This window comes from Pan troglodytes, chromosome 11, assembly GCF_028858775.2.
Source record: "Pan troglodytes isolate AG18354 chromosome 11, NHGRI_mPanTro3-v2.0_pri, whole genome shotgun sequence".
NCBI lineage: Eukaryota > Metazoa > Chordata > Mammalia > Primates > Hominidae > Pan > Pan troglodytes.
Genome location: NC_072409.2, coordinates 23,192,464 through 23,444,245, shown reverse-complemented (window position 1 = coordinate 23,444,245; position 251,782 = coordinate 23,192,464). Strand labels below are relative to the sequence as shown.

The window sequence follows — 251,782 nt, the reverse complement described above, 5'->3', positions numbered from 1 at the left end:
CTCCAGAGAAACAGAACCAATGGGAGATATATATATGAATGAAACAGAATGCATTGAATATTCAGAGAATATTCAGAGAGAGAGGGAGAGAGAGAGAAAGAGAGGGAGATTTGGGTGGAGGAGCTGTTTAATAACTGGCTTGCATGATTATGAAGGCTGGCAAATCCCAAATCTGCAAGGTGGGCCAGCCCACTAGAGACCCAGAGAATAGTTGATGGTGTACCTCCAGTCTGGAGGCCATTTGCTGGCAGAATTCCTACTTCCTCAAGAGAAGGCAATCTTTTTCTTAAGGCCTTCAACTGATTGGATCACCCACATTATGGAGGGTCATCTGCTTTACTCAAAAATCTACTGATTTAATGTCAATCTTATCTATAAAATAGCTTCACGGCAACATCCAGACATGTTTGACCAAATATCTGGGTACTGTGGCCTAGTTACGTTGACACATAAAATTAGCCATCACAGCAGCCTAGGATTTTATGGAAAGGAGAAGGCAGAGCAGGAGGAAAGAGAGAGGATGGAACCGTCCTGTATTCTAGTTTGTAACTGCCTGGGCACTTGAACAACAAAAGAGAAGTGCTTAAGATAAATGAAGCAGGTATCCAGAACAGAGGGTGGTTCTTGCTTCTACTCTGCTTGGGGAGCTGCCAGGAAAAGCCACTTCACAGGACGCTGCAGTAATATCAGGCAGCTCCCCCAAAGAACATGGCGGTGTAGTGTCTGCCAGTCCAAGAAAGTCTCAGCAGTTTAGCTTTCTCAAACTGTTCTTGGTTCCAGTTTGCCATGGACAAGACCTAGAAGCAGCTGAGAGCTTCTAGGGGGTATGATGCTCATTAGAGGGTCTCACCATAGCAGGGCCAAAGTGGCTCTGTAGTGAAGGCTGCACAGACAACAAACCATCTGACCTGAGGCTGAATGGATCCATGGAAAGTCCCCAGAAAGGTCTGGAAGTAGTGTGGCTGAGTTAGCCAGGGAGCACCTGGACTTTGCCCAAAAAGAGACAGCAGACTCCAAGTTTCATCTGCCAAAGACTTTGGTTGCAAACACGCAAACACTAGCAGGGCAGATGCAAATAGGTCAGCAGTGTTCCTTCTGACACCAGCATTCAACAGGCTCTGTGACTCAGGGCTCCAACACACAGAAGGCACCAAGGAGAGGAGCTGGTGACGGCCGGAAGAAAAACCATAAAGATTGGACTTTTTTTTTTTTTTTTTCTAGAGAGACTAAAAAGTTCCTAAAGGGACTATTTAAAATTATTGGCTCAAACTAAGAATAAACTACACAGAATTCATTTTTATTTTTATTTTTGAGACAGGATCTCACTCTTTCACCCAGGCTGGAGTGCAATGCGTTATCACAGCTCACTACAAGCCTTGATCTGTTGGGCTCAAGTGATCCTCCTACCTCAGCCTCCCAAGTAGCTGGGACTACAGATGCATGCCACCAAGTCCAGTTATTTTATATTTTTTTATTTTCAGTAGAGAGGAGGTCTTGCCCAGGCTGCTCTCAAACTCCTGGGCTTGAGCAATCCTTCCGACTTGCACTCCCAACGTGCTGGGATTATAGGCGTGAGCCATCGCACCTGGCCAAACCGTATAGAATTTAAAGTCTACACTTTATCTGCTAACTGAAATGAAGACTTAGATTCATTAGACAAAGCAATATATATCAGAGTTGAAGTGTGGGTACACTTGTGAACTTGTCGCAGTGGTAAGTGGTAAATACAGAAGTTTGAAAATCAGGTCTGTGTAACTTCAAACTGTTTGTGCTGTCTCCTGTAGAGTGTCATTGCGGTGAACTGACAGTCCCCAAGAGCCTTCATCACCACTGGCTAACCTGCCTCGATCCTGTTCTCTAGCCAGGGCCTTCTGAGTTTTCCTTAAGGTCAACTTAGGCTAACAGATGAAGGACACTTTCACTTCTTTGTATGACCCACTGCTATACTTTCTAACTTTTATTTTGAGAAACTTATAAAAAATACAGAAAAGCATTCATAATACGATCAATCACACATATTGCCACTATCCAAATTAACAAATGCTAGGATCTTATCATATTTCCTTCTAGCCTTATCGTATTTTCTTCTGATGTTTAAAAACATCAGGAAAACATTGCAGATGAAAATACTGTTTCCTTTGACTATGATCCCTGGACTCATTTTCCTTCTACCTTTCCCAGAAACAACCAGGTTCATAATTTGATGTGGATTCTAGTCCATTAAAAATATATAGTTTTATGCACACAAATCACACTAATGCATGCATCTATGAAAAATACAAAACATTTTGTGTGTTTCAAATTTAATTAAATGGTATCCAACTGTATATAATTTGATCACTGCATTTTCACTTAATCTTAGCTTTAAAGACTACATGTTAATGATTCTAGTTATTCATCTGCTACATTTTATTTGCTCTCCTTTTGATGGACATTTGATTTTTTTCAATTGCTTATAATTTATAGCTGGAATTCTTGTGGACATCTCTGTATATGTTTCTATGAACATCTGTATGTGTCTACCTTTGGTATGCTTCTGGAATGGGAAAGCCTGGCTTTCTCATACTTGTATGAGGTAGTTATCACACTAGGAGCTCAATAATTTGTGTGTGCCCCTGTCTGTCCACCTAGACACTGAGTTCCTTGAGATCAGGGGCCATGTTTTATTCATCTCTGTATTACCAGTGTCTGACATATGATTTTGAAGTAAATGAATAAACACAAGCAAAAATGAGATGCCTGCATCCCTCCCTCTGTTTCACAAAATAGATTCATCCTCACCCTGGCATGATGAGAGTAAAGGGAATTCCCTTCTGCAACTTACCATGTGTATTACTCACAGGATTGCATTTAATGACCACAAGTTTCTGAGATGTACCACTTTACAAGTGATGAAACTGAGGCTTAGAAAGGTGAAACTTTTGGGAAGCTGAGGCAGACAGATCACTCGAGGTCAGGAGGTCGAGACCAGCCTGGCCAACATGTTGAAACCTTGTCTCTACTAAAAATACCAAAAAAAAAAAAAAAAAAAAATTAAGCGGGCATGGTGGTGTGCGCCTGTAGTTCCAGCTACTCAGGAGGCTGAGCCAGGAGAATCACTTGAACCCAGGAGGCAGAGGTTGCAGTGAGCCAAGATCATGCCACTGCACTCCAGCCTAGGTGACAGAGTAAGACATGGCCAGTAAGGAGTAAGGGTGAGAAATGAACCCAGACCTGCCCAAATCCAGCACCTATGGCCTCTCCATTCTCATTTGCTCCCTCTCAAACCATCGGACGTGTGCTGTGGAAACATTCTGATCTTTTGCCTTCATAAACATGACATCAGCTTGAACAATTCTCTCCCCTTCGATATAATTTTTTTCCCCTCAGAGTCTGGGGAAATTACCTTCATTAATTATCCCACAGCTTTGACTAATTAACTCACATCCTTCTCTCTTGTGCTTTGAATCTACGTGTTAGAATCCTAAAATGTTAGCAGGATGCTTTGGTATAAGTGAGGCCAACCTCTTCATTTTAGAGATGGAGTGGATGGCACATGGATAAGGAGACAAATTGCATTAGAAGCCGAGTCAGCCCTGGGTCTCCTGGGACTGGGTCTGGTGCCCTGTGATCAGTCTTTTAGATTATCTGATGGAAGTGGCTGTCCTCCGACAGGGAGGAGAACTAGGTAATGTATGGGTTTGCCTTCTCACTGATATTCAGAGTAATAGAGAAGAGACTGAACAAGGATCAGGGTCCGGGAACCAAGGAACATTCTGTCAGTGAAATCCAGCTTGGAAAGCACTGGATATAATATCCAAAGGAGATTCTGAATTTGCTGGACTAAAGTCAGAGGAGAAAGCAGGCTTGACTGCAGAAGGAATATATTAGTCAGGGCAGGCTTACTGCTGTAGCAAACAGCTCCATAAGCTCAATGGCGTACCACTATAAAAATGTATTGTTTGCTCATTGCTTCTGTTGTGTTTGATCTCTGCTCTGTGCAGTTGTTCAGGAGTGCTCTTTCCATCTTTGGACTCTTCCCTCTCCAACACCCAGTACATAAAGTCAGCACCAGCGGGTATAGGAAGCCCATGGTTAGTCCAGGTGAGTCTGGGGCAGAGCTTAGACTAGAGCAGGCATTCCTGGTTTCATGTCCAGTGACTGGTATTTCTACCACACCGTCCTGCCTTTCAACATCTCTGCTCCTCAGGTTGCTCCTCTCTGAAGTGGGAATTATATAGCCTGCTCTGCCCACCGCTATGGTTGTGAGTTCAGGTGCTAGAATTGTTTTTGTAAATGGGTGCATACTGTGCAAATATAAGGATGGCTGTGGTTTGTTTTTTACATGACATGTAGCCAAGCATCCTGCTTGCCCCTACCTGGGGTCCTTTCCCTTACAGCTTTGAAAGTAGAAGACAAATTTGAGAAACATTCCTCATAAATGGGAAGACAGCTGTAATGTGTCCTGTCAGGACTTAGTCTGTGGCACAGGAAATATCTCCTTTCAGGCGGTGCCGGTGGACCCATGTCGTGTGTGCACTTTGACACTGAGGGTCAGTTCCTACCTTTCCCAGGCCCTCCCACCTTCAGCCATCAAGCTTATATCTTGGGGGTCAGTCATTGACCTTGAACCTTGGCTGCAGCACCATCAGACCCTGGCAGGGTAGTTGGTTGTCTTGAGCATGGAATTTGGAATCCAGTAACTCTGGATTAAACCTTCATTCTAGTGTTTAGTGGCCTCACTTTCCTCATCTATAAATGGGGAGAATAACTTATAAGGTAGTTTTGAAGTCTAAGTGAGCTCATTATGAAAACTGCTTAGCAGACTGACTGTAAATAGACAGCATTCAGGAAAGTTGCGGTTATTTTCATGCCATATCCAATGTGCTAGAGGTGAGCTCTGGGTGCTTGCATAATGGTTGAGTCAGACCTGCATCTTGTGGCTTCCCTGTTGGCCCTGTTTCTATGAGCAGCCTTCTGGCTCAGTGTCCCTTTCCTGCCAGTCCCAATTCCTGCCCTGAGCCTTAGTCATCTTAGTTGAGGTCTAAAGACTATGTAGCCCTGGTGAGGCCAGAACCTATGCCGCCTCCAGCACTCCCCAGCCCTGTCTGCTGGCTTCCCATGGTAGGCTCCATCACCCTGACTGCCTGGGTACAGAGGACTGAAATGTAAAGCTTTTCCCGAAGCTGTTCACTGTTTGGCCCACATAGACCTAACTGATTTGGTCTCCTATGGATTTCCTGGTTCTCACTATGTAACCACAGTGAGCTTCTGCCTCAGCTCGTCAGGCCTAAAGAAGAGCCTGAGACAGGGGCTTGGGAGGTGCCCCCAGGATATAGGGGTGAGGGACCAGGAATGAGGGTAAGACAGGGAGGGAGGAAAAGCCAATATGTGCTATACTTAATTAGTTCCTGCTCTGGGCAACCGTGGATCCCCATGAGGCCCCTTCTGAATCGTCCTGTAGGAGCCTGGGACATTTATCCACTGGTCTTCTCCCTCACTAGCTGACGTTCCACTTTGAAAATGTTTCTGGCTCAGATCTGAGTGGGCTTCCCATACTCTTGAGAAAGCCCTAAGGCAGAGAAGTGGAGAGCCTTAGAGGCACATGCTTGCAGGAGAACCTGACCACTGCATCAGCTCTGAAACCAGAGATGATATGAACACAAAAATGTCAGCAGAAGCCGTTTTACTCAGCAAGCTGCTTCCTCCCCAGGCTTTGTGCATGAACTATGCCACGGACCACATTGAAGTTCTAGGTTCATGTTGCCTTTTCAGAGAGGTCTTTCTTGACCTCCTATTTGAAGGTGCCTACCTGTGGTTACTCCATCCCAAGCAATTTCATTCCTGTGACCCTTTTCTAGCATCCTAGCTAGTGATGCTTAAAATCTACCAGCCCACATATATATCTAGGTCTTGGGATAGGTTTAAACAAGACACACACCAGACTTGGGCTGGGGTCATTATGTAAAAAGAGGAACCGGGTGCGGTGGCTCATTCTTGTAATCCCAGCACTTTGGGAGGCCAAGGTGGGTGGATCATCTGAGGTCAGGAGTTCAAGACTAGCCTGGCCAACATGGTGAAACCCTGTCTCTACTAAAAATCCAAAAAAAATTAGCCAGATATGGTGGCAGGCCCCTGTAATCCCAGGTACGCCGGAGGCTGAGGCAGGAGAATTGCTTGAACCTGGGAGGCAGAGGTTGCAGTGAGCTGAGATTGCACCATTGCACTCCAGCCTGGGTGACAGAGCGAAACTCCATCTCAAAAAAAAAAAAAAAAGAAAAAGAAAAGAAAAAAGAGGTATAAGATGCCAATGCCAGTCCAGTTAGCAGGTGTAAAAGGAGTGCTAAAGCTTTGGTTGATTATCAGATGTTAGAGTAGAAGATGTCAAGAGGTGAGGGGAGCAAGTCATGAGACGACCAGACAGCTCAGTGTTATTTGCAGACAATGTTGGGCTGATAGGAAGCTCTCTTGGGAATGGAAAAGATGCATCTTCTGGTCCCGGTTTAGGCCTATGTAACAGCGCTTCTCTGTATGGGGTTTTGCTCCCTCAGTGTGGCCATGGAAGGATAGGAGAAGTGACCACTTCCTTACACACCTCAATGAAGATGTATGTCCATCTGGTTGCAGTTTGTTTCCAAACTCTGAAGGCAGCGAGATTCTCGGACCTGGAAATAGGCTCTTCTGAGTCTTGCTGCAAAGAAAAATGGCTTCTGTAGACACTTCGTATGCAGCTTTCAGTGGCCCCTGGGATTCGGGAGACTCCAGACTGGAGAACAGCAGGGTATGCCTTCTGTGGACTAGTTTCCAAGCTGCTAGTGAGAGAGCCTTTTCTCCATCAGGCCAGCTCAGCAAGACCTACTCGGCTGAATACAGTGTGAGTCACTCTCCAGACTGTGGTCAGGAGCTGAGGCTGCAGGTTTCCCTTTACAGTGACCTCATAATCCCTGTCTCAATTCCCCCATGCTGCAGAAAAAAAAAAATCTCCATTCTTCAGGAGAAGTCTGCAGAATGATGTGCCTGGCTTGTAGGCAGAGAAGACATTAGGTTGCTTGTCCTTTCATCCTGTAGGTTTGTTTCTCCTTCAAGCAGAATTGCAACATGAAATGATCTCTCTTCTCAGCTTTTTTTCTTGCTGCGGTCAGGTTCTGCCGTTTCTGATGGTGGAATTTCCATGATAGAAGGAAAATGGGATTTACTCCTTATCATTACTATAGGCATCCAGGCTGTGTGGGCTGACTTTTTGCACCATTAACAGTGTATTGATTATGCTCATAGCCATCTTCACAGCTCCAAGATAATGGGGTTCTAAATGAAAGCGCTCCATTTTAATCCTAATTGTATTAAGTGGTGCACGTCCTCAATGATGTAGTTTTAAAATTAACTAACCTCTCTGTGTCACAGTTTCCTTCTTTGTATAATGGAGATTATAATACTACTTGCCTGATATGATTTTTGTGAGGATTAAGTGAGTTTTTACATGAGAAACACTTATAAAAGTGCTGGCATATGCCAGAAACTGTGATAAGTGTTTGATGTTATTATTTTTAGCATCAGCATGCATTTAAAGATGGTGACTCTGAGGAAAAGAAGTCACATATCTTTTTAAAAGTGGTAATCTGTAAGCAATTTCATGTTTTTAATATTCTTCTATAGTACGTTTTTGCAGAAGGATTTGCAATGGTTTATGGATTAAAGAGAAAGCAGTATTCAATCATTGGGAAGAAAAAGAGAACAGAGACCAGTGGAAGAAACTAGAACAAATTATGCCATAGACATAAATGTGATGATTGGAATAAGTGGCCAATGAGTTCGTCCTTACTTTCCCTGCAGCTAAAGAAGCTGGTTGACACATATTTCATTTCCTGATTACAGCATCAAATACATTCATTTTCAGAAATAAATTCTTTGGGGGCTTGGTGGGGCAGATGCTGTAGGAATCTACCACGTGGTTCCCTTAAGTATAAATGACTTTGAATACATTTTATTATATCTCCTTGTTTAGCTTTACTATGAAGAGCTGTTAAAGATGTGAACCTCTGGAAGATCAAGGACTTTGCCTTATGGAATGCAAATAACCAAAGTAGAAATCATGGTATAAATGAAAGACAAATACAAGTGTTGGCTGCAGAGTGCTATCTCATACTTAGCAGGGATGTACTTAAGTCTTACATTTGCTTCCTTCCCTCTGTCCTCAAACTCCTCCATAAAGCAACTGCATGACCCAAGGCACTTGATCTATCTGTCTGCTCTTCCTCCTAAATTAACTGAGAGCATTCGTATTAGTTCCACTTGTTAAGCAGCCAGTCAAATGGTTATTGATCATTTACTTTGTGTGAAGGATGTTTGTAGAGAGTCAAGGGAGATACAATTTACTGGGCACCAATTATATGCCAGACACAGACTGGGACACTTTATATACACCACTGCATTTGTTGCAATCATATGAAATAGTTATTATTATTTCTGATTTACATATGACAAAATTTGTATCTCAGAGACATTGTGTAATGTGAGCAAAGTCACATGGCTACTTTCATAGCAAAACCAGGACTTCAAACCACCCATCAATTGATTCATTCATTGATTTTGCATATTGCTATCATCTTTGCCATGTACTGCTGATACAAAAAATGCTAAGGAATGATTCCTGCCTCCAACACACCCTCAATCTGGTCAAAGAGGCAATTTCCTGACTCCATGCCCAGAAGTCTTAGGTATAACCCAATCTCAAGCCTTGGTTTTGAAGACATGTGTTACATGATATACATCCAGCTATTTAAATGTCAATTGAATGCCTTTGGGAATTATGTGGGAAAAAAGAAAAGGATTCAGTGGTGACTGAGGCTGGAGGCTGAATGCTATTAAAACATCATATCTCTTTTTACACTAAAGGTCTCCTTTACAGGGATGAAGTCTTTGAGCAAGACTCTTGTAACTTTCTAAGTAAAGTTTAGACAGTCTCACCTAAAAGTGAAGTTTTGCCTGGAGCAATCTCTTGCAGAAATTATCCTGATGCAGGAGGCAGTGAGATTCTCCTGCAATGTAACATGGCCAAGGCTGCAGATTTCTTTTCCAGTAAGGAGCTTGCTTTGGAGAAACTAATTAAACCTGGAATTTTTAGAAGGCTTAGGGTTTTGTCAACTTGCAATTATGGATCCTTCCCAGCATGTTCCCTGAGGGAAGGACTCTGCCTGTGCAGGGGAACAGTCAGCACTTCTGTGTTTATTCTCCTTTCTGTCTCCCCCAGGAGTCATCTTCTTAAGAATAACATCTGTGTTTTGTGATATCTTGACTCTTTCATGATTGTCCTTCCTTTTGTGGCGTTTGAAACTCAGGCTGGAGACTGAAAACCTGGAATAGAAACGTTTTTTGACAGCTTTCATGCAACAACTAACTCGACAAGAGGTAAGCACACTTTAGGGCTGGAGGGAACATTACAATACCACTTTATTGAATGTCTGAACCACCCCCAAGACCTAGAGTTCTTCCAATATCTTCCAGTATCACTTCTATAACAGCTTGTTTGTTCTTTGGATGGCTTTGGTTATTCAAAGTTCTTTTCTTATTGGAGTGCAGTTTGTTCCCTTACAGATTTCACCATCAGATTCTAGTTCTTCTCTGTCACACAATAGAGTATGTCTGTTCTCTCCTCTCCATGACAGATGTGCAGAGATTTTAAGACAGAGACTATGTCCCTGCTTATTATTCCATTTTTTTTCTAAAGAGGTGGAGTTTCTGGTTGTCTCACTATCCTGATGGTCTAAATATGCTCCATTCTAAGGATGATAAATATATTAGTAAGACACATCTATTAATTGAATGGAAACTTCTTTCCTGGTAGCCTGGTTGTGACCTCTGAATCCTTTCCAATAACCTCCAGGCAGCTATTATAAATTTATTTCTTAATATAGAGATCTTAATTGTGCAACTACTATGTTCAAGTGCTATGCATTGGGGATGCAGCATTGGAGATGGAGTGCTGAACACCGCAGCCTGCTCTGGAGCTAACCGAGACTTGCAAAAGAAAGATGAGCACTGAGCTGAAGGCTCTTTGATACCTTTGAATGTGGCTTTTTGGTGGAGACACATTTTCACATCTGACTCTGATGCTCACCTGAAGGGTGTCCAGGTGGAGAGTGATCCTCAGCTCCTGCTGAGCTGGGTCTACTGTGTCTCTTTCCCAAACCACTTTCACACCCAGAAGATCTGCTCTGCCTTGTTCTTTGCTGGTTTCTCAGAAGGCCCTGGTGGCAGAAAAATGCATGAAAAGCCGATGCCTCTGGGGATAATCAAAGCTTCATTTTATACTGGGAAACAGAGGCCTTTACTGGAGAAGCTGTTGAGAACATAATCAAGTGAATCCAGTGTAGCTACGCTCCTACCATACCTGGGAAATTCCCCCTTGCTCTCTGCCCCCATCATCTGAGTAATCTATTTTAGTTAAAGATGGTAAATCAAAGCCTTGAAAGGTCAATTAATTTTGCCCCCTTTCCCACTGATCCATGAGAAATGGTGATTCTCAGTGTAGCTGGCTGGTAGGACCTCTGTCCTAAATTGAGAGAATGCTCTCCAAGAGACCACGTATGAAGTCTCTGGAGAAGTTATTCTGGTTGGAAATATAACAGGTTCTGTTTTTGAAATGACTGATATTTATGGTTTTTTTTTCTCTAAATATCCTGCTGGATCTCTCAATTGTCAAACAATCTCTGCCCATTAACTCGTCCTTCCTTAGGAGAGGCTGCCTCTGTTAGTTCTTAGTAGAACAATTCCTTTGCTGTTTCTTTAAATTACATTCTTAGGTTCCTATCTGTTGAGGTCATGGTGTGGGGTGAGTGAGAACTGAATTCAAATCTACAATGATTACCTGGTGGCTTCAGGAAAATCACTTCCTTTCTGAGTTTGTGTCAGCTTTAAAATGATGATCTGGGAATACAGTTGGCACTCAACAAATTGAATAGACAATAAGTGAGGCTACAGATGGCTGCATTCTCCTCTTAGGTCATATATTCAGTCAACACGTAATGATTGAGAAATAATAGAACAGGCTCTGTTCTGGGTGCTAGGGCCACGGCAGGGGGGAAACATACAAAGTGCCTGCTGTCATGGAGCTTGACTCCTAGAAAGCATGCACATACATAGGTAAGCCAGTAGTGTGTCAGGTGGAAAATGCACTATGAGTACTGGGAATGGGGAGGGTTGTTTGTGTGTGCATGTGTGATTTTGCACATATAGGTGTGTTGTGTGTGTGTTATGTAGGATGATGAGGATGGTCTCACTGAGAAGATGACATTGGAGATGCCTGAAAGAAATGAGTGAGCCATGCATGTGTTAGAGGAAAGAGCATTCCAGGAGAAGGGTTTGCTGTGGGAGTGTGCTTGCAGGGTTTGAAAGAGCAGGGAGGCAGCGTGTCTAGAGTATCATGAGAGAGGGGTTGAGGTCAGGGAATATAGGCCTTGAAGGCTACTGTGATGTCTCAGGCTACTTTCCTCTGAGCCATAAGGCCGGCATTGGAGGGGTTCAGCAGCGGAGTAGTAGACCACAGCTCAGTGTTCCTACAGGATCGCTCTACAGCTCTTTGGGGTCATAGACTGGCTCTAGGAGGCAAGTGCTGGGGACACAAGGCCCTTGACTTTATTCTCAACATTGCCCAAGCTGCTTAGAATAATCCACAGGGATCATCACCTAAACCAGGCTTCAGAGATGTAAAGGAAAACAACAGCAACAGCAACAGGAACAAGTCCACATTTTTAGATGTGCCTCACCCTGTGCTAGTGAGTTAAGTGTCAGGGAAGGAGGATCAAAGCCTTCTTGCTAAGGGGCCAGAAACAAGCCAAAGGGACAAGCACAGAACAACAAAAAATGTGCATGTTGGGCCTTCACAACCAACAATACGGTGCTGTCAAATCAGGTGAATGAGTGATGGGACATGGATACAATGGAGGCATTAAACATGTTAGACAACGGTTGGTGGTCCTTGCCAAACCTGAATGGAGACTGGACAAAGGCCAGAAACTCCCTGTGTCTCATGTTCCTGTCCCCCCACCCCAGTGTACACCTGCAAGAGGTGATCAGTGAGGTGGTAGGGTGAGGGTGCTCGTTTTTGTGTAGCAGATGGGGAGTCAATAACATAAAAGGAGGCCTGCCAAGTTCCTTCCCACTTCTGGGAAGGGTTCTAGCCTCTTATTGAGAGAAGGATTAGCGTGAAGGCAAAGTTGTTTACCTAAAGATGTCTATGAGCCTAAGAAGTCCAGTAGACATCAGCCCTATCCACTTCAACACATCTACCAGGAGTGCCCGGTTAGTGCCCTCCCGAAGCCAGGTGGAGGCTGCCATCTGCTGGTTGACTTGAGGATTTTTACCCAAATGTTTAGTTTGCCTTTCAATTTTTAGTGAGAGAAACCTGTGTTGACAGACAGCATTTTCTCCAGGCAAGATGCTGTCGGTTTTCTTTTTTAAACTATCACAGATTCTCATCAGGGTAGGTACACTTCATGATCATTTTGATGGATGCTCAGAAGAATTAAGCAATTAGACCAAGATGATTCCGTAATTGGAAAACATGGGATTTGAGCTCAGCTCTCACTAAAAAGATGGTGACTGTAAAGAAATTGTTATAAACACGTTGGCTTTGCAAACTGTAAAGTGTTATGAGGGAACCAGTAAATGGCAGGTGCTCCGAGTGTCCTAATTGGAAGAGTGAATGAAAGAATAATTGTGCAGAAGGATGTTCCTTAAGGCATTGTGACTCAAGGAGTCAGAGAACCCAGCTTTGACACTTGGAGGCTGAGTGAACTTGGGGGAAGTCACTTCACTACTCTGAGAAACAATTTCTTAACCTGTAATTGCAAATGTGCTGGGCAAATGTGCTAGGCAAATGTGGGAGCTGTTTTTTTTTTTTTTTTTTTCTTTCTTGACAGAGTCTCGTTCTGTTGCCCAGGTTGGAGTGCAGTGGTGCTATCTTGGCTCACTGCAACCTCTGCCTCTTGGGTTCAAGCGATTCTCCTGCCTCACCCTCCTGAGTAGCTGGGATTACAGGCATGCGCCACCACGCCCAGCTAATTTTTGTATTTTTAGTAGAGATGGGGTTTCACCATGTTGGCCAGACTGGTCTCGAACTCCTGACCTCAAATGATCCACCCACCCCGGCCTCCCAAAGTGCTGGGATTACAGGCGTGAGGTACTGCGCCCAGTCGGAGCTGCTTATTTTGACTGCATGTGTGTGGTTTTATTTTCCTGTAAAATGTTGAAATCCATGTTACATCCTGGTGGGATTGAACAATTCTCAAGAAAGCCTTTTTCTACTTCCTTTACAGAGATTGTAATTCCTCTGGGAGTTCCCTAGGGAGGGAGGAGGATGAGGGGAGTGAGCCCTCTGCTGGTTGCTTATATGTCCTGCCAGCCCAAACCTGGGCAGCAGGCACATGCAGGGCACCCCTGGTACCCCATTGAGGCTGGGGGGCACAGGTGGCCGGGGGCACATGCATCTCTAGTGAGGAAGCAGGCTTTCTAAAGAGCGATGTTGATGATGCCATCTGGGGCTGAAAACCCTTGGCAACTCTCAGCTGGGCTCCAGGACGCCAAGCCTTCAAGGCAAGGGTCTACCTCCATCCTCACCTCTGCTCCCCACGCTGTCATCCCTTGTGTCCATCCACAAGCCTCCCCTTGGCCTTACCACTGGTCTTCATTTCTAGCTGCAGTCACCTTGAGGGAGCCTTCCTGATTCCTTCCCCACCCTAACCTAGTGCTCCAGGAGTTAATGGGCCCCTGACTCCAGTCTCCCATATCCCTAACTAGCCTGCCTTAATTAAAACTGATGCCCACATCCAGGAAAAATCCACTATAGGAGTTGAGGGCTGCTCAGGAACAAGGGTGGGGACATAGAGAGCTCTCTGGGACCCTAAGCCCCATGAATTTTACTTTCTAAATATCTCTTAGAACCATAGCTCTGTCTCCACGACACCACATTTAGCCAGGCTCTATCACCTTTCACCTGGATTCCTACAGTAGCCTCCTCAAAGGTCTCTTCCCACTTTGCACCTCCCAGCCAAAATCCAAATGCAACAAAAAAGATGGCTTTAAAAAACAGATGTGATCACAATGCTCTCCTGCTGAAAACTTCTCAGTAGCTTTCCATTGAATTGAAGGAAAAAAGCAAAATTTTTATTCTGGACCAGGAAGATCTGCATGGCTGGGTTCCTACTGACTCCTGAAACCTCATCTTCCACGATGCATCTTTTGCACCTATGCCTCTGGCTTTATCTGTGCACAGCGTGACAGCCACAGGACTATAGAGATACCTGCCTTTTGCCTTCTGCCTCTCCTGCTTCCTTCACCTGGTTAACTCCTACTTGCTCTTTGGATCTGGGTTCAAAAGCCTGTTCCTCAGAGAGTCTTCCCTCTCAGATCCCCTTTAGATGTCTTCATAGCTTTTTATATTTGCTTCCAAAGCACAGCCCTCAGTTTGTAATCACACATTTGCTTGTCTGATCATGTGTTTGTCACTGACCTCTCTGGGGCACAGAGGCTGCATGGAGGCAGAGAATGTGGTTGTTTCACTCATGTAGTGCTGAGCATAAGCGGGGAGGTGCTCAACACTGATTTTTAAATGAAAAGAGAAGTGAGAATCTTAGAAGGAGACCGATGAGGACAGCCCACAAGGAGCTCTCGGATTTTCCGGGCTTAGGCAAGGCATGGTGGGAAGACCAGCTTGGGTGGGGCAAGCTGAGAATGGGGAAGGACTGGGCTGTGTAGCCAGCTGTTTTGAGAGCATACAGGTCATAGGAGGCTCAGTGAGGAAGAACCTGCAAGGTGTGTCTCTCCTTCTGGAGAACAGACAGTCGTGCCACACTGCAGAGGAGTATGCAGCCTGGATTTTCATCAGAATCTCCTGCCTGGTTGCTGTGGTGCCTGGGACGATCCCCAGCCTCCTCTGGACTGCTGCTTCCCCATCTTCAGAAGGAAATTGATGAGCAGGAATTCAATGCAACAAATATTCATTGAGCTTATCTTCTGCGCCTCCTGAGGGTTTCTCACAGGCCCAACCTGTGTGACCACCCTACTTTGAATACTGTGACCCTATCCCCTTACCCTAGTCCCCTTTGTCCTTATTACCCTTGAATATACCATTTAATTTGATCATTTATTACATTCATCATTCATTGTGTTTTGTTAGAATATAAACGCTATGACCACAGGGATATTTTCCTCTTTTTTTCACTGACAAATCCACACGGGAGGTGTTCCACAAGCATTTGTGAAAAGAATGAAGTGCTGTTTTCCAGTTAGTGTGGCTTGTTGAAAGGAATAAGATATCTTTGCTGAAAAGAACTTGGATTTTGGAATCAGGCAGCCTGGCTGTGAATCTTGGTCTGACCCCAGTAGCATGGCTGCGAGAAGCCACCTGACCCCTCTGAGGCCTAGTTTTCTACATGACATGGAATAGTTCGATTTGTCTCACAGGTGACTATGATGCTTAGGATACTTTGGATATTTAAAGTGTCAAACACAGTGCTGGGACTACAAGAGGGTCAATAAATGTCACAGGCTCATGGTCTAGGGAGGAAAGTATTAGCCAAGGTATCTGGCTTCAAGGACCTGAAATAATCTAGGACTACCTAAGCAGAAAAGGAATTTTCTGGAAGGATATCAGGAAGCTCATAAAACTGACAGAAAGTTTGAAGAAGCAGGCACAGAAAATTATCAGGAACCAAAGGAGGCCGGGTAGCAGGAATCATCAGCCAGTCTGCCTTTGTCACTGCTGGAAACAACTGTCACCATTAGAGAGAGATATGGCTATACCCTGCATGGTGCTGGGCCACAGATCCCACGGATAGATGGCCTCAGTGCTAGATTCTGTGGGGGAGCCAGTCTCCTACACTCTATGTTTTGCATTCCTTGCTAAAGGTTAGAAGTCCCTCTGTGGGCATCCAATTGGCAAAGCCCAAGTTACGTGCCCATGCCCTGGCTATCAAGGGGAGGAGGAAAGAGTATTTTCCTCTGTGGCTTCCTTGGTAGGAGGCAAGGTTCTCAAATTTCCTAAAACTGGAAAGGACTTTGGATGCTGGGAAGCCATTAAATGACCAATAATCACTATAGGAAGAGGGGCAGGAAGTAGAAATCATAATGGATAAGGCCAGCAGGCAGCTGTAACAGTGGCACTCAGTGCTCCCAGGGGTGGGCGAGCATGCCAGGGTCCCTGAGGAGAGTTAAAGGAGAGGGGCTTTTCCCAAAGGTGTGGGCAGGGTGGAGGAGAGACACAGAGCCTAGCACAGGTCCCCAAGTCTAGCAGCAGCTAGGGTGCCATAACTGCTCCTAGGCTAGAAGGGGCAAGTGAGAGAGCAGTTTTCTAAACCTGAAGAGAGAGTTGCATGGAGACAGTCAGTTGACAGTGGCTACTGCTCTCTTATGTGGATGCTGACAGCCCACTGTGATGCTGTATAGATGGAGCTGGGCAACAAGTGCCCTGACCCACCCCCACCCATAGTCTCTTCCCTTCAATGTCCTGCTGGCTTTTCCCATTTTGACATCCACCTGGAAGCTGGGAGTCATTGATGCAATCGAAATAGGGTGGCCTTGAAGTACACAGAGCAGGGAGAAGGGGAGCAGATGAGAGAAGGAACAAAGGGAAGGTCAAACACCCTGGAAATTACTTCCCAATAGAGACATTTTGACTGTTTCATGGGGGCAGGGGTAGGGCCCAGGTCTTGAGGGTGAAGTGGAATTTTAAGAGAACTTTCAAGATGGAAGAGGTTTCCTGAAACAAGCCACAGAGCCAGAGGCTGAAGGACACGTTTGAGAAATGATTAGCTCACACTAGAGACTGTGGTCTTTGAATGCCGTGGCCTCAGACCCGGTTGCCTGCCCTGTCCCCGTTTGGGTTATTACTGACTCCTGTTTGATGTGGCTTCTTCACCAATCCAAATTTGATTCTTGTGTGGCTTGGGGGGAATACCTTCAAGCTTAATTAAGTACATCTACAGTTCTGGAGAGGGGATAGGACTTGGGTTTAGAGACTCACAAGTCAGCAGCCAGTGGAGAGGTAAGCCTCCAACTCGAGGCCTGGTTGCTACAGGGAGCCCGTTTGTTTGGATTTATATAGCCAGGAGAGCGTTGCTATGGCTGAATTGCATGCAACAGTTCTTATGATCTGGAACAGCACATTGTGTATCTAACATGACAGCATTTATTAAAGCAAGATAAACTCAGCAACAAAGGATATGGCTGGAACCATAAATTCCTCTGATCCTTGCTCCAGAGCCATCACATTCCATTTGAATGAGGCCTATCAGCCCAAACTTGACTTATTTTATTAAATAAGTCAATTTTCTGAAAATCCCTAAGAGAATGAACTGGGAATTATTCTCCCCCCATATACCCTTGTTTAAAAAGAGAAATGTTATGTGTTGAGCAGTTCTGACTCACTATATTTGCTGAGGACTAACAGACCTGCCATCCAGGCAATGGGTTCCCCATCACTAGATGTGTTCAGTCTGAGGCTGGAGGAATATGGGCTTGCTCCCTTTTTGGGGACTGCAGTGTAGAGGAGAAGGCGATATTCCTAATAGACATTCTTCCTAGTTTTAAGAGTTCAGGATTGTAGAAGCCTGAGGAAGCATCCGGTTGAACTGCCCCCATATCCCATTCTGCAACCTTCACTCTCTTGCCACAGCACACATTTCCCCAAAGAAGGAGAGATTTTCATTAAGGTACCGGGAAAGAGTAGGAACATTGGAGCCAGAAGACCTGGGTTTAAATCCAAATTCTATTATTTATTGAGTAGTAGCCACAATCAAGTCATTGGGTTTCTATGAACCCCAGTCCATCTCATATAAAGTGATAATGATGACAGCTAACACGTACTAGCACTTAATATACACCAGGTACCATTCTAAGGGCCTCAAATGGATAACATAATTTATTCTTCACAAAAATGTTCTGAAATGAGAAGTATGAGTATCCCTACTTTACAGAAGAGGAAACTGAGGCATAGAGAGGTTAGGGAACTTGGGAATGGTGGAGCCAAGAATTGAACTCAGGCAGTCTGCCTCTGGGGATCTTAGCCCATGTGTGGTAACAATACTTACCTCAACTATATCATAGAGTTTCTAGGAGTTGCATTAGAAAATGAGTATAAAAGCATCTTTTAAACCATAATCTATTAGTCTTGGAAATACTGAGCAAGATGCTGAATCTCAAGTTGTAACCTTTTTTTTTCTTTTCTTTTTTTATTTAGAGACAGGGTCTCCTTCTGTTGCCCAGGCTGGAGTGCAGTGGTGTGATCATAGCTCACTGTAACCTCTAACTCCTGGGCTCCAGTGATTTTCCTACCTCAGCCTCCTGAGTAGCTGGGACGACAGGTGTGCACTACCACACTTGGCTAATTAAATTTTTTTTTCCTGTAGAGACAAGTTCTCACTATGTTGCTCAGGCTGGTCTCAAACTCCTGGGGTTAAGCTATCCTCCCACCTTGGCCTCCCAAAGTGTTGGGATTACAGGCCTGGCCTGTAAGCTTTTCACAAGTGTGTTCAACTTTATTTTAAAAAAGTGCTTTCCTCTCTCCCAGTCTTTAGTCACCTTTCCACCCCTCCCACTTGACCACTATCCCTACTTACCTTTCCTATCCCAACATTCCCCGCTTTGTTCAAATTATTGGCTTTGGTGAAATTCAGACTCAACAATTAAAAGCAAAATAACAAACTCAAAAGTACTTGTGCTTTTATTAAAAAAAAAAATACAATCAGGTACTGTCCAGAAATGTTTTGGAAAGAAAGATCTCTTGAAAAATCCTTAGTTTTCATCATCATCATCATCATTATTATATTAATAATATTAATCATATCCTTAAAATGGAAACAGTATTGCTTTTCTGGTTTCTGTTGTATGAAATGTAAAAAAAGGGATGGCTTCCAATGACACATTTAATCTTTGCTAACAAAAATAATGACAATTAATTATACAGCTTCATGTAAAATACGGCTGGTTCTAAAACAAACTACCCCTGTACATCCTACCCCTCTCCCATTCCCAGAGCCACCCAAGAGAAATAAAAAACTATTGCGATGTTGTCACTGGAAGATATTTGCTGAATCAAACAACAAAACAGAAACATGTTGGAGACTGATGTCTTTGGTGCAAAGAAAGAAATCACAGAGGAGGTGAGGCCCATGCTGTCGCCGTTGGCCCCAGGGATCCATGGTCAGCTTTGACTCTCACCAAATGCCCAGGTGTGGACTGATGGTTGGGCTGGTAGTATTGATGCTTTGGTAAAATCCTTTCCTCGCTCTGGGCCTTATTCCTCTCTCACCCAGTGGTCCCTGGAATTTATGCCCGTTTGCGCCTGCCTTCAAGATTTCTGAAGTTGCTTGGTCTCAGCTTCATCTCAGCAAACTGGATTGAGTGTTCGTGGCCCTTCCAGTGGAACCAGTTAACGCCCTGTTAAAAAAAAAAAAAAAAGAGAGAGAGAGAGAGAGAGAAGGCCTCCAGGTTGGTTACTCTTAGGCAAGGTGTTCACTGATCATTGCTATTTAGTCATTCAAACTAAATGAGTTCTGTTTCAATTTGACCATTTGGTATATCACAGCTGCCTCTTGCCTATCTCTCTGTTGGTCTGGGTTGTGGAAACTTTCAAAGGAACTGGCTGAATCTGACCCAGTTTTTCACCTGAGTCAAGAGTCGCCGGAGTTTGCATGGAGCTTTGGTCTTTCCTCTTGAAGCAAAATGGTGGCTGATGAAACCTGCCGTCCTTAGGAATAGGTTCTGAAGGAGTTCAGGTCATTATTAGAAGTTCTAGAATTGAATAGCTACATACATGGTGTGTGTGTGTGTGTCTGTAATTCACGAGATTCCTATGGAGTAATTTAATAGGGGCTTGGTATGGAATAGCAGAAAGCACAGCTCAACAAAACACAGTTTTACAATTTGACATATAGGGTTAAATATCAGTGTTCTTACTTGAGAGATAAATAGTCTTAAGTTCTCAATATCTTCTGAGCCTCAGTTTTACTATTTTTTTTTCCTTTCTTAAGATCTGGTAATGTTAGCCTTGAAAGATGAGATGAAGATTAAATGAGTTTGTAAAGGAGCTATCACAGAGCTGGGCACGTTGTAGGTGCTTGGTAAATATTACTTCCCTAGTCTCAAGTAGGGGGAAATATCCTTGAAATTTTGGCCAAAGCTTTCTACAAGAAAAAACTGTATTTGTGTCTTGGCTTCCAGGTTTCAACTTTGACTCTTCAGCGAAGTCTGCAGATGGTAGAGTCAATCCATGAAACCCCACATGGCCCCTTGCCCCACTGTGGGGAAGTTAATGGCTAGTGAGATGGGAAAAAAATAGAGACACTTTATTTGCTTCTAATTGTTTGGCATTCACTGACATGGGCAGTTTCTGAGTCTTACAGGGATGTGAGGTTTAAGAATGGCTCATTCATTTCATGGGCAAATCCGCTTGTAATTACTCAGTTACAGTGAGTATGGTAGTCCAACAGCTTGGTGCACATGCTGCCTGCCTTTGCCCTGGTTCTTTCCTCTGATAGTTCGGGGTTGGAAGCCACACCTTCTTATACTGTGGTGGGCACTAAAGCCAGAGAGGGAGAGTGACTTTGCAGAGGCCACACAGCAGGAGGAGCAGAGCTGGAGCTGGGGCTCCGCTCCTGTGGCTCCTTTCCATGTCATCTCTTTCTTCTTCCATAATTGAATGGAAGGATGAAAGAGAGGCTTGCTTTCTAACAAGTAGCTTGTTGGCTTTTTTTTCTTTTCCCAGAAGAACTTTGTATTATACAAGTATTTTTGAGACAAGGCAATAAAGATGATAAAATAATGCTCAGAATGGAAATATTGATGAAATAACATAATAAGATGGAAACAACACAGGACTGCTGTCAAGAAATGTCCTGTGACTCTTGCCTCCTCTGTAAAACAGGCATGAAAAACCACATCCTAATTCCTGCACAGGGTAAAAATGATAAACACTTGAGATACAGAAGGTAACAGTGCTTTGAAAAGTGCCAGAAATTATGTAAGGTAAGGTCTACACTTAAGGTCTCAGGTGTCATTTGCTAGCAGTTAATTAGGGCATAAACACGTGTATCAAAGTGACTAATATTGAAAAGCAACAGGTCCCAACACCTGCTGCATGTCAGGAATCACTTGTGGAGTCTATCAACTGCCTCCCCCCTGACCCCACAACAACAAAAATGCAAATATGCAAAAAAAAAAAAAAATGAGATGCTGTGTCTTGCCTGAGATCATTGAATCAGAATCCCTGGGGTTATCATAAAGTGGAATTTGGCCCTTTGCATTTTTATAAAGTCCTTGGGATTCCAGTGAGCAGACCTCATAAGCATCCTTGTGGTCCAGGGATCAGTGTGGTGTGGCCCCAAGGGAAGATCCAGCCCTCCTCCCAGGGATGGTGACTAACTTCTGCGGAGGGACCTCGGCAGGGGTTTGGTTATGATTAAGTGGCTAGTCCCACACAGCTTTATACTTTTCAGGAATGTGCCAGTGTAGGCAAGGCTCAGAGTAAGGGAGATTACTGAATTTGATCCGTTCGCCTATTTCTAAAGGGGATCAAAAAAATCTGTTTCTGTGATTGTAGAAGAAGTGCTAGAGGTGTGTGTGGTGCAGGGAAAATGCCAGGGGCTGGAAGTGGGGAGAGCTGGCTCTGCTGCCAACTTCACTCTGTGACCTCAGGAAAGTCAGCTTTTTCTGGGCCTTGGTTTCTTCACAAAAGGAGGAGATTTAAAGTCTGTGGACTTCATTTTAAGGTGTTCTTGGGATTCCAAAGGTGCCCCAGGCCAGGGGTTCTGTGTCATCAACCCTGCTTCGCCTAAATGGCCTCCACTTGTATCTGCTTTACTTTTGGGGTTCAGAGAGAGATTTTGTCTGAGTAAAGCGTTCTGTTTTTGGAATCCATTTGACCAGTGTTTGTCCTTGGGACTGTCAAGGGTTAACCTGTGCTGTTTCTATTTTACCTGGCCTGCAGTGTCCTTGAGATTGCTCACTGCCTTGGGAAAAACATGTTGTCATATAAGTAAGGTTCCTGCCTCCTAGTCTCTGCTAGGATAGGGAGTTAAATTGTACTTCCATTAGCCCCCTCCAGCTTCCCAAGCTTGGCCTGCCCTGGGCCCTCACGGTCCACTCACCTGACTGTGGTTATTGTCCCCATATCTCCCCATCAGGTTGACACGGTGACAGTTCCTGTACCAGAAAGCCCCTTTGTAGGACAGAGCACAGTTGGTGATGGCTGAATCTGTGTCCTTGTCAAAGGTGGAGAAGGATCTGCCATTGTGGTAGGCCATGGAGTCACCTGGGAGAGACAGAAAATATGGACCTGAGAAATCTCAGCTGAAATTTCCCTCCTGGACAGTAAAGGGCAGAACCAGAGGTGACAATTGAAAGGTTCTGGGGGTGGGACTGGCCTTGAACATTGATCCCAGAGTCAGCATTGAATGCGGAACTGAATGGGATATGAGTGTCACCCCGAGTACTTATTTCTGACAGAAGCAGCATAATGTGGTGGGAAGAGGGCTGTGGCTGGCTTTGGAGAGTCTAGCTTCGAGTCCCATCTTTTCATTTTTTAGCTGTGACCTTGCACAAGTCAAGCATCTTGTTGAACCTCAGTTTTCTCATCTATACAATGGAACCAGCACTTTGATTCTATATACTGAGTAGTGCCATTGTGACAATGGATATAAAGGTGTATGCTAAACAGGTGGCATGGCATACAAATACTTACTATGATTGTTATTTTTATGACTTTTCTGCATTCCCTTTCTATAAAGACCTCAGAGAGTAAGGTGAGAAGTATGCATTTAATAATGGCATGCTTTTCTCCCACATACAAATATTTATTAGTCATAATTAAGCCCTTCAGACATTAGATGTCCCTAAATAGTCTCTGTATCACATAGTTACTTTTTAAAGTATTCATCAGACCATGTTCTGTGATTCTTAGACAAGAAGCCCATTAACATGTACTACTATTTGGAAATCTAATTTGTAATTTAATATATTGAATTTTTGAAGCATTTCAGTACCATTGCTTTGTGGGTCTCCTCACTCCCAATCCAGCCAAGTGCTGTGCACAAACATTTCAAGACTCTGAGGCATTCTACTGTCATAATTTGGAGCAAGTTGTCAAAGGGACCCAGATACCTTTTTAACTGATGATGCTACCCAGAGCATGAGGACGGCACATAGATATTAATGAAACAGGATGCTCTCCTGCAGAGGGCCTGGGTTCAGCCAAATCACACAAGAAAATGCAGCCTTACAAACGTTATCTCAGTAAAGGGAAATATTATGGCTCATTCCTCAATGGAAGTACAAAGAGAGAGGAACAGAGGCCACATTCCTGCTGCTTAAGGAATTTGCTCGCCCTGTAACATTATTCTTCTTGCCTGAAGCCATCTCAACCAAAGGGGTATTCATTTCCAGGTAATAAAATGCCAACATTCTTTGAGGGATTCAAGAACTAAAGCAATGTTTGCCCCTGGGTGTCTCTCTTTATTATCGCTAAACTGCCATCTCAAAAGAGCTTTGTGCCTCCTTAGGCTCAGCCTGGCTTTTGGCAACCTTTTATCTGGAGACTTTTCACCTTATGGATGTTTTCTTTCAGGGCTCAGGGAGGCTGGAAACGTGCCAAGCATCTATCTCTTCTGCTCTCACAAACATAACAGAAAGCCACCCAAAGTGGGCATGGGTTGCATGGGGGTGGTCCACACTCTCAGTCCTGACCCTTCTTTATCACCGAGAACATTGTCGGATGCAGTTTTCTGCAGCCAGGATTGCATCCACCTTCTACAAGCTGTTTTACCTTGGACAAATCACTGAGCTCTTCTGAACTTCTTTCCTCCTCTGTATAAAAACAACGTCTTCATAAAATGGTTTTATGAGGAATAAATGAGATGAATGCAGGTGGAATATCTACAAAAGAGGATGGTACCTAGTAGGGCCTTAATACATGTTGTTTCCTTATTTATTTCTCCTCTTATGTGGAGCCAAGAAACCACACAAAACCACTTCAAGTCCAAGAAATCTTCAAAACCGGAATGAAGGTTATGAGCCAGACAAGGAATGCAGGGGCCACTTGAGAGGTGAGATCTTCTATTTATGCGGATGCAGGCTGAGACTAGATGACCACATGGCAGGGATGTCTTGGAAGAGATTCAAGCAGCTAGGTGGTGGAGTGGATGGTTTGCTACTCAAGGTGTGGTCCACAGACCAGCAACACCAGCTATATTGGCATCACCAGGGAACTTAGAGAAGATGCAGAATCTCAGCCCCATCCCAGACAACCTGTGTCAGCATCTGGACATTCACAAGATCACCAGTGGGTTCATACACCCAGAATAAATTGAGAAGTGCTGGATTGGATGAATATTAAGGCCTTTGGGGAATTTTTTTTTTTTAAATCAGTCTACAACTGATATCTAAAACTGGGTAAGAAAGACACACTTTTTTTGAAAGATGGTCATTAGAAATCAATCCTGATTGCCCTGATTCCCAACATACTCAATGTTTCAGGACCCAAATATCTACCCAACACTTTTGAATTGTAGTTTTTCTGGATTAGCACTCAGTAGGTACTTAAATATTTGTTGATTTAATAAATTGCTGGATTAATGAGGAAGGAATGAAAGTTAGAGAAATAAACTGTAAATGTCAAGAAGGTCTCCATGGCTTAGTAGGCTCTATGTGCAGCCACTACTGTACCTGCTGTCCCACTGTACCCCTCCACCTTCAGCTTGTAGCGAGTCTTGGCATCTCCCACGCTGAACTTGTCATAGACGGCAAAGGCTGTCTCTCCATGGTCCCGCAGGTCCACCCGGAGCTCGTACTGCCCCTGGGCTGTGATTTTGTTCAGGTTGTCCAGCCCTGTGGATGACAGGCAAGGGTTGCTAAGAAGCACAGGTGACTGAGGCCCTCATTTCTATTTCACTCTGTAAAAGTGGCAACTGGGTACACTTAAAACAGGGCCAACTGGGCCCAGTGGCTCATTCCTGTAATCTCAGCACTTTGGGAGGCAGAGGTGGGGTGGGAGGGGGTGGGGGTGGGGGTGGTGGGAATCACTTGAGGTCAGGAGTTCATTATCAGCCTGGCCAACATGGCGAAACCCTGTCTCTACTAAAAATACAAAAATTAGCTGGGTGTGGTGGTAGGTGCCTGTAGTCCCAGCTACTTGGGAGGCTGAGGCAGGAGAATCGCTTGAATCCGAGAGGCAGAGGTTGCAGAGAGCTGAGATTGTGCCACTGCATTCCAGCCTGGGTGACAGAGCAAGACTCCATCTCAGAAAGCAAAAAAAAAAAAAAAAAAAAAAAAAAAAAAAAAAAAAAAAAAGGCCATATCACACAGGCCTGTGCTTGAAGCTCAGTCTTGTGCTTGCTGGAGTAATACTAGGCTCAGGTAAAATCGGGTTGACATTTTTGCCCCACTTCCAACCTCCCAGTGCATTAGTGAAGATCCAAGGAGATAAGGTGGTGAAAGTACTTTTTAAACTCTAAAGTGCCTTACAGGCCAGGCACGGTGGCTCACGCCCATAATCCCCACACTTTGGGAGGCCAAGGTGGGTGGATCATCTGAGGTCAGGAGTTCGAGACCAGCCTGGCCAACATGGTGAAACCCCGTCTCTACCGAATATACAAAAATTAGGAGGGCATGGTGGAGGGTGCCTGTAATCTCAGCTACCTGGGAGGCTGAGGCAGGCGAATTGCTTGAACCCAGGAGGCAGAGGTTGCAGTGAGCTGAGATCACACCACTGCACTCCAGCCTCGGCGACAGAGTGAAACTCTGTCTAAACAAACAAACAAACAAATAAAATTTTGTAAAGTGCCTTACAAATGAAGGGCAATGAATAATATGGATAAATGTTTATTATAATATGATAAACATTTTCTGGGGTAGGCAGTGGTGCATAGAACAATGTTCTCTGCAGTTAGGTGGTTGGAAAGTGTGGATTGCATGGATGAATGGATGGGTGATAGGATTGTAGTGTTGACCTAGGAGATTCCAAATTTCAGCTCAACTGTTCATTGGTTAGACTCCTATGGGCAAACCACTCAGTCTTTTTGAGGCTGTGATTTTATCCATGCGAGGTGGTGAGGAGAGCAAAAATCACCTGGTGACCATCAAGTAGGACTTGGAGACAAAAACCCCTTAACTGAGGGATTTAAAGGTAATTAGGCTTCCGTATATCTCAAGCAAGCATCTGGTTCCAGGTTTATTTCCCAAAAATTTATAGGTAACTGGAACTTCTATACATCTGTGGAATACATGCATATCAAAACTCATTTTGCAACCCTTGGTGACATTAAGGCACCAAAATGTCTACAAATGTAATCATGTATCATGTTCTACATGGCTAATAGGGTCCAAATTATCCTTCAGCTCCTGCCTTAAGGTCCATAAATGCCCCTAAGGAAAAATCCACTGCAGGGGCTGTAAGTCCTTTTGCAGCATTCTTTCTTTCTAATAAACGTTCCTTTTTCAAACCTATACTGTTGTTAGTAAATTCGTCTTACCAACCCACTAGTCAACCACTTCTGACACCTGACACCTTGCCCACCCGGTGGCAATTGAGTACTTTGTAGGGTGCTATGGGGGTTAAATATTATGGCTCTAAGAAACCCACCTTAGCACCTGGAGCACAACCTGGGGCACAGGAGGGAAGATATCAATGATATCAGTGAGGAGGATTCTATGACTGGTCCAGAGAATGACTTAAGGCTAGGTTAACACATAAGGGCTGAGTTTGGGTTCTTCCTTAATCAGACTTTTACTTTTTGTGAAAGGAAAATAAAATCTTGGGACCCCAATTTAACTCTGCCAATAGGAAAAAAAATAAACTGAAAGCCGACTCATGGGAGAAACTGCCTCTCCTTTTGTCCCTAAGCAGATGCTACAGATAAAAGGCCAGATATCTCCACAGATAGTTATTCTATCTTCACTTTATCTTATGTAAAGTGCCGATTTACTGAGTGTGAGATGAATACAAAATTGACCATTCTCTTTTTTGTCATTCTGCTTTTTTCTTTTTTTTATCTTGCAACATGTGGATTCAGTAATGTGACCATATCCCTCCAGCCCACTTTCCCCTTTAAATACTAAAGCTCTCAACATTATCTCTGAAAAAAAAAAAAAAAAAAAAGAAAGTCATGGACCACAGGTTGTTCCTGTGGCTTTTCCCCCTTTAAGCACTAAAACTCTTAATATTATCTCTCGAAAAAAAAAAAAAAGGCATGGACCACAGGCTGTTCCTGTGGCTTTGTGTTCTTTTTTTCTGGGCATGTCCTTAACGTTGGCTAAGTAAACCTCTAAATTGATTGAGATCTGTCTCAGATACTTTTTGGTTTACATTTTGATGATTCAGAGCATTTAAATGATAGTCTTTTTCATTAAGAATTTGACATTCTGTGTCTGCCACCAGAACTAGTGCTTCTTCCCCATCTCTTTCTCTCCCATAGGTCCCTGTGGGTTAGGAAAAATGACAAGGAGGGCAGAATCGGGCATTTTAGATATAAACATGCCGGGCTGCATTACCAAGCCAGAATTCTTCTCTGCGGTCCCCAAATCCAGCAGCATATGCCTTCCAGTTTTGGTAGAAGTTCTCGCGTCCGTTTTTGCGTCTCAGGAACACCTATAAACATATCGATGAATCTGGGTGTACTTAAGCTATTGCAGGAAAGAGGGCATCGTTGTGAGAGGAAGGAGTGTGGCACTGTGGAGAGAGCATCAGGCTCCATTCTGTCCATCCATAATTTGCTATGTAACTTTGGGTGGTCACCTGCCCCTCCCTAAGCCTTGGTGTTCTCACCTGAAAAACAGGGATTAAAAATACCACCCAGTTTTGGGTGATAATGATGTGTCAATGTAGGTTCATTGATTGTAACAAATGCACCATTCTGGTGCAGGATATTGATAATGGGGAGGTTGTGTGGGTGGGTGTGGGGTGTATATGAAAACTACTGTTCACTTAATTGTGCCATGAACCTAAAACTGTTCTAAAAAAATAGAGATTATTAATTCAAAAATATACTACCCAGCTCCTATGGTAATGGGGTCAGAATAATTCATCTTAAACTCTTAGCACAGTGCCTGGTAGATAATAAATGCTTAGTCAGTGCTAATTAATATAAGCAATGGGTTCAATGATCAACTGTCATTTATACATCACAGAGTTGTTTGGATGAGGATTGGATGAGATAAACTACAAGAAACTTATCTCCCCGTTTCAAAAAGTAGCCAGCGTGTTTCCCATTCTTTTGTTTAAGAGAGAATTCCTGAGTGCCTCTGTGTGACAGGCACTATCTTGCAAGGCCTCACACGTGTGGGTGTCAGAGTGCACCAGGAGGAGATCACCCTCTTCTCCTCCCCTGCTTTGCCCTCTCCCTCTTCCCCTAGGCCTGAGGGCTCTGCAGTCCCTGGTGGTACTCACAATCCATCCACCCCCATCAGAGGTCATGTCACAGAAGACTTCCAGCGCCTGAGCCTTATCACCATTCAGATAAATGGTGTAGAGGCCAGAGGTCGTGTCTCCATTCAGCATTGCTTGGGAGCAGTCCTTGGGGAAGGGGTACAGGAGTCCAACTGTGGAATAAGGAGAAATGGTGATGCTCTCAGTGCAGGAGGACTGAGCTGGAGCTTAATTCTCAGCTTAACTCTATGGACTAGAATGCCTGGGGAATTTCCAGGTGCAATAATGTGATGCAAACAATTAAAAACTCGTAGAAATGGGCAATCTTGGAACTATGCCTAGTAGATGGGTCTTAGAGCTGATGATCATAGCAGTTCTTTTTTCTGATCTGAGGACATTCATCTGAGGTTGTATCATGAGCTATTTTCTTATTTATTTCACAGCCCTAGTATAAGAGCATCTTTAGGATACATTCATAGTTAGCATCTGGCATAAGATCTGGCAAAGGGGAAGCACTTTCTTCAGCAGATGTGTGCAGAATGACTGTCCCGTGAATTTTCAAAGGCAGGGCTCTCCAAAGGCCAGCTCCTCTGGTCCTCAGGAATGGATGCCACTCTTACTTATCAATGGAACAACTTGCAGGTTTGCTATCTGCAGAAGATACTTTGTGACAGGTGCAGGGGGAGGCTCCCTGGGCATGGAATATCTGAGCCCAACTCTGACTGTAACTCACAAGATAGTCTTGAACAGGTCATTTAGTCTCTGAAAGCGTCTGCTTCCCCACTAGAACTTTGGGCATAGGGCTCACCATACCAGCTTGGTGGGAAGATCATTTGTGATTTTGAATGTGGACAGGTTTTGTAAACACTGGCATGATGAAGGAGAAAGAAAGAGACTTTCAGCTCATGTTGAACTCTGACAATAAAAGGACCACACAATTATATGGGCCACATACTGGGCTAGGAGTTCAAATGCAATACCTCACGAACACTTGCAAGGTCCTGGTGACGGAGGGTTTATTATTAATCTCCCTGTATAGACGAAGAAGCTAAAGATTATAGGATGGAAGTAGCATTCTTAAGGCACACCTAGCAGGTGATAGAAATGGGGATTAAATCCAGATGGGCTTCCTCCTTTCCTTTCACCGGGATGCTCATAATCTCCCACACTTGCTTTCCTCAGGCTTCCAAGTAGTAGCAGTGAATCGATTCTTTTCAGAGATTTGTTTGAAAAATTTAAAGTAGAAGTCAAAAGGGAAGTCAAGGGTTGATTCAGTCAAAGTTAGATCTCAAGGCTGGATGGCACCCTGGGCCTCCTTACTTGTGGTGAAGATGGTCTGGATCATATTGCTCCTCAGGGGCCCATTGAGTGCCTGGATCTTGGCTGTGTAGTGGGTGGATGGGCTCAGGTCTGCCAGGCTGTAGGAGGTGGTATCTGGACCCACAATGACTTCCTAAGAGCAGAAGAAAAAGTATAATGGCTTTTGGTCACAGAAATTCTCAGGGTATAGATAAGAAGTCATTCTATTTATAAGTTCATTTACCCATCCATTCACTTACTTACTGGACAAGAATTCATTGAGTACCACTCTGTACCAGGCTCCGTGTGCACTGCTGAGATATCAGAGATGGGGAGAGTGCAGCACAAGCAAAGGTCCTTGGGCCAGAAGGTGCAGAGCACGTTAAAATAATATAAGGAGGGAGAGACCGCATCTGGTAAGGATGAGAGCACTGCTGTAGACTCCAGGGCTAAGGCTACCACCTGCCCAAGGCCCTGCCAAACTATATTGGGAGAATGGGATTGTAATGGTTAATTTTATGTGTTAAATTGGCTGAGCCATGGGGCCCAGATATTTGGTCAAATATTATTCTATGTTTCTGTGAAGGGGTTTTTTTTTGGATGAGATTAATATTTACATCAGTAAACTTTGAATAAAGCAGATTTAAAACATAAAATGAAATAATATAAGGAGGCAATAAGCGACCTCAACCATACTTAGCTTCAGGTGTTAGAACAGTGGAAAATGTTACTAGATTATGAAGGGCCTTTAAATGACAAGCTTTGAAACTTAAAGTTTGTCATTAAACGGAGTGAGGAGCCCTGTAAGGTATAAATGCTAAGCTTTGGAACTTGAAGTTTATCATCATAAGAAATGGGGAGCCTTGAAAGATGTTTGGACATGCCAATGACATAAACCAAGCTGTGCTTTAAGAAGCTTAATCTGGTAGCAAGATGAATCACACAGGGTAAGGGACTTTGAGGTCAGTTAGGTCAGTGGTCCCTAAATATAGCTCTTTATCACTCTAAGAAGCTTTAAAACAATATGATGCCTGGGCCTCATCTCAGACTGATGGAATCATCAGAGCCAGAAGTTGGGCCTGGCTATATTTAAGAAACTTCCCAAGTGATTTGAATGTGCAGTCAGTTTGGGGATCTCTCGAGTTAGGAGATGATTATAATAGCCCCATAGGCATGGTACGATTAAAACTTAAGCTGACCTCACATGTCTCTCTTCTAGAACAGAGATATCCATGACAGACAGATGTTGACCAACTCTAACTATACTTGTAGTCTGTGGCTGGTCTCTGTGCTGCTGTACAGAGGAGGTCATTGGTTTCAGTTTGCAGGAAATCCTCTTTCCACACCCTCTTGCTAGCTTCCAATTCTTTTCAGCAAATGACCTTAGTGTCTGGGATTGGAATTCAACCTACACTCCTAGTAAACCAAGCACAACGATCTTCTCTACAACCTGCAAACAGCCAGCTTAGTTTGGGCAGTCATGCATCAGTGCAGAAGCCCCTGGAAGGTTCTCCTGCATCCTGGGAACTGGGAAGGTACCTTATCCTGTTTTCTTCAATGGGAGAATTGAGTTTCAGAGAAGCTGAAAGACTTGCTCTCATTCCATAAATTGTTGGAGGCAGAGGATGATCTTGCATGCGGGTTTCCCAACACCCTGTCCAGGACTCTTTTCTCCTATACCAGGTTGATTTTTTTTCTAAGACATATAAAGCTGGTGAATGGACATGCAGAAAAGTAAACTGGGATGAGTGCTCATTTAATACCCAGAGGCCTTTTTGCAGCCCCCCAGTTCTAGTCCCTGGGGGAAAGATCAACTGTCAGGGATAAAGCTGGGTTCATTGAATTACTTGGGAATACAATTACCTGTCAGCTCTCTAGGCTTCTGTGCAAAGCCATTTTCTAGGCAATTAGGGTACTCTAGATCAAAATGAGACTCATGATTCAGGTAAACACAGAATCCTAGAATGCCTGACAAGGAGAAGACCTTAAAGATGGATAAGTCCAAGACATTCATTTTACAGATGGGAACACTGACACCCAGAGAAGATAAAGGATTTGCTTCAGCTCACACAGTGAGATAGTTCATTGTTATATCAATTCCAGGAAGGGGCATGATAGTTATTAGCAATGTGTCCAGTTCTGGTTAAATATGACAGATTGGATACAGCCACTCATCTCTACTTGCTTCTAAAACCCACTAAAAAGAGAGCAAGAGAATGTAAGGTATAAATCCATGAAGATGAGGGGAATGGGAGAGGAGACAGCAACAGGTGTGCCAGAAACTTGGTAGATAGAAAGTGAGTGGTAGAGAGACCATGGAGGGGAATGAATGAAGAAGGCTGAGGTTAACTAAGGAGCATGGGCAGAGCTAGTCAGAGGCTGCTTGGTACAAGTCACAGAGTCCAGCAAGTTCAGTAAAGGAATGTGTACAAAAGCAGAGATGTCTTTAAAGGCCAATATGGAGTGTGGTTGAACAAAGGTTTGGTTTGTTTAGAAGCTTTTTTGTAAGAAACAGACTCTAAGATCTCCTCATTCCCTCCAACAGTCTAAATGACTGCCCTTTCCCATTCAGATGGTAGGCTGAGGTTTACTCTCTGGAAAGGTTGAGCCAGAGAGGAAGTCCGGATTCAAATCCACCAGGCTCAGCCTTCAAGGAGGCCGAGGTGCTACACTGGAAACATAATAAGATGAAAGTTTGTACACAGTGAGAGGCCAGGTTTTATGGCACTGTTATTTGGGGGTCCCCCAAGAAAACTGTGGGTACTTGCCCAATCATTCTGCAGGGAGCCACAAAGTTGACAAGCCCTGCCTGAGCTAACTCCCAATTAGCTCTTTCATTCCTAGTTCAAATACAAAAAGACAGACCATGATCAACAGACATTGGGTGGATGTCTCCAACATGAAAGACAGAAACCCAAACCAAACCAAACTCAACAACAGCAGCAAAACAAAGAAACTTGTAACAAACACTGTGCAGGATATAGAATAAAATACCAGCAACATATTCTTAGAGATAAAGAGATGATGATATAGGAAGCACAAACAAAATGCCAGAAAAAGATCAATGTGTGGAGAACAAGCAAAAGATCTTGGAAATATAAAGTAAGATAACCAAAATGAAAAATTCAATAACAAGTTTGGAAGGTAAAGTTTAGGAAATCTCCTTCGCTTGTCTGAAGATCTAAAGTTATTTCAAATTAAAAGGTAAAAGAAAGAAAATTCTTGGGTAGCGAATATAAATAATATAAACACTGGATAAAAATGGTATTAACAGTTGATATCATAAGAACACGGTGAAACATATTACAATATATAATATAAAGATACCATCTGTGAGATAATACATATGGCAAACATGCAGAGAAACCTTTTGGCCTTTGTTCAACAAAATATTAAAGGATCAAGATTCCAGCTCCTAAAATGTCCTCAAGTCTTGTAAGCAGTGGTTCTTGATCTTGGCTGCCTATCAGAACTGGAGTCTGGTTAAAATGAAAGAGGCTGGAGAGTATGATTCAGAAGGTCTGGCATGCCATCCAGTCTCTACTAATTTTTTTTTTTTTTTCAGCTCCCCAGATGCACTGGGGTAGAAAAACAGCATCAGGTAATTCTTCCATACTTTGAAGATCATGCAAATGCTTCAACTAGCATTGAGGAGTTGTTATATACTTAAAATACCTTGACTGTGCCATCCACTGATTCATAGACCAGCAGGTAACCGGTGACTGATGCCCGGGGGGGTCGCCAGGTAAGGAGGGCAGTTTCCGATTGAACCTCAGTAGCGGTCAAGTCTCTTGGAGAATCGAGGTCTGGAGAAGATAGGATGATTAATATCGGATAAGGTCAGCAAATGTAGGGCAGAAATTCGGGCTGGGTATCAAGAAGACTGGGTTCAAGTCCTTTCCCTACCACTGAACTACGTGACCTTTGGCAAGAACTTCCTCTGTATAAATAAGGTGGTGGAGCCAGATGATCTCCCAAGACAAATTCTCTATGGTTTATCTCATCCTAAGGGCTGGATGTTTCTAACTGGCCTTGGTTGGATTTAGAGAGAAGTATACAGCTGTGAACATCATTATCAAGCCCCTTGTTTCTAAGTAAGAGGATGGATAATGCTAATATCAATACCCCGACAGAGAGGATGGTTCCTCTGTTTCCCTGCTTGCTATAGTTTGTAAAAAGCTCTCAATGTATAGAAACCTAACAAACATCTAGGAAAAATTGCCTAAAAAATATGCCTCTTCAAAAATATTTTCCTGCTTGGAACATGGATCATTAAATACTAGGTTTAGGGCCAGTGGGAACTGTTTTTCCACTTACAAAGCCTTCCTCTTAAAATCTTTTCCTTCCCCGTGGGGAGACCAAGGTCATTTCAGTTCAAAAGGAAATAGTGTGTTTCTTCAGGCCTTGACTGAGTGGGCACTGGTGAATTTAAGTGATGCTGATGTAATCACATTGCAAGGCCCTGACTTAAGAAAGAAGAACTGGCTAGCGGTTCCCGTTTAAGATGCAGGCTGTGGGTGGGCACCCCAGAAGGGAGAGCTTCCAGCTCTCAGTGTCTTTGTACCTGTTGTGAACTTGGCAGTGATGGTTGAGCTCTTCTGGGGCCCTTTCTCTGCAAAGATTCTCAGTGTGTATTCCGTGGCAGGCTCGAGGTCGGTCAGAGCATACTCCACTGTGTTCCCGGACACCGTGCGTGTAATTTCTGGCACTAAACATGAAATACACATACCAAGGCAGTCACCTCTCACTGTCTGAGCCATGAGTGGGCTTGGCAAACCACATACACACCTCCTTCGAACATCGAAACTTTCAGTGACCCTGCGGAAAAGCAGGTCTGATTTCTGAAATGACTCACGCTCTCTTTCTCTCTCTTGAGCACTCACCTCATACGTAAAGGATTTCTCATATGGAGACTTAATTTTTCCAGGCCCCAAATCAGAAGGAAGGGGAACTGGGGGTCAGGAGATTTTTTTCCCACATGGTACTGGCTGGAATCGCTTTGCCACGGAGACCGAGGTAGAGGACGGTCGGAGGGGACATCCCCAAGCCTGCTGCCCATGCTTAATTTGTCCCGATGCATGCTCTCCTCTCTTTGTCACTTTTTCACATGCCCTTTTATAATTTACTAAGTGTCATCAAGTCATTAGGCTGAGGGGTCACAAAAACTGGACAGCAGTAGCTGCACCAGAGCCTGGCCACTATCTCTCAGGCCTGCTGGGTCATGTCCAGTGGTGGAAAGCAATACTGATCACATTGCTTGGGGTCATGTGTTTATTTCCTATTCACAGGTGACCAACCATCCTGGTTTGCCAGGGACTGCGGGGTTTCCTAGGTGTGGAACTTCTGGTGCTAAAACTGAGACAGTACCAGGCAAGCGGGGACAAGTTGGTCAACTTACCTCATCATTTGTGAGCACCACCCCCTCTTCTGAACCAAGCCCCTTGTTTGCCCTGAATCCACAATCTCCATGGTTCCCATGAACTATACCTGATTCATTTTAGGTGCAACACCATCTTTCCTGACTCAGAAGAGTTTGCTCACAGGGACTGTTTAAGAATTAAACAGTAAAAAGGATAAACCCAACATCCCTCCTCCCCATCAGTTCCCCACCCCTACCTGTGCTCTGTCCTCAAAAAGACCTCTCTTAGTTGGTTACCATAACTGAATTAAAATTTTCAGAGGCTCCAGGCACAGATGCTGGTGCCTGCTCATATTGTCACTGAGAGCAAAACAATACCAAACCATAAAATATGAAACTTACCTATATCTGGAAATTAAAATTACACAATTATTTCTAGAGTAGCTCATTACAAAATGGAGGGGTTCATTGAAAAGCACTCTCTCTCTCCAGTCTCTTACTTATATTTGATTTTACTTTCTGGCGGCTGTAGTTTGCTGGTGCTCTAAACAAGTGTTTAATCTGTCAACTGGGTAAATTAGCACTGGTGGTTGCCAAACAAGAAAACATTTCTGTTTTATTTATTTTTTATTTTTTATTTTTTTGAGACAGAGCCTACCTCTCTCACCCAGGCTGGAGTGCAGTGGTGCGATCTCGGCTCACTGCAGCCTCCGCCTCCCAGGTTCAAGCAGCTCTCCTGCCTCAGCCTGCCGAGTAGCTGGGACTACAGGCACGCACCACTATGCCCAGCTAATTTTTGTATTTTTAGAAGAGACGAGGTTTCACCATGTTGGCCAGGCTGGTCTCAAACTCCTGGTCTCAAGTGATCCACCTGCCTTGGCCTCCCAAAGTGCTGGATTACAGATGTAAGCCACTGTACCTGGCCTAAAATTTCAGACTTTTTAATTAAATCTGCTAAAACTAGCTTCTTTTGTGGTCTCTGAAAAGTTGAGACTGCTCAGTATGGCCTGAAGCAGTCTGGTTAAGATTTTAGATTCTGGTTTTCTTCTTTGTAAAAGATGACAGCTGCTTCCTAAACGGGGTGTCTCACACTGGTAGGCAGAGATACTAACAGGAGAGGAGGAATGGGCCAGGAAAACATGTAGAGGCTGGAGATATATTTTTATTTTTATTTTAAATGGCCTACCAGACTCCCTTGAGGTTTCAGTTGGGAGCCACAAGAACATTACTGGCCTTTTCAACCCACCCATGCATTTTTATCATCCTGTACCAAATGTGGCAGGGAGAAGAGCGAATGGGAAGAGTTTACAGCAGGAAAGACACTCCTTAGAGTGAAGAGAGACTTGGACAAAACCTTACCTTTCTCCCCTGTGTAGGAGATGACATAACTGTCCACAGTGGCAATGGCTGGCTGCCACCTGGCCAAGGCTTCTGAGTCAGTGATGTTGGCTGTCACCAGGCCAGATGGGCCATCCAGAGCTGCAAAGAAAGATGGTGGACAGGAGGGAAGTCATTGGGTGGGACATCAGACTCCAGCTGCTCTGCTGTCCACACTGCTTATGGAGTCCTGATGTTAGGACAGTGTCAGCTGCATGGAATGGTTCAGAGACCTAAGCCTAGAGCCAGCCTGACCTGGCTTTGAGTAATGACTCCCTCCCTTGCTGGCTCAGTTACTTTGGGCCTCTATATCCTCATGTGTAAAATAGGGATAGTAATTCTGTCTGGCTTCATCTTCAGTGTTATTTTGATTTTTCCATTATATTATGGGTGGAAAGGAGCTGTGTAAACTGAACAAGGCTGAACACATGACAAGAATTATTATTGTTTATATCACTTTCCCCAGAGAAAGAACTTACACAGAGGGGACTTGCGTAGTTAAGACGGCCTGAGCCTTTTCTTTTCTTTTCTATTTTCTTTTCTTTGCTTTTTTCTTTTCTTTTTTTTTGAGACAGACTGTCACTCTGTCGCCCAGGCTGGAGTGCAGTGGCACGATCTCGGCTCACTGCAACCTCTGCCTCCCGGGTTCAAGCAATTATCCTGCCTCAGCCTCCCAAGTAGCTGGGATTGCAGGTGTGCACCACCAAGCCCAGCTAACTTTTGTATTTTCAGTAGAGATGGGTTTTTTCACCATGTTGGCTAGGCTGGTCTTGAACACCTGACCTCAGGTGATCCACCTGCCTTGGCCTCCCAAAGTGCTGGGATTACAGGCGTGAGTCACCACACCTGGCCCCGAGCCTTTTCTGAGCTTTGAGTGGTATTTCTCATTAGATGGCTTGCAGAGAACATAAAGCCAGGCTCTGAAGGCCGGTGGTCCCGGGTTCTACCATGGCTTCTCTGCCTGGTGCCTCTGTGCCCTGGGAAAATTCATTTCCCTTCTCCAAACTTCACTTTCTTCAGCTGCCAAAGGGTGACTGTTTAGTTAATAAAGACTAGCTAAGCAATGTGTGATATGTAAAATGTACTAGGGAAAGCTCTCAATACTTGCAGTTGTTATTAAGATCTCTATTAAAGGTATTTGAAGTCTTAAGTATGGTTTTCAAATGACTTGTTCTGAGAAAGGATGGATATTCAAAGGATATTTATCCCTGGCCTCTTTTAACTGACCTCTCCTACTACCCAACATCACTTTCTCAGAAGCCAGCGTGAATCTGACCATTTCCTCTTGCTTTTTCACTTACTACTCAATTGCGCCCATGCCAGCAGCCCTGGCGAGGGTGGAGGGAAGCTATCCTCAGCTCGTTTCACAGAGAGGCACCTGAGCCTCGAGGGATGAAATGACTGGTCTGAGAGCCAGGATGTGGCAGGGCAATTGGGGAGCCCACATTGTCCACTCTGAGTTCCTTCCTGCTTCACTGTGCGTGGACAGAATCTCCTTTAACTGGTGATGACAATGGGGCATTGGGAGGAACTACGTTCAGCTTTTGCCATCTGTTGCCGTGGAGAATCCATTGATGAAAGATTTCTTTGGGGAAATAAGGGCCTGTGAGGCAGGGTGGATGGGACTCTGGGTTCAGATGGGATATTTTAATTGTGTGTTGTCAACTCTTTCAGGCTATGAGGATATTTTTAAAATTTCCTATGAGGTCTATTCTTTGTATCCCTTAATGAGTTGGACTGGATAATTGCTCATATATCAAAGGATAAATTGTTTTGAGACATGGCTGTCTGAAGAGAAATTTTCCACTTCATTCTCCTTCAATGCAATTCATTATTTTCCCCTCTTTACAGTGTACTGTACAAATCACGTTACACTAGGAAAGGAACTCTTTATTTTAGAAGGATAGAGAGTTTGGAGTCAGACCGACCTATGTTCAAATTTGGTTCCAGCATTTACTAATTATGTGGGCTTGGCCAAGGTATTCATTTCCCCAAGTCTCAGTTGTCTCCTCTGTAAAATGGGGATGATAATAGCTGTGGGGATTAAATGTGAAGGGTTTAGTAACAGTGCCTGGAATGCAAGAGCCACCAAATAGAGAGGAGCTGTTTTGTAGCTGTCACCATCACATGCTCATGTGAAACACCTGCTTTGAGGGACACTCACAAGGGTTCCAGGCAATAGGCGGGGAGGTGAAGGTGATGGTGGGCTAACATGAACAATTGTATTTCAGGATGCTTTACAAACACAGCTTCATGTGATCCTTACCATACCCTGTGAGGGAAGCAGAATTGTGTCTGTTTTACAGAGAAGGAAAGTGGACCCTAGTAAAATGGACTGATAGCTCATGTAGTTGGTAGAATTTGGATTTTAATTCAGGTAAGTATGACTCCCAAACTTGGACTTTTTCTTTCACAATAGTCCAGGAAATGGAGGCCCAACAAGGTTAAGGTCACCCAGCTCACCAGAGGCTGGGATGGGCCAGAAGAGAGGCCTCTGGCCCTCTAAATCCAGTTCACTTTCCACTAGGATCTCATAAATAAAACCCCCCTTTTTTTTCCAGCTGCTGAGTCATGAGCTACAAGGCTGAAGGTGAGAAATGACATGGGATGCACAAGTGACCTCTGAAAAATAGTAACACACACACACACACACACAACCCCACCAACTCACCTGTGGTGAATGACCCTGAGACAGGTTCACTTTCCTCAAAGCCCTTCATGGCGATGATGCTGACAAGGTACTCCACGCCAGGTATGAGTTTCACCAGCCTGGTCTGAGTCTTGGTTCCGTCCACAGTTACCATGGAGGGTGTACCTGGAACACAGTAAAAGCAAGATGAGGAATAATGAACCTCATTGACACTTATTCACTGTTGCCCCCAAAAAGAGTGTATCTGATTTAGAAATGAAACTATATCTTCATCAAACACCACTTTCTTGACTTCTCATTTGCTCCTACCCTCTGGCATAAGGGAAGAAGGCTTACTTTTTGTATGCTTTTTCCATTGGTGCAGATGCCAAAAACAAAGCCAGGAGGGGGGGAAAAAACATGAAGTCACAACGTACTAAAAATGGCAAGTTTCCGTTCGGTAGAGAGCTGGCACCTTGTGCAAATTTTATCTTATTATTTTTCCCCACAAAGAATATGGGAAGCTTACTATGTAATGTATATCAGATCTATTTCACCCATTGTCTTGGCTTAGGATTATAGACTCCCTTACTAGAGGAAATTCTACTTAAGAAGAGAAAGTTGATTATAGTCAAGTTTGTGCTGCAGTGTTTATTAATAAACACAGAAATTGTATTTCTTAGAATTTGGGGGCTAGTGAAGAGCTTGCACATCAGCTGGTCAGACTTCCCATAGAGATAAAACAGTATTCCTGTGAAGAGGTTATTAACCATCCTCTCTTTATACACTTTCAGCAACAGGTAGCTTACTACCTGCCAGAGTGTCTTTAGGCAGATTTGACTGGGCTTCCTCCTTGTGGTCTCTATTATAGCCCATGCGCTTTGAGTTAGAACTCACAAATTTTCTAAGGCACAACTTGCCATCATTTACTGAGACAGACAGATTTGGTACCCAAAGTTAAAACTTCACATATATCCAAGACTAGCTTTTCAGATGAGTGTGCTCAGGGAGAGAAATGCCAATATATTTAGAATCTTTTGTCATTGTGTGCAAACAATACTAGAGATCTATTTCTCATAGAATTTTATAATTTCAAGGTTAAAAAAGGTCTTGTTCAAATGACCCTTCACAAGAAAGTTTCTTCTAAGAACCTCATAGCACTTTACAAATGAGTTCTCTTCTCTCCAGATGGTCTCACAAATAAAGAATTCATTTTCTTTGATCATGATGTTAGAGGATGAAAATTATCAGGGTCTTTTTCATGAATCCATCCAAACCCACAACACTCCTCCTCTCTCTCCCCTTTCCGAGTCTCCTACCTCCTGTAATGGGCACATAGGTAATCCGGAAGCTCTCCACTTGGGCTGTGGGTGCCCTCCAACTGACAGTAGCCGAGTTTTCAGTGATGTCTGAGAAAATGACTTCCTTTGGGGAGCCCATAGCTGTCAAGAAGAAAACACAAGAGAAGCCCAGAAACAGTTAACTGTCTTGTTCATCAATGGTTCTTCTTGAATTCCTTATTTAGGAAAACTCAGTGCCTAGAATTTGTGTCTGAGCCAAGCCTTTAGGATGGAGAATGTGGTGATCTGTGGTTAAGTTGTGACTTGCTAGGACCAATTGTTTCATTTCAGGTACAGGGCCCAGGGTTGTAGAAAAGTCATTTGGTCTAATTCAAGGGGAGTGATAGGACCATAGCTGACTTCCAAGGAATCATGGGAGAATGGTTTCCCAGATTGGAATATGTCCCCCGTTAATTTTTGATTTTTAACATTTTCTTAAATCTTTGCTTTCTAGTTCCTTTTATTAAATAATACTAAGACTTGACAACTGTACAGTTCTTTGCAAGGCTTATTTATAAGGCTTAATCCTCCTGTAGAAACCCCCAAAAAGATGTGATTATAGCCATTTTACAGAGAACCAAACCAAGGCTTCCATGAACATTCTTGTGATGTGATCTTTCTGGGTCCCAGGAGTAGGCAGCAGAGCCAAGCACAGCCTGGAATCCTGGAAATAACGTTCACACAAACACTGACCTGGGTAAACCCATTCCTAGAACTGGAAGGAGGTCCAAAGCCAAGAGAACAACCTCAGGCCCATCACCAAAGCAAACACCCAGTGGACACTGGGTCTACCTGTGAGAAAAGCCATGCCCAGGGGGAGTTTCTGCCTCCCAAAATACCTCCCCTCAAAACCCAGTTTCCTTTGGCTTTTCTCTGTGTATTTTTTGGCTGCGATTTTTGCCCTCTTCAGCTAACCATGCCTACCCAGAGAATTCAGGAAACAATTTTCAGGCTCTAGGGAGCTCACTTCCTCATCTTTTCCCCTCTCCAACCCACAGGGATTATTACATGCTGAAACCCACAGAAATTCAGCAAGGGTTTTTTTTTCTTCCCCTTTCTGTATTTTTCTCTCATCTAAGACATCTCCTCCTACAGCTTTCTTCTGTGGCCTGGTAGCCACCCCCAGACTCTGTGGCTGCCTGGGTTTTTGCCCTGCCCATGGAAAGTTTCAGAAACCACATGGGTCTCTGGAGCCTGAAAGAGCTTAATTGTCCAAATACCACTGAGAGGCTGGGTGACCTTGGGCAGGTCCCTTCACTTCTGTGAACCTCAGTTTCTCCATCTGTCCAGAGGGAAAAGTGGTACCCACCCACAGGGATGTTTTGAGGGTTAGCAGAGATAACAAATGTGAAAATCCCAGCACAGCATCTGGCATGCAGTGAGAATTCAGTAAATATGATTGCCCTCTCTTTATTTTCTTTCCAATGTCCCTCTTTCCTCCATGGGCCATACTAGACTTTAAGGTGTCCCCTAGGAAAGATCGAGATGAGGCTAACTGGAGAAAAACAAACAAACAAACAAACAAAAAACAGTGAGGTGTATAAACTCAGGCACTGAGGACTTCCCTCTGCCAACCTGGTGTACTCGCACTATTGCTTTGACTGAAAACCTCATTGGTGTAGGTACATTTTAGTAGGTGTATCTTATGGCCAAACACATTAATAGCTAATATGGTTACTGTGGGTAAAGAAATTCTGCTAAATACTTGACATTCATGATCTTATGTAAACCTCGTGGCTGACCTTTGAGTTAAATTCTATTTTCCAGATGAAGGAATTGAGGTAGAGCCATGATGAAACTCCAAGGACACTGTCCCATGGTTGTTGGCTTAACCACCAGGCAACACTGTCTCTCACTGCCCTTTCTACTGCCCTGGGCACCCAGGGCTGGCAGCTTGTGCTATGGAAAGGTACCTTGTGAGTGAGAGGAGCAGCTACAGCAGGGCCTTCTCAGGAGGAAGAGGGATAGGACATTACAGAGAAGAGTTTACAGTGGTATGAGGGAGGAAGAGAGGAGAGGAGAAAGGATTAAAAAAAAAAGGGGGAAATTTATAAACTTGATGAGGTGAAGATAGAAATTAGGCATCTTCTGTGCTCAAAAGCCCCCTTTCCTGTCTTCTCCTGGTCCTGGAGCACAGGCATGTAGACAAACACACACACACACACACACACAAGCACGCACGCGCATGGGCACCTCTCTTTGGCTATAAGCTACTAGGCTCTAGAGAAGAAAATCAAAGAGAGGGCTTTCCAAAAGAGCAGGGTCTGCCTTGCCTTTTTTTTGTTGTTGTTCTTAAAAAAAATTCAATTCATGATTATTCATTCTCTTTTTTGCTTTAGAACTGCAGGGCTTCTAGAAAAAAAAGATCAGCAAAACAAATCAATGATCAGAAGAAGTAAACTTTGAAGAGCACTGTTTATAAACCAATATCAAAATCAAGGCTCTGCCTCTGATCTGGAGTTGCTTTATGGGCAGCCACAGGGAGGAGGAGACTGAGACCTGCATCCCAGGATAGGGTGTCCCTGTTAATAAGAAACAGGGTTTTTCCCTCTTGCTAGGTTGCTGCCTGGATTCTAGCATTTTCTCCAAGCCTACAAATACTGATTATTATTTTTACATGGGTGATTTCTTGCCACTTGTTAGGTCCTGAAAACTTGACAATATAAAATATCTATCTTTAGACAAAAAGGAGAGGTTTTGGCAAATGTCATGCCTATGCCTGTCAGAGATGGCAAGCAGCTATATGCATTGGTTTTCTCTCATCCAGACTGCTCATTTTAAATAGTATTAGAATAAGCTGGTCATTGGGCTTTACTCCAAATCTAGCTCTATGATCATAGAAAAATCATTTCACCATTATGGTCCTCAGAGTCTTCATGCACAAACAGAAGAGGTTGAGCTACATCATCTCTCAGGTCCCTTTTATCTCTCCTGGTGATTTTGTGGTTCTGTCCCCTGGTTCCCTTTGAAGCAGCTGTCTCCAGCGAATGCTATGTCTCTGCATCTCCCTCAGTTTCATGAAATAATTTACTTGACTTGTTGGAGGTTTTTCCTTTTCTCTTTAAAAGTCATGTTCATCTTAGGATTATTACAAAGAGTCATATTATTACTACTGTTATTATTATCATTATTTGAGACAGGGTCTTGCTCTGTTGTCCAGGTGGGAATGCAGTGGCACGAACACAGGTCACCACAGCCTTAACCTCCTGGGCTCAAGAGATCTTCCTGCCTCAGCCTGCAGAGTAGCTGGTACTACAGGCATGAGGCACCACACCTGGCTAAGTTTTTGATTTTTTTTTTTTTTTTTTGTACAGGTAGGGTCTTACTATGTTGCCTAGGCTGGTCTCAAACTCCTGGACTCAAGTGATCCTCCTGTCTCAGCCTCCTGAAATGCTGGGATTACAGGTGTGAGCCATCACTCTGGGCCTAAGAGTCATATTATTAACCATCTTTTTTTTTTTCTCCTTGAAACAGTTCCTATGGAAAAAGGTGATTAAATTCCAAGGACACTCTAGGTACCTTTCAGAGTTGTTATGAGTATCAAAGTTAGAGAGCTTCATAAACAGTAGCATGTTAATCTTGCCAGCTCTCTCCTTTATCCTTGCTGATCACCGTACTGATTATTCACATGTAGCATTTTATAAATATTAATGTTTATAGATAGACGTGCTGCTTCTCCATTATCTCCCTACTTGGTATAGCTCGAACATTTGGCCAGAGAACAAGGAAGTGTATCTCTGGATAAAATGATGAGATATGATATGATGAGATGAGATATGATGAGATAATAGATAGAAGGAAGAATCTTTGGAACGTAAAAAAAAAAAAAGATGATAATTGTAACGATGATGATGCATTAATGGCAATGTGAATAGCTCTCATTTGCTGGGCCCTTGCTACGTGCCAGGCCTTCCGCTATGGGCTTTATATGAATTATCTCATTTAATCCTCACAACCCTATTAAGTAAATGGCATCATACTTTTTTTGCATAAGGACTTAGCCAAATTGTCCAAGGTAACACAGTCTGTAATTGAAAGAGTCAGGATCAGAGCGCCAGCCTGCCTGCATCCAAAGCTCCTGTGATTACTCAGCCCTGTGAGAAGAAGACCCCTGAGTCATGACTTTTCTCTGTTCTCTCCTGTTTATTTACAGTACCTGTTGTTGCTATAGCACTGACTGGCTGGGATCGCCTTCCTTTGCTTATTCCATAGAGTTCAATTTCGTATTCAGTAGCCTCTCTGAGACCTGTTATGTCCCTGGTACGTTCGGGGGCAAGTAGGGTTATTTCCAGTGGCTCAGACTGCTTTTTGGTATCTCTGATTTTGAGAACAAAATTGTCGAAGACCCCTTCATCAGCTGTCCAGGACAGACGGAAACCGTCTGGGGTGGCATCTGAAACCAGAAGGTTGTCAACTTCCGGTTCGGCTTCTAGAGGGAGAAAATGGTGGGAGAAGGAGGAAAGACAACATTATTTACCAGTCCGTGCAATCTTCTCTCCAGTAGGGGTATCAATATGTAGTGATGCCCTGGCTTTCAGAGATAGAAGTGTCCTGAGATACCAAAAATAAAATCATTCAACATTAACAAGTCCAGTAGAGTCAGGAGAGGGGAAAGATGGAGTAGACACATTCAATACAAGTCAAGCATATGTTTGCATATGTGAGTTTTGTCTAAAAGCAATTCAGTAAATCCACATCTGGACTCAGCATTGGCCCCTCCCACATATTATTAAATAAGTTCAAAGCCAGTAAATTGTTTACATTTGCTCTCTGTCTTCCAGTGGCTGAGTGCCCATCCCCTGCAAGACCTTTTTCTTTTCTTTTTGAAAAGACAAATAAACCAGCATTAATGATCTGTAGAGCTGCTTATGATGATACTGCTGATTACATTCCCCTTGAGCCTGCCCAAAATGGCTTTTAAAATGTTATGGTCTTTTTGCTTTGTTCTTAGTGCTGTTTCACTAAAGAAGGCTCCTACCCTTGACTTTTTTTTTTTTTTTTGCATTCTTTCTTGTTATTTTATTAACTATTAGATAAATGTTCAGATGGTAGAACTGAGGTTGGAACCTTTTATGCTACATACTGTGGACCCAGGGTTTCATCTTGTATTGCCTTAACTAGACAAAACTCAATGTCAATGTAGATTTAGAGCTGAGTTTCCCAAAGTGTGCTCAGAGTGAACTATTCCTGTTTGATCCTCTTCCTTAAAAAGTATCCTTTGTCAAATAAGTTTGGAAAATACTGCCTGGATAAGTACTCCTTGGAGATGATGCACGTTAGGGTGTTCTGAAAAGCCTTGCAGTTAAAGATCCTCTTTAACTTTGTTTCACTCAGTCTTTCCAAACTTATTTGAATGTGGAATTTCCTCACCGAGTAGGACCTTTGAACATTCTGTGGAGCTAGTCATCTCTAGAAAGACTTTGGGAAACACAGATGTTTGACTATTCCGTTGTTAATTTCTGTAGGAATCATTAGTCTTGAGAAAATTATGGATTTAGTCCGTGTTGCAGAGTCTCTCTGATATTAGTGATTACCGATAAAATAAGTTCACATTTGGTTTTCCAATGACGAGCCCACTGGGTAAGTTTGTTAAGATCATGGTTGAGATTTTGAGATGGCAAAGGTTTTAAATACGTTTTGGAAATATACTCATTGGTATATTTCTTTTGAGAAGGCTGAAATGTAGCTGGGGACCAGCCAGGTTGATCACAAGGGAAGATGATATGAGGTAAGCACACAAGAGCTATGGACAAGACAAGGTCTAAAGGATTTTGAATACAAAGCAGAAATATTTCGACCTTCTCATTTCTGGGGTGGGAGTGGGGAGTGTTCATTAAGTACATATGACAAGAGGGAGTGTGGGGAGAAGGTGAAACAGTAGACCACATTTATGGATTAAGTAGGGAATGTGAACAAAGATGTTAAAGTCATGGCGATCCGGTAGACAGATTACACAGAAGGGGACCAGGAAGAGGAACAAACGTCTCACTTGATTTGAAATACCTGTAACAATCTCAGCCCTCAAGGGCTTGGTTTGATGCCCTTGGGTGAAGCCAGAGACCATAACCTCATAGCCAATGCCAGTTATGAGGCCTCTAAGCTCCAGCTTCCTCTGGGTTCCTGAAAGTGTGAATTCCTGGGGGTCCAGCAGCTTCCCAGAATCCACCACCATTACTAGAAAGCTGTCAAAGGCATTCTCCGATGCCATCCAGGAAACTGTGAACCCGTAGGGATTAATGTCGGAAATGGTTAGGTTTTCCAGAAGGGGCAGGGCCTCTGAAAGAAGGGAGGAGTGAAAATAACTCAGGTTAGCAGCACTGACTCTGTCAGGATAGCACACGTTTCCAAGAACACCAATAGATACCCAAGTCCATCATTCAATTTGTGTTATATGCTTAGAAAATGAAAATTCAGTAGAACTTATTGGGTGCCAGATAGTGTTATCTTGTGCAATTCTCTTAATAGCCCACGAGGTAGGTATTATTCTAATTTCACACATGAGCAAACTGAGTTTCAAAGAAGTTGATTGACTTAGCTAAAGTTACAAGCTTGTAAGAAGAGATAGAGCGAAGATTTTAGTCAGGTTTGACTCCAAAGGCCATGTAGTTCTTTATACAAATAGGATGCGTTTTGTTGAGTTTGGATCCCGTTGTCTACTTCCCACTGCCTTCAGCTCTTTTTTTTTTTTTTCGAGTATAATTTCTTTCCGGTATACTTCATGTGTTTCTATCCCACTTCTAGTGCACAGTTTGAATCAAATTAATGAAGTCAATTAGTGACATATCCTCACAAGCTGAAATAAAGGGAGGAGGTAAGTTTTTTGTGTGTCAAAATTAATAGCTCACAGTTATAACCCACTAAGAAATGATAAGATTTGCTAAATCTTTTGCTGTTTATTTTCCTGGATAAAGTTAGAAAACAAGAACACATCTGGGTCTTAGTAAATTCTGTCATCATCTCTCCTTCATTCGTTCACCAAACATGTATGTCCCTGGCATTCTGATTTCTCAGGTGCTAAAGGGCCTTTTCACACATTGGGATATCCCAAAGGAGTGAGCTTATGTTGGCTAAGTTTCCGTTGATACTTGCCAACTGACAAAGCTTCACATTATTATCCTAGTTAGTCTTCAAAATGATACAGTAAGGTAGATATTGCTACCTGCCTTCCAACCCCGATCACATCTAAAAAAACCAGAGAGGTTAATGACTTATCCTAGGTCATACATCTGCTAGGTGCCTAAGCTGAGATACAATCAGGTCTTCCGACTCCAAGTTCTATGTTCTTTCCATACCCAAAGCCAACCCCAATCAGTGATGGCAATCCTGAGGGATAAGGAGGATTAGTGGAGAAGGTTCAGCGTCTCTTTTCTAGGTGTTTTTTCTTTTTTCTTTTTTTTTTTTCTGACAGTACTGGTAAATGCATTTTTTTTTTAATCAGAAGAAAAAAAGGAGACAGGAATTTCAAATTAGCTGCATCTAGTTTAGACACTTCTTTTCCATTACAGCTAAATGGAAACTTACAAAGAGATAAATGCTCTTGCATTAATTCACTAATGCCTAGGGTCTAATCCATGAGACATAAAGAAAAATGTTTTAAAAAGAAGTGTTTGGTGACTGAATGAATAAGGGAATGAATACCTTCATTTTGTAAATAGAGATTTAAATTTTGCTGTGGCTTGGACTTCCTGTAGTTATTTTGAAACACTTGGTGTTTATTCTGAGGCAGTTTTTTCCACGTAAAGATTTCCCAAGAATCGTAATTCTATCAAAAGCAAGGATGAAATCTCTTATACTGTGCAAACAATCTTCATCTGAGAGACAAGGGTCTCGAATTCTGTTCCTGGATTTTGTTTAGATAAGTGGCATCTCTCTTTGATAGCTGGCCTCTTTGCACCTCCACACCATCAAAGCAGTGAATTCCAATGAAAGTGAGGGCATTCAGGCTAATTAGGCAATCAAGGGCTTGTTATTTAAGAGTCCCTCCTGTTTTGTTTTTTTCTCTTTTAATATGCTTCTTTTAAAACGCAATCTTTTCACATCATGGATTAGCTGAGACAATGCTGTAACTGGATCTAGGATTCCCAAGACTGGGTCTCTCAGCTTCCTTTTCTTCTGTTATGTGGGAGGTCCTGCAAGCCGCTACAAGCAATGGCCTGATGGGATCTGTGGCCATTTCTCCCCTCCTGAGGAGTGAGAATCTCATCTCGTTCCTCCTTGTCTCAGTCCCTTAAGAAATTACCATGTTCTGCATTTGAAGACTCATCTGAATGATTTAATTCACATTAAGTAACTGGATAGGAAAAAATACTCATTTTTTTAATCTTACATTAAAACATATCCAAAGTTCTCTTAAAAAGGAGAGGGAGTTCATGATTGCATAGGTCTATTGTTCTATCTAGCCTTATTGGTTATTTTTAAGAAAGCCACTTTCCTAATAATGTTGGGAGACGGCAGAAAGAACCTAGCATGTATAAAATTCCTACTGGATGCTAGGCAGTTAAATTTCACCAACTCTATTTAATCTATGAGACAAGGCTCCCAGAAGTGCCTGTGGTATCCTCTCTCCATGCATAAGGAAATTAGGGTTCAAACAAGTTAAGAACTTGCTAAAATTATGTAGCTAAAAAGCTGTGGGAGAGGTTTAGAAACCACACAAGCTTGATCTCAAAATCCTCACTCTTCCAGGACACCATGCTGCCTATAATTAAATATTTAATTGTACTAATTGACATGTCTTAGTGATGGCAATTTAGACCCTGGGAGAGACCTGGTTTAATGTGAAAATCAGATGGCAAAGTCCGTCTTCTGAAAATTATCACTAATGAAAAGGAAGAGACTTCTAAATATTTTCTGAGGCTTTCTGGGCTAGAATTTAGTAAACTGACACCATGTGCAGCCTTTGCCATTGAAGTTTTTGCTGCCACCATTTGGCAGCATTTGCCAAATTGAACATTGGCAAATGTTCAAGAAGTCAAGTTGAGTGAATGGGTAGGGCTTAATTAAACTTGAAATTTATCTGCCATCTGAGGTTGAACCTTCATCAATCTTCCAACCCTGATCACATCTAAAAAAACCAGAGAGGTTAATGACTTATCCTAGGTCATACATGCTAGGTGCCTAAGCTGAGATACAACCAGGTCTTCCGACTCCAAGTTCTATGTTCTTTCCATACCCAAAGCCAACCCCAATCAGTGATGGCAATCCTGAGGGATAAGGAGGATTAGTGGAGAAGGTTCAGCGTCTCTTTTCTAGGTGATTTTTCTTTTTTCTTTTTTCTGACAGTACTGGTAAATGCATTTTTTTTTAATCAGAAGAAAAAAAGGAGACAGGAATTTCAAATTAGCTGCATCTAGCTGCATCTGTATTGTCAGTTTTAAGAATAATTATTTTTTAAAGAAAAAGATGGTTATACTTTTGGCACATATATGAACTGCCTTACCTAGCATGATTTATGAACAGAATTTCGATCTTAGGCCTTTACTAACTTAGGAGTCACTTTTTAGGCAGAATCTCTAAACTAGGGATAAAACAGCCAATAAAACTGGGCACAAAAAACCCTAAAAGCTTTATACAACTCTTGAGAACGTTCTCTCCACTTCCTAAGAGCAGCTGTGAAAGTCCTCTGCTTTATAATAGTATCTGCTTTCTCTTTACTTAGAAGTTTACATATATTATCTTGGCTATTATGAGTAATGTATTGTAACCTGTGTCTGTCAATGGATGAATGGATAAAGAAAATGTGGTGTATAGATAGATAGATCATATTTATATATAAATATATACATTCCATATGTGTGTATATATACATATAATACACATATATATAATGGAATACTTTATAGCCTTAAAAAAGAGGAAAATTCTGTCATTTTCAACAACACGGATGAACCCAGAAGACATTGTACAGAGTGAAATAATCGAGGCACAGAAAGACAAATACTGCATGATCTCATTTGTGTAATCTAAGAAAGCTGAACACATAGAAGCACAGAGAAGAATGGTGGTTACCAGCGACTGGGGTTGTGGAGATGAAGAAAGGGGAGATGTTGGTCAAGGAGTACAAAGTTCAGTTAGACAGAAGGAATAAGTTTTAGTGAACTACTGCACAGCATGGTGACTGGCCATAGTTAATAATAACATATTGAATACTTCAAAATTCCTAAAAGAGTAGATTTTAAATGTTCTCACAGCACAATAAGTAAATAAATAAATAAGGTGAGGTGATTGATGTGTTAATTAGGTTGATTCAATCAATCCACAATATATATGTATATCAAAACAACACACTATTCTCCATAAATATATACAATTACTATTTGTCAATTAAAAATAAGAGAGTATACATTTGCAGTGAAGATTGTATTTTTGTTGAATTTTCCTTTAAGATGACTTATCTCCTTTTCTCTCTGTATTAGACAAGTGAGAACCTCTGATTGAGTACCTGTAATGACAAAGGCAGTGAGGGGTCTGGTGGGATCCCCAGCCAAGGTGGTTCCTGCCACACTGACGTCATAGCCAGTGTTCTCCACCAAGCCTGTGATGTGAGCTTGCTTTGCATCTCCTGAGACTGTGAATTGCTGGGACTCATGCAGTGAGTGAGCGTCACTCACATTGATAACAATCTTTGCAAAAAGCCCAGCTTGAGTGGTCCGTGACATGTTGAAGCTTTTTGGAGTAATATTGCTAAAGATTAGCGTGCCCAACTGTGGCTTTGGTTCTAAAGAAGGAATATGGGCAGAGAGAAAGAGAGAGACATTATTAGAGGAAGCAGTGGATTTTTCCAGAATGTATCCATAGAACATGAAAGTATCAATATCTCTAAATACATGCAGAAGAGACAGTATGTTAGGCTGTGTCTACACCTGCATTGAATATGATGATAGAAAATACATTGCTTTCTCTGCAGGTGTAGATTTGTGTTCTTTATTTTTATTTTAGTTTTTAGATCTGTGTTCTTTTAAAGCATAGACACCACCATTTGCTAGTCATGTATGAAGAAGAGTAGACAAGCCATTAGAGTGGTAGATTGGAATAATGTGAAGGATATTAAGGCTACATTTTCTAAAGTTTGTATTGGGGACACAAGCCCTGTAAGATGTTCCAAGAAAAGACACCTTTATGATTAAGTATGCATGGTAAACACTGAATATTATGTCTTACCATAGAGATTCACAAGGTGGGTTTGCATTTTAAAGGCTCTGACAGGCTGATTCTGTCAATAAACCTATTTAATTTTGTTTAGCCCAAATTTCATAAACTTATTGATCAATGTATACCCTATCTGAGGAATATCCTTTGAACATCTCAAGGAGCTGGTGTTCCATTGAACATGTTTTAGAAAATGCTTCTTTGGAGTTTCCTCATTTAGTATTCTTTTTTAGTATCTACTGTTTGCACAAATTAAAGGCTAATACCCATACAAGAGAAATTTTTACAGTACTTAATATGCATTGTAGGAAAATCTATATTTTACCATTTAATACCGTAAAGGTGAAGATGGCTTCCATTAAAAATTCCCAGTGAATGCAAAGGTGAAAGAAAAACTTGAAGTTAGGCATTGAATTTTCTGCTTAGGAAACTCACTTATTGGATAATTTGGACAGATAGATGGTTTCCCTGAGGTTAAGTATCTCTTTTCTGTTAAAGTCTAGACATTCAGTTTTGAGAGCAACTCATTTAATGTTAAGGGGCCTATATGGCTAGATGTTTATGGGGCTGGCCTCCTAAATGCTCATTTATCAAATAAAACTAATTTTAAAGTAAGTGCAGCCCAGATTGTATTTTAGAGAGAGGCAACAGTACTGGAGGATTCAGATATTAAGATCAGGATTTAGGGTTGGGAAGAGGCACAATATTTCTTCCAAGGACTTGGGAGTTATTTTGCTTCAGCTCCAAAGTTAGGAGGAAAGAAGGGGCTCATTTGGATAAACTTTAACAGGACAATTATACAGCATAATTCAATGTCATAAAATCTCTAAGAACAAAAAGGATTTGGTTCAGAAGCAGAATATAGCCACTAGCATTGACATGGGATATCCTCCTTATCAATTAGTTTCAGAAGGTAACAATGCAATCATTTGCAGCTATAGCTTTGACAAATTCCCTCAACCACACAAAAGATTAAAATGTTCCAAGTGGAACTCTGTTATTTCCCTATATTTTGCTGTAGAAACAATCTCCCAAATTAAGGATGCATGCTGGAATTCTTCCCATGCTACCAGACAGACTATCAATGTCAACAGATTCACCATGCAGAATAAGACTCAGGTTCTTGAGGTCAGCTTTACCTCCAGCTGCCTCTCAAAGGGTGCAACCAAGTTGAGAAATGAGATGCAAGAAAAAACAGAGAAAGATAGTGGTAGTTAGGGTATGGTCAATGTTCCATGCAAAACGAGGGGCATTTTTCTCCCACCACTTTAAACCTTCTGAAATGACTCATGGACATGCTAGCTGCTTCCAGGAAAAAGAAACATTTTCAAAATTTAATGCTCTGAATATTCACCACATGCACCAAGATTTGGACAAGATGATGGCTTGAAAGAAGAGCCTGAGACTTTGTGACAGCTATCAGTGGGTGACAAAATGTGCTTGACAAAGTACATGTCAAAAAAGAGTAGTCTTCAGACAAAAATCTCGAGAACAAGGTAAGACTACTGGGTCCTCTCATGCAATTCTTGGGTTGTGATTCAGAGTCTATTCTCAGCATGCTCAGGGCACCTTTATTTTTTAAAATCCTGCTAGAGAGAAAGAGAGTGTAGATCTTTCTTACCAAGGCACCAGAAATGGCATGCACATACCTCTTTGAACATGACATAGGCAAACTTCGATTAGAACGACCACAGGCAGATGATAATGGGTGAGATTGAAAAAGATTATTCAAGATCAGATGAAAAGATGATTTAGAAATTCAACCAAAGCAAGTCAGGTTAACTTTATACAAACAAACAGAACAACTCCAGATGTGAATGGATATTTAGGAAAAAGAGGTTTGACACTGAAATTCTTTAATTTGGGGTGAGAGTTACTTTAAAGCTTTAAAGCTTTGATTTGGATGGCTCTATCAAATTTGAGAAGGATTGGGAGCAACTAGGAGGGTGAAAAGTGGGTAGCGGGTGATTTTTGGAAAGCTATTCAGAGGAAATTCAATGAAGAGTGAAGAAGCCATAATAGGAAATACCTGTGGTTGCTTGGACCATCAGGGTCTGAGCACGCTGCCCGCCAATCAGCCCATGAAGGTGGGCAGTGTAATTAGAAGAAGCTTTGAGGTTGGTGATGACAGAGCTGCGAGACACCCCAGGCACAGACAGCACCATGGTCTCATGGGGGTGATCGGAATTACTAACTTCTATAAGAAAGCTATCAAAGGCAGACTCCTGAGCTTCCCACGAGATGGACACACTGCCCCAGGTCATGTTTGAGACAGTGAGGTGGCTAAGAAGAGGTTTGGCTACTAAAGCAAGAAAAAAAAAGAAAAAAGAAAGTGTGTCAATTTAAAACACCATTGTAGAGTCAAAATCAAAATACATAAGACTAAATCCATAAAGTTTTAGACTTTACCCTTTGTTAATGGTAAAATAATTTGTCCCTTGTTGAAAATCAGTTTGAGCCATGAAAAACAAACATATATGTTTGCCTAATTTTCTCCTCTAAGTTTTTTTATACTTGAACCTGGCTGAGATAGGAACTGGATAATGTTGGCTCTCTCTGCCTTATCCATGGATCACCCTGACGACAATTTGTAGCCTCATGTAGAATGAGGACAGACCCTCTCTCAACCATGGGTGACCTAAATGACAGGTAATTTTGATGCTACGATGTCAACCCTCTTCTTGGATTTCCCAGACTATGAGTCCCCTTTTTGTAAACTATAAGGAAAAATTATCCTGTGTTTGTTCTGTAGATAATATTTATTTTTTTCTAGTTTATGATTTCTTCATTTCTCCTGTGTTTGTTTTGTAGATATTGTTTCTTTTTTTCCAGTTTGTGATTTCTTCATTTACCTCTCCAGAGAAGGCACTGTTTAAATTGTGCTAAGAATGCTACTTTGAATGTATGGGGCTCCCCTTTCTAAATTCACATAGGGTTCTCTTTTACTGCATGGCAAAGAGCATCTGACTTAGTGCACATCTCACAGACACCACAAATTTAAAGTGAGAGCAGTTTATTCTTTTGTTTTTTAAACTAAGTCCCTTGTTTGAACACAACTATTCTACTTTTATTTTTGCCATTTATCATTCACTATTCTGAGGGCAAGACAGCATGTTCTGATCTTCTAGAGGTGGTGTTGGAACTGGGGTGGTCTGAATGGCATGGCTGCCTCCTGCACTCATCTGATAAGTAATCTTTGCTGTTTCCCTTTACTTTCCCAGTTGGAAAAAAATACCCAACACCATCAACATGATTATTAAATCACTGGGATATTTGGGTATTGTGAGGTCCAAGAGACTAGGAAGACAAAGACACTAAGATAATACAAAATAAAATTTATAAGACCTCTTTGACTGAGGCAGACATCTTTCAAAGTCAAGAACAGGTCTAGTTATATAGCTTTTTAGTTATGAGAGGTTAGAATTCTTTTCTTTAGATTCCATATGGCAAACTAGACTGAACTACATTTTATGCTGTAAACATCCTGGTCAGTGATAAATCAGGCACATGTCTTTATGGCAATCCATTATTTGGGCTGCTGTTGGAAAAGAGTTATGTTAAACAGCACTCCAGCCTAGCACCATGGAAGAGTTAGTGCCCTGTGGCTTGTACATCAATGGGAGAGGAGAAGGAGAGGCTTCACCCTGCAAAGAAGACTGTAGAGAGAGTGTGTTAGAAATGGGAGAATGCACATGTACCTGTCGTGGCTGTGGCACTGATGGTTTTGGTCCGGATGCTGGGAGCAAGTCCAGAGAGGTAGACAATAAAATCAGTACTAGGGGGTAGCCCTGAGATATGGGCAGTTCGTTCAGCACCAGAGATATTATATTCCACAGTCTCCAGCAACCTATTGGAATCAATAATTTCAATGGTAAAGGTCTCGAAGATCCCATCGGTAGCCGTCCAGGAGAGATTGAAGCTCTCGGGAGTTATGTCAGAAACATTTAAGTTTCCAATTTCAGGTTCTTTGGCTGTAAAAGGAAGGGGTAGGGGAGAAGAAAAAAATAAATTTGAGTTAATTATTTGGCTGTGTTTTAAGATTGAGGTTGTTAATAGAACCATTGCTGGGTAGAGAGATCTGATAGTTCAGGGCTATGATGGAAGGAAGCAATGTTATCAATTAGTGCTAAAGGGAGAGAAAAAGCAGTTTTGTTAAAAGAAATTAGAAAAAGGAAGGTATGGCAATTAGATTTCTCTACGTGCAGTTGCCACATATAATCAGGCCCTGGCCAAGAAGATGTGCTGAATGATCTTATCAGGAACTGTTGCATCTTAACCACACTTGCCTCTGGGAGCCCTACCGCAGGGTTGCTGGCCACTGGTCAAAAGATATGAGTCCTGGCAACTTCCAGTCTCTTGAATTGCATTAAGGAAACCAAGATTACTTGGATGCCTTCCACAGACATTCTTTGCTTTGAAGGAGCTCTCATCTATTCAAATGAGGGCTAAATAATTCTGATGCCATTACCCTCCTCCCAAGGTGGTAACTTGAGGCTTCTGATTTTGTGACTTAATGGTAATTACCAATTTCTCAGTGTAATTCTTGGTATTTTTTTCATACTTTAGAGAAGGACCAGCCAGCCATTCTCATATTCTGTTAAAATAGCTTGTCCTCTCTTAACTGCTGCTATGCGGGCCAAAAAGGCTAGTATTGCATTGCCAACCAAGAGGGCTAAGCCAAGGCAAGGCAGTTTAGGCCATCCCTTTCAGCGAAGAAATAACATTTTGTCTTGAAGATGGTCCTGCCAGTGCTTTCCCCAACCATAAGAATAAAACATGCAGAGGGCAGGTAGGAGCAGGGTTTGAAAAGCTAGTACTGTCTCTTTAGCAAGAAAGAAGGCTCCTGGTCTCTGAGATCCTTCTAATAGATTTGTTGAGATACAGATCAGATGGGATTATGGAACTTCCTGCCCATAGGCCAATTCATCAGTGGCAAGAATGTTGCTATTGTTAAGAAGAAAAACACACACACATAAAAATACTGAGGACACCCAAGCCACAAGATATGCAGAAAAGATCAGAAGTGGTGGGTGATTACTTTGCCTTCTGGGAAGGGATGGTTTATGGGTCTCAGAAAAAGGAGGTCCGGGTGCCTTCAGAGTAGCCTTGGCTGCAAATTCTAGGCATTTCAGGGTCACGGTCCTGGCAGTGGTTGCCTGTGCTTTATGTTTCTTTATCTCAGTGAAAATTAGTGAAATGACTGAGGTTAAAATGCAGAGCTATGCTCTTGCTAGATTCAACTGGGATGTACAGGTATGCATTAAAGTTTAGTTGCAATAATTATTTAAAAAGGGGGGCAGTCATATGCAAAATGAAGCGATAGTCTCTACCGAGCTTCAAACCCATGGAGGCACATAATAAAGATGAGCAACGGAAAACTGTGTCAGAGGAAGGCTGCTGACTTTGGCAGGCCCCCGGGAAACACTGAAGTCTTGTAACAGGGGTAGAGTGACGAGTAAACTATAATGCACCCTCCAGGGTCTGGGGCTGGGAGTTTGCCATCCAAAGGCCAACACTCCAGAGAGAAACTCTTGATTAAAAGAGCAAAAAGGGTATCAGTTCTTTGACATTCATAGCCCAGGACATTCCTTGTTCCAAAAGCTGCTGTGTGTACTTGTGCTAATGAATGGCTTTCTCTTTGGTACAGTCTCCAGTCATAATTGTGTAATTTCTTTTTTTTTCCTTCTGGTCTAGCTATTTGCTAATTTGATGTTCTAACAATGACTCAGTATCTGAGAGAATTGCCCGGAGGAGGGTAATTCAGTTCTCTTATTATACTGGGTGCATTTTAAAGAAACATTTCTTACATGCAAGAACCACACTACCCATATCCTTGAGGGATTTAGAGATAGAAAAGCACCATTTCCAACTAGCAAAAGACTCTCTGAAGTGAATAATCTGTGTTCCACCAGAACTCATATATAGGGAGGGAAGCTTTTAGTTATCTCCAAGCACTGGAGAAGTGAATTAAAACCATCAGGCTGATTCCTGAAACAAAAATTCATCATTCAAAAAAGATGTAGAATCAGCCAGGTAAAGTATGAAAGGCTGGGGGGCTGGAGATCAGAAAGGGCAACACCTGCATCATTCACCATCCACATGGCAAAGGCATGAGGACAAAGGCATAGCCAACAGGGAGGTCTCTGAGCATGCACAGCCGGCCACTGAAAGGCACATGAAAAGGATTCAGTTATGGCGAGATGCTGACTCCGCGCATGATCTCTTGAAAAGGAAGCAAAGAACCTTGGGGAGAAAGCATTGACAGGGAGAGGAAGTACCTGTGGAGGCCTCAGCAGAGAGTACTGGTGTTCTGTAGCCCCGGATCACCCCATAGATGGAGACTCTATAAGGCGTGGCAGCCTCGAGGCCCGGGATGTCCACAGCCCTGAGGCTGCCAGGCAACGTGAGGTTCTGGGCTGCCTCCACTTTGTTGACCTCCTGCACCTGAATGACAAAGTGCTCATAGGCATTGTCAGCTGCGGTCCAGTTGAGTCTGAGGCCATCCCAGCCAACCTCAGACACGGCTAAATCTCCCAGCTGTGGGAGCTCCTCTGAAGAAGGACAGAAAAGTATTTGTCAGTTCTATAAACCAAAAATGAGGAAACCAAACATCCCACAGCCCAACTCTAGGAAAGAGAGAAAGGGGAAAGATAATTTTTTTTTTTTAATTCTTGGTCTCTGAGCATTTGCAATTTGAACTGTGGTTCTCTGGCCACAGTTGTCTTCAGGAGTTGAAAATGGCCAGAAAGGGAAATATCTACATGGTTTATCCTTGAGATGGCAAAGACATCTGCACCAATGCACAACCCACCAGGAGCATGCATTGCTAGCAGGTGAAATTCACATGGAAAAGTAGGATTGTGGGTTAGGGTAAGAGATACAGCAATGGTTACAAGTGCAGAATTTGGAGGCAAGTAGTCCTTGATTAGAATCCCAATACTAGCATTTGCTAGCTGCATAATCTTGGGCATGTCACTCAGCTTCTCTCTGAGCCACCCTCTCTTTACCTTTAAATGGAGTTGATGGTACTGTTTCATGGGATTGCGTGATGATTAAATGGTAATATTTATCAACTTCTTAGTATCATACCTGATACATGGCAAGTGCCCAATAAGTGTCAGCTTAATAAATAAATCATTGTTCAAGTGTTTTCCCTTGGAATTTCTTACTCATGTCAGGGAGAAATCCCTGCTTTATTTCATTATTTATAATTAGAAAGATTATCTCATCACTAGCCACTGGCTACCTGCCTGGGTTGATAAAGTGTATGCTGTCTCAGGTGTGAACAAGTATGATGTTTCTTCTTTGGTCTTTTATCAGCTTTCAGGGATCAAAAGTTGTGTACTGGGTTCTCAGCTTGTTTCTTCTTCCACCTTTTTCTGCTCGTACTTTATGTCTAAAGGAAGAATGGCTGTATCACAGAGCAAAGCTGTTTGTGTGAAATGAGTGTGCCTACTTTTAATTAAAAGAAAGGAGATTTTTCTCAGTAAATGGTGCAGAACAGAACCCACTATTACTGCTTCTACAATGTAGAAAGGAAATTTAACGTAGTTGTTATTGGTGATTTAGAAAGTTTGGATTTAGGATATGGAAAAACCCATTGTTTTGTGGGATGCTTCTGAGGGTTAAATGCAGTCTCTCAGCCACTGTTTTGAAGGCTGAAGTGGCCATGGGTTAGAAGTTAGGGAGGAGAATATCTGCAGGGATTTCAACCAAAAATAGTTGAAAGATATAGATACTTGCTCTTGGGTATCCAAGGATTCAATGCCCTGTGAGAGTCTGAGCAACCTCTGAGCAACCTCTTGCTTTTAAGAGGGGTTATTTTCAAACTGTGTTCCACATAGATCTGGGGCTTTCTAGAAGAACTGTGTTGAGAACATGGGTGGAGGTATCCCCCTCTTACTTCCAGGCTCACCAAGAACAGCTGTTCACTTATCTGTCAAATAGTAGGGTTCCTTGGAAGACTTCATTTGCAAAAGGAGTTGTACTGCTAAAAACAAAAGTTTGCGGACTACAGAGGAAGATATGAGCATCTTGCACACAGGCCACACCTGTCTCAAAGGCCCTTTTTGCTCTTGTTTGATCTGAAGATATTCCAGGAAACACAGGAATAAAACCTGGCCCCCTTATTTTTGGAATTTTATGTAGTTTCTAGCAACCACCAAGTTTATTTGTTATATAAGAGCAAGGAAAACAATTGTTTTGAATTGGGTGATTTGGATTGCATTATCAAAAGGCAGCATATGTAGAGTAGGGATGGGCTTAGGGCTCAGCACAGAAACCTTATCACCAAAAAGTTGGCCCTTTTTCCCATAGCCCTTTTTGAAGCTATTTTTAGAAACCTCATGTACAGCACAGTTTTTTATAACAGATGGAGCAGCTCATTTTTGGTGGAAAATTGAGAGGAATTGTTTTTCCTTCCCAAATTGAATGAAAAGCATTGAAGTCAAAGGTGGCTGTCCTTTCTTGGAAATGTCCCTGCTTTTTGTATCTGTTGAGGAGAGAGTCCTAGATAGTTTCAGCAGAAGCTAACTGCATCATTTCTAAAGGTTATTATGTAGAGATCTGCCTATCAGTTGGGTGTTAGTTGGTGGCTCTGAGGCTAGTAATAAGGTTTTTCTAGAAAGTTCTGATCTTATTTTTGTGCCACAGCCCTAATGTTTGTGCTATTTTAAAAATCATGACTCTGTTGCTGTATGATAAATTTAGCTATTTGCTATTCAGTATTTACTACGTGATGGGCACTTTACTAAGCACTGACATTCATTAGCTTATTTACTGCTCATGACAGTTTCCTGAAGTAGGGTTCATTGCTGATTTAAAGATACAAAAAGGAGGCTCAGGGATGTAAAGAAATATACCCAAGAATAGAGGTAGGGCACGCTGGCTCATGCCTGTAATCCCAGCACTTTGGGAGGCCAAGGTGAGAAGATGGCTTGAGCCCAGGAGTTTGCGACCAGCCTGGGCAAAATGGTGAAACTCCATCTCTACAAAAAATACAAAAAACTTAGCTGAGTGTGGTGGCTCACACCTGTGGTTCCAGCTACTGTAGAGGCTGAGGCAGGAGAATCACTTGAGTCTAGGAGCTCGAGGCTGCAGTGAGCCATGGTCACACCATTGCATTCTAGCCTGGGCAAAAGAATGAGACCCTGACTCAAAAAAAACAAAAAGTATATATCTATATATACACACATACATATATATACACACACACACACAAATATATATAAGTATATATTTGTGTGTGTGTATATATGTGTATCTATATATATACATACACATATAGTCCCAAGAATATTTAGCTAGTGAGGTGGAATTCCAACACAGACCTTCCTGAGTTAGAGATTCACGCTGTCTGTCAACAACATTGGGTTAGGATTCTGCCACACGGGGGAATTTTCTCTATTTCAATGACATGCTGGCTCCTATCATGTCTCCAGTCTGGGAGGAGGGTCATATACCTGTGACGACCTGAACAGCAAGGGGTCGAGTGCTGTGGCCCCTGACCTCGCCGTGCAGGGTGATTGTGTAAGGAGTGCCAGCCCTGAGGCCTGGGATTTCCACGGAACGCAGGCTGCCAGGAACCGTGAGATTGTGAGCCTCTTCCACCTGGTCAGCCTCCTGGACCTGAATGGTAAACTGGTCATAGGTTCCATCTGGCGTGGTCCAGTTCAGTCTGAGAGCATCCCAGCTAACCTCGGTCACTGTGAGGTTTCCCATATCTGGAACCTCCTCTGCATAAGGACACAGAGTTGCTGAGTTACTTAAAAAGGCAATTGCACTCTGGGATTCAGGTGAGATGGCATTTTGGCTAAGGTTGGGATGAGTTGTCTGGTTAGTGTTGATTATAGATGCATGATTTACAGCAGGTGTTGAGCACACTCAAACTGTTGGCACTAAAGCCAGGGTTTTTCTATTCAGCTTTTGGGAATGAAAAGTAGTTTTAGGAATTGTTCACAATTTCTATTCTTGACATACAAATAGGGCTATGGGGAGTCCTTTGGTGTTCTTAAAATGAGCTCATGAGCTCAGAGCTATTTTTTCTTCATTTACAGGTTGGGCTTTCCAACTTTTTAGATATTGTGACTGAAACTTACTTTGAAAGAAAAGCCACCTCTCACTTTTTTAAAGGAGGAGTAGGTGGAATTTTCCATGGAACTGGGCTACAACTAGGACTTAGCCAAATAAGGGATGTGACATTTAGGAAGAAGCAGAGATGATTCACTGGTATTTCCCCAATGTGGTAGGAGCTGATCCCAGTTTAAAGCAAGAAAGTGCTTTGATTCCTCCCGAGCAGAGACAAAGGGGAGGAAGTGAATTAGTGAATTCGTCTAGAATACCTGTCAAGACTTCAACAGAGAGAGGGGTTGTGCTGAAGTCCTGAGTGACCCCGCGGATGGTGATGGTATAATGAGTGGCTGCTTTGAGCCCAGGCAGGTCCGTGGACCTCAGTCCTCCTGGGACCGTGAGGTTCTGGGCTGCCTCTACTGTGTCAGCCTCCTGCACCTGAATGAAAAAGTACTCATAGGCCCCTTCCGGAGCAGTCCAGTTGAGTTTGAGGGCATCCCAGCCCACCTCGGCCACCACGACCTCTCCCAAATTGGGAGTTTTCCCTGGAGAAGGACAAAGAACTAGTTTAGTGATCAAATCACACAAGATCCAGGGAATCTTTAACACAAGAATAAGCTGAATAATAATATTACTGAAAAAATGTGACTTTCTTTAGATAAACATGCATCATGCAACTCTTTAAATTTTAGAAATGGAGCAAAGAGAGGAAAGAGCAGGAAAATATTTGTTTTTGTTTGTTTTTTAAATCTTAAAGAATTGCCTTAACCCTCAGCAGATGAGAGAATTTTGTGATTTTCTTTCCCTTTCATATATAGTGCCTTAACGTCCTTTAACAGGAGGGAGGCTGTTTATGGAGCTAAAGGCCCTCTCCATGGGAGCTGTGTGTTTAGTCCCGCAGGTTGAGCTCTGTACAACTCCCAAGGGTGTCATTCATGTGGAGTGAAGTATTAAAAGTTGCCTTGGGGTTCTGTAGCGTGATGGCCTGGTGTCACAATTAGACCCCATAGACATAAGTAGTGGCAGAACAAGTCCATTCCAAAGCTAGTCGTGTCTGATTATTCACGGGCAGTTTCCTGCTGGGAAAAACAGAAGCTATAAATAGAAAGGAAAGAGATACCTGTGGAGGCCTCAGCAGAGAGCACTGGTGTTCTATAGCCCTGGATCACCCCATAGATGGAGACTGTATAAGGTGTAGCAGCCTTGAGGCCCGGTATGTCCACAGCCCGAAGGCTGCCAGGCACGGTGAGGTTCTGAGCTGCCTCCACCTTGTTGGCCTCCTGCACCTGAATGATAAAGTGCTCATAGGCCTGGTCAGCTGCAGTCCAGTTGAGTCTGAGGCCATCCCAGCCAACCTCAGTCACGGTGAGGTTTTCCAGCTCAGGGGCTTGTTCTGAATAATGACAGAGATGGGGTCAGTTAAACTATTCCTCAGAAAGTTTTGCTTCTGAGAACCTGGGAATGGCAAACCCAATGCCACATCTATAGGCCATTGCAGTCCAAGTGCCAGGCTTTGTTCACTGCATCCCCTACTGGTGCTGTCCCTATTAAAACACCAGCAGGACAACAATGTCATATTTCTTTTGTGGCCGGGTGCGGTGGCTCGAGCCTGTAATCCCAGCACTTTGGGAGGCCGAGGTGGGTGGATCATTTGAGGTCAGGAGTTCGAGACCAGCCTGGCCAACATGGTGAAACCCTGTCTCTACTAAAAATACAAAAATTAGCCAGGAGTGGTGGTGGGCACCTGTAATCCCAGCTACTCAGGAGGCTGAGGCAGGAGAATCACTTGAACACAGAAGGTGGAGGTTGCAGTGAGCTGAGATGGCGCCATTGCACTCCAGTCTGGGGGATAGAGTGAGACTCTGTCTCAAAACAAACAAAAAAAATTTCTTTTGCCTTCATGCATATTTGGGTTTTTCTCTTGGAAATGGTATTTTCCTATTGATCAGTGTCCTGCAGATTTAGAAAACTATATGTCTATGTTAGTGATGCTCTGAGCTTCAGTTTTCATTTTGGAACATGTCTTGCATCATAATGGGGTGGCCCTCAGTTACTCTGGGGGTCTTGGTTTGAGCTGTCCGACCTTCTGTATTTTGAGACAATTGGCTCTTCTTAGATACCCTTCTTTTTTGAGAGGCCAAGGTGGGCAGATCATATGAGGTCAGCAGTTCAAGACCAGCCTGGACAACATGGCGAAACCCCGTGTCTACAAAAAATACAGAAATTAGCTGGGTGTGGTGGTGTGAGCCTGTAATCCCAGCTACTTGGGAGGCTGAGTTAGGAGAATTGCTTGAGCCCTGGAGGTTGAGGTTGCAGTGAGCCAAGATTGAGTCATTGCACTCTAGCCTGGGTGACAGAATGAGACTCCATCTCAAAAAAAAAAAAAAAAAGCCTCTTCTTTTTTGTGCTGCCTCAATATCCTATGGGAGGTCTGTTGTATAGTTTATATTGGGATTTCGTCAGTTTCTAGCGTTCAAATCATTTACATAGATCATATTGGTAAAGATCAGAGACACATCGACACAGTATTATTAAGGCTGAGCTAAAGAAGGTGATAAGGCTTTGAAAAACTGTTCCTTATTAGAAAAAAGAAAGAGGTCCTGGGAGAAGCAGATCTTATGAAGCTCAAGTAAAACTGAATGCACCCTGTTCATTCATCTCCCGAATGCACGAAATTCCGTAAAAACTCACTGGTCTCAACCTGACTTAAGGGAGATAATTTGCCCAGGGCTGAGCTTAAGTGGACTTTGCATAGTTTAGGAAGGAAAGTATTTCTCTAGAAATGGATCCTGTAAACTAGAGAGTAGAAACTGACTTTAAATCATTTAAAAGAACAAACTGTTTTTTTCTATTTATACTTCACATTGCTGCTAATTTCAAATGAGCCTTATGTGTCCATTAGAGCAGGCTACTAAGTTGAAAATCTTAGCTTGGAATTTGATTGAGGATATCCTTTCAGAGGAGAAAACATTTCTTTTCTGGAATTGATTTAACTCAGACATTTCTAAGTTCTGGGGAACATTCTTCCTGCTTGTTTCATATTGTCAGAGCATACACTTCTTCAAATTTTGTTTGATCGAGAACAGAGGTCCGCAAACTGTTACCTGAGGCCCACATCTGGCCAGCTGCTTATTTTGGTAGTCAGCAAGCTAACAACAGTTTTTCTTACTTTTTTACATGGTCGGGAAATAAATCCAAAGAAGAATATTATTTCATGGTGCATGCAAGTCATATAAAATTCCAATTCTGGTGCCACAGATAAAGTTTTATTGGAGCATAGCCATGCTTGTTCACTTATATATTGTTGATGGCTGCTTTTGTGTTACAAAATGTGCAGTTGAATAATTGTGATGGAAACTCTCTGGCCTATAAAGTCTAAAATATTTACCATCTGGCCCTTTACAGAAAATGTTTGCAATACTTGATCTTGAATACAGACTCCTCTTTAACCCCGACTCATGTCCTAAAGCTTACACAGGAGGCTCCAAAGCAGTTCTTAACCACCTAAACATGGTCTTTATGAGAAAGGGAGGACCCCAAACTGCAAGTGATGTATCTAGATTTAGGAAAAGAAAGGAGGTGTCAACTACCTTTAATCCTGCTGGGCCTTGTGAGGCCAGAAACAGTTCCCCGGATATAGTGATTATACCCTTGACATTAGGATTTAAGCACAACTAAACTCAAGAGCATGTCCTTCTCAAATATTTCAGCAGTCCTGATACAGAAAGAGATATAGGACAAAAACAGAGCTAAGTGAAAATTAAATCAACCCTATGTCTTCTTAGCTCTCCTTCTTATCCCACTTTCCTGTTTTTGTTCCTCTGCTGTCCACCTGTCAGGAACTAATCTGTCATTGACAATGTACCCCTTCGTGTGAATTAAGTTACTGTCTTTTTTCTACGGGTGTCTATCTTTTAATCCTTATGTCTAATTGTTACATAAAACATTTTTTTCTATGAAATAAATTTTAAATGCCCCCTTGAAAGAGATACTGGGAAAGTTACCTTACTGGGGGTGGGGGAATGAGATTGTGGATTGCCCATTAAGCTGTGGCAAGAGATGGATGGAGAGAAAAGATGCACGTTGGAAAATGTCTCTTCCTAATGAGAATCATCTTATCTCTTTGAATCATATATTTAATATGCCACTGATACTTTCATCTAATTGTCCCCACATCCTGTTTCATCTGTTCATATAGTCGATAGAGTGATTTTTTTTTACATAATGTCATGTTGTTCAGTAAATAGTAATAGTGATGATGTTGGTACTTCTGCTAACACTTTTGGCTATTTCTCTACTATTTTTTTTTTTTTTTGGTAGGCAAATCAAGAAAGAGCATTGGTTTATAACTCAGAGAGGCAGTACTGTGGCCATGTCAGTAGTGGATGCTATGTGTGCCCCACCCAGATCCCTTTATTAAATAAATGCTAGCCAAGTGAGTAAAAGGTACAACTTCCACAAATAAAATCAGTAGCTAAATTAAAGAGAGAGGGGGTCAGAATTATGAAAGAAGGGGGAATATTATGAATAAAAAATACAGTGGACAATAGTTGAGATGAGGACCAAGAGGCTTCACATAAATGCTGGCTCCACATTTCAACTGCAAATGACATACTGTGGACTTACTGCCCTAGAAACCAAGTGTTTCCATTATAGATTCCACACTGAATTTCTTGGCATTTCTTTATCAAAAGGCTGTTGTCTTCTTCTTACAGCTGTGCACTGGAATCTACCCTCTGAACAATGTCAGTGGGCCTGGGAAATCAGAATTTTGAAACCCATTGCTGTGCTCCTGGTGGGTTGAGCAGCTGGTCTGGAGGAATTTCTGACAGTGCCAACTTAAAAATCTGTAGATTGTTACCATCTTCTAGATAGTGATTACCAAGTGCTGGCTTGATGAGGAACTCACTTCAGCGTCCACTTAGGGGAGAAAGAGTGATTCTCCCACAGCAGGGGCATGGTCACATCCAAGCCTGACAACCCCAAAGGGTATCTTCAGTGGCTTTACTCTCATCTCTCAGAGATAAGACAATTGAAATGAGAAGCCTTGGCTGCCTTAAAACATTCAGTGATTTCTTTGTAACTGCCAAGAACCAAGCCCCTTTGCAGATGCCCCTGATGATGTCTCTAGCCTCCTACCCTACTGTTTTCCCACTCTATCATATAGCAGGACTGTATAGCTTGCAGTTCACTAAGGTAAAGTTTCTCATGCTTTTCAGCTTTTCAGATGCTATTCCCTCTGCTGGAAATGTCATTACTCTTTCTCCACTTGCCCAGCCCCTTTTCTTTTTCAGAACTCAACCAAACATCACTTCTTCCAAAAAGCCTTCTCCAATGCTTTTCATTCCCTTTGCTTAGGTCTGTGATGGGTACCTGTCTGTATGCTCCTGCAGCCTCCCACAAATCCCTCTAAAACAGATAAGCTACAGTGTTATAATTTGGGTTTTGGTTCTCTCTCTTATAGCAACGTGCGCCATTTCTTGAGAAGAGAAGCTGTTTCTTTCTCTTCTATACACCGGCATCGCCTGACCCACAGTAGGTATGAAATAAATATTTGCTGGATGAATAAATATTTGAATAAATTTCAGTTTGGTCTGTGAGAAAATCAAAATAGCAAATAAGAGCAGAATGTTCTGTATTACTGGTAGCTGTGGCTAAAAACAAAATTCCACCTCTCTTCTTCCAAAATTCCTGAGAGCTACTGGGTTGTCACTGTCAAGGCTTATGTTGCTATGAAAAGATGCTTTGCTGGCTTTATGTTTCTACCTATCACCCCTGCCTCCTGTCTCTTATGGCATGCAGCAAATTCATGGCTTTGACCTTAAGCAGGGTTTAGTTGGGTTTATGAGAGTACAAAAGCAGAGAGAAAAGGGAGAGAGAGGAGAGGAGAGAGAAGAGGGGAGAAGGGAGGAAGTAGAGGGGAGGAGAATAGAGTGGAGGAGAGGGAAAGAGAAGGGAGGGAATGGGAGAGGAGGAGAGGGAATGATGCCTGGTACACACTAATTTTTTTAAATGCCAACAGACACGGTACCTTTCGTTCTTCCCTCCTCCCTTCTTTCCTTCCCTTCCTTCCTTCCTCCCTCCCTCCCTCCCTCCCTCCCTCCCTCCCTTCCTTCCTTCCTTCCTTCCTTCCTTTCTCCCTCCTTCCCTCCCTCCCTTCCTTCCTCCCTTCCTTCCTTCTTTCCTTCCTTCCTTCCTTCCTTTTCTATCCAGATTAAGCGGAATTGAAGACTTTCCAAGGGAATGATTTCCCTTATGCCTTAAGGAAAGAATTGGGGTGTTAATGCAGAGGTGGAAGGGAAGAATCAGAAGATTCTATGGAAATGCTGACTCTGAAGTAGCCAGGGTCCCTAAACACTCATGAAGCTCATACCACATACTTGTCTGCCTTCAGGGCACTGGGATTCAGCAGTGGATGATGGAGTCAGTCCTTACATTCTGCTCACTGATGGGGAGGCAGGCCATAGATATTATAGTAAACCAATACTTGCATAATATCAAGGCAGATAAGTTTCACAAGGAAACCTAGAGCAGCTTGAAGGGGTAGATCAGGATGGGGGTGCCTTTTTAGGCTGCTGGTCAGAGAAGCCCTCTGTTCTGGGTCATACCTGAGCTGCTGAGTGAAATGAGGGAGGATGCTCTGTGAAGTGCTGGGAAAAGAGTGGTATCCAGGGAGTGGGAGCAGCATACTCCAAAGCCCGAGGGTGGGAGCAGGCTCAGCAAGCTTAAGGAACAGTGTGAAGGCCCAAGAGGCCGTGGTGAAGTGAGCAAGGGAATGAGTGGCAGGACTGAGGTCAGAGGATGAGCCGGCCGTGCCAGATTCTGTAGGGCCCTGTAACCCATGGCTGGGTCTTTGGGCGAGAGGTGTGATAGGTGGCCAGGTTATGCATATTTTTAGTATGGTGCCACATCAAGAAAAAGACTTACATTATGGCCCATCCATCAGTAAAACCCTGGAATTCCCTAGGAAAAATTCTTCAGGGCCACTGATTCTTCATTTTTCTCTGTAAGCCCCACAGACATTGAGTGGCACCTGACAGGCTTCTGCTATTAAGAATCCAGTGATACAGAGCTGGAAGGTTCTTGCTTCTGATGGTTGAACCTAAAACTCTGCAACATTTCAGGACTTATAGCCACATGGCTCCTTCACCCAAGAGCTCTCACTTTTCCTGTTTTCTTTCTTCCTCTATGCTTACCAAGGTCAGGTGCCTGGGCTTCTACTTCTTTAGCTATTCCATTTAACACATCTATGTTTGCCTCTTATGTCTCTGTCCAAAAGCGTCTTCCCATTGTAAGCCTTTCCTGATTCTCTGAAGTTAGATCCAGTGTCTCCTGAGCACTGGCTGCACCCTCTGTACCATCGATCGTAGTGAGCAGAATGTTATCTCAGTGTCTGTTTGTTCGCTACACAGTGAGTTCCTTGGAATTAAATACCCGTCTTCTTTGCTCTAGTAACCCCAGAACTTAGCACAGAGCATGGTGATAGTATTTTATTGACTGAGTGAATGCAGAAGGCTTTAAAAGTTAGAATTCAAGGAGGGAAAGAAACGTCTGCTTCACCTTAAATGAAACAGATATATTTTTTCCTGTGGAGAAAGGGATGGGGGAAATAGTCTGTGGACAGTGGAGAAGAACCAATAAAAAGAACTTTGCACATTTTTCCCACACTGAAGAATGTCTTTAAATATGAAACATGATATCTTTGAAATGGCATTAAGGAGGCGTGGTGGGGAAATGCAACTGCTGAGGCTTTGGAATGCCAATATGGGGCTCTCATTCAGAAACAGAATAATTCTAGCTAGTAAATCTCCTGGTTATAGCCACATTACCTCCTTTCTCTAGTGGAGAAGCCCCACACCTCAGGATCTTAGGGAGATAAAACTTCTTCAGTGACTGCGCAGGTGTGAGGCTTTCTCACTGGAGGAAGGAGGCAATGTGGCCATCACCAGAAGGTGGAATGATTGAGGGGCAATAGGAATCTCTCTTAGATACAGCATTTATCAAACTCAAGAGAAAGCTAAGAGAGAGGGGCAGAGGAAGGAGGAGGAGGAAGAAGAGAAGGAGGGAGGGAAGAGGGAAGAAAGAGAGAGAAAGAGAAAGAAAAGAGAGGGATTTCATCTTTTGGGTATTTCTGATTCATTTGTTGCCCCTTGACACTTTATAACAAGCTCATGTTTATAAAGCTGAAATTGAAATCTCTACTATAGATTTATTTCTTCTTGGTTCTATCCCCGCCCCCCAGCTTATTTTTTAATTAAACTATTCTTTCAGAGCATCCTTCATAAACATCTTATAGTTGGGTGGGAAGCAGTCAATGCAGAGTCAACAGAATTGACCACGTAAACTCATTTCAGACTCTGGCAGGGACTGCTCATTGTCTGCCAAATTTCTCTCTTACAAATGACCTCAATTTTATGTGGAAGTAACATGTTCAGACAGAAGACTACCTTTCCCTGCCTCCCTTACAGCTAGGAGTGGCCAATGAACTATGGGGAGAAGTGATTGGTGGGGTTTCCAGAAAGACTCACCCAGAAGGTACTCCTCTTTGGGAGTTTTGGTTCTTCCTCCCTTATGCTGCCTAGAACACAGATGTAATGGCTGTATTACAGCAGCCATGTTGTGACACTGAGATGACTTTGAGAATGGAAGCCAAGGACTAAAAATGCTGGAAAAGAAAGACAGAAGCAGCCTGGGTGCCTGACAATTTGAAACTACTAAGTTATCCCTGTGCCTCCCAGCTCCAGATTCATTTTATAAGAAAGAAAACCAACTTCTATCTTAAGTAAGTGACTGTGATTTGAGACTGAAGATATTGTGAGAAAGACTCTTCAAGCCATTTCCAAATATGTCCACACTTCTAACCCTTTTCTTGCATATCAAGCTTCAACTGGAATAACATCTCTTGCCATAACACCTTTGCCAGCTCTCCTGATTTCCTTGGATCACTCTTTTTCTCGAGTTCTGTCTAGCATTCTGAGTATCTAGTCTTCCGCAAGCACTATGAGCAGGCACAAATGAGTCCACATAACAATGCTGACTTTGGGAACTACTTTTCCTCAAATATCAGTATGGTACAATGTATGCAGTAGGTACTCAATACATGCCTACTAATTAAATTGGAAGTAAAGACTATTACTTGCCAAAACCTGGAAAAGTAACATTTTCCACCTATACATTTCGAATATTTGGCGGCCAAAATTGAATAGGCTTATTTTTCATACAGGAAGAAATATTTTAAAAACCTGGTTGTCTCTTCAGTTTAGCCACCGAGTAAGCATGGCAGCAGGTTCAGTGAACAGGTTGCATGGGCCAGAATGGACACAAGTTGCATGGGCCGCAATGTCAGGATTAAGCTGTTGTCATAGACAAACTAGGTTAATGTCTTAATGACTAAGAGAAAAGAGAAAATGAGAGGGCACCATGGAAGTCTCAAAGGGCCGTGTGCCACTCTTCAGGGGTAAACTTGGCAGAAAGCAAAAGACCTGGAATAAAAACAGTTTGTAGAAAATAACCAAAAAAAAAAAAATTATTACCAACATCTTGGTCATCTTTAAATGAAGTAAAATGAAAAGTAAATTAATTGTTAGGCTAAAAGAAGGAAATAAACAAGAAACAATTTAAAAGATGCTGTGATGCCCAGTTAAAAAAAGAAAACAAAAATAATAGTTAAATGCAAACACAAACCCTGATGTTTAAAGTTCTCCTAGGAAGAAATGTTTTAAAACCCCTATTTCCCAGTGGGGGAAATTTGCTGTATCAGTTGACAGGAGGTAGAAAAGACGAGTAAGCAGCCCTTTCAAAGTGGTGTTCAGGGGCTTCAGGGATGGAGAAAGTGGCTTGCTTTTGCATTTGGCTTTCTCATGTGAGGACACCCTGGCTGAGGAGATCTGCTAACCTCAGAATTAACCTAGAGTTTGGAGGAAGCTCAGGGCAGACTCACCAGTGGATGCCTTCACACGTGCGGGCTTGCTCTTGTGTCTGCCTTTCTCGGCTGTCAGGAGGACATTGTACTCCTGTCCTGGTTCCAGGCCTCTCAGGACATAGGAAGTGGTGTTTCTTGGAAGCTGCACTCCCACCCACTGGCCTGTGGGGAGACTGTAATTGAGGCGGTAGCGGTCAAATTTGGCCAACGGTGTCTTCCAGAGCAGGGTCAGGCTGGTCTCTGCAGTTTCAGAAACCTGAAGGTCCTTGGGCGTGTCCAACTCTGGGAGGAGAACAGAGAGATGAATGCTCTTCAGGCTGCAAGGCAGGGCTGCTTCTGGGGCTGAAAGTCAACTGCGTCTGGGCTGGAGTCCTAGGTCTGCCACAGAGGAGCTGAGGAACCACAGGAGAGTCACATCTCTGGGTCTCTCTTTTTACTTTTGTAAAATAGGTCTAATTATACATCACCCACGTGACCCCATCGGAGTCTGAGAAGATTAAAAATAATGTCATGGAATATCCATTCCATAAAATGCTACTCAGATTTAAAGCAGTTAAAAGGAACCAACTATTGATAAAAGGAGCAATTTAGATGAATCTCGAGAGAATTATGCTGAAGGAAAAAAAGCCAGTTTCAAAATGTTACATGCTGTATTGCTATGCACTGAATGTCTGTGCCTCTCTAAAGTTCTTATGTTGAAACTTAATCCCCAATGTGAAGACATTTGGATCTAGGGACCTTTGGGAGGCCTCATGAATGGGAGTAGTGCCCTTATAAAAGAGACCTTGCCCCTTCTGTCCTGTGAGGACACAGTAAAAAGATGGCCTGCTGTCAGCCAGAAAGCAGGCCTTCATCAGGCACCAAATCTGCTGGCATCTTGATCTTGGACATCGCAGCCTTCAGAACTGTGAGAAATAAATTTCTTCTGTTTATAAGTTACTTGGTCTAAGGTATTCTTATTCTTGTTACAGTAACTCAAATGGACTAATATGTGTAGGATCCCATTTATGCAGCATTCCTTGAAATGGCAAAATCATAGAGATGAAGAACAGATAAATGAATGCCCAGGGTTAGGCAGAGGGGCAAAGGGAGGGAGGTGGCTGTGGCTGCAAAGGGTAGCATGTGGGATTCTTGTAGTAAGACTGTTCTGTATCTTGACTCTAGCAGTGCATTCACAAATCTACATGTGTGATAAAATTGCATAGAACTAAGTATATACACACACATACCAATGAGTGTATGCAAAACTGGTGAAATATAAATAGAGTGGACAGATTACGCCAATGTCAATTTCTCAGTTGTTATATTAGTCTACATTTATGAAAGACGCTACCCTTGGGGGAACCTGGGTGATGGGCACAGGGGATCTCTCTGTATGCTTTCTCACAATTGCATGTGAATCTACAATTATCTCAAAATCAAAAGATTAAAAAAAAAGAATTGGCATGTAAATGCCCAGACTTGCATCCCGCATAATGTGGAAGCTCAATGATGATCCATCTCCTCTTTACACACTAGCCTCCTTCTTCCTCATAGGGCCTGCGGGGAGGTAAGCTGGGGGCTGGGGGAGAGGCAGAGGAGGAATTTTCTTTTTGCAGTGCAAACTTCCCAGAAAAATGGAAAAAAAAAAATCTTGAGGAAAGAATCAATGACCTCAAATCAGGTAGCCCCTCAGCATCCTCACCTACAAGTTGTGGCTACAGGATACAATAGGTAAGTGTAGGGCCTGGACTTTAAACTACAATCCTGTTACTTATAATCTGCTTGACAGGGGTATAAAAGTTAGGTGTTTTCTCAGAGAAAACCCCACAGTTGTGTTTGGACTAGATAATGGTTTATTTAAAAGATGCAACTGATTACCAACTTACAAATGTTCATGAATTTCTTACAAAGCCTGGTTCCAATTTTTCTTTAAAAAATCCCGGCTGGGCATAGGGACTCATGCCTGTAATCCCAGCACTTTGGGAGGCCGAGGTGGGCGGATCATGAGGTCAAGAGATCGAGACCATCCTGGCCAACATGGTGAAACCCCCATCTCTACTAAAAATACAAAAATTAGCTGGGCGTGGTGGTGTGCACCTGTAGTCTCAGCTACTCGGGAGGCTGAGGCAGGAGAATCTCTTGAACCCCGGAGGCGGAGGTTGCAGTGAGCTGAGATCATGCCACTACACTCCAGCCTGGTGACAGAGCGATACTCCATCTCAACAACAACAACAACAACAACAACAACAACAACCACAAAATCCCCAGTCCCCTTTTCCATACAGGGGATGATGTTGGCATCATACAGATGGACCGTACTTATGTTCCTTTTGAATTTCGACATTGGGGCTAGATGGTACTACAGGGCCCTTTCTCCTCCAGGCTTCTACTTTTTCTCTTTAAATAGGTTTTGGCCACATTGGCTCTGTCTCATCTGCCCAGCACCAGCTCAGTGGGATGGGAATTCCAGGTGTGCCTCACCTGTGGCTGCGTTGATGGTCGCTGGATTGCTCTCCTTGTCTTCCTTCACAGCAGAAACTCCAATCCCATATTCAGTTCCCGGCCTCAGACCTAAGGAGAGAATGTGCAAGTTGAGATTCATCCTGAAATCAGAGAGACTTTCAGAGGATGATAAAAATGGCTTTGAGTTGGTCTCTGGAGGCTACAACAAATTTTCGGAATGTTTTACAAAAGAACTCACTGCAATCCAATAAGCAGTATTTCAGGAAATTGGACTTATTTCTGAGGGTTACAAATGGGGACATGTGGGAGCAGGTGCCCATCCTTTAAGGGCCCTCTAGGGCTGGCTGGCTCAGGCTTGCAGAGATGCAGAGCTCACCTGTGAGTGTGGTTTTGGTTGTGGCTTGTTGGCTCTTTGGAACATCAACCTCAGCGTGGTCCCCTCCAGAGATGGGTGCATACTTAATTCTGTAACTGTCGATAGCTGCCTTGCCATTCCTCCATTCCAGGGTGATGCTGTTATCTGTCTGGGAAACACGTCGAAGATTCCTGGGAGCATCGAGGCCTGTTTGAGAGAAGGAACATTTGTACTGAACATATCAGTCACAAGAGACCAGGAGTCTTTGACAGCTCAAGCTGACATATGAAACGTGCCTGGAACTGGAGAGAAATTACAAAATTCTCAGCACACTCATCTGTCCCCATAGTTGATGTGCAAATCTAAACAAGTGCTACAGATTTGGCACATTTCCCTATTACGGATGAGTGCGACACTTTAGTCATTTGTGTTTTTCTCAGACTTTGTGGTTAAAGAAACAATGCAAAGACTTAAAAATAAGCTCATGAGTGTAAAAACTGGTCTTTTGCATTTTCTCATCATATTTCATTCTTTAATTTATTTTTTTGAGACAGAGTCTCGCTCTGTCACCAGGCTGGAGTGCGTTGGTGCGATCTCGGCTCACTGCAACCCCTGCTTCCCAGGTTCAAGTGATTCTCCTGCCTCAGCCTCCCGAGTACCTGGGATTACAGGAGCACACCACCACGCCCAGTTATTTATTTATTTTTTTGAGACGGAGTCTCGCTCTGTCACCCAGGTTGGAATGCAGTGGCGCGATCTCGGCTCACTGCAAGCTCCACCTCCCGGGTTCATGCCATTCTCCTGCCTCAGCCTGTAGCTGGGACTACAGGCACCCGCCACCACGCCTGGCTAATTTTTTTTGTATTTTTAGTAGAGATGGGGTTTCACTGTGTTAGCCAGAATGGTCTCAATCTCCTGACCTCGTGATTTGCCCACCTCGGCCTCCCAAAGTGCTGGGATTACAGGCGTGAGCCACTGCGCCCGACCCCAATTTTTGTACTTTTAGTAGAGACAGGGTTTTGCCATGTTGGCCAGGATGGTCTCCATCTCTTGACCTTGTGATCTGCCTGCATCAGCCTGCCAAGTGCTGGGATTACAGGCGTGAGCCACCACGCCCGGCCTCCTCATCATATTTCTAATAACTCACAAAGTACTTACTGAGCTCTGAAAAATATTTACTGAATGAAAAATTGACACTTTTGAACTTTTAAAATAATGCCATAGGCTAAAGTGTTAGGAGGCTCATTTGTCATATATGTTTTCCATATACCGTATTTTACTTGAAAAATATTTATTTGAACTTTATTTTAACCAGAACTTTTGTCTGAGAATATCAGACCAGCATCTTCTACATATGTCCCCCACCCCCAAAAGTGCTTTGGAAGGTTATTTGGAATTTTTTTGAAAAATTAATTAATAAATTGCTACAATATTTTAAAATTTACAGGAGTAGAAATACCCCTTTCATTTTTCGTACTGTAAAATGAGCCTGGAAGATACCCCAACATGCAGTGGGATGGAAATCTTTCAATCTTTCCTTTACTGTATCTGTTAACAGGGGGAGGCCTTTTACCTGTTGTGAAGGTCTCTTTGGCTGGGTTGCTTGACATGTCACCTCTGCGGGAGATGAGGGACACCTCGTACTCAGTGTCAGGCTTCAGGTTCCCGATGGAGTACTGGTTCTCGTCCTCTGTGAGATCGATGGTGGTACGGTCTCCTGGCACGTCTTTGATGCCGTAGGTCAGCTCAATGCCATCGATCTCAGCCAGGGGCTTGAACCAGGTGATCAAGGCAGTGGTGTCTGTGACATCTTTCACCTCGATCTGGCTGGGGGCATCCAAGCCTATGATGGGCAGAGGACAGAGAGGCTTCAGAGGTTAGGGCCATTGCCTGAAGCTTAGCAGAGAGAGGACTTTGTAACTCTCCAGACCTGTGGGTGAATACTTAGATATATACTAACTGCTTGACTTTATTTTGCCTTTCTGAACCTTAGTTTTCGGTTTGATAAGCTATAAGTAGGGATAACAGCAGCTACCTCTAGTGTTTTTGGTTTTTGTTTTTTTCATCTTAAGAGAGATAAAGCTTGCAAAGCATCTAGCACAGAGCCTGGCCCATGGATGTCACATGAAAAAAAAAAAGGTTGTTCTTTTGTTATTATTATTATTATTACTGTTCTCATAAGTTAAGGAAACATGTTTTGGGGATACTTTATTTGAAAAGATGAACTTAGTCTCTTTAAATTTTTAATTAGGCAAAACTTCCTGGATGTTTCCTGAAAACTTTTCCATCAGAATTACCAAGCAGAAAAGTGAGGCAATAGACGTCTTGACAGTGTATGGAAACTTATTTTTGATAAAAAGAATTCACGCAAGAAAGTCATTGCTATTTCAAGCCTTGCCTGTCTTTGCAGGCTCATCTTGACTTTTTCTGCCCCACCCACTCTGGTGCTGTACTCTGATAGATGCTCAGAGCTCTGGAAGCACATTATGCTGTTGGGCACCGCCTGGTCTCTGTACATGCTGTTCTCTCATTTCTTCTTTCTAAGATCATACTTCCCTCTAAAAATCTCCTATGCATCCTTCAAAATCCCACTTAAATGTTGTCTCCTAATGAGAAGCGTTTTTTTAACCCGGCTTCAGTCAGGTAAACACATATTCCCTCCCTGTGGCTGCCACTGTCCTTAAAGAGCATTCTAATATCATACATGTCTCATTGTTTCATAACAGATTTCTGTACAGTTTGAGTCAATTTAGGTGGGGTTATTCATTGATTGAGAGAGTGAGTCTTTTAAATTCCCAGCATAGAGACAGGCATATTCTGGGTATTCAGTGAATCTTTGAATCTTTCTTTCTTCTTCTTCTCTTTTTTTTTTTTTTTTTTTTTAAAAATGTGTTTTCAGCATTGGTTCAGTAAACAATAACAAGTGACAGGAAGTTGGCTTTATACAGGGAATGAAAAGGAACAATAATTTACAGCAGATTGTGAGAAAACTGCAGAGTCTGTTTTTGAAGTCTAGGTGTTGATACATCAGTCCCAGCTCACAGATGATGTAAAATGCACAATGAAAATGATGTCGCAAAAATGGACAGAAGCTGCCTGCTCTATGTTCTTATAGGTGCTAGCAAGCACCCAAACCGTACCTACTACCTTCCTTAGTACCCCTTACATTAAAGAAGTTGGGTTTCAGTCAAGGACACTGATATCCCCCTAGATTTGGGACCCTTGAATAGCAGAAACTAACAATGCTCTGTATTTATCAGGTGCAAACATGGTGCTTTGTTATTTATGTCTTGAGTCTTATGACAACCCCACGTCTTGAGTCTTATGACAACCCCACAAGGAGAATACTATAAACCCATTTTTCAGCTGTTGGATCTGGAGCTTAAAGAAATAGATTTTTCCAAGGTGATGGTGAATGGTAAAGATGGAATTCAAACTCAGAACTGATTGAATCCAAAGCCCATCCTTTTCCCCCTTTACATGACAACACCTCTCAAACATATTGACCTCAAAAGTAAGTATAATACCACCTTTATATAGATGCCAGACAGAAGGAGCCGAATGTGTTTTGAACTAGAAGTTTAAGGCCCTTTAAATCTGGAAAAAAGGTTAAAGGTTTAAAGGTTTCAGGTATATGTGGTAAATTGTGGCTGGCCGTGGCGGCTCACGCCTGTAATGCCAGCACCTTAGGAGGCCAAGGCGGGTGGATCACTTGAGATCAGGAGTTCAAAACCAGCCTGGCCAACATGGTGAAATCCTGTCTCTACTAAAAATACAAAATGAACAGGTAAATATTTGTCCCCCTATGTTGAAATTTATGATTATGCAACTTCAAATGTTGGAATGTTTGTTCTAAAATAAGAAGAAATAAAGCAGACAATTCCCAAATTTAGATAAACAAAAGAGCAGTGAAAAAAAAAAAGTTCAGTGCACCTCCTCCATAGCAACTAAGCATTTGCTTTGTCTTTTCTTTGTCTTTCTGGTGATCTAATGATTTTTTTTTCCTGTTGGTACCTGCTTTTCTACCTACCACAGAGAGGTGGTGTCAGGATGATGGAAAACACTTGCTTATGAAAGAGAAAATCCTTTGAATTGGCTCTGAGCTAGGCAAAATGTGCAAATATTTAAATGCAAGATGTTCTTTCTTGTCATTAGCAACTGATTTAATTTTTCCAACAACCCCCTGCCAAGAAGAGTCGATTACTTAAAGAGTCGGCGCATATGTTATCTTGAAGAAAATAAAGAGGTTTTCCTATATGGAAGTGCAAAATTATGCATTTTTTCTTTTTAAAAAATTGCAGCTGTGCACGGTGGCTCACGCCTGTAATCCTAGCACTTTAGGAGGCCGAGGCGGGTGGATCACCTGAGGTCAGGAGTTGGAAACCAGCCTGGCCAACATGCTGAAACCCCCTCTCTACTAAAATCCAAAAAAATTAGCCAGATGTGGTGGTGGGAGCCTGTAATCCCAGCTACTTGGGAGACTAAGGCAGGAGAATCACTTGAACCTGGGAGGCAGAGGTTGCAGTGAACTGAGATCGTTCCACTGCACTCCAGCCTGGGTGACAGAAAAAAAAAAAAAAGTTTCCTGGTGGAGCATCTCCAAATTCAGGTCTTTTTCTCACCAAATGATCTAGTACTGCTAAATCCTATTCTACTCCCAAGAACTTCTGACATCATTAGTATTGAATGAAATTTTACTTAGGTTCCCATTGAAGAGATGGAATCAACATTCTACATAAACCAGAGCCTAGTCAATGTTAGTGGAAATGGTGTTAAAGTTATAAAACTTACCCTGGCTTAAAGTTATGCCCCTGATGGTGTTAACTATGGGATGTTAAAGTGATTTAGCTTCTTTAAGCCTTAACATTAATATTTTCCCTTCCTCTGTCCTACAACTGGGTGCTAATATTAAACTAGTGACATGATGCTAATTAGATTGTTAGCAATGGGCTTAATTATCTTCAGGTAGTCACACCCCTTTGAAAGGAGATTTTGAAACTCCTTTCATCAAGAGATGGATCTGTTTCTCTATTCCTTAAATATAAACTGGCCGTGGGATGTGCTTTGATAGAAGTGATCTAATGCCAATTTTGAACCTGTTCAATAGCTGTGTGAACAGGACCAGCATCCTGGAGAATGAGAGGCTCTGCGAAACAGAAAGACACCATCCTGGCTGAGGCCATCCTAGGCCAATCTGCCCCTTAAGCACACAGATACATGAGGAGTGCAGTCAAGAACAGATAAGCTGCTCAGCTGAGCCCAAACCCAAATCACCAACATGCAAAGAATTGTTATTTTAAACCACTGTATCTGGATTTTTAAAAATGCAGCAAAAGTTAAATGATGTAGATGCTATATGAGAAGGCACTTTCTCAACCAGGAGGTGCTATGAGGTACAATCAGCCTTATCATTCTATAAGTATTAAAGGTGATACTCACGTGTGGTGGTCACCCTCTTCAGGCCAGGGCCCCGGGTATTGTTTTTCACTATGTGCAGAGATATCTCATACTCTTGCCCAGGAGCTAGACCAGTTTGCCGGTAAGAGGTCTCCGGCCTCCTCAGGCTTTTGGTGATCTCTCCCTCATCTTCTTTATTCTGAGAGATAGAGGCAGCTTGGTAAGAGTTAGGGGAGGTGCCAGTCTCTTAATTTATGTGATTCATTCACTCTGCATTCATTCATTCCTCTGTTATTCTTTCATCGATTCATTAGTCACTTACTATGCATCAGATCAGTATGTAAGCTACTGAGGATACAGAGATGATAAAGACATTTCTCTAGTTTGTTTCTCCCATTCGTAAACTTTTACCCCTTTGTCATGCAAGTCAAATGACAGAATGTGAGAGCCAAAGGAATTCTGAAGGCACAAGCTCAATCCCTCCTTGGGTAGACTGAGGCCAGCATCAGAGAAGTAGGGTGATTGTTGGATAGTCACACAGCTGGTTGGTGGCAGAGCCTGGGCTTAAATTCAGAGAACAAGTTCCCTGCTTCACATGTACTTTTGGGCCTGGAGAGAAGGGTTGCTCAAATCTGAGATGTACCTTTATTTTGAGGGAGAGACCATTTCTTCTCTTCTTTGCCTCCGAGTAGAGATTTCTAAGGTGATGATGGACAATTGGAACCTTGAGGTGACAACTTCTATTTGTCTAGGGTCTCAGCCCTAAGTGCTACACTTACTTACTAAAATCAGGGAAAAACCAACATCCCTTAAAATATAGATGCAAACACAAAAGATGCTAATTATAGCCTTGTCCTCCACCAAAAACTAAGGAAAATTAGTTGATACAGAAGTCTTCAGAACCCTTTGGTCATCTTTCAAATCCTTGAGATCAAATGGATCTGCTCTTTTGTACTCCTTACCATATTCCGGAAGATGATTTCCCACGTTTCAAAAGCAATGTCTAGAGGATCCCACTCCACTTCCACAGATGTCTCCTTGATGGACTTGAATTTCAGGCCTTCAGGTGCAGGTAAGTCTGTAAGTAACAACATAAATAGAACGTAAGCATAGGGCAGGTGTGTGATTGGGCAACGTGGCCACGATTCCACTAAACCAGACTGGATGTCTGCAACAGTCAGGGGCTGACAACCAGAGCAGGTGTCCTTTTAAAGCTTCTTCTGGGATGAGGTCTACTATGGGGCTGTATAAAAATTAATATTAGGAAAAATGGTATGATTAATTTTGGCAATTTCATATGGTTAAATCTAAAATGAACGCAGGCTTTGGAATCAGACAGACTTGGGGTTAGAATCTAAGCTCTACTATCAATGTGAACTTGAGCAATTGCACACAATGCTCTAAGCCTGAGTTTCTTCACCTGGAAAAAGAAGGTAAATATGTCTACTTCTTGGGAATGCATTGAGGAGTGACTGATATACTCCACTCCAGTGTGTAGATTGCTGGGCCTGGTTCGTGGCATGCAGAACAAGTTGAATAAATGGCAGCCAATGTTATTATTAAGCAAAAAAGGGTCAATTTCTAGCCAGAGCTTGCTTTTTAGATATGAAGGTAATTATACTGATGCTAAACTCATAAACCAGAATGTTTCCACTTAAAGAAAAATAGTCAGTGATCTCCACTGAAAAGTAATAGAGTGGTTAAGAACATAAACCTGCCAGGACTGCCAGGGTTAAAGTTTTGCCTCTACTCCTTGTTAGCTGCATGATTTGGGATAAGATGCTTAACCATGCAGTCTCAGTTTCCTCATCTGTAAAATAGGGTTAACAATAGCTCCTATTTCATACATATACTAACTCATATAATGAGGACTCTTTTTTTTTTTTTTTTTTTTTTTTTCTTGAGACAGAGTCTCACTCTGTCACCCAGGCTGGAGTACAGTGGCATGATCTCAGCTCACTACAAACTCTGCCTCCTGGTTTCAAGCTATTCTCTGCCTTGGCCTCCTGAGTAGCTGGGATTACAGGCATGCACCACCAGGCCCGACTAATTTTTGTATTTTTAGTAGAGACAGGGTTTCGCCATGCTGGCCAGGCTGGTCTTGAACTCGTGACCTCAGGTGATCCACCTACTTTGGCCTCCCAAAGTGCTAGGATTACGGGCATGAGCCACCATGCCCGGCCAAATGAGGACTCTTATACTAATATGTAGACTGCTTACAACAAAGTCTGATACACAGTAAACACTTGCTAAATGTTACTTGTAATGATTTTCTCTGGCAGGAAGTATATAGGAGAGCAAGGAGAAAGATTTGATGGAAAATGAGGGATTTCTTTAATAAGTGATTCTATGGACTTAATTCTAGGCTCTTATTTGGTATAACTGTAAAGAACAAGTATAGGATTGTAGGGGCCGTGGCAAGGGAGGGTTATACACTGGGTGGGCTGAGGTCAGGTGAGGCTGCCCAAAAGAGTTGCTCACTCACACGTGGCCACCCTGGCGCTGACAGGAATGCTCTTCTTGTTCTCCAGGATGGCAAATACACGGATAAAATACTCCACACCAGGCTCCAGCTCCCGAATGATGGTGGACGTCTGGTCCCCAGGCACACGGAACTGCATTTCCAGACCACCCTCGTGGGTGGGCGTGTACACGACAAGGTACTCTGTGACCCGCATCTCATTGTCCCAGGCCAGGTTGACCGTCTCTTCCGTCACTTCTGTCACAACGAGGTCTTTGGGAGGAGACACTGGCAGGAATAAGAAAGGACATCTGGTGTCAACAGTGTGCCCTCTAAAATCTCTCTAGGTTTGTTTGACCTGTCTTTTCCACTGTCAGCCACAGAGGTCTGAAGATCTTCTGTTGCCTCTAAAATGCAGATGGCATCAGGGACCCCCTGCTGTGATCCATCTTAAGACTTGTGGTGGCTGTTCCTTAGTCCATTTCCTTCAGACTGGAGTCCCAGGTCAGCACTGTGGCCTTTGGTGTTTCTGGCCTCTCCAACTTTCTGTGCTTCCTGGGTCTTAGCTCAGATGCAGGCTGTTGGCATGGGAAAGTGCAGTCTGAGCCTCACTCCCTGCTCTGAACTTTGAGTTACGTGTCCCTAGCACTGGGAGGGTATTTTGGGCATATCTGGTCCAACTTTCTTATTTTATAGAGGTGAGTAAGGCAGAACGACTTGACCAAGCTTGCTCACCTCATCAAGTTTAGAACTTGTATCTCCTCCCTGCCAGCCTGGTGTTCTTTCCAACCAGGCTTCCCTGCTTGTGCCACATTGAACACAAAGCCATTTATTTATGTTTAGATACCAATAACTTTAGTAAAGGAAAAAATTCTCCATTATGACAATTATAATATGGGTAGATGAGAGGAGTACACAGAAGACACTCATTAAATATGAGCATTAATTTTCTCTCCTGTGTTTTCACTTAACCAGGGTTTACTAAGCACTTAATATGTACCAGGTCCCATACTAACTGCTAGAAATAGTGCCCTTTTAAGGATAGGAGCTTGCAGTCTTTAGGATTAAAAAAACAAAACCAGTTACAAAAGACAATGAAAAGACAGGTCAATCTTGTAGATAATAGGCGTTTGGTCTTTAGCCGAGTATGCATTTGAAACAGTTGTTTTTATGTAATCTCACTGCATATTCAATTTAGCTGAATTTTTACATCCATCCAAATACAGAGATTTTGTTTACTGTTGGTTTGATGTCAGTGGAGAGTAGGAAATAAAGTTGATATTTAGCAAAAGAGAGAGTATCCCTTTATCTACCTCATCTTGAACACTAGATGTGTTCTGGCCTCTCCAACTTTATTTTAAACTCTATGTAGATGAGTTAGGCAGACTCGAATACCAGCTCTGTGATGTGTCAGCTGTGTGTCCCTGGGACAATTATATAACCTCTCTGAACCCTTCAGCCCTTAAATAGGTCACCTTGTAACAACCGAATGACAGGGCCCCCTTAAAAAGCCATTATGGGTGTGTGTTTAAATGGACATATTAATACGTACAAAGAATCAGTGTGCATGAATGTTTATAAATATAAACGTAGTTTTCCAACCCATACTAGGAGTCCACTCCATCATGGCCATTATATGCTGGTCTGCGCCCTGGGACTCACCCTCTGAGCAGTCTTTTCCGCTGTAGCCTTCGTTGCAGATGCAGCGGCCCGAGACGCATTGTCCTAAGTTGTTGCAGTCACTGGGGCAGGAGCGCTGGCCACAGTCCAGGCCTGTGAAGCCCTCATGGCAGATGCACTGGCCGTCCACGCAGCGGCCCTGTCCATGACAGTCACTGGGACATCTTTGCTCCTTGCAGTCTTTGCCCATAAATCCTTCATGGCACACGCACTGCCCATTCACACAGCGACCCCGGCCATGGCAGTCATTTGGACAGGAGAGTTCTGCACAGTCAGGGCCGGTGAAGCCGTCCTCACAGACGCACTGTCCATCCACACAGAGGCCCCTGTTGCTGCAGTCCCTGGGGCATTGGCGATCCCGGCAGTCTTCCCCTGTGTAGCCGTCATCACAAACACACATGCCATTCACACAGCGGCCGTGCTGGTGACAGTCATTAGGGCAGCTCATGTCACTGCAGTCATAGCCCTTGAAGCCTTGCTCACATACACATTTGCCCTCGACACAGCGGCCCCGACTGTGACAGTCATTGGGGCACCGTAGCTGGCTGCAGTCCTCCCCAGTATAGCCCTCATCACACACACACTGCCCATTGACACAGCGGCCATGGCCACTGCAGCCATTGGGACACTTGAGCTCCCCACAGTCAGCTCCAGTGAAACCATCATCACACTCACACCGCCCGTCTACACAGCGGCCACGATTGTGACAGTCAGCAGGACACCTCTTCTCGCTGCAGTCCACACCGGCAAAGCCTTCATCACATACACACTGCCCCTCCTCACACCGGCCCTGGCCGTGGCAGGCATGTGGGCAGGTGAGTTTCCCGCAGTCTTCACCTGTGAAGCCTTCTTCGCAGTAGCAGGTGCCATTGATGCAGCGGCCCCGGTCGAAGCAGTCATTGGGGCAGATGAGCTCACTGCAGTCTTCGCCCGTGAAACCCTCATCACACACGCACTCATTCTCCACGCATCGTCCACGGTTGTAGCAATTGTTGAGACAAAGAGGCTTGTTGCAGTCATCGCCTGCAAAGCCATCGTGGCACACACACAAGCCATCTACACACGTGCCGTGCTCCTCACTGCAGGGCACTGGGCAGATTTCATGGCTGCAGTCAGCCCCGGCGTAGCCTTCGAAACAGATGCAGACTCCATTCACGCACTTGCCCTGGTCATTGCAGTCGCTGGGGCAAGCCAGCTGGCTGCAGTCCTCGCCCGTGAAGCCCTCGTCACAGATGCACTGCCCATCAATGCACCGGCCTCGAAGGTGACAGTTGCCTGGACATTCGGGCTCAGAGCAGTTGGGGCCTTTCCAGCCAGGTTCGCAGACACAGCCACATCCTTCAGTGCTGAAGTTGCCCCGACCGCTACAGAAGGGCCTGGTGTCCAAGCGGCCTGCAACAAAAGAAACAGAAGTTCTCAGCCAGGCTTAAGCAGCCACATTTTTCTGTATCTACCCAGGGCACCCAGATTCAAATTCAGCTGAAGGACGGTTGCACCCTCAGGCTCCATCTGGCTTGAGAACCATTTGTTGTAGTGTGTGAAATCAGACGAGACTCACATCCTGTTATACCAGGTAGGAATTCATAACCTGAATTCTCTGAAATTATAGGCTTGTATGCCAAAACAGTGTGTGATTATGCATAGGGGTGTGTGTGTGTGTGTGTGTGTGTGTGTGTGTGTATTTCCACCCCTGGGGGGAGCGGATTCATAGTTTTTGTCACATTTTCAAGAAGTCTTACTACTCCAATGATGATTATGAGTCACTGCCTTGTGGAATGCATTAGGCTGGGGCTATGTTACTATTTCTTTCTTTTCTTTTCTTTTTTTTTTTTTTTTGAAACAGAGTCTTGCTCTGTCACCCAGGCTGGAGTGCAGTGGCACCATCTTGGCTCACTGCAAGCTCCGCCTCCTGGGTTCATGCCATTCTCCTGCCTCAGCCTCCTGAGTAGCTGGGACTCCAGGCGCCCGCCACCACGCCCAGCTAATTTTTTTGCATTTTTAGTAGAGATGGGGTTTCACCACGTTAGCCAGGATGGTCTCGATATCCTGACCTCGTGATCTGCCTGCCTTGGCCTCCCAAAGTGCTGGGATTACAGGTGTGAGCCACCACGACTGGCCACTATGTTATTATTTCTTTAGTGCCTCATCAAGGCCAGGCACATAAAAGATGCCCAAGAAATAGTTGTTGAACTGAATGTAATTCTGACTTTTTGATTCAATATCTATGCCACATTTGGCAAGGGATTTAGACTACCTGGAGCTTAGTTTTCTTATACGTGAAGTTGGGCCAATAGCCCACTTCCCTGGGGTATATCCGAGTTAAGTAAACCCCTTAAGAGCTCACTCTTGTGTCCTTGTTATTTTTTTCTGTTTTATTTTCCAAAGTTTTTTGTGGAAGGTTGGCTCAAGTTGGTATGTGGGTTTATATAACCAAAACATTCTAATTTTCCGCAACTAAAATGAGGTAGCTAATGGCTTTCTAATTCTATAAGGACACCTTTCAGTTTGGCTCTGTCCCCAGAAAAGTATCGTGCCTTTATCTTTTATTTCTTTCTATCCTGAAGGCTAAGTGGAGGTCAACTTAAAGAATGTGGGGTCAAGGTTGACATTACTCGAGCCCCTTGAGGCCTAAATATTGCCTTAGCTCAGTTTGCAGAAGTCATTGGTCTGATCTCCATGGAGCTTAAGGAGAAGAAACAAAACCCAGTTCTATATTCTCTGCACTAGAGTATATTCACTCTGTAGTCTCTGTACGTAGAAGCAGCTTGTATTAATATATTTTATCTCCTTCTTGACAGCAGGAAGAAAGAATTTTTTTTAAAAAGCTGATTTGTAAAGTGAGAGTCTAAGTATGTACTATCTAGTATGGTGGCCCTTGGCCACATGTGGTTATTAGGCATTGAAACATGGCTAGTCTAAATTGAGATGTTCTGTAAGTGTAAAATACACATCAGATTCCAAATAGTATAAAATAATAGACTGAAAAGTATCCATTAATAATTTTGATATTGATTTCAGGCTGAAAAACCAATATTTTGGCTCTGTTGAATTAAATAAGAGATGATTAAAATTATGTTTACTTGTTTCTTTCTCCTTTCTTTAACATGACTACTAGAAAATTTAAGATTACATGTATGAGTCATATTTTCATTAGACAGCACTGCTCTAAACAATCATTTTAACTGACTACTTAGCATTACTCCTACTGTGTATTCTCATCTGCATTTTTCCAGGGAGTTGACAGAAGTGGAAGATAAACTAACTTATGCCTAAAGAAAATGTTTTTAAAAATTGCCTTAGAAACCTAGAGCCTGTCCTGCAGAGCCGTAAGACTATTTCACTTAGGGTGGTTAGGTTTACTCTTGAAATAATTGTTGAAGAACATTTTGGTAATTTTTTTCTGAGTGGCAGAAACAGATTTTCAGCTCTGATTTGAAGTTGTTGAAACTCATGTAGCTTTATCAACTTTAGTTATTGGAGATAAAGACATAATTCCAAAGCAGCAAAATTCCTTGAAATAGGATGCATGTGGAAACAGGGCATCCATGGGTGAGTATGAGCTCTGGAGACACACAGGCACATGCAAAATCCCTATCTCTCTCTCTCTCTCTCTCTCTCTATCTCTTTTTTTTTCGGGTGGTGTTTTGCTCTTGTCACTCAGGCTGGAGTGCAATGGCATGATCTCAGCTCACTGCAACCTCTGCCCCTCGGTTTCAAGTGATTCTCCTGCCTCAGCCTCCTGAGTAGCTGGGATTACAGGCATGCACCACCACACCCTGCTAATTTTGTATTTTTAGTAGAGATGGGGTTTCACCATGTTGGCCAGGCTGGTATTGAACTCCTAACTTCAGGTGATCCACCCGCCTTAGCCTCCCAAAGTGCTGGGATTACAGGCGTGAACCACTGCGCCTAGCCAAAGACCCTATCTCTTATTGCTCTTTGTGCCATCTTGTGCCAGTGGGTTAATCCCTTTGAGATTCATTTCTTTGATCTGTAGAAGAGGACTTATCTTCCCCTCATCTAATCTTTACCTTAAAGGGCTGTTGGGAGGATTAAATAATACAACAGTGCCTGTTACACAGAGGGAGCTTATATGATTGTAATCATTGTAATTGCTATTAAATTGGAACTTTTTTCTAATTTTTATAGACTCAGCACTATCACAGGCAGCACTGTGCATTTGTAAGAATACTGAAATGTGAGGAACTCAACTCCTTATTGGAGGACCTTCAGGAATCCCATCCTCTTTCCAGGCCTCAGTTTCTCTATTTGTAAAATGAGGTGATGGGGCCACACCAGTACCTATCTCTGGGATAGAAATTTCATGGCGTACTCATAGGTTTTGGGGTAGAAAGTGGGTAGATTTCATGGTCAAATACGTTTTAGAAACTTATAATTAAGGTAAAATAGGGTTTTTCAAAGCAGGACTTATCAGAAGCCTGAAAATTCCTCTGAGAAGCAGTTGTCGCCATGACTCCTCCAAGCAGGAGAGAGATGGCTGCAGTCTCCACACTTATTTGAACATAAAATCTCTTTGTAATGAACACTCTGGGAAGCTAGTTTTCTAGTGAGCCCACTTTGGAAGCAAGTGATGGATGCTGCTACGCTCTTCATTTCTCCATATTTGCACAGTGTGGGACTGGGCGGGCCACCAGCTCATACCTGTGGCAGGCTGGAGACAGCAGCCTGCTCCTGCAGTACATTGCTCCCTCAGGGAAGACACCAGGTTCTCCAGCTCCTCCAGTCTGCTCAGCAGCTCCTTAACATCAGGGGCTGCGGCACAGCCACAGGCCCGGCGGGGGATGTTGATGCGATGTGTGAAGACAATCTGGTTTTCCCCATCCACTGTGTGCTCCTGGAAGCTTTCGCTGGGCTCTGAAGGCGGTGCCAGGTCTTTCTCCCCACTGGCTGACTCCAGATCCACCGAACACTGGGATCCCACTGGCAGCTTGATGTTGTAAACGTGGTTAAACACCACTGGCTGGTTCTCCTCTGGCAGGGTGGCGTTCACCCCACTCTGTCGCTTGTGCCGGATGACTTTCTTGAGGACCCCACCTTCAGTAGCGAGGGCAAGGAAAGCAAGAAAGACACCTGCCAACAGCTGAGTCATGGCCCCCATGGTGGAGGTGGGTTTGGCTGGGTGCTGCTGGGGCTCTAGGGCTCTAGGGTATCTCACTTTCAGCAGAATGGGGATTTAGAAGCACAGAGTAGACTTCAAATCAGTTGTCCCTGATCTTCTTGAAAGAATTATTTTCTACAAGCAAAGATGAACAAAAAAATTATGAGTATCTACTATTGAATATATTGAATATCTACAATTCCAAGTGAATTTTGATTTTATATCCCGGTATTTGAAGCTCTCCTGATAATTTTTCATTATATACCCTTGAAATAACATACAATGGTCTCTAAAAGAAGTTTGTCACTTGAAGGAATGATTTCACTCACTATTCAACTTCTGTAAATTTAAGGAGACAGAAAAATAGAGAGAAAAAGGTAAAATATTGAAATAAAATAGACATAGGTTTGTATCTTGGCTGTAGCTCTGGTCCCTTGGATAAGTTATGTAATTTTTCTTTGCCTTATTTCACTTTCTGTATAGTGAAGATCATAGTTGCTAGTGACAGGGTTAAAAGAATGATGTAGAAGTTATTTGTGTATTCATTAATTCCTTCAGTATTTACTATGTCTTCTGAGTGAATTATTATAGTGTTATAAAGGCCCTGGTCCCGGTAGATGTTCAGTAACTCTTGCCTCTTATTGATTTTCAAAACTGATTTCCACACCATCTGCTGGTTCTCTTCTGTCATGAGAGGCAGAGGTTAAAATAAAGGACTCTAGGAGGCAAACAGTTTTAATCCCAGCCGAGCTTCTTACTAGTTATGTGACTGCCAGTATAGCATTCAGTCTACTCCTCTGCATCTCAGTTTCCCTGCTCCTTGATTTATTTCCAAAACCTTCAAAAGTCCAGTTTTTAGAAGAGCCTGACAGAATATTCTTGAACCAGTTGTCTAAACTGAGGCTCACAGCTCAGAAAGGATGTCTAAGAGCCTCTGATGTCTTCTCCAATCAGCAAGTACTTATAGCATTTTTACAGAGGTCTGAGGGTGGTAGAAATAAATATAAGACCAAGTGTATACATACCATCAGGGGACTTAACAATAGAATTAAGAAGAAAATGGAATCATCCATCCAGTACTTAAGGAGCAAAGCAAGAAAGAATGTATAGGATTTGTTTTGTGGTATAGTGTATAACTGCCTATGGGGTTTGAAAATAAAAAGGAATGGTCAAGAGAAAGGTGGGGCATAGCTTATGGGAAAGGGAGGGTAAAATTTAAGCTGAGCCTTAAATAGTGAGAAGAATTTGATGGGAACAGAATATGGAGGAGAATATGCTACCATGAAGCAGTTCTCACTTTGCCAAGTTATCTTATTCATCTCTCTTAGAGCTATTCACCTGTATGAGCAATCAGGTAGCAGAGAAAAGGGGACTTGTTAGAGGCAGTTGAGAAACTAAATAAAGACAGGAAGAAATGGCAGTTATAATATTTACTAAAACAATGCTATGGAGGCATGTGAGAATGATCTATACACGATATGAAGTCATTCATGGTTTTCTTTAATTAGGAGATGCACCCGAGTAAAATTCAAATGATAATTGAAGAGCTATTTTATTTATTTATTTATTTTTGAGACGGAGTCTCACTCTGTTGTCCAGGCTGGAGTGCAATGGCATGATCTCGACTCTCTGCAACCTCCGCCTCCCAGGTTCAAGTGATCCTCCTGCCTCAGCCTCCCAAGTAGCTGGGATTTCAGGTGCACACTGCCATGCCTGGCTGATTTTTTTTTTTTTTTTTTAGTAGAGTTGGAGTTTCACCATGTTCCCCAGGCTGGTCCTGAACTCCTGAGCTCAGGCAATCCACTTGCCTCAACTTCCCAAAGTGCTAGGATTACAGGCATGAGCCACCGTGCCTGGCTGCTATTTGGTTTTTAGCATGTCATTTACAAATTGACATTTCCCTATGCCCATGATATTCTTATACTTGCACACTGTAAGTTAGTTATTTATGTCAATTAGTGGTGGTGCTTGGATTATTCAGCCTATAAGAAGGTTTCTAACTTTTTTTCTGGAAAGATTTTATCCTAATGATAGAATGCATCAACATGATCCCAACTGACCATCTCCTTCCTCATGACAGAAAGCCTTTGCAAAACTTAGAGAGGAATTGTGGCAAGGAAAATTGAACTGGGAAGCATTTCTATATGACTGATCAGGGGCCTAAGGACTAAGAAAGCACTAGTGCATTTAACTAAGAAGGTCCTTTCCACATACCTACCACATTCTAATTATATTCTTATTGACACTTTACCAAATGTCCCTGTAATATCTGCAAAAACAAAACAAAACAAAAACAACAACAACAACAAAAACAAAGAAACAAAAAATACCCAACCCTCTTTTGAGCATGCTTTCTCATTGAAATTAGCTTCTTAACTAACAATGTGTGGGTCTGTAATGTAGGTAAGGCCACTGAATGAAGATTATTATAAAAAAGGAGACTTGGCATGTTCTCTCCTTTCAAACCAATTTGGCCACCTTATGTGTTTACTGGACAAATATTTATTGGCTGCATAGTCTACTAGAATGGCTGCTCTAACTCTCTTCACCTTCACAAAGTTCTACTTTCCTACCCCTTTCCCATCAATTCTTAGGTTTTTTTTTTTTTTTAGAAAGGGCCATGGGCCAAGTTTGAAATGTTTTTGGACTTCTCCCCAACACTTTTCTGTGAGTTGCTAAATGACTTAAATTTCCATCTAAAAAGCCATTATAGTTGCTGATTGAGACTCCAAGGCAATGAGTTTAGGGTAATAATGACCAGAGTGTGAGTAGAGTGAGGATTTCTCACTGTGTGTTTAAGAGGCGTACACTGGTACCACCAAACGTTGCATCGTTGGGGGAAAGAGTATGTTATTCTTGAGCATTGTGTATTTCCTATTGGCTCATGGTGGTCTGAGGGCAGTGGGTGTTTTTGTACTTTGGGAAAAATCCATTATATTTTCAGTGTTGTAGAAAATGGTTAGGCTTTGGAATTAGGCATACCTGGGTTCAAATGTCACTCACTAGCCCTGTAACTTTGACAAGCTACTTATCCTCTCTAAACCATGACCTCATATATAACAAAGGAGTCAAAACCTTTCCAGAGAAAATTAAGCATTAGAGACCTGTACATAAAGTACCCAGCATGGTGTCAAGCTCGTAGTAGGCACTCATTAAACAGTAGTTCCTATTTTGTTGCGCTCCTGGGGAACAAAACCTAACAAGAGTCCATGTCAATAGCCTCCTTTTACTTAAGCCTGAGCTTGACCGCCTAGTTGAATACAGTCCTAAACTCAGCAGCAACTTGGATCTAGATCAAAGAGGAGCTGCAGAAATCACTGGTGGGTGAGGAGGTAAATTTACTAGAACTAGAAATATTTATATGAGAGAGGGAAAAAATAGGAAGCAAATAATGACCTTTAAGAATGTAAAATATTCTCATGCAGACAACTGGCTGTTTTAAGTCTCCTTTGTGGATGAACCCAGGGAAACTTACTTGAGATTGCAGTTGGAGGTATTTAGGTCAGACATGAAGAATCATGTTCTGATAGTAGGACTTTTATAATTTCAGAATGAGCAACTTATTCTACAGAGACTCTTTAGAAAACACAGATTCTAATCTTTATAGAAAATTGATCAGCAATAAAAGGTCTGGAAAATATCTTGTAGGAGGAAGGACTACAGACCTGGGCAGGTTTATTTTGTAGTTGAGAAAACCAAGGTTGAGTGGGTCAGGGTTACCATGTATAAATCCTGGCAAAGCAGGCACTGGCTTGCCTCTTGTAGCCCCTAAGGACAGGACAAGTGCCTGTGTGTGTGTGTGTGTGTGTGTGTGTGTGTGTGTGTGTGTGTGTGTTTATCTGTGTGTTTATGTGCTGGGAATGGGGCAGGGAGGGAGGGTTGGTTATGAGAAGACAAATTTCAGCACAACAGGAGAAAGACTTTTCTAGTCGGAATTGGTACCCAATAGAAAGGTCTTCTTTGAGAATGTAGCAGGTTCCAAAGCACCAGAATGTAAATAGAATGGCACTGAAGGGCACAAGTTTTATAGGCAAATTGTCTTAGGTTTGAATCACTGTTTGATCACTTCCTGTTCCTTGTGCAAGGTTATTATCTGTGACCATAAGCCAGAGTACTGTCATCAATAAATGTGTTAGGGGAGTCCTCATAGGATCATTGTGAAAAGTGCATGAGATAATGTGTGTGAAAGCAATGGCAAACAGTCTTTGGTAGCAGTAAGAGCTTAATAAAAGGAAACATTTGTAATGAAAAATATGGACTTTAATGAATGCTTTTTTTTTCTAGGATTTTCTTTCTCCTAACCTTTGAAACCCCTACTTTGGAATATGTCTGTTTTTAAGCAAAGGCAAGAGTTCTACAGCAAAGTAAGAACTTTTCCTCTCTCAGTGATCCCAGAAAATATGCATGTCGTGGTATGTGTGTATATATATATATATATATATATATATATATATATATATATATCTCCATATATAATATAATAGTTGCTCCAATTATATTACACATAATATTATAATATGTGATGTAACATAATATTACCTATTATAATACAATGAAAGATAATATATTATTACATATCATATTATATATGTAAGTGTGTGTATATCTTTGATGGTGACATTTAAGGATCTGGTAAGTCAATGATTGCAAAGAAGGGAATCAGGAAGAGACATAGTCTTTGCATTGGCACAAAACACAGATTTTTGGGGTCCCATATCCAGGACAAATCTATTTCCAAGCTAAGCATGTTGTGCTGCTTTTTGCTCCGCCTCAGCTTATGTATCTAATGCAAAACAAGACACACTTGTGTCAGACTTTGCTTTCTTTCTTTATCAAAATTAATTTTTAGAGTCAAACAAATACCTGTGACTTATGAAATTGTTTTTGTGAGATTTTCTATGTATCTCCATCCCTGTCAATGTCTCAAAAGCTAGTTAATCTGGTGAAAATAAAATCCACAATAAAAACTTCCCCATGAGATAGAAAATTTAAAAAGAGATAAAACACTTCGAATTCATTGGTCTTGAATTCGAAGTGCTCTGTCCGATATTCCGCATGTGATTATTAAAATTAATGAAAATTAAATGCAATTAAAAATCTCGTTGCTCAGTTGTATCACTCACTTTCAAGTACTTAAGAGTCCACGGGGCTTGTGGTTACAATATGAGACAGTGCAGATGAAGAACATCTCTATCATCCAAAGAAGTTTTATTGAGCAGTACTGGTTTAGAGGATTGCTTGTTTTTACTAAGCGCATGGTACAAAATGAGGAAACTGAGACTCAAAGCGATCAAGAAGAGTCTGTAAGAAAGTTTCAATGTTGTTAAGTTTCTTGACTAATGAAAATGGGTGAGTACCTCAGACACAAGAGCCCGGGGATTAGGGAGAAAAAATGGCTTCTTTTTAGCAACTAACTCACTTAACTATAGCAAGCATTGTAGTTTCCATACCTTACATGTTTGAACATATCCAGGTACAAGTGAGACGCAATCCTCAATGCTATTGTCCTTTGCAGATCTGAAGAGATAACTACCCTGTGTCAGATCAGCATCCTTTCCCCCAGCCTTGTCCTTGGATTAAGAAATATTTTTTTCTTCCTCCCTCTGCACACCTTAGAGTCTCGTAAGAATCTTCTCCCCACGTTAAACTAAGACCAAGTTGCTCCAGGAACCACTCTGGCCAAGTCTAATGTCTCTTTCTGTCTGCTTCAGCTTCTCCTTAGAAGCTGGAGGAGCTTGTCAAAGACAACTCATGACTCCCGTTTCTCTGCTGTCCTGCACTGCTGTGCTCCAGAGTTTTGAGGGCACTCAGTCCATATCCTTCAGCCAACTAAACATTTCCATTAATGAAGCAGTTGCGTGTGGGGGAAAGAGTCTGGTCTTTGGTGTAAAATAAACCTGTGTTTGAATCCAGTTCTATCACTTTAGCAGCTGCTCCCTATGGCCATTCCCTTTCTCCTCTGAACCTCAATTTCCCCGCCTCCTCTCCCTGGAGATACATATGTCTATCTCATAGTGTTGCAGGAGAGAGGGATGAAATGAGAAGACATATGTTAAGCTACTGGCACAGTGCCTGGCACACATTAAGGTGTGCTTAATATGTGGTATCTAATGATAGCAGCAGCAGTAATAACAACACTGATCAAATAGAGAATAGATCAGAAAGAAAACCTTGTATCCAGAAGGGATGGGGGAATCAGGGAGATACATTCATGACTATAACAAGTAACAAAAGAGATTGGCCAACTCATATCCATTGAGGGTCCCAAGAAAGACATCTCAAAAAAGTGGTATTTGAGATGTACTTGAAAGATGGGCAAGATTCTGAAAAATGGTTGGATACAACTCCAGTAGGTGGGTTCAAATTGAAGCCTACAGCACCCTAGAAAAAAGAAACACCATGAGAAAAGGCAAAGAAGTTGGAATGCATGGGTGGTGAGGAGAATTAAGAAGATAGCTGTAATAATAGTGGCATCTCCTTGTGGGTGCCGGATACATGCCAAGGTGGTGTAGCATGCAGGGAATATGGAGAGGTCTTGTTCTACTAGGGTATAAAATAATGCATAGGAAAGCGGAAAGGTAGAGACTACATGGTATTGGCAGAAGCCATCTTGGGAAGGATATAAAAGATCAATATGAAGAGCTGGTACTTAACTCAGTAAGCAATATGGCACCTCTGTAAGGCTAGGTGCCTAACTGCTCACAGTTAGTCATCTGTTGAGAAGGCTGGGTAGAATATAGGCTTTAATATTTAGTCCCCCATTCTCCAAATACCTGGTACATTTATGGCCCCAGCCCGCTATAAAAAATAAGAAGATAAAAACAATGGTCCTGAAAGCTTTTGTGGGGAGTGTGGGGTGGGAGAAGGGTTAAATGTTAAGCTTTAATCTTATTTCAATTGCCTTGGTGTTAAATGTTATCAGTGTTGAATCATTTCTTCAGATTTTGGCATTATAGACTTTTATTCAGAGCATTACTGTGAGATAAAAATTTATTTACCAGGTTGGGAAACCAAGGCCAGTGTCATGCCAGTCGTAATGGCTTTTTAGCTCATAATTTTACACATTACGATGCCTCTTGGCTTGCTGTCAAATCCTTCTTTTTTTCTCTTTTACTAGTAGAGCTGTTTGGTAGCTAACCTTTTGGAAGCAGCAGGGAATAGGCTAACAGTTATTTTTGGGCACCTCACTGCAGGACAAAGATCATTGCTAGACAAAGAAATCAACAATCTGAATTTTTCCCTGGTCACAGCTGGAGAATAAACAACTTCATTTTTAGATAAAGATGAAACTTCCAACTGGCTAGAATCATATTTCAGAATTAGTTACTTATGACTTCATTTTTAGTAGCTCATGGAATATATTTATCTTGTTGACTTAAGCACGTACATGAAATATTCTAGGTTTGGGAGGACAAGGAGAATTCCTATTGTTTAGAAATGCAGATGAATTTGTTTCCACATCATTTTGGCAACCCATGAGGCAGCTTACACCAAATTTTTCTTCTCGCTTACAGGCCAAAGAGTTTTATTGTGCATGGCCTGTCAAGCGTAGAGTTGCTTACATGGGCATTCTTAAATGTCCTAGAAATTCCTCACCCTTTGTCCTTCCCAACATCCATAAATTCCTTTTTGGAATGTGTCAGGAAGAGAGAGGAGCCAGGAAACAGTCTTAAGTGTGGATTTTTTTTTTTTTTTTTCCTGAGGACATCTGATCTCCATAGTTGAGTGAGTCCGGTGCAACCTGTGTCATAAAAGAATTGAGAAAACTCTAACTGCCAAAGCGAAGACCCTCCTAACCCTAAGTGAAGAATTCCAGAACTGAGAAGTGGTTGTCCATTTAGGCAGCACAGTGGCTTAACTGGTGCCCAGTTAAGATGCTGGGGGAGCCAGCGATTATCCAAGAGGACTGAGAATTAATTTCTAAATGATTTATTCTTGCATTCAACAGAGATGGGTTGAACAAGTGTAAGAACAGGCTATGGGATAGCCTAGTGGTGGTGGGGTGTTTCAGAAGCCAATGATGGATAGGTCTTGCCCTTAATGAGCTCACAGCCAGGTATAGAAAGCAGACATGTAAACAGATACTTGTTGTGAAGAGTGATAAATACTAACATGGACAAATATCCAAGAAACATCTGTGCAATGTTTGAGGATATCTGCTCTAGCATCAGTCAAACACTGTTAGATCTTTACTCTGCCACTTGCTATTAATTTGAACCACATGGAATCACCACTCTTTTAGGTCAGAAATAGTTGGGTAGTAGCAAATCCAAAGGGTTCCATCCAGTAGCTGTTTTGGTTGTGTAACATTGCCTGTCTGGGCCTTAATTTTCACATCTGTAAAATGGTAACACTAATATCAACTGCACAATAAAGTTCTTTCAACTGAAAGTGAGAAAAATGAGATAATACAGGCAAAACACTCAGTAACAAATACTTAAAAGGATGGAGACCTTAGCAACTGGTGTGTATTGGTATTATATGATTATTCTGTCTTGTGCTTGGAGACAGCATTTCTAACAGAAGGCTAGTCTCTGAAGGATGAGATCTATAAGACAAATCTGGGAAGCCCTCTCTTTCCCACTGTTGCTTTTTCCATGGAAATGTATAAATCTTAGTATTTCAATTTGTCAAGTAGCAGGGACACTCTAAAATTTTTAGGAAAATGAGGAGGCTGTGGCTACAGCCCTGGTTTTCCTGTTATCCTATCTCTTCTAACTCAGTAGCAAGAAAAGCAAATGAATTAGCCTGGGGTGGGGCTCTTTTCTGGGAGGTCAGGACCCTGGCCAAGGTTCCTCAGGGGCAGTGCTGCTGTTGGGATGGCTGTCCATGCTGCTGAGCCAGGGCTTTCTACTGAATAGACTGCCTGTGGTTTAGTCTTTCAAGACTGTGTTCCTAACGGGAAACATTTGGCCCAGCTTCTCAGTACTTTCCAAAGACACAGACAGACATCAAATTATAGAATCAAAATCATGCTTGAGCAGGACTTAGAAGCAACTGTAGAAGATCATTGGGTATAGGCATGGCAAGTCTGTGGCACAAAACACTTCATTCTAGTGCATGGGGCAGACACAGCTAATCGATAACAACACAATTCTGAGGAGCCCCACTTAAGAATCATTCTGAATCATCACTTCAGGCAGCCAATTAAGTAGTATATAAATAGAGGTAGTATATCACATGAAACTTATTTGCCATAATACCTAGTTATTTAAGAGAATAACTGAATTGAAACACCCAGAGAGAGTCACTAGCTAATCAGTGGTGACTTTACTAATTAACTATTAAAGCTGATATTAAAATCCAGAGATTTTGCCTTTGGGTCAAGGAATTCGATTAAGATCTATCTCTTCCTCTAGACCATTGGGAGGCCTTCAAAAAGAAGTGCATATGTACGGCATGGTCACTACAGTTAATAATAACGTATTGTATCCTTCAAATTTGCTAAGATAGTAGTAGACCTTAAGTGTCTTTATCATTGACACACAGAGGTAACTATGTAAAGCGATGGCTGTGTTAATTAGCTTGAATCTGGTAATCATATCACAATGTATACATATATTAAATCATCACGTTGTATACCTTAAATGTATACAATTTTAATTTTAATTTGTCAATTATACCTCAATAAAGCTGGGGGAAAAAAACTTTTAAAAAGTGCATATGAAAGTCTTTCAGTAATTCTTAGTCTGAGGTCATTGTAATGATCTCCAGAGAGAAATATCAGTGGTGGGATCCTGAAGAGCATTTACGTTAAAGTATTTCTAGGCTTCTTGGCCCTGATGAGTTTTTTACTTTTCTGTCTATCTATCCATCAATTCATCCAACTATGTACTTTTTCAGTACATACGTGCCAAGCCCTGAGTTAAGTATGAACGATACAACACCGAAGAAGATAAACATGTTCTGTATAATCGCAAAGCTCATAATTTCCTCCCAAAGAGTCACAAAATACAATTTATTTATTTATTGAGATGAAGTCTTGCTCTGTTGCCCAGGCTGGAGTGCAGTGGTGCGATCTCAGCTCATTGCAACTTCTACCTTCCAGGTTCAAGCGATTCTCTTGTCTCAGCCTCCTGAGTAGCTGTGATTCCAGGTGCCCACCACCACGCTCAGCTAACTTTTTGTATTTTTAGTAGAGACAGGGTTTCATCATGTTGACCAGGTTGGTCTCGAACTCCTGACCTCAGGTGATCTGCCCACCTCTGCCTCCCAAAATGCTAGGGTTACAGGCGTGAGCCACTGCACCCGGCCGCAATTGATTTTAACTCCATGTACAGTTGATTTAGTATTTGTGATATTCTTAACTGCCACTGCAGGTTGGGAACATGGTGCACACTCCCAAGCCAATAGCAAGAGTATAAATGTTAACATTCTTTCAAGAGCAAAATGCTATTTACTTAGTATGGACCTCCCAATGTGCTGGGTACTTTGGAAAATAGGCCAAGTAAGGAGTTATTTTTTGTTCCTAGAGATCTCAGAAACTAGAATATCATACACAAGCAAGGTCTGGTATTAATGCCAGCCTGAATGAGATAATTGTGTGCCACTTTGCACTGGGAAGTTCATGGGGGGCTTCCTAGAAAAGGAAAGAATTACAATCACCAACTATTGGTTGAAAAGGCCTTGGAAGATCATTAAGAAGTTGACATAATAATAATAATCAGGAAGTTGACATCATCATCATCACCATCATAAGTAATACAGATATCATTAACTATAATTTATTAAGTGTTGATTTTGCCAGAGCCTGTGCTTAGTTAGCATTTTACATTTCCAATTTCAAATTCACATATAATTATGAGATAGTATTTGTACCCTCATTTTGCAGCTGAAAAAACTGAGGCATAGAGTCTTTACATGGCTTGTGCAGGTTCAGACATTATTAAGTTATGGAGTCAGGATTTGAACCAAATCCCATCTGAGTCCAAAGTCAGGGCTCTGAACCATGATTTTATACAGCCTTTTGTGCTGGAGGGCCAAGCAAAGGAGCTATGAGTCAAGACCAGCCCCAACCTCTGACCATATAACTTCCCAACACCTGGCTCAAAGCAGAATACTATCAATCCTCCAGAAGTAGACCATTAAGATGCCAGACAGCCTGTGGCTGCTGTGGAGATGAAGCAAGCTGACAGATACATTTGGGATGCTTCTATTTCTCAGTGATCATTCAGCGAGGGTTCCAGATGCCTTGAAGGCTTCTAGAAGCCTTTTTGCCATCTCTGCATGAATAAATCTATCAGTCCTTCAAGATGCTGCTTAAAGAAATCTACTATTGAAAGGTTTATCAGGTAACTTTGGCCTAAATTTATCTTTCTCTCTTCTGAATTGTCTGGGGAATTGATATGGTATTATTTGATTTATCATTTAAAAAAAGATTTGGAATGGCTTTATTATGCATGCATAACTCCATCTCTTAGGAAATTAGCTAATTCTAGATTGTATTTATATTAGTCTATAAACAGTTGGTTTGCATATGTGCAGTAGATTGTATGTAGACTATAAGCTCTATGAGGGCAGGGATATATCTGAGACATTCATCTCTGAATGCCCAACACAAAACACTTTATCTAGAACATAGTAAATGCACAATATGTTTATATTAAATGAAATGAAGCTGAATGTATTTCTTGGTTTGAACTTACACATAGCAGGTTCTTATATTGTGGAATTAATGAATGAACAAATACTCTTACTTTCCTGATGGCCCTAATGTAATTGGCTCTCCTGTAATGTCTTCTACAGTAAGATGTATCAAGGAATTTATCACAGCCTCAGTTCTGTAATTAGTTCGTTTTAATTCATTGAGTTATTCAGTGAGTATTTACTATGTTCCAGACACCACACTAAGTGCAGGAGGTACAAAAGTGACAAAGACAGACCTAGCTCCTTCCCATGAGATTCTAGACATCAACCCAAGGGCTTTTAAGAGCTCAGTACTTTCTACTTTGAGACAAGATTTCTTTATGATCAAGTAAACTCCTTTGGCAGAAGGTGGAATTGGCCAGGCCTAAGATGCACTCAGCATGAAAATTTGGTTTTGGTGTGAAGGAAGCATCCTGGGTTATTAGTTAGTAACCCTTTCAATTTCATTGCAGTATTTGTCGTTTTGTTGTACTGTTGTTAAATATAGGTCTCCCTTTCTCATTTTAAATTTTTACCTTCATTACTTTTTTTTAAGTTCCCAGATACTTGGCCTCTTATGAGGCCATATAACAGGAAGTGCAATAAATGGAAGATCTGGAGGAGAAGCTCTGAGCTCCTCTTCTGCCATCAGGTCTGACCAACAGGGTCATTGTGTGACCTTGGGCAAGTCGCATCTACTCTTGAGGTCTCAGTTTCTCTTGTAAAATGAGCAACTGTGTATGGTTTCCAATTCTAAGATCCCTTTGGTTCCAGTGATCTGTGGTCCATTGCTAATTTCACAATATCTTTGTTGAACTTAATTTTGAATTTCACTTTAGACCCAAGTCAACTGGCCAACATTAAGTACAAACCCTCCAAATAGTGTTTCTTTCCATAGTTTGGCTTAAGCATTGGTGGTGCCTCACGACTTCCTCCCTCCTGCCCCTTGAACAGAAGTTCCATTACCAACCAAATTAAATCCACAAATCTTAATCCATAAAATATTTCCATCTAGACACAATAATGAGATTCATATTTGTGGTTTAGTATACCTAAGAAATGCTCAGATGAAATATGACTAGATCCATTGATACATTCAGACCACAAACTGCCCTGGTGTGGTCTGGTTTCAATTTTTGAAATAAAACTGCAGAGTACTTGCTTTCTCTCTTCTATTTCTTGCCTAGACAGAAAAGAAAATGAAAAGTGGTTCTGACCAAGTGGCAACAATATAGATGCCTGTAAAATTCTGGAAAATTGTTTCAAAAATAGATTTGAATTCATTTCCCAATGGAACAATGACCTCTTCTATTTTGGTCTTCATCCAGAATTTTAAGAAATCTAGTTGGCTCTTTCAGAAGCATTGGATAGTGAGTTCTCAAAGTCTTGAGCCAAGGTTAAGAAATGGAAGAGATTTATCTAGGAAGAACCGATTACAGACAGACTTACAACACAACCCTAAATAAGAGAACTTCTGAATAGGGCTCTGTGAGATGGTTGCCTTTGTGAAAACTGTTATCAGCCACCCAAAGTCAGAAATTTAGTCCCGAAAGACCCTGAAAAATTTTAAGAAGGCATTGTGATGGGAGAGACAGGGGCATTGCCTTTAGAGTCAGGAAGACTTAAGACCAATTTCTACTTATCTGCTGGGGAGCCTTGGACAACGTCCTATACCTTCTGAATTGTGGCTTATTCAACTATAAAATCTCTCCAGGGTTGTTTGAGGCAGTGAATGGGACAACAAAGCTATAAGTGCCTGACATATTAGTAATAAACGTTACACAAATGTTAGTATATCTTCTCCTCTTCTTTCCTTTTCCTTCTTGTCTCCCTTTATGAGAGAGCTCCATGACATTGGGCATATTAAAAAATAAAAGAGTAATAGTGTAGAGGTGCTTCAAGCACTGGTTAAGAAGTGGAATTGGTTTGGGATCAATTACGTTTCAACTCAAAGAGCTGACATAGCTACCTGGAACTGCTTTGAGAAAGATTCTGTGGCTATGATTAGGCTTTCGGGAAAAGGTGCTGTGATGGATTAGCAATATCCACCATGGGTACAGGAGTGGAGAGTGTTGACGCGTACACCAAATATTTGGCATAGCAAAACTAGACAGCTTTGGAAATCTTTCCCGATCCAATGTGCTAATATTCAAATGAACGGAATCCTGCTTGAGTGGGGTTTGCATCAGAAGGAGCCAGATGGAGCCATTGACAATTACAAAATCCTGTTTAAATCAAGTTCAATAAAGTCTGATACATTTTGATAGAATATGACTCATGAAACAAAAATACGTCTCTAGGACTGGAAGCAGGAAACCAGACTCTTAGGGAAAACTAAGACTACTCCTGTAATTAATTTGTGTGACCTCAGGCAAAGCAAACATACTTTCATTGTCTATTTTCGCTTTCCCAAAATGGGACCATCTAAATGCTATAATAATAATGAACATTGATTGCATATGTCATCTGTGCCAGACACTGCTTTTTGTGTCTTCTGTGCATTATCTCATTGAATCCTCCCCAAGACTTCCGAGGTAGATGTCTTTATTTTTCACAGTTTATAGAGGAGAAAACTGAGGCTCACACAGCTCAAGATCACATAGCTAGAAAGGGGGAACAGAAATTTAAATCAGGTGAACTGATTCACTTGTTTTAATTATGTTAAAGGGTGGTTTGCATAACTAAGGTCGGGGTCCAGAGAAACTACTGGTAATGAAATATCTTTATGATCTACAGGCAGGACAGGAAAAACTGCAGAAAAATCTGAAAAATAGAGATATGTCTAACCCCCTTAACTTGGCTTTAACTTAGCTGTGTAACTTTAAACAGCATTTTCTAAAGTGTAATCTACAACACGTTGATAGGTACTAATCTGAGGGAAGAAGATTTCCTAATTAAACACATTTGGAAAATGTTATTTTAAACCAAATATGATTTTAAGCCAAACAAACTACACAACTTTCTTTACTTCAGGTTTTCCCAGTGTGTTTAATAGGTTCATGCTCGTTGGAAATCTCGAAGAAGGGGACAGTTTATAGAGTGTTTCCCAAATCTACTTGATTATTCTGTTTGAAGTGAGTCACAGGATTAGGTTGGATGGCACACGATGGGGGAAGAACTGATAGAGAACAAATCCTAGACCCTTACTCCTTTCATTTCCTCCTGTATTAGAAGGAAGTAGAGATATACCTAACTATGACCTCTCTGGGATAAAATGTGAAGCTCTATGTTAGAGGATCTTGAGCAATTTAAACTAAGAGTGAAGCAAGTAGGTCAATATTTATACTGTGCCTGGCACTTTACAAATGCTGTTTAATCATGTTACCAACTGTGGGAATTAGGGAGCATTGTTTGTATTTTACTGGTAAGAGAACTGAAGGCTTAAGAAGGTTAAGTAAGTGGCCTAGTCAGCAATTATTTGAATCAGAATTAAGAACAGTCTTATAATTTCAAAGTCTATGCTCTTTCTGCTATATCAAGTCACCTTTGAAGTAAGATTCATTGTTCAAGTTAAAGAATTAATATTTATCTACTAACTATCAGAGAGAAACACAATATCATTAATATGAATAGAGTTGTTGGATTTGCAAAATGGAACAAGGTAGGATGGTGTTTGGGAATTGGGGTTTACATAACTATTTTATTTACTGTTGTGAACTTGAGGGGAGGGCATAGGCCAGGTGGACTATAATATCTGTGTCTTAGGCAAATCTTTAAAGCCCCTGGAGAAAAGCCTGCTCTCCTTGAGTCTGACCTAAAGAGAAGGTTAATAAGTGAGAGGAAGATACAGTGAGAAGTAGCAGATGGGGGAGCTAAAAATCTATCATTTCTGGAAAACTGGGCTTCACACTATGTACTATCTAAAAAACGTGTGGTTTCCAAGAAATCAGTCAAGATCAGAGAGCGTTTCAGAGGGGCTGGAAATTACCACTTTCAGTTTTGAAAGCATGGACTTCTATGAACAAACAACTTATTTGTATAAGTAAGGAAAGGAGGGAAAATTCCTTCTAAATAGGATCATTTAATTCAGCATATGGCAGGAAATTCAAGAAATTAGCCAGAGAGAAATACTAGTCAGAGGAAGGCAGAGGCAAATGAAGATGAATCATACAAATGAATAACTTTTAATCATTATTCTGAACTTCTTTTAGGTATAGAGTTTGGCATTATGTTTTTGGAGGGGAACTTACTAGATGATTTTTTTTTTCTGCTTCAATCTCTTTATATACATAAGTATGATAATATCCACCTTGTTAGGTTAAGGTGACTGGAAAATAAGTATAAAAATTTAGTAAGGTTGACTAGAAGGGATCAGTAAACATTTCCTTAAATGACCAAATAGAAAATATGTAAAGCTTTGCAGTTAGATGATTTCAGTCACAACTATTCAACTCTGCTATTGTAGAGGCAGCAGCTATAGATAATACACAAACAAATGAGCATGGCTGTGTTCCAATAAAACTTTATTTACAAAAATAGGCTGCCACCCTATGGTTTGCTAACCTCTGCTGGAATATAGTAGTTATTCAATAAATGACAGCTTCTATTATGAAACTAAATACAGATTGAATTGAACAATAAGGAAACTAACATTTTGTTGAGTGCCTATTATATACATTTTTATGCCAAATCTTACACTAAATGCTTTTTATTCATGCTATCATTTATCTTGTCATTTGTCATGACAACCTGGTGAGTTAGGTATTATTATGCTTATTTGAAAATTAATTTGAGACTCAGGGAGTTTCCATGACTGGCTTAAGAGGCAGAGCCAGCTTTTGAATCCTGATTTATTTGTGGTTCTAAACTGTCTGCTTTCAACTACATTGAGCTACACTGGGCTGACTCCTAAAGGAATTTTCTTAGTTCAGATAAGGTAAAAACTTAAATTTTTACTGCTCCATAAAGAAAGAGATCAGCATTCAAGTGGATGAACTCACTTTCCATTTCCTAGACCTTCAGCAGCTCTTTGGTGGCTGTGTACATGTAAGCACCAAAATATTTGACCTCTGTTTTTCTCCCAGAACCTCTGGCTGGATCTCAAGTTTTATGTACTTCCTTTTTGGAGAATACTTAAGCCAAGGTGTACTGTTTGCAAACACTTATTAGCCTTGGGTAGATATTGGCGAGTTTCCGTTGGCATCAAATGGGCTTCCAGAATCTGCTGAGGCCTGGCTGTGCTCATTGATTGTCTTTGCCAAAAAGAGCTGCTAATTAGGATGACATCCTGCTTGTCTCTACCTCTAGAGCTAGGTTTTCCTTCCTGGGCATGCCTATTTTGTCCCAAGCAGTATGTTTGGATTTTTAGTGCAGATCTAGATGAACAAGAGCAAATTTGCAGTCCCTTTAAAATCTATGAAGCCTTGTGCTCCAGTGAAGAATTTCCCAGACTACGTTGCAAGATGTTTTTAGGTAGACGTCCTATGGTCAGGTATGTTTGGACATACTGGGCTAACGAAAGTTGAACAGATTAATTACAGCAAGATATCTCAGATGATGCACTCTACTTCCCTGAACCATCCATTGGCTTCTAACCACACTCAGAATGAAATTCAAACTCCTAGCCATTGCCTACAGAGCTCCTTCTCTCATTTCATTCAGATGTCTGCACAATGGCACATTCACCTCTCACCCCATCTAAAAGAGCACTCCTCTCACCACCAGTCATTGTTTATGCCCTTACCTTGTTTTGTCTTTCTTCTTAGCAAATATCACTACCTGAAATTGTGCTATAAGTTTATGTGATTCTTTTTATTGTCTGCCTTCCCCCTGCTATGGTCTGAATGTTTGTGTTCCCTCAAAATCCACACATTGGAACATAATCACCAGTGTGACAATATTAGTTGGCAGAGTCTTTGGGAGGTACTTAGATCATGAGGGCAGAGGCTTCATAAATAGAATTTGTGCCCTTATTAAAAGAGACCCCATAGAGCTGCCTTATGTCTTCTGCCATGTGAGGACATATAAGGTGCCATCTTGATTTTGGACTTCCCAGCCTCCAGAACTGTGAGAAAGTAATTTCTGTTGTTTGTAAGTCACTCAGTTTATGGTATTTTGTTGTAGCAGCTCGTACAAACTAAGATATGCCACCATAATGTAAACACCATGAATAAAAGGATCTTGACTGTATTGCTTTCTATTGTATCACCAGCCCTAAAACTATGTATTGAATGGACATATGAGCTGTGCATTTCCAAGAACAGAAGAGTACCAAGTGTTTCCCAAACTCATTTGGCCATAAAACCCTTTTTTAGGTGATTCCCATGAGAATTTTCCACATGACACACTTTTGGGAACTGCTTCTCTAGTGGGATCTTATCATCAAGAACTATTTGATCAACAGGTAACAAAACAATGACAACAACAAAACATTTATATTGAATGCCAGTTTCTGTGCTAAGCAGTGTTCATGAACTACATCATTTAATCATCATAATAAACTTTAAACTAGGTGCTACTACTTTGCTTTTAATATGGATAAGAAGAAACTAGCTTAAAGAAGCTAAGTAACTTGGCCAAGATCACATAGCAAGCAAATACCTCTCAAACCCAGAGGATTCTGATGCCAAAGTCATACTCTTAACCATTACTCATTTCTTCTTGTGGGCTGTGAGCTTCTCCATGTCCTAAGATAGAGAGCTCTTTGTCTCCATTCCACCCTTGAGCTTGTTCTTTCCTCCTATTAGTTGTTGACTAATCTTTGTTATAACCTCCAGATTTTCAGCTATCTCTTGTGACTCAGCCTCAAATCCCCAGATAGGACTCCTCTGTCCTTGGTACTGGTTTTTCCAAATCCAAAGCAATTTGTGTTTTTATCCTGAAGGCCACCTCTGAAAGCAAACACATTCCTTGAGGTCTGTGTCCTGAGACAGTTTCCTGTCCTAGGGCTGGGATGGTTTCCTCCTATCACATGTTGTGTCATCACACTGCATACTTGCAAGCCAGTGGGTGAAGCGTGAAAACAACTTCAAGCTCTGGGCTTTCTGAGCAAACTGCTAAGGAAGAGGATGTCCAAATCTGGGACACAGCAAGGACTCCTATTAATTGCTAAAGATTAACTTTATTCCAGTTGTGCTAGGTTTCAGATAAACCAGATACAATTTTTTCTTTTAGGAACTATATTGTCAAGAGGGGCAGACAGGCCATTCCAGGATGATAAAGGAGATGATAGATTTAAAAAAGGAAACATAGGTAGAATGAGATGACAGTAAAGGGACATCTAATTTACCTGGAGGAAGTGGTGCATGAACTGAATTTTGAGAGAAAAATATGAATAGGTGAAAAACATAAAAAAGGATATTCTAGGCACGAGGGAATGGCATTTACAAGGATATAAAAAGAATAAAAGGGTTGATGTGAACAGTATGAATTACAGCTGAAGTACAGGATCTGTTTAGAGACCAGAAGCAAGACCATGGAGAATCTTGAATGTCAGAATATCTGGACTTTTTTGCAGGCAGAAGAAAAGCATTTGGAAATCTTGAGGCCCAGGAATGTTAACCTCTATGTCTCAGGTTGAAGAAGGGGAAGGCTGGGTTGCTGGGGGCCAGTGGGAAAGCTGTTGCAGTGGCCCATCTGTGAGATGCTAAGATCTGAACTACAGGGGTAATGGAAGTGGGGCAGGGGGTGGTGATCAAGAAAGTGGGGAGGCAGTGAACAGATTTGCTTGTCAAGGCAGTAGAGACTACAACATTTTGTGTGTGGGGTTAGTAAAGAAAAAAGAATTAATCGAAGATGTTACTATTCATTATATCTGCTGAGAGGAATAGATTGAGGGAGGAACAATGGATGAGTTTTAGTTTGGGTCACATTGACTGTCTTGCTTTAGAATAAAATACATTTGGAATCATTGCCGTGAAAGGCCCCTCCCTGGGGTGAAATTCAGGAGAAATTGTGGCTAACTAATGAGTTAAAACAACTAATCAAAACACTTGGCTCCACTATATACATGGGAGGATGTTAAATAAAAACTAGTCCACTTCAGTGGCTGCCAGAATTTTTTTTTTTTTTTTTGAGACAGAGTCTCGCTGTGTTGCCCAGGCTGGAGTGCAGTGGTGTGATCTTGGCTAACTGCAAGCTCCGCCTCCCAGGTTCACGCCAGTCTCCTGCCTCAGCCTCCTGAGTAGCTGGGACTACAGGTGCCCGCCACCACACCCAGCTAATTTTTTGTATTTTTAGTAGAGACGGGGTTTCACCATGGTCTCGATCAATTTTTTTATTACTCATCAGTGAGAGTACAGAAGGGTTGAGTGAACTCGTCATTGATAAGAGGTTGCCAGAAATTGGTGACACTGGAGTGCTGGAGGCTGTGGCAGGCAGACTCTAAGGTGGCCCCATTGATACTGCCTCCCGGCATTCTCATACATGTGCAATTACCTCCCCTTGAGTGTGGGGTGGCCCAGTGACTTTCTTCTAACAAACAGAATATGACTAAGGTGATGGAATATCCCTTCCATGATTAGGTTACACAGGATTGTGATGTGCCTCTTGCTTATAGAGTTTCTCTCTCTCTCTTTTTTTTTTTTTTTTTTTTTTTTGAGATGGAATCTCGCTCTTGTTGCCCAGGCTGGAGTGGAATGGCTCGATCTTGGCTCACTGCAACCTACGACTCCCAAGTTCAAGTGATTCTCCTGCTTCAGCTTCCTGAGTAGCTGGGATTACAGGTGCCCACCACCATGCCAGGCTAATTTTTTTGTATTTTTAGTAGATACGGGGTTTCAGCATATTGGCCAGGCTGGTCTCGAACTCCTAACCTCAAGTGATCCACCCGCCTCGGGCTCCCAAAGTGCTGGGATTAACAGGTGTGAGCCACCATGCCCGGTAACTCTCTTTTTCATTGGCTTTGTTAATGTAAATGGCCTTGTTGGAGAAGCCCATGTGGCAAGGAACTGAGGGTAGCCTTGGACCAACAGCTTTGAAGGAACTGAGGCCCTCAGTTCAATATCTCTCAGGAAATGGAGTCCAGCCAACAACAACATCAATAAGCTTGGAAGCTAATCATCCCCCAATTCAGCCTTTAGATGAGATATCAACCCTGTCCAACACAGACAATAACCTCATGAGAGACCATGAGGCAGAAAATCCAACTAAGCTGTGCTTAGACCTCTAGAAACTATGAGATAATAAATGAGTGTTGATTTAAAGTAATTTGGTATGCAGTAATAGATAATGAATACGGAGATACTAGTCATCCTTGGCTCGGTCCATGTGAGTTAAGGCTGTTGAGAGAATAAGACTCTGCTCATTTTTCTTTTCTAAAAGAATGTCTTAATTCTGAAACTTTTAAGATTGTCCCTGGCTTCCAAGAGCAAGAGTCAGAAGACCTAGGATTCCAACCTGACCCTGTTGCCAACTGGCGGAAGATCTTAGAAAGATCTTTCCCTTCTCTATGTCTCAGTTTCACCCTCTTTAAAATGAGGTATGCTAACCTAGGCCAGCAATTTACAAAAACATTCTGTTTTTTCTGCACAGAGCCCTTTCATCAAATAAAATTTCATGAGGAGGCTCAGTGTACAAAACAGAAAAGTGGAGGGGCTTTCATTGAAATAAGGTTGAGGGGAATCCCCTGCTTGGCCTCCCTGTCTCTCCACAGCAGCCCCCAAATCTCCTCTGAGGTTCTTTTTAAAATCCAGTCTGCAAGATTCTGGCTTAGAGGCTGCCCGTAAACCCTTTTAGTTTGAAAATTCTGTATTCCCTAAGGAGATTTAAGAAAATAGTAACCTACCTAGAAGTTAAAGCATTCCTCTGCAATATCTGTGCATCGACTTTCACAAGACCATCCCACAGTCCTGGGCATCTCCTTTGGGGACTGTGCTAATGGTGCATCTGCCCATGGTGGGTCCATTTTTGGGGAAAATGAACTCCAGCAGACAAAGCTCCCGCCTCCCTAACATTCTTGACCTCAGTGGTGTACAGTCCAGTGTGGCAGGGAAGGCAATCATAGGGGTAATTATGACACACACAGTGGGGGACGTGCAGAGCTCAGTGGGAACCTGGAGCAGGGGGATTCCAGGCAGCCTGCAGGGCACTCATGGCTTCCCTTGGGCAGCACTTGCTTATGTGTGTCTATGCTTCAGGTCTCAGGCTGGTTGCAGGGATGTGATGTGGATCGGGCTTTGCCCTCATGTAGCTTAAAGTCTAGTAGAGAAAACGTATTACATTATGGGTCACATGCTAATCATTTAATTACAGTTTTTTTCAAGAGGTGAACCCTGAAGGAGCAAGCTGGAGATAGCAAAATTAACCAGTCTGTCAAAGAACACCAGGGCCAAAAAGACAAGCTTTTGTGTCTTTCTTAGCTTTGCTGTGTCTAGCCCTCTCTCTTGTCAGAAGATGAATAGAATTAGGGTGCTGAGCATGACTTCCTTACTGAAATGGTTATAACTAGCCTCTCAGGACTGGGAACTGGGTTTGATTTTTAACTCCACCAAGTACTTTCTGCATGGTATTGGGTAAGCTACTTAAACGTTTTCAGCCTTACATTGTGCATATTTGAATAGGGTGGGTGATAAGACTTACTAGAAGCTATGGTTGACTAAATGGCATGATGCCTATAGAGTCCTCAGTAAATATTAGCTATTACGATTATCCCCTAGAATTCTCCTAGGAGAACATTTCAGACACATTCTTGTCGAAGTTAGCAGCAGCCAGCTTTAGGGTTAGAGGTGAACAACGGTCAATTCTGAAGCAAAGCTATCTATGTTCAGAACTCATGATATATCTCTGGCTCTTGGTATAGGGTATTTGAGGAGGGTTAAAGGACCAAACAAAGCTATTTGAGTTACCATGGCTATATCATGAAGGACCTATGAACTTCAGGAAACTTCAAAATTCTGAGACGACGTGGCATGAAATACATATTTTTAAAATCTCCATTCACAGATAGACTAAAAATGCACATGGAAGGGATTTTCCATTCGCGATCTGCTTTTGACTTGGGCATTTTGCTTTTATTCCATGATGAAGGGCCAAAGAGAGTAATGATAGTGACAGGGTTGTTTCTAAAGTGGAAGAGAAGCTGGAAATGTGAGACAAGGTGGAGGGAAAGGAGTTTAGGCTTAAGGGCATAACTGAAAAATGTCTGGCCACCAGGATTAGAATCAGGTTGGTTTGCAGACTTTTCTCCTTTACAGAGAAGTCACAAAGCATTTATAGCCCCCGAAGGTAGGTCAGTTCACCATCTCTGTCTTTTACATTGAATAGAATTATGGCCTGGGGTTTGCAGGAGGCTGGTCACGTCACACTTTGAGGGGGGTTTTCCTCCTTGGAAGGGAGCCTTCATCTAATGTTTCCCACATGTTGAAGGTGTTCAAACTGGCCCGGGATAAGATTCAAGGGGATTCCCTACAATCTTCTCAGAGTGAGAGGTATTTGAATCATAATCTTCCTCTCTGAGGCTTCCGCTGAATTTGTGGCTCAATTTGTGGCTCGGAGCCTACAACCATTTCCAAGCTGTCCTGGGATTCATGGCTCCAAGGCCGATTTCACTTTACCTACCAATCAGCCCTTTTAAAACCAGATGTTTGGCTCACCTGTGTGCCTACTTTTCTGAGATGAAAATCAGCAGGAGTGACCTGACTGCTACCTCTAGTTTCATTCTTCTCTCTTCCAGGGCTGAAATTTGAACTTTCCTGTTTCCAGGCAGAGAGTTGCACCACTGAGAGCTGACCTTTGCTGAGAACCATGAAAAATGATACATGCAGGGCTATTCTGTAAAATCAATAGGCACCAATGCCAGCTGGGGGCTTCTCCACCATCTTGATCATTCACTGAAAGACACCATTTAAGGTTCCAAACTTGGTCAGCACAGCCTGACTTCAGAAGGCAATATAGCACAGCAGAAAGAACAGTGGGGTATTAGTTAGAAAGCTTGGGTCAAAGCCAGCTCTGCCCCTCAATTACGGAAAGACCTCAGATGAGTCACCTAACTTCCTTGAGTGTCGATTTCTTTAAAATTGAGCTAGTAATTTATAATTTGTAGTGTCTGAGTGAGAATGAGATGAGAAACCATTGGCAAACCCTCCTATTACATATGTGACACATAGCCCTCACTATTAACTTTGTGTTTGTGTGTTTTACCATCACAAAAGGACATATATTTCGAGCCAACTAAATGTTTGCAACCTACTTTTTACGTTTCAAACTGAAGTGGCTTCAGCATGAAGGGGGCTGCGCTTTGGTCCAGTGGATATGTTTTCTTGTAAGAAAGCACAGCTAGGTGTCTATAGAAATCTAGAGAGAGAGGAGAGAATATGTTCTCTTAATTTATTGTTAGCATTAGAAAGGGTAGGATTAAGAGGGTTATGTTTTTCATTCTGTCAGCTTGAATTCTCTTTCCAAATTCCATTCTGGTTATATGATCAGGCTACTGCTGTATTTATGGGTGGCCACAGTCTGCCTGGAGGGGCATATTTAGTCAGAAAGGAAGTGTTTTCCTTCTAAAGGCAGGCAAGAAGCAGAGAAGCATTCAGAAGGAACACGGCAGAATGTACCTCTGACTTGGTGATCACGGGGACCCGGGTGTGAAACCTGGCTGTATCACTCTGAGTTCTAGGACCTTGGTAAATTTATTCAGTCTCCCTGTTCTTGAAGCCATCTCTTTGTCCAACAAATATAGTCCATACCTCAGAGACATGCTGTGGATGATCCCACAAAGGCCTACAGTTTAGAGAGTAGGCTCATCATATATTTTGGCTATCATTGTCATTAGAATTAATTAAAATAGCCTTTGTTAAGTATTTTATTTCTCATTCATATTCCTGTCTATTACACTATTTGTGGACTTGCTCTTACTTCTGCTACAGATGGTGACTCAGAGGGGCAAAAATCCTTGTTGAAGGGCAGAATGGCAACCAGAATGCACACAGCCTGGTTTCATGATTTGTAAATGTGTTTTTTGTCATTGAAGATTCTGTGGCAATGTCCCAGAGGCTAAGAGCAAAGGTGTAAGTTTTAGACCTTGTGACCCCACTTCAACCAAAGCAGCCCTGCATTTACCTGTCATATACTGGGGTTTTGCCCTAAATTCATGTAATGAATATTTTCATCATTAAAAATAAGTTTAAAAATCATGATCTTAGAATATTAATCTTGGGCAAGTCCTTGTAAAATGATAAACAGAGAAACTAAGAAAAGTTTCCATTTATTGAACCCATAATATATGGCAGGTACTATGCCAAGAGTTTGCCATATATTACCTCATTTGACTGTTGCAAGAGCCCTGTGAGACATAGTTTGTCATCTCCATTATATGAATGACAAAGTTGAGGGCTGAAAGGTTAGTCACTTCTTAGAGCGGAGAAGGAGGAGGTTAGTGGGAGACAAAATAGAGAAGCTAGGTTTTTAAAAGAAAGCATAGAGGAAAAAAATATTTAATGACTGTAGAGCTTGGCAACATCCCTTTCAATCCTTGTCCAATTTACCCTGTTTGAGCAAACCAGAGAATACTCATATTGTGCACCTTTTTCTTCCCCACAAAGCAGTCACCTTCCTGAAATGCAAGGGCCAAAGCACGCTAACTTACGTCTCCTGCAAATGACTTGTATGCACACAATGCCAGAAACTCTTCACTTGGTTGTCTAGGACTGAATAAATCTTCTTCAGTCCTGAATTGGGCTTGCCTGGCTGGGATGGATAGTAGTTTTCCTTTCTAAAACACATATGGGAAAGCTCTGTAAAAATGGGGAAAAAAGTCTACAAAAACATGAAAAAGAGGCATTCATTCTTCAAGTGGGGCTCCCTGTCCTGCCCTCCCTCCGGACAGAAAGCTTTTCCAAAGAGTTTCCAACAGCATCGTACTTCATAGCTGTCAGCTTTAGAATCTGCAGATGCCTAAACTCAAAACCTCCTGACATTCTGGAATCAAAATTTGACATTAACTTCCAGCCCCAGGCTACTACCTTTTCTCCAGCCTGTGCCAACACAACCTCCTGCTTGTAAAATACAGCCAAGTCTCAGACCTGCCAGCCTAGTGAGACACCCTCAGATTGGGTGAGATAAAAAGCGGGGGCTGGGGGCGGGCTGAGGAACAACACACAAGAAACAATCCAAGACTGGCTAAATGCCTCTTTTAACTTCCAGAGTGATGGCAGTTTTTGGCAATGACAATGATTATCCAAACTTCCAGTTATTAAGCAGTCATTGCTGATCTTTCTATACCTCATTTTCTCCTCAAAACGACAGCAGACGCTATTGTCCCCATTTTAGAGATGTGAAAACTGAGGATTAAGGAAGTGATGTATCTTTCTCAGGGTCATATGTATGGTGGTGGGGAGAATACCAAACACCTCTGACTTCAAACCTAAGCTCTTATTCCTCTTACAACACTGATGGGTGAGAAGAACCCCTGTGTTCTTTCCAAAGTACACCAGGGGCAGCAGGGTTCCCATACCTGGGGGATGTTGTTGCTCAGATCTTTCTGTGATGAGAGGTGAGGAGGAGGAGGTGATTCTAGAGACATGTGGGACGCTGCTGGCTCTAGGCACCCCGATAAAGCTGTTCTCCACCACTCTCTAGCTGTCTGTCAGTTATTCATCTGGCCCAGGAGCCACCTCCTCTCTTCTGTTCCCCAGCTCTCATTTCCAGGGTGAATATTTTGAGGACCAAATGAGGGAATGGGTACAAAACTCTTTGTAAACTTTATGTAAGTGCTGTTTAGATATAAACTTTCATATTCTCCCTGCACTCCTCTATCAAACTCCCTCTAACCCATCCCAGGGGCAGGCTATGAGCAAAGTCTACCTTAAAACTCTACTGCCCTAACCCTCAAAATAAAAGATTTATACAGGTGAATCAGCCAGACTAGAAGTAGGAGAGCAGTTGAAGAGAAAATTCTTACTTTTCCTCTGCAGAACAGCAGAAGATAACAACTTCACGAAAAGTTCCTTCCAAGTCTGACTATTCATAAAGTTAAAACAAACAAAATTACAAGACCAGAAAAGTCAAGGTGCGTCTGATATAACCAATACACACTCCTTTTTTTTCCAGCGGCGGAAAAAAAAACCCATATGTTTTGTAATTATAATATAAAATCACAACTCATTTGGTACCAGGAATGCAATCCTTACATCATAAGGATCTCTAGTGATGAGGGAAAAACAGACTTACCTTTCCGATGGGGGAGAGACCTAGGTCCTTGGAAGAAGTACCTGGAGTGTGGAGCTGCGGCGGTTCCCACGTGCGCGGTCCCCGGAGTCCCCCAGCCGCGCTGCCTTTGTGCCCACGGAGGCGGGGGCGTGTATCTGCGCGCGGGAGAGGCGGGTGACAGTAGGCAGGCTGTGGCCGGTGCAGCCAACTTTGGCTGGCTTATATAGCGAGCTCCTTCCTCTGTAATGGGACGCCTCGCCTCCAGACATCCTTTCCCACTTTTTCAGTTGGCGAATTAAAGGAACAGCCCTCCCAGCGGAACAGGGTTAGCTCATGAAAGACGCACTCACTCCTGGCTCTCGGCCAGGGAAGGAACCCATTTGCATACAATTTATGGCGAAAGTAGGAATTCCCGCCTCCCCGCCCCCGACCCCGAGTAGCTGTTAGTGAAATGTGATTTTTGCTTTGCTCCCCACACGGGTTTTCTAATTGTGAGACGGATGCCCGGGGAGCAAGAGGGAGTAGGATCCGCAGCCCTGGCTCCCCTCTTGTACTTGGTCAAGCTGGAAATGGGACCAGGGCTCGCCTGGGCTCTGGGCAGCAGCTGCTCAGTGGCACCTCGGAGCGAGTACAGGCACTGAGCCCAGTTCCTGGAAAGAGGAGATAAAGCCCTTCAAAAGCCTGCGGGGGTTCAGGTTTCTCTGGGCCAGCGGAGAGATAACCCAGGATTAGGTCTCAGCAGGTGGGGATCGTGCGGGACGCTCACATCAGCCCTGCTTTTCTTGTGTGGGAGCCAGCCTTGCCCAGCTGCTGGGAGGCATCTTTGTTCCAGCCCCAGTGTCCTGCAGGGCAGTAGCTTTTTGACATTGTTCATGCCCTGTGCCTGGTGTGGTCTTCTCAGCTGGGTCTCCAGGGGGAAGGATTTCTGAGGTTTTCTCTTAGTGCTGAAAGGCGTCCCCCACAGCCCTTTTTTATAAGAAAAGCAATAATTTAAAAAGGTAACAACCTAATCCTTGAGCCATAAGCTGCGCCTTTGCTTTCCAGCCTGCTGTGGATTTCCTCCAAGCTCTGAGTCATCCGTTCGTTTGGTGGTTAGCATGCATTGAGTATCCTCAGGGCATACAGGGGCATTTAAGGGAGTGGAGCAGTAGCACTTCACCCGTGCCCAGAGACTTCTGAGCCTGCCGCAGAGCATAGTAGTTTGTGACAGTGAAGTAAAATGAAACATCAAATGTAATTCAAAACGCAACTACCATTGAGCCCTCCCTTATTAAGTCTATAATCAGGTGCTGTGCAGGGTACTTTATGAACACTATTTTTGTTCACTATTTTTATTATATGCTTGTAACCAGTAAGTAGTATAGACACAAGTGTCTCTTTTTTACACAAGAAAACTGACGTTTAGAGAAGTAATGAAACTTTACCAAGGGAATACACCTGGGAAGTGTTTATATTACAACACTGGGCTCCAGAGATCTATTACACGTTACTGTTTAGGAATAGGGTATGATGATATTTAAACAATGTTTTATGCTGTATTAGATTGTTAACACCATTTGTGTAGAAATCACAGCCATGTTTGAATATGGAAAATATATTTATTTGCTCCGTAAAGCTAATTAGGAGAGATCTTTGATTTTTAAAAATTAACTACTAATAATGGAGGTCTCAATTATCCACTTATTTTCAATATTAAATGATATCATCCCCACAGTTATTATTGTTGCTGTGGGTCTCAGTTTCCCCATCTGAAAAAAAAAGCAAGACACGATTAGGTCATCCTACGGTTGCTTTGGCTGTAGTATTTTAGGATTCTCTGCTAAAGTGACCTTCCCAGACAGCAAGAAAGCCCATAAATAGTCATGTCATAAAACCGCTCATTTGAACTTTTGATCCATTTTGGCTGATTCAAATGTTGGTTGTTTGGGAAGTTTTAAATTCTGTGCTTTAGCCAAAGGATATTTCAGTAGCATGAAGCTGTGTCTCAACCAGCAGTGAGTGGTTCCATGCCTCTTGGCTTTCCTAAGGCTGCTGAGTTAATCTCTTGGGTTAGGGATTAAAATATTAGAATAGTGTACAATATATGTCATATGGTATATAAACTATATTTGTATAGAACATATAATCAATATATTTATAATTCTATGTGAGTTTTTAAATAAGACAAGAGCGCATGCTAGAAAACTAGATAGATATGGCTTTTTCGGGGAATGTCTCAAACTCGAACTCCTCTCCCCAGTTCTTTAGGATTCTACAATCGTCGATTAGTGTCTACCACAAGTGGTATGGTCAATCACAGGGAAACTAAGCCAAATATGACCAGGCTGGCCCTCAAAGCAGGAAAAGGCTAGCAGAGGTGACAAACAAGAATACTATTATGGGTTAAGTTAACAACTATCATATAAGTATATTCTGATAACATAGAGAAGAGATGATTTATGCATTTTTAGGAGAGGCTACTTGTAAAAGGCATTTTCTCCAAAAAGCTATGTGGCATCTTAAGCTTTTTGGCATTTGAGTAAGGAGTGCCCAGACAAGGACGTGTTTTCCATCCCTGTACTGTTCGCAGCCTCTGTTTCCGGTAGATGGGTCCATATGCACCATGTACTCTACAATACCCAAACTTTGTTCATGCTAGGATGATGCCCTAGGCTCCTCACCTCCATGCCCTCACATCTATTTATCATCCATTTCTGATCTGACTTCACTATGGAGCTTCCTAAATGGAAGAAATCCATCTAGGAAGAGATGTTTCTATGCACTATGGCATTTGTAACTCTATTAGGACATCCATTGCATCTACATGGTATAATTACACATGTGCATGTCTAGATTTTCCTCCTAGATGCTAGGCTTCCTGAGGCTGGTGATCACACTTGCTTTTTCTGTACCTAGCATAGAGCCTTGGGTATCATAGAAGCTCAGTAAATGTTTATAGAATGAATGAAGTAATGGAGGAACAAATAAATGTTTGACATGTTGTGCTTTATAATTAAATTCTTCCTTTTACAACCATAGAACCTGAAAAGGAAACTGGATTATTGTGTCCAATGCTTCCATCGCACAGATCAGAAAGTGGGGTGCTGAGAGGAAGAATGACTTGTCTGAAGCCACTATGCCTGCTTTCCAGGAAGAAAACTGTCACAATCAGAACTGAGCAACCAAGCCACACTAGACATTACAGCAGAGGAAGTTTATGGAAATGAAGAACCATTTTTCCTCCTGTTTGGCAGAGGCCATACCTCTTGGCATCTGATCCCTCATGGTTGCATCCTTCTGAGAAGCATAAGCACTTTTTTCCACTTGAGAGGGTAGAATGAATGCATGTAAACACCACCTCTGCACAGAGCTTCCTGCAAAAGACTGATTTTGTTGTTGCTTGTTTGCAGTTCTCATTCAGGAGTTGCTGGTGGAGGCTGTGGTTTAGAGACCAGAGGAATGTCGTGGTTTGCCTCAGGTGAGATCATTCTCATTTCTTTAAAGGTCTGTTAAATGTAATACTTTTTCTTCCAGACAGAACAGACAATGAGTGGAATTTTGGCCAGGACTAGTGCTGAGGAAGCTGAGTGTCCACTTCCCCATGGAATCCCCTGCTTCCTACTCTGATTACATACTCCTTCACTGTTCCCAACCTTCCTCCTCCTCTTCCCGGAATTCATCTCATCTGGTGTGCTAACTCCAGTCCAAAAGTCTCATGTGACTCCATAATTACCAGAAATCTTTTCCAAAGCCGGGATGGATCTCTGATCCCACACAGTGGGCCAGTCATTTAATTAAATGCATTTTGTTAGAGTCAAGGTTTCCCAACTTGCTTGCAGATCATTGTTGAGTGATCTTTTCCAACTCTTCTTGCTTTTCCTTCGACAACAAAGGACAAAATCAAGTTCAAAGACCATATGGAGTGTGTGGCAAGACATATAAGAGCTTCTCTGATGGATGGACTATGGCAATTTAGCTGCGCCATCAACCAAGAAGTCATGCCTGGTCAGCACAGCAGAGTGGAGAGCATTGGTTGAGTGTCTAAGTCTTGATGCTGCATCAACTCGCTGTGTGACTTTGGGAAAATCCCTTTCCCCGCTGACACGCAGGGTCCTGGTTAGCAAGTGGGGAATTCCCAGGGATTATAGCAACTCAAAACTCTCAAGTAAAATCTTTAAAGAAATAATTTAGAAGTCTCCAAGCCTTTGCACATTCACTTCCCTAGGAAGAACCCTGCCTTATTGCCATGACAAATTCCTTTATTATTTTTTTCAAGAGTTCCTTCATAGTGCTTCTTCTAACAAAGTTTTATGACCCTCACATCCAGAGAGAAGGGCCTCTCCTTCATGCTCATCTACACCACCATTTTTTAACTTTTAGTATGTTGCACATTTTATTTCTCTTGCCTGTTTACCCTGCTAGATCATGGACACCTGAGGGTAGACACTGTGCCTTTCCATCTGTTTGTCAGCAGTTCTCTTTGTTGCCAGCATCTGTTGATGGCTGCTGCCTATGTCATGTTATTTGTTAATTATTTTGAATATCATTCCTACATATCATAGTGTTTAGAATAGCATATGACCTGTCACAGATTTTGGAGGTAAGCAATAAAAACATTCTTGAAGTGACTTTTATGAAATGATTAGAGACCTTAATTGTTATCATCAATTTACTCATTCATTTGCCCAGCTGGTCTGTGAGGACTCCTTGAGGGCAAGGACTGTGCTTTTCACCTGTACAGACCCAAAGCACTTGGAGGTTGATTAATGTTCCTATGAAATGATTGACTGATCAACTAATTGGCTGCATAATGGAAAATATATGATATTAGCACACAGTCTTGGGTTCTATTTGGCCCAACTGCTTACAATGTGAATTACCTTGAGAAAAGCATGTCCCCTCTCTGAAGCTCCTCCTCTTCTTCTTGGGATTCATCTGGTTTCCTGTTTTATAAAACTGAGATAAAAATCTGTACCTTGAGTAGCTTTCAAAATTGGTATGAAGACCAAGTAAGAGGGTGTAAGACAAAGTGCTTAGTAAACTGGGATGCCCTATGTAGAGTTTTTTGATGCTAAATGATGTAGTTCCCTTCCCCGCCCCCCACCCCCCAAATCCCAATAAAAAGCTCACTCTCTGCATAGCTATATTGTGTTTATGAAAGCATGGAACCCAGCTTCTATCTGAAGCACTTCTGGGCTTTGCAGGGGCTGGCAGCAGGGAGAGAGGAGTTGAAGCCACCTGGTGCTGTCTTGTTAAAATATTCAAAAGGCTGCCTCTTTGGAGGTTGAAGGGAAAGAGGAAAAGTTTAAAAAACTAGCATTGCCCAAGCTAAATTAGAAGATGTGGAGTTGTATATTTCCAACAGAGGGCTCGGAGGCAGTTTTGATCATGTTTACCGGTCTGAGCTCAGGCTGAGGTGATGAATACAAATGGCTCAAACCATCTTGGGCTTAATACAGGTCACAGAGGGAATATATAGCTTTGAAATCAATGCAAATTGAATTTCTTTCTTTGATTTTCCACAGCTGGGTTGGATACTTGTGAGGAAGTATAATTTGCTTGTTTTCCTTCTCTCTTAGGTTTCTTAAGATTTCTTTTGTGGACCACAAAGAATAACAGTGGCTAACACTGATTGAGTATTTTCTGTGATCTAGGCACTGTTGAAGCAGTTTGGATGTATTAAATTATTTAATCTTTACGATGAGCCTTTGGGTTAGTCCTATCATTGTTCCCATTTTGCAGATGGGGGGTGTGAGACATGGAGAGGTTAGGGAAATGTCCAGGGTGCATGGGTAATAAATAGTAGCAAGAGGATTCAAACCCACCAAGAGGACTCCAGCTCCCAGTTGTCTATTATTATGGGTGCTTTCTTATGTATTTAATGTAACAATTGCCCAAAGGCAAAGATGGCATTCTTTGATTCATGAACCAGATTGAGTGATTTGGAGCTTTCACATAAAGATCTGAGGAGGCAAGGTTGTCTTTGGTTATTTTCCTTTGTCCCTGTCTATTTGTGCCAATCCTGGAGTTTTGGGATTACCTAGCATGCACTTGGTTTCAAACCTTAGTTTAACCAATAATAGCTACAAAAAGGAGTAGGACCTTGGGTAAATTACTTAACACCTTTCTTATAAGTTCTCCATCTGTAAAACGGGTACAATGATAACTGATACTCCTTGGAGCTAGTCTCAGGATTAAAAGAACAATACTTAGTCAAATGCTTATGCCGTTGCTTGCCACATTCTAAGTAATCTCAAAATAGTGGCCTTTGGCTATTGTAGATAAGTCACTTATTCTACTGTGAGCCTTTACTTTCTCATCTGTAAAATGATGGAAAAGATAATGTCAGAGGTATGTTTCAGAAATGTGCTCACTAAAATAAGAAGGGTTAATAAAACAAATGTACATGCAAATAAAAATATACAGCTCTTTTCATCATGGGACATAAGATTTTCAGATTGACCGAACTGTACTAGTCACCCTGTGTGCTCTAATATTCTTCATAAATTTCCCCTCCATCCTGCTATACACATGCACACACACACACACACACACGCACACACACACACACACAGAGAGAGAGCTCATTGAAATGAATATTTTACTGAAGGGATGTTTAGTATTTCTCTGAGAGAGAAATAGTTTGAACTTCCTTTGAAAAGTAGAACTACATTTGCCCATCCAGTCAATAGCAGGCATTATTATTTTTAATCGTCTTTCAAGCCTTGTACATTCTGTTTCTCAGGTGGAAAAATTTACCCTATTCAGAGTCAGCTGGGTGGTTTCACTTGCCTCAGAGCCAGAAGCTCCCTCAGCAGGGCCTAGAGGTTGATGGACTGGCATTACATAGGTATTTGAGTAACTCTCCTCCTTGGGAAGTACTCTGGGCTGGCCCTTTGTTCCTTACCCTTCCTAAGGAGGAGAGTAAATTGACCCTCCTTATTTTAGTGAGCACATACTAGGCAGTCCTAACCTTGACTGCTTGCTTGCCCCACAGCCTTCCAATGGTAGGGGTGGTGACAAATATACCCACTTGTATTTGCTAATAACGTGACAAGGCATTGGCATTATCTCAGTCCTCACGCCAGGCCATTCCCCTAATACAAGTGAGAAAGCTGAGGTGAGGAGGGATCAAGAGACTTGCTGAAAGTCACACAGCTGGTATGTGGTCTCACAGAAGGTCCGCATATGAAAATTACTGGGCTACTGGGCTCTTCAGGTTTCCATTACAGAACCATCTATAAAGAGTATTATTTTATCAGTTTTATGGGGTACAGTGGTATAAAGAAGAAGCTCATGATCTGATACTAGACAGATGGGATCAATCTTAGCTCTACCATTTATTGGTGTTTGACCTTTTTTCAATTTCCTTCACTTATGTGACTCCATCTTGTATCTGAGTCTGTAAAAGAGGAGTGAGAATACTTACTTTACAGGGATAAAGGAAGGGCCATGGGAAACTGGGTAAGGATTCCCAAGATGTGTGTTTGAATCCATGGAATCTGTGAATATTATCTTGTATGGCAAAGAAGACTTTGGAGCTGTGACTAAGTTAAGGATCTTGAGGTGGGGAGACTATTTTGCATATACTTAAAAGTGTCTTTATAAGAGGAAGGCAGAGAGAGATTTGACTACAGAGGAGGAGAAGGCAGTGTGACCAAGGAACAGAGATTGGAGTGATGTGGCCACAAGCCAAGGAATGCCAGCAGACACCAGAAACTGAAAGAGGCAAAGAATGGATTCTCCCTTGGAGCCCCCAGAAAGACCAGGCCTGTTGACAACTGGATTTTAGCTTACTAAAACTCACTTCAGACCTCTGGTCTCCATAGTTGTAAGAGAATACATTTCTGTGTTATTAAGTCATTAAGTTTGTGGTAACTTGTTAGAGTAGCAATATAAAACTAATACAAGAAATAAATGGGAAAGTATCTTTGTGTTGTGCATAACAGGGCCTTTAAAACAGGAATGCTTAACTTGAACTCATGGAGATAGAGAGCAGAAGGATGGTTACCAGAGTCTGGGAAGGGTTCTGGGAGGAGGGCTGGGGGGTGGGGATGGTTAATAAGTACAAAAAATAATTAGGAAGAGTGAATAAGATGTAGTATTTGATAGCACAACAGGGTGACTATAGTCAGTAATAATTTAAATGTACATTTAAAAATAACTAAAAGAGTGTAATTGGATTATTTGTAACACAAAGGATAAATGCTTAAGGGGATGAATACCACATTTTACGTGACATGATTATTAAACAAAACCTCTCATGTACCCTTAAATATATACATCTACTATGTACCTACAAAAATTAATGAATTTTTAAAAATGGTAATGGTTAGTATTAGTCCAAGAGATTATTTTCTGGGAGAAATGGCATTAACTTACCTTGAAACTGGAATGCTTTTCCATAGAGATATAGTTCTATGATGTAAATGCACATTGCTAGATTTTCAATTAGTTTTTTTGTCACAGCTCCTTTAACATGACATTTTAGTTGTAGGCTGAAAGACAGAGAAGGAAAGGGAAGTTGGAGGGAGTTGCAACCTCCATCATTAGCCCGACAGTTTTGAAGTGGCCTGTTGACATGGGAGCTTTGCAGTGTCGAGTGGTTTAGCCCACAGTGAGGAGTAAATCTGGACTTATACATGACATTCCTATCATTCCAGGGTCAGTCTGAACCCAGCAAGTGGCAGACTTATCTGAGTCCCTGCTCATCCATAATTCAGAGGATTCACCCACAGCACACTTTGACAAGTGTGAAAAGAGCTATGAGACAATCCTGCTCAAGTTAGAGATAAGAAAATGGGGCCCAAAGTAGTTGTTTGTCTTGCCCACTCTGAGCTAAAATCCAGGTCTGCTCATTTGTGAAACTATGTTCCACATGGAGGAAGAAGCTTGCCTAGATTAGTGTAAGACCAGCCAAAATCAAAGGAATTTATTGCTTAAAAAAATCCTTTACACGGATTGGGCTTCTTCACTTAGAAAGGACATAAAAAGGGGACCGAGAGGAGTAGGTGAACACACACCAGGCTCTCTACTCCCTCTGAGCTTCCGTGAGCAGTATGATGTCGCTTCTCTCTCTCTCCTGCTTTTCTCCGGTTTTGGATGTGTGCAGTGCTCTCATCGATGTGGCTGTGGTGTCAGAGGACCAAAGAAGCCCCTTAGTGAGATGCCAGGCAAGTTTTTCAGACACTGTATCAGAAAGCAGCCTCTGTAGGAGAACTTCAAAGACTTTCTAAATGCTTTGGAACACCTGCCCAGGCCCACATTTGGGCTCAACTTGCAGATGAATGGTATATGGGGAGTGCTCTTGGGTGAATATAGATAGATGACTCATCGTTTGAGACAGATGATAGATTTCCCTCGTGGAAATACTTTATAAGGAAATTATGGTGAAGGTTTGATAATCCCCATGGACAGGAGTGGGCAGGGGCCAGGATGAATCAGTGAGACAGCTGCATTGTGGAAGACCAATCCAGGGAAGCTTACTTTGAAGTATATTTTGCCAGTGGCTCCTTTAAACTAGTAAAGTATTGCCAAGGAGAGATCTTCCGAGAGTCTGGCTTAATGAGCAGAAATCAGTCATAAGTGGTTGCTTTTGAAGGAAGTGGAAGTACTTCGGCTTTTAGCAAGTTGCAATCTTGTTTGCTCAGTTAATCTAAGAAGTAATTCATATGAAATTGCTCCTGTTCAGCCATATTTGACCTACAAAGATGATACTTTAATATGATTAAACTTAATACAGTATAAGCCCTATCACCAAATCTGTGACAAAGACAAATTCCAGACCAGACCTTGGCTAAATTTAAAAAGCTTTTGCCCACTGTCACTCTTGCGATGGAAAGACAGGCCAGGTTGGTATGGGGCAGGGTATTTGTGAAGGACAGTGAGTTAACCCCATGCTTGCAGTTCTGACAGCCATGGTTGGCAGATGAATTTTTTTCTCCCATCTGTGGATACTGTACTGATATCAACACCATGGTAGAACCTAGGTACAGCAGGAAGACACCCAATAAAAGAGATGTCACAAGCTGATATTGTGTTTCTGAGTTCAGGTTTAGGCCCTCAGAGAGCCATGGAGATGACCAGATAGCAGGGGTAAAAGGCATGGTGTTCTTGAGACTACACCTGGGCAAACATGTGAATGGATAGTTGCTTTCTAATGAGCCCCTTGGAAGGGAATGGAGTTTTACGCTATCACTTCTATGACACAGGGGATCTTCTGTAAATAGTGATTGTTAATTTTTATTGAGCATTTATTATGTGCTGGATACCATTTTTAGAACTTTACATACATTAACTTCATTTAATCTTCATAACATTTCTATGGATAGATACTATTATTAGTCCCAAATGAAGGCATGTGCAAGAGGAAGTTACTTGATCAATAATAAATAGCTGGTGTCAGATATGGGATTAGGACCCAAAACTCTTTACATGTTGCACAGGATCCTCTTCACTATGTTTTCCTGCAGAGGATGTTTGTATTAATCCATTCTATGCTGCTAATAAAGACATACCAGAGACTGGATAATTTATAAAGGAAAGAGGTTTAATTGACTCACAGTTTCACATGGCTGGGGAGGCCTCACAATCATGATGGGAGGTGAAGGAGGAGCAAAGTAGTCTCATCTTACATGGTGGCAGACAAGAGAGAGCATGTGCAGGAGAACTCCCCCCCAACTTTTTTTTTTTTCTTTTTTTGAGAGGGAGTTTTGCTCTGTCTCCCAGGCTGGAGTGCAGTGGCATGATCTCGGCTCACTGCAACCTCTGTCTCCCAGGTTCAAGTGATTCTCCTGCCTCAGCCTCCCAAGCAGCTGGGACTACAGGTGCATGCCACCATACCCAGCTAATTTTTTGTATTTTTAGTAGAGACGGTGTTTCACCGTGTTAGCCAGGATAGTCTCCATCTTCTGACCTTGTGATCTGCCCATCTTGGCCTCCCAAAGTGCTGAGATTACAGGCATTAGCCACCACGCCTGGCCTGGGAACTCCCCTTTTTAAAACCATCAGCTCTCATGAGACTTATTCACTATCACGAGAACAGCATGGGAAAGACCCACCCCCATGATTCAATTACCTCACCAGTCTCTCCCATGATACATGGGAATTATGGGAGCTACAATTTGAGATGAGATTTAGGTGCGGACATAGTCAAACCATATCAATGTTTTACTGCTTTACTTTCCTTGTTGAAGGAAAGAAAAAGAAGAGGAAGAAAGGGCATGATAATATTTATTTGTATTTATTTTGTTGACTAATTCTTCCAACCATTTCTTCATTGCACTTAGATTGATGGGATACACAGGCCCTGTGCTAATAGCTATTGGCGACATAGCCACAAACACAACAGATGCAATCACTTTCCTTTTGAGCTTACCTTCTAGGGCAATGTTTCTCAACCAGGGATGGTTTACTCTCTAGAGGATATTTGCTAATGTCTGCAGGCATTTTGGCTGTCAGAGTTTGGAGGTTTGCTATGGGCATCAAGTGGGCAGAGGCCAGAGATTCTACTAAAAGTCTGCAATGCAGAGGATGGTCTCCCACAACAAATAATTCTTTGTCCCAAAATGTCAATAGTGCTGTTTGAATAATGCTGATCTAGTGAGGATGTAGGATGTTGAATCGTGACAAATATCCAACATAGAGATTGAAAAGACCTGAACTTGGACCCCAGAATCACTCTAACATTTATGACCTTGGGCAGAACTAACCCAACAGACATGCAATGGGATAGTGTGTAGAGACACAGGTTTCATGAGATGGGATAAACACTCTCTTCTAATGCAGTGTCTTAGGAAGTAAGGAGACTTGAACTGGTCGTGCCACAGAGTGCATTCAGAGGGGCTGTGTCCTGAGTGAGTCACCAGGATCCCAATATCATATTTGGAGATGGAAGAAGCAGAGCTACTCACTTCTAGGGGTACAGACCCAAAACTGAGGATATCTGCTATGGCCAGAGAGGAATGGGGCATGCAACTGGTTCCTAAATGTTCTAGGCCATGTAAGATCTCTAGATTATTGAATAAACTAGTGGACAAGAGAAGCAACACTCAACATAGCTGAGACTGAATTTTCTACCAGTGACAGAGGAGTAGGGCATGGTTGAAAGAAATGAAGTGAGATATATCTTACCCTCAAGTATTGTAATGTACCCATTATGAGGAGATATATATATCTCCCAGCTTCTCTGGGCAGCCACAGAAATTGGTAGTTTTCTTTCTTTCAAAAGAAAACAATTGCAGTTGAAGTAATAGCTTTCCCTGTTTTTATGAAAGTTGCATGATGAGGAGATGAGACCCATGGGTATGATAAACTTTCCAATGCCTAAGCATTCTGTTTTGGATGCTAACCTCTAGTTAGGAAGTATATACGGCTTGGCTTATAAACTGTTTCCTTCGTATATTAGATGTTCCCTTCTCCAAGGACCAGGATGCTGAGACCAGAGGTTTAAGAATTTGTCTCCAAGACTCCTGAGCCCCTTATTGCTGTCTGCCTCAAGCAATCCAGTAGAAACAGCTGGTTTCCTTTGGGTAACTGAGAAGAATGCTCAATGTCAAAATCATTCTCCAAGCCTTAAAATATCCAACAAGATTTAACCGGTACCTTGAACAGTGGCTGGCTCATACTAAGCACTCTATAAATATTTGTTATAAGAATTTATGGCTGAATCTAATCACCTTTGAGGTGCTAGCTTGGATATGGAAAATTTGGCTCACAACTTTCCTTGTAAAAGCAGCCAATTAAATTCAATACAGAGTTATTAATTATCTACACTTTTCTGGAACAATAAAAATAACAGCCCCAACCTTTTGTTCTTGGTGATTAGATGTTGTATGAGCAGGGTTGGCAGTAGTTAGGGTTGCCAAAGCCTGGAACTATAATTTTTTTGGAGCTCCAATTCAGTGGGCCAATGCCCCCTAAGGCATCAATATCTTTATTTTACAAATACTTGTTAGATTCAGACATGTATCACACCTTGGCTGCAAGTAATGGGACCATGTCATAGGGATTGAAAGTGATCCATCCATGGTGGCGGGTGCCTGTAATCCCAGCTACTGAGGAGGCTGAGGCAGGAGAATGGCATGAACCCGGGAGGCGGAGCTTGCAGTGAGCTGAGATTGCACCACTGCACTCCAGCCTGGGTGACAGAGCAAGACTCCATCTCAAAAAATAAAAATAAAAAAATAAAAAATAAAGTGATCCATCCAGCCCTGAAGGAGTTTATAACCAAAGAAACAGTAATTGTAAAACAATGTCATAAGTGCTGCAGTACAGTCACCATAAGAGGCTATGATTGGGACACAAAGAGATAGAGAATCTTATATTTCCATTGCTTGAGTATTTTTAATGTCCGAAAACTCATTGTCATAGAAGGAACTACAGAGAAAGAAAGTGCACTAATGTTTACTATGCATTGAGCATATTTTAAATAAGTACTTACTATATGCCAAGTACTATGGGAGGTTCTGAAGAGGCAGAGAATAAAAGAGACAACCATTAAACACACAAATACACAAATAAATATGTAATTCCAAAGAGCTATGAGTGCAATGGAAGAAAAGTCAATTGCCTATGAGACACTCTATATTAGTTTCCACTTCCTGGTTTTAGTTAATCCCATCAATCCTGAAATAAGTATTTTAATCTGTATTTTGCTAAGGAGTTTACTGAGGCTTCCAGCTGTAAAGTGTTTTGCCAAAAGCCACCCGGCTGGTAAGTTTTGGAGCTGGGATTAGAAGCCAGAATTGTCCAACGCCAAGCCCATGCACTTCACTCCAAGTCCTCATAAGGGAGCCTCATGAGATATGAGCCACCACATTCAGAGACAGTTTCACTAATTTATTAGAAGCATGCTTATTAAAACGCATTCTTTCTATTCAGCCTGTTATTTACTTTATACTCCTTTAACATCTACCACTCATATAGGGGTTAATTATATACTATCTCATATTGATTTATAAATGTGGATTAGTCTTGTTTAAGTAAGGACATGGAAAGTCTGATTCTCCCACTCAAATCCACCCACCTTCTGTCTAGGCTGATGCTGGATGTAGAAGTTCCTATTAAATACTCCCTGGTTTAAAGCACAGATCTTGAAATTTTTATGGTATTGGATACAGACTCCAGAGTAATGGACTAAGAGAACCAAATGGCTCTGAGTTCCCTTAAAATCATGCAGAGCTGTGTTCAAATCCCATCTCAGTCCTTACTAGCTATATGCTTCTAGGCAAGACTTTCACACCTCTGGGCCTCAGAGTCCTTACCTATGACAGGGAGATCAGACGCCTACCTTCAGCGTTCTTTTGAGGGGTCAATGAGTTAAAGCGCTTAGCACCATGCCTAGGACACAGAAAGCACTAAGTAGATGGTACTTATTATCACTTCTAGGTTTTCCTCTTTATTGGAAGGCTCTCACCTGAACCATCAAAGCTAGCTGCTCAACTTTTAATTCATTTCTAAAACTACATAAGGAGTTGGAAACTTACTGTATTCTATTTTTTTCTGGAATTTTTTCCCTTGCTTTTAATAGAAAGGGAGTCTGATTTGTTCCACTTTTTCGGTTCCAGTGGTTCTCGTTCTCAACGGGGGGCAATTTTGTCCCCCATTGTTTGGAAATGACTGGAGACATTTTGGGCTGTCACAACTAGGCTGGGTGGAGATGCTATTGACAACTAGTGAATGGAGGTCAGGGATGCTGCTGTACCTCCTACAATGCACAGGGCAGTTCCCCCCACACTTCTCAACAAAGAATTATCCAGCTGAAAAATGTCAATAGTGCTGAGATTGAGAAACCCTGGTTTATAGCGGCTAGCAGACCGGAGCCCGGGTGAGCTCCAAGATGATGTCATGCTGGGGGAGACCCACGCTGGCCTGCGGTGAGACACATTACACATGGGGGATCGCACCATTTCCTTGCAGACCCCTCACCTCACCACCGCCGCCGCCTCATATCCTGCTCAGGTCCCTCCTGGGAACCCAGGGAAACCTCGCAGCAGATGGGGTTTCGTTTAGTCACATTCTCTGCAGCCAGATTGGATTACATCGCCAGCAGCTCTGGCTCTGAGAAACCAAAGTTGCTTGATGAGCTCTGGGCTGGCCTTTCACCTTCCAGGACCCAAGCTCACCCCAACACACAGGAGGAGAGGGGCTTGTTTGTGGTTCTATCTCTCAAAAGGACAAAAGCTGAGAAACAGAGAAAGCCAAAAGGATATTGGTATCTTCTGTTGAAAATGGTGCCTGGATATTTCTGTCTGTATTTCTTGTGTTTATTATGACAGGTGGTAAATATTCAGTAATCTTTTTGAAGAAATATATAAATTATAGAGATCTCCAGGGCGTCTGTATTTCATACGTGTCTTTGTTATAGGCTGTTAGAACACCACAGACTGGGTGGCTTATAAACAATATAAATGTTATTTCTTATAGTTCTGGAGGCTGGGAAGTTCAGGATCAAGGTACCAGCAAATTCAGTGTTTGGTGAGGACCTGCTTCCTGGTTCATAGACAGCCATATTCTTGCTGTGTCCTCACTTGGCAGAAGGGACAAGAAAGCTCTCTGAGCCCTCTTTCATGAGGGCATTAATTCCTTCATGAGGGCACTGCCCTCACCACCTTCCTGCCGGTGGTTCCACCTCTAACTACCATCACATTGGGGATTATATTTCAACATAATTTTAGGGGGATACAAATATTCAGCCTATAGCAATGTAAAAGAGTCAAAATGGCTATTAATTTTTGAGCAGTTATAATAACATAAGTACTGTGTTATGTGTTTAACAAGTATTGCCTCATGTAATTCTAAAACAATGATGTGTAGATTAGCTTCTCCACTTGAAAGCAGATGTAATGGAAGATCAGCAAAGCTGGCTCACTTCAGGGCCACAGCTACTAAGTGGAAAAGCCAGGATTCCAACTCCTCTCTCACTTCCTGCAAGACCTAAGTCTTAACCACTAAGCCAGATGCTTCTTACTAAATGGTTTAGTTTGGTTCGAGTGAGAAGATAGCTAATGTTTTGCAGAAAGCATGACTAATCCAAGATCTTCCAGCAACTGAGGAGTGATGGAAGCATTTCTGATTCCTCTTGTTGTTGCTCTTTAGCAAATGGGTGAAACAGGTAAAATGAGTTACCAAAGCCTCTCATCTCTCACCTGGGCATGAATTCTATGCCTTTCCAATATACACATGCTACTGCTGCCTCCTGCCTCAAATTCCAGGTGTTCCCTTATACTAGATACTATGCTAGGAACCAGGGACCTAAACATTCAGTACCTGCTCTTCAAGAAGCTTACAGTCAAGTGTGAAAACAAGACAAGGAACAATGTTATTACAATACAGCAGAATAAGTCCTGTGACTGAGGTAGGTACATGCTAGACGAAGGTTGTCTAACCCAGGCTATAGGGAGGATTAGCTGATTTATCTCTGAGTTTTGAAACATCCTCAAAGCAAAGTAGTTTGGGAAGGGTAATCTGGTAGAATATACAGCATATGCAAAAGCAAAGAGGCATAGAAGAGACTTCAGGAGCAGTGAGTAGTTTGGGAGAGATGGGCACATGATCCATAGGGGAGAGATCATGATGAGTACTGTGTGCTAAGCAGTGTGCATTTATTCGGTTTTTCTGACCTCCCAAAAATAACAATGTCCACTTAGGAATAGAGATTTTCACAATATACAAGGGAACTGCCCACAGCTAACCCTTTTGAGAACTTGCTGGTCTTCCATAGGGATTTCGGCACCACCAGCCACCCCAGTGTGCTTGGCACTAGGTTAGGGACTTCTAGTCATGTGATCCTTGAGGCTGTAGTCCACATACAACATCTGCTACACATTCTAGTCTCTCATGGCTATGATGCATGCCGGAGTGGGCACTGATTCTCTACCTACTTAGGTACGATTCTGTTTTGCCAAGGATTCTCCTATACAATGATGTCCTTCCTCCCTCCATGCTCAGGGAACTAGATAGCTGTTTCCTTTCTTCAGAGAAGAAGATAGACTCACTGTATAGTTACTATGAAGAGATTTAGCACCTTCCCGCCACCAGCATCTATGGAAGATACAGGGAATGAGAATGCTTTGGGAACTAGAATCTAAATTTCTCGTTTGTAAGCTATTTTTGGATAGGAAGCAGAGCCACATGGAAAAGATTTGATAATGTTAACAAATGACACAATAATGACTAGCGAAGCCAGGAAGTGTTTCTTTTTATGCTCAAATGATGCACTTCAGTTACATAGACTTCTGAGAAGATAGCCTTCCCATTCTATCTAAAATGCCATTACATCTACTAATATGCAACAAAATGCCACCTGATCCATAAATCATTCCTCCATATTTAGCCCAGAATACCGCTTTATATTTTAGTTTTATCTCTATTCCTTGATTACCCTACTTTGCCAGGATCCTAAGTAATTGCTTTCTTATGTGCCCCTTTCATGAGATTATAAAATAAGGAGAGCAACATTTATTATGAACCTCTATGTGGCAGGCACTGGGATAATTGTTTTATAAATTCTTGTTCATGGAATCTTCCCAAATTGACTATGGGCAGATGTTACCAGCCCCATATTAAAAATAAAACTGGGTGTGATGGCATGTTCCTGTACTCCTGTGACTCAGAAGGCTGAGGTGGGAGGATCGCATGAGCCCAGGAGTTCAAGTCTAGCCTGGGCAACATAGCAAGACCCTGTCTCTGAAAAAAAAAATAACAAAAATGAGTAAAATGGAGGTTCTGAGATTTTAAACTCCTGGAAGGCTTAAAATTTGTGCCTTTATCTAGCTCTGTATGCTCCACCAACATGACATAACAGTTCTCTGAATATGGTAAGAACAAAGTGAGTTTTATTGGAATTCTTGGACTATTTCTTTTCCCTACTGAAGTAAGGCAATCTCCATCCAAGGTTCATCTTATATTAAAAAAAATATGCTAGGAAATCTCAACAGTGTTGTATCCAAGGAGTCAGAGCGTTAAATATTTTGGGCTCCTGCCACAGGCATTTACTGTGAAGTAAAGGACATGTATTGTTCTGTGCTTCATCATGATAGAAAGAACGCCAGCGACGTCATGAAATATTTTAGGATCAGATTTGCAACACTGTGCTTCCAAACAGCTGTGTGTCACAATGAGGGGCAGGGCCTGGGCATCTGGGCCACCGGTGTTCGTCTCCTTCTCTTCTTCTCTCTTGACCTTTAGCAGACTCCGTGTCTCTTTCCTTTGATGGAACAGCTAATGAAACACATCCTTTCCTTTAGTCAATCCCTGATTTCAGAAAAATCTTCAGACATCTGTGTGTGTGTGTGTGTATGTGTGTGTGTGTGTGTATGTTGGGGGGATGGAGGGAAGAGTGAGGAAATAGTTTCCATTCAGTAGTCTGGAGCCTGATCTATTGGAAAATCCCCACCCCCCAAAAGGAAATGCTACAAGAGCTCTTCTTTCACAGAGTTTGGAGTGGATTCTTTTCTGTTGTGAAGTGCAGATGTGAAAAATTCACCTGTTCTCACCTATGGTCAGACAGACTGTTCAGACTTTTAAAACTGTGGCAGGAGCATTTGCTAGCCCTAGTTGCCAATGAGCTGGATATGTGGGTTTCCCCCACTAAACAGAACTTGGTCTTATGGCAATGATAAAGCCACATTGACCATACTTGAAAGAGAGAGGCTGGGGGTGGCCCTAATGAGTTAATGGCAATGTTCAAGTTCACTTAACTTTTGTAATCATCCAGTTTGCAAATGCATAGCATCTACTAGGAGAATGTATAATATTCATTAGGAGTTAAAGATGATAATGAGAATATTTATTCATTTGTTTAACACGTATTTGCCTGTCTCTTGCTATGCATTGAGTATTGTGCTGGGAAGTGAGGAATTTAGATGAACCAGGGGGTTTGTCCTTAAGGGGCTCATAGCTTAGAACAGGAGACAGACAAGCAAAGTGACAATGGTAACCCATTGTGATCAATGTCATTAAAGGGAAAGTACAGGATTTAGGAACTAATAGTGGCTCAGGGTGTGGGGAAGGAAGGCTTGCTAGAGAGGATTTCACTTGAACAGAATCTTGAATATGATTTAGAGCTTGGGAGGAAAAGGGAAGAAAGGAGGCAGTGGGAGAGAGGCAGAGATGTCTATCCATACCAGAGTGTGAAGAGGAGAAACAGCATGCTGCATTTGGGGAAAGTCCATGGAGTGAGGGTCAGGAATGGAGGGAGGGTTTGGATGAGACAGATGAAATTGGCAGAATCTCATGTAGGACCTTGAGAGCCCTGGGAAGGATTTTGAACTCTTATTTTCTAGAAAAGTTATAGGAGGCCATTTTTGGATGTCAACAAGGAGGAATAAAGATAGATTTGTGCTTGAAAAATATCATCTTGGCTATAATTGTGAAGCAGAATTGCAAGCAGATTGGAGTTGGAGAGACCAGCGAGGGGCTGCTGTAGTCATTTAAGCAAGAAAGGATGGTGGCTCAAACCAGGGTGGGAGTTGCAGGGATGGAGGGAATTGGGCAGAGTCTAGTGATATTAAAGACAAACTTGCAAGGGTTTGGTGATTGATGGGATATGGGTAAAGAGTAGAGAGAAGTAATATCCTGAAATGGAATTGGCAGGTAGGGAGAAGAGGGAGAAGTGACTGTTGTTTGGACCTGGTAGTTCCAGCTTAGGAATAGAGGCAATAGAAACAAAAAAAATTCTGTTGTAGACCTGGCCTTAGCAGGAAACCGTGCGTGTGCTTTCTTTATCTCCAGACTTGGCCTGCCAGCACATACATATATCACCCTCTCACTTAAGATGGAGCTAACAGCAGGCAAAGTTCATCTCTTAGAGGCCCTTACCCTATTGGTTTGGCATGTCTTTATTCTCACAGTCCACAGCAGTAAAATAATAATATTGCTTACAGAGAGATGGCACCATGGTTATATGCATGTAAGTCAGACTGCTGGATTTGTAAATAGTCTCATTCTTAATTAGCTATGTGAGCTTGGACAAGTTACTGAAGCCATCTGTGATTCAGTGTCCACTTTGATAAAGTAGGGGCCATAGCTCTTATTTGACAAATTTGTTTAAGAGAAAAAAAAAGCAGAATTATATGTACATGAGTAGGCACCTGATAAATACTGATAAAACAAATGAATAGTTCTTACCTTATTCTTGGTTCATTTTCTCTTCTCAGTATATAATACTGGATGCACTTTGTCTTGGGGATTCAGAGCCCTGCTTTCTTTAAGGGAGAAAGGGAAGTTGAAAAGTCAATTAAAGTTTTTTGGAGAATCTGTATCCTGTGCTGCATTAGGCATTTTTCTCATGTCCTCTAACCTCGGATTATCATTCTAAAGTCTTTATCTCATCATGTTCCTTCCTGTTGCCCAAAGGATCAAGTTCAATTTTCAAATGTTGAGTAAGGCTTTCTAGAGTCTGAATGTTTGTGTCCTCTCCAAGTTCATGTTGAAACCAAATCCTCAATGTGATGGTATTTGGAGGTGGGGCCTTTGAAAGGTGATTAAGTCATGAGGTGGAGCCCTCATGAATGGGACTAATGCCTTCATAAAAGAGACCCCAGATAGCCGCCTTTCTTCTTCCACTATATAAGGGCACAGCAAGAAGACACCAGAAAGGGGCCCTCACTAGGCACTGAATCTACTGCTGCCTTAATCTTGGACTTCCCAGCCTCTAGAACTGTGAGCAATACATTTCTGTTGTTTATAAGCTACCCACTGTACGGTATTCCGTTACAGCCACCTGAAAAGACTAAGACAACTTTCATGGCCCTTTGTGACCTATCCCCAACTTGCTTCTTTAGCCTTATCTCCTGCCTCCACCTGCTAGGTGCTGACTCTACCCTCTGCTTTAGATATGATATACTTTCTATTTATCAAAATGTCATGACCACTTATGGCCCCATGCTAAAATGTGTGCTGTACCTTCTGCTGGGACTGTCCTCAGTTCTTACTCCTTAATTAAGGCTTTGCTCAAATATTACCACCTCTTATAGAATTGATCATTCTATCCTCTCTGATCCCTGGAACCTTGAGTTTTTTCTAATATAGAGCTTATTGCAGAGCATCTCAATTATTTGTTGAGTTCGTCTTTCCCTTAGTAAACTGTGACTCTTCAAGGGAAAAACCTGTACCTTCTTGGCCTTGGTAGCCCCCAATCCTAACCCAGAACGTGGCACAGAGTAAGTGTTTAGGAAAACTTTACTGAATGAATCAGTGGATAAGCCGATTCAAGTTAAAACTGAAGCAACAGTAGGTAGATGACATACCTTTTTTCCTCCCACCACCTTCTTGCTTTGCCTTGCCTTCACCCCAGCTCAGCAATCTGCTCAGAAAAGAGAGCATCAGAACTGACCAAAAAAGGAATGAATATCCTAAGAAATGATGCAGCTACATATTGCTTTGCTTGTGTTTCCTAGATAAGGCATTGATTCCTAGGCACTAAAATTATATACTATAATTAAAGAGATTTTTTTTTAAATCTATCAACAAAGACCTAGAGTTTGAAAATCTTTCAGTTTTCTAATCCAAATTAGGGAACCAGTTACACAGGGTAGCATAGGTCAAAGGGTAGGGCTATAAGACCTGGATTGGCTGGCTGAGGATAAATAAGGAAGTGTAGACTTAGTCCAATTGCAGCCCAAACTTGATGTGTAACATTTATACTTAGAAAATGTGTCATTCTCACGTCCTTTATACAGATTTGTCCATCAGTACATTGGATTTTCTTAAACAACTACCATTTGATTCCCCTATTATAATTATTGAAGTGAATTCACTCTGATAAAATACAGTCCTTAGTAGTTCGCTTTAATGCTCTCTAAAATATTCTTGGAAAAATATGAACCTTTTTAAGTTGACAAGTGCTTTTATTATAAGTTTAAATAGTTGTGAGGGATATAATGTAAAGTATATTGAAAATATGGTCATTTAAAATAAAACTGTCTAACTATTATAAATAGATTTAATGGATTGAAATTCCACTTTAATTTGATACCACCATTCATCCATTTAAAAATATACAAGTAGAATCTTCCCTAACAGTTGAAAACTTACATAGTTCTTTTGTTTTCCTTAAATGTTTATTTCCATTTCATTTGCTCTATAGAAATGTTTCCTAATATAGTATATTTTTTTATACTGGAAATTCTTTCACTGATCATGTTATTATATTATTCTGAAACAAAACATGTATATAAATTCATATTAAAATTTCTTTAATGTTCTGTAAATGTAAGATGCTAACAAAACCCAATTTCTTCTGGATTAAATTATCATAACAATTATTAGATGTATACAACTGATCAATCTACCATACACTTATTAAAATTTTGCTAAATGTGATGTGAAACATAAGGTTTTATTAGAAATGCTTTTCTGAATGAGGTGAACTTTTTAAAAAATTAGGCCATATGTCTGCTGAGGAATATTCATTATTGCTAACATGAGATGGTATTTCATAAATTATATTTACTTTTCATTTTTTGGTTGTAAGCACTGAGAAACCTATTCACAAAAATAAGTAGATGGGAAAAGAAAAACTTTTCTTATAGCAGTGTTATAACTTCTTACCAGGTTGTATGCCAAAAATCACATAAAGATCAATCATCAAATAGGATTTTTAATACTTTCTCAGCTGACATTTTAATTAGGTTCCCCTTCAGTTTTGTTGTAACTAAAGCATTGAAAGTCATCTGACTTGCAGAATGATTTGCTGCAAGGTCATTAGTCATTCACTTTCTCAACACTTTTTCTCGAAAGAATTTTGAGTTGTACCTTTGTTTGGTCCCCCAGAAATTTTTATACCCCAAAGCAACTCGAGATGAGTGAGAGGCATGAATTCCATTTGTAAAGTGAGAGAAAAGCATTTACAAAAAAGGGACTCTCTTCAGATTCCTGAGAAAGAGTGCAAATGAAAGCTGAGAATCTGAAAATTTCCTTATCTCTGCCAACTAGAGCCCATGGAAAATCTTTGAGTAACTCTGGGGGTACTATGCATCACAGTCTGAAAATTATTATATGGGATATACTTTCTATACTTAAATTAAATTTCCCCATGGAGGCAGCATTGTTATACAGGTGACAATGAGATAACAATGCAAAGAAACCAGAAGTCAAGTTCATATCGACTTATATAGCTCTGTCTCCATAAGTCAGAAACAGGAAAAACTAACTTGTTCTTCAGCAGTCTAGGTTGACTTCATGAACGAGCTGGCGTTCAAATGAATCCTTGAATTACGGAAACAGAATGTTAAATCTGGAATGAACTTCAGATATCATCTAGTATGGAGAGGACAATTAAATGTTGACTTTTACGTCAATTTGGATTAAATATTTGTGATTGCTTACAATTCTGTGTCAAGAAGGAGTCAGAGGAATCATCTGAGATCTGTAGGAAAGCATGTTGTGATAGATTAGCTATGCCTGTCAGAGGAAGCAGGGAGAGAGGGGCACAGGTGATCTGCTCTTGCCCCCCTAGGTACATAGTCCTTATCACATGAACCACAGGGAAAACTGAGGCCGACTGAGAGCAGGAAGCTTGACCAAAACTCCACAGTGAATTATTGCCAGGATGGGTAGAATTACATATGTTTTATTCAACATTTGGTGGTCATTGTAAATTTGGTAACATTTGCAACTGGAAAATTTGGGGATGTTTTAGAGCTGGAAGGGAGCAAATTCTTAATTGAGCAATACACACTGTCCTTTCTTTCAGGCTTCTTCACATTTGATCTCTGTGCAATTTGATAAGAGGAGGAAATGGGCTGTCAATTATGAAGAGACTGAAAACCTGAAAATACTGAGTATGGTCTTAGTTCCCTCTCCAAATGGAGCTCAGGAAAAATGCCAAGCCATACAAGCCACTGATTACTCATCTGGCTATTGTTTCTACCTCACCCTGGCCAAGGAAGACAGATCTACTGAGGAAAGGTAATAGAGGCTGGCAAGGTTCCTACTTTTACATCTATCTGTAATATCCACTCATTCTTAGCATCTTGCACATCCACAGGGCTGTACAGGAGTCTTCTTGCCTTGTATTATTGAATCTTGGGATAGGGGTAGGAACAGACAGAGGTATTAGCAGAGATCCAACAGGATGTAAAACATACATGTTGATGCAGAGGTTAACTTTATGTATAATAAATAGATTTTACCATGCATACCAAACTGAATATTCCTTCCTCCTTTTTCTCTCAGACCTCTTTCTATGTGTGGCTCATTCTTTTACTCTACAACATAATGTTCAGTTGATTCTGGACATTTTCTGTGACAATGCTGTAATAAACATCCTCCTTGTGCATTCATCTGGGTGCACTTCTGAGAATTTATCTGAAGGATAAATTCCTAGAAGTAGACTGTCTATAACATAGGGTCTATGCACTTTCAATTTCCACAGATTCTGCCAAATGGTTTTCTTAAGAGGTTATACCAATTTACACTCTCAGCTATGGTATATGGGAACCCATGCTTTCCCACAACCTGCCAACACTGGGTATTTACAAACAGAAATAAATGGAGGGTTTGAATAATTGTAGTTTTGAATTAGACTTGGGGCATCCCTCTCATCTGCCCCAACTTGTGTCTCCCCAAAGCAACCTAACTAGGGGATGGCTAATGCCATAGACTCTGAGGCTTACTCAGAGCAGAGGCTGAATGCTCCTGCTTCAGTGGGAACAGGGGGTGTTTCTTCAGTCTGTGGCCTACTTGGCATCTGTCCCTGACAGACCCAGCCAGTGTGGGGAGCCAGCCTCTCTAACCATAAGAAAGAATGGATTGGAAACAAATTGATCTTTTCACAGCTGGCTGTTCCCCTCTTTCCCCTCAACTTGGACTCAGCTCAGAACAAGGTTGCCGATGTTCTGCTGCAACAAAGATGGCATTATTGAGGACTGCCTCTTTAGGGGGAAATGTCCTTCTCCAAGAATCGCCTCTGTAGTTTCAACTATGACAAGCCTGGAGACCGAGCATAGCTGTGCATCTCCAAGGGTCTCCAAAGCGACACCCAACTCTATCCGTCCTGTTGATGACCATGTACTCTTCTATTGGTGTCCACAACTTTATTTAAATGATGTCAGATGACTCAATTCAACAGAATCTAGCCCTTTATTCATCCTCCCTGGAGACCTGTGGTCAGTGGGCAGGAGAGTTTGGGATTCAAAAAGAGGAGAACTGTGTGAACAGGGAAAAAGGATCTAGTGTTTATTTCTAGCAACACCATTACTGTTGCTGTCCATCCTATTATTCTGCATTCTTTTGCTTCATAACATTTTTTTAACTGAAAGAAATGGCTCCACGAAGGCAGAAATATTGTCTAGTTTACAACTGCATCATCAGTTCCTAGAATACCTCCTTATACATTGGAGGTGTTTGATACCTATTTATTGAATGGATGAATGAATTTAATGAGCACCTGTGTTGGACAATTTAATGTACATGATGATATTTAATATTTTAACTCTGTGGGGTATATATATTATCTTTATTTATAGCTAATGAAATTGGGTCTCGGAGATTAAGTAACGCTTCCAGAACCACACAACTGGTAATTGGTAAAACTGAGATTTCATTTAGGCCTGACTGATCCCAAACCTATCTTTTAGAACACTGGGATTCCAGTTTATCTAAGCTTAAGCTCAAAAGTATTAAAATATTTTGCAATCAATGAGGGAAGTTGTCATCAAGGACATTTCCAGGTGAGCATGGTGTGTTCAACAGGAAGAGAAACTCCTCCATACTCCCACCAAAGTGAGCAAGTGCCAAAATGTTAAGTGTTAATTTAATCTTATTCATCTGGGGACAAGCAGTAGGGTGAATTTATATGCATGTGCACCGATTTTGAGCTAAGTAACAAGGGGATTCTAAAAGACCCTTATGCTGACAATGAGTGAATGTAGGCAAGGGCATTAATATTTAACAAAGTTATGCTGTGTGCTAGGAACCATGCTTTAAATTTACGATTCCACTTAATCCTTATAATAATTTCTTTTCTTTCCTCTTTTATTGTCTTGCCCTTCCCTTCCCTTCCTCTTTCCCTCCCCTTTCATTCCCTTTGTCCTTGCCTTCCCCCTTCCCTTCTCTTCCCTTCCTGTCCCCCTTCTCTTCTCTTCTCTTTCCTCTTTCTCCTTCTCACCCTCCCCTCCCCTCCCTTCCCTTTCCCTCTCCTTCCCTCCCTTTCCCTCCCTTTCCCTTCCCTCCCCTCCCCTCCCCTCCCCTTCCCTTTTCTACCCTTCCCCTCTCTTCTCTTCCCTTCCCTTCCCTTCCTTTCCCTTCCCCCTTCCCTTCCCTTCCCTTCCACCTTCTCCTCTCTCCTCTCCTCTCCTCCCCTCCCCTTCCCTTCTCCCCTCCACTCCCCTCCCCTTCTCCTTTCCCTTCGCTTTTCCCCTCCCTTCTCCCCTCCCCTCCCTTTCTCCTTTTCCTCCCCTTCTCCTTTTCCTCCTCTTCCCTCCCCTTCTCTTCCCTTCCCTTTTCTCTTCCCCTTCCCCCTTTCCCTTCACTTCTCCTTATTTCTTTTCTTTCTTTTTCTTTGTTTCTCCCTCCCTCTCTCCTCTTTTTTCTTTTCTCCTTTATTTCCTTCCTTTCTCCTTTTTTTCCCTTCTTTCTTTTTAAATTCCCAGACAAGAATTTTGAAGTTCAGCTAAGGTAAGCCACGCATAGTGACGGAACCAGCATTCAGATTTACATCTCTTGCTACCCATCATGTCACATAGTGTTAGGCAGAGACTGGGGTCTCAGCTGCCTAAGTAAAGTCATAGGCATGAAGGGTGCTGCAGGAATGACTGAGTGGCAGGCTCCTGACAGCCTGGTTGATAGACAGTGACCCCAAGGACTACTTGGGTTTTGGCACCATGCCTAGTATGACTTTATCCTTTAACTGTTTCTCTTGTCAGTCAGCCCCCTGAGGGAGCCCTGTCTCCTCCTTGAAACTCTACTATAATGAGAGGTCTCCACAAGGGTTCCAGAAAGCCACACAATGTGCTGTGGTTTTCCTGAGAACTGGCTCCAAGGTAGTGCTCTGAGATCAGTCCTTCCAGCTCCCATCTCAAAGATCTTCAAACTCCAGGCTCTCAAGGGTTTTGAGCTGCCAGTTATGATGAAATATTAGCACAGAAGAAAATAATTTTTTTTTCTATTCTGTGTTTCTTACAAGGACACCATGGTTTCAGAATGATTTACATACTTTGAATATTTTCAAAAAATTTCTTTCAATGTTGTTCCTTCTTTAGGTATTTCTCTTATCACTTGGGCTCAGCTTGATACTTCTCTGGAATTTTTCTTTTTTTTTTTTTCCTCCCATTTATAAAATACCAAACACGTGTCCCCAGTCTGGATCCATGTAACTGAAAATCATGGGGAAATTCTTTATGTAAAAAGCCCTATAGATTGTTTTGGACAAAATCAACCCCAAAGAGTTTGTCCCCACAATATTTGTGAATAAAATTGTCCCTCTGAAATAAAAACACCACCTTAAATAAAGGAGTTCCTCTCAAGCATTTTACTCTATATTTATTATTTGTTCATTCGTGCCATCATTTGAAAAATACTAATTAAGTATTTACCCTGTGTTGGTAATTGTGCTGGGCACAAAGAACATAATAGTAAATCACATAAAATTCCATCCTCAAGGATCCCATGTTCTATCATACTAGAGAACTGAGTACAGCTGCTCCTCGACTTATGGTGGGATTACATCCCAATAAACCCATCATAAGCTAAACCTATCATAAGTCAAAAATGCATTTAATACACCTAACCCACTGAACATCACAGCACAGACAATGTCAGGCACTTTATTACATGTAGTAAAGTTGACATGACTCTTAATCCTACTAACAACCCTAGGAGATAGATTCTGTTATTATTACCATTACATGATTTAGGAAGCTGCGAATCAGAGAGGTTAGTGGCTGGGGTTGAAATTCAAGTAGTACAGTGTAAGAGCCTTTACTTCTCCTAGAGGTTCTGTAAATGTCTGTTGAATAACGGAGTAGACGATAGATTGATTGCAATATAGTTCCTCTGTTGCCTTTTTGAAGTGTTAGTTTAGTAAGCAACCACAGAGAAATTATTATCTACTAGAGATGGGAATAGGAACGGTTTCCTAAATCAGGGTTGGCCAATAGTCTTCAGTTCAAACTAAAAGCCATCACTTCTGCAACCATTATGTGTCAAGCATGAGCTATATGACATGAAAGATAAAGTGATGTAGCAAAGTTATTCATAATTCAGCAATATGAGATTATGAGAAGGAGCATATTCCTGTGCACTCACTCTGAGGTCAAAGGAGACACCCATTTTCCTCTTGAGGGAAATAGTGAGAGGTGTTTACCTGAAGGCCCCTGGTTTGTGCTCCCCCATAGCTGGGGAGAGGGAGCTGCTGCCGCCCTTTCCAGTAGGAGTTGTATATTCTATAGTGTCCTTATCACAATTCCTTTAAGGGCCTCCAGCATTTTGGAGGCATAGTAAAAAGAAACAACATTCCTGCATCGTGGGGCCATTGATGAATAAGAATGTTTATAAGAAGGCAAGCATCTTTGCACTCTATACATTTCCAAATCTTTTAGAAACATATCTAAGAACTTCTTAGTTCCCCTCCATGGTTACTGGATCTACAAACTTGGAATTTCCCCATTGGCCCTCTGATTGTATTTGGAGTCTGTTCTTCATCTTGTGGATCCTCTGGGCTCTGTCTTGAACTGTTGGAACATTTTGCTCCCACAGCTGTTGGAAGTGACCCATTAAGGTAGCCAGAGTCAGTCACTCAGCATCTTAATGGCAAGACCAAAAGGGGTGAAAGAAATGGAAGTCATGGTTAGTAAGCGACTGACCTCATTCTGCAGGAATTCTTTCTGGAAAGAGAGCAGTAGAATGTTGTGACAGGCGGTAAGTCATCTGTAAGAATGTTTACCGTAGAATTCTAGCAAAAGAAATGGCTCAAGAAACTTCCTGGGTAACGCAAATAGAGTCTGCTCAGAGGCCCCAAAAGAGAGTGACTGGAAAACTTTAGCCTTGTGAAGGAGGCTGTCTACTCCAGTGTTGGGGTCAGCTGGAGGTGCAGCAGCACTTGAGCTATCCAAACTGCTAGGATGTTGTTTATAAAAGAACCTTCTCGTTCTCGAGTCAACATGGCTAAAACAGCCAGCCATGAGATGTATGGGAAAGAAGTGCAGAGCAAGTTGTTATTTATTGAATGTGTAGTTAGGAATTACTATTTCCATTTCATGGAAGCTTAAGTAGATTGAGGAATTTGCCTGAGTTCACAAAGTTTGTTAAGTTTCAGACTCTGGGTTTAGACCCATGTGTGTCTGACTCCAAATCCTGCATGGTTGGCTTTTGTGAGAGCAGGGTTACACACTGTACACATTTTTCTTCCTCCATTGTACCATTCACTGTCCTAGGTATATAGAATCCTGGAACACAGGATTGGAAGGACCTTTAGGCATCCCATGGTCTAATCTTCTCATGGTACAGATGAGAATGGGCTCAGAGAAGGGAAGGGCCTTGCTCAGACTCACACAAAGGCTAGGGCCAGAATAGATGGTGCCTGACTCTCAGTTCAGGATGCTTATTCTGACGAGGCCCGTCACTTCACATGGATATTTAATGTATTTTGCTAGTTGGTTAAAAATAATGTAATGTATGGCAGAACCATCTCTCTTTCTTCAAGGCAAGCCATTGCTAAGTCTCGAGTCCTTTTTTGTCCCACAGCTCCTTTTTTCATTGATTATTATCATTTGGTCTATAAAGCCTTTCACCTTCATTTCAGTGAACAATACTGCTGTGGGAGACATTGGAGATGCAAAGATAAATCAGTCCTGGTTCATGAGCTTCAGGAACTTAGGAGCAATTTGGAGAGCCAGATATGAGAACAGCTTGTTTTCATACATTATTACACAATCATATATAATATATAGCTGGGGGGATATAGAAGTGAATATGAGAAGACCTACCCCAACCTGGGAAATTAGAGGAGTCTTCCTGTCTTCCTGGAGGATTAATTGATTAAAGTGACTCATTATTTCATTCCTACAACAAATATTTAGCAGACACCTCTTCTGTGTCAGATACTCTTCCAGTTATTAAGGGATGCAGCACTAAGAAAGCAAAAATATTCCTCACTTTCATGGGAGAAATGCAACAAGTGTAATTAAACAAAATATTATTTAAGTTTGCAGCAGTGACAGGCCCATAACAAGGCAAAGGTCTACCGACTAATATTGGGTTGAAGATTTATTTTTACAAGGGTGGCCAGGGAAGGCCTCTTCAAGGGGAAGTCTTTTGATCAGAGAACTAAAGCAAGTGACAGGGAAGAACCTTGCAAATATCTGCTTCCCAGGCAGAGTAAAAACCAGGACCAATGTCTTGAGTCAGGAACCAGCTTGATGTATTTGAAAAAGAGCAAAAGCCAGGCGTCTGTAGTCCTCAGCTACTCGGGAGGCTGTGGCAGAATGGTGTGAACCCCGGAGGCAGAGCTTGCAGTGAGCCGAGATAGCGCCACTGCACTCCAGTCCAGCCTGGGTGACAGAGCGAGACTCCATCAAAAAAAGAGAAAGAAACAAAGAAACAAAGAAAGAAAAAGAGCAAAAGCCAGTAGGGATGGAGGAGAGTTATTGAGGTTACTGCAGGAGGAGATGGAGATACAGACATAGACAATGACCAGATTGCAGATGTTGTGCAAGTCACAGGTGAGTAGGGCTTGTCAATAATTTCCCTCCTGGTCAGCATTGCTGGCAATACTATGGCATCAATGCATAGAGAAAGAAAAAGCTAATAGCAAATGAATCACTCTGATCATGCATCTTGAGATGTTGCCATGGATTACAATTAATGCGTTCCTATCCACAAGGCCAGATGCCCTCAAAGCATCTTTTTGGAAAATGCAGCGAGCTCTCCTGGCCCCAGCACTCCCACCCACCCCATCACACACCCTACATTCATCATCTCTTTCTCTGTTTCTTTGTCATGTTGCTAACATCCCTTGATGGAGATGGTGCAACTCCAAGTAAAACTGTCTCCATAAATATTTAGACTGAATAGAAAATGTGCCAAAGATGCAAATAATCTGTCCAGAGGGAGAAGAGACCTTTCTCTTTGTTGTTTTCTTCAGGCTTGTAATTTAATTCATGGATACATGTCTTTGAATAATACATAACTATCAATTTACCTAAAAGAGTCCCATAGAAACTTTAGCCTCTTCATCCTTCTGCCATGCCCTTGATGGCATTTTCTTCTTACACTGGAGTATACATTTCTCTGCTTTTCTTTTATCCCTTTCTTTCTTCTTTATTCCCATGTTTTTGATCACATACTGTGTGTCAGCCTCTGTTAAGCTCATCTGTGCAGAGTCTATACTTACTGCCTGTCCTCCTCTCATAGTCACTTGTCAACTCATTTTCATTAGCCTTCTCCCTCCACCCTCCTTTCCTGAGTCTGTTCCCACTGAGGTCAACCCAGTGTTCATATTACTGAACCCAGTGGCCATCTTTCTGTTTCTTCTTTTACCAGACCTCTTCACTGAAATAGATAATGTTAATTAGTCCTGGCTGGAGCACAAGTCTCCTTTGACATCTATTTGCACTGTTCCTCTGCTTGAACCACTCTGTCTATTCCTTCTCTGTCCCTTAAATTTTTGGCTTCTTGTGGGTTGGGTTTTTGGTATTCTTTGTCTGGCACCACCCTTGCTTGCCATCATGCCCTCATTCAGGCCTGGGCTTTGACTTGAATAGCTTCTGAATCTCTATGCTCTGCCTGTATTGGATAGCTGGCAGGCTATGGGCATGGGCTGCTAGGTCCCAGACAACTCACACTCTCATCTGATAAGTGGGTTTTAATGTGACCCTTGTTGTACCTCCTTATTTCTATTTCAGTCTCACTTACTGCTTCCTCTTTATCTGTTTTCAAGTCTTCCTACTAGATATTTCCTTAAGAAGGCAGAGAAACCATGCTCTCTTAGTAATTGCACAATTGAAATTATTCCTCTTGAATATTTGATGATGACATATTTTGACTTGATATAGCTTTTTCAATCTTACAGGAATTCTAAAGCTGGAGGAATGTTTAAACTCCTTCCAGCTGCCAGTTTAATGTAAAGAACTCTTTTCTAAACCTGGGGATATGAGGGACTCTTACATTCTCCTTTAATCAAATCAATTTAGGCTGAAAAGAAGGCCAAGTTGACAGCCAGCATTTCACTGCTGGCTGTGTATCCATATATGTATGTATGGATGCTTAGAAAAGTGGAATGCTAGTGATATATATATATATATATATATATATATATATATATATGCATATATATACATATATCTATATGCATATATATATACATATATCTCTATATATAGACATATTTCTGCTTTACTAGGTGAGAGGAGTTGCTTGATTTTAAGGGCTCTCAATCAACAGGCACCAAATGAACTTACAGCTTGCAAAAATATAAAGTGCTCAAGGCTGTACAGACAAAGGTAAGGGGGCACAGACCTTTCAGTTGTCTACAGGTATTATCATCTGAAATTGACATACGAAGAAAGAAGGTCAGAGAAGAAATGTGACATGCCCAAGGCAATCCAACTGAAAAAATAGCCAATGTGGACAATAATCCCAGTTTATAGCTTCTAGTGCAATGACTTTTGCCAGCACCCAGCATACCAGAAGATAAACCCACTGACTTTCTTTAGTGAAGATTGCAAATTGTTTAAATCAGAGCACGTGTGCAAAGTCCAGGGTACTATCTAATTCAACACTTCTGTAATTTGAAAGCTAATAATTATAAGAATTATTGTCCTTGTCCAACTGTTCCTTATACTATTTCATTGTTGGTTAATACATTGAAAATTATGAAACCTTATTTTTGATTGGAAGAGTGGTATAACTTCTCTTAGGAATTATACTACTAGTATCCTAGTGAATTATGAATTCCTACACCTAAGGAAGCACAATTATAATAGCATTGTTTTTCTTTACTTTTGCCAATAAATCAGTAAGTACTGCATGATTACATTGTGGTAAAACTTAATAGTTGATGTGGAAGGGAACTTACTCCTTATTCCATGTAGAGACACTGTAGAGTCCCTGGAAATGCTGGCTCTCCTCCCTCTTCTCATCTGCCCCCAGCAGGGGAGAAATGAGTTTATGTATTCAATTGATGAGTTTTGGAGCTGCTGAATATACTTAGCTCAATGTTCTTATTGTGGTCTCCGGACTAGCAGCATTAATAGCATGAAGGAACATGTTAGAAATGCAGATTCTCAGGCCCCACTCCAGCCTCCTGAACCAGAAACTCTGGAGATGGGCCCAGCCATCTGTGTGTTAACAAGCCCACCATATGGTCCTGATGACCATTTGAGTTTGAGAACCACTAGTTAGCTGGTTCCTTCATCCTCTGTGGACCTGCCTGCTCACAGAAAGGCTGTGTCTGTTTTCTGCCTTGTGGTTAAAAAAAGGGTCTGCCTGTTGGAGTTGGGGAAGGACATGCGGCTATGCAGTGCTGTCCTTGAATAGGTGTTCCTGTATGCTAATTTCAGGTGCACTGTTGGAAAGCCCATGACTTCAGATACCTAAACCATGTTCTCCAACCAAACCTTATCTAATGAAGATGACATTTTAATTCCCTTGTTTAAATATGACTCTAATTTCAAAGTAGGAAGTTGGTTCTGACTTTGTGGGTGGGAAGAGGATGTGGTGTCTAAACATGGGCCCCTTAAAACCACCATAATAGCCAATTACTTATTCTTTATGGCCATATGTCAGGTATATTTTAAAGATGGAAGGAGCTTTGGAGTGGTCTAGCTGACTTTATAGCTGCTGGCAACTGAAGTCCAGAAATGGGAAGGCATTTTCTCAAAGTTACTCAGAAAGTAGCTGGAGATAGCAGGCTCCCAGTCCTGGGCTCAGACCCACACATGCAGCCAACACAACCATGGTGCACTTTAACCAATTCCAAGTTGAAACAGAGGAAATGCATATTTGGAGCAATTTATCTTATCACATTAAAGATTTCCTAATTTACATTTCTGCCCGGTAATCATGGATGCCTCTGTATCTACCCCATGGCCCCCTGGTGAATATGGCCTCTCTCAATGTCAGGTCCTTGTATTCCTGCCCTAGCTTCTTGCATCCACCTTCCTTGACAGGAACTGAAAATGAATTGCAGCTGTTCATCATCTCTATGGAGGGGACCAATTTCTTAATCCTAAACTGAGCTCATCCCAGGGAAAACACGTAGTGCAATGAGGAAGTCCTCTTAACTATGACACTAAACTACCCCTTGTTTTTTTTCAGTCGTTTATATTTTCAGTCTACAGTCTAATTATTTCTCCAAATTGGGTTACTTGATCACCTGCCAAAGACAGTTTCTATTCATTAACAAATCTTGGCCTTCAGAATTATATTTTCACCAATCTAATTTTCATTGGCATTATGCTTTTCTGTTTTCTGACTCCTCTTATCGGTTGTCTACTTGTATGCATTTTTCATGTTCAAAAGTTTCATAGCAGCTCCTCCTCACTTTGATGCTAGGGACCAACCAATTTATCTCTACTTTTATGGATTGATATTGCCAGCTAATCTTTATTGTGTAATTACTATAGCCAGAAAAAATGCTAAGTGTTTTATATGTTAGCTTAACTGATTCTCACTGCTATCTATGAAGCAGGTACTGTTATAATTTCTATTTTTTAGATGAACAACTGAGACACAGTGAAGCTATGTAACCTTTCTAAGATTACCCAACTAGTAAGTGGTGGAGTCAACATCTGAGCTCTGGTTATCTGAGCCTATAAATTGCCTGTTAGCCCTGCGTTATACTATGATCATGCACAGGGGTCTGGAAAATGCCTTGATGTTATACTTTCCTTCTTTTTTTTTTTTGACAGAGTCTCGCACTGTCACCTGGGCTGGAGTGCGGTGACGCGATCTTGGCTCACTATAACCTCCGCTTCCTGGGTTCACGTGATTTTCCTGCCTCAGCCTCCCAAGTAGCTGGGATTACAGGCACCTGCCACCACACCTGGCTGATTTCTTTTATTTTTAGTAGAGACAGGGTTTCACTATGTTGGCCAGACTGGTCTTGAACTCCTGACCTCGTGATCCGCCCACCTCAGCCTCCCAAAGTGCTGGGATTACAGGCATGAGCCACCGTGCCCGGTCTATACTTTCCCTCTTGAAACACTATTCCTTTCTTTGTTCAGGATCTACTGTGGCAAGCATTTGAGCTCAGGTCATGGGTCTCCAAGACCATTTTACACAATGATATGTGTGATGGTTTTCTGGGATGGCCCAGCTAGCAGGTGGGGGAGGGATCACTGGGGTAGGGGACAGTGTAATTGACAGCCTTCATAGAAGCTAAGCAAGGGACACATTTAGTTCAAGTTCAGTGGCAAGGGGAAAAAAACTACTGATTGGGAGATGCTTAGGTGTTTTCTAGTAGTGTACAACAACTAAAACTTATCCCCATAGACAACTCTTGGGTCTGAAGATATCCAGCAATACAGAGTATGTGGTAGACCCTGGAGATCCTGCTGCTCACCCTGTGTTCCAGATTGGCCCCAGGTCATAGGAAGGTCCCTGGAAGTCCACAGAAAGGATTCTCAAGTTCTGGTAGGGGGAAATTTCAAATGTATGCAACCCATAGAAAATGGATTCTTTGGGGACACCTACAGAAATCAAAGATCTAGGCAGAATTTGTTCCTAGGATCTAAGAATTGTAGGGTTAATAAAACTAGCTGTTTATAGAAAATTTATGTAACTTGTTTTACTGATCCAGGCAGAATGGATCCAGAGTTTGTGTTCTGGCATACAGAGTAAACTTTAGGAGGAATATAATGACTGAGTTGAATCTTGAAATGTTAGTAGGAGGTAGACAATGCAGGAAGATGGTAAAGGTTGATGTTCCAAAAATGAACAACTTACTTCCTGGTATCAGTTAGGATGTGTTTGGTTGCCACTGACAGAAAAATCTGACTAGTAATGGGGAAAACAACTCTGAGTTTATTTTTTCACTTATTAAGAAATCTGGCCCTAACAATATCAACTAATATCAAAGTTGGTATCTGTATTTGATTTGATTTTTCATGAGCATCTCATTTGGCAGTCACAGTTTTGGACATTTCACTCAAATCAGGAGGAAGGGGGATGAGTGGCATTACCTACACGCAATCCTCTTTATCAGAAAAGGAAAAGTTTTTTTCAAAATACCCAGAAAATTTCCACTTGTTCAGGCTCAAAGAATGTAGCCATTCCTGGTTGCTTTTCCAGCTTCTATAGAAGGGATTGGTGAGGGAGAATGCCACCAGGACTGTGTGTTAAGTTAGGTTAGCCAACTGACAGTCTTCCATCACCCCTGCCATCCTGGAAGATTTATGAATTCAGAGTTGGTGTTTGCTCTTTCTTTATTTCTTCTTAGTAGAGAGCACAGTGTCATGCCCAAAGAAGGGATAACACAAAACATTCATTGCAAGAATAAATAAATTCAGTTAATCTCAACAGGCATTTATTATGCAGTGTGACCTGCATGCCGGGAACTGTATAGGTACAGATCAAGGAACATAGAGCCCAGGGACTGGTGAACAGATACTCAACATATACATGTTCCAATATGCCATGGTACATGTTAGGACATAGAAACACATAGGGGCTTTTCAAGGGAACCCAGAGTGGGAACACACGGCCCATGTTAGAGGGCTGAAGAAGGAGGACAAAAAGGGAGTCAGTCAGAATAGTTTCAATTATGCTTAGGTAACAAATGATCCCTAAACCTTAATGTGCAGCTACAACTTTCAACTCCCTACTGTGCTATGTGGCCATGTTGCTTAGCTGTGGCTCTGTTCCACTTCAGTCTCTGCCTAGGGCCCAAGCTGACTGAGCAGCCTCTATCTGGAACTCTGTCAGATGGACCAGAGAATATAGTAACCACACATTGGCTCTTAGAAGCATCTTCCTAGAAGTGACACACATCACTTCTGCTTATGCTTCCTTGGCCAAAACAAGTCTTGTGACTCTACCAGAATTGAACAGGATGAAGGTATATAATCCTCCATGTGAGGGGCACAGGATAGAGGCACAGGATAGGTGAGCAGTAATATCATCTCCTACAAACAGCAAGGACAGGGCCTAACTGGTGGTGCTCTCTGCTCCTTCTGGTTTACCTCCCCGTCTTTCTCCTTTCACTAGTGACCAGCTGTCAACCTCACTTAGTGTGGGAGAGCTGTGAGCTGGGCTGAGTCGCTGGGGATGAGTTGGAGGAGCCAGGAGACTGACTTCATCTCCACCTGGTCCAGGAAGGGAGACTGAGGGAAGGGGCCTGGATCCAGAACTGGAAAGATCTTGGCAGGATGTGGCTTTTTAGGAGGTAGAAAGATGGATTTCACCATCTGTCTCTTTCCTAATGTTTGGAGGGGTGTTCTCCCGGGATATAGAGGCTGGTGGCCCAGATTTCTGAGACATCTTTGTCAGCCAGCACTGGCTCAGCACATATCAATTGTGAAGATCAACTCCTGGCAAGTGTGGAGCTTGGCATCTACAGGGGCCAGTAGGGCAGTGAACCAGGGATAGGGACAATGACCAGAATCCTTACTTGTTGTCAGTGGAAATAAACACGCATAAATTTGTCTTTAGCACACGAAGACCCAGGATAAGACCTGTTCGACCTGCCTATATGGAGCCTTGGGTGAGAGATCATCTTAGATTTTTCTGCCACCTTAAGGTATTTCAAACTCCCTTATCTTAACCCTGCCTGCCAGCTGTGTTTGTGGACCCTGCATTCAAATCCTCCTTTAAAATGCTATATGGAAAATAAGCTTTAAGATCAACTGTTTTTAAGATACAAACTCAGGCTTCTCTCTGTAGGCACCAAAAATCATGCCCTGGACTTCTAGCATCAAGGTAGTTAGAATACCTGTTAAGAATACATGGAATTGGCCAGGCACAGTGGCTCATGCCTGTAATCCCACCACTTTGGGAGGCCAAGGTGGGCAGATCACAAGGTCAGGAGTTTGAGACCAGCCTGGCCAGTATGGTGAAACCCCGTCTCTACTAAATACACAAAAATTAGCCGGGTGTGATGTTGGGTGCCTGTAGTCCCAGCTACTTGGGAGGCTGAGGCAGGAGAATTGCTTCAACCCGGGAAGCAGAGGTTGCAATTAGCTGAGATCGTGCCACTGCGCTCCAGCCTAGGGGACAGGGTGAGATTCCTTCTCCAAAAACAAAAAAACAAAACAAAAGAAACCATGAAATTTAGTTTTATTTCTGGCTCTGAAGCTTTCTTGGACCATCAGGCACTCATTAACTTCTCTGAGTCTCATTTTTCCCATGTGTTGAATGGAGATGCTGATCATAGCTCTCCTGCTTACCTTAAAGGACTACTGGGGGAATTCAGTGAGAGCCTTTACTTACTGAACATCTACTGTAAAGTAGATATTGGCTTTAAGACAAGTGGGAACACATTGTCATTTATAAGATTTATGTAAAGTAAATAAAAGAAATTTTTATTGTTGTAGTTATTCTGTTGGAGAAAATTAAAGTTGGGTACACAATCACGGACTGTACCTCATTTATTCTTGCGTCTGATTCTTATGCTTCTGTCTTCAGAATATTTGTAATAATCTACAATTGTCCATTTGGACCATGAATCTTTTGAAGTTGAAATTACCTTTTCTTAGGTTGGCAGTGTTTCTCACCTGGATTATGGCAGTATCCTCTTATCTTGCCTCTCTGCCCTCAGTCTCAGCTGCTCCAATCCATTCTATGCATAGCAGACAACTATAAAGATATTTCACTTCTGCTGAAAATCCTTCCATTGCTTTATGCTCTTCTGAGACATCTACTTTTTTAGACTCTCTTTAGAGAATCTGTAAATCCTAGCCTCTGATAGTTTCTCCAGGCATATCTCTCAACACATCTCTTCCTACCCCACTAATACAGTCATGTGCATTCCCACAGAGAAGCCCAAAATCAATATTGGAGTCTCTCTGAAATACCTGAATCCTTAATGAGGTCCCAGCACCTTGGACCTTTGCATAGTTTTGGCTAGAACATCTTTGTTCCTGTGACTTCCCACTTAGGTTCAACTCCAAAATATCTCTCAGATTTCAACTTGAAAGTCCCTTCACTTCCTCTGGGGAATCTTGCATGATATTCCTTTTTTCCTTTTTCCTTCCTAGCTCATTATCAAACCTGACATCTAGTAATTGTAGTTGCTATTAGGCAGTGTCTGTTTCATTTTTAGGTGGTTACTAGACTTTGAGCTCTTTGAAGACAGGGATTGAGTCTCACTCATATTCTCTTTTCTTGAATTCTTTCCTTTCTTCCATAAATAGTACGTGATTTTCCACTTTGGGCCAGGCACAGTATTCTTAACGTGCTCATATCTTCATGCCTAATATGGTGCCTGGTACAAAGCAAGCAATAAACATGAATGATGGAATGAGTCAACCAGTGAATCAAAGATTTAGTTCAAACAAGTTAAGCCCTCCCTGTGGTCTAGGAGCTTCGAGAGGATCAACACCTTTTCTAACTTTTGCTTTTTACCATATTCTAGTTCCTTTTTTGTTTCACCCTCTGACAGAGAGAAGCTGAGTGGGAACAGGCTGCCACATTTTTGTAGGATATATCATCCAACTGGTGAATCACCCAGGCCCTTGATTTGGCTTACTATTTAACTTTTTTTTTCTTTTTTTTTTTTAGATGGGCTGTCACTCTGTCAACCTAGGCTACAGTGCAGTGGTGCAACTTTGGCCTGCTGCAGCTTCAACCTCATGTGCTCAAGCAATCCTGCTACCTCAGCCTCCAGAGTATGGGACTACAGGTACAGTCCAGCATGGCAGGATAATTTTTATATATTTTGTAGAGACAGGGTCTGTCTTTGTTTTCCAGGCTGGTCTCGAATTCCTGGGTTCAAGCAATCCTCTGGCCTCGGCCTCCAAAAGTGCTGGGATTATAGGCATGAACCACCATGCTCGGCCTATTTGACCATTTTAATGTTCTTATTAACTTGCTCTCCTGGGTGGTAGGAAGATCATGGCATGGAGTCCAAGGTTCTCTCACTTGCAAGTGTCCTTTGTGCACTTCGTTGAGTGTCCTTGTCCTCATCTGTAAAAAGGAGATGGTGATATTTAGTCTTGTGAGAAACTACTTGAGAGATGTATTATAAGTACCTGGTTACTTGATGTAGTCCTTGGCAAAGGGTGGATTCTCCAAAATTATATCTTCCTATTTCTTTCATTCAACACCCACTCAGCCAGGATAAGACCATACCAGAGCAAGGAGGGGGACTATAAATAACAGCAAAAGGACAATATCTGCAGAGAAAGTAGGGAGCTGGAACACTGACTAAAGGAAAGTTTTCATATTACCCTGAGAATTGTTGGGCAAATCATTCATTGTTTTTTGTTTGTCTGTTTGTTTTTTGAGACAGAGTCTCACTCTGTCATCCAGGCTGGAGTGTGCAGTGGCGCAACTTCGACTCACTGCAACCTCTGCCTCCCAGGTTCAAGTGATTCTCCTGCCTCAGCCTCCCAAGTAGCTGGGATTACAGGCATGCGCCACCATGCTCGGCTAATTTTTTTTTTAATTTTTTTTTTGAGACGGAGTCTTGCTCTGTCGTCCAGCCTGGAGTGCAGTGGTGTGATCTCAGCTCACTGCAACCTCTGCCTCCCTGGTTGAAGCGATTTTCCCGCCTCAGCCTCCTGAGTAAGCTGGGATTACAGGCATGTTCTACCACACCCAGCTAATTTTTGTATTTTTAGTGGAGACGGGGTTTCACCATGTTGGCCAGGCTGGTCTTGAACTCCTGACCTCAAATGATCCACCCACCTCAGCCGCCCAAAGTGCTGGGATTATAGGCGTGAGCCACTGCACCTGGCCTGGCTCATTCTTTTTATATATAAAACTTACATATTTTCTTTTCTATGGGAGTGTTGTGATTACTAAATGAGAGAATGAATGCGTAGTCATTCTTCAAGGGATTGTCACACAGGGAAGCTTCAATATGTTTGGGTAACAGTAATATTATATGATCCATTTTCATTTCTATCAATTTGGCCAGCTAAACTGTACTTTAATTCTGAGATTCTTTAACTCTGACAGCTGGTCCAGACTGGCATAGGTCCTGGGGGCAATGACAGAGTCCAGATGTCCCCATGGGCATGACTTGCAAATTATGTACTTTGACAGAATATGGTGAGGACAAGAACCAGACCATGCAGCACTATTCTCACGCCAGCTGCAGAGTCTAAATGTGTTTTCTGACACCTCAGAACCTTCTTGGGGGAGGGCATTCTGTGCTGGGTGATGGGACATGCTGGGATTTTGTTGCTCTCCTTCCCTTGTGGGTCTTAATGGAAAAGCTAAGTCACCAGCAACAGAGAAATAGTGGTGTCAGGCATTGTTGAAACTTTCCATGTATTCTCATGACACATCATTTCCAGTTATAAAAAGGAGTGGAGGTGTTGGGCTCTGTTGCCTAATCGTGGTAAGAAGTCCCTTTTACTAGAATGCATTTTTTCATCACGGCATCATGGTCAATGATCAACCATGTGAACTTGTGTAAGTTGCATAAACTTTTCAGTATCTTGACGTCTCTGTGGGAAAAGATGGAGGCCATATGTGGGAGAACAAAATCATGATTAGAGACATGGGAGAGAATAGGGCTCCAGAGTGCAGCTCCACTTCAGACCAGTGCATGGCATTGTACACATTGCCTGAACTCTCTGAGCCTCAGTTTTCTCTCCTGCTAAATGGAAGTGATAGTTGGTCCATTTTATGGAGCCGATGTAAGGACTAAAAGTTATAATGCATATAATGTACTTTGTCTGGCACACATTAAAGGATCAACCCACTTCTGCTACCATTATTATTAGGAACAAATACTTACTAAGAACCTAACATATTCAATATCACCTGAGTGCATTTTCATATTCAATTCTCACAATGACACAAGGAGATATTATCCTAATGTTGACTGTGAAAAAAATTAGACCTGGAGGGTTCAAGTCACTTGCCCAAAGTCACATGGGTGTGAGTGGCAGAGTTGGAACTTAAACCAAGAATTTTTGATGCCAAAACCTATTGATGGTCTTTCTACTGAAAGATACTGACTAGATGTCACCTTGCTTTCCCTGTCAAATGCTAATCAGAATCAATGAATAATCAAATGGAACTAATTAACTCTGAGTCAACAAATATTTATAGAGCCCCTGGTATTTGCCGAGTGCCATGGAGATGAGAGCTACCATGGACAAAAGGATGGTTACCCAATCCTTGGTGGTACAGGACTACTGTAAATGCCCCAGGAGGTCTTCCCTTGTTCCCAGGTTTATGCCTTCTGAATCACTTCTGTCCATTCACTGCTTTGTCAGCAGCAGTTTACTTGACTGTTACCTTGGGTAATTCCTTGAGCTTATTTATTTACTATTTTTGAGATGGAGTCTGGCTCTGTCACCCAGGCTGGGGTGCAATGGTGCGATCTTGGTTCACTGCAACCTCCGCCTCCCGGGTTCAAGCGATTCTTCTGCCTCAGCCTCCTGAGTATCTGGGATTACAGGCATTTGCCACCATGCCCAGCTAATTTTTGTATTTTTAGTAGAGATGAGGTTTCACCATGTTGGCCAGGCTGGTCTCAAATTCCTGACCTCAAGTGATCCACCCGCCTCAGCCTTCCAAAGTGGTAGCATTACAGACGTGAGCCACCATGCCCGGCTTCCTTGAGCTTCTTGAGAGCAGGCACTGGATCTTTCTTCTTTGCTACTTTCTCTGCAACACACTGCCTGGTACATACTAAATGCCAAAATCTTATTGACAGGCTTGCAGCGAGGAATGAGCATCTACCTTGCTGGTTAGATTGCTTTTATCCAGAGTGGTGATCCCTGGGGAGATGTTTTGCACTTGGCCTCGTGGCAGATGGGTAACAAGTGCTGGATCCCAGAGGAATGATGCATTCAACAAGTCCTGAGTTTTATCTATAGTGCCATGCAGTGAGTTCCTCCTGCTCCTACTGCCATGGGCCTTGGGATGCACCTTGAGCACTGACCCCACCTTGTCATGCTTCCTATGTGATAAGTTTCCTTCTGCAGCCAGATAGTTCTTTGACTCAATATTACATCAGTATTATAAACTGAGTGATTGCATTTTCCTTCCTCCAATCAACATGTTGAAGTCCTCCTTCCCAATGTGATGGTATTAGGAGGTGGGGCCTTTGAAAGGTAATTAGGATTAAATGAGGTAATCAGGGTGAAACCCTTATGAATAGAATTAGTGTCCTTATAAGAGTCATGAGAAAGCTTGTTTTCACTTCTGCCATGTGAGGACACAGAGAGAAGATGATCCTCTGTGAACCAGGAAGAGAGGGCCTTCATGAAATTCTAGATCTTGGAGTTTTTGATCTTAGACTTCTCTGACCCCAGACTGTAAGAAATAAGTATTTTTTGTTTAAGCCACCAGTTTATGGTATTTTTGTTATAGCAGCCCAAATGGACTAAGACACTCAGAAACCTTCCTGTGGCCTCCTGGAAGACCTTTACTATCCTGCAATTTCTCCAGGGCTGTCAGAAATTTAGACTTCAGTGTGGTTCCAGAACTAGTGTGCAGAAATATAAGGCAAAGCTCATAACTATCCTCCAGTGTTCAGGCTCAGCATAAGCCCTCTAGGAAACCTTTGTACCTTTCTTTGGGCCTCCCCCACCATAGCCCTCATCATGCTATGATTAATTGCTCGATTATCTTTCTCTCTACATTGTCAGTTATTTTTAGCTTTAATTAGTTTGCCAGATAAATGTATCAGCTACAAGCCCTTAGAGGACTTAGAAGTCTGGAAACTTTGGAGAAACTGTTTATAGGACTGGCAGTTTCTGATGGAGAACATAGGAAGTAGAAAGAAAATATCTGGGTAGTCTTTGGATATTCCCCAGTGAGGGTCTCTGAGACTGATATCATTGAGCAGCTTTATGAATAAGACCCAAGAGGAAAGGCTGGAGAAAATGAGTAAAACAAAGGGAAATTTTACCTACGTTTTTTTGCCCATGAGCTAGTCATGAAAGGGAGAATCAAATGTGATCTCATCAAAGATGTTCCCCCTTGAGATCATAACTATATATATATATATGTATATATATATATTTTTGAGACAGCCTCTCTGTCACCCAGGTTGGAGTGCAGTGGCATGATCTTGGCTCGCTGCAACCTTTGCCTCCTGGGTTCAAGCAATTCTTGTGCTTTAGCACTGAGTAGCTGGGATTACAGGTGTGTGCCACCATGCCAGGCTAATTTTTGGACATTTAGTAGAGATGGGGTTTTGCCATGTTGGCCAGGCTGGTCTCAAATTCCTGGCCTCAAATGATCCGCCTGTCTCAGCCTCCCAAAGTGCTGGGATTACAGGTATGAGCCACCACACCCAGCCCATAATCATATATTCTTAAGTGGGTGTGTGTGCATAGGTATGTGTGCATGTGTTTTGCTTTTCAACCTAAAAGCGATCATACAATATGTCAACAGCCTTGTGTGTTAAGCACAACAGAGTTCCTCTCATTCGTAAATGAAGAGTCTGAGGCTTGATACTTGGTTTGCCCAAGTCCTGTAGCATTAATACAGGCATCCAGGTCTTCAGATAGTTGCCCAATTCCCTTTTCACATCTCAAATATGTGAGGTCTTCAGACACCTTGGAGATAATATTTGCTCTCACCTCTTTCCTCAAAGAATTAAATGTGACTTGCCATCTTGAGTTTTATTACAAAAGATTGTAATGCTATTCAATAGTGGTATCATATATTATTTACCATGGAACAAGATGGCAAAAACTCCCCCTGAGGAAGTGCACTAAAAGTAAAAGATCAAGACCAAGGGAAGAGAAAATGCAAATATTCGAACCCTATGTATCTAACATGATTAATATATCTGAGATACATATGTGGCTGTGGTTACCAGAATCCAAAGAAGAAAAGGGAAGAAGATTCATTTATTTGTCCTTAGGAAAATAGCAGTTCCCCAGTCAAAGAAATATTTTGCAAGCACTTAGATCTCAGAGAGGACATTTAAAAGGCCTTTAGCATTTATTCAACAAATACTTATTTACTAGCTACTATGTACCAGGCACCATGCTAAGATATGAATATACATAATGAAGAAACAATGTCCTTGTTTCTGTGAAGCCAAGTCTAGTGAGGGAGAAAGATGTTAAAATTATACTCTTCTATATATTATGATACGGTCAGTGATATCTTTTGGCTCTGCGTCCCCACCCAAATCCCACCTTGAATTGAAATAATCCCCACATGTCAAGGGCAAGGCCAGCTGGAAGCAATTGGATCTTGGGGCAGTTTCCCTTATGCTGTTCTTGTGATAATGAGTGAGTGTCACAAGATCTGATGGTTTCATAAGTGTCTGGCATTTCCCCTGCTTGCACTCATTTTCTTTCCTGCTGGCCTGTGAAGCAGTGCCTTCCACCATAATTGTAAGTTTCCTGAGACCTCCCCAGACATGTGGAACTGTGAGTCAATCAAACCTCTTTTCTTTATAAATTACCCAGTCTCCGGTATTTCTTCATAGCACTGTGAGAACAGACTAATACAGTCAGTAATGGAAAAGAATAAGATGATGGGAGAGAATTTGAAAGGATTTGGTTTAGCTAGAAGATAGCTCTTGTTAAAGTGATGCTATAGCTGAGATTGAAAGCTAATTAGGTTTTAAAAATTTGGAGCGTTAAGAAGAATAGCGTTCAGCAAGAACAGCAGATGTGAAGGTCCCAAGTCAAGTACAAGAATGACGTATTCCAGAAACTTTTAAGGACAATGTGTTAGTGTGAATTTCAGAGGCCAAGGAGGAGAATAGTCTGGGATGAGCCCTGAGAGTAGCAGGAGCCCAGTCCCCTTCCCTTCAGAGCCTTGCTAACATTGGTGAGATGTGGTCTGGAGAGAGACATTAAAACTACTGAAGGATTTTGAGAGAGAAAGTGGCGGTCAGATTTGCATTTAAGACTATTGCTCTGGCTATTGGAAATGATAGCAAGAAAAGTGGCTGAAAACAAGAGTGCAAGTCTGGAAACTAGAAGGAGGTTATGGAAGAGGCACCTTTGCCAGAGATTAGGGTAATCTGGAAATACGATAGAAAATAGACATTCTAGGACGGGCACAGTGGCTCACGCCTGTAATCCCAGCATTTTGGGAGGCCGAGGTGGGCAGATCACGAGGTCAGGAGATCGAGATCATCCTGGCTAACATGGTGAAACCCCGTCTCTACTAAAAATACAAAAATCAGCCGGGTGTGGTGGCGGGAACCTGTAGTCCCAGCTACTTGGGAGGCTGAGGCAGGAGAATGGCAGGTGAACCCAGGAGGCAGAGCTTGCAGTGAGCCGAGATCTCACCACTGCATTCCAGCCTGGGCGACAGAGCAAGACCCCTTCTCTAAAAAAAAAAAAAAGAAAAGAAAATAGACATTCTAGAGTTAAACACTCAACAAGCTTGATGCAACCATCTTGTTTCAGGGGAAGGCAATTACTGCACAGAGAATAATCATGGACAATGCCCCTCAAACCTCCACATCCCCAAAATCAGGACATGTAGAAGGTTGGAGCAAAAATACAACCTTGGCTAAAATAATTAATAGTGTTCTTCTTGATTCAATTTGCAGGAGACATTCAGGGAAAATATCCACACTCAAAACTGAAATATGAGTGCCACACAGTCACTGCAGCTCACATCTGGGAATTTTCACCAAGCAACTGAAAAAAAGGCTATTTTCAGTTCTTTCATATGCTCTTTTTGTCATAAGTTGGGTTCGGGGGGTGGGGTTCAGACCCACAGTTGCTGTGGTGAGAGGAGCAAATTTGACAGCTTCTGGCAGAGCAAAGCACAAGTATTTCCTGCAGAGTTTTTCAAAGTAAATGGGTCTCCCTCCCTGGGCAGATACTGGCAATCCTTGATGACTCACTTCTGAGGGGCTTAGCCCATCAAGGATTCAAAGAAAGGAAGAGGCCTGGCACCAGGCCCGGTGCTGGTGACAAAGTGGCTTCTTGCCTGCTTTTTTGTAGTTGCTCCAGTGGGCACATCTGTGCCCGGAATTTGTCATGAGACAATGAGGGTTTGTTCTCTGTATCCGAAATGATGACTTCATGATTCTTTTATGGCAGAATAAGAGTTGGAGCAGAGGAGATAGAGGATTAATGGAGTTAAAGGAGCATATTACAAAGATTGAGTTTCATATTGGTTAAGATCTGGAATGCTTTCTATCTGGCAAACTGTAAAATCCAAAGCATTAATTACATTGACAATAAGGACCCAAGTGTCCTCCCATTTAGCTGTTTTCAAAAGATATTATGAGTATCCAAGCTGTCAGGGTGATGTGTGTAGATTTTTTTTCCTTTCCTGTGTCAAAAGCATGATGTTGAGCAGTGGCTTTTAACATTTTTGACAATAACCCATAGTCAGAAGTACCTTTTTTTTTATTGTGACTCTCAACACACACATGTAGTGGAAAAAGTTTAATAAAAAATACCACTGCAATAAGTAACACACACAGTTTCTATGATATTTTACTTATTAAATTATTTCCTGTGTAAAAATGTGCCTGTGACCCAGTAGATTGTTTTCATGACTCTCTAACAGGTTGTGACCTGCAATTGGAAGACATAGATATTGAGGAAAGAACACAGGTCTTGGCTGTTGAGGCTCATGACCTACCTCCCCAGCTGTAGGAGATTTTTCTGTGCTTTAGTATATGAGTAAGCATGAGAGAGGTGATGCTTCAGTAATACATACTCCCAACATTTCAGTGGCTTAAAACAACAAAAGTTTATTTCACACTCATGCTATAATGGAGGCTTGACTCCATATGATGCAGAGATCCAGGCTGCAGGAGCCTTCACATCAACCCTACTTTCTCCTCATCTGCTGCAAGAGCAATTTTACTTCTAGCTCTGACTCTTTTTTTTTTTTTTTGCTGTATGGAGCTGGGCAAGTCATAGAACCAGGGCTGACTTTATGTGCATGTGACTTAGGCAGTTGTATAGGGCCTGGTGCTCAGAAGGGCCTTGTGGCTTGGCTTACTACTCTGCTGTCACAGCCTTGAAAGTCTTAATAATTTTTTAACAAGAAGGCTCTTTTTGCACCAGGCCACACAAATTATGTAGGTCATCTGCATACAATCTTTTCTAAGTCTCCATTTCCTCATCTGTAAAATGGGTTAATAGAGAAGAACTCATAGCATTCTTAATAGGACTAAAAGAAAGAGCATAGTACATACACATGTAGTTTTCAACTTGCTGCCTTTATCTTCAGTAGTACCACTACAGAAAACTTTTACTTAATCAAGTTAGACTTCTCACCTTGAAAAGCTGTACTTCCTTATGTTGCCCTCCCTACTCCTTTCTGTTTATCTAAATTTTGTTCATTATTCAGGGCTCTACTCTAACACCTCCTCAGGGTCCTCTTCCATGACTGCCCAAGCTGCTTTCAGAACCCCTACATCATTAATTGTGGATCCCTTCTTTATGACTCACTTACTTTTGTTTCCTCTTCTCCTTTGGACACTTCCTTGGTTAGGATCCCTCCTACCTCGCCTGGAACATTAAACAGCCTCCCCATTAGTAACCCTTTTAGTAGCCCCTCTCCAGTTTGCCCTCCAGTTCCACTCTCCATCATACCAGGGTCATCTTCCTGTTACCCCGAAATGTCTTTTCTATCACGCCATTTCAGTTTTCAGAGACTTCAATGGCTCTTCTCACCTAAAGGGCACTGCCCTTAGTCTTGCATTTAGGATCTGGCTCTCAGGCCACATTTTGGGTCTCATTTTCCTCCACTCCACTCACACACTGCTCCTGCATTCCTGCTCTACACCATCTCTGGAATAGAGCTTATTCTCCTGCCTTTGGTTCTTTGTAAATTCTCTTCCTTCTACTAAGATGGCCTGCCACCATAGGCGTGGTGGCTCATGTCTGTAATCCAATCACTTTGGGAGGCTGAGGCAGGTGGATCACCTGAGGTCAGGAGTTCAAGACCAGCCTGGCCAATATGGCGAAACCCTGTCTCTACTAAAAACACAAAAATTAGCTCGGTGTGGTGGCTCGCACCTATAGTTCCAGCTACTCAGGAGGCTGAGGCAGGAGAATCACTTGGACCTGGGAGGTGGAGGTTGCCCTGAGCCGAGATTATGCCACTGCACTCCAGCCCGGGCAACAGAGGGAGACTCCATCTCAAATATAAATAAATAAATAAAATGGCCTGCCCCAACATGTACCCCACACCCCTGAAATAATCCAATCTACCTTTTACTGCTTGGCTGAAATCCTATCTCCTCCTGAAAGACCTCCTGTGCCAGCTCAGGATGAAAAGTCTCCCTTATTCCTTGGAATCCCTATGGCATTTCTTAGAATCTGACATATATCCTGTATGTGTGGGGCAATTCCCCCAACATCTTGGTTGCCTTTTCTGCTGGGTCTGTGTTCCAGGGAATAAGGACAAAAACAAAATATGGCTAGAGTTTCAGTCACACTTCGTAGGAACTCCCTGGAATGAAGGGTTCCTGCAGAGATTGCCTGGGGCCCTTCCCGACCCCCTCAGCTGTTCTGAATCATCATCCTCCTCTGGGTTCTCCAGGAACTTTGTACATTCTTCTAACATAGCACTGACTACTTTCCATTTGAGTTATTTCTTGACATGACTGGATCCCCCACTAGGCATATCTTATTCATTATTGCAGTTCTAACAGGGACTGGTGTCAACAGTGAATGGATGGATTGATTGAAGGATGGAGACTAGAGAGGAAGGAAAGTTGCTGGGGAGGAGATTCCCTGTATATGTAAGTGTGAGACAAGGTGGGCTGTAATAACAACCTCTTACTGGCACAAAGCAACAAATATGTATTTCTCATTCATATTCATGTCCACTGTGAGTTGGCCAAAATTCTACTCCACTGCCTTTTTTTTTTTTTTTTTTTTTTTTTTTTTTTTTGGAGACAGGGTTTGTTCTTTTTTCTAGCCTGGAGCATAGTGACATGATCACAGCTCACTGCAGCCTTGAGCTCCCATACTCAAACAATCCACCTCAGCCTCCCAAGTAGTTGGGACCACAGGCCTGCACCACCATGCCTGGCTACATTTTAAGATTGTTTTGTGGAGACAGGGTCTCTCACTATGTTGCTTAGGCTGGTCTAGAACTCCTGGGCTCAAGTGATCCTCTCGCCTCAGCCTCCCAAAGTATTGGGATTACAGGTGTGAGCCACTGCGCCTGTATTCCCTCTTCATCCTACAACCAAGCCTGATGGAGAATCCCTAATCTGGGGCATGCCATTCAGTGGCAGAAGGAAAGGAAAGATGGCAGAGACACACAATGGCTCTCAGAGCATCTGTGAAGAAATGGCTCATGTCATTTCAACTGACATCTTGTTGACCAAAGCAAGTCCTGTGGCCACAGGAAGGATAACACTCTCAAAGGGATGAGCACAGGAGAAAGAGGCAGTGAGTATTTTGACAAGGACACAATCTTCTACAGTGAGGGCAGAGCTTCATGTGGAATTCCAGTCACATAATGCTCTTTGTCTGTCTGCATACCCACACTCGTTCTGACCAGGGAAGAAGGAGGGGGCCATCTACTTGGTGATTCCAGGAGCTGGATGTGCAGGGCGTTGCATCTGTCTCTCCTCTTGCTATTGAGCATAAGCTGCCTCTAGCGGGCATGCTTTCTACCTTGCCCTCTCAGGGACTGAGGGATAGACTCTCTGGATATATGGTTGTCTACAACTTGGTAGGTAGGTCTGTCTAATCCTGGAGCTCCATTTATTCATCCGCAGAGCCATATCCTCCAATTTGAGATCTACAAGTAACAACGGTGGTTTTGATTCCTGCCATTGCCTTTACTCCTCTGCCTTAATTTTCAATTGGTTTCAAGCTTGGAAAAGAAAGAGAGTTCAATTTTTTGATCTCTCTCTCATATCTCCATAACAGACTTTGCAGAAATATCAGGTCAGGTCCTGTTACTGATGTGTTCATTCTCATGGGCAGGAAGAGACACTTCAGTGTTGCTGCTGCCAGGATTGTTTCACTTAAAGGAACTCTCTAGCTGTCAGAGAAAGAGTGATACTCTGAAAACAGTCTCTAACATGCTGCTTCCTGCTCTAGGATCATCTTATAGAAAAGACACTATGTTCATCCTGAGCCAACCTGGTCCCCTTATAGTCAGATACTAGAGAACAATGAGAAATGGACATGGGGGATATCTTTAGCGAACATCCTTAGTGAGGATCTGTCTCTTCTTATCCTGTTGGGCATGAGCTGCTTCTAGAGAGCATGCTTTCTACATTGCCACCCACCCCACCCCACCCTGAGGGATCCAGGAATAGACTCTCCAAATCCAGGGATGTGTACAACTTGGTAGGTAGGTTGGGTAGGGAGAGTGTTTTGCACAAGCTAGAGCTGGGGTACATATGTGTCTGGCAAGTGGAGTTAATGGTACTGTTCTCTATCAAGTGTCCAATTGCATAAGTTGTTATACAAAGACGGTGCTTTAGCTTTTAACTGGAGGAAGAGGGGGACATACTGACATGTGGGACAGAGGGTAGAGAAAGAAGAGGTAAAATTGAGGGGGAATAACGTGATTAATTTCCACTCAGCCTGGCCCGATGAGAGACTGTGAGGGTGCTATCTAAAGCTTAAGGAATCATGTTTATGAAAAAACTACAAGATTTTGGGAAGCAGCAGCTCTCTTTGGAGATTGGCAACAAATATGACAATTTACTCAAAAGGTTTTTATTTCTGGTGGTTCTAGACTGAGTGACAGCATTGGACAAAGATGTGTGGAGCAGGATGGTAGCTGGAGGAGTGCCAGAGAGAGATCTGGGCTCTCACCAAGGTTACAGTGTCTGTGGCTTTGCGAAGATTCCTCCTAAAATTCTGCTCATGGAAGGATTTCAAAGAAAGACTGAGTGAACTCGTTCCTGAGAATGTTTGAAGGGACAGGGAAACATTAAAAAATAAAGACTGGGTTATTGGAAATTGATGGTGGTGTTGGTGGGGGTTGTTAAGAACTACCGTTATTTACACACTGATGAACTTGTGACCTCATCTATATTCACAGGCTGCTGGTCTCTGAGCTATTGAGACCACCTACTTATAGGGATGTTCTTTATATTGGGGTGAATGTTTTGCTTGTGATATATCACTCTGTATTAGTTTCCTATTGCTGATTTAACAAATTAGCACAAACTTAGTGACCTCAAACACACACACACACAAACACACACACACACACAAACTCACACACACATTTATTGTCTTACAATTCTGGCAGTCAGAAGTCCTAAGTCAGCCTCACAGGGCTAAAATTAAGGTGTCAGCAAGCTATGTTCCTTTTGGAGGCTCTAGAGGAGGGTTTTTTTGCTTGTTTGTTTGTTTGTTTGTTTTACGTTTTCTAGATTCTGTGACTGCCTGCTGTCCTTGGCTCATGGCCTTTTCCTCATTATCAAAGACGACAGTACAGTATCTTTCAGCCTTTCTCCTAACTCTGATCCTCTTGACTCCATTTCATAAAAGCCATTTATCTCAATATCTTCATCTCAATATCCTTAACTTAATCACATCTGCAAATGTTTTTTTTTTTTTTTTTTTTAACATATAAGGTAACGTCTCCCGGGGAGCATTATTCAGCCTGCTATATTCTCCAAATAGTTTTCATTGGCTTTGGTTTCATCTTATCAAGAGGAGATCAATTCAACCTTTACTTTGTACCCATTGAGTGCCTTTTGTCTGCTAGAAATTTTTCAGGCTTTATTTCAATCAACCCCCACTGTGATTCTGCAAGGTAGGTATTTATGTGCATTCTATGAATGAGGAAACAGGGTTGCATGCAAATTGATCTGGCTTAAAAACTCACTCTTTCTTTACAACTTTAAATATTTCATCTCCAGAACTACTATATTGTCATGATTGAAATGACTGGATGAGAAATACTCAGAAATTTCAAGTCCCTGCTCCCCTGGTGGCTACAGAAGTACAGTTGAGAGGCCTTTCAGTATTTCTTAATAGACAGCCACCTTCCCTCTGCCTGGAGTAGATGAGATCCCTGACTCCTGTCTTTCTTCTGAGACTCTGCCCAGGATACCCTAGTTTTGCGGAACTGACACACCCAAATGTCCTGAATGAGTCATAAACTCTTCCCGAAGCTAACATGTGATGAGGAGGGAAGGCTCTTTCTGCCACAGCCTGTGAAATGGTTTCCATTACAGTGTTTCTGCTGAGAGCAGCAATTCTGTCTTTATCCTCTTTCCCATGACTACAGAGCCTCCAACATCTGACTGAGTTCACAGAAGAGTGAGGGGGACACTGGAGAAAGTCCCAGGCTGGAGGCCAGGGGACCTGGAGGCCGATATTGTCATTGCCTCTGACTAGTCCTTTGCTCTTGAGCAAGCTGCTCCAGTGTCTGAGTCTCTGGTCTCATTTGGACTAAAAGTCTTGGGCCTTCTTTGTGCTTACAATTTAAAGGATCCCTGCATAGCCAAACGGTACCATTCTTAATGGCATGAACAATATCAGAAAGACTTTAGATAACATTCATTTGGAGATAACTTTGCCATGTGCTTCACTCCCTCTCAACCGGCAATATGGCAGAGTGGTTAAGAGTGTAGAATCTGCATTAAAATTCCAGTTCTGCCTTTTTTGACTGGTTTTTCTTGGGCAAGCTGCTTAGCCCCTGTGTCTTATATTCTTCATCTATCCAATGGGGATAATGATAAAGATGATGTTCTCCCCCGAGGGTTTTGATGACTGCTAGTTAGACCAGCACTGACCACTGTTCAGTCCAATGAAAGTACTTGTCTCATGCCCTGCTATTCATTCTTCCTCAATCTCCCGTAGAGAAAGAGACTTCAGCTTTAAACTCAGAGTCTTTATAATAGTCCATCAGCTGTGTGACCTTAGGCAACTCAATTCAACTCTATGATCTTCAGGATTTTTCAACTTTAAAATAAGGATAACAATAACAGCAACTTCATGGTGAAGGGGGATAAGGATTAATAAAACAACACATGTAATGTTTCTAGGAGAATGCCTGGCATATGGAAAATGTTTGCTCCCTTTAGATGTTATCCTCGTCTTGTGTGAATCTTAAAATTTCTAGCCTGCTTCAGATTTAATTCCATTTTCTTTCTAAGATGTGAGAAAACATAATTTGATATTTCAGGCCAAGTTAAGCTTTTTTATTGAGCTCACACAGTTGTAAATATGTACATTAAAGTATGTCCTCATGAAGAACAAAGGGCATGGATTTTTCCAGCACCCTCCATCCCCCAACTCACAGCCTCAATATCCGCAAATAATTAATGCATAGAGGAAGTTTACGGTTGGCCACCCAAATGCATCTCAAACATTAAATTTAAAAAACTAAAAGGATGAACCCAGAAAACTGCTATAAACTTCAAAGAATATTAAGGACTTAGACATATGGTGTTAAAAGATATGTCCAAGATTTATGGCACTGGGCCTACAAAAAAGAATTCTGGATAGGCTTCTGCTATGTGAAATACCAGGAAAGGGTCAGCAGAGGTGAGCTCTGTGTCCCCAACTGCCTGGAGTGACCTCACGAGCAGAATCAGATAGCAGTGGACTTAGCTCAGTTCTTGGCTCCTCCAGATGCAAGCCAAACTTCAATGCTTAGGGCAGCGAGAATGTATTGGACAGAGAGCCGCTAAAGATAGGAGAAGATAGATCAGATATGTTTTGCATTTAGGTCCTTTCTTTTTTTTTTCTACCTGGAACACAGGCAATGATAATTATGGCCACTAACCATATTGAGCAATTGAGCAATTGCAATGTGTTTGATAGTTTTACATTGAATTTAATTTATACCTCATAACAAACTGTAAAGAATGTACTACCGTTTTCTTCTTCTAGAGGGGAAGAAACTGAGGCTCAACAAGTTTAAGAAAGTTGCTGGGAGACATATAGCACACAAACATAAAACCAGAATTTGAATACACATCTATTTCATGATGGACTACTTTTGTGGAACTGTTAAAGGAAACGAGTAATGGCCGAAATGAATGGTTTAGTCATTGATCTGCTTGAAGGCTGAGCAGCAGATCAAATGGCCTCTTGGACACCCAAGATTTTGGGAGTCTAAGACTCTGCCTTTCTGAATTGAATACCTTATGTGTCTACATGAGTCCTTCCAAATAAGCTGCTCAGCACCCCTGGTCCATAGATCCTTTGTAATTATTGCCTCCTCTCAAAAGCACAACATTGATTTTATCCATCTGGAAGTTACTGTCTGCCTGCTTTTAGATAGAGAGCAAATCTCCTCTTTGAACAAATTCATACAAAACTCTCACTATAGTCGGGACCCAGGATATGTTTTAAAATTGATTAGAAGTGTTCCTTGAGCTTTTATTTCCCTTCTGTTTGTGGAGGAAGGAACAGAAATATTTCCAACTTATCTTATACAATAATGACTGTTACAGGTATGACCTCAGACCCAGAGTTTGGGGATGGAATTTTCTGCCTTTGATCTTGGTTTGTACTGTCTCTAAGATGTGACATCTCTTCTACACTGTTGCCACCCAGCATCCATCTGTCATATTCCAAACCGCCAATGTGTGTCACCCAAAACATTAGATGACCTAGTTGTTCTCCCTGCCTAGAGCCTTGCCTCCTCTAATTCACTTCATTTAAAAAGAAAGACATTTATCTTATAAAAGAATACAAGCATACGGAAAAGTACCTAATAATATAGTAAATAACTGTATTGCCTACTGTTAGCAACTTTTAAATTACATATAGATGCATCAATAAAGGCAATATATAGTATTGTTGTAAACACATTTAAACCTGGTTTAAATTTTATCACATTACACAAACCATTAAGTGAGTTTCTTTTTAAAAACTCAACATCATGTTTTAAGAATTAGCTCTGTTAATATATGTAGATAGTTTATTCATTTGAAACTGCTCTATGGAGTACCTTTGTGTGAATATTCCACAATTGAATTAATCCACTCTCTTACTGGTATGCATTATTTGTTGTTATAAACAACACTGCAATAAGCATCCTTGTACACATTTCTTTGTGCATATTTGCACAAGTAACTGTGGAGTACATACCTAGATATAGAATTTCCAGACACATAATATTGTCATATTTATATTTACTAAAGAATATCAAATTTACTTTCTCAACAGCGTTGAATGAGTTTCCATTGCCCTACATTCTTACCAATAATTGGTATTGTCAGATATTTGACAATCTTATGGGTTTGACAAAGGGTTTCGTTTCCTAACTTTGTGTTTGTTAGTGAGGAAAATTAATTCACATTTATTTATTAGATTTTAATTCAAATTTATTAGTGAGAATAATTATCTTTTGTATGCATATTGGCTACTGGGATTTTCTCTCTCGTGACTTGCCTGTTTGTGTCATTGTGATTTTTTTTGTCTTGAATTTTTAATATTTAATCTGTTGATTTGTAGAAATTTTTATCCCTGCATGGTATGCGTACTAATTTTGACACAAAACTTGCAAATAACTTCTTCAAGTCTGTGGTTTATTGTTTACATCTTTTTGGAGATATATTTATCATTTACAAGGTTTTTAGTTTTACCATAGTCAAATTTATAAAACTTTGAATGTTTTTATGGTTTGAGCTTTGATGTCTGACTCAATAAATCCTTGCTTCTGACAGTCAAGAAGTTATTTTTCATTTATTTATCATTTATTTCATCTATTTATCATTTTATAAGTTTTAAAGTTTTGCTTTTTGTATTGTGATCCTCAGTGTATCTGGAATTTATTTTGATCTAAGGCAGTCTTCTAATTTTGTTTTGTTTCCATATGGAAACCCAATTGCCTTTGTACCAATTATTGAATAGTCTAACATTTCTCTATTTATTTATAGCGGCATCTCTGATAACGCCAATTTTTTCATTCATGTCCCTGTGAAGAGACCACCAAACAGGCTTTGTGTGAGCAATAAAGCTGTTTATTTCACCTGGGTGCAGGTGGCCTGAGTCTGAAAAGAGAGTCAGTGAAGGGAAATAAGGGTGGGGCCGTTTTATAGGATTTGGGTAGATAAAGGAAAATTACAGTCAAAGGGGGGTTGTTCTCTGGTGGGCAGAGTGGGGGTCACAAGGTGCTCAGTAGGGGAGCTTTTGAGCCAGGATGAGCCAGGAGAAGGAATTTCACAAGACAATGTCATCAGTTAAGGCAGGAACCGGCCATCTGGATGTGTACATGAAGGTCACAGGGGATGTGATGGCTTAGCTTGGGCTCAGAGGCCTGACATTCCTGTCTTCTTATATTAATAAGACAAATAAAATGAAATAGTGGTAAAGTGTTGAGACGGTGAAAATTTTTGGGGGTGGTATGGAGAGATAATGGGTGATGTTTCTCAGGGCTGCTTCGAGCGGGATTAGGGGCGGCGTGGGAACCTAGAGTGGGAGAGATTCAGCTGAAGGAAGATTTTGTGGTAAGGGGTGATATTGTGGGGTTGTTAGAAGAAACATTTGTCCTGTAGAATTATTGGTGATGGCCTGGATACAGTTTTGTATGAATTGAAAAACTAAATGGAATAAGAGAAGGAGAAAAACAGGTATAAAAGGTCTAAGAATTGGGAGGACCTAGGACATCTGATTAGAGAGTGCTTAAGGAGATTCAGCATAGTCCTGCCAGCAAAGATTATTTATTTACTTCAAGAGTTTAGAGTGGCAGTTTGGGGATAGCACTAGGAGATATCAGCTGTGATGGCTTGGAGAAACAGTGTAAACTGGCAGTGTAAACAAGAGCAGGGCATGTATGACTAGTTGAGAACAGTGAATAGGAATGACTAGACAGAAGATAGTAGGGATGACAAGTTTTTTGGGGCACAGTCCAAGTTGGTCTGGTGTCTGGAATGAGACTGGGGCCTAATAAAAATGAGCGTCTATACAGGAGCTTAAATGGGCTGTACCTTGTAGCATTCTGAGGACAGGCCTGAATTCTGAGAAGGGAAAGTGGTAAAAGTATTGTCTAGTCCTTTTTAAGTTGGTGGCTGAGCTTGGTGAGGTGTGTTTTTAAAAGACTATTAGTCCGTTCTACTTTTCCTGAAGACTGAGGACTGTAAGGGATATAAAGGTTGCACTGGATATTAAGAGCCTGAAAAAATGCTTGGCTGATTTGACTAACAAAGGCCAGTCTTCTATTGGACTGTATAGAGGTGGGAAGGCCAAACTGAGGAATTATGTCTGACAGCAGGGAAGAAATGACCATGGTGGCCTTCTTACACCTTGTGGGAAAGGCCTCTACCTATCTAGTGAAAGTGTCTACCTAGACCAAGAGGTATTTTAGTTTCCTGACTCAGGGCATGTTGAGTAAAGTCAATTTGCTAGTCCTGGGCAGGGGCAAACCCTTGAGTTTGATGTGTAGGGAAGGGAGGGGGCCTGAATAATCCTTGAGAAGTAGTAGAATAGCAGATGGAGCACTGAGAAGTTATTTCTTTGAGGATAGATTTCCACGATGGAAAGGAAATCAGAGGTTCTAAGAGGCAGGCTAGTGGCTTGTACTATAGCATAGCCTGCCTTTGCTGGTGTGTGGCGATTAGGCCTGGTGGAACTGCCATCAATAAACTAAGTGTGATCGGGGTGAGGCACAGGAAAGAAGGAAATACGGGGAAATGGGGTGAATGTCAGGTGAATCAGAGGGATACAGTCATGGGGGTCAGGTGTGGTATCAGATATAATGTGGGAGGCCAGATTGAAGTCCGGGCCAGGAACAATGATAATTGTGGGACTTAACAAAGAGTGAGTACAGCTGAAGGAGCTTGGGAGCAGAAAGTATATGCATCAGCTATGAGGAAGAAAATAGATTTTGGAAGTTATGAGAAATGTAGAGAGTGAGTTGAGCATAGTTTGTGATTTTGAGGGCCTCTAAAAGTATTAGGGCAGCAGCAGCCGCTGCACGGAGATATGATGGCTAGGCTAAAACAGTAAGGTCAAGTTGTTTGGACAGAAAGGCTACAGGGTGCGGTCCTGGCTCTTGTGTAAGAATTCTGACCGCACTAACCATGCCTAGGAAGGAAAGGAGTTGTTTTATAAGGGATTGAGGTTTGGGAGATTAATTGGCACAATCAGCAGGGAGAGCACGTGTGTTTTTATGAGAATTATGCTGAGATAGGTAACAGATGAGGATGAAATTTGGGCTTGACTGAAGTAATGGGGGCTGTCTGTGAAGCCTTGTGGCAGTACAGCCTAGGTAATTTGCTGAGCCTAATGGGTGTCAGGGTCAGCCTAAGTGAAAGCAAAGAGAGGCTGGGATGAAGGGTGCAAAGGAATAGTAAAGAAAGCATGTTTGAGATCTAGAACAGAATAATGGGTTGTAGAGGGAGGTATTGAGGATAAGAGAGTATATGGGTTTGGCACCATGGGGTGGATAGGCAAAACAATTTGGTTGATAAGGCACAGATTCTGAACTAACCTGTAAGCCTTGTCTGGTTTTAGGACAGGTAAAATGGGGGAATGGTAAGAAGAGTTTATAGGCTTTAAAAGGCCATGCTGTAACAGGTAAGTGATAACAGGCTTTAATCTTTTCAAAGCATGCTGTGGGATGGGATATTGGCATTGAGCGGGGTAAGAGTGATTAGGTTTTAATGGGATGGTAAGGGGTGCATGATCGGTCACTAAGGAGGGAGTAGAGGTGTCTTATACTTGTGGGTTAAGGTGGGGAGATATAAGGGGAGGATGTGAAGGAGGCTTTGAACTGGGAGAAAAGGCAGCAATGAGGTGTGGCTGTAGCCTAGGAATAGTCAGGGAAGCAGATAATTTAGTTAAAGTGTCTCGGCCTAATAAGGGAACTGGGCAGGTGGGGATAACTAAAAAGGAGTGCTTAAAAGAGTATTGTCTAAGTTGGCACTAGATTTGGGGAGTTTTAAGAGGTTTAGAAGCCTGGCTGTCAATACACACAACAGTTATGGAAGCAAGGGAAACAGGCCTTTGAAAATAAGGTAATGTGGAGTGAGTAGCTTCCGTATTGATTAAGAAGGGGACGGACTTACCTTCTACTGTGAGAGTTACTTAGAGCATCTGTGATGGTCCTATAGGCTTCTGAGGCAATCAGGCAGTGTCAGTCTTCAGCTGCTAAGCTGAGAAGATCTGGGAAGGAGTCAGTCAGAGAGCCTTGGGCCACAGTTCCAGGGGCTCTGGAGTGGCTGCCAGGTGAGTTGAACAGTCTAATTTTCAGTGGGGTCCTGCACAGATGGGACATGGCTTAGGAGGAATCTTGGGCTGTGGGCCTTCCTTGGCCTAGTGGCTAGATTTCCGGCACTTGTAGCAAGCTCTTGGGGGAGGAGGTTCTGGAGGAACCCCTGGCAGCTGTGGTTCAGGTATTTGGAGTTCTTGTTGTGCTGGAGATGTGGCTGGGGTTTGTCTCACCGTGGAGGCAAATAATTGCAACTTAGAAATATGTTGCTACTTGGCTGCCTCTACTCTATTATTGTACACCTTGAAGGTGAGGTTAATTAAGTCCTGTTGTGGGGTTTGAGGGCCAGAATTTAATTTTTGGAGTTTTATTTAATGTCGGGAGCAGATTGGGTAATAAAATATATATTGAGAATAAGACGGCCTTTTGACCTTTTAGGGTCTAGGGCTGTAAAGCGTCTCAGGGTTGCTGCCGAATGAGCCATGAACTGGGCTGGGTTTTTCATATTTGATGAAACAGCCTAAATGCTCACTGATTTGGGAGAGGTCTGATAAAGAAAAAGGAGCATTAACTTTGACTATGCCTTTAGCTTCAGCCACCTTTTTAAGAGGAAATTGCTGGGCAGGTAGGGGAGGGCTACTCACGGAATTAAACTGTAAACTGGACCGGGTGTGAGGAGAGGAGGTGATAAAAAGATTATAGGGTGGAGGAGTGGAGGCTGGGGAAGAATTGGGACCTAGCTTGGCCTGGCAAGGAGCAGCCTGGGGAGGAGGGGAGAGGTCAGATGGGTCTGTAGAAAAGGAAGATTAGAAAGACTCAGCGACGCTTGGGGTTGGGACTGAGGGGACAGGCGGGAGGGAAAGAAGGAAGATTTGGGATGAGTTGCACTGGGCACAGAGACTATGGAGGGACTGATGTGTAAAAGAATGCCTGGACGTCAGGCATCTCAGACAGTTTGCCTATTTTACCACAAGAATTCTTTAGATCTTGCAGGATGGAAAAATTGAAAGTGCCGTTTTCTGGCTATTTGGAACTACTGTCAAGTTTGTATTGGGGTCAAGCAGCATTGCAGAAGAAAATAAGATGCTTAGATTTTAGGTCAGGTGAGAGCTGAAGAGGTTTTAAGTTCTTAAGAACACAGGCTAAGGGAGAAGGAGGAGGAATGGAGGGTGGAAGGTTGCCTATAGTGAAGGAGGCAAACCTAGAAAAAAGAGAGAGTAGAGACACAGAGGGAAGGGGTTTGGGAGTTCTTACCTTCCAGAAAAGCAGAAAAGGGGTCAGGGCACAGAAATAAGGGGTTGGGGCATGGAGATAAGAGGTCGGGGTGTGGAAATAAGGGATGGGGGCACAGAGATAAGAGGTCGGGGTACTTGCCCCTCCTTTAGAAAAGCGGGACTTGCCGCTAAGGGTGAAGGAGAAAGGGTTGAGGGGTTCTTGCCTCTCCTTCAGAAAAGCAGAGAAGGGGTAGAGACACGGAGAGAAGGGGTTGGGGTACTTGCCCCTCCCCCAGAAAAGCAGGACTTGCTGCTAAGGGTGAAGGACCAAGGCAGGCATCCTTGCATGGTATGACACCTCTGAAACATGAGTGAATAATCAGAGGTGTCCCTGCAATGATTAAACACAGGCTGCCTTCCCAGTCTGTGACAGGCGCTGGAGTTTTGGGTCCACGGATAAAATGTCTCCTTTGTCTCTACCAGAAAATGAAAGGAATTGAAATTAAGAGAAGGGAGAGATTGAAGTGTGGCGCCAAGATTGAAAGGAGAACGAGGTTGAGGGATAGTGAGGGAGGTTGAAGAAGAGAGTAAAAATAGGCTGCTTACTGGATTTGAAATTGGTGAGATGTTTCTTCGGCTGGTCGGTCTGAGGACCTGAGGTCATAGGTGGACCTTTCTCATGGAGCAAAGAGCAGGAGGACAGGGGATTGATCTCCCAAGGGAGGTACCCTGATCCGAGTCATGGCACCAAATTTCACTTGCATCCATGGAAGAGACCACCAAACAGGCTTTGTGTGAGCAATAAAGCTGTTTATTTCACCTGGGTGCAGCTGGGCTGAGTCCGAAAAGAGGGTCAGCCAAGGGAGATAAGGGTGGGGCCGTTTTATAGGATTTGGGTAGATAAAGGAAAATTACAGTCAAAGCGGGGTTGTTCTCTGGTGGGCAGAGTGGGGGTCACAAGATACTCAGTAGGGGAGCTTTTGAGCCAGGATGAGCCAGGAGAAGGAATTTCACAAGACAATGTCATCAGTTAAGGCAGGAACAGGCCATTTTCACTTCTTTTGTGGTGGAATGTCATCATTTAAGGCAGGAACCAACCATCTGGATGTGTACATGAAAGTCACAGTGGATATGATGGCTTAGCTTGGGCTCAGAGGCCTGACAAATTTTCCATGGATTTGTTTCAAGGTGCTTGACTGTATTGTATTGATCTGTTTGTCTCTTCTTTATATAAATAACATTGTGTTACATACAGTGTTAGAATAACGCTTGTATGTGGTCTTGTATGCTTTATTCCCTTCCTTCAAAGCTTTATTTCTTTATTCTTTCTTATGAAGAGTATAAATACTGGCTGGTCCATTTTAATGAAAACCTTATTATAATTAACTAAAATTGCAACAAATATGTAGATTATTTTGGTGGCAGAACAGGAACCTCTTTAATAATAAGTCTTCTGTTCCATAAATGTTTATTCAGGCTTTCTTCTATGTCTTTAAAGAGATTCTTAAAATTTTCTTCCAAAGGTTTATTTACTTTTTTGCTAGAATTATTCATAGGAGCCTGATGTTTTTCTTGCTATTGTAAAAGTATCTTCAATTTCCATTACATTTTATAATTGGTATGGCTGATTTCTAGAATGAAAATAAATTTGCGTTGGTCTAATAACTTGCTGAATTCTGTTATCTTTTGTAATATTTTATCCGTATTTTTTAAAGAGTTTCTAATCATATTGTTTGCAAGTGAATGTCATTGTATCTCTTTTTATCTATTTTAAAAATATTGTGTTTATTTTTCTTATTGCATTGGCCAGGGCTTATGTACAATTTTGAATGGTAGGAGTGATAGCGGGCATTTTTGGCTTTTTCCAGATTTTCAAGGGAATGTTTCTAATGTTCCATCATTATAGAGGCCACATAGCACACTGGTTAAAAATGCAAGGTCAAGTAGGTTTGAATTTAGGCTCTGTCACTTAAAAGTTGTGTGATTTGGGCCAGATAACTTAACCCCTCTGTGTTCATGTTTTTCCATTAGTGAAATGAAAATAAACAAAAGCAACAACAACAATAATATTTATATCAGAAGAATGTTGTGAAGATTAAACATATATGTGTGCATATATACACATACATATATTAATATATGTATGTATGTATGCATATATATTTGTGTATTTAGAACAGTGCCTAGTACACATTTAATGCTCAATAAGTATTTAATAATGATAAAAAGTGATATTTACTGAATACTTTTTATAAAGATTCCTTATATGTTTGAGGAAATTTCTTCATATTCCTACTTTTCCTAAAGTTGTCTTTATAGTTGAGAGTTAAATTGTATCAAATGCTTCTTCTTCACCTAATAAGATAAATGATATGCTTTTTTGTTAGTGTTCTAAAATGGTGGTTAATTCTAACAGATTTTCTGCCACTGAACTATATTTGCATTCTTGGGCTATCATTCATTGTTACTGTTGATGTTATTGGTACACTATATATTTGAAATTATTATTTTGCTTTCCCATTTATAAGTGAGATTGGGCTTTTTTTTATTTTTGTACTGCCTTTTTACATTTTGAACAAGAAAAGGATTGTTTGTTCTTTGATGATTAGTAAAATATGACTGTATGAATTCATCTGGGTATTGTTTCTTTTTGGTATGAAAACTGCTTATCAATTAAAATTATCTGATACCTAATTTTGTGTAGGATTTTTGTTTGTATTGATGTCAATATTGATTGTTTCTATGGTTTCCATAAAGTATTTTATTTATGCTACATTTTCAAATTTGCATATTTGGAAAAGCTATGAAATCTACAAATTGAAAAATCTACAAAAAATAGCATGAAAGTTGGTTTAATTTATAATGATTTAAAAAATTCTCTACTATAGCCCTAATTGTGGTCCCACTTTGTTACTATAGTTTAATTTGTGATCTCTTTTTTTTTGGTTTTGTTTAATAATCTCTTTTGCTTCTTTGTTTTCTTGTACATTAGTATCAGTTGTTTACCTGTTTCTGTCAGAGGCATTTGAACCAGAACGACTCCATCTTGAGTAGGGGCTGGTAAAATAAGGCTGAGATCTGCTGAGCTGCATTCCCAGTAAATTAGGCATTCAAAGTCACAGGATGTGTTAGGAAGTCTGCACAAGATACTGGTCATAAAGACCTTGCTGGTAAAACAGTTTGCAGTAAAGAAGCCGGCCAAAATTACCAAAACCAAGATGGCGAGAGTGACCTCTGGTTGTTGTTATGGCTCATTGTAAGCTAATTGTAATGCACTAGCATGCTAGAAGGCACTCTCAGGAGCAGCATGACAGTTTTCAAATGCCATGGCAATGTCAGGAAGCTACCCTATAAGGTCTGAAAAGGGAAGGAGCCCTCAGCTCCTAGAATTGCCCAGCTCTTTCCAGGAAAACTCATGAATAATAACCCTTATTAAGCATATAATCAAGAAATAACCATAAAAATGGGCAACCAGTGGCTGATGCCACTGCTCTGCCTGTGGAGTAACCATTCTTTTATTTCTTTACTTTCTCAATACATTTGCTTTCACTTTATGGACTTACCTTGAATTCTTTCTTGAGCAAGATCCAGGAGCCCTCTTTCGGGGTCTGGATCGGGATCCCTTTCCAGTAACATTTCCCATTCTTTTAATTTTTATTGTTTTATTACCTTTACTTTCTTGAGTTGAATGCTGAACTTGTTTATTTTCAATCTTGCTTTAAAAAAAAAAACTAATAAATGTTTTTTAAGGAATACATTTTCTTCTGTTGACAAAAAGCATCAAACTCTGTAAAATATTTGAAGAGATTTATTCTGAACCAAATATGTGTGACCAATGGCCAGTGATATAGCCCTCAGGAGATCCTGAGAACATGTGCCCAAAATGATGGGCTACAGCTTGGTTTTATACATTTTAGGGTGACAGGAGACATCAATTAATACATGTGAGGTGTACGCTGGTTTGGTCCAGAAAGGTCCAGACAACCAGAAGTGGAGGCTTCCAAGTCCTAGGCAGATTCAAAGATATTCTGATTGGCAATTGACTGAAAGGGTTATTATCAATAGGAAGGAAAGTCTGTGTTGTGGTAAGGGGTTGTGGAGACCAAGGTTTTATCAGACAGATGACGCCTCCAGGTAGCAGCCTTCAGAGAGAATAGATTGTAAAGGTTGCTTGTCAGACTTAAAGAGTCTGCTCTATCAGTAATTCCAAAAGGGAGGAGGGTATAATGAGGCGTGTCTGGCTCCCCTTTCCCATTATGAATTGAAACTAGTTTTTCAGGCTAACTTTAGAATGTCCTTGGCCCAGAAGGGTCCATTTAGATGGTTGGGGAGGTGGGGTGGGCCTTAGAATTGTAAACCAAAAATAAAATTCTAAGGCCCCTCCCAACCAACTAAATGGACTTCCTTTTTAGTCAGGGTTCTTAAAATTTAACCTGAAAGACTGGTTTAGGCCATGAAAGGAAGTGGGGGTCAGACATGCCTCATTATACCTCTCTGGCATTAACAACAACACAGACTTCAAGTCTGATAAGAAACATTTTACAGCCTGTTCTCTCTGAAGCCTGCTAGCTAAAAGCTTCATCTGCATGATAAAATTTTGGTCTCCACAACCTCTTATTGCAACCCAAACATTTCTTTCTATTAATCCCAGGTCTTAAGACAAACTCAACCAATTGTCAACTGTCAGCCAGAAAATGTTTACATTTACCTATAGCCTGGAACCTACCCCCCTCCCCAACAGCCCCCTGCTTTGAGTTGACCAAACCAAATATTTCTTAAATGTGCTTGATTGATGTCTCATGACTCCCTAAAATGTATAAAACCAAGCTGCACCCCAACCACCTTGGGCACATGTTGTCAGGACTTCCTGAGGCTGTGTCACAGGTGTGCATCCTTAACCTTGGCAAAATAAACTTTCTAAATGAACTGGGACCTGTCTTACATGTTCTGGGTCTAGAGATTTTTATTTTTGGTTTACACTGGGTCCACAGAATTTTATTTTTGGTTTACACTTACTTCTAATAAACTTTAGAAGTTTTTTTGGCAACTCAGAACTTTTGATATTTAGTTTACTTTTACTTTTCCAAATATATATTTTAAAATCTATATCTTTTATTGTTGATTTTGCATTTAACTGTTTGTAGTTCAGAAGGACGTTGGCATAATTTCCTATTGTAACGAGTGGCAATAAAAGCAACATAAAGGAATTATGTTCTCTAAATATATCATGTGATATATAATAAATAGTATATTAAAAACCCATAATTAAATCCAATTTCTCTGGTCTTCTCATGTCACATTAGTTACGTTTACAAAGGCAAAATCTTAAAGTATTAGCATTTGCTTGCCCTTTGGTGTTCTTAAACAGCAGAGCCCCCAAACAAAAGCCTATCCAGTGAAGACTCTTATTTTGCTAAACATCCAAGCACTTCATTTTCTGAGTGAGAGATGATTTATCCGCTCCACAACATCAGTCATTTGAACCTCAGTGCACAGTGTGTGAACCAGTGGCACTTTTAAAGAATAACTTTGAAGAATAACACACATGCAAAAAAGTGCACAGATATGTCTATAGCTCAAAGAATTTTCTGTAAGTAAGCACACTATGTGGCCTGCTTACAAATGAAGAAACAGAATATAAACAGCCCTCTCATGCTTCTTCCAGTGACAACTCCACCATCACCTGGCGTAACTTCTACCTTGAGTTATAGCAACACATATGCACTCTTCCTGTTATTGAACTACATGCTCTTTCGTGTCTGTCTTCTTTGGCTCATCATTGTGTTTATGGAATTCACCAATATTATTGCATTGTTATGTAGTATTGCCTTGTAAGAATATACCACAATTTATCTATTCTCCCTTTGGTGGACAGTGGACCAGGTTTCCAGTTTTGGGTTATTACGGATAATGCTACTACAAATATTGTTGTTATATTTTTGGATGAATATGTGTATGCATTTTTGGGGGGTTGTATACATCTATAAGTGGAATTGCTGAGTCATGGGATATGCATATGTATGTTTAATTTTAGTAGATATGTGCAAAAAGTATTCCAAAGTGGTTAAATTGATATAATTTATTGAAAGTTCTGGTTGTTCTGTGTCTTTGTCAACACTTTGTATTTTCTGTCTTCAGTTTTATTCTGTACTTCAGTAGGTATGCAGTGATATTGCATTGGTATTTGATATTGGAAGTTACCTAATGACTGATGAGGTTGAGCATTCTTTCCTGTGCTATTGATCATTTGTGACTCAGTGTTTTGAAGAAATTTTTAGTCTTTTCTTCATTCTTCTATTGTGGGTGTCACTGACTCAGGCCAGTGTGTTGGATGGTAAAAGAATGTACCAAGACACTTGTGGGGAAAGAAAGGCAGATTTATTAAAGAAAATACAAAGATATATTGCAAGGTGCAATGGGCAGCACAGCAGAGAAGGGGCTGTCTGCAAAGATGCAGGCACTGCGGGGAAGTTTTATAGGGTCATAGTGGAGGGGGCTATGTGTGGAACGAGATAATTGGGAAGAGGATGTTGTACCAAGGAGTTGTCTGTGATTAGCCATCTCTCAGAAAAATGATTCTCCCCCACCCTGGGAGCCCTTTTTCATTGTTGCCGACTTACCAGGACTCCATATTTTCTATGGGTTTATCATTTCTTCTTGATGTGTATAAATCATTTACATATTTTCTTGATACATATCTTCTATCAGATACAAGTATTGTAAATTTTTCATCCTAAATCTCATTTTCAGTTTTTAATTTTTTTAATAAACAGATGCTCTTATAATATAGTCTAATTTATCATATTATTATTATTTTATAGCTGTTATTTTTAATGTCATCTTTAAGATGTTTTTGCCTACTGCAGGTTACTGAATATGTTGTCTTTTGTTTTGTCCTACAAATTTTATCATTTTGCAGGTACAAAACATGTTTATCTTAATCTAACTGGAATTGATACTTGTGTATGGTGTCTTATGGGGTCAAGATATATTTTTTTCTCTGTATTTTATTTTACTTTTGCCATGTGGGTATTTAGTTGTCACAGCACCATTTATTAATAAGGCATTCTTTCTTTTTCTGCACTATCATCTCACCTAATTTTACCACCAATCTGGTAACCACTATTCTACTTACTATTAGGTTGGTGCAAGTGTAATTACTTCTAATGGCAAAAACATGCAGTAGGCAAAAATATCTTAAAGATAACATTAAAAGTAATAACTACAACAATTATAACATTAAAAGTAATGACAAAAACTGCAATTACATTTGCACCAACCTGATACCTCCATGAGATCAATTTTTTTTAGCTTCCATGTGTGAGTGAGAACATGCCATATTTGTCTTTCTGTTCCTGGCTTACTTATTTTACTTAATATAATATCCTCCAGTTCCATCCATGTTGCTGCAAATGGCAGGATTTTATTCTTTTTATGGCTGAATAATATTCCATTGCATATATATATGTATATATATATATATATATATACATATATATATATCACATTTTCTTTATCCCTTCATTCTGTTTCTGTACGTATTTTTTATTTTTTAATTTTTGTGGGTAAATAGTAGGTATATATATTTATGGGGTGCTTGAAACATTTTGATATAGGCATGAAATGTGAAATAAGCACAGCATGGAGAATGAGGTATCTGTCTCCTCAAGGATTTATCCTTTGAATTACAAACACACCAATTATACTCTTTAAGTTATTTAAAAATATATGGTTAAGTTATTATTGACTATAGTTATCCTATTGTGTTATTAAAAAATGTCTTATACATTCTTCTATTTTATTTTTGCACACATTAACCATCCCCACCTCCCCCACTGTACTTCTTAATGCTTCTTTTTATTTTTTTTTTAAATTTTGAGACAGAGTTTCACTCTTGTCACTCAGGCTGCAGTGGAATGGTGCGATCTCAGCTCACTGCAACTTCTGCTTCCTGGGTTCAAGTGATTCCCCTGCCTCCACCTCCTGAGTGGCTGGGATTACAAGTGCATACCACCACGCCCGGCTAATTTTTTTTTTTTTTAGTAAAGATGGGGTTTTGCCATATTGGCCAGGCTGGTCTTGAACTCCAGACCTCGGGCAATCCGCCCTCCTTGGCCTCCCACAGTGCTGGGATTATAGCTGTGAGCCACTGCGCCTGGCCAATGTTTCATTTTTAAAATTATCTTAATTACTATGGCTTTAGAATAGATTATGTAAATGCTCTTTTTCAAACAGAAAGTATCCGTATGTATTTCAGAATAAGCAGAAGCATTACATTTGAATCACATTTTCTTTATGCAAGTGAGAGAATTATTGGAATGCTTAGGCAGTGTTATAACCTGGGAACAAGAAACTAGTTTAAAGTAATCAAATTGTCAGTGACTAAGTCAAAAGTCAGTGAAAAACATGCACATGCACTAACGTGTTAGAAGTGCCCATTTTGAAAATCAAACGTGTGACTGACTATTTGATCATCAATATAAGATAATACTCAGTTGACGTTTTAAATATTTTATCTTTGCTTATGGAATTTTTTTTTACTGAATTTTTAAAAACACAGCCTCATCGATAGCTTTCAATAACTATGTTTGATTCATTACACTTATTGTGTTTTATTGATGTATTTGGAAATTCTTTTATTTATTTATTTTTTTTTTATTATTATACTTTAAGTTTTAGGGTACATGTGCACATTGCGCAGGTTAGTTACATACGTATACATGTGCCATGCTGGTGTGCTGCACCCACTAACTCGTCATCTAGCATTAGGTATATCTCCCAGTGCTATCCCTCCCCCCTCCCCCCACCCCACAACCATCCCCAGAGTGTGATGTTCCCCTTCCTGTGTCCATGTGATCTCATTGTTCAATTCCCACCTATGAGTGAGAATATGCGGTGTTTGGTTTTTTGTTCTTACGATAGTTTACTGAGAATGATGATTTCCAATTTCATCCATGTCCCTACAAAGGACATGAACTCATCATTTTTTATGGCTGCATAGTATTCCATGGTGTATATGTGCCACATTTTCTTAATCCAGTCTATCATTGTTGGACATTTGGGTTGGTTCCAAGTCATTGCTATTGTGAATAATGCCACAATAAACATACGTGTGCATGTGTCTTTATAGCAGCATGATTTATAGTCCTTTGGGTATATACCCAGTAATGGGATGGTTGGGTCAAATGGTATTTCTAGTTCTAGCTCCCTGAGGAATCACCACACTGACTTCCACAATGGTTGAACTAATTTACAGTCCCACCAACAGTGTAAAAGTGTTCCTATTTCTCCACATCCTCTCCAGCACCTGTTGTTTCCTGACTTTTTAATGATTGCCATTCTAACTGGTGTGAGATGATATCTCATAGTGGTTTTGATTTGCATTTCTCTGATGGCCAGTGATGATGAGCATTTTTTCATGTGTTTTTTGGCTGCATAAATGTCTTCTTTTGAGAAGTGTCTGTTCATGCCCTTCGCCCACTTTTTGATGGGGTTGTTTGTTTTTTTCTTGTAAATTTGTTTGAGTTCATTGTAGATTCTGGATATTAGCCCTTTGTCAGATGAGTAGGTTGCGAAAATTTTCTCCCATTTTGTAGGTTGCCTGTTCACTCTGATGGTAGTTTCTTTTGCTGTGCAGAAGCTCTTTAGTTTAATTAGATCCCATTTGTCAATTTTGTCTTTTGTTGCCATTGCTTTTGGTGTTTTAGATATGAAGTCCTTGCCCATGCCTGTGTCCTGAATGGTAATGCCTAGGTTTTCTTCTAGGGTTTTTATGGTTTTAGGTCTAACGTTTAAGTCTTTAATCCATCTTGAATTGATTTTTGTATAAGGTGTAAGGAAGGGATCCAGTTTCAGCTTTCTAAATATGGCTAGCCAGTTTTCCCAGCACCATTTATTAAATAGGGAATCCTTTCCCCATTGCTTGTTTTTCTCAGCTTTGTCAAAGATCAGATAGTTGTAGATATGCGGCGTTATTTCTGAGGGCTCTGTTCCGTTCCATTGATCTATATCTCTGTTTTGGTACCAGTACCATGCTGTTTTGGTTACTGTAGCCTTGTAGTATAGTTTGAAGTCAGGTAGTGTGATGCCTCCAGCTTTGTTCTTTTGGCTTAGCATTGACTTGGTGATGCGGGCTCTTTTTTGGTTCCATATGAACTTTAAAGTAGTTTTTTCCAATTCTGTGAAGAAAGGCATTGGTAGCTTGATGGGGATGGCATTGAATCTATAAATTACCTTGGGCAGTATGGCCATTTTCACGATATTGATTCTTCCTACCCATGAGCATGGAATGTTCTTCCATTTGTTTGTAGCCTCTTTTATTTCCTTGAGCAGTGGTTTGTAGTTCTCCTTGAAGAGGTCCTTCACATCCCTTGTAAGTTGGATTCCTAGGTATTTTATTCTCTTTGAAACAATTTTGAATGGGAGTTCACTCATGATTTGGCTCTCTGTCTGTTGTTGGTGTATAGGAATGCTTGTGATTTTTGCACATTGATTTTGTATCCTGAGATTTGCTGAAGTGGCTTATCAGCTTAAGGAGATTTTGGGCTGAGACAATGGGGTTTTCTAGATATACAATCATGTCATCTGCAAACAGGGACAATTTGACTTCCTCTTTTCCTAATTGAATACCCTTTATTTCCTTCTCCTGCCTAATTGCCCTGGCCAGAACTTCCAACACTATGTTGAATAGGAGTGGTGAGAGAGGGCATCCCTGTCTTGTGCCAGTTTTCAAAGGGAATGCTTCCAGTTTTTGCCCATTCAGTATGATATTGGCTGTGGGTTTGTCATAGATAGCTCTTATTATTTTGAAATATGTCCCATCAATACGTAATTTATTGAGAGTTTTTAGCATGAAGGGTTGTTGCATTTTGTCAAAGGCCTTTTCTGCATCTATTGAGATAATCATGTGGTTTTTGTCTTTGTCTCTGTTTATATGCTGGATTACATTTATTGATTTGCGTATTGAACCAGCCTTGCATCCCAGGGATGAAGCCCACTTGATCATGGTGGATAAGCTTTTTGATGTGCTGCTGGATTCAGTTTGCCAGTGTTTTATTGAGGATTTTTGCATCAATGTTCATCAAGGATATTGGTCTAAAATTCTCTTTTTTGGTTGTGTCTCTGCCTGGCTTTGGTATCAGAATGATGCTGGCCTCATAAAATGAGTTAGGGAGGATTCCCTCTTTTTCTATTGATTGGAATAGTTTCAGAAGGAATGGTACCAGTTCCTCCTTGTACCTCTGGTAGAATTCGGCTGTGAATCCATCTGGTCCTGGACTCTTTTTGGTTGGTAAGCTATTGATTATTGCCACAATTTCAGATCCTGTTATTGGTCTATTCAGAGATTCAACTTCTTCCTGGTTTAGTCTTGGGAGAGTGTATGTGTCGAGGAATTTATCCATTTCTTCTAGATTTTCTAGTTTATTTGCGTAGAGGTGTTTGTAGTATTCTCTGATGGTAGTTTGTATTTCTGTGGGATCGGTGGTGATATCCCCTTTATCATTTTTTATTGCGTCTATTTGATTCTTCTCTCTTTTTTTCTTTATTAGTCTTGCTAGCGATCTATCAATTTTGTTGATCCTTTCAAAAAACCAGCTCCTGGATTCATTAATGTTTTGAAGGGTTTTTTGTGTCCCTATTTCCTTGAGTTCTGCTCTGATTTTAGTTATTTCTTGCCTTCTGCTAGCTTTTGAATGTGTTTGCTCTTGCTTTTGTAGTTCTTTTAATTGTGATGGTAGGGTGTCAATTTTGGATCTTTCCTGCTTTCTCTTGTGGGCATTTAGTGCTATAAATTTCCCTCTACACACTGCTTTGAATGTGTCCCAGAGATTCTGGTATGTTATGTCTTTGTTCTCGTTGGTTTCAAAGAACATCTTTATTTCTGTCTTCATTTCGTTATGTACCCAGTAGTCATTCAGGAGCAGGTTGTTCAGTTTCCATGTAGTTGAACGGTTTTGAGTGAGATTCTTAATCCTGAGTTCTAGTTTGATTGCACTGTGGTCTGAGAGATAGTTTGTTATAATTTCTGTTCTTTTACATTTGCTGAGGAGAGCTTTACTTCCAAGTATGTGGTCAATTTTGGAATAGGTGTGGTGTGGTGCTGAAAAAAATGTATATTCTGTTGATTTGGGGTGGAGAGTTCTGTAGATGTCTATTAGGTCTGCTTGGTGCAGGGCTGAGTTCAATTCCTGGGTATCCTTGTTGACTTTCTGTCTCGTTGATCTGTCTAATGTTGACAGTGGGGTGTTAAAGTCTCCCATTATTAATGTGTGGGAGTCGAAGTCTCTTTGTAGGTCACTCAGGACTTGCTTTATGAATCTGGGTGCTCCTGTATTGGGTGCATATATATTTAGGATAGTTAGCTCTTCTTGTTGAATTGATCCCTTTACCATTATGTAATGGCCTTCTTTGTCTGTTTTGATCTTTGTTGGTTTAAAGTCTGTTTTATCAGAGACTAGGATTGCAACCCCTGCCTTTTTTTGTTTTCCATTTGCTTGGTAGATCTTCCTCCATCCTTTTATTTTGAGCCTATGTGTGTCTCTGCACGTGAGATGGGTTTCCTGGATACAGCACAGTGATGGGTCTTGACTCTTTATCCAATTTGCCAGTCTGTGTCTTTTAATTGGAGCATTTAGTCCATTTACATTTAAAGTTAATATTGTTATGTGTGAATTTGATCCTGTCATTATGATGTTAGCTGGTTATTTTGCTCGTTAGTTGATGCAGTTTCTTCCTAGTCTCAGTGGTCTTTATATTTTGGCATGATTTTGCAGCAGGTGGTACCAGTTGTTCCTTTCCATGTTTAGCGCTTCCTTCAGGAGCTCTTTTAGGGCAGGCCTGGTGGTGACAAAATCTCTCAGCATTTGCTTGTCTGTAAAGTATTTTATTTCTCCTTCACTTATGAAGCTTAGTTTGGCTGGATATGAAATTCTGGGTTGAAAATTCTTTTCTTTAAGAATGTTGAATATTGGCCCGCACTCTCTTCTGGCTTGTAGGGTTTCTGCCGAGAGATCCACTGTTAGTCTGATGGGCTTCCCTTTGAGGGTAACCCAACCTTTCTCTCTGGCTGCCCTTAACATTTTTTCCTTCATTTCAACTTTGATGAATCTGACAATTATGTGTCTTGGAGTTGCTCTTCTCGAGGAGTATCTTTGTGGCATTCTGTGTATTTCCTGAATCTGAACATTGGCCTGCCTTGCTAGATTGGGGAAATCCTCCTGGATAATATCCTGCAGAGTGTTTTCCAACTTGGTTCCATTCTCCCCATCACTTTCAGGTACACCAATCAGATGTAGATTTGGTCTTTTCACATAGTCCCATATTTCTTGGAGGCTTTGCTCGTTTCTTTTTATTCTTTTTTCTCTGAACTTTCCTTCTCGTTTCATTTCATTCATTTCATCTTCCATTGCTGATACCCTTTCTTCCAGTTGATCACATCGGCTCCTGAGGCTTCTGCATTCTTCACGTAGTTCTCGAGCCTTGGTTTTCAGCTCCATCAGCTCCTTTAAGCACTTCTCTGTATTGGTTATTCTAGTTATATATTCTTCTAAATTTTTTTCAAAGTTTTCAACTTCTTTGCCTTTGGTTTGAATGTCCTCCCCTAGCTCAGGGTAATTTGATCGTCTGAAGCCTTCTTCTCTCAGCTCATCAAAGTCATTCTCCATCCAGCTTTGTTCCGTTGCTGGTGAGGAGCTGCGTTCCTTTGGAGGAGGAGAGGTGCTCTGATTTTTAGAGTTTCCAGTTTTTCTGTGCTGTTTTTTCCCCATCTTTGTGGTTTTATCTACTTTTGGTCTTTGATGATGGTGATGTACAGATGGGTTTTCGGTGTGGATGTCCTTTCTGTTTGTTAGTTTTCCTTCTAACAGACAGGACCCTCAGCTGTTGGAGTACCCTGCAGTGTGAGTTGTCAGTGTGCCCCTGCTGGCGGGTGCCTCTCAGTTAGGCTGCTCGGGGGTCAGGGGTCAGGGACCCACTTGAGGAGGCAGTCTGCCCGTTCTCAGATCTCCAGCTGCGTACTGGGAGAACCACTGCTCTCTTCAAAGCTGTCAGACAGGGACATTTAAGTCTGCAGAGGTTACTGCTGTCTTTTTGTTTGTCTGTGCCCTGCCCCCCCCAGAGGTGGAGCCTACAGAGGCAGGCAGGCCTCCTTGAGCTGTGGTGGGCTCCACCCAGTTCGAGCTTCCCGGCTGCTTTGTTTACCTAAGCAAGCCTGGGCAATGGTGGGCGCCCCTCCCCCAGCCTCGCTGCCGCCTTGCAGTTTGATCTCAGACTGCTGTGCTAGCAATCAGCGAGACTCCGTGGGGTAGGACCCTCTGAGCCAGGTGTGGGATATAATCTCGTGGTGCACCGTTTTTTAAGCCCGTCGGAAAAGCGCAGTATTCGGGTGGGAGTGACCCGATTCTCCAGGTGCCATCCGTCACCCCTTTCTTTGATTAGGAAAGGGAACTCCCTGACCCCTTGCGCTTCCCGAGTGAGGCAATGCCTCGCCCTGCTTCAGCTCGGGCACGGTGCGCGCACCCACTGACCTGCGCCCACTGTCTGGCACTCCCTAGTGAGATGAACCCAGTACCTCAGATGGAAATGCAGAAATCACCCGTCTTCTGCGTCGCTCAGGCTGGGAGCTGTAGACTGGAGCTGTTCCTATTCGGCCATCTTGGCTCCTCTCCCGACACCAAGTTTTTGATGTATTTGGAAATTCTACTTTGGGGTGTGTGTGTGTGTTCTCCATCTTACAGATTTTAGAGAGATTGTCAAATTTTTTCATATCCCATTGTTCCCTAAAATGATTTAAAAGACCTCAATTGTAGTTTCATTTGTTTTAGGACACAGTCTTAGATTTTAACATACATACTTATCTATTATATTTGTTAATAAAGTCTTAGGTTAGTGGATATTTCTATACTCTTTCTGAAAATGACATGCATCTTACAACCAGCTGGACTTTTAAGACAGTCTAGGCCAGGTGTCAATTGTGATACAGCAGTCATATCTCAAGTATTGCCCAGTTTTTGAGTGCTTCTTTTTTTTTTTTTTTTTTTTTTTTTTTGAGATGAAGTCTTGCTCTGTTGCCCAGGCTGGAGTGCAGTGGCATGATCTCGGCTCACTGCAACCTCTGCCTCCCGGGTTCAAGCGGTTCTTTTGCCTCAGCTTCCCAAGTAGCTGGGACTTCAGGCACATGCCACCATGCCTGGCTAATTTTTTTTTTTTTTTTTTTTTTTTTGTATTTTTAGTGGAGACGGGGGTTTCACCATGTTGGCCAGGCTGGCCTTGAACACTTGACCTTGTGATCTGCCAGCCTCAACCTCCCAAAGTGCTGGGATTACAGGCGTGAGCCACTGCACCTGGCCTTGAGTGCTCCTTATCTCCATAATCATGTTTCTGCTGCTTAGAATTTTAGAAAAGTAGTCTTTTTGTCTTTTCGGTTGAGTGATTTATCTACTAATTTTTATCATTTTATGTGCTCATTATTGTATTCTACATCTCAGTCACTACTTTTTTATTCTTTAGAATTTCTGAACTCTGCTATGTGTCTAAAATAAGTTTTATGTTTTGTGTCCTTCAAAGTGCATGTGTTGGAAACTTAATCCCCAATGCAATCATACTGGGAGGTGGGGCTGATGGCAGGTGTTTAGGTCGTGAAGGCACCACTCTCATGAATGGATTAATGCTGATTGCTAAAGGGCTTGAGGCTACAAGTTCAATCTCTTGTTCTGTCTTGCCCTTCCACCTTTATCGTGGAATAATACAGCAAGAAGGCTCTTGCTAGGTGCTGGCTTTTCAATCTTGGACTTCCAAACTTCCAGAACCATGGGCCAATAAGTTTATATTCATTATAAATTACTCAGGCTGTGGGTATTCTGTTATAGCAGCACAAAATGGACAAAGACAATGTCTAAGTGTGGATTTAGTTTTTTCTGATCACGAATTAATGTTCATTTTCTTTTTCTTTTTTTTGTTTGTTCATTCAGAGTCTTGCTCTGTTGCACAGGCTAGAGTGCAGTGGAAAGCTATCTCAGTTCACTGCAACCTGCGCCTCCTGGATTCAAGCGATTCTTGTATCTCAGCCTCCCAAGTATCTGGGATTACAGGTGTATGCCACCACACCCAGCTAATTTTCCCTATTTTTAGTAGACAGAGTTTTGCCATGTTGCTCAGGCTGGTCTTGAACTCCTGAGCTCAGGTGCTCCACCTGCCTTGGCCTCCCAAAATACTAGGATTACAGGTGTGAGCCACTGTACCCAGCCCAATGTTCATTTTCAATCAGGTGACCACCATTCTACCCACTACCTTAATGAGATCTTTTTTTTTAGCTCTCACATGTGAGTGAGAACATGTGATATTTGTCTTTCTGTGCCTGGATTACTTATTTCACTTAACATAAAGTCCTCCAGTTCCATCCATGTTGCTGCAAATGGCAGGATTTTATTCTTTTTATGGCTAAATAATATTCCATTGTGCATATATACCACATTTTCTTTATCCATTCATCCACTGATGGACACTTAAGTTATTTTCATATCTTGGCTATTGTGGATAGTGCTTCAATGAACATGGGAGTACAGATGTCTCTTTGATATACTGATTTTCTTTCTTTTCATATATACCCAGCAGTGGAATTGTTGGATTATATGGTAGTTCTATTTTTAAGTTTTTGAGGAACCTCTAAACTGTTTTTTTTTTTACCCTAATTTACATTTCCACCATCAGCGTTTGAGCATTCCTGTTTCTCTACATCCTTGCCAGCATCTGTTATTTTCTGTCTTTTTGATAGTAGCCATTTTAACTGAGGTAAGATGATCTCATTGTGGTTTTGATTTGCATTTCCCTGATGATTAGTGATGTTGAGCATTTTTTCATATAGAGGTTGGCCATTTGTATGTTTTCTTTTGAGAAATAACTACAGATCTTTTGCTTATTTATAATTGGATTATAAAGGGTTTGTTTTTGCTATTCAATTATTTGAGTTTCTATATTCTGGCTATTAATCCATCAGAGAGAGAGTTTGCAAATATTTTCTCCCATTCCATAGGTTGTCTCTTTACTTTGTTGATTGTTTTCTTTGCTGTGCAGAAGCTTTTTACTTGCTACAATCGTATTTGTTAATTTTTGCTTTTCAAACTCACAGCTAATACAATACTAAATTAAAAAGAAAAATTGAAGGCTTTTCTCATAAGATCTAGAACAAGAAAAGGATGATTATTTTTATCACTTTTATGCAACATAGTACTAGAAGTCCCATCTGGAGCAATTAGATAAGAGAAATAAATAAAAGGCATCCAATTTGAAAAGGAAAAAAGGCAAATTGCCCTTGTTTGCAGATGACATTATCTAATATTCAGAAAAACTTAAGACTCCACGAAAGAACTGTTGTAACTCAAAAGCAAATTTAGTAAAGTTGCAGGATAGAAAATCAACATACAAAAATCAGTAGCAGTAGCATTTCTATATACCAACAGCAAACAATCTGAAAAAAAAAAATCAAGGAAGCGATTTTATACCTAAGTATAAAAATAAAATACCTAGGAACAAATACAGCTAAAGAAGTGAAGATTTCTACAATGAAAACTATAAAACATTTACAAAATAAATTGAAGAGGACACAAAGAAAATGGAAAAGTATTTCATGTTTATGAATAAGAAGAATTAATATTGTTAAAATGTTCACACTACCCAAAATGATAAACAGATTCAATGCAGCCTCTATCAAAATATCAATGACAGAAATAGAAAAAACAATCTTAAATCTCATTTGGAGCCAGAAGACCCTGGATAGTCAATACAATCCTGAATGACAAGAACAAAGCTGGAGGCATCACTGTACCTGACTTCAAAATATACTGCAAAACTATAGTAATCAAAACAGCATGGTACTGGCATAAAAACAGATACCAATGGAACAAAATAGAGATCCCTGGAACAAACCCATGCATTTACAGGCAATTCATTTTTGACAAAGGAGCCACAAACGTACACTGGGGGAAAGGACAACCTCTTCAATAAATGGTGATAGGAAAACTGAATATCCATATGCAGAAAAATGAAACTAGAATTATTGAAACTCTCTCACCATATAAAAATCAACTCAAAAAGAATGAAAGACTTAAATGTAAGACCTGAAACTATATAAAATGACTAGAAGAAAACACTGGAGAAATACTCGGGACATTTGTCTGGGCATAGAATTTTTTGAGTAAGACCTCAAAAGCACAGGCAATTATTTTACTCATTTTGGTTCACAATTTCCTGTTTTTTATGATCTCTGAAAATTGCAGCCCTACCTACTAAAAATCTTTTATTAGATTAGAAATTTGTTTTTGTTTGTAGTTGATTTATTATTGATTATTAGTTGATTATTGTTGATTATTGTTTTTATCTTGATTTTTATGATTGTGATCTATTTTTTATGTTTATTGGGTTTTGGTTTTGCTGTTTGGATGTTGGGTTTTCATTTTCAGGATAGCTCTGTCACATATTTCGTAATTTTGTTTTGTAGAATTATCTTATATTGAAGGAATGTTGTTTTGTGCTAATACATTTTCTCTTTCTTTAGAGCATATGTGATGTTTTCGTCCAATGGCCCCTGGATCTGCTATCCACAATTGTGTTTTATGTCAACTGTTTGAGATTCCTTCTCCATGGACATAATGAGGCTGTTTTGATACTATTACTCAAGGGAGCATATAGCTTGGTTCAGCTTGACTTTTGACTGCAAGGCTGGGTTTGCATATACTGCCTTTTTTGTCAGGTGGCTGTAGCCCTAGACAGCCTCTTATTAACGGGGGATTTCCAGTCTCTCTTATTAACAGGGGATCTCAATCTCCCTCTTAATCCTCAGCAGGGAGCCTGACTGCAGTCTACAGCTTCAGCTTCATGTTGGCTGAACTTTTTCTCTGTTCTTCCCATAGAAGTAGAAAAACTGGATGCCTCTTCCTGTGTGGACTAGGAGCCCAGAAGCCTGTAGCTTCAGCCCATTTTACCTTTTACTTATTCTGTTTCTCATCCACAGAGATGTTGCATATTTGAAGCCAGCTATGCATTTGAATGTTCTCTTTGGAACTGTTATCCGTTATCATTGTGAGTTTGGAGCAATGCCACTTGCCTGGATTTCTTCCTTTGTTTCCTACCTGGCAAACCTAATGGTATTCCCTAAACTCCAAATATCTGCACATCATTTCCCTGTTTATAACATTTCATTCTATCCCAATTGAACTTCGAACAAGTGTAAATGCATTGCCAGACCTTTGAAGACCTTTAATCACAGGGCCTTTGCTCCTATTTATGTGAAGCTGCTTTCAGTTTCCCGAATGCATTGCACTTCCTTCAACCACAAGGCCTTCACATGGGCTCTTTCTCCATCTGATACACTCTCACTTCTCTGTCTTGTTTGTACTTAGTCTTCCTGATCTTTCTTATCTCCATTTAATGTCACTTCCTCCCCTATTCTTCACTCCACGGACTTTCCTTCCTCCACTCCCACTTCCCATGTGATAACACTTGTCCCATTTCCTTGTAACCACTTTTTAATCACTCTTTCCTCATAGACTGAAGCTTTTTGTGAATAGAGAGCATGTCTTGCTCATTCAATTCTTAATCACTGCACCTAGCATATCATAGATACCCAGTAAATATTAGAGAATAAATAAATTAATGAAGAGGCAATTTACTCCTTCATCTTAGTTCTTCCTTGCTGTCCAGACATAGTCCTGACTTGCATGTGACATGGGGGAACAAACTGTTCTATCTGTACCACCAGTTAACTAAGGAGTCCTTCAGGCTCAGCTATGAATTCCATCAGGAAAATTCTGAGCTTTTTGGAGTAATGGAGGGAGAGGTGATGGGATTCTGTTGTGGAACTGAGAGGGTCCAGTGGAAGTGAGACAGAATGTTCAGTGTTCTGCAACAAAGACTTCCCTTCACTACCCCTTCAAGCATCACACAGACTCTCCAGGTCTGGGGTGGCTTGTGGTCCCATGTGGTTATTACATGCACCTCTACGTACTGAATTTGTTGATCCTTGCAGACTAGCAGTGCAAGAGCTGATCTGAACTCAGGGGCCCTGGAGAAGCAAAGTCACTCCTCCCCATTCTGAAGCAGCTGTGGTTCCTTACATTTGGACACAGGCCTGAGACCTTGGCTACAGTGAACTAGTGCTGGGGAATCTACTTATTGATCACCAGAGCAGCTGCTAAGCCTGGCTTTCAAGAACATCCCTCAGAGGGTGCTTTCACTGTGCCAAAATCTTTCATTCATTTTCCTCTACCATTTTAACATTCAATTTAGTTAAAACACTTTCCTTTCATGTGTGTGCCAAGATGGTGACTTCATAAAGGTCAGGAAATGAGGAAGCAAGAGCTTCCTTGAAAGATTTAAAATAAATTATTTTTAGTAATAATAAATGACAAATTGGGAGATTTAAGACAAAGATGCCTGGTAGTTGAATGCGCTGAAATCTATGATGTTTGGGGATTGTTAACAATCTTCTTCCAGGATTTGATCGGTTTTGTACTTGTATTTTCTCAATCTACTATTCTTTACTTGCTCTCCTTCCTTTAGAATGGACAAATTTTTGTAAACTTTTAAGTTTTCTCTTTCCTTGAGGTAGTAAATTGGAGTTGAGCTACACAGTTCCTCTTTCCTGATATCCCCTTTCTGCTATTTGATGTGAGATGGCTCTTGAGGCTAAAAGTGCAGTGAGGGAAAGAGAGTCACATTAGCAGAGATATCCAGAATATCCTCTGGTTATTTTGGAGCCTATTTGTAAAATAAGCAGGGAAATGTTTGGGGAAGAGTGTTGGCTTAGGTAGGAAAGAAACCCTCCTTGGTCTTTGCCCTGCTGTTTACTAGCCACGCGGCCTTGGGTAAGTCATTCAAGAAATGTAAGCCTACTAACTGTCAAAGCCTCAGTTCCTTTTACTTGTAAATGAGAGAGTTGAATTAAGTCAAAGTAGTCAGTTCAATGGCTTGCAAAGAATAAGGGAATTTAAGAAAGCAGAGAAGTTTCAGGGACCATGGAGAACAAATTGTGTGTAGCTAATATGTAACTCCAGAGGATGGTTACTGTACAAAAAAAAGCAGATCAGGCATTGTCAGCACATCTGATTATTTCAAGGGAACCCCAGATCTGGATTTTTATGTGAAATATTCTAATTTCACATATAATTAGCACCTCATTAAGAAAAAAACTAAAAATGTCCTGTTTAGGGCAAAGGAGACATATCTGTGGGCTCATCACTGCCTGTGGACAATCTGTTTGCAACCTTGGGAATAGATGACCTCTGACACCAGATTAATCATCTGCCTTCAAAATTGACTAACTTCACTGGACCCAGTCCCAGGTGGAGAGTCTGAAAGCCTAGAAATTGCTGCAGCAGCATCAACTTCCTGTTGGAAGCTGGGGAGGCAAAGTATTACCCTGAGAAAGGGCTGGATTTCTCTTAAAATTTTGAAAGGCCAAAGGTGGTGTCAGCATTTTTGTGATATGGCAGGAATAATACTGTGCAGTGGATAGGGAGCTCTGAATTCTTACCTTGGGTGTGCTAAAAACCTAGCCTGGACTTGGTTACATCCCCTCCTTTCTCCAGTGTTCTCTTGGTGGGTTTATAATTTTAGATTAAATCAGTATTTCTCAAACTTCAATGATTGGTGTATTACAGTGTGGTAGCCAGTCTCTGAGATGATCCTTATTCCTTGTTTTTGCTTCCTTGTGAAGTTCCCTCCCATATGGAATAGGAGTGATTTATGCAACTAATTAGAGATTGCAGAAGTGAGTGTGTGACTTCTCAGGATGTGTCATAACAGATATTGCCATTTTCACCTTGATCTCTCAGATCACTTGCTCTGGAAGTACACTAGCTGCTATGTCATGAGGACACTTAAGCAACACTGTGGAGAGGTCCACATGGTAAGGAACAGCCAGCACCAACTCACAGGTGAATGAACCACCTTGGAAGCAGATCCTCCAGCCCCAGTCACGCCTTCAGATGACTGCTGTTGTAGCTCACATTTTGACTGCAACCTCATGAGGGACTTTGAGCCAGAATCATCCCCAATTCCTAACCTACAAAAACTGAGAGCTAAAAACATTTATCACTGCTTAGGCAACCAAGTTTTGCATTATTTTATTATGCAGCAATAGATAACTAATACAAAATCATGATTATTGCTATATTGGCCTACCATTGATAATGTTACACATTAATGCATGTCAATGCATTTAAATGGTTTATTCTTTCAATTTAAATAGATTTATTTTAAGAGGAAAAGTTTTATGTTGTAAATAAAAAATAAGCATCACTAGCCACAAAATAAAAATAACTCAGAATTTAATTTCCTTTTCCTGTGACTCATTTTTTATTTTTATGTTTTAAAATAAATTTTATTGCATGTATTTAAGGTATACAACATGGTGTTATGGAATACATATAGATAGCAAAAAGGTTACTACAGTAAGGTAAATTAACACATCCATCATCTTACACAGTTATCTTTTTTTTGTTTTTGTTTTTGTGTCAAGAGCAGCTAAAATCTACTCATTTAGCATGAATTCCCAATATAGTACAATTTTATTACCTATAGGCCCACGTTGTACATTAAATCTCTAAAGTTATTTATCCTACATATTTGTTACTTTCTCTCCTTTGACCTACATTTTCCTACTTCTTCCTTTTCTATCTCCTCCTTTGCCCCAGTAACCACTGTTTTGTTCTCTAACTCTGTATATTTGATTGTTTTTAAAAGATTCCACATATAAATGAGATCATGCAATAATTTTCTTTATTTTTCTGTCTATGTCTGGCTTATTTCACTAAGCTTAATGTCCTCCAGACACATTCATGTTGTGGTAAATGGTAAGATCTTGTTCTTTATTGGGCTGAATAATATTCCCTTGTATACATATACCACATTTTTGTATCCATTCATTCATCAATGGACACTTAGGTTGTTTCCATATCTTGGCTATTGTGAATAATGCTGCAATGAACATGGAAGTGCGGATATCTTTATGAGGTGTTAATTTCATTTCCTTTGGGTATATGCCCAGGAGAAAGATTGCATTGCTGGGTCATATGGCAGTTCTATTTTTAATCCCTTTAGAAATATCCATACTGTTTTCCATAATGGCTATCCCAATCTTCTCCAATCTAAATTCCATTTAGATAATGTTGCCTGCAGAAGACTCTGAGCCTAAGGCATCTCATGTCTTTGGAACAAAACTGGGACTTTATCCTTGAATTAAACAAAGTGACTGATACGCAATTGAGCAGGGATTAACTTTCTCACAGTGAAATTAGATGTTAAAATGCCCCCTCTCTCTACACCCCCAAACTGTCTTACAGTCTTCCAAAAAATGTTGGTGTTTTCTTTTCCCCCTTTTGGGAAAATTAGCTAAAGTTTATGTGTTTCTTCACATTCCAAAACATTCTAAGATAGCACATAATCTCTGTGTCAAGTAAGATTGCCTATAATAAAGTCCTGTAAAATAGATCACCCCAGTTTTTTTAAAGTATTGCTACTAATATAACGCCTTGTGGTTATTTAAAGATGCACAGTTTCCAAAACCCTGCTCTATTCACTGGGCTTTAGTAGCAACCAAGAGACTAGGTCTGCCTGAGGATTATCATCCTTAAATGTATAGATTAGGAAGTTGAAGCCTGGAGAAGTGAAATTAGATAAGATAATAAGATAATTCATCTAGTAATTAGTAGGGCTGGGGTTACAACCTGGGTCCTCTGGGCCCTCCATCACTCTGTGTGGCCTGCACAGAATCCAGTCTGTGGACTCTTCACATGTGAGGACTCTAGCTGCACATGTGGGGACTCCCAAGCAGGTATAGTATATCAGAGCTTGAAGGAAGGCTGGCATGGCAGAGTCTGGGGTGGTTTGGGGGCCTGATGCACGGTTATCAGAGGAGAATCTTTAAGGAATCTGAGAAGCTGAGAAGATAGCAATGTCAAGCTCGCCAAGCAGCTGCCATGGCAAATGAGATTACAGAAGCAGTCTTCCCTGCATCCCAGAGGCTGCCACAGCTGAGAGTTTAAATTTGCAGCTTCAGAAAGGAAAGCAGACACACAAATGTGCACACAAACACACACACACACACACTCTCTCTCTCTCTCTAATGCCCATGTGATATCAAATGTAGCCTTGACAATGCTCCAGCCCCCACAGAGATGCTAGTCTCTCCCACTTCTCAGTCAACTCCCTGAACCCCATCTCCCTACATGGCTGTAGGATGTTTTTGAATTTCTACTAAAAAATATTTCTGAATCTTTGTGCATCTTGAATTTGTCCAGGACTAAAAGAAAAGTATATTTTGATGTACAGGAATGCATGGAGCTTTGTGGTTCTCTACTCAAGTGGAGTAGTATTTTTATGTATATTGGGTGACAAAACATTCAGATTACATGGAAACCAAACATGTCAAAGCATTTTGGAGAAATAATTTGGTAGCTATTTCCAGATGCAAAAATACTTCTGTTTCTCAGTCAAGTTCTTTGTCCTATTTAAACACAGGCCACTAGAGCTAGTAATTGTCTTTTCTTAGGATATTTTAAAGGTCCTGGAACACAAGACTGGAACCCTGGAAGGATCAGATTGTCTCATTTTACCAGAAGAGAGACTGAGGCACAAGAGGAGACCAAGCATGGCTCCAGGGACGCTAGTGAGTCACCTGCAGAAGAGATTATTCAACTGTATAAATGAAATCATGTTTCACCTGCAACAAAAGAAAGCACAAATCACCAGTTTTGACTTCTTTCTCTTCTTTTACTAGTTTTAAATGGCTAAATGGATCACCTCCCTTCCATTCCCCCACTCCATCTCCCTTAAATTTGGAAACCAATTACGTTCCAGGGAGGTAGAGATCTGGTGATAAAGGACTCGTTTCAGGTTTCACACTTGAATACATTTTTACAACTTGCTTATAAAATTCTGAAAGCTGGTCTCCTAGTAGAAGGGCAGATGCTGTCAAATGCTAAATGGTGCAGTTAGAGGGACATTCAGACCTCCTCTCTAGCCCTTCCTCTTTTTCTGGCACCCAAAGGCACGGGCCTTTCCTGTCAGCTGTGCAGGCTCCTCATTACTTTCTAGGATCAGCACATGGATCGGCTCTACGGGGTGTCAGACTCAGTGAGTCAGCAAAGCAAAGCGGCTGGGCTGAGACAGTGAGACAGTGGACAGTCACTCAGAACAGAGGCAGGGCTCATACACCAGCAGCCGGGGAGGAGAAGCTGTGCAGAATCCACATCAGAGACATAGACCCAGGGGCATCATTCTAATAGAGGGCTTCCACTTTTGATATTCTTCTTTGTTGTCTGGTATGATGCTTAATCAGTGGAAGGTTTAAAGGGAGGGTGTGGGGGTGTGTCTATTTATTCCTTGTAATATTTTTCCACCAATTCGGAATAGACGAATTAGTTCAGACTATGACATTTTGGCTGATGCAACCTTATTTTATGACTTATTTTATTATAGATCAGAGTAAAGGGTTAAGTCATTTAATTCAGGTCAAATTCTAAAAGAAGGATATTACTCTACTCATAAACTGTATAATCTGCATCAAGACAAATGGCTTTTATCAACAGCAATCAAACTCCCTTATCCAAAATAGTAAAATCTTGAGACTTCCAATTTTAATGTAATATTTTCCATTTTAAATATGGATAATTATTTGTGCTAAGTAGCTAAATATAACCAGAGACATTAATGGACAAATGATAATAACACAAATAATATATTTATAACAGTTAGCATTTTTAAGTACACCATTTACCATATTATAGCCACACTGCAGAGAAATTTATTTTTAATGGATGCTACCTTCGTAGCTCCCCTAATTCTGAAAAGATTTTGTTTAATCTTTTTAGCAACTCTAATTAGTTATTATCATCTTCATATACATTTGTTAATTCAACACATATTCAACAGATATAGCTATTATAGTATAAGAAATTAAAACAAAGTGATGAGAAAGACTAATCTCAGGGGAATGGAGATCTTTGGTCAGGATATGAAGGGAAGGGCTCTCTTTCTAGATGATGGGTTTCCAGGTACAAAGAGATGTGAAGATGTGAAGATTGTTCCAGGGCAAGCTCCGAGGTGGGCAAAGTGACTGGTGATGGTGGGGAGAGGGACAGGAGGGAGGTTGATGAGGTTAGCAGGGGTTAGGTTATGTAAAGCCATGTGGGTTGCGGTGGGGAATTGAGATGAGAAAACAGAGACATTGAGAGGCATTAAGTCTCGTTTCCAAGGCCACACTGCTAACCGGGAGTGGTGGCAGGTGTCTGTAATCCCAGTTACTTTGGAGGCTGAGGCAGGAGAATTGCTTGAACCCAGGAGGTAGAGGTTGCAGTGAGCCGAGATCGCGCCACTACACTCCAGCCTGGGTGACAAGAGCAGAACTCTATCTCAAAACAAAACAAAACAAACAGAAAAGAACTGAAGCACAGCTAAGCCAGATAAGAATTTATCTCTATCTCTAAGTGTATCTCTCTGTCTTATGTGTATTTCCAGTATCTCAGTTTCTACATCTGTGTATTATCTATCTATCTATCTATCTATCTATCTATCTATCATTTATCTTTCTATCTCTCTATTATCTATCAGCTACTATGTGCCAGGAATTGTAGGCTGAGGAGATGTGACAATAAACACAATTGCCAGAGTTCCTACTCTCATGGATTTTTAATAAGTGCAATAAAGCAAACTAAAATAGGGAAAAGGGATGTAAAGCAAACTAAAATAGGGAAAAGGGATGTAGAGTAAAAGGGTGCTTTTGTGGATAAGATGCTTTAAACAGAGAATATCTTTGAGTGGAGGCAGGAATCAAGTGTGGAGGCAGACATGCGCTCTGTGTCTGCAGCTAAGATAGGTTGGTAATTAGCATTTTCTAAATACAGGAAAACATGATTGTCTTTATTGGGTAGCGTGAAACATGCCATGACTATCTTGAGGTGTGTGTGTGGGGTGTGTGTGTGTGTGTGTGTTGATCAAATCCTTTCCCAGACCAGAAAGAGCAAGAAAAGGTCAGCCTAAGTTGTATAAACAAAGAGGATTTGGAGGCTTCTGGTTAATAAAGTTTTGTGGGGTTTAGAGAGCCATGGAGGCGGTGTTCATAAAAATAGAGAACCCAACCAGACAGAAGTTTGTGTGTGTTTGAGACATGAGTCTTTGGTGTCTACACACCAAAAATCAGTTATACCTGGAGAAATAATTATGACATTTTCAACAGAAAAGTATTTAGGCATGGTTAAGATCTGACCCCCACAAAAGATTGAGGAAAAATTGATGAGTTCAGCAGCAGCCAATAAAAAGTCATGGGAAGACTGAATGTTGGAGTTTAGTTACCTTTGGGTCTGAGAAACTGCATTATATTCCCATAAAAGACTGAAGATTAAGCCATATTCCTCTCTCTGTGCATTATATTCCTTCTTTTTTCTTTTTTCCCCAACAGAATTTTAGTTGCTTGAAAAGAATTAACATAGAGCAGAATTTTGAATATGGCTAGGATTAGCTATTGTAGCATAAGGTAAGTGGGAAAGAACCCCTTGTCATGTTGAGTTTTTGGAATGTCTAGACATGAATAAAAATTAAAAGGTACCATTGATTGTTTTTGTTTTAATGAGTATAAAGTGAATTGGGCAATTCACAGGCTAACTCCAACCATTTTGGGCTTCCTGATGACTAGGGCCAAGATATTTCAAAGAGTACTAGGTGATTTATTGGGTCTTATGCAATTATTATTCCAAGGAGAGAGATGTCGTGTCCTTGGCTTATGGGTCTGGAACCTACTCATGCATCTGTCTATCCAGGCTTCTGTCCATGCATCCAAGAGGCTTTTATGGAGCTCTGTGAATGACACAAAGATGAATCAGGCATGCCCTCTGTTCCCAAAAAGCTCACAGAACAGCCACAGATGAGGAAATAGAGAATTATGTTTTTTAAAGTAGGGTAAGTGTAGGATGGTGGCAAGGGTTAGATGTTTTGGGATTGGGGGTAATGATCCCAAATTGGATTAGAGCACCTGGTAACAGTTTCTCAGAAACGCTGATGATTATGTTCATCCTAGAGAAGAATGTGTGGAGGTTGTGCAGGCACAGAAGGAAGAAAGAGGTTTTCCAGGAAGAGGGAATTGTACAAGCCTGGGCAGAGGCACAAAGGGGTGGAAGAGCAAGACTCACTCAGGGAATTGCAGTAAATTGGCATGACTGGAGTCCAGACTACATGTTTGGTCAGGCAGTGGGGTAGGTATAGAAAAGGAAAGAATGGCCAAGAGTGAGAGACTCAGAGTATTTGGGATAGAGTTATGAGAGGCCTGGGGGACACTATATTGAACTTGGATTTGATGCTAGTAGCTCTGAGGAACCATGTATGTAATTTAAATTGAAGGTGTCTCACTAAGATGATGGAAGTTGCATTGGGCTCCTATGGGGTGAGTAGAATTCTATGGCAATTTTTTGCAATAATTATGGCACAAGAGTGAGGCCAAGAGTAAATGATCTGGAGTGTGAGAAGCCACTTAATTCTTTGTATGTTGGTCCTCAAGGTGTAAGCATCCCTTTCATGGACCTTTTGTAGGTCCAATGAATGACCTCAACATGAAACCTTGCAGATAATTTTGAAAGAAAAGGAAAAAAAACTCTTCAATCATGAAAAGGTCTCCATTATATTTCGAAGCTATGTGAAAATTTTTATTATATATCAATTACTTTGGAAACATGGCCGTTGCGTGACACTGTTTCTCATTCATGAAGGGAACACTTCTGTTTTGAATCCCCAGCGGTGCCTGGTGTAGTGCCTGAGACAGAGAAGAAGCTTAGTAAATGTTCAAGGTATTGGTTTGCTAATGATCCAAACCAAGCTGTGTTTGGGCCCATTTGAACATTTACCGAACCATGTTGTTAAATATAAGCAATGTCAGTAATAACCACAAAAGTAAGTCAGTAAAGACAATAGAGCAATGTCTTAATAGTTATCATCTACTGAAGATCTGCTCTTAGCTAGGCATGGTCACAGGCTCTTTATGCCTCATTTCACTAAATCCTTACTATCCCCACACTGTGTCTGTTTTATTATCCCCCTTTACAGTTGGGAACACTGAGGTTAACTGTGTTTACTCAACAATCTCAGGGTCACACAGATGCAGAGTAGAAAAGCAGGATGTGATCCTAGGACTAAAGGCAGACAAAGTCTATGCCTTTTCTCTCCTATTGCAGTTTCCACATATCAGTAGGTACTTCCTGTGAAAGAGGAAGCACATTTGTTCTCCTGGCTCCAGAGAAGAGAAAGCAGACTGGCGGCTCTCCCATGAGGGAAAGAGGAGAACTTTGACAGGAATTTACGACCACCAGGGAGAACAGAACTAACTTTTCTGTAAGGCTGTGGCCACCTACCCCTGAAGATGAGATGCTGATGTAGAAAATGAACAGCCATCTCTTAGAGGATCTGCAAAATAATTTCTATTCTGGTTGGAAAAATTAAATACATTCACTTTATCTTTATGATCTTGAGATATTCCTTGGATAGTAACAACAGCTCCTGACATCTGGAGACTATTTCATTTTAGACAAAACTTTTGCATGGAGAATCTAATATGATCCCATGTGACATTCTTTTTGGGACAAGGTAGCTGTTGCTCAGAGAAGCAGCAGGAATTGTCCAAGGACACACAGGGTGAATGAAAGACTTGGCAGTGGGACCTGGGTCCAATAATTTCAAGACCAGTGCTCCTTCACCTATGCATGTTGTCTACTGGAGTGAAGCAAAAATATGGGTCTATAGGGCAGTATTATGCAGAATGAGTAGTTTCTTTCCATTATTAGCATAAGCCATACTCTGAAGCTATTTCTGAGACAGTCATCCTTTTCTATGTGGGTCAATGTTCCTGCAGCTTGGACTTCCTTCTGGGAACAAAGCATCCTTTAGGATCTTCCTTAATCATCCTCATCAGTGTAATATGTTGCTTCCTGTCCAACTGTGTCCCACTTCCATAGGCAATTTATCTGTATCCATAGAGACACCAGAGATCTGCTTCTTACTTCAAATGTTTCATATCTAGGTTATTCTTCCTGACGTGTGAGTCCAGGGCACAAGTCTAAAGCTCCCACTTACACAGCCCAGAGGGACTGAGCCCTGCTTTCCACAGTCAGGTCAGGAGCACACTGACTCCTGACTGTGGAAAATTTGTCTGTGTGCTAAGTGTAAACAGATGTCTCCAGCTGCCGGATCCTTTGACCATATGAAACCAATCACCAACTCTACACAAACATGCATCATCAGGCTAAAATCTGAAGGTGCAATGAACTCACCCTGCTTCCCATAGGACAGTGGGTGAGTAGAGGCTGTGGGGAGTTTGGTCAGAGCAGTCCATCTAAGGGCAAAATTTGTGTGGTTTAATGAGATGAAAGTGGTGAAGCGGGGCCAAAGGAAGTGCAGCTCAGAGTTAGGATAGATACTGGTTCAATATCATCTGGACACTTTCAACCCTGTACACATGGGGGCACTAAGGTTTGGGGGTAGAAGTGACTTCCTCATGATCTCATAGCACTCTAGTGATTCCCTCAGGGTTTAATCACAGATCAGAATGCCCAGGCCAGTACTCATTCCATTATGTAAGGCTGCCTATGACACTGGCTTTCCCTTGAGCTTCTTCATGTGGAGTCCTTGCATCTCTTATGTTTTAAATCCTGGCAGTTTTGGATTGACTTTTCTAAGCCATGTGAACTTTCCTAAAGGATAAAAATGATGATGCCATTGATTGTGGGTTAATATTAGGTTAGCCTAGATGTTCTATGTACTTAATTGTATTAATAGCCCTAACGTACCATGAAGTAGGTCTTCTATTTTAAAGAAGAAGAAGCTGATACTCAGAAATGGAAAGAGGGTTGCCTAAGGACATGGCTTTTAGATGGCACAGCCTGAATTCACATCAAGACAAGTTCCAAAGACATAGTTTAAAGAATCAACGAAGTTATACTGAGGCATCTGATTGACAATATAAGATGGCTGCATGATTAATATTATTTATTCACTTAAAAGAATTTATTGAGCATTTATTATGTGTCTGGCAGTATATGTGGTTTCAAAGTTGAGCATGACATTATTCTATTAAGAAAACAGTGTAGTGGTGGAGTTGGAAATACAAACAAACCCCTCATTTATGTTGAAGCAATTGTTAAATGGATGATTGATCAGGTATAATTGGAATAGAGTAAAAGGAGTGCATCAGTTTGTCTAAAGGGTAAGAGATGGTTTGTCAGAAGAGGTGACACTTTTCTATCAAACAGGTGAGGATGGAATTCAAAGCAGAAGTTGACAGTCTGTTTAGAGAAGTGAAAACAGAACAAATTATGGAATTGTGGAATACTTAGGGAAATACAGGTCATTAGGTATTGTTAATTTGTTAAAATATAAGCAGGGAAACTAAAAAGATGATATTAAATATACAGGTTACAAGGACCTTATAGGTTTTACTAAGGGAGTTAGAATTGTTCTCTGAGGGCAATTGGAAACCATGGATTGGTTTTAAACAAAAAACGCATGATGGACATATTGTTTAGGATTGGATTTGATTGTTAGTAATGTGAAACTCTAAATTAATACTGGCCTAAAAACAGTAGGAGTTTGTTTTTCATGTAAAAGTCTGGCGTTACATGGTCGAGGATTAATATGATGGCTGTTTAGGAATTCAATATTTTTTCAACCATCCCCGTATGTGACCTTCAGACTCACATTCTAAACCTATAATCAGGGCAACAAGGTGGAAACAATGGTAAATAAGAAGAGAGTTACACAGAGGTACCAGTGTTCTTTTAAGGAAGGTCCTCAGAAGCTTGCACAAGACACTTCTGCTTTTATCTTATACATCAGAACTTAGTTACATGTCTACACTCAGCAAAGGTTGGGAAATACAGTCTTTGCTCTGGATGGTCAAGAGCCCATATAAAAAATCAGGCTTTGTGGTTTTCTGCTAGAACTGAAGGATGGATATTGAGGCAAGTTATCAGTAAGTATTTTCATATTAAAGAGATCACTTTAATAGCTCTGTGGAAGATGGACAAAGATATAGGGAAGACACTGAAGATATGAGACTGAGGCTGGTGATAACCATGAGGCTGGGGAATGCTTTCCCTTTCAAATGACCTAGGCTTTGCCCAATTAAGGAAATTACTGTCTTAGAGTTACTTCTTTTCTATTGAGTCAGAGGTAGATATATGTCTCCTTCAGCAAATGAGTCATACCCAAGGTTGGGTAAACTTGTTTAGATATGCAGAGTGAACCACAATATGAACCTGGTTTGGACTGTATCCTTCACAGACTTAAAACTCTGCTCATCATTCTTGTGTCCTCAAATAGCCAGATCAGATTCTTTATTCGGATTTTCTATAGAGCTAAGATAGGTAAGAGGAAGTTTCTATCCATTTCATTCTGGTTAGCTGAGTTAACATGTTTTGTCTGTTAAATATTCATGGAATTAGGATAAGAACATGAGTTTTAGGACCAAGAAAAATGGGAATGAAAAACTCAGCTCTGGTACTAATCCCAGGTTGTCTGGTTTGTGAGTTAGTTCTGATCATCACCACACCATATGGCATCCTCTGGCTCTTGGTTTACTTTTCCCTCTTCCTTAAGCTGTTCATTTTCAAGTAACATGGGGAAAGTCACATCAGTCTTACTGAGTATTCCTAAAAAATGGAGGCAGAAGAATGGACTTGATGATAGAAAAATTTATTCTTGGGCACTAAGCGTGCTCAGCTGGCTATGTCTACCTCCATACCTCCCCTTTAATATTCTTCTCCTGGCCCAACAAGTATGTCCAGGGCCCTATAAAGGAAATAATCCAGCATATGTCTAATGTTGGCTCACCCAGTCCTCATCAGCTTTGAGCCATCTCACTTTGCTTCTAATATTCCTAAAGCCCCTCTTCTTCAGAGTCTCTACTCCTCTATTTTACTCAGTTTCTCTTGATTCTATATCATGGCTTCATTCTTCTCTACAGTGTTTCTAGGAATACGAAAGAGTAGGGATGTTTTCTGAAAACTCCAAGGTTGAGATATAACATACCGTTTAATAACAGAGATGCTGAAATCAAACTGGTATGAATTTACATCTTTCCCTTACTACTATTAATTCTGGACCTTAAGTAAGTTGTGTACCTTTTTCAAGTTTCCTCACCTGTAAGAAGGAGGATAATAATAATGCCTATCTTGTATGTTATTGTCAGAATTTAATGAGTTAACAAATATATGTAATATATATGTTTTTTATATATATACACATTTTGGTTTAGTGTTTGGCATATAGTTAAGTACAAAATAAATATTAGCTATTGATATTAATTTTGGGGTTGGAGGTCACGAAATAAGGCTGGAAAGTTGGGAGGCTCCATTGTGAAGAGTGACTTAATGATTAAGAAGCTGGATTTTGGGCAAGAAAAAAGAGGGGCTTTGGACAGGAGAGTGCATTCATTTTCTATTGCTGCCGCACAACATGAAACTTAGTGGTCTGAAACAACACAGACTCACAGTTCTGGAGATCAGATGTGTAACATGGTAGGCAGATTGCATTCCTCTGGTTTTGGGGAAGCCGTACCTTTCTCAGCTTCTAGAGGTTCTCCATATTCCCTGGCTGGTGGCCAAGCATATTCCGAATTCTGCTTCCGTTGCCACATCTTCGTGTATGCCTGACTCTACTGTGTCTCTCTCACAAGAACTTTTGTCCCAGATAGTCCAGGACAATCTCCCCATCTCAAGATCCTTAATTTAATTACATTGGCAAAGTCCCTTTTGCCATGTAAAGTAACGAATTTGCAAGTTCTGGGGATTAGAATTTGGGCTTTGATGGAGGACATTTCAGCCTACCACAGAAAGTAACATGGCTGTCTGGGGATTTTCCAGGATAGCTTGTGAGATTAGAGTTAGGAAGGCCAGTTAAGATGCTGTTGTGAGAATGTGAGAATGCTGTTGTGAGAATGTTGTGGGGAATGTGAATGTAAGCATTAGGGGCAATCAGGACACTGGGGAGGAATGGCTGCTGAAGAACTAAAATCACCAAGACTTGGCTAATGAGATTAGGAGAAGGGCTTCTTTCTAGATTTCTAGCTGCAGGGACTTTCAGCTAGGGGATGGTGGTGTCAGCAGGAGCTGGCAAATACCAGGGGAGGTGACCGACACATTGACTAAGGCTTTCTGAGAAATCTTGCTTCCTGTAGCCTGCAGCCATTCGTTATAAAACACAGAGAGCAGTCTGGCCCAGAACAGAGTTTCCCACGCTTCACTCATTCTTAACAACTTTTTCCAAATCTGTCTTTTTAATGTTTCAATTTCTGAATATTTTTCTTTAAATAGACTCCAGTAAAAGTAGCTTCATCCTAAGCAATTAGTTTCACAAAACCACAACTCTGATATGCCTGGATATTTGGATGCACATACTATTCATACATACTCATTAAAATGGAAATGTATTTTTCCATGCACCAGCTAAAATTATTTCTCAAACCATCAGTGCTAAGCAAACCACATATATGCAAATGTCGGAGAAATGACAAGAACACAGACTGAGAGATTCAAACCTAGACTTGAGTGTATCACTTGAGTCCCTGGACTTTTATTTCCTCATATGTGAAATAAAGATAATGTCTAACTTATAATAACTTAGTTAGATAATTAGTGTATGGAAAATGCAAGGTACCATATCTTATAACAGGAACCCAGCCTATTATATGCATTTATATTGTTGAATCTTGTGATGTTTTTTCCTTATATATTAAATAAGTCAGTCTTTTCATAAGACCTGTCAGTTAATTTTGATAAACACACTAGGGAATTCATCGTCTTTGCAGTCTAGGTGGCAAAGCAATTTTACTTACTGTTTTTTATTACCTCATGAGTCTTCTTTACTTCCAGGGCACTTCTTTACTTCCAGAGGAGGTATGGAGGTATGGAGGTAGACATAGCCAGCTGAGCACACTTAGTGACCAAGAATAAATTCTTCTATCGTCAAGTCCATTCTCCTGCCTCCACTTTTTAGGGATACTCAATAAGACTGATGTGACTTTCCCCATGTTACTTGAAAATGAACAGTTTAAGGAAGAGGGAAAAGTAAACCAAGAAAGAGCCAGAGGATCAAGTGACCACGAGGGGCTTAGGGAAGGCATTCATCCCTGTTGACTGTGCTAGGAGAACCCTGGGTCAGGAGATGCTGGACTCCTGGGGTAGAAAACCTAGTTCTTTTCAAAGATTTAAAGTAAAGGTTTGAGGTGGAAAGCCCTACTGTTTTCTGGACTATATTAGAATCATTCCTCTCCTCATGGCTGTGGATCATATTGCTTATAAAATACCAGCCTCGTGACCCATTTGAGAACATCACTGAAGGTCCACAAGATAGGACCAAATGGGTTTTAAAAAACACCCCAGGGTCTCTCCCTACTGAATCCCTACCCAGTCTAACAGAATTAGACTCAAAGCAGCATTTGCAGAAGATAGCCGTTTGCATGAGCTTTCCAATGATACATCTGGTTTTCCTTTTGAAAAAGGCCCTCAAACCTCATAAAACTGAAGTCCTTTGATTCAAACCACAAATTCCTTATAGCTAACCTCAGCAAAACTCCTTACGCACTCTGAGTACTTAGTCCCTGTAACCCTTATTCCTCTTTTCTCTTCCGTCTTCATTAAGTTAGTGGGAGCCAAGCTTACAAGGATAAATCTGATTGTTTTGTTCAATTCACTTCATATTAATAAAAATTATGGGTCATTTTTCTGCCTTAGACCTTTGCTTTAGAATAGCTACTATTTATTAAACTCTAACTATTCCCAAGTACATTACATAGCATCCCACTTAAACTTACAACAGGCTTACAAAGTAGGTGGTATTTTTCCAGTCTTTCCAATGAGGAAAGAGAAACAAGCAAACAAACAAAAGTTATTGTTTCATTGTCTTACTGCTGCTAGATGATAGATCTAGTAATTCAAATCCAGTCAGTATAACTCCAAAGCCCTCACTTCTCAAGTTTGTCTCTCTATATAACAGATTCCTAAGAGTTAATTTTCAAATACGATTTGATATTTTAACAATTCCTCATTTGCCTCAGGCAATCGTTATCCTGATTATTGACTTCATGGTGATGACAATTATTGCTACTATGAATAACAGCTCTTATCCTCTAAGTGTTATACTGTGCATTTTACATACCATGAATACAATAACTTCTTGAGGCAAGTATTATTATCTCCTTTTATAAATTTGTAAACTGAGATGCAAAATGTTTGTTAACATTTCCATGATCACAGAGCACTGAATTAGTGGGAACTGCAAATACTAACAAAAAGGAAAACTTTGTACATGCCAGCACTTTTGAAATATATTTTACATGGTTAACTCATTTAATCCCCACAACAACCCTGTAAGGTAGATAGCATTATCATCTGCCTTGCACAAGTGAGGAAACTGAGGCACAGAGAAATAAAATGATTATTCAAGGCCACACAAGATAATCAGTGAAAGGGCTAGAGTGTGAATCAGTATGGCCTTGGGTCTGACTCAGAGCTGGTTATCACAGCACCATGCTGCCTAACTATCTGACTGCAAAGCCTCTTTGCTCTGGGCAGGTACCTATGTGAGTGAACTTGAAACTCTATCACTCATTCCAATTCTTTTATTCACTGGTGATCTCACTATGTTGAAAGGACAGGATTTGATGCATGCCGTGTCAGTGGTGATCACTGTTATTGAGATAGATTTGCACTGATGTCTGGGAGTTTGGACTGAATGTTAATAACATACAAAGGTGACCTGCAATAAATATACAGCTCTGTCAGAAAGCTAGAGGTCTGCTTGGCAGAGAGAGTCATCATGGATTGTGGCAGATTCTCCTTCTGTCAAGGCTTATCTGAAGGCTAAATAAATCATGCTGGAATCTTCTGGGATGTTGGAAGAGAGGAAAAAGTATGTATTGGATGGGGGTAGGGATGTGGAGGAGGTTCAGATGGAAATGGAATATTGATTAGAACAAAGGTGAACTTGATGTCAGCCAGTGTTCTTTTTAGAAATGAAGGGCCAGGAATGGAAGTTAAAAAAGAGAAATATTTTCTTTAATTGCAGGCATAGAAATAGAGAAATCAACATCTGAAGAAATTCTAAGTGACACACTGGGCTCTAGATAGATGTTACTCTATGTTTGATTCTCAATTTTTTTGATCTAATGTTTCTGCAACTATGAAGATGTAGCTACACTACAGCATAAAGTGAACTCCTTCACAATGAAAATTTATTTGACACATATTAATTGATAACTGACAGCTATAAATTCACATTTAGATTGACTTCAATATAAAATATTCACTTAAATTGCTGTGTAGTCACATTTTTTAACTTTCCCAACTTTTCAAGTGTAAATGATGCCTGATGTTTGGCATTAGTTTTGAGGATTCCCAAGAACAGCTGTCTATACCAACGTTTAAGAAGCATCTTCATAGTGCAGATTTATAGAAAGATATCCTCCAGCAATACAGAGGCTATGTGAAAAGCAGTGTGAAGGTGACAGATATTTGTCACCTATGTTATGTCAGGCACTGTGCTAAGTGTTATATATGTAGCATCTCATTTAATAATAACAACTGACATGCAGAGTTGTTATTATTAATCCCCATTTTATAGACAAACATTTCCAGGACTCTGAGTTATATTGCACAAGGCTCCTTGATGTTCTAATCATGCAGCAGAATTTGAAAACCAGTCTGTCTGACTTCAAAACTTGTGTTCTTTTACCAGACCACCATACACTGCCTCTCAGAGTAAAGGAGAGATAAATCAGTGAGGACAGCTAAGTTGGGAGGTCAGGAGACTCTCTCTCCTGGAAGAGAAACACTGAACTAAAACAAAACCATGAAGTTCAGTGTTCTAATTTAGAACACCAACCTTTGAAGTCCCATATTCTGGCCTTTGCTGGGTGTAGAATACGAGCCATCTCATGCTCTAAGATGGCTGGTAACCTTTATCTCTTTCTTCCAGGTTAGAAAGTTAGCTGTTTCTGAAGGCATTAATCTTAGTGAGAAAATATATCATACATTGTAATTCATTATGCCACACAGTTCGTTCATTCATTCAAAAATGTTTTCTGGTAGATTGACTGAAAAAAGTAGCTCTGGTTTTATTTATTTATTTATTTATTTATTATTTTTTTTTACTCTTCCCATACCCATTGCAATGTGACATTGCAGATTTTATCAAGAGGTAGTCTATTTCACCATGATTTTAATCTGGGCTCTCCTTGTATCTTGTTTTGTCCAAAAGAAGGTGGCAGAAGTGACAATGTGCCACTTTTGATTGTAGATTATGAGAGGCTTTACATGCTTCTGTTTCTCTCCCCTGCTCTTGCATCCATCATGCTATGGGAACAAAATCAGGCCAGGATACAGGAGGTGAAGAGAGACACATGCACACAGCCACACACAGAAGCAGAGCTGCCTGATTGAACACAGCTAACCTCATGTTCATGAGGGAACCCAGCAGAAACCGGAAGAGCCACCTAGCTAAGCCTGCTTTAAGTTGCTGACCCACCGAATTGTGAGCTAAATAAATGGTTGTGGCTTCAGCCACTAGGTTTTGGGCTGGTTTGTTCTGCAGCACCAGATAACTGATATCTATTCACTAAAATGCACTTGGGTGCCAACATTGTGGCATGCTGTGGGGACATAGAGGTGATTAAGTTATGTTCCCTGTTCTGAAAGAGCCGGCACTCCAAATAGGAAGTCAGACATGTAAACAAATGACAACATAGCAAGTTATGGGATTAATCAAAGTAACTGGTGAACTCCTTTTAGTAGGAATAGTTCTATTTCCTCTGTAAAGAAACCACTATGATAGGGAGCACAGTACCAGTTGGTTCCAATAATTCTTGTGATAGTGTCATCCAAACCTCAGACTGCATCAGTGGTCACTCAGCAAGGAGCCTTGAAGATTACCCAATGCTATTTATATCTATTATATGATCCTCATTAAGTAACCTCAAAGGGGAGGCAAGAGCTTGGAACCAGAGCTTTTTGGAAGAATTTCTTTAAAGGGATAGTATTCTGTGATTGAATTAGAAATAGCAAGATACTTGGGAGTACTGATTAAAAATTTTAGTCTTTTGGACTTTTAATGACTGAAAAAATTAATAGAGCTCTAGGCTCCAGAAATCAGGAACTTGCTGAGTATCTCTTTTTTTTATTTTTCAGAGAGGAAACTATAGCAGCTGGCAGATAGAGTAGTGTAAAGAAGCTACACTTGGGTTTGAATCCCAGCTGAGCCACTCAGTTACTTGATCTTTTGCTGGTTCCTGAATCTCCATACATTTTGTGGTGCTTATGTCTAAACAGGGATAAAGATATTTACTTTATAAGGTTATGATGAGGACTAAATGTACCTGGCACATAATTAATGTTAATACTTTCCCCATTCCTTCATTTTTAATTCTCCTTTGCTTTCTGTTGCCATTTTCTACTTTTTTCAAAAGAATCTGTTGGAGCCCCAATACATTAACCTTCATGAAATTGGGTCCTGACCATCCGTGAAATGGATGAGTTTGAACACTTCCCCAATGTCGGTCTGTAAAAGCACATTTTGAAAGTGGCTTTGAAGGACTGTTTGAATAATAAGATCTATTCATGATCACAGAGGGCCGAGACAAAAGGCTGAGACAAGTCTGTTTGGAGCAAACTCTGTGTGGAATGTCAATGCACATATTAGAACCCAGCCTGTCAATTTGGTCCACAGAGAGAATGGTGGTTTTATGACATTATTGGCACCACAATCTAACAACTCTCAACCGGCTGGGGCATTAAACATGACGAAGGACATAGCTAGATAGACTACCCTAGATTTTTTTTATTCAAAGGGAGCACATGTAATGTTCTCATGCAAACCAGAGAGGAAGTGAGAATTCTTTCATCTTCCTTTTCTTTGCTATTAACCTCAATCACATAACTCTTGGGTTAATTTTCCTTCTATAACGAGAACACCAAACAGAAAACACATGTGAGAATTAAATAAACACAGAGTAGAATGAAGGCTGAATCTATGGAATCTATCAGGACTTGTTTACAGAGAAGGTAAATTAACAATTTCTTGGAGGCACAGTTTTCTTACCTGTATGATAGAAAGAATCACTGTTGGAATAGGCATGAGTGTTAGGGATGCTTCTAGAAAGCCTCTCTACTAGCATACTTTCTAGTCTCAGGACCTTTGCACATACTGGCTCTCTATCTAGAGATCCCTTCCTTGCCGAGATGTTTTTAGGTTAACTCCTCAAATTTATTCTGGCCTTTTTCCAAGTGTCATCTTCTCACAGGGAACTCCCTTAATTATCTTATCCAAAATTGTCATCCTATTACCGTCTACCTCCTCATTCTGGTTGATTTTTACATTGGAGCATCTATCTGATATTGTATCATATATTTACATGCTGCCTTATTAATTGTTTGTCTCCTACAATCAAGTGACAGCCTCACAAGGTGGGGACTTTATCTGCTTTGTTCACTTCTGTGTCCCCAACACCTATAATAGTACCTGCTACATAGGAAACACTCAAGCATTTGCTAAATGAATGAATAAGTAAATAAACATGCAAGATTGTTTTGGCACCAAAAATTACGGCATATAGTAGGCATTCTATAACTGTTGGCAGAATTAATGAGTGTGCATATCCATCTGTGAGCAGAATTAGGGAATCACCACTCTCCAGCAAGCCAGTGTCTCTCTCACTTCGCACCCCTGCAGATTGCATAAGGAATGTCCAGACACTTTCTGTTTCCAGAATGATGTAATGTGGAAGGAGAAGACCTGCAGAACATGTTGCTCACAGACGAGACAGATGATCTCATCCCCTTCCTGGGCATTCCCAGGCTTTGCTATTAAAAAAAAAAAAAAAAAAAAAAGCTGCAATGTTCAATTCACAGGTGGCTGTTTAGTCCTCAGCCGTTTATTGGCAAAATACTTTAACTCATCTCTTAGCTCCCTGGTGGCTGGGAGGAGGAGAGGAAAGTCATGTCAGATATCATCTGGCCTATTTCTTCAGCCAAATGGAATAGATTTACCCTGAGAAACTAGGACATAAAGGGAGAGAAGTGCATTTTAGCATCAGCCACAGGGGACAAGCTGTGAGCAAGGGGTGATGGGGGAGTTTAAAAAACAAAGTAAGCAAAGTGTTTCATTGACACCACAGAGCTGAGATTGTTCTTGGGATTATTTCAAAAGTCTAGAGCCTGAAGAAATGATGTACCCAATATCCCTCACGTGGCTCATTTTTATTTGAAAAATCCTTTAGTTTTGATGTCTGTGTATATATTAAACTGATCAGAATTTCAATTTATAGGTATTTATTACTCTACGGTTTATAACACATTTCAATACACAGATCTTCACAAAAGTCCTGAAACTGAGGGGTATAGAATGATCCCCCTTCATAGTTGAGGAAGCTGAGTTTCAGAGAGGGGAGGTAAATTAACCAAGATTGCACAGCTAGAGAGCAGCGGAGTTGCCATTGGAACTCAGATCTAGTTATCTTTAAGTGCAAATCTCCAACCAAATCTTCAATTCAAGACTTAAAAGGTGACCTGCTTGTCAACTACAGTGTTTGTATGCCTCAAAGGTTTCCCACATCTCTTTTTTCCATGGTTAGCTACTAGACACCTTATTTCAGATCTGGGGCAGTCTGGGATGGCAAGTCTGTGCACAAATCAAGCTGAAGTCCAGTTGGATGTCTCCTGAACAATTAGTAGTTTTGCACCGATTTATTAATAAGCCAAATAGTACTGTCGACTCCACCCTCCAAACTCGCCCCTCCTCTCTTTTCTATCCCCTTCCCACCAAGATGTTTTATTTATTTATTTTCAGAAGTTGATGTTAGCAGCTGGTCAAGTCCTAAATACAAAAGTCATCCTTTCCACAACCATGTTTCCCATCCAATCCATGATAAAATTATCCAATTTTCATTGCCAAAATGCACCTTGACTCTGTCCCTTTTTCTCCATCTTTATGGCCACCACCTTAGTTCAGGCCACCAATCCTGAGCCTTAGGTTATTATATCTGCCTCACAGCTGCTGACTCTCCTTCCACTCTTGCTTCTCTCATTCATCATATGCAATGAACACAAGAGCAGGTGTTTTTGCATACACCCATTTTTTTGTGTGCTTAACCTCTCAAGACATTTTGATGCATTTACAAAATCCTGAAGCCTTAACGGGACCATAGGCTCGGCTTGATCTAGCCCTTGGCAACCTTGACAAACTTATTTGTGCCCATTTCACACTTGCTTATTTTATTCTATTCCAGAAGCTGCTGTGTAGAGAGAAAGCTGCTGCTGCTTCTTTTTTTTTTTTTTTTTTTTTTTTTTGAGATGGAGTCTCATTCTGTCACCAAGGCTGCAGTAGTGCAGTGGCACAGTCTTGGCTCACTGCAATCTCTGCCTCCTGGGTTAAAGTGATTCTCCTGCCTCAGTCTTCCAAGTAGCTGGGATTACAGGCACGTGCCGCCATGCCCAGCTAATTTTTGTATTTTTAGTAGAGATGGGGTTTTGCCATGTTGGCTAGGCTGGTCTTGAATTCCCGACCTTAGGTGATCTGCCTGCCTTGGCCTCCCAAAATGCCGGGATTACAGGCATGAGCCACCACAGGTAGCCAAGAGAGGTAGCTTCTTGAGAGTAAAACACACCAAGAAGAAAGTAGAGCTTGGATGCTATGAGAGAGTGAACACTGGCGATATTGTTTGAGGCCCTGAGTGCATTTATGCCTTAAGTGCTGCATTGAGTTATTGAGCCAATATATCTTTTCCTCTGTGTTTTTTTAAATCAAAATCAAGTTGATTTGAGTTTATTGTCACTTGCAACAAAATATTTCTGGATTTCCACAAATTCACAATCAGTTGGGGAAAAGTCGATATGTGAACAGGTAAACACTGAAAATAGATGGTTTGTATGATACAGGTGGACACGAGGGCCTTTAACCAGTGTGGGGGTTGGGGTGGGGGAAAGTGTCCACTTCCCTCCAGGAGACAATATCTGGTCTGAATCTTGAAATATACTTAGCAGTTGTCATGATGTATCTATCAACCAGAGGATGGCAGAGAGACATTCCAGGGAGAAGAGAAGGCATGAGTCAAGGCATGGCGTGAAATGGGATGATAGTTTCTGGGAACTACAAGTCACTCATCCTAGCTTTAATGCAGCCTGGATGGTGAAGGCAAAGGGAGAGATGCTACAGAGAAAGGCACAGGCCATACTGTGAAGTGTCCAATAGTTTGTCCTAACAAGGTAATGTCATCCTGGGAATTTTGAGAGAGCATTGAGAAATTAATTTTTCCACTTTAAAAATGAACATTCTAATCCTTCCCCAGCCTATCTACCATAAAAGATGATAGTGAAGGTCTCTTAGTAAAACGTCTATGAAAATGCTTTGAACCAGGTATAAATTGGCTAATTATACTATGGAAAACAGAAACTGGAATATGTTTGATGTCTTCTAGTTTCCAGGCCCTGGACAAGGAGAGAGAATCTGATATGGTTTGACTGTGTCCCCACCCAAATCTCTTCTTGAATTGTAGATCCCACAATTCCCATGTGTTATGGGAGGGATCTGGTGAGAAGTAATTGATTCATGGGGGCCGGTCTTTCCCATGCTGTTCCTGTGTTAGTGAATAAGTCTTATGAAATCTGATGGTTTTATAAAGGGGAGTTTACCTGCATAACTTCTCTTCTCTTGTCTGCTGCCATGTGAGACTTGCTTTTTACCTCCTGCCATGATTGTAAGGCCTCCCCAGCCACGTGGAACTGTGAGTCCATTAAAACTCTTTCTTTTGTAAATTGCACAGTCTCGGTTATATCTTTATCAGAAGCGTGAAACGGACTAATACGGACTCAACACAGAAAGGAGAAGTTGAGAGGATGTGTAGGTGGGTTTTGTGTCCCATGAGATTTCAGTTCCTGGCAGTGAAGACCTCAATGGTGGGGGACCCTTGGAAGTTGGGCCACATCCTTGTAGTGAGAGGAGAAAACACTGCTTGTGTAGTTAGCCTATGTCACAACTGACCAGAGTAGGGCCTGCTCCCTACCCTTCTGTGCCTCCCCGTTGCATCCCAATAACATGATCCCAAAATAGTGTTTCTGATTCTTAAGTTCAAACAACTTCAGTGGTCAGGAACTTTGTTCCCAGAAACTGTTTCCCCACGTCCCTTCTTATATTACTTCCTGTATGTGTTAACACTCTCCCCACCCAACCCTCGGTCATTATATAGTTGAACAAAGCCAAGAGTATGCCACAGTGGCAGGTTCGCACATAGTCAGCCCCAGCTTCAGTGTGGGGACATGATTGAATTCTCGGGGGCTTTGTAGCCTGGAAAGCAGGGTTGTAATTGACAATGCACCAGGACAAGCATTTGTTCTCATGGGGGGTCTCCCATCCATGAGATCAAGAATCCTAAAGCCACATTTTTGGCATCAGCCTCCCTGGACCATTCAGTATGACCACTAAGTGTTAGATTGACTCTGGGCTGATTGCTTCTGCTATTTAGTGAGTTGAGATGATGAGCCTGAGCTCTGAGATGTTGCAATATGAGTCTGCCCAAATAAAACCACTTAGGATTGTCACAGGAAACAAAATAATGTGCCTCTTCAGTTTAAGGGACAACTTGACTACATTTGGAATTTAAAGAGTCTCTCTTCCATTTCTCAGTCAAGGGTACAAAGTGTGTTAAAGTAATATGAGATGCTTTGGCTAAGTATTCAATTATCTCATTCATTTACTCAACAGTTATTGAGAACCTGTTCTGTGTCAGAAATGGTGCTAGGACTTAGATAAGCTGAATAAGACACTGCCCTGCCCTCCCGAAACTTGCCATCCAACAGTGGTGTTGAGCAGTGGTGCTCACTCTCAACTAGAAGATGAAGGATTCCATTTCCTTTCCAGCTCTGCCACAGTGCTGGGAATACTTGACTGTAAGGGGAGAGCTTTCTGTTTACAAGCATTCTATTTCAGCAAACAGGGGAGTATCTTATAATCAAGGCATTATAAGTCCTGCAGATTTAAACTTAATCTCTCAATTGCTTTATTTTTAATGCCACAAATATTATTCAGAAAAAATATATGAACCCATTAAAAATCAGTGCAAGGTCTGGATATATAAAGAGGCCACCTGGCTGGGTGCAGTGGCTCAGGCCTGTAATCCCAGCACTTTAGGATGCCGAGGCGAGTGGATCATGAGGTCAGGAGTTTGAGGCCAGCCTGGCCAACATGGTGAAACCCCATCTCTACTAAAGACACAGAAAATTAGCCGGGCGTGGTCGTGGGCACCTGTAAAGAATCATTTGAACCTGAGAGGTGGAGGTTGCAGTGAGCCGAGATTGCGCCATTGCACTCTAGCCTGGGCAACAGGGTGAGACTCTGTCTCAAAAAAAAAAAAAAAAAAAAAAAAGAGGCCACCTGACCAAATGTTAAGGGAGGAGGCAAAAATATTTATTAAATTTTGTAATTATTCCTGATAGACTGCATTGCAGAATTCAAGAATATATATGTCTACAAAATGAATTAAGCACACACAATGTTCAATTGTTAGGCAAATTGGTATTTGTGGCTTGCCGATTAACAAAGAACTAGACCTCAAACAAATCAGATGCATCCAAAGTACTGGAGCTCTGCAAAGCTGTTAGATGACTTATAATGGCTGGAATCTGATATCAGAAGTTTGTATAAAATAGATTCATGAAAACTAAGAGTTGGAAGAAAATGCAATTATATTGCATTAATTGAAAATGCAATTAATATTTCTAATTTTATGACTTTTAATATGTGGTAATTTGATAAATATCATAAGTGGACATTTTATTATTTCATCCACATTTCTAATATTTAACTATATAGGTTAAACAAAGAGACAAACAACTTGTTGTCCTGTGCTCGGGCACCCGTGGTAGGTGGCTGATATAGCTGGTTGGTTTTCACAAATGTAATTCCATCTCTGAATCTTGGTGCCTTCATCTAGGAAATGAAAGTGATGAAGTGCCTGCTTCCTCTCTCATTTTCAATCATGGTGCTGTTCAAGGCAGTATGCTATGGAAAATTGTACATCTACACATTGGCTTTGAGTTTATTTAATAGCATAAATATTATTCAGAGAAAATACATGAAACCATTAAAAATCAACCTTAGGGCTGGATATATAAAAAGGCATGTTTCCCCATTTTATTCCTGGCTCATTGAGTTGGAAAGCCTCCTTAAACAAACAGACCTCCAGAACTCAGCAAGGCCTGCCCCTGCTCCCAGATTCTAAATGCAAAAAAATGAAGAATATTTTCTTTCTCCCATTTGTTGTATAGATTTAGAATTTAGAAGACATCTCAGAAGGAAGAAAATGATGGGTGGCATTCTGATAACATTATCTCCTCACTGATGTTTTGTTCTTGCCGCTGTTCATATGGAACACAGTAGTAAGTGTTGTGTGAGGAATGCAATTACGTTTAAAAAAGGAGGTGTAAGAAGCTATTATAGTTTTGAAACACGTAAAGGTGTCTAAACTCACTTTTCTCTGAGTCGTGTTGATCTGCCACATTAGCCGTCCCCATGGATTGGACCATCCCATGTGGTCCATGAAATCTCCCAAGATATTTCCTGTTAAATGGCCTCTGCCACTGCTATATTTATTTATCTTATTCTACGAGACTAAAAACATAGTTCAGCTATTTAGGTGGGCTCTGACTAGCTATTACAGTCTACATATAACATGATTAGATACATCTGTGGAAAGGAACGCATGGTGAGAAAATGTTTTATTTTCTCTAATTAATGTATAGTCTTCAGAACAGAACTTTGGGTGTTCTGGATTTGTGTTTGGCCCATAGCTGCTGCTTTTCACTGGAGCAGGAAAATAATGTTTAATAGCTTTGTTTAAAGGTTTTCGCTTGTTCCAAACTTGTTGCTGTAGAGTCTATCTCAATCTGTGTGTATTTAAGAAAAAAGAGGAAACAGGCTGGGAGCAAAATTGTGTTCTGGTCTCCACCCAAAACACCCCCTATTTTTTTTCTTTTTCTTTTTTTTTTGCAAACCATGAAAGCCTTTTAAAAGCTGCTTTGATTAGCTTCCACATCACTCCCCCCAACATAGAGTGAGATGCTGGTTTGTGGCCTAGGATGAGAGAAAGGGGAGCCGGGACTCTCACGGGACAGCTTGGCCACTTGAGTCTTCCAAACCCAATAGGCTTTACTTAAATCAGAGATGCACTGGAAGGAGACCAGGGGCCTTTTGAGCTCTTTACCCATCACTAATTCTGGCTCCAGCTGTACTCCGACTCGGGTGATGAAAGAGACTGAAAGCAGCAGGACTCAGCAAGCATTCTGGACTGGATCTATTCAGGCTGCGTTTACTCACTTTGCATTATGGGGTTTCCATGGCAACAGGCACATGTTTCAGCATGTTACATGTAAAGGGGATGTACCTGACAGTCTTCCTGGTCAGGAAAATCGGATCATGTGCCGCTTCTTCCCTGGTTGTCTAAATGGGCTCTACCATGAGTCAGTCTCCCTTCCTTCCATATGATACCCACAGAGAAAGATGCTGGAAGTCAGCGTCCAAGATCCTGAAACCACCATGGATCCCAGTGGAGACATCTGAGAATAGAGTCTGCTCCAAAGACAGCTGGCATGGTTGCAATACATCAGAAACTGAGGCTGAGTCTCCTTCCCTGCTCTTACTTGGCTCCTGGCCTTGGCTGGGCTTTGAGGGCCATGAAATGAAAAGATTTTCTGGATATTGGCCATTGTGATTCTGTTCCAAGGACTGTGATCCATGAGGGAGCTGGTACCAAAGAAAACTCCATGCGTGAGCCTGGGATATTCCTCCCCTGCGATGTCTGTCTATTGCTCATATGACCAACCTGAGAGCTGAGTGTTTACAGTTTATAGGATCATGGAGTCATATTCAAAGTCAATCTGGTTTAGTATATTAGAGTATGAAAAAACATCCACTCTCTTTTTCTTCCATTCACATTGACCATAGTCCATAAAATAGGACCCCACATCATCTAAGAAGTTTTGGGAAGAAAGTATTGGTTCTAGCTGGGTGTGGTGGCTCACGCCTGTAATCCCAGCACTTTGGGAGGCTGAGATGGGCAGATTGCCTGAGCTCAGGAGTTCGAGACCAGACTGGGCAACATGGTGAAACCCTGTCTCTACTAAAATCCAAAAAAAATCAGCCAGGCATGGTGGTGCCTGCCTGTAATACCAGCTACTTGGGAGGCTGAGGCAGAAGAACCGCTTGAACCCAGGAGGTGGAGGTTGCAGTGAGCTGAGATTGCGCCATTGCATTCCAGCTTGGAAAACAAGAGTGAAACTCCTTCTCAGAAAAAAAAAAAAAAAGAGAAAGCATTGGTTCTTTCTAGACTTCTCTTTTACTCATCCCCACAGGAGAAAGTTAGACTTCTCTGATAGTGACAAGAGTCTGATTTTCATCTGTGCTCATTTCTCTGAGGGTTGGAGAGAGTATGCTGAAGACTGTGTGACGTGTCTCTCTTGACTTTGTATGTGTCTTTGTGCCTATCTTTCATACTAGACTGCACTTTTCATTTCTTTTTTTATGTAGTTCAGGAATATCATTTATGGATAGTTATAATAATTGAGAGTTTAAAAACCAGTAGCCCTGAAAACAGATCTGATCCAATGATGCATTTTTGTCTCATAGAGTGATTGTAAGGTTTTGCTTTGAATATTAAACTTTAAGTATTGAGAAACTTTATAATAAAATCCTGAATTTTAAATTTATCTTGGAAGATCTGGCAACATGAGGTCTGCAGTAATTAGCAGGAAATGAGTGCAGGCTGCTACCCTGGGTGAGGCTGGGCTCTCCGGTTTGCCAGACTGCCTTCTGTGCCCACATCATACATCTACCATCCTGGCCACTCCAGTGCACGCTGGAGTATGTGATTCCAAGAACAAGAGGATGTGTGGGTGACACTAAGCGAGATAATTCCTGATTCTCTGTTGAAAGAGGTTTGTATGTTAAGTTTGTGTGATGTATGACCTGTCCTTTTGGGTGGTTTTTGAAGGCTGTACAGGAAGCCAGGTTGCCCATAAGGCTGGCTAGGGTAATGCATAAGCTGCAAAACCAGCTTCCCCAAGTCAAGATGCTGAGGTCTCATTATAACACCAGATGTCTAGGCACTGCAGAGACGGCAGACAGGAGGGAGAGGGCAGCTTCACCTGGGAAGAACAGGGAGAATGGTACTGAGTTGGGCTCTCGAGTGTGAATGGGATTTCACCAGGCACAGACAGAGGAGAGGAAGCTTTCAGAGCAGAAGGATCAAGAGGTGAAAAAAAAGCAACTATGAAGCACATGAAACTCAAAAGACTATAAATGCTTTGGTATGCCTAAAATGTAGGATGTGTGACAGGGACCTGGGAGAGATGAGGCAGGTAACAAAAAGTCCTTTTCTGTCAATAGAAAACTACTGAAGGTTATTTTTTAATCACTTACTAATTACATCAGTGATGCACAATTACACTCTCTTTGAAAGGTCTAAAACATTATAGATAAACTTCTTGACATCTACCTCCTAATCCTTATCACCTCTTTGTCTACCTAGAGTAGAGTTTCTCAGCCTCGGTACTGTTGGCATTTGGGGATGGGTAATTCTTTGCTGGAGGTGTCTCTCCTGTGCATTGCAGGATGTTTAGTAGCATCCCTGGCCTCCATCCACTAAATGCCAGTAGTACCACCCACCCCCACCATCCACACACAGTTTCAATAGCCAAGAATGTTTGTAGATATTGGCAAATTTCCGGGGAGGCAAAATTTTCCCAAGTTGAGAACCACTGACCTAGCAGGAACTAGTGTTATCCATTTATTGATAACATGGGACCTATGTTTACATTTACCTGTAGATATATTTACTAAGGAAAGTGCTCTCTTTTCTTGTTCACATAGGTACTGTTATTCTATATGTATCTCTTAACTTGTTTATTCTCAAGCCCATGTATTTGGGATATCTAAAAATGCTAGTGCCTAGGAAGCTGTCGGGTTTTGTTTTGTTTTATTTTTGAAATGTGGCATAGTATTCTGTGTAGGGATATATAACCATGTATTTATCTACATCCATGTTGTTGAACCTTTAGCTTGTTTGCTTCTTTCATTTTTCTTTTTTTTTTGTATTTCAAATAACTTTGCAATTAATGTCCTAATACATATTTCCTTATGTTGCATACAGAAGTTTGCATCAGGAATATGGGGTAGACTTGCTGTTATTCGTCTTCAAAATGACCAAACCATTAACTAGATTCTTTGTGCTTCTCAGAGAAATGCTTCTTTCCTATTGAAAACAACCCTAAAGGGAAAGGAAAAAAGGGGGACAAAGAAGAGAAGGGCAGAGGAGAGAGTGGGAGCAAAGAAAACAAAAAGGGGTTTACCAGCCACTCCACTGATTCAAACTACAGTGTTGCTGAGCATTGGTTCAGAAAAAAAAGTTGAATAGCGCAACAGGGTATTTCAGATGTCAAAGGAGACATCCTGGCACAACAGGAGGGAGGGAGAAGGATGAAGCTTCCAAATTTGTTTCCCAAAGCTTCTCAAGACATTGCCCCCCACCCTCTGATTTGACGCAAAGCCAAAACCAGCTGCCTTCAACATTCTTTATCCCAAAGAAATGTGTCCCTTTAATTCCCTCTTAAGCCATTTATGTGAGACATAATTTACGTTCTGAAAAAAAAAAATCATATACTTTCCATGGACCCCTACTTCCTGGGCTGATAGATCAGCACAGGGCTTAACTCTTTGATGGGAAATTAATAAATTACATCGCCCTTGTTCACCTCACTGCATTAGCAGGTGTTTGTATCTGTCAACCTTCCCCATGGTCTATCCATGGGGAGGAGACCCAGAGGTTTTGGGATTAATCAGCTCTGATCTGGAGGAAGATGAAACTGAAGCATCCTGTTATGGATGGGTCCTTGACAGGCATTCTGCCACCCAACCTGCAAGATCTGGCTTCCCCTGTGAAGTATTTTAACCTCCTTGCTCCCCTGATTCAATTCCCTGATGCTTCATCTCCTATATACTTGACTGTCCCTAAGGTCAAGACTGCAATGCCTTAAGGGCATGATGATGTCTAAAGCAGCCCCTTGCTCCTGACTGTGCTATGTTGCATTCAATTTATCTAAGTAAGTCACAAAGTCAGCCCAAACTCAAAAGATAGAGGAGCCACAAAGTCAAATAACAAAAGAGACTGGATACAGGGAGGAAATTATAGCAGTTATTTTTATAAACTATCTACACGAGGCAATTTATGAAGTTTATAAATTCATATACTCTGTGACCAACAATTTCAGTTTTTTTTTCTGAGAAATAAGGACATATGTGTTAAGACATTCATTGCAATTTTATTTACAGTATCAAAACAACAACCACCTCCACAAATAAACTAAAGGTTCAATAATATAGTTGTAGATAAACAGAATATATCCAAACTACAGAATACTATACCATATATATTTTTTTTAAATGGCAGCTTCCTATATACTAGCATGTTTAGACATCCTATGTGAAGTAAGCAAATTACAAATTGGTACATATAACTAAGTATGTGAAAAAGGAAAAAAAGAACATTTTCTATTGCTAAATTTACCTACCAGTTAATACACAGAAATAGGTGCATGAGCATCTGTAGAAAATGGATAACACTAGTTATCACTAAATCTGTGATTCTCTACTGGGAGTGATTCTGCCATCAAGGAGCATTTGGCAATGTTCGAAGAAATTTTTGGTTTTGACACCCCGGGGGAGGGAATGGTGTGGCTGGCATCTAGTGGGTGGAGGCCAGGGATGTTGTTAAACATTTTACAATGTGCAGAGATGCTCCCCACAGCCAACCATTATCCAGTCCAAATTGCTAATCGTGCTGATGTTGAGAATGACTGCCTTATATTCATAAGATGTGCTGAGCTCCAGACATCTGGAGTATCCATTGTACATTTCCAGTTGAATGCTCAATAAGTAAGACAGACTTAACCTGTATAAAACACTCCTTTAATGTCTACACCCCTGAACTTGCCCCTCCTCCACCCTGCCATCTTACCTGGCCACTCACCTGCCTCACTTCCCACATTGACTCCGTCAAAGGACCTGTCGGCTCTACCTTCAAACCATAACCTGACTGTTTCTTACTCCCTTCGGTTACTTTCCCATCACCTAAGTCAGGCCACCTTTGTATCTTCCCTAAGCCACAGAAAGGGGATAGGGAGGATGAGGAAGGCTGGCACCATGTGGCCAGGAAAACCACTGTTTAGAGAACGAACTGATTTCAGTAAAGTGTAGTCTCTGAGGGAGTGTTGGTGAGAATTGGAATATGGAAATCTGCCCTTTTTTGGTAATAGAAGAAAATGCTAAATTAGAAGGGGAAAAAAGCTTCACTCATGAAAACAGCCCACTGATTTTCAGGGAGGCTGTCCAAGCTGGGTTTGCATGTGGTAATCAGACATTGTGAGTGGGATTTAGTCAGAGGGCACAGTAGCCCTTTGTCAGGGTGGCTACATGGCCCACAGTTTGCCATGGCAACAGGAGACTGCCCAGTGTTCTTAGGGAGGAGAAGAGTGAAAATGGTGCTTCTGGGTGAGTAGAATGGGGAGCCTGTGAGGTTTGGGGCTGGTGGTTGCAATCTCAGCCATTTGTGGAATTGAAGTGAATAGCTGATCAAGTTCAATAAGCCCTGGAGTTTGAATCAGAGAGACCAGTTTCAACCCATCCTAACTGTCTGACCTTATTAAACATTTGAGGGTCTCAGTTTATTTATCTGTAAAATGGGTTTAACAACCCTGGCTGTCAGGGCTCTTATTAAGACCAGTACTTTCTTCCCGCAGTGACACCATCCTGTGCAGTCTGTTAAGAAGGCTTCTTAAGCTCATATGCACTTGGCAGGACTTGGGATCAGGTACTTCCACAGTGGGATTTAGAGGGCAGCAGAATTTCATGTTCTCATTGTAAAAACAAGGTCGCTATTTACTGCCTTAGAGACTTTCTTAACATCGCCACAGCAAGTAACCTAAGGGACCATTCCCAAAAGGGTGGCTAAATTAGAATTACCCACCTTTACACAAAAGACCAGGAAATCAATCCCTCCAATCTTACATTCCCATTTTAATCAATTGCTACAATAAATAGAGAACATCAGCCATTCATTATCACCTAGATTCATCGCTAGGTGGCTCTGTGTAGCTCCTAAATTGAACTATTTTCATTCTTTCCTCATCTCCCCAATTTTTTCACTCTGTCCTCTCAAATTCATCATCTCTCATCTATATCCTCAAATTCTTCCTTTGATGCTTCTCTTTATCTTTCTTTTCCAAAGGGAAAAATGGTAGACCAGAGGCTCTAAGGCATACTGCAGCCCTCACAAATGATAGGTTTTCCTTCCACATCTCTAGTTCCCTAAGATAGGCATTTTCTTTACTATTTCCCAACAATTCTCTCCTTTCTCAAAAATTAATAACTGCATTGAAAAGCATACCATCAGGCTATTCTTCCCACTTTTGTTTTGGTCATCAGCCATCTCCCAAGTTGCTTCTCCAGATGGATTGAACAGTTCAGCTCCTACATTACTGCCTTTCTTTTCAAGACTACTTCTGTCATTATAGTGACCTCTTAAACATCTACTCACGTAGTTTAACCTTGAACTTTGTCATTGCTGGTAATTGTGCGTTTTCAAGATTTTGATTTCAAGCTTTCTACCTCTGACCATCTCCTTTTGTTACACAGGAATTTTGTTTGCTTAGGAACATTGTAGGATAAAAACGCAATGTTGCTGAAGATCTCACTTTAAATATAAGACAAACATCTGAAATGTACCCTCAACATCTTCAGGCATTTCCTCTACATTTCCCCAAGTAATCCCTGCTCCAATTTTCTAGCATGACTTTGTCACATTTTATCCTCTGTTTTCAAACTCCCATACCCTTATCCCACCTCTCACCCTCATGGGTGGCCTCTACAGTGACAAATTCAATGATCAATTTTTTTTATTTTCACTTATTCAACCTCTAAGGACCACTTGGTCCTATTAATCATAGATTTCTTTTTGAAACACTTTCTTAATTTTGTTATAGGGACAGAACTCCTTCCTCATTCTCTCCTGGCATATTAGTCAGGATTCTCTAGAGGGACACAACTAATAGAATATATGTATATATGAAAGGGAATTTATTAGAAGAATTGACTCACATAATCACAAGTTAAAGTCCCATGATAGGGTGTCTGCAAGTTGAGGAGAAAGGAAGCCAGTGGTGGATCTGTCCCAAGACCTCAAAAGTAGGGAAGCCAAAGGTGCAGCCTTCATTCTGTGGCCAAAGGCCTGAGAGCCCTTGGCAAACCAGTGGTGTAAGTCCAAGAGTCCAAAAGCTGAAGAACTTGGAGTCTGATGTTCAAGGGCAGGAAGCATCCAGCATGAGAGAAAGATGAAGGCTGGAAGATCCAGCAAGTCTGCTCTTCCATCTTCTCCTGTCTGCTTTGTTCTAGCCACACTAGCAGTTAATTAGGTGGTGCCCACCCAGATTGAGGGTGGTTCTGCCTCTCCCAGTCCACTGACTCAAATGTTAATCTCCTTTGGCAACACCTCACAGACATACCCAGGAACAATACTTTGCATCCTTCAATCCAATCAAGTTGACACTCAGTATTAACCATCACACCTGGTATTCCAGTATTTCCTATTTCCTTCTAAATCTCCTTTCCTGGTCTTTTGTCTTCTGCTTGAGCACTGAGTCATAGAGTTTCCAAGGGTTTGATCCTCCTCTCCCATTGTTTTCCATTCCTTTTCCTCTTTGCTTTCTTCTCTTCTCTCTGGTTTCTTAGGTATTCCCAACCAGTCCCGTGACTTGAAATATTACCTATATGTTGCTGAGCCCCAGATTTATTCTCTAGCATGGGTGTCTTCTCTGAGCACCACACCTGTATCTATATCTCCTTTTCATCCCACTTGGATGTCTATAAGAGGTTGATCTACACACAACAGACCTCCAGATTTCTACCACCCCAAACTTACTTCTTCTCTAGTTTTCCCCTTAATAGGACATGTTCAACTGATAATCTGGTTGCTCACTTTCTTCACTTTGCATATCCACTCCATGGATAAGACCCATCAGCTCTCTCTTTGCACCATATCCAGAGCTATCTTCTTTCACTCTCCTATCACCCCAAGTCAAGCCATTTTTATATAATCCTTAAACCACAGACATTTTCTCCCAAATTGATATCTTCTTCTTACTTCCCTGTGGTCTTCTCACCAGTGTCCTAAGAGTAATCCTTTGAAAAGATAAATCAAGTCATAATACTGCTCTCTTAGCCCTTTAATAGAATTCCTTCAAAAGTGGGATAGAATCCCAAGCCATGGTCACATCTTGTAAGCCCCTAAACAGCATCTGACATGGTCCCTCTTTCTGAGCTTACCTTCTGCCACTCTCTCCTTGCCTTCTCTGCTCTAGACATGCAGACTTTCTTGCTGTTACTCAAATATGCCAAACTCACCCCCATCCCTGAACTTTATCGTTCTTTCTGTTGGAACATTCATTTACAGACCTTCACATGGCTAATTCCCTTGCTTCATTAAAGTCTTTGCTCCTATATTAATCCTCAGAGATTATTTCCTTGACCAACTCATAAAACATAAGACTCCTCACCTCCCCAGCCTTCATCACTTTGTGAGCCCTGATTCGATTTCATTTTTCTTCATTACACCCTCAGTCTGTCACCCTTTCCTTATTAGAATACAGTCTCCATTAGAGCAGAGACCTTGGTTTTTGTTAAGAGTGATATACTCAGTGCCTAGATCAGTGCCTGACACATTAATTGTCCCCCCAATCCCAATAATTGCTGAAGAATGAATGAATGAGTGAGTGCTATTTTTAAGATCAAAGGAGAGAAGATAAAACATTAATTTAGTACCATATAAAGCACATAAACATATAATAGGCTGTCAATAAAATGAGAGTTGAATTCATAGCACAACAGCACCCTACAGCCTTTCTACCATGACACTTATGTTTTAAAATTTTTATTAACATGTTTTTGTTGAGATACAGTTCACACACTATCAAAGTCTTCTTTCTAAAACATACAATTAAGTGATTTTTAGTTGTTTCACAAAGCTGCTCAATCATCACTGCTATCTAAGTCTAGAATATTTATGTTACCCCAAAAGAAAATTTAGTGTCCATTAGCAGTCACTTGTGGCAGTCTGCCACAGTTACTACTTGAGGCCGTCACTACGACAGTTACTGCTGTTACTACTTGAGATCATCATTACAAGACTGAACGAAGGAGGACAAACATAGAAATGAAAACTTAAAACAAAAGAAACTGTTTTAAAGAAGGGGTCCGGGGAAGAAGAAGAGGGCTCCTTGCTTCTAGTGAGCAAAGGCAGCAGCAGCCCTGAGCTTCTACAACCCTTCATATTTATTGAGGAGAAAGAGCAGGGAGGAGGAAGTAATGATTGGTCAGTTGCTTGATTGATCACAGGTTCCCATTATTGCTAACAGGCCTCAGATGTGCGTAATCACAAGGAACACTTGTGACTGGGTCGTGACAGCCCTCAGCATTCCTTCTGGGTGACAGACGCAGTTTGTCAGTTTGCCAGCATTCTGCATTTATGAGAACAGTTTGCTGTTTACTCATATAGCCTCCAGTGGTATACTGAGTTGATCATGACCCTCACTCTTTTGGTCTCCAACGGTCACTCCCATAGTACCTCTTCTCAGCCCTTGATAATCTAATAAGCCACTTTCTGTCTCTATGGAGTTTGCCTATTCTGGCTATTTTATATAAGTATAATAGAATCATAGAATATGTGCCTGTTTGTATCTGGCTTCTTTCACTTACCATGATGTTTTCAAGGTTCATTCACATTGTAGAATGTATCAGTACTTTGGACTTTTTTATAGCTGAATAGTATTCCATTATATGAAAACATATGTCCACACATAAACTTGTACACAAATGTTTATCACATAGCATTACCCATAATAGCCAAAAGGTGAAACAAACCAATGTTTATCAATTAATGAATGAATTTTTTATTTAGGGAGCTGGGAGCTCCCTAATGGCAGGAACTGTGTCTTATTCACAGTTTTGTACATAAGAGATGTTAGGTAAATGTTTATGTAATGAATAAATAAATGCATAGCTATGACTACTATAATAATATGCAATAATTAACTATTATATTGACAATAATGATAATAACAATATTCAGAATGATGGAAATTACTGCTTGATTGACCTTGTTAGGTTTCTGATTCTTTAGATTTCAGTCCATTTATTAATAAAATTGGGCTTATAGTGATGGTTAACATGAGATCAGGGATATAATCATTATTCCTATGCATAAGCTTAGTTCCCCATTGCAATCCACTTTGCCAGAACTGCCATATGTGTCATAACAACAGGCAATCGCTGGGCATTTAAGATATGTATTAATAACCAAGAGTAAAGTTTCCACCGCTTGAGAATTCTGTGTATCAAAGTTCCAGTTCTTTAGGATGAAAATTATACTTATTCTCTTGGATAGTATAAAGTTAGTTACAAAATGTTATGAATCTCTGAGGAAAAGTTGAGGTAATACATATTTTAGAATTTTAATGTTCTATGTTTTTCTAATTTCAATAAAATCACTAAATCACAAGATTCCTAAGTTGAGGCTATATCTTTATTGTTGTAACTTTAGTGGCAAGCAGAGTGGTTAGCACTTAGTAGGTACCCTTTTAATGTTTTACAGATGACTAAAGAGACACTATTTGATATAAAAAGGTGTGAACCCAATGCTCCACAGATTTTGTTCAAACTAATACCAGCAGCAGTGAATTGAGGCAGAGACATTGAAGGAAATTACATCTCTGGGACAAGCGCTTTTTCCCAGCTGGACTTCTTTTTGAAAAAGGGGTATGACCTCACACACACAGGCAGACCCTCTTCCACTGCACCATGGCGAGGCAGGCAGAGACTCATCCACCCAGGCTCTGGGTGACTAGCTTGCTGCAGGAGCAAGCCCTATCGTGGGACATCAATTATATAAGCCACAGCATTTCAGACTGAGGGACAAAAGTAGATTATTTGTGGTGGGGACAGAGACAGTCATTTTAAGCAATATCTTAAATGAAAAGCCAGTCTTCGTGGCTGAGCTTTGGGGAGACTAACCTCAGAGCCATATGGCTGTTGGGAATGGGGAGGCTAATTTCATCTGTAAAATGATAGGCCTGGATGAGATAATAATCACTTTTGTCTCTCCCAGCCCTGAATACTCTGTGGCTTCTCCAAGAAACTCTAATGAGGGGAATGTAGAATCCCAGAACACCCATGGCCTTAGGAGAGCCTTGAGAGATCTATGCACTGCCCTCAGGGTACTGCTGAGGGTTTTTTGACTTTTTCTGTAGCTGTGTACATCCAGTTTCTCTCTCTGTGTGAGTTCAGAGCCCCTCCTCTGCTCACTCATGCTCACCTATGCGCACCTCTGTGTACACACATGTTACCTACACAACAGAGCTGTGGTCCCTGAGGGAGGAAGATTTTCAGTTAAGCTCTAGTTTCCGAAGCTATCTCTGTCACCGCTGTCACTGGTGTGCTTCTAAAGCAGAACTCTAACTTCCATCTGTAAAATTTTCTATAGCATCCATTGCTGTTGGGTTGAAGTCGAAATCCTTGTCACTGCACCCAAGTCCCTTCAGGCAGAGGGCAGCCAACATCTTCAGGACCATCCCTAGCACCCATTTCCTCAGAATTTCTTCTCCAGCTGAAAGAAATGATTCTTTCCTTCTTCCTTCCTTCCTTCCTCCCTCCCTCCTTTCCTCCCTCCCTTCCTTCCTTTTTCCCTCCCTTCCCCTCCTCTTTTCTGCCCTTCCTCCCCACTCATCTCCCCTCCCCTCTCCTCCTCTCCCCTCCTCTCCCCTCCTCTCCCCTCCTCTCCCCTCCTCTCCTCTCCCCTCCCCTCCTCTCCCCTCCTCTCCCCTCCCCTCCTCTCCCCTCCTCTCCCCTCCTCTCCCTTTGTTTCCCCTCCCCTCCTCTCCCCTCCCCTTCCATCCCCTCCCTTCCCCTCCCCTTCCTTCTCTCCTTCTCTCCTCTCCTTTCCTTCCTTTCCTTACCTTCTTTCTTTTCTCTTCTTCCATCCCTCCTTTCTTTTCTTTTTTTTCTTTGTTTCTTCCTTCCTACCTACCTTCCTTTCCTCCCTTTTTCTTCACATAGATCATGTCTTCTCTCATCTGGAGCCTTTGCAAATATTGCTTGTTTTATGCTTTCACAAGAACATGAGTGATTTTTAAATATGTAAATCTGACCACAACTCTCTCCTGCTAAACCCTGAATGGCTCCACATCATAGTTAGAATAAAATTCAAACATCTCACCCTCCCTATATGGCCTTATAGGAGCTGGCCTTGCCTTCCTTCTTCACACAGTTTTATGTCCTCTTTGGCCTCCCTGTAACAGCCATAGTCACCTTCTTTTTGTGCCAAGAACCTGCTACACCTGCTCTGAAAGTCAGAATTTCATGCTAGCACTTCTCTTTGTCTGCAGGTTATTGGTTCCCATCACTGCCTGGCTGGTTTCTTTTCCTCTCTGGTTTCAACTGAAACGGAACTTCCTTAGAGAGGACGTTTTTGTCCACAGAATCTCAAGCAGCTTATTTCCCCTGAAGTCTGCTTTATTTCCTTCATGGCACAAATAACTTGTTGATATTTTGTTAATAATTTATTTTTGGTCAGCTGGCTGAAGAGTTGACACTATAAGATCAAAAATCATGTCTATCTCATTCAAGACTCTATCCCCAGTGTCTCAAACAGTTGTTCCTAGAACATACTAGGTACTTAGGACTTGTTTGTTGAATGAATTAATGAATTAATTAATGAACAAATGCTTGAACATCTATTACTCAGCTTTTCCTTTCTTTCACATGAATAACTTCTATGTATCTTTTAGCTGCTTATTTAAACATCACTTCCTCCTGGAAGCCTTTCCGGACCCTGGAGGATGAGCTAGATGATCCTCACCTGTGTTCCCTTAGCAGCCAAATAGATGACGGGATTGGGGAGATTAATTGCACCTGTAAAATGATAGGCCTGGATGAGATAACAATCACTCTTATCTCTCCCAGCCCTGAACACTCTGTGGCTTCTCTGAGAAACCCTATCGAAGGGGATGTGGAATCCCAGAGCTACTCTTGCTATCAACTCGCCGCATGACCTTGGGAAAATCATTGCACCTCGTTCAGCAGTGATTTACTGAGCCATTGAAGGCCTCACTTTCCAGATCCAGGTAAGATTGATGATGCTGAAGTCTTATTTCCTCTCAACTTCTCGTTTTCCCCTTGACGATATTCTTTTCAGGAGCAAAAACTGTAACCTGTGCATTGTTACATTCCTGGTGCTTAGCTCAGTTGTGAGCATTTGAGTGATTTTAGAAACTCAGAATAAATTATTTATTCTCTTGCTAAAAATATGACGTGCTTTCTAGGAAGTCACTATACTGGCCTCTATGTTAAATTCTCTCAAGGAGGAGAATGGAGAATGGAGAACACTTAGTAGTAATCAAATGCCTACTAAGTGTTAGTGTTTTACACAAATGTTCTTCTTGTATTCTCACAAAAGGCCTTAATAGGAGTAAACGCTGACTCCATTTTATAAACGTAGGAATTGAGGCTCAGAGGATAATTATCTGGTCGAGCTAGAAAATAGGAGTAGTGTCCTAACTCTACAATTTCTGCTCTTTCCACTAAACCACGGCTGTACTCCCAATGGTAGGGAATGAACAACAGGGCTCTCCTAATAATTTTATTAGCCATTCTCAAATTAATAGCTCCTCTGCTGGCCCCTCAGAAAGGGGGCTTCATTTAGAAGTCTAGCCTCACAAGTAAGAACAACTCTGGTTCCAGGTACCCATTGGGAAGTGGCTGATTGAAGCCAGTGTCACTCCTTGTCAGGCCCCAATTGGCCTGCCCCTTCCAGTAGGTCACTCAACGTCTGACCCCAGCAGTGTTTTCTAGCAACTCTATTCTGCCCATAGATAAGGGAAATAAATGGAGAGGCATTCATAGCTGGCTGGTGATGATTTGTTTGTTGAAAGAAAGGGTATTGGATGCAATTCTGAGTGTACTGGTGCCAGGTTCTTTCCTCTTTGGCATTTAGGTAACTGCCAGGGCTTGTGTCTGATCTTCATATTCTCCAGTCTAGGCAGGAACCAGCTTGGTCAGGTAGTTCCCTCTGCTGCTTGACACCCTGCTTGACCTCTGCTGATTCATCTACCACCCTCTCTTAGCATCCTCATAAGTTACTAATGGATTTCAGGGGGAAGAACAGCTGCCAGAAATATGTGGGCAAATGAAAGTCCTACATTTTAAAGACAAGTTAAAGCTGAACTGTTCCGGATAAACCAGCAGCTTTGTCTTCCTGTCAGTCCTCTCTAAATACTCAGTGTGAAAACTGCTGCCTTAGTGAGAACTCTTCCTCACTCTGGAAGGAGCTTTCTCTCCTTCCACAGAGTCTCGCCCTTGGATAGTTACACGTAGTCGTCCTTTCTTTTTCATTGTTGATGGGGACAGATGTCAGAGAACCGGGGTACAAGTCAAGACACCCGACTGGAGTACCTACTCTTGTTACCAACTCGTGGCATAACCTTGGGAAAGTCATTTCATCTCTTTCAACATTGATTTACTGAGCCATTGAGTGGTTCAAATATGTAGTGGTACGCATTGTAATCTTAAGACCTTTCTGACTCTCTCTCTCTTTTTCTTTTTTCCTTGGGAAGGTTCTTGCTCTGTCACCCAGGCTGGAGTGCAGAGGCATGACCATGGCTCACTGCAACCTTCACCTTTCCTGCTCTTGAACTCCTGGGCTCAAGCAATCCTTCCACCTTGAGCTCCCAAAGTGCTGAGATTACAGGTGTGAGCCACTGTGCCCAGCTGACTTTTTAATTTTGCTATTTTAAAGCTATATGAAAAGACAGAGAAAAGTGCCCACAGTATATTAAGTAGGAAAAGCAAGTTGCAGTATAGTCATTAGAATATCATACATTTGTTCAAATGCATATGTTTTCATATCATGTATTGTTTTCATAATTTAAAATAACTACCAATACATCATAAGCAATCTTTAGTAAGTTTATCATTTGATTGCTCAATTTATTCCAAAGCCTGTATGACTGTCTATTTAATATTAGATGTTTGAGACACAGAAAACACAAAAAAACTCATTGTCCTAGAGGAGCCTAAAGTTTATAGAATTTATGAGGACTTATGTTTCATTTCTAAAATATTTTGGGAAGTTTTTCTGTTGAGGTTGGGCTGCCTCTGTGTCTGATAACTAGAAAGAACACCAACAGCTCCTTTTCTACAAGAGGTGTATTGTTCCCATTCTCTTCAGTGCCACATCCTTGCTTTAGTGCTTCCACTGACCTTGTGCTTCCTGAACTCCTACGTAACCTTAGTTTGTGTCAGTAATGTAGTACTTGACAATACAGCATTTTCTCTCCTTAGCCCACCTCCTCACCATCAGCTCACCTCCTCACCATCCTTTCTTTCCCTAGCCCACCCCAATCAGGTTCTGTCTGCTCCATTCCACTGAAAATTTTCTTGTTAAGGTTACAATGTTGAAGATGTTTTGCTAAAAAAAACCAAAAGGCCAAAATCCATGCTTGCAACAATTCCAAGAAATTGGTGAATTGCTGAGGATGCTGCCTTTCATTCTCTGGTCCCTGCTTACACCTGCAGTCTCACCTCCACTTTGCAGCTTTATTGTGTCTTTCTCACCACCAAACCTTCATTCATGCTGCTCTCTCCCTGCCTGGAATGCCCAGCCTCTTCATCTCCAATTAGAAAATTCTCACTCACTTTTGCAGTAAATGCCTTTCTGTTTTATTTCTCCCAAGCCTTTTTTTTTTTCCAGTTTAGGTATCATCTATTTCTTCTTTCCAGAGGACCCTAATTTCTCTTTGGGGAATTTTATCTCCCCTATTGTTGGCAGGGATACCCTGCTGATCTTTAATCTAACTCATTTGGTACAGTCGTAGAATGGGCATTGACCCATGCTAGGCCAACTGGGCTTTTTCCCAGGAGAATGCATAAAATGTATGGATTCATTCATTTCAGCAGGCCATCTGGGTCCAGATATCAGGCCATTTTTGCCTCCAACACCGTCTAGTGTTACCTCTTTTCTATTTCAAGTCTCTTTTTTCGACATTGTCTCGTGGCCCTCAGAGCTGACCCTCCGAGCTTGTTCATAAGCTCCCAACACATGGCTTTTTTTCAAGTTATTCAAAGTTGGTTTCTGCTCCTTGCAATTGAACAACAATAACAACAACAAGAACAAGAAAAGACTGATACATTCTTCTAGACTCAGATAAGGGAATACCTTCTCTGCAACTTTTTCAGGCTTCCTCTTTTGTCCCTTCATTGGCCTCTAGTTGCTCTAATAGATTCCTCCACGGTGGCATTATAACCGACCTCTTCTCTCCTAATTATAGTCTCCTTTTGGGGGTTAGAGATCATGTCTCATTCCAAGTTTTGTTCCTAGAGCCTAAGACATCTTTATCTTGCTGGGGCCCGGATCACATTCATTCAGGAGTGAATGAAGAACCTGAACTTTTGTACCTATGGGGTTAGTATATTCTTTCTTGTTGACAGAGATAGCAACCTAATAGGATAGTTTTCTCTTTTTAGGAGCTAAAATTTTATTTCTGTGTAATTATTCTTGTAAGAGATTTGACAAGACCTCACTAAAGGTATGAATGTCCTGTTCCAGCAGGTTCTAGTCAGGAACATGGAAAGCAAATCAGAAATTTCAAATAGAGGGGATTTAGTATAGGGAATAGACCGCATGTATTTTAGAAAGTTGATGTAGCAAACGGGATGTTGAGGTAATCCAGACATCAGTAACTGCAGGAAGTGGCTGCTTCTGTCAGACATGGAGAAAAAGGAGAGAAAGGTGGTGTTATGAGAACTTACACAAGTGCAAAGGAGAAACCCTGCATGGCTGAGCCTCATACTTCTGGAAGGTTCCTGTGTCTTGTGACTGGTGCTTCAGCCTCTGAGTGGGGGCACCCTGTGGCCAGGCTTAGACATCTTAAAGAGTGCTCAACGACTGGAACTCAGGCCTCAGGGAGGGCACATGCTTGCCAGTGCTAAGAATTCTGAGATGGGAACTGAAAACTTGAGTTCAGACTTGGTGGGCCGCTCGTGTTGGTCTCTAATGAGGAATCCTGTGGCAGGTGCTGGGAGTGCGTAAGGAAGCTAAAGAACGGAACCATAGCTTTCTTTTCCTCTGGAAGCATCTAACAGGGTCTGAAATAGGAAGAGAGTCCTCTTCATCCTGCCAGCTTCTAGTCTCCTGTCAATGTCCCCTGTTGCAGGGCTCGAATGGGAAGTGGGCTGGCAAGGAGTCTGGGAAGTGTAGTTTTCAGAATCTCAGCTTCGGTGTCACTGAGCGTGGATGGGGGTGGGAAACTTTGAGGCTGAGAGACACTGGGTAAATAACAGACATATGCTCTTCCAGGAAAAAAAAAAAAAAAAGTAGACTTGGCCTCCAAGGCCATGTGATGAAATACAGTCTCCTTGTTTTGTAACCTGTTTCCAACATGATTCCCAATAACTCTCGAGTAAGAAATTACAGCTTGGGATAGGACTTCTGTGGAAAAACCCTGGTGCCAGTGTAAAAAGTGCCTCCAAAGTCAAAGCATTCCTGTTAGTCCCGACACATGGAGCCCATGATTTATTGTAATTTTTACTTAATTCTGCCTCCTTCTGTAGGCCCTGGTTCCAAGAACGTCTTTTGGGCCTGATGCCTCCATGGCTCAGATACTTGGGAACAGCAATTTGCCATAATGTCTGCTGCTCCTCAGGCCTCCCTGCCAACCCCCTGGCTGTGTGCAGCCAGCCACACCCTATTCCTCCAGATTGCATTGCTCCATGTGTTTTTTCTTCCTTGGAAACAGAATGCCATGTCTTAACCTATCCCATCACCAGACTCTATTTCTTTTTTTCTTCATTTTTCACTACTTTTTGCTCATCCCTTAATTCTGATGCTTGGCCTATGTCCCTGGATTTTTTTTTTTTAATAACGATAATGCTCTTTTCCTAGAATCTTACTATATAAAGAGCATCTTGTAATAACAGTGACAGTGAAATTTTTTGGCTCCACGAAGCTTTAGATTACTCAAGAGCTTTTAAAAATCTACAACTTCACTGATTCAATATTGGGGGGAAACAGGTCATTTGGATTCAATTAATGATATTTAAATCCTGAATCTAATTTAATTAGACCACCTTTATCTACTTAATTCCTCTAAGCCTTAGTTTCCTCTACTTTAATAGAGGGCTAAGACCTACCTCTGAAGATTGCTAGGAGGTTTAACATAAGCTCTGTGCTACATCTGGCACATAGTAGGACAGAATAATCTTAGTTCTCTTTCTTCAAGTGAGGGTGGGTGTGGTGCTCTTATGCATATGGAGAAAGGAGGCCATATAAATCTGTCCTGAGCTGTATAATGGATTTCACAATAAGAACAATGAGAAATATCTGAGCAATGCTATTTGGAGGATAATTTTTTTTCCTCTGTTCCTATAGAAAAATGGGAGTGATATTATCATCAGATGAATTTCAATTATGGACTGACTTCCCCAATGTAACTTTACCCCTGTACTTATCTATTATTTTTGTATGTGTGAGAGAGAAAATTCGGAACAAAAGCACCAGACTGGGACAATACGGGGGTGTTCCTAGGGAGAGAATGGTGGATTGTAAGACTTGAAAGTTAGTCTTGTGTCAGACTATGCAGATTCCTGAATGCCTGGCTAAGTAGTTTCCATTTTATTTCTTAGGCAATAGAAAGTTGAAACCAAAAAGGGTAAAATAAATAAATAAATAAATAAAGAACCTTGTAAAATGAATTTGACATTTTATATATAATAGCTCTTACTTGAGGAATGACAGGTAACAAGATTCAGAAAAATGTAAGATCCAAGGAGATTCATCTTTGGTGAGTCTTTTTTTTTTCTTTAAAGGAAAGACATACTTAAAGTAAGTGCTAGTAGATGAGGTGTTCCTTTCATTTTATTTTCCATTTTTTCATTCACATAAATCATGACTTGTCATTGTTTGCTTCAAACACAGGAGAGATTTTACCTGTGGGTTTATTCTGTTAGAATTTGTCTATTTGTTGTAGAGCAGGATCATTGTTGCATTTGCTAACATTCTGGGTGAGGAGAAAGATGCATAAAGAGATCAGGGTAACCAACATGGTAAGCCTAATGACAACCACAGGCAGGTATGAGTCCCTCAAGGGGGGAATTTAGGGCTTCAGGAGAAGCTTTCTGAAAACACGCACACAACAACAGAAAAAGATGAGCGAGCCAAGTCTTAGGGAATGAGGAGTCATCATCCATGTGGAGGAAGAACAGAGGGCACCACAATCCACATGGAGGAACAATCTGAGCAAGTGCACAGAGATAAGACACACCACACTACCTGAGGACACTACAAGCAATTTGTGATTCTGGAGGGTAGCAAAGCAGAGAGAGTGAGGAGAGAGGAGCTGAGGAGTAAGGCAGGACCAGGAGGAAGAAGTTCTTGTGTGCTCAGCCAAGAAGGTTACACTTTATCCTGCCAGTGATGTGGAGATGTTAAAGGTCTCTGAGCAGGTGAGTGACACTGTAGAATTTGTTTTATTCTGTTCTGGTGGCTGCATAAAAGAAGGAAAAAGATGATAGGAGAGAGACCAGATTGGAGGCATTGACAATAACCTATGTAGGCATGGGAGGCAAGGACTACTGGGGGCCACCATGGAGTATGAAACTAGGGTCTGTGGGAGTTGATGACTGAGTGAAACAGGGAGGTAAGACATACTGAATGACGGTGAGTCTGGCCATGATGACTGGTGAACGAGGTTACCAACACCAAAACAAGGAACACAAAAGGAGGTTCCATTTGGGGAGAAAGACAATATGTTAGGCTTAGGAAAGGATGGGTTTGAGGTGCCTTGAGAATGTAGAAAACTATACTCCCAAATCAACAGGAAGTAATTGGTAGACCTTGGGTAACTCATTTTATCCTCTGAGCCTCAATGGACTCATCCTTTTAGAAGGACACAATAATATCTAGTTTCCAGGGAAAGATCAATTTGCCCAGTGAACTCAAAGGGTTGCTTTTATCAAACTCTTTTCATTAGCACCATCTTTACATTAATTTATAAGGAAGAAACAAACAAACTTCTCTTTCTAAAATTGACCACTTCTCCCTTCTGAGCCAAGGATGCTCTGTTAGTCATCTTAAGCTTCAGAAGTTTTCCTACCCTTTAGGACTGGCCTTTGAGCTTTATATGTGTCCATGTGTAATATTCTTTCTGTTTAGTCTTCATATCAAGGTGACAGGTTACAGCATGAAGGTCCTGGGGTGGATATATCCTTTTTGAGAATACATATCAACAAATTCAAAAGTCTGGAGAAGTAAAGGTGATTCAGAAAGAATTTTGAAATTTGTGAAAGTTTTCCAAATAATCTTCATATTTATTTATCCCATATCATATTTCCAAAAGTTGTAAAATGAATTTTACTGTTAAATATTTTGTCCTTCTTTTCCAAAATAATGATAAATAGCTTTCTCATCTCTGTAAAAGCCATCTGTTTTGGACTCAAAGCTTCCTTGGACTCAAAGTTTCCTTTTTATTTATTTTTTCAGTGGCAGGACATGAAGGGGACAGAGCGAAAACCCTCAGCCCACATTTACTACTAGTAAGCCATGAAATAAACAAGTCCTGACCATCCTTACCACATGTTTTCTTGGAACAAAAGGGATGTGGGTATGACAGATCCAACTTTTGCTATGAACTGTGAACTAGCATATTTTTAACTTGGCTTCTGAGGTTGGCGAAGGAAACTTTCTTGTCCTTTGCTAATAAAATGCAGATGGTTCTTCTTCCAAAGTTCCTAAATCCCCAAAGTCTGAATCTCATCTTCTTCAAGGATAAGAATAGATTTGTAATTCAGTAAGCCTCAATGGGCATCATCACCATTCTTCCTTCCAGATAGCTTTTTAAAGTGCTTGACATATAATAAGTATTCACTAAATATGTATTGAATGAGTATATAAGAAGACATTGCCAGGCGCGGTGGGTCACGCCTGTAATCTCAGCACTTTGGGAGGCCTAGGTGGATGGATCATGAGGTCAGGAGCTCAAGACCACCCTGGCCAACACAGTGAAACCCCATTTCTACTAAAAATACAAAAAATTAGCTGGGCGTGGTGGCAGGCGACTGTAATCCCAACTACTCAGGAGGCTGTGGCAGGAGAATCACTTGAACCTGAAGCAGGGCGGAGGTTGCAGTGAGCGGAGATCACGCTACAGCACTCCAGCCTGGGCGACAGTGTGAGACTCGGTCTCAACAAAAAGCAAAACAAACAAACAAAAAAAACCACATTATCAGTAAGCTTAGAGTCTGAGCTCTTAGTGTAAATCTGGCATTGCAGGCCATTATCAAGAATGGGAGAAATTACTGGGCACCATATTAGAAGAAAGACCTTGAAGTCAGTTAGGTCAGGATTAGGATCCTGGTTCCACCTGTCCTAGGCACATGCAGGGAGGAGTTGGGTCAAAAAACATAGCTGCTCTGAGACTCCATATGGTGTAGTGGTTAAACATCAGGGCTTTTAATTTGAATACTGGTTCTGTCATTAATTGTCTAGAGGACCTTGGGCCATTTACTCAAACGTCTTTGTTTTTTGACCTTTAAGTGGAGAGAATAATTGTACCTATTGTTATAAGTTTGCTGTGAGTATTTATGAGTTAATATACACAAAGCACTTCAGTAGAGCATGGGACACAGTAAGGACTTTGTATGAGTTAACTATTATTCTGTTATTTTTATTCTACTACCTCGTGCTACTACAGAGTGCTACTCTGTGAGAATGTACACTTCTTTTCCTATGGACAGGTTCCATAGTTTTCAACATCATGATAGTGGTATTGAGGCAGTCATTTAACCTCAGCCACTTCGGGTTTTAGTTTTCAGACATGCCAATGAGACAATGCTTCCTATCCCTGCTGGATAGATAAAGCATAGGCTTTTTGTGAGGCGCAAATAAGATTGCAAATGTGAAAACACTTAGCTGACTCTCAAATGCTCTATAAATGTGAGTTTATTAGTTGGAACTCTTTCTACTACAAGTGACAAAAATTCAACTCAAATCAGCTTATGCCAAAAAAATAATTTATTGGTTCTTGCAGCTGGATTCTAGGGTAGCTCAAAGACTTGAAGGAAGAACTTTAAGAACTAGGACATTGGGAACCCAAATTGATGGCCATTGTAACTGGAATACACAGTTTATACCTATCTGTTATCTCTGATGGCTGCATTGTCCTCTACACAGCCCTCTTTGCATGTAATGAGGAAGATAGCACCAGAAACCTCACTTCATATTACTCATATATATATATATGATTAATTTAATCTCCTTTCTAACCTTGGATTGATTGTTGGGTACATATTAAATGGAAAGGATTGTGGCCCAACTTTTTTAGCCCTTGGTCACAACTCTTTCCATTTAATATGCAAAGAGGAATATATTACCAGAAGAAGAAATAAAGAGGAAAAAAGGTACTGGGAAGATTTTTTTTAAAAATTACTCTCATAGATTATCACTACTAACATTGGTTTCTTTAACTTCTGTAGAGATGACTACAATGAACCTCTCTGTGTAACTGAAAGACTAGATTAAATATACTCCAAACCCTTGAGTGTTTTCAAATTTCTGGCCGAGACAGGTTATCAAAATATTGATCCCATTAGAAGTTGTCTTTGTAAAAGAGGAATCCTACCCACAGAGTGGTCTTAACCTTTGAACTATTGACCTTTTGGGCTGGAAAGTTCTTTGTTGTGGAGGACTGTCCTGCACATCCTAGGATATTTACAGCATTCCTGGCCTGAAGATGCCAGTAGTAACTTCTCCCTCTCTATGATAACCCAAAATGTTTTTAAACATTGACAGTATCCCCTAAGGGACACGCCTTCCCACCCCTGCCTTTGAGAATAATTGTACTAGTGGAACACAGCTAAGCAGTAATTCATACTTCTCTATTCTCCACTCTTATTCCAAAATGATGGGTGTAATGCTGGCCAGCTAGACTGGTTTTATAACTTTTTAACCTTCCTTTGTTCCCTCTCTACACATTTCATTACACTGAACCACCCCACCAATGGACATTTGAAAGGTCATATTGTTGAAAAAGACTGCAGGGCACGTGACTCAGGATATTTTGGGTACTAGTCCTTCTTCTGCCACTGACTTGGGGTGTGTAGCTGGGCATCTCTTTCCTCTCTGGGCCTTGGATTTCCATATTGGCAAAAACTGAAAGATGTCCTGTAATTTTTCGTGTTACTCTAGCATTTTATGATACAATTGGATGAGATATGAACTATGAAATGGGAAATCACCCTACATATTTCATTAGTTGAATAGTTTGTGATTAAGAGTCTAAGTTTCCCACAAGCATCTCTTTTGTTTCTTGGAAGTTAAGATCGCACCTGGTTGCTTGGGATGTACAGGGAGTCTGGGCAAAAGCAAGGATAGGTGTATTAGTCTCTTATCATGCTGCTAATAAAGACATACTTAAGACTGGGTAATTTATAAAGGAAAGGAGGTTTAATTGACTCACAGTTCAGCATGGCTGGGAGGCCTCAGGAAACTTATAATCATGGCTGAAGGGGAAGCAAACACATCCTTCTTCACATGGTGGCAGGAAGAGAAGTGAGTGAGTAAAAGGGAGAAAAGCCCCTTATAACCCCATCAGACCTTGTGAGAACTCATTATCATGAGAATGTCATGGAGGGTAACCACCTCCATGATAAAATTACCTTCTATTGCTTCCTTCCATGACATGTGGAGATTATGGAAACTACAATTCAAGATGAGATTTGGGTGGGGACACAGCCAAACAATATCAATGTGCTTATAGCAGGGTCTTTGCTGCTACTTGATGTTTTGTCTCTGAAGATTCCATCTGTGGCTAGAAAAAACAGTATGAAGTGGAAAACCATTCACTGATACTGAAGCATAATGTATGAGGGGCTGGAGTAGTAAGAAATACAGTAGAGGACTGTGCAGGGCCTTGGATGCCAGGGTAATGGACACAACACTGATACCCAAAGAGGGGGGGTATAGTAGAATGCATAATGGAACAAATATCCATGTAACTGGGTGAATTATTTCTCATCTTTATGTTTAAAGTTCAGAAAGATGGTAGAGTAGAATTAGCCAGATGCATTTTGGAGTAGATAATAGTTTGCTGCCTCTTTATTTTTTCCATCAAAATTAAATGGCTTCCAATATTCACATAATTGAGAAAACTGAGGCTCAAAAAGGAGGAGTTTACAACTCCACAGTGATCACATTGTGAGTTAGTGGCAGAGTGGAGACAGCCAGCCAGGCCTCAGAACACCCTCCTCTTGCCTTATATAATTCAATAAAAGGAGACACATTGATGCTGGTTTTTCCATCTTGCTTTCCTATACCTCCCCATTCTTGGGAGGGTTTTTCACTAAGATTTCAGTATTATTGTTGCCGTTTACTCCTAGCTAGAGGCATCAGAACTAATAAGGTCTAGAACAGAGTTCATGGAGCAAATGTCTCCTCTCTACTTGGCTGAAAAAAAAAACAAAAGGAAAGGAATGAAGATGTCAGTTGTGTTTTCAGAATGAGCTTTCCAGCAGATGGAGATGGGAACCTATATATATTTTTCTAACATTATCTTCTAGTTTCTAGTTCCTGTATTAGTTTCCAGTGCCCACCATAACAAATTACTACAAATTTCATGGCTTAAAACAAGAGAAATTTATTATCTCAGGTCCTGGAGGCCAGAAGTGTGAAATTACTGTTCCTTGTCTCTCCCAGCTTCCAGTGGTTCCCAGGTGTTCCTTGGCTTTGGCCAGATCATTCCAATCTATACCTCTATGGTAATCCTTCCTCCTTTTTTTCTCTGTGTGCGTTTTATAAAGACACTTGTCACTGTATTAAGCGTCCAGTCAGATAATCTAGAATGATCTCTTAATCTTGACAGCTTCAATTTAATTACATCTGCAAAGAACCTTCCCCAAATAAGGTAACAATCACAGATTTTGAGTATTAGGACATAGATATATGCTTCTGGACACCACCATTTAATCCACTACACACAGGAACTGTATGTACAGTGTCTCATCAGCTCCTCACAAGTCTGTGAGTTGTGGATATATATAAGCATTGGCTTTTGTTGTTAAATTCATTTTAGGATGAAGACATGCAGAATAGAAGGGTTTTTTTTTTTTTTTTTTTGAGACAGAGTTTTCCTCTGTCACCCAGGCTGGAGTGTAATGGCTTGATCTCAGCTCACTGCAACCTCCACCTCCCTGGATCAAGTGATTCTCCTGACTCAGCTTCCCAAGTAGCTGAAATTACAAGTGCCCACCACCCCACCCAGCTAATTTTTGTATTTTTAGTAGAGATGACATTTCACATTGTTGACCAGGCTGGTCTCCAACTCTTGGCCTCCTAGGAGGCCCTATCTTTAGAGGACATATATACAGATACACTATGTTGAATAGGGGATTCCCATTAGGGTATTGAGTTTGACCCAATTATTATTCTCTTAACGGCTTAAAGGAAACTTGACTCAACTCTGACCCCGTCTCTATTTAGCTGTGAATAATTTTTAATGAGTCTGTTTGCCTCTTGCTCCTCAGATTTTCCAAGTGTGAAATGAGCAATCTGAACTATGAGCTCTCACTTAGTTTATGAGTCAAATCTTCCATCAAAATCAGTCCTGAAGACCAGGGTTTTGAAGGAATAATGCCATCTTTACAAGTGTAACTTTTGCTGAAAATATTCAAACTCTTCCCACTACGACTCAACTAGTGATACAAAATCCAATTGCTAGGAAGCTTTAGGATTCACCCTGGTGAGGACCATCTTCCCTGAAATACTCTTTTCTCCTAGGCTATACCTCTTATTTCACCTTCAAAACCCATCTTAAGTATTCCTCCTTCCCTGATCTTCCTAGGCAAAATTCACTAATCTTACCATCCCCTTTCCTCTCCCTTCAATACTTTATGTTGTGCATGCTTGAATAGTGACACTTATCTTTATATATAATTATTCCTTTTTCTTATCTCACTCTTCTAAAGTGTGAGTAAATGCATGAGGTACTCTTAATATCCTTTGAGAAGATGTCAAGATGAGGAACCTACACTCTCACTTTTCTTCTTGATAGTTGATTGGAAGAGTGCCAGAGCTGTTAGAGGAAGAAAGTCTGAGTTAGTGAAATACAGAAGACATTTTTTAAAAGAAGTCTAGTGCTGTTTTTCCTTTGTGAAAGAAATTGCTTCTTTGTTTTTTTCCTCTTGTCTTTGCTTTCCCTTATCCTTTTCTTTCTGTTTTTTACCGTTTATTTTCATCCTCTATCAAACATGCACGCTGAGCTCTAACTAATTTGCAGTTACTCCTACGCCTAAAGATAAAGAGATAAATAAGCCACTGTCCTGCCATCGAATAGCTCATAGTCTCATGGCCAAGATAGTTGAGGAAATAATTACAGCACATCATACTATATCATATCATTTCATATATGACATATATACTAGTTAACATGGGGCAATCATTGTATTACATATTTTTACATATAATTTTAATCTATAATATGTACCATATTATACACTACAAGGAGGATGTGCCAATGCTTTAGCAGTCCTCCTCCTGGCTTTAGGAGAAGCCATATAGAAAATGTGTTAGAAAATGAATGTCTTCATCAGACAAAAAAAAGGAAATTTAGAATGGAGCACACTCAAAATCTCAGAGACTGTGAACTTGAAAAGCAAACCCAGGCAGATATATGATAATCAAATAAAATTTTCTATGTCCACTTTTTTCATGGAAGAGCTATTTTTAAGGCTTACTTGGGGGTTCTAGTTCCCACGGTAGATGCTGTACCTCCACTAGCTCTGCAAGACAGTGGGCTGTGCCAACATCATCATCTGCCTACCATTCAGATCTCCATCCAAAGCAGACGGCAGGATACTAGCAAGCTGAGACTGAGCATATCACCCTTCTCCCTGAACACTCAGCCTAGTTTGCATTAGTCCCCTTCTCCGCTACTTCAGACTCCACAGAAACCATGTGTCTTTCCATTGCAAAGTTAATTTGCAAAACACTCAATAAACTTCTAATTTTATTTTATTTTCCTGGGATCTGATGTTGCAAATAAAAGAAAATTATAAAATGGGGGCAATTACTGATTGGGCTGTTATTGATTACTGTGTTATTTTAATACCGCCAATAGCCATTAATTATCAGGTCATAAAGGTACAAAGCATAAGCTGATTTATCATAATATCCCTGTATCTTTGACTGTGCTTGGCATAAATTAGGTAACCAGTAAATGAGAATTAAATTCAGTTGAGCAAGTTTGAAGGATTAAATGAAGCAGGCATTATTCATTTTCTTTATATATCAGAAATGGATCAGAATTTAACCAAGAAGGGAGCTGACATTCCCCTTGTGGTGTGCTAGTTAGTCCAGGAGCTATTGCTTATGGTACGAAACACACATACTCTCCTGTTGGGGTGTTTCTGTGGCTGACTTGATGGAGGTCTGAGTGCATGACCTTTCTCTTTTCAGCCCTCCTCTCCTGCATTGCATCTTACTTCATGCTACTGACTATAAAATCTTTCTGAAATGCAGATTAGATCACCTGTCCAAGATGCTGTTTATTTTCATACCATTTGTGATGGTT

At 41.4% G+C, this 251,782-nt stretch overlaps 1 protein-coding gene and 1 long non-coding RNA gene across 12 annotated transcripts; both read right to left on the bottom strand.

Moving 5' to 3' along the window:
- Window positions 1-18,676: 18,676 nt before the first annotated feature.
- On the bottom strand, window positions 18,677-115,892 carry TNC (tenascin C). 11 transcript variants are annotated; one of them, XM_063787538.1, is made up of 30 exons: window positions 115,717-115,892; window positions 88,530-89,121; window positions 83,850-85,259; window positions 82,212-82,475; window positions 80,689-80,804; window positions 79,769-79,925; window positions 75,903-76,172; window positions 74,351-74,536; window positions 73,993-74,082; window positions 71,548-71,811; window positions 62,728-63,000; window positions 61,880-62,152; window positions 61,001-61,273; window positions 57,818-58,090; window positions 55,238-55,510; window positions 53,569-53,841; window positions 50,833-51,108; window positions 46,395-46,667; window positions 44,548-44,820; window positions 40,371-40,493; window positions 39,094-39,237; window positions 36,405-36,524; window positions 34,251-34,394; window positions 33,362-33,492; window positions 29,708-29,840; window positions 28,409-28,560; window positions 27,514-27,610; window positions 24,691-24,852; window positions 22,119-22,282; window positions 18,677-19,410 (listed from the first exon to the last, which is right to left on the bottom strand). In XM_063787538.1, exons 2-30 carry the CDS (start codon window positions 88,984-88,986, stop codon window positions 19,300-19,302), a joined length of 7,155 nt encoding a protein of 2,384 aa, XP_063643608.1. In that variant the 5' UTR covers window positions 88,987-89,121; window positions 115,717-115,892; the 3' UTR covers window positions 18,677-19,299. The 11 variants fall into 11 exon arrangements, with proteins under 11 accessions (XP_063643608.1, XP_009455437.4, XP_001156720.2 ...); XM_009457162.5 differs by lacking the exon at window positions 53,569-53,841; XM_001156720.7 differs by lacking the exons at window positions 50,833-51,108; window positions 53,569-53,841.
- Window positions 115,893-117,273: 1,381 nt separating this feature from the next.
- On the bottom strand, window positions 117,274-136,124 carry LOC104007990 (uncharacterized). Its single transcript, XR_682384.3, has 6 exons — window positions 135,805-136,124; window positions 125,496-125,659; window positions 124,698-125,376; window positions 124,057-124,172; window positions 120,555-120,630; window positions 117,274-117,443 (listed from the first exon to the last, which is right to left on the bottom strand). It is a non-coding gene; the product is annotated as an uncharacterized LOC104007990 (long non-coding RNA).
- Between the last annotated feature and the right edge of the window lie 115,658 nt (window positions 136,125-251,782).

Excerpts from the sequence above, each read along its gene's own strand:
- TNC (XM_063787538.1), bottom strand. The coding sequence starts at position 88,986 with ATGGGGGCCATGACTCAGCTGTTGGCAGGTGTCTTTCTTGCTTTCCTT. Across the intron at positions 53,842-55,237 it reads CAGTGCCACAGCCACGACAG|TAGCCAAACCTCTTCTTAGC; the intron begins GTACATGTGCAT and ends TTCTTGCTTTAG. Across the intron at positions 51,109-53,568 it reads GATGGTCCAAGCAACCACAG|AACCAAAGCCACAGTTGGGC; the intron begins GTATTTCCTATT and ends TTCCTTCTTTAG.